This window comes from Aulostomus chinensis, chromosome 11, assembly GCF_037954235.1.
Source record: "Aulostomus chinensis isolate RoL2024-O1b breed Wild chromosome 11, RoL_Achi_v1.0, whole genome shotgun sequence".
Classification (NCBI taxonomy): domain Eukaryota; kingdom Metazoa; phylum Chordata; class Actinopteri; order Syngnathiformes; family Aulostomidae; genus Aulostomus; species Aulostomus chinensis.
In genome coordinates, this window is record NC_141330.1 from 17,369,581 (window position 1) to 17,609,024 (window position 239,444).

Genomic DNA, 239,444 nt, shown 5'->3' on the forward strand with positions numbered 1-239,444 from the left:
TCTCATTCAGAGGCTAACCAAGGTATTTCAGCGGGCTCCTTATATTTAAAGGTGAAGCTTTTTTTACTGTGTTGACCTCTTGACCTCCATTTCTGTCTGTTTCAGTGGAGACGTGAGTACCACATGGTTGATGGGACCCCTGCTGATGGAGTTCCCCCATCACCTTGACAACCAGCTACCCTCCATTGTGAAGATCATCATCGACTTCAGTATGTTCTTGTCCATGTTTTCATATAGATGAAGTAATGTTGTGTGGAAGAACATTCTAGATCATCTTTTCATCTTCTTTTGTTGTAGTCTACAGCTCCAGCTGGAAAAGGACATTCTGTGGGTGAGGGCAGGTTGAGACAAACCAGGTGGTCCCCAGCTTAACGTCTCTCAAAGGGAAGATTGGGGGCAAAAAGAGACCTGCCTCAGATGAGACTGAGAGAGAGGCTAAGAAGCCGAGCGCTTACGAGGTACGTCAAACAATCTTCCTTCCTGGGTGTTAAGCCACAGTTCAAGAAGCATCTCTTAACTGAGTTCGGGTATCTACTGGGTCAAGATATGATTGATATTCATTCAAAAATTCAATATAGTGTTTTTTTGTCTCTGGACTTAAACCATGTCATATGTTTGCATCAAAACAATGTGTTGTTATTGTTTTTTTTTTGTTTCCTGATATAGAAGCACTCAACCTTATACCGAATATAAGGGAAAACCGCACATTATTTACTGCAAAACAAAGCATTTATCATTACAACACAAGCATAGAATGTACCAGTGCATCAGTAGTGAGTTACATGCTGTCCACTCAGATTGGTTTATTACAACTATCCAGCCTCAGCTAGGAGGGAAGGCCTGTTAGATATTAAAGGCATGATAGCATGAAATAGAAGTGACAGTATTTCAGATGGACAACTGGGTTGGATATAGCCTGAGGTGTTGGGATACTAGAGGAGAGTGACAGGTGAATTGACTGCAAGATGATTAATTTCCATAAGAAGAGATCCAGATAATACTCAAGTGTCACCAGAAAGGATTTTTTATGACAGCAGAGGATGACTTTTAATTGCTTAATTGTCAAGTCTGTCTCGTTCACTAGGCAACAGATGCGATGATAAAATGCGTATATGGAAATGGAAATGCTCATCAAACGTCTGACTGAGGATGATAAGAGAGGTCAGCTTTCAATGTCTGGAGGATAATGTCAGAAAAGTAGTGCAATCGATATCTGATGGCACAAAGTTTGACAAGGCTAAAGCTACAATTTTTCATTGTGGACCTGCAAACTTGTGTATTAACGCTACACATTCCGCTATTTCAGGACCTGTGTACTCTTTCTCCTAATATGGTTGTGATCCATGAGGTAAGCAGTGAAAGTCACTGTGTACCTCTGCTGCGCCTTTGAATGTTTTTATTCCTCCATGCTGGCCACAGCTGCAGGCTGGATTTCCAGTTGTCTGTCCTTCTGTCTGTCCCATCCTCCTTAACAAGATATCTGTGGAAAGCCCTGAGGAAAGAGGGAATTTCTTCAAATTTGGCACAAGCGTCCACTGGGACTCGAGGAGGAACCAAAATGATTTTTGTGATCAAAGGTCACTGTCACCTGCTAATAACATGGTATAATGTTAATGTTGCACACCTTGAGAAAATGTCTTCAAATTTGGTAAAAATGTCCACTAGGACCAGGGATGTGCACAGCCGTTTCAGGAACTGCTGCTCTAACCTGACAAAAGGGCACCCCAGCCCCAGTATTAGCTGTTTCTGAGAGTAATGAAAGACAGTTGTTTAATTTACTATAAATCAGTCTTAAACTCTCAAATTAGTTTTAATCCTGTGGATTAATGATGAAATTAAAAAAGTCCATTAAGCCAGTAAAGTTTTGTTCCCATAAAAGCATAACAGAAGGCAATATTGTACAACCACAGCGTGATGCAAAAATTGCACAACAATGCACTTCAAATGGTTGAGAAGCATATGGTGATATGTTCATTCACAGACCATCACTGACACAAAAACACATAATTTATAGACTTGTTGACATTCTAAAGCTAATGTCTGTTGTTGTCAAATACCTACGCTGAACATCCCTCAGCTGAGGGAAAAGTGTGTGTGTGTGTGTGTGTGTACGAGAGAGAGTGAGAGAGCTTGGGCTGGCAGAGTAATGGTTTCTTTTGTTTAATCGTGCTTGTCTGAGCAGTGTTCTCCTACAGAACGCTGATAAGAGTGAAGGCCGACACAAAGACATTTGGGCCCTATACAAATGAACTGAGCTTAGCGTGCATGCTAATTTACATCATTCAGGCTTCTTCATGCAGAGGACATAGGGACAATGAAGCTCAGGGTCTTAACTCGATGACTGTCCCAAGCATTTGCTCTTCTGGTAGTTTGGACCTTACTAATGCACTGCTAGGAGGTCGTTCTTTGTTCACGTAGAAATTTTTTGAAAGGTTTTTATGTGTTTTTCTTAAAAGACAATTTCAGTGTAGTTTTTCCATTTCACCATGTGTTACCAATATAAAGTTTTTGGTATGAGGGTCATAAAACAATCACATCAGAACAGTCGACTCTTGTGGGTAATAGAATACAGCAATTTCTTTTTGGTTTTATTTCTGGGAAATGTTGAATCTCTCTCAGTGCCAGTCAGTCCATTCTCTTGTAAAGCATGTAGCCTCATCGTGAAGTAATCACATCATATTGCAATGTTTATTTAAGAGTTATACATGTAAAGTGTGCCATGTCTTTCACAGTGAGGACGGATGACTCATCAAGTCTGCAGCCCCCTCAGCTCTTCAGAGGTAAAGGGAGGAAGAAGACTGGGCTTCATTCGTGAAACGTAATACACACAAATGTAGTCTTACACATGTTAGGATTTTTAAACCCTCATTATAGTCTTACAGGAAGGAACCAAAGCCTGATGAAGTCCATTGTGTACCTCATGTAAGGGTGATTGAATGTTATGAGAGGTAGGCAATAGATGTCTGGAGCAAGTTAAAGTATTCACTATGATTTCACATGGATAGATGGACATAGCCAGCGTGATGTCCCCTAGCAGAGGTTGGGGACTTGAGACGCACGACTTGGCTCAGACTCAAGTCACAAATTTGAGGACTTTACACTGGCATTACTGACACTGACAAACGACTGGAATTAACTTGGAAACTTGAAACTTATTAATAACTAGAGATATGGCAAGATTTGAAACAGATGACTTGAAAGGTTTTGACTTTTTTTTTTTTTTTAAATTGCAGTTTTGAAGTTAACATGAGTGAAACTGGCAAGCTAGTTAGACCTGCCAGACGAGGTGAGGACAAGAGGCCAACTCATCATGGAGGAGGTCTATAGTCCAAAAAATATTAGATTTGGATTGAAAGATTATGTTTTCTTTAAGGACAGAAAGTAGAGAAGCATAAGCTCGAAAGTTAACTTTCAGTGTAACCTGATCAATTTTGGGTCAAATTTAACTGACAAATACTAGAAAGGCACTCTAAGAGAGGAGAAAGCTTCTCTTGAACCCTCTGGAGTAAATGCACAAGTTTAGTCTCGTTTGAAAGGTAACGATCAAAAGGGTTTAGCTCAACAGAATCAGTGTAGAACACACAGAGGGCAAAGATGAATCATGCTAGGAGGTATTAGCTGGACCACAAAAGTTTGGGCTATTTTGGGCTCCTTCAAGTGATACAGAAGCTCTGATTGGGTGAATGAGATGTCAATCGAAAGGTCAGCGTTCGGGTCATTTTAGGACCTTTCATTGTTTGTTTTGAAGACCCCAAATATTGACGGAACATGACGAGAGCTGCAGCGAATATGAATGATGCTATAGTCTTGCTGGACATTTACGGAAACAATGACAGGTGTTGGACCAAATGTTTAACTGGTTCTGGATTGTTTGGACCTTTGGCAGAGTAACAAGAATTTGAGTTAGATGATGAACCCTTCAGCCTTTAGGGTGAGCAGCATAATTAGCGTAATTGATTGTTGGATTGTCGGTAAAAAAAAAAAATGTATGGATGGATTGTTGGATTGCTAATGACCTGATAAATGTGTTGATTGAAGCTGCTGTTGAAGCAGAAGGACAAAATGTTACATCTCAGGGCACAAACGATGTTGAACGCTACAAATTTTTCATCTTTAATTTCAGTTTATCTACTCACTCCGCATGCAGCTGTCCTGCACTGTCAACAGTTTCACATCAGTCTGCACGTGTAACACAATGAGAACATGCCCGTCTTTTTAAATTCTACATTAAACACTGATGCACCGGATACCTCAGTCAACATTTCTGTTCTAATCACGTGTGCTGAGTCAGGTTTTTCTTCTGTTCTTGGATATTTTGAACTTGGATACGTGTTTAATTCAAATCTATTTTAGGTGATAATTTCTCATCAATGGTTGCACCTGCAGTGTTTTTTTGGGATTGTGATTAACATTCTTTAAGAAAATTAGATTTCCACAAGGAATAGATTCTAACATTTAATTAATCCCCACCAAACCTCAAAGACATTCCGTTCTGTTCACTAACACATATCGGATTGGCTGCACTTGTTCACACACACCCTTCTTGCCCTCTAAGATGGTCACGCAGGAGCAACATCAAATACTATAAATACATGTTGCCAAGGGAACGAACATATTAGGGCTTTGTGCTATATCGTACATGTGTGCTGACAAACATCGCCTCGACAAAGGCTTTGGAGAAAGGACCCAATCATCTCACAACCATTCCTTTTTAGTTGAGAAGAGCTGTAATTTACAGTAAAGTCTCCCTGAGGAGGACAAGAAATAGAGGAATAAACCTTTCAATTCAATAAAAACATTCAGACAGATACAATATATATACAGAGTAAACACACATTTCCACCAAGGGGATTCATAAACACACATTTTTTAGGGGCTCATTGCCTTCCCAGTACTTTAACTACACTTAAAATACTTCCCTGAGATGTGTGTGTATGTGTGTTTGTGGAAGTATATATATATATATATATATATATATATATATATATATATATATATATATATATATATACATATACATATATATATACACACATATATATACATATATATATACACACACGTATATATATACATATATACATATACATATATATACACATATATACATATATACACACATATATACATATATATACACATATATACACATACATATATATATACATATATACACATACATATATATACACATATATACATATACATATATACACATATATACATATATACGTATACATATATACATATACATATATACACATATACATATACATATATATGTATACATATATACATATACATATATATGTATACATATATACATATACATATATATGTATACATATATACATATACATGTATACATATATATATACATGTATACATATATATACATATATACACATATATACATATATACACATATATGTATGTGTGTATATATATATATATACATATATATACATATATACACATATATGTATGTGTGTATATATATATATATATATATATATATATATATACACACACCGTAGGTACCTTTGATTAAATTAGACATTTTTAAAAGAAACATTTCACTTGGTCCCCTCTTGTCTTCATTTTATTGATGATAGACAATAAAGAATTAGCAAAAATGGCTTGTTGCCATGTTCTACATTAAAGGCTCACGTGGATCACTTAGCAACCCGCTGACCAAGAGGGAATGATTCTCAAACAATCAAGTTTTCAGTCGGATTCACAAAGATGTTTAAAGATTATGAAATCATAATAAACTTTGGTTGACATGTGCATAAACACACGCGGGCTCAGTTACAGTATATGCTGCATGAGCCCACTCACACCTGCCTTATAATAGAAAATCTAATACTATGGTAATTATCAGCTGAATACTGTGCAACACCAACATGGCAACTGTTCCCTGTGGGAGTCATTTTCAGATTACAAAGTGGATATACCTGCATTTATTCCCCAGTGGCTAGTGACCAAAGGAGGCTACAAGTGAAAATGAAAGAAGGAGGAGGAGGAACAGGAGGAGAAGGAGGTGAAGGAGGAGGGGGAGAGTGATGAAATGGAGAAGTGTAACAGAAAAGAGGGCAGGATGGGAAAGGTGTGAATGGAAAGGAGCCAGGAATAGAGCTTTATTGATGTTGTGCGGAAGAGAGGTTTGTTAGAGACAGAGAGAGAGAGCGAGAGAGAGAGAGAGTCACACAAAATTGTTAAAAATAGGGATGTTTACGTAGAAAACACTAGAAGGGGGCAGCAGCTGATTGCTTCTCCTGTTGTGCGTGAGAGGGTGGTGGGAGTGATGGTCTCATGACCACTCTCCAGCTGTTCTCATTCTGTCATCTCTCTCTCCCTCTCTCTCTCTCTCACACACACACACACACACACTATTGTCACATCTCTGAGAGTGAATGAAAACAGTCCTTTTCACCATCTGTTTTTTCTTTAATCCATTAATATTTCATGTTTTGTGTTGTATGATTAATATCAATGCTAGGGATTAACTTGCCACAGGGAAGTATAATCAAAACTGAGAGAAATAGAGCTGCTAATTTGGTGTTAATGGTAAATTGGAGACTAAGACGGAAGACGTGGGTTCAAGCAGGCTGTCGTACCTTATGAACTGTAAATGAGGGGCTCAGATGCTACGCTGAAGCTGTGAATAATTGAAGTCATTTTCAAAGCGAAGCAGTGTGAAAATGATGGTTGCAGAAAAGAAAAAAATTCTCTACCCCTAATTTGAAGCTTCCTCCCACACTGGATTTAAATCCCCTCACCTTGCACACGTTTCCCATTGTAGCGACGATATTAGTTACCTGCCAGCCTCTCTTCTCCTCTCCTCTCCTCTTCAAGTGAAAAGGTAAGTATGAGTAGATCAGACTGTATTTCATGACTGTGGGCTCTCATTAGTATCAATATAGAAGCACATACAGTATATACGTAGAGCAGCACAAGGCCAAGGTGCTCGGAGCAAACTGGCTTTGTAGGGTTCTGTCTCGATTTAGTCCTGTCTTAAAAAGAAAACGCTGAATTAAAAAGGGCAGTGGCCATCTGGTGTATCCAAGTAAGTTTGTGCATGAATGCATGCATTGTTGGTTCGTGTATGTGTTCAGATTGTAAATGTATTTTTCTCTACAAAAGTGGGACTCAGATGCAATGGAAAATGCAGGATTACAAAAAAAACCTTTGCAAGAATAAAATCTACAAAACACACTAAAGTCCATACGTCAAGTAAAAACTAGGCAAGGGAACGGGCTGTGTTCTATTAGTCCCTCACATCATCAATCTCTGGCACCCGATGGGAAACATCACGGAGTCAAGGAAAGATGAGAAGGAGGATTCGTGGGGAGCTTGGAAAAGCAGCGGCGGTGCTGAGGGAATCTAACTGCTCTGACGCTCAGCTACACAATAATGTAACGGCACATGCCCCTGACGTGTGTCTGGAGGACCGAGAACACGTCTTACATACTTTGATCTTCATCACGTATGAATGGACAACTCTGGAAAACTCATTGAGACTTCCTCTGGCTGCAGCATTCATGTCTATGATGTTTTTTGTTTCTTTTTAACATCCGCAGCTTAACGTTCCCAGTTGTGAGTTGAACATGTTGAAAGTTCAAAACACAGAAGCATATTGCAAGGTTATGAGATTACAGATGAATCTACAGCTCCCATATATTAAATATATGCAGCCGTCAGCCTGCAGCAGGTATTTAATTCACTCTGAAAACTAAATAATGCATTGTATATTTGTTTATGCTGTTTTATCCAATCAGTTGAAGACAGATTTGGATGCAGAGTAATAATTAGCTTTGTTCCTCGCCGCCGGTCATGTTGAATGTTTGTTTTCATCTTCTTCTTCTTTTTTTTGTGAATCAATATTCCAACCACTCGTGTGATGACGTTCGCCCCTCTCCTGGACACAGAATGCATAGAAAATATGAGCATGGACTCAGCAGTATATCGCAGTAAATTCACCATTTACCGGTTTGTCTAAGTCAACAGGTTCATCTCCGTGTAGAGCAGAATTAAAAACACCTGTAATTAAAAACGACACAATTTGAATTACACAAAGAAGCTATTTAATCATCTTATTGATATTTTAAAACTATCTCATGCATAAAAAATCACTGGATTGAAATAAAAAAAAAGATCAGGTTTAATAAAACAAATTGATTTAGTTCTTAGTGAGGAATGCTGACAGGTTATCATGATGTACTTTAGTCATGAGTAGATAATTAAGGGTTAAAATTATGGTGTTACTGAAAATAGCCAAGTCTATCTTAAGATTTAGGTTATGCCAGAAGAGAATTGGAGAGAGACAGAGAGAGAGAGAGAGATGTGAAGGCTGTGCAGACCACACAGAACACATATTAAGAACATGTATTTAAATTATAATAAAAATGATTATTTTTAATCTTATTTTCTGTGCTATTATGGACAATTTCATAAAAGAAAACCCCACAAAACCCATTTAAAGGCTAATGTAAAATGAAGACTTCTGTATTAGATTAGATTCAGCACTTTAATCCCCACAGCCAGGCTGGTGGAATTAGTTTTTAGTACAGTATATCACATTAAGCAGGTTCCAACATAGAACTATGTCCTATTATGGAGTAATTTCCTGAACCAGAAAACTCACAGTGTGCAGTCTTCTCCGTGTGAGTGCGTGTCCTGATGGAGAAAATAGCCCACAACATTATTTCTTGGCTTCCAATTTGAAAATAATCCCAAATTTAAAATTGGAATTTGCACGACGGCCATTCCACCCGGAGCAAATGAGGAACTGGATACAGTCCTATCAGCATGCATCAGCTGTGCAAGTTACCAAAAACCTCATATGTATGTAAAACAGGGAATTACAAGCCATCACGGGCTAACGTGGAGCTGCTATGGCTGACAAAACGTTTGACATGTAAATGTTAGAATGTAGGAGAGGGAGAGAGGAGCAGGTGGCCCCTCCTGGCCTCGCTGATGACATCATCTTCAGCATCTCATAGCACTACATTTATAACCCTGAGCTGAACCAGTCTGGATCACTGGAACAAACGATATCGATTTTTGAAGTTCGAATAGTACTCCTGAGTACGCCCTTCTTAAATTGAAATAGTTTTGTATTGATTCGCAAATGCCCTTGATGTTTATTCAATTGTACTTAGATTGGTTGGTTTAGATAACTAATGGAACTGAGTAAAACTAAATTAAAATGAGCTTAGTTTAATCAGTAAACACTTTCCTTCAGGTTGAGAATTTCACTGTAGCAGTGGGCGGCGTTGCATTGGCATGGCGTATGATGAGACGTAAACAAAGCTTAAGAAACTCTTTATAAAAAAGAAATACCATATTTACATCATGAAATAAACTTCAATTTTTCAAATTCTTCTTTTGTTTGTTTTTTTTTGTTTGTTTGTTTTTTACAAAGTTGGGAGTTCCTGTCTGAGAAATGACTGTCATTGCATTGAGAAAAAAAACTTTCTGGATCTCACTTGGCTTCAAATCCCATGTCAACAACAAAAGTATTGTAAGTTAGTTTCTTCACGTGTAGCTGATATAAACATAAAGTGTTCTCTAAACATGAATTTACACTTTTAAGCCTATTCAATTTGGGATCAACTTTACATAGCTTTTATGCAAATGAGCCATGCGCTGCCTGCTCAATAGCCGACAGACCATTATTTCTGGACGGGAGTATTAATGATGTTAGTGAGCAAAAAAACCTATTGAAATTATTACCAGGTAACTTACGTGATAGAGTGGCTGAAACTGTCATGGGGAGAAGCAACTTGTTGCGGGGAAAATGTGATGGAGACCTGCTGAAGAAAGCAGGAGTGAAAATCAAATCGAACTTAAGTGTTGAAGTGGTGGGTAACATGACTTGAGCTGCTGACTCTAGTTTTAGCTCAATGTAAAAGCCTTAACACACATTAGCTGATTGCTCGTGGGCTAGCAGGCAAACAAAAGCGCTGATAACGTCAGTCGGTCCGTGAGTACCAAGTTACGCCAGCAGGTTCATTTGCATTTTCACGTGTTCCAATGTTTGCCATGGTTTGTATGTGTTGTACACATGCATGCTTGTGTTAGGAGGTTAGTGGAGATGTGGAGAGGAGGGTCCGTGCACTTTTAAATTATATCGTTCTTTGATAAATGAGTAGAATTGGGATATTATCTCCCTGGGCGCTTGCCCGAGTCATGTTAATGTATAAGAAACACAGGTAAAGTTTAGTTGTTTCAAAAAAATTTACAAAATAATTTCTAGACGGTAGCTTTTAAAGTTAAAAACAACACGTTTCAAGATTAGCCCAGAAAAGTGATTTTTCTTTACCATCCATCACTGGGACTCAGTGCTACAAACTGAGCAACACTGACAGTCTAATGTACCTCCAGGGAAGGAGGGAGGGAGAGAGAGAGAGAGATGATGATGGATGGACAACTGCAGTGGTTTTGTTGGTGGAGGTGTTCAACATGCTGTGGTCATTCATGACAGGGACAATTATCTCTGTTGACTCACATTTATGAATTCAGAGGTTTTTTTTTTCTTCCAAGTTTGAAAACGTTTCATGAGTTGAGGTAACATAAATACAAAATAAACACAATTTCAATAATTTACAGTCAGGCAATAAATTGTGAGCGAATATTGCTGGTAGGCAGAGATGGTGACTTGCACTTGAGACTGACCACAAAAGACTAAGATGAGTTTTGGGACTCGTGAACAATCTTATATTTTTTCTTCTGGGAAGGAAAAAGGTCGATCTAACGAACTGAATCGCGTTTCCTCTGCGCATGCGTCAATACCCGTGCTTGATCCGCTCCCACAAACCTGACTGTTAACAAACCGTGGGCTGAGGCGCAGGGGTCTCCAACCACTGGGCCTCGGACCGGTCCCGGGCCTTTGGTTAATTGAAGCCAGGCCATGATAACCCTCTTTGAACAGGTCGCTGCGTCCTTCATGGTGAACTGCTGGGTAGCTGGGGCCTGCCACCAGAACTCAACCAGGTGATGAATGACGTGGTTGAAATCACAACTGATGCGAAACACGTGCGCTGAACAGACGCCTGTTTGAACAACTTTGTATGGAAGCGGAAGACACGCGGCTTCTTTTCCACACGGAGGTCCGATGGCTGTCCGGGACTAAAGTCCTAGTCATGCACGGAGTACACGGGGGAGGAGAGACGCCCACACCTGACGGCTCCGACGCGGGACCACCTGCACACACTGCCGGCGGAGGTTGACAGACCCTCTCAGGCTCAGGGCTCCCACCGCTGGTCAGTTTAGTTTTGACTTCCTTGTGTTTTCTAATGTAGACTAAGGTTTCTAAGCTCAGGTTCTGTTATGCTTTTACTTCATGGATCTACGTGATGTTACCTTCGCAGCTTGCCGACTCCAAACCCTAGTAAAGAGCACGCTGTTTTCCACCGGTACGTCTTAGCTCTATAGCCTCTGGCGGTTCGGCCAACTGGGCTGAATGAATGAGAGGATCGGTGTTCCTTCCACAACAGAGGCTTTTTAACGCAGTATTCAACAGTAGACGCAATACACAGCCGTCTCCTGAGGTTCTGCTGGAACCCCGAGCTTTTCTGGACGCGTTCTATGCTGGCCACCATCGCTTGTTGTGACGTGCAGTACTTGGCGGTCGTCGCTTCATTACCGAAACCCACATTTCTCTCGGTCCATGAAGGTATCCTCTTCCATTAAGAGAACTGAAGGCTAGAAGGGACAGTGCTCATGAAAACGCACAAGGTTTTCTTCTTCTATAAAGAAGGCTCGAGTGTTCATAACATAGCATCCATGCTCACTTTAAGAGCAGTAGTTAATTGGCATGTACAAGTATGGAAGAATGTAATGCAGCAAGCATTCAGATTACTTGACAGTTAACCCACTCAGACAGGCCTTAAACATATGGAACAGAGCAAATTTTAAAACTTTGTTTTTTCAGAACAGTCTGTTCACAATTTGCAACAGTGCAATTTCTGGGCTTTTTTTTCTTTTTCATGTAAGAGGAGCGCCAAAAGCCCAACTCAGTCGTCCGAGGAGGGCAGCGATCCTCCTATGCCTTTCTCACAATGTTCAGTGACCAATCCAGTCACCGAACATGTCTGGTGCTCTGTGGACCCTCTGAGGTATGGAGTTCAGGAGGCAGGCTCCTACTCGACGAAGCTGGTAATTAAGAAAAGAGGCCTGGCGGGGCCTCCTCTGTAGAATCCTCAGAGTCCGATGGAAAGTCCCACGGGCTGAGGGGACCGATGTCTGAAACAGCGGAGCTGGAATGTGGTCGAGGGGGTGGCACCTCAACTGGTGCCCAGGCATCAGCGTCCTTGAAGACCAACCTGTTGTCTAGTGGGGTCCTGGAGTCGTAGCGCTTAAGTCTGTCGTGATGAACCACTTTAGTCTTTGTCTTTTGGCCCTTCCTTATCCTGTAGACTAAATTATCCATAAGGATGACTACAAAGTAGGGGCCCTCATAAGAGGGTAGGAACTTACTGACTTTGCTTTTTGCTCTCTTGGTGTTCTTTCAGATTCAGAAATCTTTATTTATCCCTGTGGGGGGCAATTAAGGGAGCAGAGAGCGGTTCAGTTGCTTACACAACAACAACACAACATGAGATGCCATACCCCATTGCTGTCTTTTTGTTGGACTTGGCAGATGTTTTATTCGTGTTGTCGCTTGGCTCGCTCAGCTGATCTTCCCAGAGCCTCTCGTGCCAGCTGGTGAGAGAGCTCCAGGTGTTCTCTGAGCTACTTGAAATGCTGTGGGAGTGGACTGCTGCCATGAGCTCTCGTCTGGTGCAATAGTTTTGCTCAGTGGTTGACAGGCACCTGCTCCTGTCGGCTAACACTCTCTCCTCACCCCCCTACAGCTGGGAGAGGACTGCTCCAATCCCCCAGTCCCTGGCGTCAGTGTCGAGGAATAGCTCGCCACCGTCGAGGGTAGCCAAGGACAGGTACAGATGTCGTCATGTGTTTCATTACGTAAGATGCCTCCTGGCACTCAGCTGTCCAGTTAAAACATGGATACCTTTTGGTGAGTTCATGGAGTGGTTTGGCCAATGTAGCGAGATCTTCCACAGAACAATAATATGAAACAAGGCCAATGAACTGATATCTCTGAGATTATTTTGGGGTGTTGGTCACTCCACAACCCTCCGCACCTTTTGGGGATCAGTGGAGACACCTTTTGCCAAGGCAGTGTGCCCTCAGTTGGCCACTTGCTCCCTGAAGAGGCAGGAATTTGATGGCTTCAGCTTGAGGTTAGCTTCGTGCAGCCTGCTGAATACTCCTCAGTTGGTCCAACATTTCGACGAGGACTATGATGTCGGTGAGATACACCAAGCATGTCTCCCAATGTAGCCCAGCCAGGACACGGCCCTTACTGAATTTCCCCTCTGGGATCAATAAAGTATCTATCATCTGTCTCTCTCTTTGGAATGGGGCCGGCGCATTGCAAAGGCATCACATTCCACTCAAATAATCCCTTCCTGGTGCAGAAAGCGACAGTTTTACGGGCCCTTTGTATCCACTTCACCTACCAATACCCTGATGTTAAGTCCAGTGTGCTGAAGAACCTGGCAGTGGACAGGGTGTCCAAGGTGTCTTGGATCCGTGACAGGGGATAGGCATCTTTAATATTGCACTTGTTTAGAGGCCTGTAATTCACATATAAACGTAGGATTTTATCCTTTTTCTTCACCATCACAATCGGTGCAGCCCAGCTGCTGCTGCTGCTGCTGCTGCTGCTGGGTTGGGTTACACCAGCCTCCAGGCACTGCTGCACCTGCTGGTCTGCTGCTATGAGTTTCTTTCTTGACATCCTGCATGGTGGCTGCTTCACAGGCGGCCCTGATGTGATCGGGATATCATGCTGTCAAGGCTGGTATGGCCGAGGTCAATGGGACCTGTGGAGAAGACGTCTCCATAGGACTGAAGCAACTGGGCCAGCCAGCGGTGGTCATCCTCAGACAGATTAGCACAACTCTCAGCATACAGCACCTGCAGGTGGTAAGGTACAGAGACTGAGAAATGGTTAGTAGACTTGGGTGCTATGGGTAATATGTCTTGGCTTGTTTTCAGCTGGTAACTAGCTTCTAGCAGTTCGGCCAACTCGGCTGAATGAATGAGAGGATCGATGTTCCTTCCACAACAGAGGAAGTCTCCAACAGTAGACACAATACACAGCCGTCTCCTGAGGTTCTGCTGGAACCCGGAGCTTTTCTAGACACGTTTTTTTCCTGGCTAACATCACACGTTTTAACATGCAGTATGTAGCAGTCGTCGTGAGGGTGGTTTTTGTTAACACACCGGCACTCTTCATTACACTACGTCAAATACACAGGTTACCCACAAGGCCAGACTGTTAAAGGGGAAGGGTGAGCCGGCAATAATGATATCAGTAGATTAGCGTCAGGTGTGTAGGAACATGTCAAAATGCATGGTTCATATACTGTAGCGGTGTGTTGTTACAGGCAAAAAATACAAGTTACTCACTCGGCAAGATTTTTTTTTAATATATTGCATCAGTATGGCTACTTAATGAAGGAGGGATGATGACAGTACAGCTTTGAATGGTTACATATGTCGTATCTATGCTGTGTTCTCAACAGGCCAACAGCAGATGAGCAGTCATTATCATCATAAGAGACTTGACTTGAGACTCCGGCTCAGAGACTTGTGAGCATCTCTGCTAATGGGCAAAATTAATTGAACAGTGTGGTAGCAAGCCTAAAATGTTGGCAACTTGAAAGGTCAAGTCTGTCTCTCTCTCTCTGGCTCAAGAACATCTACTCACAACATCAGTGAATGTTCTAACTCTCACTAACTCGACCCAACAACATAAGCAGCAGCCTTGTCTTAACTACGCTGTTGGTGATGAATCATTTCCAAATACTTATCCTCCAATTACTTTCTCCTCTATTTTAATGATAATCTCCGCTGTCATGATCACGGTAATGTGATACAATGAACCTCCATCCCCAATGTAAAATATAAAAACTAACTCAAGCATCTACATTCTTACAGTGATTGAGGGAAACTAAATATTGATGATGTCGTCTGTTACTGATTGCTCAACATTTGGATAGAAAAAAAAAAAAAGAGTGACTGCTGTACGCTGCAGCTTACAAAAAAAACAACCCAGCCATGTTCATCTGGCATCCACAGATAACGGCAGGCTGATGCAATTGCTTCAGGTGGTCTGTCTCCTTTCATGGCAGAAGCAGATCCTCGCTAATTTGGAGACAGAGTGTGTTTGTTGTGGTTCTTTTGTTTGTAGGCATATAGGCACTCTAGGGCATCAGCGTTTGATTAAATGTGAAGTGGTTCTGACCTCAGCTAGCAGAGGTGGAGCGGAACAAGAACACTATGCCGTATTGCCATCACTCATAAGCCAATATTGAATCAACACAGGGACTTTTGTCAATAGTAAAGATTCATGCTATTTTTTTTGTTCCTGTTGTTTTTACATTTTACAGACAAGATGAAAATCAAATTATGGCACAAAAAAAGGTCACTATAACTGCAGCCCTACTCAGACAAAACATCACTTGCTCAAGGCTGTAGGAACACTTATGAGGGTAGACCAGCAGATGATGACTATTCTGTAGGGAAGTAATCTAGCAGATTAGCTCCCAGTATTCTTAAACATTGGTTCACATCAGCACTTGAATCCATGCATTAGCGACTCCGTTTATCCATCTCTTAAACGTTATGACTCTGGCTTCATCAAGAGTGGATTCAAATTACTTATGAGTCAATCATCTAACAAGTGATCATTGAGTAATTGAGATAATGAACTGCATCACAGAATGTGTCCGAAGGGGTTCCTTGAAGCGGAGAGTCCCTGCAGAGAATAAACAAAGAAAAAACAGAGCACGGAGCAGACTGACCATTCCACTGACCGAAGTCTGGCAAAGCCTGGCACAGTCACAATATAAAGCCACATAAGCGCTATATTTATCTATTTCATTTATTTATTTTACTAAAAACCTGCTGCGTTTAGGGTTAATTTGCATTCTCGGTAACCTTGCTCATCTAGTGACAGTTGGTGACGGGTCTTGTATTGACAAATGGAGAATGTTTGCCAATAACAATCATTCAAGCGATCCTGATGTGTGTGTGTGTGCACATATACTGCATAAAGGCTTCAGTAACTGTGAGGGGCAAGCATAAAAAAAAATCTCTCTGTAGGGAGAAGTTATCTTAGTCTTGTCCTCCACTTAACCCTGAGAAGGTCAATATCTGTCAGCTGCTTCATTACCCCTTGTGTGTGTGTGTGTGTGTGTGTGGGTGTCATCCCTGGTCCTGTTCTTGTCACCTGATTACTGAAGTGGATAAAAAGTGTGTATTTTTTCACATGTTGAAACTTTCACTTGATTTAATAGTTTTTCACCAAGGGTTAATTTATACCAGGTAAATGAATGTCTATTTCACACTCTCAAACTAGCAAGCGCATTCAGCCGCTTCACATTTCCGACTCAGCTATGCTGACATTTCTGCCTCCACTAGAGGGCAGTAGAGTTGCTTTTCGCATGGACCTCAAGTTTTCCTTCGCTGCTAAATTTGCTTTCCAGTCTCCTCCCAGCTGGTAGTCATTAGTCCTAACAGTTTCTTACCACCTCACAGAGCCTCTCCTCAAACAATTCCACCACTTCTTCAATGTTTTGTTCACTTTTGCTCTGTTTGCCTAGCTAATGCTGCCCCTGTGATTTCTGGTGGTACTGCAACTTTTGGTCCGTATCCGTAAGCTTTTAGAAAAGTTGCACAAATAAAGATGGCTTGATGTAGAGTTTGAACATCTGATGCTGAGTAGAAACGATCCTGAGGGCTGCCTCCACTCATCTGAGAGGACCCTGTGTGGTCCATAAACCACATCGATCACTCTTGACCACTGTGTACTGTCCTCATTCTTGGCTACATGGTTAAAATGATCGATATCTTTACAAAACATGGCGCATGTTAGTTAAATAAAACAAGAAGAGGCCAAGCTCTGATTGATTGATTAGATTTATTTTGATAGTCATGCGTAGGCTCTAATTTCTATTTATACTTCCACTAGTTTTATCTAGGTGTACCTAATAAATTGGCCAGTGAGACCTTGGATGACGCAAGAAAAAGGGTGCAGGCGTTCTGTGTAAGAGCAGAGGGAGGGTACTGGTGGAGAGTCAAAGTGAGAGTTGAGGTGTGAGAATTAAGTTGGAGGTGAAGATGGGGGGGGGGGGGGGATATGAGGGAAAGGAGGTGAGAGAAAGGTTGCCTCCGGCGATGAAAATGATGAAAGAAACTCAGGTGATTGAGGGAAGGATGAGGGCATAATGATGTAACCTCTTCCCACCAGTGCTCTCATTCCCAGTATACTCCCAGTAAAGATAACAATAGAGCCCCCACAGAGATACCAATAACCGTTAGATGGCTGGCTGGTTTTATAAGAGGAGTGGGGATGATGATGATGGGGATGGGGATGAAGGTGCAAGCTTGGAGGAAGCTCGTCAGTAGAAGCAGTGAGTCAAGAAAGCTTTTTGTGTCCCCACACCTTCAGGTTATTGGAGTCCAACCAATTTTTGTCGAATCAGAATTCTTACTGTGCATCACTTTTATTTTTCTGTTTGTTTGATGTGTAATATTATTTTCTATGGTGGCCCTGAAGGGCTAAACACTACACAGACAACAACCGTGTTTCATTTTTATTGTTTTACTATAACAGACATCTCTCCATTGCTATGTGCCAACACAGGAGAGACATTTAGCTCAAGTGGTTATCAATCTGCGACAATAGGGGGAAAAAAAACATGTTCTGGTGGCCAGTCTTAGTAGTCCCGATAGGCCCAGGATGGAGCGACAATGCCATTGCAAAATAACTTTATTTTTGCAACTACAGTATATACACACACAGAACATCAAGTCTGTCTTATTGAGCTTGAAGGTTGCTACTTGCTGGCTAGCTCAGAGGTTGTTATCATTTCACGTAGTGAGGAGGAAACGGCAGAACGATGGAAATAGTCGCTTATACGTGCAACATTTCATTAAAACACTTACTTTGGTATTACAGAGAAGGTACTCTCACCAAAAAAAGGATACTTCAATATGTTTTCTAAATTCTATGTCATGTAGTCTTCCAAGTATGCCAGTTTAAATGTATCAGTGTCATACACCACCTGCCGTCGTAGTCTCAGCATATATAAAAGCAGAATGGACCTTCCATAGATTTTATATTGAAATCATGTGTGAATAACTGGGAAACACATAATTTGACATTAAATAAATAAAAAGTATGTTTTTTATATGAATACATTGTTTTTGTGCATTTTGTTTCTTGAAAATGTGAAAAGAGAGAGGCAGATTTAATAGGGAACTTCCAAATCTCTCCATTCATCTTCAACCGCTTATCCAAGGTTTGGTCTCTGAGGTAGCAGCCCTAGCATGGGGGCACCAGGCTTCCCATTCCCTGGCCACACTAGACTGCTCGGAGATTAAATCCTTTCACCGTGTCCTCTGTTCTCCCCATGGCCTCCTCCCTGCTGGACGTCCCAGTGGGGACATCCAGGAGAAATTCTTGGTATTTATTCAGTCCCTTAACACATCATCTGTCTGCAACAAGCCAACGTCCATGCTGGCTGAGGAGCTCAACCCTTCTAACACAAAAACAGTATCCTGAAGAACCTCCAAAACCATGAAGAGTACTCCTGAGCAGACAAACTAAGTAGATGGACGGGACTATCCCAGCACTTTGTGGTATAATTGGTTGTATGAAATCCATTAGCAACAAACTGACATCAGCTTTTTAGGAAAGATGTTACAGTCTGAAGCCCGAGCCTTTTACTCAGAGAGATGATTTGCAACCCTGGTCCATTTAATCTGACCATCCAACATTTTGCACATGAGTTAAGCAAAAGCACAAGTTGTCATATTGGGTACGTAGCACTATAAAAACCACAGAGAGATTTTCATCCACTCAACATCTCTGGCATGGACACAACGGATGGATATGTGGTTGGCAGCTTCCACTCTGCCTACTGTAACTTCATTTCAGCTCACAAAATGGATGTACTGGCATTGCATGAACACATACATTACAACCCATAAACTCAATATTCTTTATGGCCAGGAATATGCTAAATTATGTTTTGCTTTGCGTTGTATTAGTGCACCAGCTTAATGTCTGGAAGTCATCATGTATGCATGTCTATAAAAGCAGTGCTAGCCAGCAGCACTTCGGTCATGTTTTTGCGGGGGGGGGGGGGGGGCTTTTTTTTTCGTGTGCATCTGCACGGGTGAATGCATACAGTATTTGGGCAATGTCATTTTTCATTACACAGCTCTCCAAGCTGCTTAGTCACACAGAAGAATTGTAGAGTCATCTCTGACAAACTGCTCATTTACAACAGGCAATTGAACCGGGAAAAATTCCAATAACATGTTTTGAGCTTTTTGCATGAACATCGAACTGCACATTTCAAACTGACATCTACTGGTGTATTTTTTCACTGAGCTGTGCTGCTGCGTCCTGGCACCAGTTCACCTTAGAGGAGTGAGAGCTGTTTACACCAATGTGACATTCAGCCGAATTTCTGTATAGCTCAGATTCTCATTCAAATAATTGCATTCTAAATTAAAAAAAAAGTGTTGTAATTTCTTTTTCCTTTCTCTCTCTCCCTCTCCCTTATGCTTCTGTGCCTTCTGCCTCCCTTCCCCCTTAAGCCCTCTCTCCCTCCCCTTACCCTTCACTTCCCTCCCACTTTTCCCTCTCCTTCTAAAGAGCGCTCAGTCTCTGCTCTCCCATTCATTTCCCGCTCCAACATGTTGGCAGGAGGAGGCAGAGGAGGATGCTGCGCTCAACCCTCGGTGCGTTCTTGCCACCTCTCCGGCCAGCGCGCGCTGCCTCTGACTCAGACTCAGCCTTCAGTTGTCTCCGCCTAAAGGACTTAAGAGAGGAGCTGGGGGAGGAGCCCAAGGTTACTGTGGAAATCAGGAGCTCTCGCACCAGGGTCCCCAACAACAGGAGAGTGGAACACCGCAACTGCTCCTCATCCGTGGTGGAATCTGGTCATCTCTCAGCTGTGACCACCTCCCCTGGTTTCCCTCCTTCCTCCTCCTCCACCTCCTCCTCTCCTTTCTTGGCTCCAAGATCCATGTGGCAGGAGGCAATAAGGAGGAAGCGGTACCTCCTGGACCGGGCAGGGGAGTCTGGTGAGAGGGATAAAGGAGGTCAGGAAAAGAGGAGCAGATCCCCGGACTGGCTGTATGAGTCGTACTATTGTATGAGCCAGCAGCATCCTCTTATTGTGTTCCTGCTGCTCATAGTGATGGGAGCCTGCCTGTCTCTGCTGACTGTGTTCTTTGCTTCAGGACTGGTAAGTTGCTCTTCAACACACACACACACACACACACACACACACACACCCAAATATATTTATGCAAAGGAGAAAGAAACATACAGGATAATACACACAACAAATACGGGCTCATATTCCTGGGTGTTGTGTTGCATTTATCCCTTTCACATCACTGCACGGCAGAGACAATATGTGCAGGATTAAGCTCTGTAAACACTGAGAATCTAGACACATGGGAGTGTGTGCGCACACTCACACAAACACTGCAAACTCACATATTTTATTTCACAGATATAGGGTCACAAGGACTTGCTTGCCAATCACATCACTTCACATATGTCCTACACACACACACACACACACACACACAATCCACAAGGGTATTAAACACAATAGAACGAGCCCCCCCTACCTTTCTCCCCCATAGACTCACATACATACTCACATACCAACAAGGATGTGCAACACCTAAACACACACGCACACTCTCACAGCATGTGGTCCTTATCGCAGCACTAATGTGAAGAGAGGGGTGAGATAAAAGTGAAGGTGGGGGGGGGGGGGGGGGGCTAGTTATTGTCTAGCGCTCACGGATGACTGAACTACAGAGAGGGGAGCTGATTTTATTCTGTCACTATTTTGACAGGGTTAGCTTGGCTTGTAAAAACCTGACATTCAACTCAGCGAAGAAGGCGAGGCAGGCGGTGACATAAAGAGACGCCATTTTCATGATGCATTAAATCAATCAACTGATTGATTTTTTTAAAGTTTTTTTTTTTAGAGGATGTAAAGATGTACCTTGGGATGAAGCTTATCATATTTTTGCCTTTCCCATTGGTTTTCTGTGTTGAATCTGCTTTTAAGAAGGGATTAGTCTAAAACACACTGAAAGAGGCGTACACACACACACACACACTCACACTCTCTCACTCACTAGACATCACAAATTCACCAGGCCATCGGCAGACATGCACAAGATGAAAGCAAAATTTAAGAAAAAGAGTGTTGCATTGGAAAGTTACTTTCATTATGCACATAGAATCACTAAATAGTGAGGTCATCAATAATTGGACAGCCAGTGCCATCAACTGGCTACTAATTTATGCCTAATTATTCTGGAAATTGTACCCGTCATCAAAATATTAGCAGGGACAACCATCTTCCATTGAATCATATTTAATCGTTTGAATCAACGTTTGTGATGGCTGATTGCATTTTAATAACTTCCTGGGGAATGAGGTAATTGGCTGGTACAAGAGGAAACATTTCATCATCGTTATTTTGATTCCTCACCTTAGCGACAGGCAGTGTTTGTACCACTTAATTTAATGTTTGAACCAGCTTACAAAGCGACAGTGAAGTTAGGCATAAATAATGTATTATTTCAACCAAGTTGAAATAAGATGCCTGTATTAGGAAGTGAAACAAAGCAAATAGAAAATCATGTTTGTGGGCCGGGGGCTGCACGGTGGTGCAGTGGTCAGCGCTGTGGCCTCACAGCAAGAAAGTTCTGGGTTGTCTGTCTCTATGTGTTGGTCCTGTGATGGACTGGTGACCTGTCCAGGGTGAACCCCGCCTCTCACCTGTTGCTGCTGGGATAGGCTCCACCCCCCCATGACCCTTAATAGTAAGGAATAAGCGGAAGATGACGATGGATGGATGGATGTTTGTGGACCATCTGTTGAAGTTCTTTCACTCCTACTTTATTTGATGAATCGAATCATTCAGCAACCAAACATTCATAAAAAAGCAGGAGAAATAGTTATTAGCATGGAAACAAACAAAAAAAGATGTCCAGCACTGATCTTGTAGTGTTCAAGTCAACCCACAAGCCCACCCATCATATACTGTGTATGTGCAGCATGTTATATGATAGTTTAAATGTAGTGTAGTGTCGTGGTCCCCATGTTGTCATGTCTTCACTTCACCCATTCCATAGTTGAAGTCGGTCCTCACCAATTCCTTGCATTAATTATGCACATTCATCTTATATTGCGTTTATTTCCCCTCATTTGAAACAACTTCTCGATGTTTGGTAATGAATTCAAGTTTACCCAGTTAAAGTACTGATGTAAATGTGGAATCATGGATGTCGCAGAACTGAAAATGCCTCTTCATAGCCTCAGTCTGCAGGGGTTGGGGGGTGGGGTTGGGGTTCATGCCATCGGATCCCAAAAAGATAATTCACCAAATGCTGGTAACAATGATTTTCTGGGCTCACTCTGTCTGCCCTATATCCTTCCTTCTTTTTGTGAGATTGGTGTGCTTTTTTATTCCTGCTCCCTTGTTTTCATCCTCCATCATCCTCTGTTTCTCTCTGTTCTTGCACGCATGTCATCTTTTACCTCACATTTCTGTCTCTACCTCTCTCTTTCATTTGTATCCCATCATCCCTCTATCCTGCTGGCTGGCTGACCTAAATCCTGAGCTGTTTTGGAGCTCTGCTCTGGGCGAGACAAACTCTCCGTGGCTCTCTGCAGCCACACACATCCTTTCCTGTCCCACCGCATCAACTGCATGCATGAGGAGGAGACAGAGGGAAGGTGGGGGGGGGGGGTGGGGGGCAAAGGAAGAGAGAGAGACAGATAGAGGAGTAGAGGGCAAGTCTAACGAGAAACGCAGCACATATGTAACCCTTTTTTTTTCCTTGATGAATATTAAAATCTAGTGTATTTTGACAACCTCAGTACAAATGACCTGAAAAGTTGAGGATGTTAATTGATTTTTGCTATGATTCATAGTAGGCATTTATCTCTGTAATGAGTTTTTGAGGATGAAATTAATGAAACAAGGCTTTTTATTCATGGGTGGGGATAAGGACTAGAAATTTGTAGTTATAGTTATCCAGCCTAAACAACAGTGACGTTAGCATGTTTGGACTTTGTGCTACTAAGTGTGGGACACATTTGCTTTAAGAACCACCCTTTTCTGTCCCCTCGCACACTCCTGGAAATGCAGCGACAAGCCAAAAGCTGCACAAAAGACTCATTTCATTCTGCAATCTTCCTGCATCCACCTTGAAGAAAGTCCTGAAATTTTTATAAGAACTACCAGATCTAAGTGTGTGTCAGACAGGCAGCAACCAATCCATTATAAATGTGGGTTCAACTTTGCTGCGGGTTAACGCTGGTGGCTTTTTAGTTGTTTTTTTTTTTCTTTCGTCCTTAACTTCACATGTTTTCTTGGTTAAAAAGATGTGAAACACTACAGGGATTGTTAATTTGCATGTTCATGTATGTTGTGTTTTCTCACTCTAGTTATATCCTTACAAGATCCTTAAGACTGATACAATGAATACAAACCATCCATCCATCCATCCATCCATTTTCTGTCACTTATCCTGTCAAGGGTCACGGGGGGCTGGAGCCTATACCAGCGGCTTTCGGGCGAGAGGCAGGGTTCACCCTGGACGGGTCACCAGTCCATCACGGGACAGAGAGGGCGGGAGGGAGAGAGGTGGTTTATTATAACACATGCAGTTAGACCTCTAAAGAACACTTCTAAAATTATTATTTTTTCTTCTTTATCTCTTCCGGCCAAACTGAATTCATTCTCCAATACTCATCTGATAATTTTCGCGACAGCTTACATCTCTGCCTGCTTTTCTTTGTCCTCTCTGGCTTGTGTTTTTCTCAGTAATTTTGGCTGAGTTAATGCACATGACATAAGATTCATCCCATGTGTGTATTTTGGGATTAATTTTGATCTTTTAGGCTCAACTCTTAAAATAAGTCAATAATCTTTTGCTCCGTCTATCTCTTTCAGTGGGCCCGCTGAGGTTTCAAGGTGGTGGGGGGTGTTGGAAGTACGCTGTTTGGGTTGGAGGCTTTTAAATGTGATTTTTCATATTGTTTAGAACAATAACCCGAGTATATTTGTGATTCCGTAGAAAGCTGCATGGCCTCAGAGTTATTGTTTTGAAATTAAAGATCTAGTTCTTTCACCAAATAAGAAGTTTGATTTTGAATTAAAGCCACCATACCAAGCAGCTTTTGATAGCTTTGCTTTGCCACTCACTTTTCAAGAAATAAGGGGCTCAGACGCGATATGTTCAGACACTGATATGTCATAACGGTTACATTTGATTGAAATCATTTTTTTCGTTGGTTTATGTTTGTAGAAAAATGAGTCTGTTGCTTAATGTTCACACATTTCATCACAAAGGACACATGCAACTTCCTTGTTTGTTTAAATCAAATAAATGCATTTCCTGTGAACGCAGCTTTACTTCATGTAAATGTCAGTTGTATTTTTAGATTACGTCTGCTAACTTTGCAAGCTAACATGTTACTCAGTACACGAAAAACTAAATTGGCAATTTGTGGAACTGTGAAAAGATGAGCTATGTTTTCTCTTTATCTGCTATCACTCGGAACATTCGCAAGAATTCCTCCTGAACAGAAACAAATTTATATTTGGAACTTACTGATCTATCAGCCAGAGTTTGATCGGTGATTATCTGCCACACACTGAATTCTGATGGCTTGTTCCTGTTGCCTCTTGATTTGTCCCCTTGATGTCTTTTAGGCTTGAGCCAGCTGAAGGCCCACTTCTGTAGGCTTTCTCTAGAAGGGAGAACCCTGGTCTAATTTTTCCATCCCATCCTTCTTCCTCCAGAACGTCGAGGATCATGTGGCCTTTGTAATTACGGTGCCCACTGCGCTGGCCATCTTCCTGGCTGTGTTTGTACTGGTCTGTATCGAGTCCATTTTCAAGAAGCTTCTACGTGTTTTCTCCCTGGTCATCTGGGCCTGCTTGGTTGCCATGGGTTACCTTTTTATGTTTTCTGGTGGAATCGTCTGCCCGTGGGATCAGGTAAGAAGATCTAGAGGTGAAATGATAGTTTGTTTGTTTTTGGTATGTTTCAGAAATGTTTCTGTTAGAAATACCATTCACAACTTTGATGGCCTCTCATTTAAAAGTGAAAATAGCTTCTCAGTAGACCAAACATTGGTAAAATGAAATAAAAAAAAAAAACAGGAATGCCTACAGTGAAAATGAGCCCGTTGATTTAGGACTTAGGAGATACAACGTGTTTTTTCTGGCACTGGCAGCTTTTGCTCCTTAAATCAGCTTGGTAGCAAGAGGATCTAGAGGTTTAACTCAGCTTTCATTCCCACCTTAACATATACAGCTGCTTCCTATTCCGAATGTGACTCCTGAGCCTGTAATTGGAGGGTAGACTATTTAATTAGTGTGGTGTGAAGTGTAGTTTAAAGAAGAGGGATAAATTGAAACTAGGCACGAGGGTTCAGATGAAGCTTTGATGTAATCTCTTGTGATTTCTGACCCAAAACAGGTCTTATTAGAGTATGATGTGGAACATGCTTGAGAGCTGCCAGACTCAGCTCGTGTTTTACTTTTATGATTTGGCTCAATATGAGTGTTAGAAGCACAATTTACTTAAAGAGCACTGGCTGGGACTTCCATCACAGCAGTACGATTCAGCGTTGAAGTGTTCAAGTTGGTCTCTAAATAAGAAGAAAAATATATTTCTACTGTAGAACAGCAGTGATGAATAAAACATTTTTATAATGTCATTAAATGAGAAACTCATAAATGTACAAAGAAGATGTAGACAATATGAATCAAACCTGGCAGCAAGTGACAATTTGGGCCTTTACTCTCAAAGGATACAAGCACATGGGCCAAAACTTAAGTTGTCAGAGGTGGGATGGACTCCACTTGGTGCAGGACCCCCATGTTAGGTCAACCTGCGTGTGAAGGACCCGAGGTGGCTAAAGTGTGTGTGTGGTAAAGTGTATCTTGTCTAGCATATAGTAAATGTTCTGAAGAATAAACAAATCAAAGAATGCATTTGTAGGAAGCTCTCGTGTGGTGTATGGGAGTGTGTCCAAATTATTCTGTTCCGTTCATTGATGAATATTCTGTGTGCGGTCCATGGAGTTGGCATTTTTGTTGGCTATTAACCAATGGTGTGTTTGGGGCGTGGCAAGAATCACAGCGTCCCAAACACACCATTGGTTAATTCACTTAGCACCGTTTTCTGCAGAGGAATCACCTGTTTTCTGCTGGGTTGTCTACCAATATTTTAGAAACTCAATGCTAGACCCCCCCCCCCCTCGAGGATTTTTGCCTGTACTCAAGGTTCCTCTGCTGTTTCCAACTCTAGTTTTTACTTTTGCAGAGTAAATGTCCTACAGTATTTACTGTACACATGAAAACATCGGATGGATTTTATTTAGAAACAGAATCCAGAAATTGGTACAGTGGAAAAAAGAAACTTAAACATGAGAGAGATCTTATTACTTCGTCAACACCAATGTAGCATGGAATGTTACACTTGTATTTGAAGGCCATAAATATCAGATCTCGTATCAGAGTCAAACAGGTAGGAAAGTGCAAGCGGCAGGTATAAATGAAAGGCTGCTAGGTGTGTTGTGTGAAGCAGTTGTAAATCAGCTTGACTAAATCAATACATAATTTTGGTTCGTGCATACATCAAGTCTCTAAGGGCACTACTGTGTTCAAGCTCGCTGACTATTTCCCATGTGGCACCTCTCGGTACCATGCATTATGAATCAGTCTGCATCCAAAGCATCTGACACCAGTTTGTCAGTGAAGTGTTTTTGAACGTTGCTTCAGCACAGGAAGCACAACGTATGATACAAATGAGGGCTGTGCAAGTAAATTCAAATTTCATTCAAATTTCAGTATGGCCAAATACTCAAATATTAGGAGTGTTATTTTTCTTTTTCCTTTTCCAAAACCAGCATTATAAGTTAAATTTGGATCTACTACAGTGACACCCCAGTGCCATATGATGCTATGTACTCAAGGCAGGAAGGAATATTGTTTCCAGAAAGGTAAACAAGTATGTATTCATTTCTATATTTTAATTGAAAATTAAATGCAGAAATGATCATTTCTACTTAAACTAGTAGTCTTTAGCCACATTTGCGATATCTGTCAAATATTTTTTTCAAATATTAATAATATTGGTATTGATTTAGGAAGAAAAGAGAATGCACTAAAAATACTGGTCATCTTCTAAAGTTGAGTAGGGATTTTGTTAACATTTCAGTGTTCTAGATTCTGAATGTTGAACCATATCATGAGACTGAACCAACAGCAGCTTCTTCATTGCTACAACCATAAATATACTGCATTGGAAATAACCTCCCATTAAGCCTTCCTCTTGGAACGCCATATTCATTGACCAGTATTTGGAGGGACTGATGTCTAGCAGCATGTATCACAAATGCATCTGAAGATGCACTCATTCACACAGCGGCCTATTCATTCCTTTCTTCTGCTAACAAAAGTGTCAGGCCATTATGCCATTACAGCTCTGTGACTGTAGCATCTTAGCCATGTTAATTAACACTTATCTGGATAGAAGCTATTGTTGACTGACAAGACATTTTGTGTTTTAAGGGGCTTGCTGCCTTATTATAAGCTAGATTAGAACATCACTCATTAGTGTTTTCACATTGCTCCTCCTCAGTAAACTGTATATTTAATATCATTCACCAGAGAGACCAGAGAACAAACTTCATGTATTTGTGAAATGGGAGATGAATGGGAGTCTCATTTCACTCCAGCAGTCAATAGTGAAGCAGCTTCCACACTACATATATATGCTGTGTTTATGCATTTTGCCATTAGCTCAAGTGAAGTGGGTGCACATGCTATTTGCTCGTGTAAAGTTTCTTAGGCCATCTCTCATTTGGAAACAGTTTGTGAAGACAGAGGTAACCCTGAAATTCTTCTCTCAGCACTCCTCCAGGGGAACCTCCCATGTCACAGGAGTCAGGAAGGAGTCTGAAATACGCTCTGGGGTTCACACTAGCTTCAAGATACTTAAATTATATGTGTTGTTGCTTTTCTGACTGCAGTTGAGTGTTTGAGCTTCACTGTGTTGAATAACGCAGTGTTTGGTCAACCTGCCCACTGGATGTAACGTTAAATTAGGAGACATTAGCTGTGTGTCTGTATGGCATCCATTTCATGGGATGGTAAAATTTGTTATAGTGGTGGTATCACTCAGCAGGGTGATGCCACCACCTATGAGGGTATGAGAAGGGATCCTACCAGCAGCTACAAAAAGAGCAGGTGATCAAGCGATAGAATGCCTAGAACAAGTGGAAAAGGACCAAGTCACGGGCCGACCACTATGTTGCAGATTATACCTGAGTAAAACCATCCCATGAATCTCCCCAAGATACACAAGCAAGGAACACCGCTCAGACCCATCAGCAGCAGCAGGGGATAGCTTGCTCTTTTGGACTGCGTCGTACAAGTGGAAGAGGTTAGGAGCCTCAACACTGAGGTATACAGAGAACCCACGCACACAGACGAATATTTGCTGTTTGACTCTCACCACCCACTGGAGCACAAGTTGGGGGTTATCGGAACCCTAAGCTGCTGAGCTGAGAACGTAGCCACACAGACAGAAGGGAACAAGCAGAAACAGAAGCATATCAGGAAAGTCCTTAAAACTTTCAGCTACCCCGACTAGACCTTTGTCAGGACCTCCAAGAGATCAGGAATAGACCAAGAGGAAGAGACAAAAAGGACCAGCACTGTCATTTCTTATGTGCAGGCGTATCGGAGGAACTCAGGAGGATCCAACAAACACCACGTCCCAGTTCACTTCAAACCAGGCATAACCCTGAGGCAGAAGCTTCTCCACCCTGAGGGCAAAACATCCAGACACATGACGGGCAACCTACTTCATGCAGTCCAGGGAACGGTCAGAACATGCCAGTGAAAATCTGGACCGAAGGAACATTGAGTGAATGTTTCTGTGTCCCAAAAAAGACATGGGCTTTCAGCTGAAAATACGTCGTTTTAATCTTGTTCTTAGCATCTGTCGGCAGCTAGACAGTCTGGAATTGCTTATGACAGAATGGCAGTAATGCTGACTCCTGTTATTGAAGCATCACCAGCATAAGGGCTGTGGATTGTATTAGAGAGGGATATTTTAAGAACAGTAAACCTTGGAAGTGTTCTCGACCAAAACTAAATTCTTCGGGAAATCAGGTTAATACTGCAATACTTGAATATTCTCTTTTAAGGTTATTATAATGAATTTATATTTTAGATATAGAAGTTTTTTGACATGCATGGTTTCAACAAAGGTACAGCTAAATGCCATTTTGGACCTGAAACGAGACTCAAATACGAGAATGTTTCTGCTCCTTGCTGTTCAAATTCCTCTAATTGTAATCCAAGATTTAAAGCATGCAGAACATTTGCTCATCAGCCAATTATATATCTGAGTTTTTGAATCTGTGGACACCCAGCTGTCACTGTGCAGTTGCTAAGTGGATGTCTGCTCCAGAAAAGAAACGCAGGGAGACAGTGTAAAAGTCAGAGTTAATTAAATAGGTTCGGTACTGTAGAGAGCGAGTAGCTGTGCGAAGAAGGGGAATTAAACAGTGATTAGAGGGAGGGTTTCATGCTCTGGACCGCTGCCACATCTGTCATGTACCGCGCATGTCTTTTAAGACAGTGTTGCCGTTGCTAGTTGGTGGTGGGGGGGGATGCTGCTGCACAGTGGCAATTAAAAAAAAAAATCATTTAACATCAAGAATAGAAACAGAAAAGAGTGATAATTAAAGATTTGGGCAAGTTGCTAAGACACCAGCATGAATAGCCATTGATAATCAGTTTGAATTACAATAAGTGCAGGGCAAAATAAATGCAGAGAGATTAATGGTAAATGAATGTTGAATCAAAAAAGCTCCCTGTGTCTGAGCATTTGTGTTTTGATACATTCATGTTTGATCACCAGCTATTCATAGAGATGGAAAATGACCTAAAAAGTTACACACAAGTACTTTATGTAAATACCCTTCTGGCAAGAATCGTGGACCATGTGTGGTTAATTATAATTACCTGTAATTCTATTTCATGCTGCTACTGCTAGAAGATAGACTCTAGATCTTGTTGCTCTTGTAATGCTGAAACTGACTCTTTCAAATGGGCTAATCTGCAATCTATTATGGATCAAAAACTGATTTTACAGGAACGGCTCTTACTTTTTTTCTGCATATGTTAGAACAGTATCTTTATTATTGAAACTTAAGCTTCTATGTGTATAGACTGCTGGTGGAGCAGGGAGTTGGAGTATTGTAGTAACTATTCTGGAGTTAATACGTAATCCAAAATTATATTTAAAAAATAGTAGGCTGCGTCCTCTCAGAGCTCCTACTAGGGGGTTAAAATGTTCGACATCAATAAAAACCAGTGCCACAACCGCCATGTTTGGGTTAAGGGGAGCCGAGTGATATTACCTTCCCTCCAAAGGTGGGAAGGTTAATACTCGACTGCACCGGCCCTTCCATGCTGCAGATTTATCTCTGATGATGGGATTAGAGACACACTGCTGCATGAGAAGACTAGCTCTGATGATGCATCGCCTACACCACTAAACACGTTTAAAAATGCCAGTTTATCCATTTGTAGTGTTACATGCTTAGAACTGAATGGGTCAGGGAGGACTCTGACACATCACGCATCTAGAGGTGGCACAAGGAAGCCAGGGATGCCGCTGTGCAGGTTTGTACCTTGTGAGGAGGGCTAAAGATACGGAAAGGATTCTTGTTTAGTGAGCCCAGCAGGGACCCTGCTCCTGCTGCACCATGGGCTTGTATGACGTCATCACATACAGTCGGCAGGCACAGTATTGACAGCTTCATGCCTCGTGAGTTCTTTTGAATGTATTCGAACAGCTGCTGAGTCTATCTGATCTTTGCTGTGTCACACAGAGAACACAAGATCTGGCTGTAAAACTACTGTGCTCCCACCCCCATTGGAGAGGCAGAATTGCGAAAATTGACAGCTTGCATAGATCACGCCCCCATTAAGCTGAAGACTGTGCTAATGTACAGCGTAGTCCCATGGCAGCCGGTTGGAGCAGGTGCATATTGGGGCCCAGCAGTGGCTGCAGGGTTCCTCTTTCTTTGGCAGGCATTTAACTACATCTGATGCTGTGGCAGAAGGTGCGTCCCCTCAAACTTTCTTGGCTGCAGATGACCTGTTGGGTTCTGGGGTAGTTACTCATCTGGCAGCACTCTTCTGAAAGATGTGGATTCAAATATTTTGCTGTATCACTATTTTTAACAGTGTTATCCTGTACAAACACTCTGTTGAAGCTGTGGAGAGAGTCTGAGTGACTCCTAGCTTTCCTGATGTCTGTACCTCATCCAGAGGGGACAGCCCCAGGCCTAGTGGCCACCTGGTATCTTGGAGGCAAACGTGTAGGTTTGCGTCTGCTGAAAAAGGTTGCCTTGGCAAACAGGATGGACACAAGTCTACTCTAGTGGCCAATTTGGCCATATAGTATGTTGGAAACCAGAATGTTACATTTTCTGTGGTCTGAAAAAGCAGCTCACATGAACGTCCTCAGGTCTTGGGAGGCCACAAAAGGAGGACACTTGGATCCTGGTCCTGCATGTCCCTCGCTAAGATGTTGTGACCAGGTGGATTTTTCTGCTGGCATTGTGGTGGCTCTCAGATCTGTTGCCATTTTGATTAATCCCTGTAGGTCTAGGAGGAGCTCTTTGAAGTGGTAAAAGGGAAATGCCTCTGCTGCATGGCTTCTGGACAAGGTAGGGACAGAGGGATGCAAACATGGTTCCTCAGATCCCTCAACTTCAAACTTCAGTGCCAGTGGTGAGGCAGCAGAACCAGAAAATAAAGCCTACATGGAAGGAGCTAGGGGGCTGCATGGTGGTGCAGTGGTTAACGCTGTCACCTCACAGCAAGAAAATTCCGGGTTTATGCAGGGGATCTTTCTGTGTGGAGTCTCCATGTTCTCCTGTTCCTGTGTGGGTTCTCTCTGGTACTCCAGCTTCCTCCCACAGTCCAAAGACATCAAGAGAGGACGAGGCTGATTGATACTCTAAATTGATCGTAGGTGTGAGTGTGAATGGTTGCCTGTTTATTCGTGTATATGTATGTTGTGATGAACTGGCAACCCGTCCAGGGTGAACCTCACCTCTTGCCCAAAGGCTGCTGGGATAGGCTTCAGCCCCCCCACGACCCTTAACAGGATAAGCGGTTGACAATGGATGGAAGGAGCTAGGCTGTCACACTCTTTGTTCCTGCGCTGGAAACTCAGCAGTAAAGATTTAGAGTTGTGCTGAAACCAAATGGCAACAATTCTTAATTCATAAAAGGCAACGTTTATTTAAACTCCAAACCTGCCTCCCTTTTTTGGCTGATGATTTTGTCCTATCCCTGGCTTTCTTTAATCTCTGGTGTAATGCAGTTGCTTCAAAGAAGACAACATAGCTGGCTGTCAAAATAATGAAACTATTTGTGTCGTCTTTCTTATAGAGTCTGTGAGGTAGTACAAGTACAAAATGTTGGTTACCCTACAATCTCCACTGGCATCGGTACAGTAGACTGTCAGGGAAATGAAACAGCACAGAGGCTCCAAATATTGCACCCTCACTCTCTTCAGGGAAAGTTTGTATACAGTAGACTCTCAATTTTCCAGCCTGAAATCAACTGGATGCTTATCCTCCCCCCCACAATGCCCCCTCTGTTTGCTGACGCTGGGGAGATGGGCTTATCTACGTGGTCCAGCCTCTACCCCTCACTGAGAGATGTCTGGCCTGCCTCATCTCCTCCCTTCCTTTACTGCGCCTTTCACAATCCTGCTCTGTCCCCCCCACACAAGCAGGCATCATCATGCACACTCTTTGCATCATGATTTCGACCACAATAACAGCTTATTTGAATTGCTGATATATTATTGGCTCCCACAAGGTTGTTGTTTTTTTGTTTTTTCACAAGACAAAAAGCACTCATGTCCAACTCCCCTCCTGTGAGCGCACTGCTCAGTGCCCAATGGTTGCAGCGGCATCTTCGCACACTGCTGGTGTATCTCGATGAAGATAATGATAGACATTATCAGACCAAGCTTGAGCTTCTGTCTTATGTTGTTATTTTAATACATCTCTGAATCTGCATCGATGCAGGAGTCTTCGACGGGTGATTGGACTCAACTGTCATAGAGCAGCACTCCCAGCATCATAATGCTGCAGGACAGGGAGGTGGGGTGTTGGGGTAAATGAACCTGGCTGGAAGAATAAAAGGAGAGGAGTGGAAATGGGACAGGAACTATTTATAGAAAAGAGAGCCAAATAGAGTGGGTGATGTAGTTCACCAGACGTGATATTTTCTGGAATCACTTTGGAGTTTTTCCCTCTTACAAAAAAAAATGGGTTTCTTAATACATACCTCAATGTTTTTGTTTCAGGGAGTAGGCATTGCTGTCTAGACTGATTGTGGAAATGACAGTTTAGGCACTTTTACTGAATATTTCCTTTCCTTCCCGCTGCTTTTTAACATTCAAAGTAAATTGTATCCTGATCCAGCAAAAAGTTTAGAAATCAGGCAGCCTTTTTTCTTTAGGTGTAAAAGCAGGCTGCCATGCACAGTGCATAATCATGTTGTAAACCTAGACTAACTAATCTCTGACACAGACTAAAAGCATTACGTAATCTGACACTCAATCTCCATAATTTGTTTTATGAGCCTTCATCATCCTCATTATCAAGAACTTGATTCATGGGCCAACTTTTACTGTTGCCTTTACCGTGATGGACCAGAATAAAAGCCCTGCCGACTTATTTGTCAAAGTCAGTCTTATTCATCTTGGTCAGAGGTTTAGGATGAATCAGATTCAAATATGAAGAAGAAGTCAGCAGGTGTCTTTGTCCTGGCAGCTCCTCCATTATGCTTGGTACATTTTCGTGATTCAGTTAGTGGTATTGGATTTCAGAGCACTAATTTATATTAAAAAGACCCTAAGCAAATTACGCAGCTGCGCTGATGATATTTGACAACAGCTAGAAACTCTTTGTAGTAAATATTAAAGTTAATACTTCCATTTCCTCTGACATGAATGATAAATAACATCCAGATTACCCTGAAAAATTGCTTGTTGCTTATACGTTCACTTCATTCACTTTTTTTGATGGTGTGAATTAGTTGCAATTATATCTGTTTTATGTGCTTTTTTAAATTTCTGCATCTGGATTACTTTTATTAGAGTATAGAGAATTTGAGAGAATTAAAACAAGTTGTGTTATTCCGCTATAAATAAAACACAAGTTGTGTAAAATTGCAGTGAATTAATAACTATTTTTCCATATTGCAGAAGGGTCTCTTTTTTTCTTTCTTAATAGTCACCTTAACTTGTTTTTTTTCCCAAAAGCTACACATAATCTTTAAAAGTGTGTATATGAAATAAAACCTGCAAAAACATGGAGTGCTATTCATAAAGCCACCCAATTAAATAAGATCAAACCCTGTCCAATTAGTGCTGGTCAGGCAGAGGAGAAGAAGGCGTTCTTTCTGTTGTTAATGCAGTCCACAGAGACCAGGACACTTTGACATCCAGGACCAGATAAATAAAATGTTATACTGTTGTTTTCACGGTCCAATAAAACACAGATGCTACTTCATTGTGGTGTTCTAGTTATTTTTTCCCTTCAGCTTCTCCACAGTTAGCAGCGAGGGGGTCACGTCACCTCTGATGGATTGTGCTGCGAGCAGTAGCCCCCGTTTGTTGTAAAAACAGGTGGACGGTTTTTTTTGTACCACACAAAAGGGATTATTCTAGGGACCAAATAGAAATGTCAGACCTATAGAGAAAACCTTCAGTAATGCTGAAGAAGAGATGGGTGTTACAAAGGTTGTACTGAGGGCCTATAGTGGTGATGGTTTTGTCCTGACAGTAGAGAAACACGTGTCAGATCTTCCTGTTGCCATCAAGAACAGGATTCTGCAGGCTGGCTAATCATTAGGAGTCGTACAGGGTCAGAGGGTATCGGAGGTCAGTCCCCTTGTTAAGTGTTTTTTATAATGAGGTCGTCTCATCAGACCCGGGCAGGATAAAGGTCCTTACTGAGAATCACCAGCTCAGGCCTGACTTGGCTGCAGGCAATCAACTGCATTCTTCACAGGTTTGATGCACAAAGAAAATGTGAAACATTTTTATGTGCATGTTTTCTATTTAGGTGAAAGTTTGTAAAGAAGGTCACTAGAGTACAGTATTGGATTCCTGTTTTGTCATTCGTGCTTATAGGTGTAATACACTTGCTTCATTACTGCATGTGGCTCTTAAAATCATTTATTCGTGTCCTTCGGCTTTCAGGATGAATGGTGGTCTCCACGTGTAAGGGTCATGTTTACGGTATGTGTTTCTAGTTGACCTTCTGGCTGTCTCTGCAGCTCTTTATAGACTAAGTTCTTTTTTTCTCACAATTAGCAGCTTCCTCAGACCCCGACGAGCCTAAAACTTTTAATCTTCACCCCCGTTTACCAAAGCGTGTGGATGAAGCGCAGTTGCAGGATTATACTTTAAAATTTGATCCGTCATCCAATCACATGTCAGGTGCGATTACCATTTTCGTAGTTTTCTGGTGATTGCTTACAACCTTTCAGGACTTGAAGACAAATCGGACGTTTTGTTTCTCTTCCAGCTGGTCTTTCCAGGAAAAGCGTGTCGACCCTCACTAACACAAAGTATTCCACTAATTTAAACCCGTCATACGGCCAGCGTTGAGCACCTTCAGTCTCCCACTCATTTCTTGACGTCAACCACAAGACTCTCTTCATCCATTGTTACATTAACAACAGGAAGTCAGGACTCAACAGGAGCAGAGAGGAAAAGCTGCCACAAGAACCGTGCGTACCAAACAGCTTTTTCTGAGCTTTTTCAGGTGCAGAAACACTGCATGAAGTGTGACGTCAACACACATCCGCAGCCGCCAGTGAGGGGGTTGTGCACAGAAAATATTTGTAACATTTTTTTGACAAGCACTTTTTCCCAGCAAGTTGTTTTGGCCCCGGGGTTATTGTAGCAGGGGGCACAGACCCACCGGCAAACAAGGGCAGACATTACTTGATCTCACTTCTTATCTTCGCATGTTGCCTGCTGACTCAGCTCAGGGCTCACACTGGTTGTGTACTGAAGGTGTGGACCTGAGGAGGAGCAAAGAAAAACTTCACAGCTGCACATCCATGCGAGGGATTAAAGCAACAACAACAGCTTTTAGAGGGAGAAGCCTGTACAAAATACAGGTGAAACGCACGCAGACAGGAAATACTTCAACCATTGAGAAATGACCTCATCAATCCAGATCTGTATCAGTTACAGAATATATGTCCAATATTCTTTTTCTAAACCTAAAACTCTGATTTTTTTTTAAGAAAGTTAAATCACTGTTGTTTAATGAATAAAACTATTGCTTTAGTTGTTTGTTTGTTTTTTAAAGACAAATTCCGATCATCTGTAGTTGGTCTGTTCAAAGAGAATAAATACCAACCACACACGAGAGAGCAGACCTGCCGTAACCCTCGCTGGAACGTTTCCTCTGGTTTTAATTGACTCCCGCACAGGAATAAAGCCTTGCACCTGCTCTCTTGTGGCATTCAGGAATTTTGGTCTGGAAGATAAGTCAGGTTGTCAATACATCAATGTGCTCCTGGCATTTTATGAAAAGCTCATAATCTACAGGCCATGGCATGTAAATAGTGCAGCGATCAATAGTGCAATGAAGGTGTGCGACACGCTGACCTTAAAGAATGTTTGAATGAGTTTGGTGAAGGATGATGATGTCCTGGGGAGATTTTACTATGACTTCATCCAGACGTGTATACATATTGATCTTTTTAAACATTTTTGACCCGTATGACGAGGATGTTGCTCATTGTAGATGCGTAAGAATTTGAATGTCTTTGTCGTATTTTGACTATATTATGTGTCAGCTTGTTTATTATGGAGGAGGAGTTGTCAAGTGAACGTGATGCCGTGCATTTACACCAAGGTGTCTGAAAGTGCTTGAGTCTTTTTGGTCAAACGAGAAGTAACAGACCATCCTTCACTATTTTCTATTTACATTCCCTACCAAAGTTGGCCATTAGAAAAGTGACAGAGTGGACCTGTTCATGACCCAAACCGAAACACAGGAGCTACTGTTTCTTCTCATTCTCAGTCTCTTTCCATCTCACTGCCCCTTACACACTAAGGCTGCCTCCCCACCGGCCCTGAAAACAACCCAAGAAAGGTTAACTGGCACCTGGCTGAAGCCCGTGAGAACACTGACCTCTTTTTATCCACGCACGGCAGCAGATGAGCTGCCCTGCAGCCCTGTGCCAGGCAGGAGTATTAAGGAATTGTGTGTGTGTGTGTGTGCGTGTGTGTGCGCAGAGCTGAAAGGAAGTGCTCTACATGCAACATTAGAGATGTCAGGTTTGAAGTGCAAGTGCTGATTGTCCCCTTTCCTGCTGTCTAGGGAGGTGAGCTAAGACCATGAAGAGTTAAAATGGCCCAAATATATGTCCTGTCATTATTTCACTTTTATAATATCTTGGTTATGATCAGGTCAGTCATGATAACAAAAAGTACCCGGCCTCTAAATATAAAATTTTAATGTTTGCCTAAAATTTTTTATTTTTGTTTATTTCTTGGTTGTTTTTTTTTTAACTGTGGTTAAATACATAGTAACCCACAAGGAAACACTTTTTCTAGCTTCTTCTTTTTTTATCTTTAAATGAAATTAAGTTAATCATCAATCTTGTTCTTATGGTAAAATGCACAACATGTTTGGATTTTTTTTTTTTTTTTTAACCCTGGCACACAGAGATGGTTCCTCTGAGGCTGCTCTTCCTCTGTCTTTTAGCAAGCCAATAGAAAAAGTTACAGTCGAGTTCCCATTCAAGCGTTCGCCATGGATGTGTTTCGGCTGAGGGAAGATCGTTAGAGGGTGGATTGTGGGTTATTTTTTCGTTTTCTCCTCCTGGACCTTCTGTTTTAGCCATTCTTGAAAACACACTTGATCAGATTTGATACCAAATATTCCTTTGGACTGAAGAATGAACTAATTCGATTTTTGCGTTCAGAGCTTTAGCTCACTGACGGCACAAAACCCATTTTTCTGGCCTTGTGCATGATACAGTATCTTAAGAACACAATGTTTTCAGTTTTGCACTCAGCTCCACTTGGATTCAGTCATTTTAGTGGTTAAAGGTCAAGGTCACAGTCACGACTTGTATGCTAATTAATGCACGATTTCACACAAGTGTGAAACGGTATAAAAGTATGACCTTTTATATCCAAAAGGTCCAAGGCAACCTCCAATGTGATAATGATCTGCAGAAACCTTTATTCAAAGCCATCTCAGTAAAGCCTCGAGGGAGCAGTGATTTAATGATAATGAAGGCAGAAGTACTACTGTATATTAGGAGAATACATAAGCGTGTATGTAAAAAACATAATGCACTAGTTTTCAGAGGGATACTGTAAAACAGCAAAGGGTTAATTTTATATTATCTATGTTTTTTTTCTTCCAATGCCTCTGATGTTGCAGTTTAAAAATAAAACCCAAACCAGCGTTGATGGTCAGTCGCGGTGGGTTGGCTATTTCCTGCCCCGCAGGATTTTCAACACTCGTCTGTACGTCCTTCCACATCCATCCATCTCTCTCTCTCTCTCTGTTGTTCGTCTCCTTCCCCCTGCTGGTGGGTTCATCACTGTGTCTCTTTCTCCACAGGTGTCATTCTTCCTCTTCATTGTTTTCGTGGTTTACACCATGCTGCCGTTCTCCATGCGGGAGGCCATCATCGCCAGCGTCCTGACTTCCGCCTCTCACACTGTTGTGTTGAGTGTCTGCCTTTCCTCTACAGCTGATCGCATGGAGCCAGTGGTATGGCAGGTAAGGTGATTTTGACTCAAGGACAGTGAATAACAAAAACAAACTCTTCCTGTGTACCTGAACACATCAAAATATATCATTTAATCATGATTAGTTTGTGGCCAGAGAGCTTGTGGTTTTCTAGGAACTAGTTTAATGTTGCCTCCAGCTTTCGTGTGCTGTGAGGTGCATTTTTGTTCTGGAGTACAGGGATTAAAGAAGGTTTTCAGTTGTGAATATTCAAGCAACCAATCTTGTCAGTGTTAAAAATGTTACAAGAAAAAGAAAACGTGCACTTGTTGACTCATCTCTTATCTTGGTATCCTTCCATTTTTCCAAATTTTTACCAGATAATAGTAAACATTGCTGCCCAGATTAGTGTTGCAGTTCACATGTGCTGTGTTAAAGATTTGACCATGGTCCAGTGGACCAGTGGGAGAAATGTTCTTGCTTTCACTTTTCCCCTTCTACTCTCAAAATTAGCTTTTTGCTGCTTGTTGGAACCGCCATACAGTCTTTATTTTTAGCAAACAAACAAATGTGACCTTTCTACTAAAACTAATTTAGCATAGCAGGTGAGCGATGGAAATTCTAATGCGTGTTTTTTTACATTATCAAAAGGTCACTCTCTTTTGGAGCACGATTGCTGTTTCAACCAGTTCCGGCAGTTGGCTTATGCCGAGAAAAACAAAGAAATAACAATATCAGGAAAGCAATTAGTTTGAATAAATGTGAGCGTGCATTCAAACCCGATCCCAGAAGCAAGTGATTGCCTTTTGGCCTTAAAGGTAATTCCAGCTAATGCATGAAGGAGAGAACATTAATTTAACAAGCATGTAATAAAAGCTACACTGCATCGATATTCAACAGCTAGGATGTCATTACACTTTCTAGAGGTCAATCAAAAATGACATTTCCCGCATATGAAAATAAAAGGGTTTTGTAATTCTTCTATTATTCCCGCATCCGATTTCATTGTTCTTTTCTGTGTATTGCTGTTTGTTGTCCCTGTTGCTTCATGGCAGTCCGACCGGCTTTCCGCCCCACACAATTCATCATAAATGGTGAAGGATTTTAATCGTTGTTTTTTTCCACCACTCAGTAGGAGTGTGTCTTACATTTTCAGCAATGTAGTGTTTTGGAAAAAAAAAAAAGAGGCTGTTTTGAGAAAGCTTTTAAAGCCTTCCCTGAGCGAGCAAAGCCTCATCTAACTGTAGGAATAAATCAAAGGGTTAATTAATGTTGTTGCCTAATATTTAAAAGATATTGTCCATGAGCTAAAAGACTCATAACACCAAATGTATATGCATGCTGGCGCTTTAGTCAAACATTCAAAGTAATGACATCTAACGACAGCAACTACCTTCCATCCCAAGAGCAGCAGATGAATTTGATTCCTGAATTTCTTGCCTCTGTGATGCTCCGCTCTTTGTGTGGTCTCAGCCCACTTTGCTCTCATGTCACATGGAGCAGAGGCATCCTGGCATTTGGGCACCCCGAGGCTGCGTGCTACATGGCCACTATCTGCCAGTTCCTCTCCTGCATCAGGTCACTTTCCCTGTCAGCACAATTTCAGTGGCAAATCTGCCAGAGAGATTTGCCACTGAGGAGAAAGAGTCTGAAAACTCACTCGCGTCGATTTAAACAGTCAAATTTTCATTTTGTGGCGCTATCATAACAACAAATATACCTTTTGCACCCGAGGAAAAATACATCTTATATTTAAACAGTTCATGATTTGTACTCTGAATAGGTTTATGAGAAAAGTGGCTGTTTACAGGTCTTATGGCATGACTTTTGGGGGCGCAAAAAGTAAAAATGTGTAATTTTTTTTAAAGTTTTCTTTTTTTTCACTTTTGTATTTTAAACTTAAATCACCCTATATACTTGATTTGTATCTACGTAAGACTGAAGGTCTTAACTAAAAAAAAAAAAATCGAATGAGAGTATTACAAATAGAATCTTTTATTCGTTTGAAATTACAGTGAATTTTGGGTTGTTAACGTCGATAAATGGACACCTTTTCCTGCTTTTGTCAGAGTGTATGCTGTTTTTGAAATGTTGGGAACAGATGGAGTTAGCCCTGGTGTTTGCTCTCTCTCGCTCTCTCCTCTCTCTCTCTCTCTCTCTCTCTCTCTCTCTCTCTCTCTCTCTCTCTCTCTCTCTCTCATTCTTCATGAGATCAAGCCAAACATAGAAAACTTTTCCTGACAAATTAGCCACCTAGTTAGTGCTGATGGTAACAATCTACTATTCTACTTCCTATTCAGCCGCCTTGTTGCTTGATTAAGTAAATATTATTCAAGGAGTCTGGACCCAGGTGTGAAGTCACCTGTGTAGAGGGATCATGGGTGTTTCGGGTCTTGCATATACAGCATAAAAGTAGCTATACGTGAGGGATACCCCGAACGACTGGTCTCTGATCATCACCGGCCAATTTTCATTAAATGTGAAGAGACTGGTAAAGCATCATTAATCACTGATCACTGAACAGTTTGGTTTCTGCAGCTGAGAGAAAGTCTGCGTGCTGTGTGTCGTCCTGCCTACCGCCATGTTCACTGGGCCGATGGACGGCGAGCAACCACATGGAAACAACAACATGTCTGACGGGTTGCATCGTGTGACAAAGAAACACAGAGCATATTGACTTTGTTGAGCAGCAGAATATGGCCAGGAGGCAGATGCAGCAGCAGCACAGAAGATGTCAGTTCATGCCAGTAACACCCGCAAGTTTTTGTTTTCTCAGCCACAACAAACTCCACCCGTCTGCATCTAACATCGTTCAGTCAGCTTTGAGTTTGAAAAACAGACACAGCAGAGACATCGTCCCTGTCCTCCATGCTGCTGTTACTACAGCTACCAAAGACTGTCAACATTGACAGGAGGCCCTTTGTCTACTCTGTAGTTCCCATGATACCCTAAGACATATTGCCTTTTATTGATCAATCTACATTCTCAGCTTAGTTTAGAACATAGATTGAACACTTTTTCAGTCTATCGATAATTATGTCAAGTGATTCACATAAATGAACACATGTAATTCATTCTTATATTTTGTAATTCACTCATCTGAACTGAAGGAAATGCGTTGCGTTGCTTCTCTGGGTTTTTTTTGTACAGCTCTTTCAACCAAACCAACCAACAGCTGAATCCCCCAAAGAATGAACAGTATTGGCACTCGTGGATAAAGATGGAACCATCAGCAAAAAAAAAAAAATGTGATGGGGCACCCCCACTATGAATTATTGTTTTGAAAACAGAAAATTGGATGAATGAGGGATGATGTAAACACTTGGACTTCACCTGCTATCATTTGTTGAAGAGACAGAATCTCCCCAAAGGCTTTAGCAATATTTCATGTGTGTGAGTGGCGCTCATTGTTGGAGGGAGACGAGCTGGTGCTCACTCGGTAGTCAGAACGTCATGCTGGGACGGACGTGACGCTGCCAAGAACTGAAACACTGGCTGTGTCAAATCCTGGCTCCTCGCCTGTGTTTTATGTGTTGTCAGTGTCTCTAATGTTTACTATCAGTTGTCTGACTGTGCTCAGGGCCAAATCTGGAGCCCATTTGTGGTTTTCATGACGCCATAGAGGAAATGCACCATGCTTTTTAACACACACACAAAATGTTATACATTTGCCTATAAAGTACGTTTAAGCTGAATTAATTTTTGAGTTGGTGGTATTGAGAATCTAGAATTTTTCTCCCTTGGACAGGTTCTGTCAAATGGAACTTCCTCACGACGGGGGTGAACCATGATTTACTCCAATCACAACATGCATGGCTCTGATTTTATGATTTGATGCACCGTTTGCTTGGCCCTCATGTGCTGCACCGCAGGATTGTGATAGTGACTGTCAAAAACTATGAGGTTATACATGACATTTTTAAGTCTATACTGTGAGAGCCTGGTGCGGAAAGGGGCTTTTAAAGGTCTTGATGTGCTCTATCACACAGTAAAAGAATTCAGCTTCTATATTTTTTACTCTACTAGTACTTTTTTCCATGTTAGATATAGTAAGAAAGCGTAAAGGTATATTTGATGTTTTGGCTAAAATATTATGTACTTTTTTTTTTAGGTTTTTTTTAAATGATGATTTAAATTTGAATTCCTTGAAGTCTAACCACCAGGCTTAAGCAGTTACTACTAACAGTACTGCTTGAATATGTTTTAATATAAAAAGATCCTTATGCACGCAGTAGCCAAACAAACTGTCAGTGGCGGAACATCAACTCTCTCACTGATGCACACCTAAGCGAAAGAGTTGAACCCAACAAGGTCTAAGAAGCTCTGTGTGTGTGTGAGAGAGAGAGAGAGTGTGTGTGAGACAGAAGCAGGGAGAGGACTTGTTGGATGCCATTACAAACTCTCGAAAATCACATCAAAGGGACGATAACGTCAGCCCTTCAGTCATGACAGTAACGGCACACTTGACCTCTCTAAACTCTTTTGAAGATATGACACAGGTTGGAGCTCGCCGTCCTCTCCGCGTCCCCTCGCTGCTGCTCCCTGTGCATTCATTGTTTGTGTGTCTCCGCCTCCACATGGTTGGTGCATATGAGCGCTTGTCCTGGACCAGCTAATTCTCTTCCCCATCGTCTCATCAGTTTAGCCGGGGGTTGAAAATCTGATTGTAGATGAGTTTTTGGTACTCGTGGTCCCGCTGAATGTAAGATGGATGGACTAGACACTGATGGACAGCACTAGTATGAGTATGATAGGGGCAGGGACAGTCCCCACCCAGTCCTACACCATAGCTATGAATGTAGAATAATTCAAGGACCGTTTTCTTTCGATTGCTCAGAGAAGAGTCCTGGGAATGAATAGATATGTTTGTGAATCTTGTGGAAGCGATCGTGACTCTGTCAGATCCTGCAGACTGAGCAGCTGAATCATCACCTCAGCACCGTGAACCTTTGCATTCCAGGAATTGCATGAACATAATTTGAGGGTGAGAAAACTTGAGATGAATGCAGCGTCATGATGAATTTCATTCAGCTCCAGCCAGGACCACTTGTAACTGTGGCTGCTCCTGTGATTCAGATCATCATTGAGTTGGATCAGTCACTTTGCAGAGCTGCAGCTGAACAACATGGCAAACTGTAACCTAAGGAAGGAAAGTAGATTTTATAACAGAAACAGAGAAGGATTTTTTTTTTAATTAAAAATGATTTATTACAAGCATGGGAAGCAGTTCTATATCATGTCCTCAATATATAACTAAGTTGAGGGGCAGCTCTGCGGCAGGATTGTATCTTTGACTCTGATGACAGTGAGTTCATCAATCAGTTACTGGCCGTTGATGATAGTATATTGAATATGAATATAAATATTACTGGGACAAGTAGAGGGATTTGCACATGAACATTTACCATACAGGAACTCACATTATAGACACAGTGACCCTGCTGTGACAAATGGCTTCCTTGTAAAACTCTGTGTGTGTGTGTGTGTGTGTGTGTGTGTGTGTGTGTGTTGAACAATGCGAGTTTAATGGCAAACATGGGGCCAGTTGTTGTACCTCAGGATGTTACTCTTCCTGTTGTTGATGTACATTTTACCATGGCTGTCTAAGTGAATATTCTCTGCACAATTTGTAGATTAACTGAGTTTGTATAAGAAGATTCAGATCATCTTTAACTACCCCAATGAGGGGGGGGGGGGGGGGGGGGGGGGCACAGAGGTAGAGTGGCCGGCTAGGTCACGCCCCCCGGTGACCATGTCCAAGTATCCTTGAGCAAGATAGTGAACCCCTAATTGGGGTCCAGGGTGCCCCCCCCCCCCCGACCCTGAACGGATAAGTGGTATAGAAAATGGGTGGATGGATGGATTGATACCCCAATGACTCCAGAAGTGTTTCCACCATCCTGGATAAATGAAGCCCTCACTGCCTCATGATAGTAGCCATGTGGGCCGTTTTCATGCGGTGAGACCTTGACACCCACTCCATTGTTTGCTCACACATGCAGTCCAAAGTAAATGGCAGTCAGGATTTTTAATTAACTTTAATCTCAGATCATTTAAATCATTTAGACTTTCTCTGGAACTTGGAATGAAAACAACAGCCCATCCTAGCAGACATTTGTAAATGTCAGCTATTAAATGTCTGACACTCATGTGCATTGTTCCAGTGTGCATACAGACTCCCCAGGGGTATTAAGTGAGAAGGAACCACGCTGACATGCTCACTTTGTCAAGTCCATTAAACTTTACAGTGCTGGCTCATTTGAGTCTTAATGAAGAAGCTCATTTATTGAAGGGGTGAAAGCCCCTGTTGGCTCCAGATTTATTACACGCACATGTGACATTAACGAATATTTATTTCCTCCTTGGCTTGCATTTAATGTGTTCAGCATTGACGCATCGTCTAGCTGTCTATTCAAACATGGAATAAATATTCCTTATTTTCAAAGAAAGGCCGGAAATAATATTCCAATTTTTACTATTATACCAAAACCTCTTCTCCCAGACATCATTTGCATCTTTTGATATGAATTGTTGAACAGAACAAGATGAACAAAGCTTCTCTTGCCATTCAAATAAGGCCTCCAGCATCACTCCCCATGTTCCTATATGAAAGCTAGGTCACCCAGGAAGTGGGTCTCCCACTGCAGTCCTTGCTTGATGAATATACTGAATAGTTGCAGATATTTATTATTCATAGCTTGCATGTTTACTGGCATATCTCTTGCTCTTATTTGTCTGCAAATGCAAGGTTGAGGTTCCCTCTGCTGCGGTGAATTCCAGTTGTCTTTTCCAGAGTTTGATTCCGTCTTCTACATGCATGCAAGAAGCCTGTGGTGGAACAGAGAGCAACGGTTTCAGCTGGCTTTTATAGCTGCCTGTCTTACAGTGTTAATCTTAACATCCAAGAGAGAGAACCGTAAACAAAGCCTGCGGACTTGTCCTTGAATGACTGGAGTCACGGTAGACTTTCTATTGAGCACAAGTAAAATTGGATCATACGTTAGTGGGCTCTTGCTGCTAACCCCCGCCCCCGTGGCTATTGAAGAACCAATTCAGTTTAGGAGCAGATCTGTTTTGCTTTCGCTTCTAGTTGTAAAATCCAAGATGAATTGTTGCTTGCTTTCATGTGTATTAAAGGCATAGTTCCAATTGCAGTTGGACCCTGGGTCCCCTGAAAGGACACAAGCTCCTCTGAAAGGGTACTTTGAGACATCTAGGGGGTCTAGGTCCGGATCCAGACACCGCCCCAGCTGAACTTGGATCCATAAGCCATAAATCACTGAGAATCATTTCCTTTTGACGGTGCGACCATTTCAACCAGTGTAGCTTTTCTCGTCTTTACAGTGTTAGTTTCGCCAGGATACCCCCCACGTGCTTTGGGAGTCATCAGGTGGTTGTACACAGACAATCAAATCTGTGCATCCAGGTGGAGAACATAGCAACTGAAAACAGTGCAATGCTCAGACAAACGTTTTAGCACCAATCTGAGAAAAGGAGCAAGCTGAACACCCCTGGGTCACATCAGGGTCATTCAGCTACATCTGTGTGCCCTTTGATAACAGGTCATCTAGAGCTCATTACCCCCCCCCCCCCCCCCCCCCCAGCTGGTTGTTATCAGGTTCCAGGGAAGTTCACCAGTCACATTTGACCTTTGAGATCACTACATTGAGCCATTCAGAATTATACTCAATAATGGTGTGTCTCTACGTTTTTCTGCGTCTGTCTGCAATGAAACATCGGTCCAAACATAATAGAATACAAGTTACCAATTCTGCTCTACCCAAAACATGGAAGATTACACCTGCATAACGACTGGGTTTGGCTGGTATGGGCAACTTGTTAACAGAGAGTTGAAGTAGAAGCCAAGGACGAAGCCATGACATTTTTGGGGAGATGAGTCATGGGGGCAACAGGAAAATACATATTGTTTTCTAAAACCTAGATGTATGCGTCCTAGTGGGCCAAACAGATCTATCCTTATTTTGGTCAGACAAAGTTTAAGAACTTGGTGATAGATTCGTTTGGGTGTTCTCTAGCACCATCTAGTGGATGGAGGAATCAATATTTGCGCCACAGTGCACACAATCTGCATTGCTGTCGATGAAGATCCAGAGAGAAAATGTTGAATTTAGCTTTCCTTTTAATTTACCTGTCTGACTTTGTTTGTGCACCTAAATTTATTTAGCATATTTGTATAACGAATTCCTGGCAAATTTCATTTAAATTAAACATGTTATTACCTTAGTCAAGGTTTTAATGATTGCAGAATGGCAAAAACTTACTTCTGGTCGAAGGTGTGAGGCATCTGGTGCAACAGTGTGTATTGACAGTTCTGCCACAGGCTCACAAAAACAAAATGAAGGGTTTTCAGTTCAGCGCAACTATGTTTTACAGTGATTTAAAGAGATTTTTGAAATAGATGGAATCCATAAATACAAGAGGGAACTCTGAAAGCACTTTCATGAAGCAGCTTACAAAAGGACCAGTCCATTCTCTTGTGCCTGCTTTCAGCCCTGCAGCGTGCTTGTGTGAACCCAGTTCAAGACCTTTTTGTTGGACTTTATTTTGATGCTAAACAGGCACCAACCAAGCCAGGCGTCTGAATGTAATGGCTTTAATTTGGACAAAGGTAACTTCTTTCAGAATTTGGAAACATTCAGAGGAGAGATTATAGATTCAGTCAACAGCAAAAAGGGACATCTGTCTCAAATACAGTGACTAGATAAAGTAGAGCAAACAGCACTCATGCCCACGGCCCCGGCCCCTGGTCTTTGCTTTTGTCAAATACAAAGGGTACACAGGTACATGGCTGGTGTATTCCCCATGTTTAATGCATTAATCTTATATATTTGGGACAACGTGTGTGTCTGGACTTAGAAATAAACGGTTTTCTCAGTGAAGATTCTGCACCACATCTGGAGAGTCATTGGCTGTGTTTCATGGTATGGGATGGTGTAGTTTAAAAAAGGATAAATAATAATAATAATAATAATGAAAATAATGATAAAATGTATATACAGTGGGGGAAATAAGTATTGAACGCATTAACTTTTTTGTCATTACATTTATGTCCAAAGATGCAATTCATGTGACATTTCTGCCAGACACTGGTATTAACTCAAATAATCCACACATGAAAAGAAATCACAACATTCAAATCCATAAATAATGATTAGGTGGAATTTAGTGCAATAACACAGGAAAAAAGTATTGAACACACTATCTGAGACTGGTTTAAGACTTTGTGGAGAAGCCTTTGTTTGCAATGACAGCTTCCAGACGCTTCTTGTATGTATTAACTAATCGCCCACACTGCTCAGGTGTGATTTTTGCCCATTCCTCCGCACAGATTGTCTTTAAATCTTGAATATTCTTTGGTGCCCTGTGGTGAACCTTTTTCTTTAGTTCTTTCCACAAATGTTCAATCGGATTTAAGTCAGGTGATTGACTGGGCCATTCTAACACATTGATTTTCTTATTTTTAAACCATTGGAGAGTCAACTTTGCCATGTGCTTCGGATCGTTGTCCTGTTGAAAGGTCCAGCCACGTCTCATCTTCATCATCCTGGTGGATGGCAGCAGGTTCATCTCAAGAATTTGCCGATAGATGTTTCCATTCGTTGCTCCTTCAATTATATGAAGTCTGCCAGTACCACGAGATGAGAAACAACCCCATGCCATGATGTTTCCACCACCAAACTTCACTGTTGGTATAGTGTTATTTGGGTGATGTGCAGTGCCATTTCTCCTCCAAACATAGTGTGTAGTATGACAGCCAAAAAGTTCAATTTTGGTCTCGTCTGACCAGACAACATTCTCCCAGTATTCCACAGGCTTATCCAGATGCTGTTTAGCAAACTTTAAACGAGCTTCAACATGCCTTTTTTTGAGGAATGGAGTCTTGCGGGCTGAGCGTCCATAGAGGCCATGGCGGTGGAGTGCATTGCCTATCGTTTTCTCTGTAACACTTGTACCTGCTGCCTCCATGTCTTTCTGGAGCGCTTTCCGGGTGGTCCTTGGCTCTTTGAGAGCTCTTCTGACCATCTTTCTGACCCCCTGGTCAGAAATCTTGCGAGGAGCTCCTGTGCGTGGCCTGTTGATGATAAGGTGATGCTTCTTCCACTTGCGGATAATAGCCCCAACGGTGCTTACTGGAATACTCAGATGCTTTGAGATAAGTCTGGAACCAGTTCCATTCTGATGCTGAGCAACAATCAGGTTGCAAAGGTCTTGAGAGCGCTCCTTGCTTTTGCCCATCATGAGATGTGTCTTGTTTGACTACTTGGTGAAAAAACAACCTGTTTATAGGGCCATCAATTAGCACTAACCCAGCTGATGTTGGTTTGCACTTATAGGAAGTACAAAGACTAATTACTTTCAGATTTGAGATGGTATGGTGCCTTTCCTTGCCAAACTATACAGCTTTCCCATGGTGTGTTCAATACTTTTTTCCTGTGTTATTGCACATAATTCCACATAATCATTATTTATGGATTTGAATGTTGTGATTTCTTTTCATGTGTTGATTATTTGAGTTAATACCAGTGTCTGGAAGAAATGTCACATGAATTGCATCTTTGGAAATACATGTAATGACAAAAAAGTTAATGCGTTCAATACTTATTTCCCCCATTGTATGTATTTATGTGGAGAGAAAGAGAGAGACAGAGTGAGAGAGAATATAATATAATATATAATATATGAATTTCACAGGTACGTACCTGTGCTTGCTGTGGCCTCTTCTTATCTTGCTTGCAGCTTGTTGTCTAAATAGTTTATGTAAAGGAAAATCAACTGACGTACAATTTCCATTTTAATAGTGTGACATGTATTTTTAATGGGATGTCATTTTCTGGCAATAGTAATAGCACAAACATATACAAAAGATTTGTGGGGTTTTTTGCTGCATCGTTCTGTCACCACTGATATAAAATGTGTGTTTGTGTGTGCATGAAGGTCACTGGTTTATTCTGTGGCAGCAGCAGTAATGTTAATCTGTTGGGTACGTTTACGTCAGATAAGGGAGTTAACAGATTGCCAGTGGTCAGTGTGACAGAAAGGTCACCATTACGCCGGGGAGAAGGACAAGAGACGTGAAAAGGAACCTGGTGACAATGACAGGAGGCAAGCCAGACAAGTGAATCGGAAACTGTGGGAAAAGGAGAGGTAGAATTTAGTATTTTTGAAGAACAAATGGGAGATTTGGTTTTATTACAAAATACCAAACTTAATGGAACACGGCAACATTTCGGGGAGTACGCTTGCCGACCTCCCGAGAGCCAGACAGTGACATAGTGAGGGAGCCAGTCAGGAGCTGGTGATGCACGGGGGCCTGCTGACTGCTTGTTAGCACAATGGATGGCAGTGAATGGGAAGTGTTAGCAGTCAGTCACAAGTCATCAGACAGATGAGATTCAAGATTCTGTCCAGAATGTTGACTGTAATTAGTCACAGCAGTCACTCTTCTATTCGTCAGCAAATGTTTGTTTTGCTGATTTCATCAGGATTCTGTATGATTCTAAAAAAAAAAGAAAAAAGACCAAGTTTCATAATTAAAAATTATTGTTTTATAACGAATTTGATACGCAACCCTAGCCATATAAATGCAGGCAAAGAGCATTTTCGAGAAACATGTATTTGATGAGTTTTGATGGAGGTAAGCACATTTAGGCTTCTACATCTATTCCCAGTCATTACTCTGCTGAATCTTTTGCATGTACTTTTTTGTGTCATAGGAAATCCCCATGTTGACTTGCCTGCACTTCTCTTCACTGAGAGGAATTTACATTCTGCAGGCACAGGGAAGAGCTTGGTGGTGCAGGCATTTATCCTTGGGTGTCATATTTAACACAACAGTTTATTTTGCATTCCCACAGACACAAAACAGTTCAACTGCTGTTACCGTCATGATTGTCCTTGAATATCCGCTTTTTTCATTCATCTGTTCCATCGTACCAGCCTTTTTTCCTGTTAGAGTATGTGCCCTAAAGACCTTGCTGTAAATGATTGTATTCTCTGTAAAGATAGATATATACTTGCTGTGGAAACGATGACCTTAAACCGTCGTTCTTAATGATATTTAAACAAAAAATATCAATTTACTCCAACCTGTCCTGTTTTCTGCAGTTGATAAAAGTAAGCTACTGCTAAAGAACACATTGCTGTGGTGTGGATTTATAAAAAGATACAAACTAAAAATGTGTTGAAATATTCAGATCTGTTGTTATCCAAACCATGTATTTTGACCTTTGACCCTCTTGCAGTTATTAACTCGCTCTTCAATGAAGGTCCTCACTTTCAGTTTATGAAGAAGTCATCGGGTCAAGGTAGCAACAGACATGAAATGATGATTAATATCCTCCAAGACTCATATTAGTTTGGGATAATGTTGTCGATCCATCTGGGCTGGGAAAAACAAGACCAAAGGAGAGAGACGGATTATTTTGGATTTGAGGGATAATTAGCTGGAATCTGGCCTCTAGTCATCTGTAAATCCATGAAATATAAGATAGAAAGATACAGAGCTCAGTAATGGAAGGGATCTAATCAATTCTCAGACCCCACCACAACTCTGGTAAGATGTCTAAAGCTGTGGAGTGGAATCATTAAAAGTTCCCCCTGTGATGGGGAGGACTGAAATATCATAAATATAACATGTCTGCATCAGTAGGACTCAGATGACCCCTGAATGTGGTTTGATCGATGGAGGTGTGTATGGATTGTAGCCTGCCGCTCTCTAACAACAGCCTTCCTGACTGAAGCAGCATCTTCAAATAATCCAGCCGGCTCTTGTCGGATTTCATGAATATAAATCAGAATAGAGTACCGTATGATAGAATAGCTGAAATCATGTGAAACGTGTTTTGTCATCCACCCATTTTCTTCCACTTATCCTGTTAAGGGTCGCAGGCGGGCTGGAGCCTATCCCAGCAGCCTTCAGCAGCCTTCAGGCGAGAGGCAGGGTTCACCCTGGACAGGTCACCAGTCCATCACAGGACCAACACATAGAGACAGACAACCATTCACACTCACAGTCACACCTACGGTCAATTTAGAGTATCAATCAGCCTCGTCCCCTCTTGATGTCTTTGGACTGTGGGAGGAAGCTGGAGTACCAGAGAGAACCCACACAGGAACAGGGAGAACATGCAGACTATAGACAGACAGATCCAGTGTCGGAGCTGGGACTCGAACCCGGAACCTCCTGCTGCTCTCAATGAAAGGATTTTTAAGTGTCAGTTGCAGCGTCGGGCTTGGGTTTGTGTCACTTCTGAACAAAAAGCAGCTGGCAGAAATCTGCCTTGCCTTCATGTGTGTACGGCTAATTTTGTTTTTTGTTGGGAGGTGTGGCCACATCATCAGTTACAGGATTATTTTTATTCTGTTTACTCCCCTGCAGGTTGGGGAAAAAGTACTGCAGGTCCATCACAGTGCGAGGCTATTTCAGGCTTTGAGGGGGCCGTGTGATCGTCATACACCTATAATTTTTTTTTTTTTGTTCTTGTTTATCCTCGATCTCTGAGTTCAAGGTTTTCAATGACTCTCCAACTGGAAAAAAAAATTAGCCAGTGTGTATGAATAGCAGGTTGTTCCTGCGTTTCAGCCGACAACATCACAACAGATTGCCTCAGTCAGAATCATGCTAGAATCATTACAGCTGATCACTGTTGGCATGTTCCAACTATTTAAACAAAGGAGGCTTTTGTAACGCATCTGTGCCGGAGGTCACAATAGGAATGGTTTGTTTCTGCTCTTTCGTGCACACTCATTAGCTTTGTCTTCCCTCCCTTTATAGATTTTGGCCAATATCATCATCTTCATGTGCGGCAACATGGCAGGAGCGTACCACAAGCATCTGATGGAGCTGGCTCTCAAACAGACTTACCAGGACACCTGCAACTGCATCAAATCCCCCATTAAACTGGAGATAGAGAAGAGACAACAGGTAGAGTGGGAGACGAAGTCCGGCGAGAGAGTGGAAGTCTGACAGCCAGTGTGGATCACTGATTTGTACTGAGGGATGTGTTGCTCATGGTGATGAATGATGGGGAGGGAACATGTGCATGAATGAAGAATGGATTATGTCAGACAGATGGGCGAGTGTGGCAGCTATGATAATGATGATTATGACGACAATGTCTGCAAGGCCGCAAATGAGTGGGTAAATAAAGTGAAACAGTCTAATGGCACATTCGTGTGTCAGGAGACGGATAATGATTATCCAAGCCGTGGTGAGATAACTCAGAGGTTGTTTGTTTTTTCCCGACAAGACTGCATAAAATCTCAAAAACATTTCAGTGAAACCCTCAACCGGGAAAGATACTTGTAATTATTGCATCCTTTTTTTTTTTCCTCTTATTGTTTTTTTTATTTGATTCATTTGGCTGAGATGTGATGGTGTCAGGTGTACTCTGCAGGTAATGCTGTGCTTGGCGGGATTTCATCTCCGGTTCATCAGCCGTGATCTTCTCGTAGCTGTCAGTGGTTTGATTCCTGTGGTCGAGGGTGGCGAAGGAGTGTTTACAGAATGTGGTGATTGTTAATGACCGCGGTGAGGTCCTGCAGCCTGCATTTACCAAAAATCAAATCGCAATAAAAGCTGTTTAGCGTTGTGTGAATGCTGGTTGGGAAAAATTCTATCTGGCCCCTCCTCCTCCAACATACCGTCTAACAGAGACGACTAGTTAGTTTATTTATTTATTCATTGAGTTAATTGAATTTGGGAAGTGTGCAGCACGGTGGTGCAGTGGTTAGCACTGTCGCCTCACAGCAAGAAGGTTCCGGGTTTGATTCCCAGCTCCAGCACGGGATCTTTCTGTGTGGCTGTGTCTTTCTGCATGTTCTCCCTGTTCCTGTGTGGGTTCTCTCTGGTACTCCAGCTTCCTCCCACAGTCCAAAGACATCAAGAGGGGACGAGGCTGATTGATACTCTAAATCAGGGGTGGGCAATCATGTGCCATGGAGGGCCGTGTGTATGCAGGTTTTCCTTCCAACCAAACACTTTAACAGGGGATTTCACTGATAAACACACCCTCAGCCACAGAAGAGTGTTAATCAGTGGAATCACCTGTTAAAGTGTTTGGTTGGAAGGAAAACCTGGTTGCCCACCCCTGCTCTAAATCGACTGTAGGTGTGACTGAGAGTGTGAATGGTTGTCTGTCTCGATGTGTTGGCCCTGTGATGGACTGGTGACCCATCCAGGATAAACCCCGCCTCTCGCCTGAAGGCTGCTGGGATAGACTCCACCCCCCCCCCGAGAGTGTGCAGTAATTAACATATCTGCTTTTACGTCAGTGTAAGCGTGGCAGAATAAGTGCAAGTGTTAGATTTACACTACAGGGACACTACAGTAGAAATAACTTGGATTTTCAACAAGCTTTCCATAACCTGCTGTCAGTGAGCATCTGCGGCACATCGAATGTTTTTATACATTATTGTTGACTTTTTCTAGCTCATTTAACATTTTCAAATGCTTTTAACAAATGCATTATGCTAATTTCTGGATTCTATCTTCATGTAAATGAACTGCGTTGTATATTAACCCTGACCATTTTGGATAAAGGACAAAGTATATAAAAAGGCTTCTGGCCATAATTAAGGCTGTTAAATTCATGGACTTTTTTCCCCTGCAGAGCCAAGTGCAAGGTGCTCATCACAGTACACCAACATAACTCTGGTGAACTGACTCGCTTTATTTTGAGGAGATAAACATGAAGTGGATAAATTAATTAACATGCATCAATGCAGACTTAGTGTGAAGTTGATGAAGCAACAATATGAATTACCATTTTCATGGTCCTGAGCTTTGTCATAATAAACAGTCCTCTGACCTGTGCTAAACTTGGGGAAGTGTTTTATTTATCTTTCCGACTGCACGTGGAAAAATTATTTAATCTTCAGCACTCCTTAAAATCAGGAAAACCTGTTTACATATACAACACAGTACAAGAGGGACGCTGTACATTTTTGTTCATATCAAAGAAACTCATAGTTCAAACAATACATGACAAACATCTAATGAGTGCCATGATGACAACAACAGTTTAGGCAGCATCTCTGTGTGGAGATAATCTGATTAGCATGTTAGCATGTGCAGATATCCGACTCTATTAATCTTGTAAAATTAATCCAGTGACATGTTTGTATCACCAGCACCTGTGATAATCATAATCCAGAGAGAGAGAGAGATAAACTGGCATTTCCGAGACTTAACGTCAGATTATAGGCACCAACTTTCTGCAAAGGACAAGCCAATGATGTGTCAGAAACTTTGGGGTGGCCGTTCAGGTTGTAGAGGGGGCATTGGTCACACCTGTAAAACCGTGTATTCATGACCTGCTGTGCACCAGCGGTATTAAATTTGTTGTCAAGGATTTTCTCCACAAGCTGTGTGTCAAGCTGGAAAAAGTTAGTAGAATCGATGCTTATTATGCGCGGCGTGGCTCCACGTGAGGTTTTTAGCAAGTCATTGATCACGCGAACCTCGGGAGCAGCTGACTTGTGTTAGCCTCGGCTGGAGTTGCAGTGCTCAGGTAGCTAATGTCGTTCCGCCTGTGGATGTGGATAACTCAGGGTGTCATTGCGGGTCAACCAGAGTTGGTCGCGGCTATGATGAATCCAGCTTGTGTTGCTGATGGTGCTGAAATGCCTTGGGTGGAGCCTTGCTGGCCCTGCAGTGCTTCTGCCGCCTGCGACAGATGGTGGTAACTGTGCAGAGACACAGTTCTCTCAGTGCAGAGCTCAGTGCTCTCATAATATATGCTGTTTGCTCCATGCTTTTATCCAAAGTGCCCTGCAGTGCAGCAAGTGCATACATTTTCGGTATGAGAGGTCCAGGGGGAACTGAGTCATAAGCCCTATTGGCCCTATATGTTAGCAGTCAGTGTGGACCACTCCTTCACGTAGCGCTAGCCACGCACACAATGCAAGCAAATTATCAAAAGTGCAAAAACGTGTCAAGTTGGAGGTGACACTGGCTTTATTATTTGTTTTCCAGTCTTGAACTCCTCTTCACCCTGAGCTGAGTCTGACTTGAAAACTGCTGCGTGGCATCAGAGAGAGGGGGAGGGATGGCTCCGTCTCTAAAAATGGATCCAGTTTGCTGTTTGGCAAAAAACAAATCCCCCCCCCCCAAAAAAAAACAACAACTAATAAGCAGAGTCATACTTTCTGAAAGAGCATTACTTTGACATCTAGCTTACTTCCAATTAGCACTACTGACATAATGCTGACACCTTTGTGTTTCTTCCAGTCAGAAAAGAGAAATACTTCAGAGTTAATTGAACGCTGACCTCGATTAAATAGCAAGTTGATGAAAGTATGAGTCATTTCTGATTATCTCCCCCCCCCCCCCCCCCCCCAATCAATATCTGAACTTCTGATCTGAAAGATTGCTCAGCTGTGTTGTTGTTTATTACTTCTTATAACAGTTCGTTTTAGGTCATGGAACTAACCAACAGTCCCTGTGAGAACGAACACTTGGGTGTCTTTTTTTTCCCCATTGATGTTTGTGTGTTTAATTAATTGGACATTTTAAATATATTTTTTTCAATATAGATATTATCTTTCATAGTTTCATGTCATCTCATAAAATGGTTGAAGGAAATTTACTTTTGGAAAAAAAGAAAAAAAAAGAATCTCTTCATTATTCTGTCATAAGACTTTTGTTGTCTTTGCGCGTCCCTCCGTCAGGAGCGCCTCCTCTTGTCCCTGCTGCCAGCTCACATCGCTCGAGTCATGAAAGCTGAGATCATCCAAAGACTGAAGGGCCCAAACTTTGGTCAGATGGAGAACACCAACAACTTTCACAACCTTTATGTCCAGAGACACACTAATGTCAGGCATGTAGTGTTTATTAGTATTTGAAATGACATGATCCTGCATCTGTAAGGCAAATATTTCCTCTCGTCTCATCGCATCCATCTCTTGTGTTTCTAGTATACTGTACGCTGATATCGTTGGATTCACGCGGCTGGCCAGTGACTGCTCACCTGGAGAACTGGTGCATATGCTGAATGAGCTGTTTGGCAAATTTGACCAAATTGCCAAGGTGAACATTTCATCTTCACTATGCAATTTTGAAATATAGAAGCCGACGTAGATTTTCACTGAAAACAGCATGGATCTTAGCTGATTGGTAGCTCATATAACAGGATATTTCCCAATCTGTTATTTTGATTTTTTAAAACGATGCCAATACTACTTTTGGACCTTGTTGGATTTATGATGCATGGTTGAAAGTTCAGAAGAAAACAAACACGTACGAGTTATTTTTATGTGCCAAGGAAACGCTTCTTGATTCTTATCGCTTTTGCAACAATCTGAGTTCCAATAAGAAGGTGGGGACATCTGCCGAACATGTGATCAGTTGCCATTTTCTGGCTGATTTATATTTTGATATGCGCTTTCCTCACATTTAGAATATTTTCCTCTGAGATGAAAGATGTAAAACAACACACTGAATGCAATTATTTCAATGCAAAATGTTTTTGTTTTGTTTTCTGTGTCTAATCTGCTATGAACAGGAAAATGAATGTATGCGGATAAAAATCCTAGGTGACTGCTACTACTGCGTATCGGGTCTCCCAGAGTCTCTACCCAACCACGCTAAGAACTGTGTCAAAATGGGCCTGGACATGTGTGAGGCCATCAAGTAAGTCAGACATGCACAACGGTGTTACTAAATGCTTCCGCGTGGTACTGCACAGCATATTAAGTTATTCATCCGAACACCCTCCACGGTGTCACCCCTGAGAAGGTGGATGTCAGAGAGCAAACAAATTTAAAAGCTTAAGTGAGAATCGCCTCACAGAGTAGAAGATTTGCTTGACGCGTCTTCAGAGACACAAGACTCACGCGGGAGGCGCATTAAACTTTAAGCTACTTTTGACTACCTGGGCTTCAAAGGTGGTGAGGATGGAATCACGTGAAACATCACCACCCGTAGACTGAGAAGGACATGATATGAATCCATTAATAATGTACCACTAACACGGCAGTCACCAAATAAAATAAAATTAAAAAAAAAAAAAAAAAGTCCAATGAAATGTAGGCCTTAATTCATGGCCATGACATTATTGTACCATAATCATGACCACACTGAGATCTGGCACAAGGTCGCTGGTCACCAGTCAAACTTGCCTGTATGAACACAGCGTTAGCAGGAAACCAGTGAGATAACAGCCACTGGTTTCTTTACAATCATCAGTATCGCTATGGTACTTTTTAATTCACATATTTCTCCCCCCTTGACTTAATTTACTGCAGCAATGACAACATTCTATTAAATCAGTCTTGAAAAATGATGGACCCCCTTTTTTTTCTTTACTCTATTCTGCTGCTTTGAGTGGAATTATCACTTGTTTTTTTCTTCTTTATGTGCTCCTATGCCTCTCAGTTCCCTGTAGATGGGGGTCGGACAGGACGGCGGACGGGTTCAGACAGGGCTCTGTCCTCATGTGCGTCCTGCATCTGACCTCCCTCTAAAATAAAAGCAACATCAGATGAATAGTCAGATGTCTGCACAGTGCTGACGTACTGATCGAACCTCTAACTTTGTAATTCCAAGGGGGCATTAAATTTGAATTCAGGCACTGCTATCATGCCCTCTGAGACAGCGATGATTGAAAGCCTTTCTCATAATTATGTGATACGCTTCATTTAATGAGCTGCAATTATGAGACAGTAAGTCATCATTACAAGAAACGGCCTGTGTATTTTTGTCTTTGGTTGTAATGAGCTTCTGTTGTATTTAAACAGAAAAAGCACAGTTGACATCAGCAGGAGTGACACTGGTTACTCTGAGAGAATCTCTTGTAGTTGGGTTGATGGTTTTCTGTTGCTCCACATTTATAAGTCTGGTTTTGATGCGTGACAGGAAAGTACGAGATGCCACAGGCGTTGACATCAATATGCGTGTTGGCGTGCATTCAGGGAACGTCCTGTGTGGTGTGATCGGACTTCAGAAATGGCAATATGATGTTTGGTCACATGACGTCACGCTGGCCAACCACATGGAGGCGGGAGGTGTGCCGGGGTGAGCGATCACAACATGAGTTGATGATCTTTCTACATTTAATCCTTGATAGCTTTGGTTTTCTGAAGGGATAACATATCCTCCATTAGTATTCATAGAAAACCACATCCATTCTTCATCCGCTTTCACAAATATTCGTTTTCAGGCGAGTCCACATCACCTCAGTAACACTGGAGCATCTGAATGGCGCCTACAAGGTGGAGGATGGGGATGGCCAGGAGAGAGACCCCTACCTGAAGGAACACGGGGTCATGACTTATCTGGTCGTCAACCCAAAGGTATGGAAGCACACACCGGTTTCAAAAATATAGTCTTGGTTATTGGATAAAAAGCAAGAAAGGTAAACAAATGCTCATCCAGGTGGAACGCCGGAGCCCCCAGCACCACTACCGCCCCAGACACACCCTAGACGGAGCCAAGATGCGAGCGTCAGTCAGGATGACCCGCTACTTGGAGTCGTGGGGTGCAGCCAAGCCCTTCGCCAACCTGCACCACAGAGACAGCATGACCAATGAGAACGGCAAGATCAACACTGCCGTGAGTCTTTTGTGCTGCTTGTACCGGGAGTTGTGATTTATGTGACGGGGGGAAATCTTTGCTGTAGCTTGTAATCTGGTCTTGCTTTGTCTCTCCAGGACGTGCCACTGGGACAGTATCACTTCCAGAGGAGATCAGAAAGGCAAGCTATAACATTCTACAGCTTCAGCATAATTTTCTTTGGCAGGATTATCCCCGTCCCTTAACAGTGCCGAGACAGACGACACCAGTTTTAATAAGACTAGACTCGTGCTCCAGGCTTTGATCTGTGTGACTAATATCGTGTCACATTAAAATATTCAGTCTTTTTTTCTCCCATTAAAGGACTAAGTCTCAGAAGAAACGGTTTGAGGAGGAACTCAATGAGAGGATGATCAGGACTTTTGATGGTATAAATTCTCAAAAGTAAGAGTCCTTTTACATTATTAATTAGAATAATGTCATACAGAAACTTTAGAAAATGAACCCATCACAGATGAGATGGGGTTTTCTTTTAATCGCATACGGATGAAACAAGACCTTGTCGATGTAAAACCAATTATGACGTACATTTCTCTTCAAAGATACAGACTGACAAGTTGTGCTCTGTCTGTTTTTAACCATCACTGACAGGTGCGGGGATGTGGTCAGAAATGTGCGTGATCGTTTTGTTTTACTCGTGAACACCAGAGGCAAGTTAGCTAACAAAGTGGACAGCGGGTCATGAAATGGAGTTCCTTTAAACAAGCTTATACGGTGTGAATAACCCTTCAGATAATCTCTGGCACACTTGTACCTTTGCTCCTGCCTGTTTTTCTTCCCTTTAAATTAAATATTTTGTGGTCTTGATTCATCTGCTCGTAGGCTTTCTGTGTTCCAGAGGTAGATGCTCTGAGCCAATCACCGCTGATCTCTGTTTATCCTCTCTGTCAGGTGCAGTTGGTCAGAAATGTGCTCTGTAAACATTTTTTGGGGAGTTGTTAATACACTTTTCAAACCAAAGGAACGCAGACTAAATACTCCCTTTTCTATCGTCCTACCTTTGTTGTACCAACAGTTGTCTTTTCCTTTTCGAGGGATTTGTGGATTCTTCCTCTATGTAACCATTTCTCTGCTGTTCCAGGCAGTGGCTCAAATCTGAGGACATCCAAAGAATATCGTTGTTCTTTCACAACAAATCCCTGGAGAAGGAGGTAAGCAGCAGAAGCATTGGGAACATATGCAGTATATCCACCAGATACACAGGAGTAGTCGTAGCTGGACATTCAGTTGAAGGACGTTTTGAAAACCTTGTGTTTCCTCTTTTTAGTACAGAGCAACGATCTTGCCGGCCTTCAAATACTATGTCACCTGCGCCTGCTTGATCTTTTTCTGCATTTTCATTGTGCAGATTCTCGTCCTGCCGAAGTATGTGTGCTTTATGTTCCGTTATAATAGAGGGAACCTTGCTGTTGTTAATCAGTCCTTTAGTAGTGATGGTGCCTCATATATTTTAGGACAGCTGTCTTGGGAATATCCTTCGGTGTGGCGTTCCTTATCCTCTCTTTGATCCTCTTCATATGTTTCATCGGACACTTCCTGGTAAGTGCTCTGCCACCGTAAATCCATTTACTGTAATCCTTGTTGTTTTAATGGTGCCATTTTAAACTGCTCTTTTATTGTGAAATCTTTTTCTAAATGGCAACTGTCTGTTCTCTAATGGGAAATGCTTAATTGTCATCGTAAGGTCGCCCCTCCTGAACCACTTTAGCAGTGTAAAAGCCCTCTGGTCAATTTAACAACCCTTAAGTGTGCTTGTTTTTGGCCTAAGTGCTGCTCCGATGTGACCTTGGGGCAGAAAGAACCAAAAACTAACCCCGGACCAATAATGAGATCTGACCTTGTGCATTTTCCTCTTGATCCTTAGAGAGTCTCTGCACGGATTTTGTTATAATTATTAGCGTGCTTTATCTTCTTTTTTTTTTTAACCTTAGTCTCATCTGCCTGTGATTTGGAGCAGCTTCTCATTTTCTTGTTTTGTAGATTTCATTTTCGGTGATCTATGATGTATTTAAGCAAAGGTTAATGTAGGTCCAACAGCACCATTGATAGTTGGACCTTCAACTATTACTTTTTGAATTGTGATACCAGTGAAATAGCAGGAAGTCGTGTCTGTAGATGATACATGAAGGGAAGAGAACGAAAGAAAATAAAAGCGAGAATAGAAATAATCTATTGTGATCATAAAGGTAGTACAAAATTTCCACAAACTGACAACAACAACAAAAAGCCGTCGCCACGATGTCCGATATGTACTGTCGTTCTTTGGAGCGGTGACGTTTGTCTAGAACACACACCGCAGCTAAAGTATCAAATGTACTTGCACCCATCCGGGAGCCCACAAGGGTGCTGACGTCAAAAAGATGCTGCTGCATTTAGAGTTTGTTCAACTGGTCTGATAAGACGATGGGAGAGGACGTTAAATTCACAATGTGCCCTACAGACTTGTGCGATTACATTCGAGACGAACGGCAGCCTCTTTGACTACACCCGGATCGTGCTTCCTTTATTTTGAAAAGATACGACAGGCCTCAAACCCCTTGCAGTCTGCACGGTAGACTGCTCCCTGGATCCTTCCACCCATCTACAGCAGAAGCAGGGGTGTACGTCAGTTTGAAGCGCGCATTGAGTTTCTTCGCCTCATCGTCTTATCAGAGCAAGATCGTCTATGAATTATTCTCATTCTGCTGAACAGCAGCATAAACCAGGATCATGTCGAATCTTCTCTGTCTGACTCAGATCTCGATTCTTGTTTCCACCAATGAGGTTTTATTCTGTGTGGTGGCAGTGTTTTTTTCTACTTTTCTAACATGTATATCATCTGTATACCTGCCAGTCAGGAGACTTTTGGCAACACCCGCCCGATTTTCTATACATGTGTTTAGTTTTCCCATTCCCAGTCAGAGAGCATTTCTTCAAAGTTCCGTCATTGTTAGGAGAGAACGCTGGCAGGTACCTTTGGAAAGGTCAAACATGTTTATTTATTTGATGAACTGCATTGTGTATTCAGGGGGTTTTCTGAAACTCCATTGTAATTCTCATTCGCGTATTTCAGTGAAATCTTACTGAGTATTGAGTGAAGAGACTCCAGGTGTGGAGCTATTCTTTGCTTCTTTTAAAGCCAATTCCGACGTCCCTCTTGCTGTACGCTTCTGATGATTGTCGTGTGCATAATGCAGTCAGCCATCCTTAATTTGTAATATTGTAGTGTCGGTCCCTGAGCTCCTCAACTGTCACATCCACTCAGATATTGCTCTGAGCCGATCAGGAACATGATGGCTGTGAATCACATTCAGCTGAAAGCAGGAGGAGAGAAATAGACCGGCCCGGGAAGATTTTCCCAAAGTAATGAACAGTAACCATATTAGCGTGAACAGAGAATGGCTGTAGGTAAACACTGATCAGGAACATGCTACAAACAAAATACTAACTTTGCATTGACTTTGACTAATCTGATTAGTGAAGCAGGAGGCTTTTTATGTTATTGCAATGAATTTGCAAAATTCTTTAGTGATAAAGTTCAAGATATTAAAAAAGCTATCATTTCTAACACACAAGTGATAGCCCAGCATCCACCTGAACACCTAGAGCTGGCACATTTCACTCCTGTCAGTGACAAAACAGTCGAAGAGATTATTTCAGGTCTGAGTTCATCTACATGCTGCCTTGATGAGTTACCCACTAGATTTGTAAAGACTGTGCTGAGCAGCCTGTTACCAAAAGTTACTCATTTAGTTAGCATTTCACTAGAGACTGGAACATTTCCAAGGGCCCTGAAAACTGCGGTCATTAAGCCTCTTTTAAAGAAGAGCAGTCTTGATGCCATGGTTCTGAACAACTACCGGCCCATATCAAACCTGCCATTCCTAGGAAAAGTCCTCGAAAAAGTTGTTTATCTACAACTCACTGACTTTCTCCTGTCCAACAATGCTTTTGATACTTTCCAGTCTGGCTTTAGGCCCCACCACAGCACTGAGACAGCTCTGATCAAGGTGATAAATGACATCCGCCTAAACACAGACAAAGGCAAAGTCTCAGTCTTAGTCCTGCTTGACTTGAGTGCTGCCTTTGACACAGTTGACCATGAGATCCTTTTACAGAGGCTAGAGAATTGGCTAGGAATCTCTGGTTCTGCTCTAAACTGGTTCAAGTCCTATCTTGAGGAGAGAACATACTTTGTTGAAATTGGAAATTGCAGCTCAGACAAAATGGCCATGACCTGTGGTGTCCCCCAAGGTTCAATCTTGGGGCCCCTCTTGTTCAACCTATACATGCTTCCACAAGGCCAACTAATAAGCAGCCATAATGTGTCCTACCATAACTATGCAGACGACACTCAGATCTATGTGTCTCTGACAGCAGGTGAACATGGACCTGTGGATTCACTCTTCCACTGCATCCAACATATAAGCATGTGGATGCAAAACAACTTTCTCCAGCTAAACTCAGAAAAAACGGAATTAATCGTTTTTGGGCCACAGAAGCAAAGAGAAAGTGTGATCAGACACCTTGAATCCCTTTCTCTAAAACCAAAACAACAGGTTAGAAATCTGGGGGTAATATTGGACTCAGATCTGAACTTTAACAGCCACATAAAGTCAGTAATATCAGCAGCCTTTTACCATCTAAAAAACATTGCCAAAATCAAAGGTATAGTGTCTAAACCAGACTTGGAGAGACTAATCCATGCATTTGTCTCCAGTAGGTTAGACTACTGTAACGGCCTGCTTACTGGTATCTCTCTAAACAAGCTGTTAAACAACTACAATACATTCAGAACGCTACAGCTCGAGTCCTGACTAGAACCAGAAAATACGATCATATTAGTCCAGTGCTCAGATCTCTGCACTGGCTTCCTGTTGCTCAGAGAATAGACTTTAAGACAGCTCTGCTTGTATACAAGTCTCTTCATGGTCAAGCACCAAAGTACATCTCTGACATGTTAGACCCATATGAGCCCTCCAGGTCTCTGAGAACCTCAGGTAGAGGTCTCCTACAGGGGCCCAGAGTCAGGACTAAACATGGTGAAGCTACTTTCCAGTTTTCTGCAGCTAAAATCTGGAACAGTCTTCCAGAAAATGTGAGACAGGCATCAACTGTGACAATGTTTAAGAACAGGCTGAAAACTACTCTGTTCAGTCGTGCATACGACAGCTGAAAGTATTTTATCTGCACTCTTCTCCTTTTCTTCTCCTTTTCTTTAAATTAATGATTCTATTTATGTTTTATGATTTCATCTGCCTTTTTGTGATTTTAAGATTTTTCTGCAACTGTAAAGCACTTTGAGTTGCCATGTGTATGAATTGTGCTCTACAAATAAACTTGCCTTGCCTTTCCTTATTGCAGTCAAATTAAAGCTTCTCCAAAAGCTATACATACGGTTGCTCATGTTGCAGCGCTGTTATTACATAGGAATCAAATGGAATGACTCAACGCGGTTTCTTTTGAGAGTAGTTGTCTTTAATCAGAAGTTGTCTGCTATCATGCCATTCCTATTGGAAATGAACCATATGTGTTCTCGGTGCTTCATCTGTGTCTGAATGTTTCTCGTGACCTTTAACAATTCTGCTCTGAAGTCCTCCGATCCACTTCCGTTCACACACTGTGTGTTGTGTTGTGTATTTGTCTCCCTGCAGCACTGTGGTAAAAGCGCTCCCACTTCTTGGATGTGGCTGCTGAGGTCATCAGTCATTATTGTCAACAAGCCATGGCCCCGCATCACACTCACCCTGACAACCACCGCTCTGATACTCATAATGGCTGTCTTCAACATGGTGAGCTTTTATGTGGTGATGGAATGGTGACACCCATTAGGCTTCACCTAACCCTCACTGGACACTCTCCTTTTATCAACAGCAATTTCATTAGAAGATAATGAGTCCTACGTGTCAATCAAACTCCAATGTTAATAAGAAGGTCCACTGTCATCGTAGATGCAAATAAATACTTTTTGTTTTTTCCAAAATGTGCTTCATTTAACATTATAATGTCTGTATTTTCATGGCTTCAACACTATTTCTCCATCATGGATGTGGGTGCACCAGAATTTTCCATGTTTTTACATCATTTGGATTTAAATAATCTGAAGCTAAACTAAGCTGTTCCAGGGATTTAACGTTGTTTGTTTGTTGTTGGGGATGATGAGCCACCAACTTGCGTGGAGAACATTACACTGGCAACGGTGACCTAAAGGTTGTAGAAACATGTTTGTGAGCAGAGGGTGACTGGCTCAGTCCCCAGGACCAGCAGGGTCAATCTGGGCGGTGGGGGGGTGGCGGGATGAAGCAGCCATCACTATCAGCTCCAGCAGATCGGACCGTGGTTGTGCCGAGCAGGTGTGAACATGATCCTGCAACAGAGAGGAGGGAGAGGATGGAGTATCTCCTGAAAATAAAAAAAGTTACAAAAATGAAGGGTAAAGAGGAACGGGAGGTGCAGAAGTGGAGGGATGATTGATGCTGGAGTGACTGGATCTGCAACCACATGAATTAGGTGGTTGTTCATCGTGAAGAAATTAGATTTAGTATGATTTCAGTGGGACTAACACAATAAATCAACTCTTGATACACTGATACTTCCAGTTTTGAGAGTGTGGTCTTATTTTAATATCTACTTCAATATGCAGTGCAACGGATTATAGGAAAAGAGGAAAGATGAGAAAACTCATGACGACATGGATGCTGATTTTGGAGAAGTGTACGTACTGTACGTTTGTACTTCTGTGTGTTAAAGTGGCACAAATTTTTGCAGAACAAACTGCTCTTTATAAATTTCCTGTCATCCTGCATGAGTCGTTCATGCTATACTTTCCCTTAATAAGTGTCAACACCCAGAGAATATTCGTATTATTATTTTTATCCCCCCCCCCTCTTCATTTTTTTTTGAGGTTATCTGAATTTATGTCTGTTTAGAGAAAAAGAGGTTTAATAAGGGTTAAATGTCAGCCTGGGGCTTTTGGTGAAGTTGCGTGATAAAGCACGGTGTCAGGGCTCTGGATTAGACCTTCACACAAATCGTTTCCAGAGATTATAATCTTGTTTTGCGCCTGACGTGGGTCAGTCGCTCAGGGCGCATGAACTAAATTAACTCGGCCTTGTTCAGTGGGGCAGCCAATCCTCATTTATCCCGCAGGTTCACTTTAAAGGACGTTATTAAATGCTTGTCAGTATTGGCCTCTTATCTAACAAGATTCAATTTTCCTGCTGCAAGTACAGTGCAGACGGGCTTGTCTTTTCACATGCAGACAGACAAAGAGAGTGTGTTCAGAATTCTCGTGTGAATCGAAAATTTCATGATTTGTTTTTGTTTTCTGTTTGCTGCCAGTTCTTTTTGGAAGAAAATGCGTTGCCTCCAGTTCCTGTTTACAATACATCCAATGAGACACAGTTTAACGGACAAGCCGTAGCTTTCACCGGCAAAAACAATTTCTACCTTCCTGTAAGTAAACTGGAATCACTATCTGCATGTACAGTGTCTCTTATTGATTCATCTATTAATTGTATTTGAGTGATTCTTTGCTGTCTCTTCCCGTCTGTCTAGTATTTAATTTACAGCTGCATCCTGGGACTCATCTCATGCTCGGTGTTCCTGAGGATAAACTACGAGCTAAAAATGATAATGATGTTGACAGCCGTGGTGGTTTACAACGTCATTATTCTACAAACACACGCTCCCCTGCTTGATGAATACAGCAGATTCCTGTACAAATCGGAGAGCCTCGACAGGTAGGTGAACACTGACAAATCGCTCTTCTTCGGGGGAGTGTGTTTGAGAGAGAGAGAGAGAGAGAGACACACACACACAGAGCGACAGAGAGGGTGCTGGTTAAAAACCAGTTCGCTGGTATCAACAGAGTGGTCATGCAGGAGCTATTAACTGTGGGAATGGGGATAAAACACGGAAAAGCCACCGTGAGATTAAACGATTCGGGGAGGTAAACGGAGAGAGCTTCAGTGTCAACTCAGTAAAAACTGGATCTAAATGGTGGCACCCACCCGGGCGGGCACTCCTACCAGGTGTCAGGCCACTTAAACCGGCTTCTTTCAGTGCCAGTGTTTCCTCCTTCACGCTCTTCCTACCTAAATCCTGTAGGTGGTGGGTCGGAAACCAGAGGACGCACACATGATGTCAGCATGCGTGTTAAAGCGTCATAGACATTCACATAATCACTATCATCATACATGTAAAGATAAGTTACACACACAGTATATGTTTCTTCCTGGGGATTCTCGGACATTTAGTTTTGGATGAGCTGTAGGTGAAGGAAAGAGATTTGTTTTTCCTCCCCAATGCCAGAAAACAAGAGATTACTGTAATTTAGTGGCTGTTATGAAGGCATGAATAACAGTTTCCAGATCTATTCTGAATGTGAGAAATGACAGAATGATGTTTCTAAGCTAATAAAGGCAAAACTAAAATGTTAATTTCACATTCATATAGGTTATTCAAGATTTGGGAATAAGACATTGACCTCCGATCAGTTTCTCTGTCTTGTCAGCATTCAGCCGCAGGAACGTTTGTGCCTCCACAGTGCCGCTGACATCTTAGATAAACCGTCGGCATAGAGACTGACCATGTGCCTGCTTTGAAAGTGGCCTAAATTACGTGTACCGGTACTTTCCAGTTGGAATAATGCCTTATTTTATTTTGTGGTTGATCCCAAAGCTACCAGAGCCCCTCAGGACCAAGTCACCCAGTCATTTAATGGAATACACCACTGGGATCATAGTCAGAACTCAGGGTTATTCAGTAACTTTACACTGACACAAGCCTTTCCCAGATTTCCTTTTTGGATGTAGCAGTGTTGCCTTTAATCTGAATTGAGGATTTATACTCCCCAGATGGTTTGTTCCTCTTAAGTATGCAGCTTCTCCATGACCATGCAGTCTGCCGTCTTCATTTCTTTTACAACTTGATTGATAAAACCTGGGTTGATGCATTCACACAGCTGCGGTTCCACTTTAAAGAATCCTGGATAACTTGCTCTCCAGGTACAGACGGCAGGTCTGCTGCCGTCAATGTTATGGAGGTCACTTAAAGGTCAACGGCGTTTGTTGCCATGTAGTAAATCACAATAATATCTAGAAGCATTAGATTAGATTAAACTGAAAAGCAAACCAGTCAAAATCCTGTGAATGCAACTTGTCTGAACTGTCGTCTGTTTTCCCAGCAGCTTTGCTAGAACGGGAGGGAGTTTGCTCTCGATAAGGTCAATGAAATGTCATGTCAGAGTCTGTGTAGAGTGATAAGGTCTGTCTAGCTTAGAGGATCCCTCACAAAATCCAAGTCAAGGTTAGTTAGACTTGTAGTTATCCATGTTGTGTGATGTGATGCTTTAAATAAACAGTCCTTCAGTTGATCTAACAACAATAAACCGTGCAGCTGGACTGCTGGAAAAAGAAAAAAACAACCGCTCGATGGAGATAAGGGCTTCAGTGAAACGGTGACTTCGGTGTCCCATACTACTGGCCCACATTCATTACTCCAAGTACACTCATGCTAACCTCTGCTATTACCCATCTGCCCCCTCCCCCTCCATATTACTGAAGTCTGTTGAGGGTGTAGCTGAACTACCGTTCGCTCCATCTAAAAATAGATCCGCACATTACAGAGGTCTTAAATTACATGCCTCCGCTCCAGCTCCTCGCATTTAAATCTAAGCTTTTACAGCAAATGAAGTGGAAATGAAATTGACCTTTTCATCTGGTGAAGTAATTCATACTAGTCGTGTAGATCGTACCAACTTCGCTGTGGACCAAAGAATGTCACAGTCGACTAAAATGTGAGGCACTCATGGAATGGATGGACGGAGGAAGGTTCACACTCCATGTGTGTGAAGCTTCTGCAGGATATCTGCCAGTGTATGTTCATCTGTTTCTGATGAGCTGTTTCCAAAACAAAGCAGGTCTGGAGGAAGTGGACCTTGTGACGCTGTCAAATCAGTCAAATCCCCGAGATGCTGATTCACACAGGACTGAGGTCATCACACAAATTCTGCTTTGTGAAATATGGAAGGTGAAATACAGCAGAACTGTTACATTCCTACAACCGCAATTGTGACAAGTGACACTTGTCCCGTGGGATCAGAGCTGACAATACATGCACACAATAGCCAAGATGTCTCAGAGGTGGCTATTGTGAGTGTTTGTCTCTTTATGAAGAGAGGAAACCTCTCGCCTGCCAGTCAAGCAAAGGACCACAAGGACTGTCTACTCTGCAGCCTGATGAGAGAGTTTGAGATCGCTTTCTTCATGTGCAGAAGCTCCTTTCTGACAGCACGGAGATGGATCGTCGACCAGAAATCACCATAATAGATATTTACAGCAACGTTGCATTTCTGTACAGCCAGAAATAAGTGAGGGACACGCTAAGCTCGCTAACTCTGATGAGATTCAAAGTATCAAACTTTTAGACAAAGCAAGGATTTTCTTAGCAGCAGAGTCACATCAGTGGGCACTGGTGTCCAGGACCTAAGGACAGATGGGTACGACAAAGAGCTCCAAACAGCTCTGAGGTATTTTATCTCACTGCTTCAACTCATGGCTGCTCTGAAGCAGTTGGAGCTCCAGCGTCACTAAAGAGACGATGCACCGAAGGTCTCCAGCCAGACTACAACCAGGGTCGCGATGTCAACAGCTCTCTCCTGAAAGCTCTCCTCCGTGTAAGCACTGAATGATGGAACAAGTCCTTGGACATCATGACAGCAGCCTTTGTGTTTTTACCGGACTAATGAGGGACATTTGATGACTCATCTTCCCACCCCCACCCCCCAAAAAAATGCTTTTGAATGTCAAAATGAAAAAAACATTCAAATCAGAGGTTCGCCCACTCATTCATTTTCAGTAGACACTCGGTGTCACCGGATGACATTAATTCAAGTCTAAAAGCACAAAATGATTTCATACACAAGTGCCGTTCAGTAGATAGATGTCACCATTAATTAAACCAGAAGAGCTCTGGGGAGTGTATCCTACTGACACATGTGGGAAAAGAAAACATACCTTCCATGGTGTTGGAAATTAAACAAAAAAAATCCCCTTCCTGCTTGTCTTATCTTATCTAATTTAAAAATCTTCCATCTGCAGTTGCTGCCTTTCATTCTGCGTAGAGAATTGATTTGATAATGAATCCGGAGAGTGTAGAACTTCAAGGCTGTTTTAAGTGTCTGCTGCCTCTGATAAGAGTCCATTAATATGCAACACGTGCTAGCAGAGATGAGCATGCAACAAGTCGAGGTGACATCACAAGTTTCAAACTTCCATTTGGGTGGGCAGACTTTGAAACGCATATCTGGTTATTCAAGATGATCTGTGCTCACTTTTAATTGCTTAGGATCCTGTTTTTAGAGAAGCTGTGCTGTAAATATTCACACAACATCTGCGGCCTGTTTGCAGAGTTGGGCCCCGGGCAGCTGCGGCTTGACGAGTATTGATAGTCTTCTTGGGCAGCTCAGGAGTATCTCTGGTGAGAGCATGTCAGGGAAGCTCCGCTGCTGGAATACAAATGGTAAACAAGCGCCTGTCCTAGCCGAGCAGAAGTGACAGCCATAATCAAGTGACAGCCCGAAGTCAAACCGGTCATGTGACACGTATCACCGGCTGCTTATCTGCAATAATTGTGATGAAATGTTTTTTTTTTCTCATCCCTCTGTCTCTTCTTCCTCTCTCTCTGCCCTTCAAGACCAGGAGTCCTCAAAGACCTGAAGACAATGGGCTCCATCTCCCTCTTCATCTTCTTCATCACCCTACTTGTGCTTGCCAGACAGGTACGCTACGACGGGACGGTTAGAATAAATAGAGAACGAACGTGTGATCCCTGTGCTGCTATAGGACTGTGAAGCAGATGGTGTGTACAGATGATAGGTGACTAATATCCACAGCTTACTGGAGATGTGTAAAACTAACAGATGTAGCGTATTAATATCAGCTGCCTCGCACCCGCCCCTCGAATGTTTACTTGATTTGTATTTGCGCCCTCCTCCTCCTCTCCGACAGCAACGAGAAGTCACATTTTTTACTGTACATCTCCACCTCATCTTTCAAATTCCGATCGCATGTGTAATTTTGGTTAATGCGTCATCTTTATTAAATTAGTCGACGCGTCACTCTGACAGCTGCTAAAGTGACAGTGCCGAGCACCTGAGCTGAGACGACCGTGAACATTAACAGATATTTCTTCATGTTTTCAACTTGGTGTTAATATGCTGTGGTTGCTGTTTACATTTTCTTTGTTGTTCTTGTCAGTGCTTTAACTGACTTTTTTCCCCTCAAATTCTGCTGCTTGTGTGTGTGTGTGTTTATACGTGTGCACGTGCGTGCCTTGATGGAAGAAAGCTGTGCAGCTGTACCTTCAGTCTCTTCACCTCTGTGTCCTCTTGTAACAGAATGAATATTACTGTAGGTTGGACTTCCTGTGGAAGAACAAGTTCAAGAAAGAGTGTGAGGAGATCGAAACCATGGAGAACCTCAACAGGGTTTTGCTGGAGAACGTCCTGCCTGCGCACGTAGCGGAACACTTCCTGGCACGAAACTGGAAGAACGAGGTTAGACCGACTCTGATTAATGCTGTACATAGTCAGATCTTGCATTTTATTTTGCAAAGACGTTCAGTTATGCAGGCTCTGTTGGATACACGACTGCAGGACTCGTTTAAGGCTACTCACCAGGAACGCGTACCACATTTGTCAGCCATAAACGCAAAAGCAAATTCTTCTCGACCATCTCAATTCAAAGTCAGTATCACTGATTTGTTGGATTTCTGTGCTACTTAGCCGGATTTCAGTCCTCTTTAAAACCACAGGAGATCCTGGCACACAACAAGGAAGGCAATAAGATGTCTTTGAAAAAAAAAACGTTTACGGCCACCGAAACAACATCTGCACGTCTGAAAGTCTCCGATGCATTTAGGAATGAATCACCTCAGCCCTGAGAAAAGGGAAAACCTCAATTTACTGATGCAGCAAATGTTTCGGTTCCTTCCTCGAGATCATTTCCGACCGTTCTCCTCCTGGAAGAGTCACTCAGCTGACAGCGACGGTCAGTGCGTTCACATGCACATTAATACTCCACTATTATTCAGAAAACGACAGTATTCTGAACGGCATATGCACACGGATTGCTGGAATTTGGCTTTATTCCAAACTGTTCATGTCTGATTAGGACATTTGGGATATTATTTAGGTTTCAGAAGCATTCTTTGGACATCTGTTCAGCATATTTGGAGTGTAGAGTTTTTACAGCAAGCTACTGTCACACTGTTTATAGCCAGATGGATAAATGCACGAGCGTGATGCTGCCGTGTGGACTGCTAACAAAAGATGTAACGTGTTCAACTCCAGAAATACATTCCGACTCTCATTAACCATTAAACATGTCATAACAAAGACAGTGAAGAGTAGAGTAACACTTGAAATGACTTAATTTTACCTTCAACGCTCAGGAAAATTGTTTTGCTGTAGAGTCTCACAATGTGTAATACAAGGATAGTGAACTCGGGTTCTACTCATCATAATTTGTGGCTGATTATGTTTATGGACTAAATGTAGGTCGTTTAATTTAGAGGGTTTTAAAGGGTCCGGTCCCTTCCTGTAACGATGTTGAAACAGCTGGACTCAGTGTCTTACCATACATGAATAAAGGGTCTCAGGACATTTAGAGGTCACCTGGGGGTCATGTGTGTTTAATGCTGCTGCTGCTCCAGCAGAACTTCAGAATGACGAGTCAGCAGATGACTTGACTCTTTACTGGATCAAATGGACTTTAGAGCAGCTGTTGTTTTCATGCTGCTTTCCTTTTATCTGTCCGTCCCACTTTGCCTTCCTCTGTTGAATGTACGAATGAGTCTCATCACACAGCTGGAGTCTTATCAAGTACTTGTAAGCTTCAATATACACAGACAACTGACGTTCATCAGCTTAAAGTGATGCACCAGGATCTCCCCGTGTGGTTCCTCCCTGTTCGATTATCATTCATGTGGTTTCATGTGCCGCAGCAGCTCAAGCCAACTCCTCTTCCTGCTTTTCGTCCTGTAGGATCTGTACCACCAGTCCTACGACCTGGTGTGTGTCATGTTCGCCTCCATCCCGGACTTTAAAGAGTTCTACACGGAATCTGACGTCAACAAGGAAGGATTAGAGTGCCTCAGGCTCCTCAACGAGATCATCGCTGATTTTGATGAGGTACATGAATGCTAACGCAACATGAACCCTCGACACAAGCAGTGGACACGGTTTTCCACTAGTTGTGATTGAATAATGTGTAGTCCTGGGGTACATCTTGTAAAATATACCGTATATTTGGTTGTACCAACTGGTCTATTCTGGGGTCAAAGGTCAAGGCAAACAGAACTGCTTCTCTATCATCTTCATTTGAGGTTTTTTGGTTAATTGTATTTGCATGTCTAGCTCCTGTCCAAGCCAAAATTCAGCGGCGTGGAAAAGATCAAGACCATTGGCAGCACGTACATGGCTGCTACTGGACTGAACGCCTCACCCGGACCTGAGTATCCATCACAGGTAGACTCCTGAACACACACATCAGCCCTCGTGCTCTCCAACTGAACAATCTTTGTGACCAGAATGTGTAACCGGGTGTGTTCTTCATGGATCACTAGGAACATGACAGGCAGTACATGCACATTGGGACCATGGTGGAGTTTGCATTTGCTTTGGTGGGGAAGCTGGATGTCATCAACAAACACTCCTTCAATGACTTCAAACTCAGAGTCGGTGAGTTTGACATTAAAATAACGCTGCATTTTGTCGGCACTATAATAGAATTCTTTGATGCAGCAGAAAATGAGACAAAACAAGATCCCTGCTGGAGGTTTGCAGGGAACCTTTCTAGAAAGAGCTCAAATGTGGACGCCCAGGACCCACAAACCAGTGTGACTGGTCGAAGGATGATTTATTTTGAGGAGGCCTTTTGTCTAAATAAGTAGAAAAATGAAAAAAGAAAAAAAAAGAAGTGTGCTGCAGGATACATTCAATCATGTAATTGAAGAGGAAAGCAGGCAGGAGAGTCCCAGCTCTCCACATGAAGTGAGAGCCAGGGTTCACTTCCTTCAACCTGTCTGAAGATCCCAGCGTAGGCTGTTCCATTAACTCAGTGGTGTGCGTGTTTGTGACTGTACACCCCTGCTGCTTCCAGACGGGCCTCAAACACCCCATCAGAGAGGAATACAAGTCCCCATCCACAGGGACGAGACAAAACCAGTATCTGTTCTCTTGTGCAGGTGGTAATACCCAGCAATCTATAAATTGACTGAGGTGCCAGAGTGAAGCGGCTCAGTGTCATCTGTGTGCTGTGAAAAGCTCCAGTCTGCTTAGCAGAGGTGAAGAGGAGTGTTGAGGATGAAGAGTTCAGCTGCATTTAGCTCCCACTTCAGCTCATGTTCTGATGACATCCTGTGAAAAGCTTTGTTTAGTCAGAGAGCTGCAGCTCGTCTTGACGGTTCTTTGAGCTGCAGCGCCTCTGGCTAGACTCCAGACTAGCCAGTCAGATACCAAACACACACCTTTGTTATTCACCTGAGATTATTATCAGACACCACAGGGATGGAGCATTTTTATAGGCCAACAAGGAAGGGGTTCACCAGACAAACCAATGGAATGATGGGAAAATACAGCCGACAAAAATGCAGGAGACTTTTTGTAATCTTCACAAATGAACCTGACATTTTACGATTTTTGAAGCACACATGCAGTTGTTAAAAGTACAAAACTAAAGTTTAGCTTGGAGCGACCTGCGCCGCAGATGCACGATTTCAGCATTGCAACGACTGGTTAAGCTACCTCCGTTTTCAGTGTGATGATGGTTAATATCTGTGACAACGCTTCAAAACTCAGTGTGGGTCCAGTTTGTTCTCATGCATTTTATGGTGTAGAACAAAACCCATTTGACTGGCGTGCACCACAGACCTCAGCTCAGTCTTTTAGCTGTTGTCTTTGAGATGAGGGACCTGTCAATCCAAAATATGCGTCAGCCATTATGAATGTGCACTCAAAAAACCCATACATAGACACTTAACAGCAACTTAAGTTCTGAGCCAGATATTTGGTCGTGAATGAAGTCTGGGAAGATTTGTCTGTGGTGTGAAGGTGATCACACATCAATCTGACACTGCTACCAGAGACGGCTCCAGCACCAAGTGGGCTTGACAGTTTAGGATGCAGCACAGACACAAACTTAACTGCATTCAAAACAACAACATTCCAGCAGTGAGTGAGTGAGTTACTACGATACCGACACATTCAGTGGTTTCATATCTAAACTGACCTGGGCGTGTACTCGGACAGGTATCAACCACGGTCCAGTGATAGCTGGAGTCATCGGAGCCCAGAAACCTCAGTACGACATCTGGGGGAACACAGTGAATGTAGCCAGCAGGATGGACAGCACTGGAGTCCTGGGAAAGATCCAGGTAGGTGAAGGAGTGCGGTGGAAACTTTTTTTGGGTTCATTTTTCAGTCAGCGTTTCTTCAAGACTTGTTTACCACAGACCTTCTTTGTTCTTTAAATCTCCTAATAGGCTGACAGAACAAAGAAACAGTCTTCCAGAGAAATGTCAGCTACGACCCTTATCTGTGACGCATTCAAGTTCGTTTCAAGAGCTTCTCATACTCACCCGCATGCGAACATGTTTCAGACTGCTTGTTTCATCATGGTTCTAAGCAGCACCTTATTTTCCGCTGTTGACATTTTAAATATCACAACAGATGATTTAAAGATAAAGCATTTATTTGCTGCTACCGATGGACATCATGTGGCATCCTCAGATCTCACTGGTTCCCTGCCAAATGTGATGTTAACCTGCACGACGCGTTGCGGTGAGAATTATTCAGTCACATCTCACAGCCTGTAAACATCTGACAGCCACGAGTGCAGCACTTTGAGCTGCATCCCAGATATGTGATGATCACAATCCACGGGGGTCGAGTCGAGAGCAGGTGGAGTAACTGACTGTTTGAAGATTCCAAGCCATCCACGGGCCAGAGGCTTAAACAGAGTGTGTGCACAAAAACATGCGAATGCCATTTTCTACACGGAAAGGAGTATTCATTTAAAAGAATGTGCAATGATTGTGTGTCTACATACTTCACCCCATGCACGAAGAGAGGGTTTAGCTTCAGGCTGATGGAGACGTGTCAGAAAACATGAAAAAAGGAATTTCAGTGACACCTTTCAACCAAGGTGGTGGTTGTCAATTATTGTAGAAATCAAGTATCCTAACCGTCATTCACAGTTAATCTATTAAACTCTTTTTTTTAAACCGTTGGTTCATATACGATAATCTGCTCAAAAGAACTCGGTATGTACATTTTTGATTTTTTTTTGCCCCTTCACTGCATAAATCATGGTGGTCTTATTTTGTGTACAGTCGACAGGCAGCACAGCAGAAATGCACAAAACCCACATTTACCAACAGCCTCACCCATGTGCTTCACTAATTTGTATTCATATATACTTGTAATTACTGCAGTTTCTCTTAAAAGAGAGTATGCTGCTTAACTTTAACATTTGAAACCCAGGGGAACATTAGCATTACATGTCAGCCCAGTATATGTTCTTTGTTGTTTCTGCAGCCTTTTAATGCTGTAGATTCAAATTTATGCATAAATTGGCCTTCATGATACAATTTAAAGGGGCCAATGCTGAATATTTTCATTTTGGTGGCGGTCAACTTTAGCATCTAGCTCTTAGTTTCAGCTCTGCAGGTCTCCAGCAGCTGTAGTTCAATACTTAACACGCTACTGTGCAATATCCAATACAACACTTATGCTGCTAAGATTTATTGCAGTTGTTTGTAGTTTACAATAGTGTATATAGTTTTTATTGTAGTTTCTTCTATTTATTGCTCTGTAAATTTTCCGCTGCGACTTGTTTTTGTGCTGCTGTAACAGTGCCAATTTCCCCGGTGTGGGACGTATAAAGGGTTATCTTAGAAGGAGGTGGTTAAGGCACATTGAGATCTGAGTGTTGGGCCCGTGGGAATCCAATCTACAACTGATTATTTTGTCCTTTTTCTGTCCGAAGGTGACGGAGGAGACCAGTCGCATCCTGCTGACCCTGGGCTACATGTGCTCCTGCAGGGGAATCATTAACGTCAAGGGCAAAGGAGAGCTCAAGACCTACTTCGTGCACACCGAGATGACCCGCTCGCTGTCCCAGGGGAATATTATGCCGTGAGACTAGTTGATGTATTTACACAGACGCCTGTGTTGGAGGGGAGATGTTTGATCCTGTCCTGATCCAGAGACAAAGTGAAGGAATGAAATGTTTGCTGCAGGGAGGAGAAATGTTTCATCGTTGCAGCGCGAGTTAATCACGCCACAGCTGTAGTATAAAGTACATTTTGTCACTTATGTAAGTGTAGCATGTACAGCAAGTAGGCAATAAACCCCTGAAATGTATCGTCATTTGAATGTTAGATCAAGTAAGTCAGGTCGAGCATTTTACCAACGTGAGTGTTCTGACTCAGTTGTGAGAGGATTCACAAGGTCACGCTGCCATTAAAGCGTCTCCTCCAGCCGGACCAATCAAAAGTCACTTCATACACATTTTGGGTTATAGCGGAAGAAGAAAACAGGCCTGATAAATGAAAATGAGAGCTAAAAGAAGGGAAAAGCTGCGCGAGGGAGCTGGTGCTACTGTTGCTGACAAGGAGACAGTGTATATAATGCCATCAAGCACCAAGGCTCTGATGTATTTTACAGGAAGTTTCAAGAGAAGACAAAAAAAAAAACCCTTTAAAGGAGAAAACCTATGAATATATTATGATATTCATGCAGGGAAGTGTTTCTTAAAAAAGGCCCGTCTTCACGCTTAAATCCCCTTGTCCTCGTAGACTGGCTACACAAAACAAAATATTACAATTCCTTTATGGCATATCAGATATTAAATATTCATCAATGCCTTCCTAAAGTGGAAACTCTGCTGTTCTGAAGTATCCAGATTAAAACATCAGGTTGGGGCAACTCTACAGGGTAAAAAAAAAATGGAATCAGGATGATTTCAGAGTGAGGATTTTAATTTTGGAAACCTGAGACTGATCTGTGTACAGGGTAGCTTTAGCGTGTTTATGCTTCAGTGGTTTTTGTAGAAAAAGAAAATAATACCAAAAAAGTGTTTTGATGTTTTGATGATGCCATTGTTTTTTTTGTAAAAACTTCATTAAAATTTCTATGTATTTCATGTTTGCGAGATGTTTTTGTTTTGGCTGCAAGCTGACAATTGAGGATGTCAGGATGGCTGCGGGCCTTTTTGGTTCTTCTTTGGTTGAGGATGTTCTTGCCTCTAGAACACAGAACATACCTGACACTGAGGAGATTGATAGTTAGAGTTAGTTGAGTGGGTTCAGCAGAATTTGCCATTTCTGTATAATTTCAGATGAATATGTTTGAATTTACATGGCAGGGGCAGTTACAGTAATGGGATGAATTAGCTTTGTGACAATTACAAAACAACTTCCTGAGCTTCATCCGTGAAACGCGACTGGCATATTTTAGCCAGTGGTCTAAAACATATTTCACCTATAGCAGCTTAACGCACTTGACCTCACAGTAATTGGGGAAATTGCCGTTTGGTCACTTCAAGCTGGAGTATAATGTCATAGTGGATGTCAGTGATGGGTCCTTAAGGTCTACAGAGCGGTTCTGCCTGGCAGAAACGCGCTGACAGGGTGTCAGGATGAAGCACTGTGCAGGTTCATGTTTCCATGACAACGATAACTATGGTATAAGAGTGACGGTGATGACACCAGTGTCTTTCTGAGAAGTTGGGGGATTTTCAACCAGGAGTGCTGAGGAAACAAAGACCCTGGCAGCAGAGCACGAGGCTGCCTGCTCCTCAGGAAACTGTTTCTTGTAAATGCGATGCAAAAATGTCGCCATCCAGCTGAGAGGGTTTGTATTGATCAGCTGGGACTCTTCCTATCATACAAGAATGTATGCTGAAGTAAAAATATCAGCATGAGGAAGAATACTTGCTCTGGAGGACATGAAGCCAGGGAGGGAGGCAGTGCCACCGGTCTGAGTGGGTACATGAGAAACATCTTGGTGCATGACAGCAATTTTGAGGAAAATACGGACATATTAAAAAAAAAAAAAACACTTCATCACCTTTGACTGGAGAAAACAGGAATGATCTATATTCACTGTACTGGTGGGTTTTTCTTTAAAAACTACCAACTAATGAACATTTGCTGCAAGTGTATAAACACAGTATACTTTGACTCCATTGATGTTTAGTCTTTGTCCAGGTAGGATGTGAACAGTGGTCTTTGGAACCCCCCCCCCCCCCCCGCCCCCAAATATCTTCATGACACTGCAACGTTCCCAGAGGTTTCATCCCAACAGCTGAAGCCACTCCAGATTTCCTCTACTCACGGCTTCTCAACGCTCAGTGATCACTTGACATCACAAAGGAGCGCGACGCCACGTAGGATCCAGTACTCTGGAGGAAGTGACGTCTTCAGGTCTACAGCTGCGATGTAGTTGATGTCCGTCCTTACTGGCTTCTTGTAGATGGGGCAGGAGTAGAGGCGGCAATCCTTGATCCCTGCAACAAAGACCAGCACAATGCCACTTGATACACGCTGCAGACGAGAAGAACGCAAACGTTTCTAATGCAAACCAAAGCAGAGCAGACAGACGTCAACTCTTAATTGGTTACGGTTAGTGGTCATAATTGCACATCTACCACCACGGATCAACGTGAGAGATGTCAATGAGGGAGGGCACACGCCAGGACACCAGCTGTCTAAAACTCAACAGCTGTTTTCATTCTGTTCAAATCTGCTTTCATATTGTGAAAATAATTCGGGGGCCAAAGACGCTTATGTCCCACTCATTATTATTTTAGCAATCTCAGCTTGCTCCAGTAGCTGGCTGGGTTTTTGGAAGCCTGTCAGTCAAAAGCCTTGCTGCACTTCTGCCAATGGATCGTTTCAGGAGCAAACAAACAGCTATTGTTGATGTGTCTCACACTCTCTCTCACTCTCACACACACACACACACACCCCTTGCCATCATAGACTCAAGCACACGTTCATAGACGCTCTTGCAAACACTGATGAGCAGAAGCACGTCTGACACACACACACACACACACACACACACACACACACACACACACACACACACACACACACACACACAGCAGGCAGCCCTCTAGTATAAAAAGCCATGAGGGAGAATGATGTCATGATGTTTGCTGCTGCTGTGACAAATAAATAACACTTGAGCATGAGTTTGAGCTACTGGGAACCGGGAAAGTTCCCATTGGGTAAGAAGACTGATCACCTGATGGCAACAAATATTGTCGACCTCCATAAAATCAGCTTCTGCTGTGAGAAATGTGAGAAACAACCTCATCGCAACCTGTGCGATCCAACAGAGAGGCTGATATTACAACAAGAAAACGAGCTACAGTGCAAATTTGAAATAAACTGTAGTATCATTTGATGAGTAAGAGTGGTAAAAATAATCACACAGCAAACCACAGGTGGAGGTGGTTTTTGTGAACGTGGGACTGTATATACTCGTTTGCTTTTAATTGATTTTCTTAGCTTTTTTTTTTTTCTTTTACTCAATTCGCTCATATTCTTGTCTACCAGGTGCTACGGGTGGAACAAAGCAACCTACTGAAACCTGGTGCAGTGCATCGCTCCTTGTTTTAACGTGATAGTAATGTTCTTTTGTGCTTTTTCCCAGTTTGTTTTGAGGTGCAGGTGAGAGAACCAACAGAAGTGACTGTGCAGGGGGATTGTCAAGGATTTGAGACCAGCCGTACACTCCCACTTGGCCTGGTTTCCTAAAGCATGACTCCCCCCCCCTTCCCCTTCCCCTTCCCCTTCCCTCGCTGGCCAACGTTCAGACCTGGCCTGAGAATGCTGACATCACCACTGAGCTGTATGAGCCTGATATTTGCTCAGGAATCCCACAGGGTTGGTGCAATCTTGCAGGAGCAGGAGGAGAGTGAACACGCACATTAACGGCAGAGGACAACTTACCACCCAAAACTGGTGGATCGCTTCTCGCTTCAACACTCAGCAAATGGCAAACTGAACACATACAAAATGCAAAATGTTCTCACGCCGTCACCGTGCTGTAACATTCGTTACACATCTGGACAACTGTTTTCATCTGCTCGCTATCCGTGTTTACGGCCGACACTGGGCACAGCTCACGCTCGTCAAACAAACCAGACTAGAGAACAAAGTGGTTGAGAGCAGTGTGGCTCACCGAGTGTGAGTAGGCTGTCCAACCATACTTCAACTAAAACAGACCAAGTGTCTTTGCTTCATTCAAATGAACCTCCCACTGGCGTGTCTGCCTATGGTCACCAAAATAGCACACCACAGTAGCACAGAGCAAGAGTCATTTCTAGATCAGGAAATTGCTAAACAGTGGGAGTGCTGGATGCACTGGTAGGTGCGCTTAGACTGCTTGACATTTAAATGTTACATCCATCCATTCTGAGCAGCTGTGTGGGATGTAAATGTTGAAAGGAAGAGATGCGGCTGAGAGATGGACAGGAACTGACCCTTAAAGATATGTCAGGATTTAAAGCCACCTCCGCTCTCCAACTCTTTAAAAACTCACCATTATTCTCAGCGTACATCCGGATCACGGGCATCATCTCAAACAGGACTTTAGGTTTGGAGTCAATGAGTTTGCAGCTGCGGCGGTCCCAGCCAGCCCCCTCCAAGTGGAGCCCGTAGACGTAAACTCCCTCTGGAGGGGGCTGGGTGATGTCGTCCTTCATCCACTTGGTCACCTCATTGCAAAGCACCATTCGATCCAGGGCCCAACCTTTGTTGGCTCGAGTGATCTCCTACGAGAGCAGAGAAAGATGTGCAGGCTGTAACAGAGCCATGATGTCACTACACACACACACACCTATATATATATTTATATAGGGAGAACATGCAAAAATGTATATATACACACATTATATACATATATATATATATATATATATAGCCCCCCCACGACCCATAACAGGATGAGTGGTAAAAATTGGATGGATGGATGGATGAATATACAGTATATACGTATATTATCAGTCAAAACTTTGGGCACACCTTCTCATTTAATGGTTCTTTATTTTCATGACAATCTACGTTGTAAGATCCTCACTGAAGCCATCAAAACTATGAATGAACACGTGGAATTATGTAGTAAATAAAAAGTGTGAAATAACTCAAAGCATGTTTTACATTTTCGATTCTTCAGAACAGCCACTCTTTGCTTTGATTACTAGTTTGCACACTCTTGGCATTCTCTCGATGAGTTTCATGAGGTCGTCAATGGTTTTCCAACAGTCTTGAAGGAGTTCTCAGAGATGCTGAGCACTTGTTGGCCCTTTTGCCTTCACTCTGTGGTCCATCTCATCCCAAACCATCTTAATTGGGTTTACGTCAGCTGATTGTGGAGGCCAGGTCATCCGGTCCTCACACAGCCTGGAGGTATGTTGGGGGTCGTTGTCCTGTTGAAAAATAAATGACGGTCCAACTCAACGCGTGTCACTGCAGGATGCTGTGGTAGCCAGGCTGGTTCTTTGTGCCTTCAATTTTGAATAAACCCCCAACAGTGTCACCAGCAAAGCCTGCCCACACCATCACACCTCCTCCTCCATGCTTCAAGGTGGGAACCATGCATGTAGAGACCATCCGTTCACCTTTTTTTGGCGTCACACAAAGACACAGGAGATGGAACCAAAGATCTCCAATTTGGACTCATCAGACCAAAGCACAGACTTCCACTGGTCTGATGTCCATTCCTGGTGTTTCTTGTCCCAAACAAATCCCTTCTGCTTGTTGCTTTCCTCAGTAGTGGTTTCTGAGCAGCTATTTGACCATGAAGGCCTGACTGGCGCAGTCTCCACTGAACAGTTGATGTAGAGACGTGTCTGCTAGTAGAACTACCTTAGAGACGTGTCTGCTACTAGAACTAACTTAGAGACGTGTCTGCTACTGGAACTAACTTAGAGACGTGTCTGCTACTAGAACTAACTTAGAGACGTGTCTGCTACTAGAACTAACTTAGAGACGTGTCTGCTACTAGAACTAACTTAGAGACGTGTCTGCTACTAGAACTAACTTAGAGACGTGTCTGCTACTAGAACTACCTTAGAGACGTGTCTGCTACTAGAACTAACTTAGAGACGTGTCTGCTACTGGAACTAACTTAGAGACGTGTCTGCTACTGGAACTAACTTAGAGACGTGTCTGCTACTAGAACTAACTTAGAGACGTGTCTGCTACTAGAACTAACTTAGAGACGTGTCTGCTACTGGAACTAACTTAGAGACGTGTCTGCTACTGGAACTAACTTAGAGACGTGTCTGCTACTAGAACTAACTTAGAGATGTGTCTGCTACTAGAACTAACTTGTGATTTCTGAGGCTGGTGACTCAGATGAACTCATCCTCAGCAGCAGGAGACTCTTGGTCTTCCTTTCCTGGGACGGTCCTCATGTGAGCCAGTTTCGTCGTAGAGCTTGATGTTTTTTGCGACTGCTCTTGGGGACACATTTAAAGTTTTTGCAATTTTCCAGACTGACCTTCAGTTCTTAAAATAAAGATGGACTGTCGTTTCTCTTTACTCAGCTGATTGGTTCTTGCCATAATATGGATTCTAACAGTTGTCAAATTGGACTGTCAGCTGAGTACCAACCTGACATCTGCACAACACAACTGATGGTCCCAACCTCATTAAGAAGGCAAGAGATTCCACAAATCAACCCTGACAAGGCGAACCTGAGAAGTGAAAACCATTTCAGGTGACGACATCGCGGAGCTCATTGAGAGAAGGCCAAGCGTTTTTAGCACTGGCAATAGAGCAAATGGGGGCTACTTTGAGGAATCTAAAATATAAAACATATTTAGAGTTATTTAACATTCTTTTGTTTACTACATAAATCCACATGTGTTTATTCATAGTTTTGATGCCTTTAGTCAGGATCTACAATGTAAATACTGTAGTCATGAAAATAAAGAGGAACCATTAAATGAGAAGGTGTGTCCTAACCTTTGACTGGTAGTGTGTATAAAATAGGGTTGTAAAAGCACAGCGGCGAGTGGAGGGAACATTACACTCCATCAGTGAAATTGTTTACATGATGATGTGCCAATGGAAAGAAAATAAACACAATTGAAGTGGGGACTTAGAGTGAAGTGCACAATAAATAAATGAAATGGGAGGATTACATCCACTCTGTCATTTTAAAACACAACAAAAGAGACAAACACCTACTGAACAAAATTGGACAGATTTAAAGTGAAAAAGAATGATAGGATGAGACAAGAGCTTGCCAGGGATTTGAGAGGATGGTTTGTGATGCTACAGTTGCAACGAACCCTGCAGAGGCTCTACTGTGAAGTCTGATTACTGACAGCTTCACAATAGTTCTACAAATCTCTGCTCAGGAACATACATGTGTGTATCTAACAAATTTCCAACTGAGAACACAACAAGGGGGCTCTTTCCACCTCCTCCTAAATAATGATAATGATAATAAATAGGCTGATAATATAAAAGTTACCAAAAATATATATTAAACCAACATTTAGTGTCGGACAGAGGAATCAACTCACCTGATTCTGCAACAAGGAAGGACTAAGAGAACACTACAATTAACAAGAACATTTTGAAGATAGTAAATGGAAAGGAAATGCAAATGCGCAAGACATTAGCTGAGCCTCGAGTCTGGAAGGAAGAATTTTATATTAAACGATGAAAATTGTCCACTGAGTGCTTGCTGTGTCATCTATATTTAATAGAGAATAATGAGGCCTTGTGATGCAGACATGTTGTAGATCAGCAAGTACTAAACTTTCTAGTTCCTTCACATTGACAGAAGACGGAAAGAGAAGTTGGAAAGAGAAATGTACTTGTTTCTTCATTAAGTGTGTGTGTGTGTGTGTGTGTGTGTGTGTAATCCTGTGGCAGTGTGCCTGCCCCTCCCTCTGCGTGCCATCTGGCATACCCCCCTCAGCGGTGGTAAGTAGCTAGGCAGCCTGATGCCGGTGTACCTGTCTCATTGCTGTCAGGAAGCCCTGTGGGTTGAAGAAGCCTGTCATCCAGAAGCAGTTGGGCCGGCCCTCAAAGATCCAAGCCTGGAACTGCCGGTTCCGCTCAAGTAACTCTGTGAACCAGAACCCCAGGGTGCTGGAGGCCCATGATGCCTGACAAACAACAACAAAACATTTAATCCAGCCTTGAAAAGTGTCACCCACACGGATCACATAAGATGACGACAGGGAGACAAACAAGAGTGAATCACAGCAATAGACAAAGATGATTACAATAGAATCAAAGAGATTTGAATGCAACACACAATAGAGTGGAGGCGAATGGGCCGCCAGCAGACAGCACTGCAGGTAGAACGCTCCTGAATGGCCGCCAGCAAACCTTTCAAGTCCAAATGATTCTTCTGATGTAATGTTTGCAGGATGATTGCTTGAATGTCTGGAGAATGATTCACATGTAAAATTTTGAATGCCAAGTCTTGCGATTTTCCCTGTCCTTTAAAGATATCAGTATTCTAGCTATTTCTTTGCTTTTCATTTATCACAGAAATGGGTTCATGCACTATATAAAATTTTGAAATTAAAGTAAAGAGCATTTGGTGGGCAAAGACTAAAAACCTGTGGCTGACTGATGATGATAGGCTTGCTCTGATATCATAGGAAAGTAGTCTTTTGGGGACAATACATAACTTTTTTCTTAGAATTACTGCCATTACTGTATTACTGTGATCGTTGAAATGTAAATTAGTACCGCTGATTACATAAAATTGCATGTTATTCTTTATTAAAAACATTAATAGCTTTCCTTAGTGTTGAGTGAAAACAATTACGATTGGGGAGGTTAATTTTATTGCGTTAGATGCAGAGTAACAAATCAATAAGATCCATATTTAGCATTGGCACAGTTAGCAGCTCAATCACAGAGCAAAGCCGGTAATGTTAAAGGTTATGGAGGTGAGGAGGCAGGACACACAGTTTGTAAATAGTAGATGGATTCAGGTCATATGTCCTCCACAATACCAGTGGACATGGACAGCTTGTGTTCACAGCAGCAGTATCAGCACCAGGGAGAGCGCTCAGTCAGTCAGGCCATTCTTTGTTAAATCTTCAACAAGTACTGCAGTGTAATATGTAATCATATATACCACACATAACTATGAGTCAGGAGTGGGACAATGGGAAACTTACTGCTGGGTTTGTGATGACACAGATGGATATTTTTTTTGGCAAAACATTTGCTTGTTTACAGGTGTGATTTGTTGATTAAATTGTGTTTTTATTGAAAGGTCTGGACACTTTTAACCAGTACCAGGCTCCAGTTAAGTGTCAATTTGCACTTTGGGGTACAGGTTATATTTGGGCATGAATTCATGTATATTTGTGCCGGTGGGGTGTGGCGATTTGGTTATATACATGGGTTGGTTGTGTGCGGGGTTAGTATTCTGCAGAGAGGCATAGGAAATCTCTACTGTAAAATGACAACACTGAGAAAACTTTGAGAAGAGAACGTTTTTTTGGCACGAGATGATCCAGACTCTCTACAGACCTTCTTCCAGCGGGCAGGGATGCGTGCATCATACATGCAGTCCAGAGCATCTCGTAGGTTCTCACTCATGATGATGGTACCGTCGATAGCCAACTTGAGGTCTTTCAGGGTGTTTCTGACCAGAACTATGACCCTCTGCATGCGGTCGATCTCTTGACGCAGGAAGATGTTCATTGGCTGGAAAGGACCCATCTTCTGGAGACGTTCTCTCACCTGGAAAGATAACACTTTCAGGACTTTTCCCCTGCACTACCTCAGAGAGCTGGAAATATACTTGGCAACCAGAAAAAATAATAAAGTGCTCTGTAAGCTGCACACAGACACGTACCTATACTACCTACATCAACCTATACTGTGAGGAGTCCAGTTGTCTTCCACATGCCCTCAGTTGTAACCTTCTTAGATTAAAGCCATGTTTGTTGCATCTGCATCTCTTGGTGACGTCAACAAGCTTTTTGAATATCAGCATGTAAACCACTGACATGCATGCATGGATGTGAGGCTTAAATAGGTAATACTATTTGTAAAGATGAAAAAAGAAGGAGATGATAGATTTTGAGAATTTATGGTGATTTCTTTGAAAATACCGAACAAGATAAATGTGTATTATATTCCAAATGTTGTTATTTCTGTTGATACTGCTGCATTTCTCCCATATCTGTCCTCCGTCAACTTTTGCCTACCACTTTTACATACTCAAGAGATAAACAGCAGGAAGATAGATAGAGCTAAAAGCGCCAGACAGGGTGTGGCGTGCTGTGAGAAGTTTTCCATGACAAGATTTGTGCCTCTGCTGTCACATCTCAGTGCGTCAAACAACAAACAAGAAGAACCAAAATAAAACAAAGTTAGCAATGTTCAGGATCATTCACACCCTCTCTGTCTGTTGCAGCCTTTTTTTCTCAGTCTGTCACGGTCTCACACACATCCCACATTTCTGCCACCCAGGCCACTTTGCATACCACATGTGGTAAGAGAAGGAACATAACTCATGATATTTCTAAAACACACACACACACACATCCTTGTACTTATATCTTTGTAAGGACTTTCACTGATGTAATACATTCTCTAGCCCCTCACCCTAACCCTAACCATCTCAACTGACTGCCTGACCCTAACCTTGACCCTAAACCTAACCAGAACCTAATTTTAACCTCGACCCTAAAACCAAGTCTTGACCTTCAAACAACCCTTTGAAGAAGTGAAGACCGGCTAAAATGGCCTCACTCTGTTGGTTAAATGAATATTCTAGTCCTTAATATGTAGCAAGTACAAGAACACACACACACACACACACACACACACACACACACACACACACACACACACACGCACACACTCTTACTTCAAAAGGTATGTAATCTTGGGGCAGTTTCTCCAGCATGTCGTCAGCCAGCCTAGACACCACAGCCTCCCTGGTCTCCCCTCCCCCCGATGAACTGTCTTTAGGCTGAATACTGAGAATTGTATCCAACACATCCTTAGCCAGTTTACTCTGGTAGCTGATGTCAGCATTCGGATGGAGGCCAAACACCTCTGGAGTGTCACATGCTGGTAAACCCTGCAAAACAAAACCAGGTTATTAATGATTAAAGTTTAAATAGTAGTTTAATTTCAAGTTCCATTCTGTCCACTATGGCCCCATAGAGAATCTTATTGCCTCAAACTGGCAGAAACTATTTGAAGAGACAGTCTCCTACAATATAAACAAGATATTTTTTATCCTGCCATGTTTTTTAAGAGTAGATTCCTCCCATTTTCAAGTTTTTTGTCACTTTCCTTCTTTTTAAGAACTGCAAAGCCCTCTGTTGGCCTGGGCTATAGACAGCTGTGTGTCTCAACTTCAACATCCTTATCCCACTGTGTTTACAGCAGGCCACACTAATTGGTGGCCAATGGATTGACTTTGACTTTCCCACCCAGAAATGCTGCCAAGCTGGGGCAACCAGCTCATATCACTGCTCCAGTCTCTGTGTTCCATCACTATGGGTAGAAGGGGTAATGGTCAGGCACTGCAGGGGCTTTTGTTTGCTGTTTTAATGAAAATTTGTGACCTGGCCGGACCACATGACAAGCAATCTCCTGTTTATGGACTTCACTGAACTTTCACAGGTGAGCACAGAGCAGCAGCTTATACTGCTGAATCAGGCAGATGTGGGACGACAGCCTCTTGCTTGGGTACAGAGCTACAGGGCAACGGAGTCCATGTGATGAGCTGCGAGTACCGATCAACAACACTAACTCAACTTTCATAGACTCTCGTTATTACTGTAGGTTCACGTAGGATTATATCTCGATAACAAATAAATCAACGTTTCATTCGACACACTTAGTAAGGGAAGAGAGGGTCGACAAACGTGTCCACTGTGAACTACCTTACAAAATGAACTCAAACCAGTGTTTCTGGTGATACCTTGGTGAAATGTAACGCATAACATGAAGCTCGATATCTCCTGGTGGACTACCAGTGATGCAGGAGGTCTCCTGTCCTGGTTGGTATTTAGAGAGAGCAAGTGAAGAGGGTGTACTTCTTTAACTCAATCATACAGTCATGTCAAATCATCTCATAATAATCCAGCACTTTTTGTGAACTCCAATTTTGAAGCAAAAAACAAATTCAGAGCAATTTTTGCTTTTTCCAACGAGAGGTCGTCATATTTGTAGGGGACGGTGAAGCTGCAGAGGAGTGAGAAGTGGATCTGACTGAGACACAAACAGCTCTCTGTGCAAATTGGCAATTGCAAGGGGGCCAGAAGTAGCCCTATTATCCTATTACTCTAAATGGGACTTCAATTTAATAACTAAACACCATGCTGCTTTGAAAAGACTTGAAGCAAGCTTTGAGATGATAAACTGCTCAGGAAAATGTTTACTGATGTGAGATCAAGGAAGATCATTTTGTAGTCGACAAAGGTCGACTGCAGGTTTAAGGCAGCGCTCCATTGGCTCTCTCCATTCAATATACATTCAGTCATCCAGACTCTGGTTGGGTGAAATGATTTACAACAAAGAAAGTTCTCCAATGCTGAGTATGAGCCCCTGTGTAGTTCCTCTCTGCTAATTCATCTCTACTTCCCCTCTGTCTGATAAGAAACCCTCTTCAATTATGTTAGACATTCTTCCTTTTAAGTTTCTAAAATAAGTTATCTAATGCAGCATTGCGCTGTATTCTGGTCATTTATAACTTCTGCCTTTTGACAGATTCTGTTCCTGAATTCTTTTAGAATGCTCCAATTCAACCACTTTTCCAAAAGACAGTGCTAAAACTGACCTGCTGATGTTTCTCTAATCCCCCTGGACCTAAATGGCCACGATATCTTCTAAGACCATCTTGAAAACTCGGTGGTTATCAGTAGCATTTCTCTAAAATGTTCAGGTTTCTACATTTATTTTGCTGATCAGTTACCAGAGACTTACACTGGGGGATACCCCAAGGCTTAGCAATGAGCCCTATGCTCTTTTCTGTTTACATGCTTCTTCTTGGCTACGTTATACCATACTATCTGTAGGCAGATAATAGCCATCTCTATCTCTATCTCCCTATGTGACCCTGAAAACATTTCTGGTCGTGTACTATTGTGCAAATTATCTGTATCAACTTTAAGGTCAGCTGAAAAAAAATCTGCTTTAACCCTGTCCCAGAGTGTGTATACTGGCCGCCAACACAGACGCAATAGATAATTCATCAGTTTTTTATGACTGGGTTTTTGTTGGAATCTCTCTTTCAAAGCAACTGAGCATTCATTGGCTAAAAAAATCATCTTGTAGTGAGTGAATCTTTTCTAGAAAGGAGGGAGATGGACCATCTGTTACAGCAGTGTAACTAATGAGGTTCCTTACAAAAAAGAAAAATTCACAACAAATTCCCTTTTATAATGGCTGCTTAGCTTTGATCGATAGTGTTGTATCAGAAAAGTCTCTCAGAATCAAAGACAGAAAGTGTGGCGCGTGCTTTTTTTTAAACTTTTTTTTAAACTTCTCTTTTAAAAACATCACCTATGGTGCAATGGCAGGATGCCTAATTAGCACAGAAACATAATGGGCAAAAAAAAGAAAAAAGAAAAAAAAGAAGAGGTACTTTGAGAACAGTTCATATTTGAAATGCATAACTAAATGGAATAACTGACCATCAAATCAACATTAACAAAAGTTTAACTATCAAGATGCAGATATGTGTTAGATGTCATCAAATAAATATAACACAGGGCTTTAACTCTACAGTAATCAGAATAATAACGAGAGTTGTACAGCTATGAAAACAAACTTAATAGCACAGGCACCTCCGTAAAGGCCAAGCAGAGTCTGATATATAGGAACCATCAGTATGTATTCATGAATGAAACAAGCTTGGACATAAATTTATGTGTTTAGTTCCAGGATGCGGTCAGACAGGGAAAGTGAAGCCAGTTGTACCGTAAGACTTATAAATACTTTTAACATGGCAAATATGATCTTAAGTGGTGCCCAATACCACTTCCATTGTGTGAGTTTTTCCTCTTTGTGCCTCAAACATGCAATCGACAGAACACCTTCTTATAGGAGGTGGAGAATTCTGATGGGTAATCGTAAGCGTGCTTTCCCCTTAAATTGTATAATCTTTCCATCCGTGTTTTTTCATGTGTTTTGGGGTGATACTCCCACATTTCCCTCTTCAGCTTGTTAAAGTGACGATAGATTATTTCTTAGCGACTAAAAAAAATTGATCAGAGTCTGCATACATGTTCCAATCCCTTCAAACATCCATCATGCTGCATTCAAATAGAGTCTAACACAAAGAGAAATCCTGGCATACACACTGAGAAAAAGGGAGGTGGTGAAGAGAGTCTACTGCTGGCTACTGAACAGAGCGGCGCTTTTGTTCATTTGCTGCGGTCATTTATTTCCTTTGGGGAGTTTTAGCTTCATTCATGTCTGTCTGGATTCAATTTAAATATGCCGATGTGTGAAAAAGCACACAGGGACCCATTGTGTTATGTTTTGTCAGTCTAGGAAATGTGCGGCTTTTGGTTTTAGCAGAAAAAAAAACACTTGATAGTGAATTGTTTATGGTGTGTGTGTGTGTGCATGTGTGTGCGTGTGGGTTGCATCCATACACGTTTATGTACGAGTGAGTGTGTGTTCTCTAAGGCTGTGTTTGTCATTCTCTATTTGAGAGCCAGTGCTGAGGAATAAGCTGGCTAAGCCTGGCAGCCATGAACATCCATCATAATGAAACTAGCTTTAATGAAACTAGCTCAGGAACTGCCCCCAGCACACACACACCCACAAGAGCACCAACCCACTAGCTAAGCACACAGTCTGATACATGCTGATGCATGATGGATAATCTGTAATAAAATGAGCATGCTCCCATTTGATCTGGAATTACACGTGGCAGCTTGTATCTGGATGTGACAAGAGTAGCGTGTGCAAGTGTTCATGTGTGTGTTTGTGTTTCTGTGCTTGACAGCGTCCTGCAGGAAACTCAAATGTTGCGTTGTGCTCTTTTTGTGTTTTATTTTGTCATGTCTCAGAAAGCTGATAAAGCTTGGAAACAAACAGCAACAACACATGACCGGAGCAAAAACACAGTTTAACAGAGACGGTGTGCTGACTTTCACAATTACTTCGACACTTGTTGCATTATTGACAGGATGAACAGATACGAGCGCGGGCAGCCACCTCCATCCACCCACCTGAATAAATGTGAGATACTGCTCAATGCTGGAGCATTTGGGGATGTTGTAACCCTTGTAGAAGTTGAAGCTCGGTCCAAACATGTCCTCACTGAACCACACCTTCGCAAAGGTGTTGAGGAGGCGCTTGTCATAGTCGTCTGTCACACGGCCGCCATACTGGATTTCTCCGATCATGTATCGCACTGTGCTCCATGACACACCCTGAGGGGACAGGAGATGCAGACACATGAGAACATTGCATTACCTTGTTAGCCTACACAGTACAAACAAAACAAAAAAAAATGCACAAATAAAGTTCTGTGGAGGACTTGAGATCTTATGCTGTGCATATCTTCAAAAATGTGAAGTTCACTTCTCTGTGAAAGTTGGATGTGAATCCTACCTGTGATTTTCTGCACATATTCCACTATTGTGAAAGAACAATTACAACAGTGACTCAGTCTTTGTATGACGAAGTAATACATGTTCTGTTTACATAAAAAAAAGTATATATAAATACATATATACTCCCCTTTTTATGTATTGTGCGATTTACTTATACATACAATATTTTTTTCTCTCTGCTTTATGAAACCATATTGATATGATCAAGTAAGGGTGGCACGGTGGTGCAGTGGTCGGCACTGTTGCCTCACAGCAAGAAGGTTCCCTGTTTGAGTCCCGGCTCCATCACAGGATCTTTCTGTCTATAGTCTGCATGTTCTCCCTGTTCCTGTGTGGGTTCTCTCTGGTACTCCAGCTTCCTCCCACAGTCCAAAAACATCAAGAGGGGACGAGGCTGATTGATACTCTAAATTGACTGTAGGTGTGACTGTGAGTGTGAATGGTTGTCTGTCTCTATGTGTTGGATGGACTGGTGACCCGTCCAGGGTGAACCCCGCCTCTCACTCGAAGGCTGCTGCAATGGGCTCCAGCCCCCCCGCGACCCTTAACAGTTGTATTTTCCATTTATATGTATATTGTATATAAGTTGTATATGTTGAACAAATTATAATGAACAAATAAATATATTATTTGCTCAAACACCATGATTGGTACATTAAAATATATACTATAAACATACAAGTGCCTGCCTCCACACACAGACACCACTCTTCTTTATGTCTCTCTTTATCTGTCAGTTTTGTTTGCACTGACAAAAGCAGAAAGTGCAGATTTATGTATGTATTCCTTCTCCCGCCAGCTCATACAACACATCCAACCTGATGGATGACCTGAAGGCACTATACCGGACTGCTGGGCAGCAGGGACAAGGCATCAGTTTCATCTTTACTGACAACGAGATCAAAGAGGAATCCTTCTTGGAGTACATGAACAACGTCCTGTCGTCTGGAGAGGTCAGTGGCACACGTAGAAAAACTCACAGCAGTGTTGACATGCAAATATCATGCAATTAGTGTATATAGCTTCTTTGTAACTTGTGGGCTAAGATTCTCAGAGCCGAGAGAGAGTCTGGTCCCCCCTTGTCTTGGAGCAATCACAGAAGTATTTTCTGTTCACAGAAGAACATTCTCAGAAATGTATTGCTGTGTGACATGAATTACTGTAGAAAAGTACATGTGAGCAGTTAAATATTTAAAGCTTTCATGAAGCTCCTGGCATAAAAAGGAGTAAAGGTAATATTCTGTCATATTGAATAAGTTAAAAAGCCTTGCATGATGTTGACAGGCTCTGTTGCTTAGGTTACCAAAGTGAAAGTGAGTGTGAGTGTGAATGGTTGTCTGTCTCTATGTGTTGGCCCTGTGATGGACTGGTGACCTGTCCAGGGTGAACCCCACCTCTCGCCCGTAGCCGCTGGGACAGACTCCAGCCCCCCCGCGACCCTTAACAGGATAAGCGGACGAAAATGAATGGATGGATGGATGATCAAGTGACTACAACTTAACCATGCTGCACCTAAAATACATCTTCCGTGAAAGCCCGGTAAACACTGTTGTATATCGACATAGAAACACTTGCTGTAACTTAGTTTAACTTGAAGATAATGCTTCCCACTCATTCACTTGAAATGTGACAGTTCTGACCTTTTTGATGTCCATGTCATCGAAGTGGTTCTGGACAAACTGAACAGTGGCGTTGAAGTCGGCCTGGTTGAACTCATAGGGGATGTTCCATCCCAGAGGGCCGTACTTCCTTCTTTCCTGTACGGTGCTGTGTAGAAAGGCGACTCCATACAACATCGGCTTCCACTGCATCATGTTACTGACATCCAGCAGCTCCTGGTTAATACCTGGGGAGGGAAGAAAAAACATAATTGATTTGAAAGAACATGTGGAGGGAGAAAAAGTTGAGCTAAAATTCTAAATGTGCTTAGCGATTAATCCTAATCTCATGAAAAATGACTTTTTAAATTACAGCCAAGATTCAAGAGCTGAAGATACGAGTGTAGTGAGTCGCTAAATGGCCCTCAGGAACTTCACATATCCCTTTTCCATATGAGGCAGGCAAAGACAGCTCCTTTATACTGTACATATTAACAATCCTTTTTTTCATCCTGCTTAAAATGTCAATAATCTTACTGCTTGAGGTAGTAGGGCATCAAACACGATGAATTACGCAACAACAAAAAAATTGTTTATCATCTTTTTTCCCCACTTAGACACATGCACACTTTAGTCATTCATGATGTGGCTGACTGATTTGTGTGTGTGCATTTGTGTCATCCACAAATGAGATGTTTAGATTTCTCCTACACACATCACAACATAATAAATAACATGTCTTATTGTGCACTTAACCATGGTCACTTCCTCCTCCTCTTATATGGACACACATACATCTGATTACTGCTGTAATAATCAATCTGTTTACATTGACTTCATTTACACCATATTTATGCCTGCCAGTGTTCTCAGAGCAGAGCAGTGTATTGATTCAGGACAGGATGGGTGAATCTTTATTCCTAGCACAGACTCACCCCTCTCACCTTGCCCTGTGAATTGATGAATCCTGAACTCCGGTTATGTGTGTTCTATTTTAAATCCAATTAAATTGAACCAAACTAGGTCTCCTGTACCTCCATATGTCCTCTTAAGCCCCGCCTTAAGGCCCTGTGGTGGTTCATTAGTGAACTTGATTGACATCTGCAGAAGGGTGATGGGGAAGTGTCTGTGAACCTCTGTGGTCATCCACAGGCGGAAGCTGTCATGGACAAAGTCTGTCTCTGTCACCGTGTCCATTAGTTCATCCATGAAGTCCAGACCCAGGTGGCAGTTCTGTAGTAAGGCCCAGCCGCCCTGCAGATGATGAATGACATTCATACAAACTCTGACATCAAAGAGCTTTAACCTGGGATGGATTTTCAGTGGGAAGGACATAGAAAACTCAGCTGCTACATCAAACACCACACTGACTACAGTGACCTCTCACCCCTGACTCACATTAGCCATGCTCTGCTGCAGGAGCTTACGGGCATGGACCTCTTGTCCCTGTCCCATGGAGACGTACTGCGTCGTGGTCTTCAGCCTCTTCCCCAGAGCAATGATAGAGTCAGTTGGATCCGAGCCCATTGACAGGAAACAGATGAGAGGCGTCCGTGGGTCTGATTCCTCCCAGGTTTTCTCCAAATCAAGAATTACACCTTCAGCATACTTCTCCCCCATGGCACCCATGATGTATTTACGGGCCTGGGGGAGAGGAGGAGGGAGAGGAGGAGGGGAAAAATTAGACAAAACATTCAGGGAAAGGCTTGTTAAGCGCTGCAAGCCCAGTTGAAACTAAGTATTTGTACTATATTCTTAATCTGAGGTTTTGTAAGGCTGGCTGCTCAACAAATAGATCAAGGGATTTTATTTTCCTTGTTTACTGTTTTAAGTTATTTCTCCAAGGGGTCAAACAAGAACAGGACTGTTTGTGAGAGGAACAAAATAAACTCCACTTCAGGCCTGTGAACTACATAAAAATCAACCCTCAGTCAAGGGAACGTCCATAGCCATTGTAGATATTTGTCCTTAAAAGCCTCTGAGGGCAAGAAAGAGGTGTTTTACTAAATCTGCTAATTTTCATTTTTAAGGAAAGTTCTAACCGAGGGAGATGTTACCGTAGGTTAAGAGAATTTCTGATGTGTTATTTTTCTTACTGGACCTTGCCTCATTAAAAAAGGGGTGTTTTGAAGTAAAACATTATTTCATTTGCAACCTTGAGGTCATTTAAGAAAATCTTGCTCCACTGGTGTATTTCTTCCATGGAAGAACACTCAGTTTAAATTAAAAGACTTTTTTGTGAGGTTTAAATGCCTCTATTGAGAAAAAATTAACAGTCTGCATAATGTTTCCATTAGTGTTCAATCATATCATTTTGGTAGCATAGAACGAGCTATCTCACTGAGAGCACGCTCCCATGGTACACTGTCTACAGCAGCCAAAAATGGTGGAATCGAATTCAGCAAATGTACTAGTTGGAAATTGAAGTTTGATGCATGCATGTTTGGCAGATCGTATTTATTCACAAGAAGATCAGTGCAAATCCTGATTGTCCAAAAGGGTGAAAAGCATGAACATAGCATTGGTAATGTGGGTGCTTCATGCTTAGAAAATAAGGTGCATTCAGTTGTTTGAAACCTGCATCTTTCTCGCTGGATACTAAAACGTACACGATGGTTCTTTAGGTCTGGTTTGTTATGAAGGTGGGAACTAAATCTCATCTCCATCACAATACATTGAGTCAAAGCTCTGGTCCGTATGTGAGATGATAAGAAATACACAAGGAATGACTGTTGAGGCTTCTACCACCTGTGCGATGGTCCTATCAGGACACCAGCAGCGAATGAGGAGCAGGCGTCTAAAACAGTCCAGAGCCTGGTCATAAGAGTTGGGCAGCAATTCCTCTTCTGGAGCTTCTTTATCAAACCACATCTTCCACTGCTTCTCATTACGGCTGATCTGAAAAGAAAAGTGGAAACAGATTTGATGTATGAAAAGCAGAAGAAAATGTTGTTTAAATTGCTTCCAGTTATATCAAGTCTGAAGGGCAGAAGATATAGAAAGAGATATTTCAATACACACCCTGAAAAAAAGACAGTGGTTGGTCAAAGCCAGCTCAGAATGGTAAGCACATGAGCAATATCATTTGTATCCTACTTTTCGGTTAAATACTGCAATGTATTCACTGTGGGCCCTGCTACGGACTGGTGAGCTGTCCAGGGTGTACCACGCCTCTCGTCCAATGCCAGCTAGGATAGGCTCCACCCCCAGTCCACAACCCTTAACGGATAACTGGTATAGATAATCGATGGATGGATGGATGGATATTCACTGTGCACTCTCCTGGACACACACCGCAAATTGTCTAAATTTCCTAAAGATGATCATGAGGCTTTCTGCACCTTTGGGTTTCATGCCTGGGTGCTAATAGTTCAATCTTGACTCGTAATTTCTCTGCAAGTTATAAAAAAAGCAAATATAGTCTGTTAAGAGAGGACCTGAAATTCTGAGGAGGAAGAGAATGAAGAAGGAAGAGAAAGACGAAGAATGAGAAGTAGGGGAGGTTCTATTGACAGGACTGTTCTGCTTAAAATGATCATCAAACCTTAAAGTGGATCGAAGCGAAGTAAAATCTGGTCAACTGGACGTAAGTTTATCTTGAAGACGTTTCACTTCTCATCCGGGTTTCTGAGAAATTAAGGAGAATCTATAACAAGCACCGAATCCCTGTGTCTTTTAAACCAGACAACACTCTGAGACAAAGACTGGTTCACCCCAAAGATCCCACCCCTCACAGCCAGAAAAGCAATCTGGTATACGCTGTCAGATGCAGTGAGGCCTGCACGGATCTCTACATAGGGGAAACCAAACAGCCCCTCAACAAGCGCATGGCCCAACATAGAAGAGCCAACTCTGGAGGACAGGACTCAGCGGTTTTCCTCCACCTCAAGGAGGAAAGCCACTCTTTCCAGGACGACCATGTCCAAATCCTCGACAGAGAGGACAGATGGTTTGAAAGAGGAGTTAAAGAAGCCATCCACGTCAGGATAGAGAAACCATCTTTGAACAGAGGAGGTGGACTGCGACATTTCCTTTCACCTATTTACAACCAAGTCCTTTCAAAACTTCCCCAAAGAGTTCAGCTGAAAGACCCATGTGGAACGGCTGATGCCAGCACAGCCCATTAGCATCTGAGTGGTCGGTGAAACCCCCTAACGACCACCCCTGAAACTCCCTGACACCGCACAACGACTGTCGTTTGGGGAGGCCAGGTGAGTCTCGGGAGGGCCGTTTCCACCACAATAGCACTGACCACTCCCACATAGGTTTATAAGCTGGAGTTTCCACACTCTTCACTAGAACTGAAAAAGCCTCTCGGATGAGAGGTGAAACGTCTTCAAGATAAACTTACGTCCAGTTGACCAGATTTTACTTCGCTTCGATTTACGATGACCTGGATGAATGAGAACCTACACAGACAAACCTTCAAGTGGGATGTCTCTTGTAGACACAGCTCATTAGCATGTTTATTTTGTGTCACCAAGGACAGATTCAGAGGTTTGACTCATGAACTGAGGCCAATGAGGTAATTTATTACTGAATTAAATAGAAAATAAACAAGAATAATCAATAAAGCTGACAACGTTTAAAACATACACAAGGAGGCGGTGGAAAGTGGATTAATGACGATTGAGTCCTTCTCTGCAGTAAGCAGGAAGCCTGGTACAGCTGAGGTCCGAACCAGGTAGGAAGCTGCTCTACCTCTTGAGCTAAATGCAACCCTCATGTGAGTACAAGTGAGAGAAGTCCATGTAATCAAGCAATGAGTAGTGGAACCAGCTGTGCAGAATTGAATGATGAGGGATTGTGGGTGTTGTAATTTGACTCCAGAGAAAACTGAGAGAATTTGTGCACTTACAGATCTGGACTACAGGGAGACGTTTTTAATTCGTTTTCACAAAGGCCTATTTCCTCATAAGAGACAACCTGATGTTTCAAGATGCTCTGTTTTCTTTTGATTGCAATGATGAAACAGTTCAGAGGTAAAATTATGACACTTTGTAGAAACTGTTGACTGTACAGTTTACATTTTATTGTGGTCTGGGCTCAAATTGGCCAACAAAGTCAGTTTGCAGAAGACAAAAAAAGTTTGGCATGGGAAAGAACGTGGATTTTCTTGTAAGAAAGAAAGAAGAAGAAGGACAGAGGAAAGACAGAGAAAGGCAAATACAGGGGAACCGGCAGCCAAGACCCTAATAATAAACAAATGCTCTGCCAGTTAATTGATGTTCAGAGTCCTTCAGAGCATTCTTACATGACAAATGTACATGTTGATATGGTATATAAGGTTTCTGACACATCTTTTAACAGATTATGATATTGAGATCCTGAATGACTCCTTTGACATACAAGTTACAGAGCAGCTTCCGAGAGCAGTTTTCATTGAATCCACCAGCTGAACACAACATATGCAAATATCCAGTGACATCGCAGATCCCGTTAATCACTGCATTACATGCACACAGGAAACCAAGTTCCCTGCAGAAATCAGGTCAAAGCAGGAAATCAGAGGTTGCACCGCATCCATCGAAGCCACCGTTCAACTCTGCAGCTAGTTTCAATAGACCTTATTGAGTTTGTTTTTCTGGTCTGTTATTCATCAGCTATCAGAGTCTGTTACATGTCAACTCATTGTGTTGAATCCTGCTCTCTCCTGAGTGAAATCAGAGCTCAGGTGGAGGGAAGGGAGGAGGTCATAAGAGGTACAGAATCCAGAGACAGAGGTGTGCGTACACGCACGCACACGCACACGCACACACACACACAGGCACACAAGATGTGAGGAGATCTTTTCCTGTCTTTGAGAGAGTGAGCAGACTCCCTTCCTCCATGCTCACCTAGACACTGGGCTATTCTTATTTTGGTTATGTGTTAGTTTGGGCTGGAGACCACGGGCAGTGTAATTATTCCTCTCTTGCGTGCTCAAGGTTTAGTTCTGAATTTAAGGTCGTTTTGGGGGAGACATTGGGAGCGACAGCCCACTGGATGGTTGGCTCAGCATCTTCCCTACTTTTGTTCATTTTGGCTGGGTATCCAGTCACTTTTGTTTCTTCTTTTTTGCTGATTACTTTGGGCATTTGTTAAAAAAAAAAAGAAGTTTGTGGGTTAAATTCTAACTTTGACCTTGTGTCCCTTTTTCAAATGTTGCAGCTTCCTACCCATTTGAGTTTTATTGTCTTTGGTTTTTATATGCAGGCTGTAACAGAGTCATTTGGGATTGAAAGACACACATCAGAAACCAATATTTTCATTATGAACTGATGTTGTTCTGTCATGCATGTTCAAGACCTAAATCTGCGCTAATCCTTTTTATTAAAGGAAGATTTTTTAAAGATTTTTTTAAGTGATCAATTTACAGCAAAGTAAGTAGACTTACAGTGATATCTGACTTCTAGAGGACATTTGTACGAGGCTTAATTATGTGTATATGGTTCAATTGTTTCTTTCACCAATATTTATCCATCAGAAGCAAATACCTGCAATCCATTAAGAAGCAGAAAGCTTCCTGTCTATCAACAGTTTCAGGGAACCATTTAAAGGCTTCAGTGCTTTGCAGAGGAGCATATTAACAATAGCTGTTGATGCTTCAACAATCCTAACCTAAATATCTCAGCCAGTCACAAGGTTTGAGTCACAAGGCTAAAGGGATATGTGTGTGTCGCAAGTGTGAAATAAAGTGCAGTTTTAGAGCCTCTCCATGTGGTATTTATCAATATGTTTGTTTGAAGTGTGAATACTGAGTCAGACAGGGGGCTCGGATGGGTTTGAGTCTCTCTGGAGGGGCTAACAGCCCTCTCCTGTCCTCCCTCTTCATATTAGGAGACTCATTTCATTAAACAAAGAACTGTTAATCCACCTCCCTGCTCATCATCCACAGAAAATACACGTGTTTATTGGTGTGTGTGTGTGTGTGTGTGTGTGAGAGAGAGAGAGAGCATGTTCTGCTGAAAGTAATTGATTGGAGGTTTTTCCAACCTAAGCTCATTTCACAGGGCACTGAGCTTTTCCCTTTATTGAAGCCACAAGGCTGTCAGTAACCGATGAGTGTGTGCGTGTGCGTGTGTGTATGTGTGTGTGTGTGTGTGTGTGTGTGACAGTCCACCGTGATGTTTGTATGTTTTGTGGATGTGTGTAAGACAGATGAAGTGAGACATGATGAGACTGATATTGGCATGCTCATGAGAGCAAAGAAGAGATGTTAGAAATATTTAATAAGCACCAAGAGACAGAGAGAGAGAGAGAGAGAGTGAGCGTGTGTGTGTGTGTGTGTGTGTACACAGGTGCCAGACTGCCTAACACTGAGAGAAACTCGTCATACACTTGTCAGAGCACTCTTAATCATGTAACGCTTGCTGCTCTCCTTCTTCTGTGTGTGTGAGTGTGAGTGTGAGTGTGTGTGTATACCTGATCCAGTACATCAGAGAACTGCCAGAGTTTTCTGAGCTCCACTAGATTGAGCCAGGTCATGTCAAGGATCCATTTAGCTGGTTTCTGAGGGCAGGCTTTAAGGTCCAGAGAAGCACCACCTAGATGATACAAACACACGTGTGGAAAATGTGTCCGTCATGTAGAGAGATATTCAGTCTGCTCCATCCTTTCATATCTGAGGACAAACGATCCAGCAAAACCAGTTGTACCCTGTTTGTCAAAACCATAATTCAGTCAATACACATTTGTGTCCAGTGTGTTGTTTGATGGAGGAGATGGATAGAAGTGCAAATAAAAGTCAACATGACAGCAAACTGCACAAAATTATTCATGTTGTGACTCAATGCTCAGCACGTCTGAGCTGGCAGATGGTGAGCCTGTATGCATGTTGCTGTCTGGCTGTTTGGGCCTCGCCAGTTGCCATAGCTGGCTGTTATCCCTGCCGTGAGGAGCACTTTGCAACTAGAAAATCCCTAAACAGATTCTGCGCCAATATGTTTGAAATGTGTGTGTGAATTAAAAAAAAAAAAAGTCCACAAAGTAAATAATGAATACAGTAAAAAAGAGCAAACAGAAACTGGATGGCAATTTTAGTTTAACCTTATCAAAGAGCCTACAGGCTTTTTTCAGATGAGTCAGAGTTACACAATTGTAGCTGCTGCTTCTTCTTCTACTTTTTTTTTTTTTTTTTTTTTAGATTTGAATGCAGTCTCAGGGGAGACAGTTATCTGCTCGGCTACGTTATGTACTGTCAGGCTTGGCTGCAAGGTCAAATCAGATTAAATATATAGTCTAGGAGAGGACACATCAAATCCTTCTCAGCAGAGGAGACAGAAAAGAAACTTGAGAGAAATCAGACAGAAATGTTGCCTCGAAATGAGTGTTTTCAAACAGTCTGAGCAGCTCAACACTTGAGTGAATATTGCATTCTGGAATATATATTATATGCAGTGAAGATGATTCATGGAGAATTTTAAAGACGTCAACAATGAGCCTGGAGGAAGTTTGAGGATGGAACACATTCACACAGCGGCTGTGTTTCACTGACATTAGAATCCTGGGTAATATCGTACTGCTGTGTTTCCAAGCTGAAACACCTATAGATGTGGGGAATGTGACAAGTTATTGGCATTTCATCGCTTACTGTTGGACCGGCTACAAAAATTCCAGAAGGGAGCGTTGCAGCCAATCCTCCAACACTATAGTGAAGTCAGCTGACCACACCTCTGCAGCAGGACTCATGACATTGAGGAGACGTGCTACAGAGAGGTGGTTCAACATCTGGCTGAGTGGTGTCTAGACCACAATCTTGTTCTGAACACCGCTAAAACTAAGGCCACCATTGTGTATTTCCGGAGCTCCTTGATTCTGGAAATATCTGGAAATATTTAAAGACAAAACAGTACGAATATATGCTCCAGTGAGTGTGAAGACTCAGACCATTCATTCCTCTCACACTTTCACCTGAAAAAAACATATCCTTCATAAATAAAATGGATTTGTGAGATATTAAATGAGGCTCTTACCTTTGATGAGTGTTAGAAACTCCTCGTGTCGGACTCGGTTGCATTGCATGTCAATCTTCAACGTCAACAGCAATGTGAAGAGAAACTTGTGCTCTTCATACAGACCCCGCGCTGCGTACTGATACACCTCAAAGGTCATGAACTCGATGATGTTGGCGATTCGCTTGCTTGTGATGGGACTTTTGAAGGACCTGTTTCCAGCAGAATGTCAGAACGGACACCATTGATCAATGATGCAGCTCATAACTAGGAGAGTAAATTTAACATCGGCCCTAGAATTAAACACGGGCTAGCAATCAAAGCATGGATCTCAGTCTGACCTCTGACGTCATAACAGCACATAAAAAACAACAACAATACCCTTCTAAAAGGAATCTGAATGATATCTCTTAAAATGCTAACTATGTCAAAAACTTGTTGTTTTTTAACTTTATTGGCAGGCAGAAAGCAGTCGACCACTCCGTGATTGGTAATCACCAAAACAGAACAGACCCGTGATTCCACTTCAATTCAAATGTTTGTCGTTCTTTGAATTTATTTGAAATTGCTGTGTTCCTTTGTGACTCTGGAAGGTTTATTATTAGACAAATTTTTATTCTATCATTTTATTGATTTGAGGAGTTTTGGAACAAATAAGAGGATAATGGGGAGATAATGAGGCAGGAAAAGAGGCTGTTTGGCTTTGAGTTGTACCAAAGGTGCCTGTAGTAATTTAACAGCTTTTATTAGCATCTTTTTGATTCGCATTGCAGACGACTTGATTACAATTTCATCAGTTTATTAAATGTAGCAAAGCTGTAGCTAATATCGCAAACAGATTGCAAGTGAGTTCTTTGCAAATCATATTTAGGAGAACTCAATTTGAGGGCTACAGAGTTTTTGAAAAGTAAAACCTGGCATTTTGGATTTAAGAAAAAAAAAGAAGTAATTAAGTTCATGAAAAAAGCAGATGTTTTCTCACCTTGCCAAGGAGAGGTCAAAAAGTCCTAGGAACTGTCTGAGGGAGGTCTGGTACATGACATTCACAACACTCATTTCTGTTATCAGGAAATATAAGATACTGCCCCTGGTGGCCACTGAAAATACACACAAAAAGCATAGGTTGATCATGCATGTTTTAGTTTTGTGAAACTGAACCCGAATGCTACACTGTCTTTGAGCTGGGTGTCATGACCTACCTGGCCGGTACTCCTCCCTGGCAGTATTGATCTGGACCTCAGTCTCAGCTGCAGTCTTTAGTTTCTGAGTGACCTCTTCAGCCGTGCACTTGGTGTTGCCAAGAACAACAATCAGGCTCTCATCATCCACCAGGGATCCCTTCAGAGATATTTGCACAAGTCAATCAGACAATGAATGCAAATGTAAACATTAACCATGGAATTACCATGGTAACCAACAAGAGACATGTCTGCAACAGATGGACATGTATGCTTTTCATTGTTTATCCATTTGGGTGATATTAATCCAACTCTCTGTGCTGGGAGCAAATTTATTGGCCAACATTTCAAGGTAGTCCAGTGGAGCAAATATTACTTCCTCATACCCCCCCCCCCCCCACACACACACACACACTGTTCTTAGTTCAGCATTTACATATATAAGACAGATGAAGATTACAAGGCTCAATCCTAGTTAGAAATGATGTTTTTCATCACATTTGCTGATGTACTTCAGCGTGGATGTGAGTCCTTGCCTGTGTGCTGGTCAATCGGTAGAGGAGGCTGTCCTCAAGTTCCTTCATCTTTCGCTTGTTAGATGTAACATCCTCCAGGAGATCTGTCCGCTCCTTTTCTAGCTCCTGGGATCAGAAAACAATGTTATTACATGTGGCCAAAAATGAGGTGAAACACTGAAGTACGCGCAGGAAGTGTCCCATTCAGACGATGACAATCTGGCCATTCGAGGGTGACGCAGAGGATGTCGTCATCACAACACAGCTCCCACTCTCAGACTACCCGATGCATTTTAAGCAGACTGTTTACCAGTTGTGTTTAAGCATTTAATTTTGATCTTTGCTGCTATGTAAAAGGATGAAAACGAGTTACCTGAATGGAAATATACAGCACAAAGGATATACTGTTTAAGGGCCCTCACCCTGAGTGTCAGTGACAGATCAGGAACTTGAAGGATTTTATTCTTCCTCTCACAGCATGAACCTTAATCTCACTTGTCCAGTGTAACCAGAGTCATGAAAGAGTATCCCGGACTTAAGTAACAACTGCTGAGGTCAAGACAAGTGGTTTTGATATAGGAGGAACAAAAAGAATTAACTTACTTTAATATTGTGTGCTACTTTTGGCTCAAAGCACAGAAGCGGGAACTACAGATGAGTGTGTTTGCAGTCACTACAAATACAAGTGAATTATTCTGCAGGCATGATTTGCTTTTATTTAATTGTAACAAGTGGAGAGAAACAGCAAATGGGGTAGAGAAGCCATGCATCAAGGCCTGCAGCCAGAATGGAAATGCACTCTGCATCTTAACCACTATGTCACAAAAGAGTTCTGCAAGAACATTACTTTGAAAACTCAAAGTAAATAAAAAAGTCACAGCTAATAGTTGCCTTCACGAGGGACTCCTGAATTTAAGTGACTAAACTACACAACCTTCAACTGCTATTATAAGTAAATCCATCAGTAAATACAACTTAAAACATTCCCCATCTGCCATACACAGTTTTACTTTTGCACTAATTGGTTTCTTGCTCAAAATTCTTTCTAAACATTAAGACGCCAACAAACAGAATTCCATTATTAAGTACGCATAGCAAAATACTACAAACATAAAATGATACAGGGGGAAAATGAAATGCAGACCTGAATATAAGTAAATCTGGAGAAAATCGAGAGATTTTAAGCAAGAGATTAAAGTTAAAGAACTTATCAAAGATCGTCACTGCATTATCTTCCCCACAGAATTCTCATCTGTATGTGATCAACCTTTGATCCAAATTCTAAAGTAAGAATGACGCACTAGTGAAACTTTGGTTTCGACACTATTTATTTCTTCATCAGCTTTAACGTGAAAGACATTTTCAGAACAGCAGCGCGAAGACGGCCTGAAGCCTTTTGTTCAGCTGATCAAAAACACCACTTGTTAACTAGGAGAAATTTATCCTTTAAAACCATTTCTACTTTGCCTGTCTGTGAACGGACGATGGCAAATCCTGAGTGTGAAGTGTATCCTCATGCCATCTATGTGACTGGATTTCCGGAGGAGGTGAAACCAGTTGTATGTTCAGTAACCTGTTTTGTCACCAAAGCTTTGCTGATGGTGACGTGCGCAAATGTAAACTAAAATACAATGCAATCATTTAAAGAAAATGACTATTTCATGAAAAATATTAGCTCATTTTGAATTTTAAAGTAGCAACAGATCTCAAGGTTGGGCTGGGGGCAACAAAAGGCTGGAAAAAGAAGTGATGCTATAGCTAAACAGCTTGAAGAGCATTTAGCAACTAATTAGGTTAAAAAGTAACTGGTTAGTGACTTTCGTGGGCATAAAAGAGCGTCTTAGAGATGTAGATTCTCTCAGAATAAAGGTGGGGATTAAATATATTGTCCTTACTTTCCTTGGCAGATGGGCTACCCCTACAATGGAGGAATAATGGTGCCACAGATGCCAGTCACCTGTGTGCCGATCCCATTCGCCTACCAGGTACATTATTAATGTCATTATTTGTTGCCATGGCCTTCTCTTGCAGTGTTTGTCTGCACTTGTTTGTCATATGTTTTTTCTCTAACTCAAAAACCATTGGTGTATAAACACATGACTGATTGATTATGATATCTTTTTAGGTACCCTGGCCTCTGCATCCCAACTATGGAGGAGTTGTGATGCCAATGAACTAGTCAGGTCTCAAACGCCATACAGGTAAATGCACACTAGACATACCCACCCACCAGTCAATCTCCCAGCAACTGCACATATGTGCTACTCCAAAACCCTCATCTAAATCCACTGTTTTTTCTGGCAGGGACACCCTTTTTCAACAGGGGGACCAACGCCAACCGACCCAACGCCAGCACATCCCCAACCTCGATGCCTAGAGCAGCAACTCATGCTCATCATGATGGACCCCTTTGTACCATTTAAACATAATTGTCTTTCTTTGAATTTAATTTGTGAATAGAATAAAGAAAACAAAAAAACTTTCCTTGTATGTCTGTAAGACTTTGACTCAATTATTTCAACAACCGTTCATTCAAGGCTGGGGGTCTGGGGTCTGCAATGACAGTCATTGAAATGACACACAAAAGTCCTAATCCCCTGAATAGCAGCGCTAGCTTAGCGATTATCTGCTGCCTCTCCCAACTTTCATGTGGACTTCAGACGAGGTTTACCGACACAAAACTTGTCATCATTTCTTTATAGCGGTTTAGACTCAATCATTTTTCAGAACTCTATTTGATTCACAGGAACAAACTCTCACTTAGTCCACGCAGAATTTGTTTGTGTTCCCTTTGCATTTCTGTTTGGCTTCTTTAATATGACTTCAATACGTTTTTCTGCACATTACAGTTTGTTTTTTTTAAACAGTTTACAACTATTATGTCTGCCGATCTTTGTTTCCCTCTTCTGCAGTATTTGAATTTCCTTTCACTGTCAATTATAAAACTTTGAGACACTAAAACAATTTGATGTTTCCTTACATTTCTGCATGGATGTTGAATAAAAATCAACATAGTCGATTATACTCTTGTTTTGAAAGCTCACACTGAAACCAGCAAACTCAATGAAGAAATGCAATCATCCCTTTAAACCCCCATGTTCCAAATCTTTTATGTATTTTCAGATTAATTCAACTTTTTGGTCCCATTACTTGTCATCAAATTCTTTGCCACTATGCCAACAATCCACTCTCTTTTAGTCTTTTTTAAAATCTCTTTCACAACACTTTTTCCAAGCGTGTTTGGACCTCTTTAACTTCATTCACTCACTTTTCAGAAATACAGGCATTAAACATAGTTTATACATGAAAATCAGCATTATAGTCTGTCATCAGCTTTAAACCAAACTTCTTTGTGTTCCAAATCTATCCAAAATTCATATCATTCAACTTTTCAAGTCAGCACTGCAGTCCAGCATCACCTTTTCACGTTTTCCAGCTTTCAGCATTTGCACGACAGTTCCTTCAGAAAATGCATTGTCTAGATTTCCATGTTTCCTTCTGTTCCCTCTTGACGGTGAAATGTCCTGTCACACTGATTTCTGTTTGTTGAACTGTTAATGTTAACTGATTCATCCTCACTATATCAGGATGTTTGTTTCTTCAAGCTGTCAGTGTCTAAGGGTTGTAATGATAGCCATGTCCTTGTCATGTTGCGACTTGGAAAGAAAAAAGAAAAAGAGCTACATAGTGGGAAAGAGTGCTAAAAACTATATTAAAATATTTTCCAACGACCACTGAAGAAACCATTGGGCTTCAAAATATTTGCACTCCTGATTACTTTGTTTCTGTGAAAAATCCAGTGAAATGTACCTCATTTCAATATATGTGTATGTATGAGTACAGCAGCTACTGTTTGATTTGAGAGCAACTACACTCACCTGTTTTTCAGTGAGGATGACCCTGCCCAGCAGCTGGTCCTCCAGTCCCCTCATTGTGACGGTGAAGTCGATGATGGAGGTGCGGGCACTGATCTCAGGGGTGTAGGCTGGATTGGGCAGCTTGGTGGTCATGTACAGTCTGAAGCCTTTCATCACATCCACCTCTTTGTCACCAATTTTCACCTGCACGAATAAAAGCCGAAGTGAGGCAATGTCTTTGCTTCACTCTAAGTTTACTACTGCTGAAAGAAAGAGCACAGAGCTAGAACCATTAAATGCCCTGTACACATGTCAAGTACCAGTTTACGACTAAATCCTCCAAAAACTACATGAAAATTATCAGATCATACATTATCAGATCATACATTAGCCATGATAATCTTGCCCATTCAAGCAGATACCAACTGTTAATGTCAGAGCAGGCCTCCCTGACAAACATGGCAAACATGATAAACAACTCTCCAACTTTAGACATTTCCTAGGTCCATCTGCACATGTGTGTGTGTGTGTGTGTGTGTGTGTGTGTGTGTATGAGTGTGTGTTGGCTTACATGCTTGTGTTTGCTGTGATCAGCATTTAATTACTCATGGCAGTACAACTTCTAATTATCCATCTGCCAGTTTGTCCCTGGAGCTGTCGACCACGGACACCTTCCCTTTCCCCTAACACCAGGATATTAATAGAAATTAAGCTGTTCAGGAGGGGTAGGATGGGAGGGGAGGGGGTGAATGTTAATGTAATTGACACTGACTTGTAATCAACACAGAGTGTGAATGTATGTATTCCAGCACCTGCATAGTGGGTTATTGTATGTATCTGGAAGTGTGTGTTTGTTTGTTTGATGCATGTGTGAATAAGAGGGAGGCAGCTGCAGCATCAGCTGCTGAATAACCATCACCGTGCTGAGGCAGGAGTTGAGAGGCGCTAATGAGAGAGAAAGAAAAGCCTGCAAGCACCTTTTAACTTGGCCTCTTTCTCACACCCTCGTACCGTATGATTAGGATTTGTGGATGTGTGTGTGTATGTGTGAGTGTGTGTAAGGTGTGTGAAGAGTTGCAATGATGCATTAATAAATCTATTCTTGCTGACGTTATAAGAAGAGAAAACATTGTCTGGATGAGAAATCGTGTCAAAATGCATTTCAACTCAACCTTCAGTTGAATTTCATGGATTTTATTGCTTCACAAGAAGTACAAGCAACAAGAAAGAGATACACTTACTGTGATACTGTGTGTGAGCAATATAATCAAACCCATTTATTGGCAGAGACCAATTTAGTTCCCCTTGTCCTGCACAATTGTACGATTTCCTGTAATGCGCCAAATTCATATTCAAAGCTGACAAAATGAGAACGAGGCCCAATAATTTTCTAAATGAAAAATATCTAACTCCAGCAGAACATTAGAGGAAATTAGGGTACAGAGATAGAGAATGTTCCTTTTCTCAGCAGCCAAACACAAGTGGAGAGAGACGAATCAAATATAGCTCAGGAAAGAAGCAGTAAATTGGATTTTTACTTCCCCACTGAAGGAAATGCAGTTTCTAGAAGCTCGCCAGACCCTCTGTAGGAGTATACTGTAATTTCCATTAAGGGTCACACTCTTTATGAACTCATTTATTAAAATAGATGTGGTGGATGCAACAATTATTCAAGAGAATCATGTTTGTCTGTTAGATTTAATTAGATGTGAAATATACAAGGTCCTGGTGGTGCAGTGGTCAGCACTGTTGCCTCACAGCAATTAGGTTCAGGGTTCAAGTACCAGCTCCATCACAGGATCTCTCTGTGTGAGTCTGCATGTTCTCCCTGTTCCTGTGTGGGTTCTCTCTGGTACTCCAGCTTCCTCCCACAGTCCAAAGACATCAAGAGAGGACGAGGCTGATTGATACTCTAAATTGACTGTAGGTGTGACTGTGAGTGTGAATGGTTGTCTGTCTCTTTGTGTTGGTCCTGTGATGGACTGGTGACCTGTCCAGGGTGAACCCCGCCTCTCGCTCGAAATCTGCTGGGATGGGCTCCAGCCCCCCCATGACCATTGACACGATAAGATGTAGAAAATGGATGGATGGATGGATGGATGGAACCGATGGGTTGTACAAAAGGAAAGACAGGATTTGTTTTTGTTAACCCAGCTTTAAAAGTTGTATGCTTTCCTACAGTCCAGGCAGGCTGATTAACTAAAGTTCAATATCCCGTAAGAGCTGGAGATACTGACCAGGTATTTAACAGAAAGAACTAAATAAAATAATAAAGGCTTTGAGATTTTCTGGAAAACGGGGATATTACCTCTGTCCCAGTCTGATTTGAATCTGTCCTGGGAGACTCTTGCTGGCATGGATCGAGGATCACTTAACTCTCTCCATGAATCACATGACTACTTTTTTCATGGTTAAAAAAAGACACTAAAATCAAAAACCTGCTGATCTCAGCAGGGTTACTCTTCCGCGTTACCTTGTAGGTGGAGCCCGTTTTGATGAAATTCTTCTCCAGAATGTTGTCGAGGGCAGGGTCCAACTCCTCCCCCACATCCTCAATCAATAGGGGGCGCCCAAGAGACAAGCTGTCCTCTAGGTGGTTCTTAAAATACTTGTGATTCAATGAGGTGATCTGAGAAAACAAATATCAAGTGATCCTAGTAGCATTCACTTCAGCTATGGACTGAACTCTGAATGTCTGGGGACTCTAGTCAAACAACTGCTTTTAGGATGAACTATTTTTGGAATACACTCTAAAAGTAAATGCCGTTGATCTGATGAGTGTCCTCTGCTTGGGTAAATGTGTCTTCAGGACACTAACAGGACAGCAGGAGGCAGTGACTCAACGCAGGGATTACACCTAACCAAACCAGTAACCCTGGCTGGTCTTATTGTGCCTGCAGTGCTGTGTAACTAATGGAGACAAAGAGAATTCTCACATAAGCTATGGTTTGTGGGGATGTGTTATGCATGTATACAAAATGACTCAAATGTCCTATTCAAACTAATGTTCGATTATAACTTGACCAAAGACCTCATCTTATGGTTGAGAGTGAAGAGTGAAAGGAACAGCGGTACGGAAGGGTTTTGTATTGTTTTGTTTTTTTTAATCATACAACACAGAAAGTGGAAGCAGTAAAACCAGATGACAATAGCAAAGCCGATTCAAACCTGCAGCTCATTCCTGGCCTCTTTGTTCTTGATCCAGATTTTCCCCTGTGTCTGTGGATCAATGAGCAGAGGGAAACGAGCAGCTTTGGTGACAATGATGCCATTCTGAATGGATAGGTCATCGTTGGGAAGCCCCTGGATGAAAAAAACACACACAATAGACGAGTTAGTGAGGTTGAAATTTATGAATTATATTTCTTCGGGTTCACCCAGCTATGTTATCATATCTAAATCAGAAACAACATAGATTTAAATTACAAATGCATTAAAAAAATAGCCACACCTCTATTATAGTCTAATTAAATTATCATGGAGGTATGACTATGTTTTTCTTCGGAATATGAAGGAGCTTCTGTCCGTGCCTTTGCTTCATCCTTGTCTCAGCTGCAAAACCCTGGGACAGAGTTTTTGGACCTCCACTTCAATCATACTCTCTGCACGGTTGACGCTGTCTAGTTGTGTTTGGACTTATGGGGAAAATTTAGGGCAGAATACCTTTGTCTTGTCTCACAATTGAAACTGAAAAATCAGATATTAACAATATTATCCTTACCAGTATAATTGCATCTAGAGTCTGATATATCATTAAATGACAGGTTTAATATCATAGTTTTAGGATTGATTGAGAGGATTAATCTGGTGCAAATTATGCTTTTGCAAACTTCTTATGTCTGACCAACAGTCTAAAAACAAAAATATATTGTGTTTATAAAAGCGGTATTTTCTCACGTTTAAGAAGCTTTGGCTTTTTTGGCTACTTTTTCTTAGAAATAGACTCACTCTCATCATTCTTATAGACCACTGAACAGCTAATATAGACGACTGACCTGGAGGTTCCACTCGCTGACAGTGGCCGCATCAATGAGCAGCTCAGTCAGATTGAGATTGTTGTCGAATGGGATGCGACGGAACTTCAACTCACGCTGCCAGTCACTCAACAGGAGATTACGAAATTCTTGGTTGAAGGGGCCTGAGTAAGAAAGGAAGGCTGTGGCCAGAAGTACATCACCTGGAGCGAGAGAACAAAGATGGACATGTGACAGATGCACGTCTTCACTTCACTTCAAGAGTAAAACAGAAACAGGAAGAAAGCATCTCATGTTGGAAGCACTGGTGGTGGTTTGTTTTAGCAATACTAAAAACTAAAATCTGAAAACTCAGAATTCAGACTTTTTTTTTTTTTTAGACACCATTTTTTTTCTTACACAGTACTAGTACTTGTTTAGCAATCAATTTGTTTTTTTCCCAGACAGGAAGCAAAGCCTGATGGCTATTTCAAATTCATTTTTCTAGATATTTATTGTGTGTCTCTTGTAAGATTGAAGGTTTTGTTAGTCTAGGTGATTGAAGTTACATGAGGAACACACAACATTTCAGGAGCAAACTGGGCTTTACTTCCTGTGTGTAAGACGAATTTGAGGGCTACAAAAAAATGCTGACTTGTAAGAACAATACAAATTTCATGACGGACTTCGGGTAACTCAGTTCATCTCAAGAAAAGACTGGTCTTGCAATCGATATCCCCGAAGTATTGCTTGAAAAGGCTCTGGTTCCTTTAAATGTCTGGTCACAAGTCATTTATGTCTTGTTAACTACATTATAGGTATTAGGTACAATCAACTGCAGCCTTCTGAAAAACACAGTACTACAATACCAATATTTATGAACCAAAAGCTTGATTTGAAACCCACCAACAAGGCGTTTGGTTTGGGCAGCAAACTCTTTGCTCTGCTCTGTCCATCTCTCCTTCTCGCCAGCTAAACCGCTGATCAGACTGGAAGCGTTCTGCATCTTGTGCCTGCAGCGCTCAGCGTCCTCCAACAGGGTCTGAAACGGACACAGCAAGAGATCAACACTGGGTATTTATCACAGCAACAGACAGGTGGTAAATGGAAGGAAAACTGAATGTAAAGTGTCTCAGTCAGGTGGCGGGCCAATGTAACATCAAAGTATTTCTGCCTGTCTATGGAATTCTACACAAAATGAACCCACCACTCCCAAAAACACTGCCTAATTTGTTGTTTTGGTGAAGTTGATGGAAAGCTTTTTGTAAAACTCATCCAATTTCAACTTATCCAAAGTCAGGTCACAGAGGTGGCAGCTCCAGCAGGGGACCCCAACACCTCTCTGCCTCTGGCTGGGACACCCTGAGGTGTTAGCAGGTCCCCAGGAGAGAGCATTGAAACATGTAGGAGGTCATTTGAGTTGAGATCTATTGACTGTTGAGGCGTATGATTCACATCAAAACATTCAGGGACTCCTCTGTTCTGCTTCTGTATTTTTCGTGTCTAGACTTACTCTAGTTTGTCCTTTATTTCCTCACCTGTGTATCAGCTGCTCCCTGCTAATGATGAGGTTGTTTACCCAGTAGCAATAATGTCTGTTTCTTCAATAAAGACCGTCTGGTTTTGACTTTCTCTCAATTAAGCGTAGCAAACTAATCAGTCTATTTGAGCCTCAAACGCTTCTGCAGCGAGCCCTTTAATCTCAACTGTTCGACCTCTGGAGATAAACAGCTCTGTGTTAACATAAGAAAATTCTAAAAAGACCTCAGCTAGGTGGACCAATTCTCTACTAACTTATCTAATGTTGATGCACGTAGCGTTCAGGTACACGCAGCAAACCTGCGGACAGACATGTTTGCATGTCTATTGCAACAATATTTCCATGAGCGATAATAGTGGATAAGCTCTATTTATATTTACCCACTCAAAATGCTTTGCCTCATACCAACCGCCCACTGATGGTGCAGGCTGCCCTGCAAAGCAGCTCATCAGGAGCTCAGAGCTTCAGTATCTTGCTAAGATACGGCCCCTGCAGGATAGAGCCTACAAACCTGTGTCTCGACCACCACATCCTCTGAGAAATGCCTCACTGAAGAAAAGAAAAACTTTGTGGTCTAAATGTTTAAATGTTCTGATCAAAGAGATGGGGGAGACAATCGATAGCAAATTAGCACTGTGGGACTGTTTTCCTGACAAACTGGTCTAGGTCCTCACAGTTAGAGGTTTATGCATAAAATACTGCAAGTAAAAAATCAAAAAATGAGCTGAGGTAGCAAAACTCCAGGCAATTACAGAGAGAAACAATAAACTACAATGACAGCTACCCAGCAGTGTGAAAAGTGACTTATGGGAGACAATGTAACAAAGTATAGGTGTAGTTAATTAGCTGACATTTGCAGTCTTTTGCAAAGAAAACATTTTAATAACAAAAAGCTCTGCGGCCCATTCAAAGTCATTTATCTATTTTATGTCACATGACGTTTCAAATGTTTTTGCAGGCACTGTTTCTTGTCTGCCCAACAAAGATTTATAATTGTGAGGTTTTTTTTCAGGTTTTTTTGTTTGTTTGTTTTTTTTTGGAATGACTAAGTGAAGCTGTTGACCTGTTTTTCCGTCATGGCCTTTTCATACTCTGCCTGCACCACATCCAGCTCAGCCTGCTTGGCATCCAGCTCAGCCTGAGCCTTCTGAAGGTCCACATTAGCGATTACCAGACGATTCTGCTGCACCACCAAGTTAGCCTGACGAAGACAGAAGGAAAGAGAGAGAGGATCTATGATGATGCGTTTATTAGACATAAATATATTGAAAGTTAACTATGGTTAAATAGGCAATACAATACTTCATTTGATTTTGTGATTTTCGAGCCACAAAATTTATTCAGTTCATCCTCAAGCTTCCAGTGGATTTGATTGCCAAATTAGAAGAAATTCCCTCAAGGTCTTCATGCGATATGACACTAAGAGGAAGAGCGAGCAAGGATGAAGAAAAGATACAGTGAGAGAAAACTCTCCTTCACTAGATGACGACAAGCACTGAAAAACAGAATTAAACAGAGGAACATCTACTTAGGAACATGTGGTGGCCACGATCCTGCCAGAAAGCAAAAGGAAGTAACATGATGAGAATGTAATACATCTTTTAGGGGAGATTTTCAAAGTATAAAGCTGTGTCCTGGTGCAGAAACAGAGACTTAGAGCCTTGACAAACAAAGTGGAGTTGCATAAATGGAGATTCATAAGGGGAAACGAGGGGAGTGGACAGAGGCAGTAAATAAACAGCAGAGATGGGGTGATGAGGAGGGCAAGAGAGGAGGGGAAAAAAAAAAGAGTCTGAGGAAAAGTAGAGAGGATGTTTTCTGGGTAGAACTGGGAAACATTGCCAGAGGTTTAGCTACACAGATGCGGAGAAAGATGTGCGTGTGCTTGGTGAAGAGGAAGTCTGTAGCATTCATTTAATATTAATTGACATGTGAGAAGAGAAGACCATTCCTGCCTGTCTTTCTGCTTTTCTGTCTGTCTGGCAGGCTGGTTAAAGAGAGCCCACCACTGAGCTGGAAACCAGAAAATCAATTTGCTGGGCTGTGTTCCACACTGAAGCAAAATGTCAGGATCAAAGCTAAGAGAGGCAGGGGTTCTCATGGAGGAGTAAGGTAAAAACAGAATGTGTGTGTATCTCTGTGTGTGTGTACGCGCGCGCGTGTCTGTGTGTGTGAGAGACACAGACTGAAAAAATGAGAGACTAGAAAGAGGGAAGAAATGGAGGGGATGGGAGACACGTGTAATTTAAAAAGTCAGACATAAAGGTGCAGAGATGACGTATAAATGGAATAGAAGACAAAATGAGTGGAAGATGACTTAGAGAAGTGCAGTAAGGCAGCCAAAGGACAAAAAAGTTGTGGTGAACTTTATTCAAAGCAATACGTGTGGAGAATATTCAGCTTTGCACCTTTGCCGCAGTAGCTCAATTGTATATACTCTATATACTGTAAATAATAACCTGGAAAAATAAATACATACTGACAGAAGTACTCGTATTCTCATATTACCAATTAATAAATGCTCTATTGAATGTTAAGGAAATGATGTCAGCCAATTGTGAACACAACCGTCCTGCCGAATCAGAACATGCCTGGTTTTGGAGACAAAAGCCAGGACATATTCTAAACTTAATTACTTTGATACTGATGTGATTTTATCTGCTGCTGCTGCATTAGCAAAAACACATTCACGGTGATAGAGAAATCTGGCCAAATAAGTTACATGATGAGCACAATTTTGAAATATTTTTATGTCCAATAAATCATGCTCATACAATGAAGGTAGGGATCCTAAAGGTACGGCCTGTATGCATCAATCTGGCCTGACGGATTAAAAATAATAGTAATAACAATCATAATCTAATAATGCTCTTTAAATGATTAGGATCTTTACTCATTTATATTTTTGTCAAAGGCACTGATATCCTATGTTCGTATTATCTTGAGTTGCATTGAAATACTCACTTGTCATGTGAAGAAACACCTAAGAACATGAATGACTGTGTGATGTTAAATTGTGCTTCAATAATCTGAAATCTTAAATATTTGGAAAAGGGAACTTGGGATCACAGAGGGGCGGCACGATGGTGCAGTGGTTAGCACTGAGGTCTCACAGCAAGAAGGTTCCAGCTTCCTCCACAGTCCAAAGACATCAAGAGGGGACGAGGCTGATTGATACTCTAAATTGACCGTAGGTGTGACTGTGAGTGTGAATGGTTGTCTGTCTCTATGTGTTGGTCCTGTGATGGACTTGACTGGTGACCTGTCCAGGGTGAACCCCACCACTTGCCCAAAGGCTGCTGGGATAGGCTCCAGCCCCCCCCCCCCACCCACAACCCTTAACAGGATAAGACGGATGGATGGGATCATAGAATCATTTTACATTTTAACAACACAATATGTGTGTTCAGTTTTGGCCCATACCCCACCGTTACATTTCGGTTTTGGCCCCCGATGTACCCTGATGTAGCAAGTAATCTTCATCACCAGATAGCAATTAATATTTGATGTCCCTTCGCATCTGATTCTACGGCGACTCACTCCTCGTAATGACTTTGCTGTAGTTTCATGACCAGGACTTCTGTCGAGGGAGATCTTTTTGGGGTTTGTAATAACAGAATTAATCAAACAGACCCTAGAAACTTGACTTAAGAGAGACTTACTTCTTGCTCTCTTACTATCTTGACTGAATTTTTCATGCCAATTCTGTTTCCTTTTTTTGGGGGGGGGGGGGGGGGGGGAGTATGGGATTATGAATAAATCATTTGTGTATCAAAAACCGCCTGTATTTTTCTTGACCCTGGGGCTTTTCTGTAGAAAAGACACCTGCTCAGTTTGTGTTATTAATCAGTCTAGAAGAGTTGGAGGCCTGGGTAACTAACGTTTTCACAGATGTGTGTTTGCGTGCTAGTTTAGGGAGTGTCAGATGCCTCCTTGCACCTCCTGAAGTTTTCCAAGAACTGTGAAACCTCTGAACGCACACCAACAAGTTACAGAGGCTTCAGGATGTTACTCGTGGCTTCGTGTACTGTAATGTGGCTTTCACACAAAGTGGGGTCAATGTACACTAAATCAGGTTTAGTGCAACGTACATCACACCTAAACATGGAATCTTGCATGCCACATCAACGCATCAACACTCACTGTCTGTCAGATATGGGTGTGTGAGTGTTGGTATAAACAGTAAGAGGAGTGACTGTGACATTTAATGTATCTGAGCAAACGCCTACACATCAGTACACCTACTGTGGAATCAAGAAAGCTTCTACATCCTGTACAGTGGATTATGTCATAGAACAATCTTCGTTCATAAGTGTAAATAATGTTCAGAAAATAAAAACATTTGTTTATACCAGTTGGTTTTGAAAAGAAAAACAAAATTAAAATGGTTTCATAATGATATCATGGGTAAACGTGAGCAATATTTGATCAAATGTTTGCTTCTGGTATCAATTATAGACAGAAAAAAGCACATAAATCATAGCCTCTGCTTTTACTCAAAATGAGTGGTGGCTCCAAAGCAAATGTACATAAATTATTGTTTTATATAACAGTAGAAACAAAAAAGTAGCACAGAAATTCACTGAGTGATGTGCAGATTAGCAACACAGTCTAAAATGCTACTTAACTCAGTTGTCACTCCTGATCGTAGGGCACGTTACAGGATCTGCAGTCCTTCTACAGCGCCATCAACCAACCAAGATGGGTTGTTTCATTCCTTAGTGAGTGTGTCTGGGCTTGTGACAATCCCTGTCTTGCTGGTAGAAGAGTGTTTACCTCTACATGCCAGCTGCACTTCACTAAAGTGCTACCTTAAAAAACTTGAAATTTGTTGTGCAATGCAGGGAACTGTTTCCTCTCACTTTTAACAACGAAAAGTGGCTGAAAAACCTTGATCTCTGTCGAAGCGTTAAGACACTGAGCTATGAGTCGAACTTGCCGGACACGGCAACTAAATATGAATCAGGGGGATCAATAATATCTTACAGTTTTCTACTCAACCAAGTGTATGGTGCAGTTTTAGTATCACATAACATATCATCACCTTTCCACGACACTGTGTATTACCTTTAAGGGTAAGACCTCCTTGTTGATAGAGAAGAAAGAGGCCATGGCTTTGGTCCAGGATGCAAGCCCCGCCACATTGCCACAAACCCTCTTGGCTGTTTCAATGTTGTAGTCAGGCATGTCAAAATACGGCTGCAGCAGCTCCACCATTTCCTCATTAATGGTGTCTTTGGGGAATTGCTGTGACAGAGAGAGAGAGAGAGAGAGAGAGAGAGAGAGAGAGAGAGAGAGAGAGAGAGAGAGATTTAGGGGGGGGGAATGAGGAGGAGGAGATGATATGAAATAAATATATTTCTTCCACTACTCAAAGAAGATATAAATTAAACAACTCCAAAAAAGTAACACAACCATGTGTTGCCTCTGTCACTGAAATAGTGAGTGTAAGGAGGAGTGACAATGTAAATGGAACTGTAAGAAATAAGGAGGGACAAGCAGAAGCCTGAAAAGAATGAGTGAGGAAGCTGAAAGTCTGATTATTTCTGATGGTTGAAATTGTATATATATATATATATATATATATATATATATATATATATATATATTGAATATAAAATTCTCCATTATGATACTTTAAGAGGTATTTGAGGCTGAAATGTGTATATTAACTGCAAAACTGTGACTGCATGTAGGCCATAAAACAGCAGCTCCAGTGTAACAACTGCTGCTAATTATGACTTTGATTAGAGTGTGACTAATGGCAACACCATAGTTCACACTGGGATGCCTCGAACACATTTCACCTGGAATAACTTTCATATGTCCAAATATAACATAATATGATGTAAATTACGTTCCTCTGTGCACTATAATGAGTGCTTATTTGTCTTGAGGCAGGTGGGAGCTCCTGTCTCCCACTTCAATCCTGGCTGTGCACATGTGAGTGTACCTGCAGGCTTCCCAGAAAGTTTCCAGCTGTCATGAGTTTGAGCGATTCCTGCCATGAAGGGGTGTTGCAGTTCTTCTCTGTGTCAATTTTCACTGTGTTAACCCGCCTCTGGAAGAGCAGCAGCACGCAGTCCATGATCCGCATGATGAGGTGGGGGGGGCGGCCAAGTGTGCGTACTGTGGCAATGTCTGATGGCTTGATTGTCTGAGTGGGCAGAGGAAGAGGAGAAATTTTACTATGACTGTTTAATAATACTGTATGAAATACCTGAAAAAAGAGCACCATGAATTTCCTTTGTCTTCTTCTTAAATAACATTCTTAGTTTGATACATAACGTAACTACAATAGAAACCAGAGAGCAATCAATAGGTCTTCATGAAAGGAATGTTCTCCTACAAAAATTAGCTGTCGTACACTGATTTTTTTGCCTTTAATTTAGTTTTACAAACAGGAAACAAAGCCCGATGGCTATTTGTTACTCCTTGCTCCTGACATCTCCTGTATACCTGTTGATAAATGTAACCCAGGCTTACGTAAATATTCATGTTTCAAGAAGGATCCTTGAGATGGATCTGGTTGACCCATTAGGAGAACACCAAGTGTTTAAAAAGGCATTTCCAGTTGGTCGCTGAGGGCGATCTGCCCCAAAGTTAAGTTTGATAAAAATCTGCCTTATCGAAGTTTCCTAATCCTGCCGATAAACAGATCCTGAAAATAAGGACCTCCTCAAGTGGTGGTAATGACAAATCATACAATGGCTTCTCTTTAAACATATACTCTTAATAATTGTCAGGATGTCAATGATGGCGCAAATAAAAACAGAGGATTTCAGCAGGCTGGATGGACATAGGCTATGCTATAAGGTTTTTGACAAGTGAATGAAGCAGCTGTTTTTCATTTCCTTTTTCCACAACAAAACATATAAAGTCAATTCAACATAATTTTCAGCTTGAAATTATACAGAACAGAGCAGTGGGGGATGGATGGGATGGATGGGGGGGGGGCGATAAAGAAATAGAGCCTCTAAGTATAGACTTAACAGAATATGAGGAGTAGTGCAGAGAAGGACAGAGAATTACCTCGAGGGACTGACTATGATGAGAGAGACAGCAGGGGAGTAAAGGAAATTTCCCAGTGAGTGTTTGGTTGTTTCATCAGGCCCCCTGCCCACTCATCTCATCTCTTCTCCTTTTTGCACTTTAATCATTTCTCTCCTCTCCTCCGCTTCATTTCCTGTGTTTTTATCAGCTCGTGTTAGTGTGAATCTCCCACAATCACGGCAGATAGCCTGGTCTATCATCTACGTCCTCTTTCAAAACCCCTCTCCTATCTATGATAACATCTGAATACCCAACTGCAAAGTCATGAAACTGAAGTAGCACCTACTGTAGGTGTCTTCTCATATAAAAGTTGGTGCATTTTTCTGGGTCTTTCTGCACAATCAAAAATAGCTCTGTGCAAATTGCTTGACATAAATGTCCCAAATTGTGACTCTTGAAGCTCTCCACTCTTCCCTCCTCCACTCCTATTTAATAACACCTTGCAGATATGTTATCTCCTACAGTATATGTGTTTCATGAGGAGTTTGTTTGATGAGGTATGACTGTGAAAAAAAAAAATCTAATTGCAATTATTTTGACTGATACTGCGATATGATTCGGAAAATTACTGCGAATGTTTTTTCAAATTTACACTTAAAACCCCATTAAAATGTCCACGGCGAGATTTGTGTTGTCAAACAAAGATGTTTCCTTGAGTCCGTAGAACGTGACGTGTCATCGGGACATCCCTGCAGCACACAGTATTTCATTTGACACACGCTTAGCTTCTAACAAATGTTGAGCCTTGCTTTTGATGAATTTTGCAGGCCTAGTTTGGATGCAGAACAAGTACAACATACAATAGAAACTCACAATTGATTGTGAGAAGAGCAACATTTGCCTTTTATAAGGAGAAGCTAACACTAAGTAACAACACCACCTGTGATCTCATAAGCTATAAACTAGCAGCAGGGGAGGAAAAAGTATGAGCAAACATGTTATACATCAGCTGTGCAACTCCACTGTGATGTGAACGCATCCGTCCACAGGGACAGACCATTAAATATACTGTTTCCATCCATGATACCAAGACAAAGATTCTAACCAGGAACCTGACATCAGACATTTATATGCAACCATCTACCCTGGAGGCATGTTTAATTACAAAGCAGCTTCAACTCCCAGAGCACCGGGCTAACTATAGACAAACCTGATGTCACACGGGGTGGGAGGAATGTTGGCAAAACCTGCTAAGAGATACGCACAGCAAGTTACAAATGGCTCTAAGTGGCACCCTGAAGCAACTCAGAGTGAACAAGCAGGAAAAATATTGTGGTCAAAGCATTAAAGCACACAGACAAGCACAATAAACAGCTCTTACGCTCAGCTTAAAGGCTTTTTATGCTTTAGGGGATCTTTTAAAGCAGATTTTAGCTGAAGCAGCTAGCATACAGAAGGTAGAGAGAAATATGAACATCTTGAATTAAACTGCTATGTGACAAAAGATAAAATACAAAATTCCTGCAGCACACATTCATTCAGTAATGTGGAAAAAAAAATCATACTTGAAATACCCAATTAGCAATGGTATGTGTCGCAATGTGTGCCTGTCACAAGGACTTCTAACCGCTAAACTCTTGTAAGTTCATCCTCGATTCCCAGAGAAGATTTGCGCCAAATGTGAGGAAATTCCTCAGACGCCATTCTGATGCGTAACATGAATGCAATCGGATGGGAAGAAGACAAACAATCCCCAGCCCTCATCTCTCCCCTTTACACAGGCAGAAAAATGATTTTTGAATCTAACGTAAGAACTGTGGATAAAACTCTAGCACCCTTTATTAGACATGGTTATGTATGGAAAGCCTAGTATTTTGGGGGGCAATACATCAAATGTTGGAGACCAACAATGCACAAGGGAACGCTTCAACCCTCTTTACATATCGTCCTAGTTTGCATTCAGTGCTTTTCATGTCATCTTAGATGGGAGGTCTGCTATTTCCATACCTGCAGCGCAGCCTCAGCTTCCTCCAGAGCAGGCCGGGCAGCTTCGAGTTTCTCCTCAGCGATGGCCTTGTCAGCTGAGATGCTGTCTACAATGGCCTGGGCTTTGTCCTTCACTTTCTGGACTTCCACCTTCACTCGCTCTGCGGCCTGGGCTTTGACTATTACCTCTTTCAACACCTGGGAGAACACAAGCATGAACAAATGGACATGCTAAAGGTTGGAAGTTTAAAAGGGAATTATGCTTTTTCGTTCTTCCTATCCTATAACTGTTGCTGCAATGTCAGACACTCATGTTCAACAATGCAAAAGCATTATGAGGATCATGCATTTTGAAGTAAGCTCTGCAGGTGGTTGCAGCTGGCTTTGAACGCTGTGTCACGCTAACATCCATCTTTATGCGTTTTACCGGCGACGTCAAGGCGTCCAAGGCTTCCATATCTGGGGCATGCTCCATACATACACAAAGCCCCATACCCGCCTCCTCCCCCCGCTTGGCTTCTGAAAATGGTTGCCAGAAAATGTTTTTTCAGGTATGAGGGAATGTTAACTTTGTTTAGCTTCCCAAAGCAGCAAGCACCAGGCAACAGTGACTATAGTTGCTTTCCCCAGGCCAGCAAAAGAAAAATGCCTGTGAGTTTGTTTGTTCATGGCACTTCACATCAAACTGCTATCATAACCTGGGCCAGTACAAAGCTGCATATGTGGCTAGCCTGAAGCTAAAGGAAAGCACTGTTCCTTCATGACTTGGTTGCGTTGAGGAGTCAGACACCCAAGATGCAACCAACATTTAATTGATTCATTAATTAATTGTATTATTTTGCGTCAATTATTGGACAATAGGGATTGTGAGTAACGTTTTCTATTTACTCTGAGCTCCTGCACGGGCGAAATGAGGAGGAAGTGCTCTCGCATTAGCCAACCCTCAGAAGTCCTTGGAATGGAGACCAATCAGAGGAAGTGGGCGCAGCAGGAGGCGTACACAGAGGAGGGCAAGTGTGACGGGTAAATTATACAGTTTGATTGTGTGCGACGCAAAAAATACCATGAAGAGAGACGGTGACAGGCACAATACCCTGATGATCTACAACGCTTCCTCTGTGGTCAGTTGTCAGCAGCTGGTCCACAGTAGTTCAAAACCAATTACCAAGACTAAAAAGGTGTATAATCGCTCCCCTTTAACTTCCTTCTCTGTGAAGACCTGGTGTGTAAGATTTAGTGATGTTGATGATGGCTACCACCTGAATCACCAGCCACTCAGGACTCTCTGTCCAAGTGTGTAAGAGGAAGAAAACACAGTAAGTTTTAGTTTTGTTATGTTACTCCAATGAGAACATAATTTATAATAAATTCCATTTCTGACAATAGATCTTCCTCAATCCTACACGCTGGATCTTAAATTTTCTAAACCATCCAAAATTTTTGAGCAAATACCCGCAAAATTATCAAATTTTACGTCAGCTTTCTTGTTAACTTATGTGTATTGCTCCTATCGAAGCTGAAATCAGCCGGTAGATGAACCAAAAACATCATGTCTGTGGAAAAAAACGTCAGTGGCTGTTAGCCTGGTTCTGACACCGTGGATTCGCCAAACCATTTTTGGTGAGGACACATCTAACTTGAATCTTCTTGTGTGATTTTCGCTGTTTCCTATGGCAACATGGCCTTACAGATCAGCTGGCATGGCTGCAGTCTTGGTGCAGCTGGATATACTAATAATTGAATATATTATTTAGTATGAGCATGAATGTAATCACACGGGAATGTTGACATGGACCCCCACACCCCCACACACACACTCAACATGAAACACGGAGAGGAAAAAGAGAAGGCTCCCTTGAAACCTACCATATCAGCCTTGTCATTTGCGATCTGCAGCTCTTTCTCCTTCACCTCCAGCTCCTTGCTGAGAGCTGCTACTGACTCAGATGCTTCCTTCAGCTTCTCAAGACCCGTGTTCATCCTAAATAGAAGCATTATTGAACAGAGGCAATTCTGGAGTACACCTTACACCTCGCTTCTGTGTACTGCAGTTTCTGACGAGCACCCTTGCAAGCCTGCTCCTGAGGTTGTTTGTGCGTACTGCCGACTGTAATCACGACTGTGCTTCAGCCTGCATCAGCTGATGAAATCAAGAACACTTTCATCAGAGAAACATTTACAAATTTAATTGGAAAAAAATATATAGTGGAATATAAATCCAAAAATATGATGGACATTATGTTTAAACCATATAAATTTGATGAAATTAGTAAAAGAATACGTTATGTGTGAGTCGTGAGTGTTTCAAGGTTGCATTTTCCTAATTTATGTCATAGCCACAACTCATTAATGGTCCTGATTGGCTCCTTCCACCTGTTATTTCATGACTCCATGTCCTTTCGTGTGAGCTGCCACTGGGGAGTCAGTAACTGTTAACCAAGATTAAGGTCAATCTGTGACATATTTCTGAGAAAAACATTAGTGTGAACAACTGGTGTTTTCCAGGACCCCAATCATACCTAATTATCAGTTTCACACTGATAACTGACCACTCATATTACGGGAAGACAAGGCCGCCTCCCTCGAAATGATAATGTTTCATATCACCTAATCAAAACAGTTATGTACATAACCTTTATGGAATCTTAACAGATGTAGAAAATATGCAGTTGTAGAGGTGTTAAAAGAGCCCTTCATCTCTGGCACCGGATGTAATATCAATACAAAGGAAAAGGGAAGTTGGAGCACAAAAACAAGCCTTTCAATCTGAAGTCACCAAAAAGTCACGCAAAAAACATCATGAGATCAAGAATAGTGAGCCATTAAAGGCAAATTACAATTTTTGGTTGAAATATCACTGAAAGTCGGAGAGTTTACCTGTTGGCCAGCGTCTGGACTTCAGACTTCTTCTCCTGATAGATGCTCTTGTAGCCCTGGATGAAGGAGAGGTAGGACTTGGGTGTGACATGAGTGGAGCGTCGGTATCTAGAAAGAAATGAGGTTACATTAGATACATTTTATGACATTCATTCATTTCCAAAAAACAAAAACAAAGCAAAAGCACACCATTGCCCATTCATGTTCATATGTAAGGATATATTTCGATGTTTTCAAAATATTTATTTCTGACTAAAATGACTGATTTTGCTCTGAAGCGGTCAGATTTCTTAGAATGACACTATTTGTCGAAATATTTGTACCTCTGGAAGTAGTCCACACACTTCTCTGCCACCCCGTCCTGGAAAGAGCCCATGCACTGAACCACCTCACTTTTGACTTGAGGTGAGCAGTCGATGTCATAGACAGACAGGAAGTGCTCCGAAACTGAAGGACGGAGCAATGGCGAGGGAGCAGAGAAAAGCACATATTGTTCAGCAGTAATCACTTACAGAATCCAGCTTAACACATACATATGTTCAGTCTCACTAACTGTTCAATACACTGACACGCTGTAGGAAGAGCTTACTGATTACGGAGGGGGAGTGACGTTTTATGGATCTTTTGCTACAACATGTTTATCAGACTTTAGATTGTTACATCACCAGATTGGATCAAACACTTGGGTGAGAGAAGGGAGTGAAACTGCGGGCAACTGGAAAACAATAACATTTTTAAATTGTATTTTCAAAAAAAAACCAACAACAACAATTGACAGGCTCATAATGATGTGCTGAAACTTACTGTGATTTTCAGCACAAAATGAGTTATTACTGAGATGGATTATTGAAGTTTATTTATTGCACAAATGGAATTTTGTTGCTGGGATTTATTGTTGTCAATTGCTCCCGCAAGAAAAGGCAAATTAGAAAGTTCTGATTTTTGTTCTGACACTTGGTAATTTGAAAGCCCAATGGACGCATTGTTTACAGGAGTCTCAGTGCTGGAGAAATAATATCAGCTCCCCTTTTTGAGTTACTCAGATAATTGCCATCATTAAATAGGCTGAATCAGTCCATCTACAATTAAACTTGTCTCAGAAATGTACCTTCCACAAGAGCGTCTTTGGGCCAGCGACTGAACCAGTCCATGGTGCAGCCAGATATCAAGGCTGGAAACTTTAATGCGCGGTTGCGGAACTTTTCCCCAACAGGTGAGAAGCACAGAACAACATGGAGGTTATGTCGGACTCGTGACATAAAGTACTCGTAGAGGTTTTCATTGGTCGGTGGTCGCCTTGGAAACTCCCGCTTCATGACAGGAATCAGATCACTGAGGATCTCGTCAATTTCATCTCGGGCAAAAAGGTTGGACACCTGAGGACAAACACACAGTTTGATAATTGTCAATTGTCACTGATACTGTGATGCTGGTACAACTACAGCTGGTCTAGAACTTTTGGCTTGAAGCAGATTGAAAAGATATCAGAGTTGCACCTAAACCACATAAGAACCGGACTAACAAAATAAACTTTGTGTGCGAATGACTATGTGTAACCTGGAAGCTGTGTTTACATTATAAACAATATGAAGTAAGGTATATTCATCTTCCCGAATTTAAGAACATTACAGTACAAATTTCAACTGCATGTTTGCACCCTTACACACTCCGGTACATGTTTTATAAACACAAGAAGAAACTGAGAGAAAAGTTCTAAACATTTACTTTTTTTTTTTTACACTAGCATGGACTGGCGTTGAGATTGCGTGACGTGTTCGACAGGTTCAAGTTAATACCTCCCTGGCTCGCTAGCTAATATTAGGCCATCGTACTCGTGCCACTGACTGGTCAATCAGTGATCAGATAATGCTGCATACCAACAAGCTAGCTATTGACAATGTCAAAATGGTGGCAGGGCAGCTATTTAACATTTTTGACAAGTATCTTTAGCAATTATATAGCAGGTCAGATTCAACAATAAATACTCATTTATTTTACTCATGTTTGTAACTATATTGTACTCTTCAGGGCCATCTGTTATGTTCAATATAAAACAAAGACACAAAAAAGCGATTTCATATGTTTTCCATCAGAATTAGACTGTATTATTAGGACGGCAAACGATGGCTGACAGGATTCCTCAAACGAATCAGCTTCAGCTCAGGTGCAAAGAACAAAGCAAGTTGAAATCCAGAGAGGCATAGTCTGAACTGAAGGACCTGCAAGAGGAGTGACATTGTCAACAGTGTGTCACCCGATATAAGGTGAATTTTGACCCTTTTTCTCAAGCAGGGAGCTACAGGTACTAAATGAGGCCCCGTTGAAAAAGTGGACAAACTTTGGTCTCCTAATCTGGAAGAACACAACCTTTTTGTCCTGGTGAAACCAAGGGGACTGCGGTGCTGCATTCTTTATACTGCTTTTAGCACATTTACTCTGAATGCCTTGAGTGAGAGACAGAGTGGGTGAATCTTGGAAGGCTGTATTGTGGTATGGTTTGAGGCGACATATCAGTAACCATCTGCTGGGCTACTGGAACATAAACAACAAGCTCACACCAACAGCTCACTCTTCCAGTTTGCTTCCCATTTCTCTCACCTCTGTCACCATCTCTCACACACATCATAACACTTGTGCAACTCCAAGCTCTCTCTCATTTCATCACACACACACACACACACACACAGGTCCCATCTCTGTCTAGCTCCCCTGGTAAAGCAGCTGCTGCTCAGTTTGTCATTGACGTGAAGGAGCGAATGGAGAGCAGCAGAAAACAAGGACGGAATTGGAAATTTAAAGAGGAAATAATCAAAGAGGACATTACTCAGAAAAAATGATTCAATTATTCTGCTCATATGCGAATATGTTAACACAGTATGAAGCAGAGTTTAGCGGCAAGAATAGAATAAGCTGCTTTCACTAATTTGGTTGTTGCTTGAAGCAAAATTAGGCACAAGTGAACAGTCTTGCAGTTACTTTGCCTCCGCTTCAACAACTTCTGTAGCTTCAGTCTCTTAGCATTAGCAGCAAGGAAGTTATCTACAACAGGAATTAATATTATGGTGTAATAGTCAAGAAAGTGGACAGAACCCATGTTAGACTCAGAGATGTTGATAGGTTTTCAATCGAGTGAGTCCCCATGACCCACAGGTGGTGATTTGAGTGGGTCCCTGGGAAATTCAATGGGTCCCCAATGAAAAAATGTATTTCTTTCTATTTCTTATATTCTTCTCTTGCTTAAATTGTAGTGTTAAACTCTCTCAATGGTGGTATGGTAAGATATGGCTATAATTAGCAGGTACGTTCAAAATGTTTTTTCACCAAAGTATTTTTTTTTATTGCCACACAGCCACCACCCGAATATTTATTTATTTCATTAGAGCATGTCCCCTAGACGTTAAACCATCGAATGAACACAGCATATAACAGTTGAAACGTGAATTTATTTACTACTGAGAAGTTCTTATCTTTAATTGTTGAAATGAAATTCGCGGTAGTTGTTGTTGTAGCGGCTAAACTAGCCTGTCACGATACTCAAGGGGATCATGTCTGCGCTGAGTTAATGCGTAAAGGGTTGAAACAGCGCTCGTCAGGTCCGCTGACGGCAAGGTTTCTTTAGCTACTTACTGGGATTTTAAACACAAGTTGTTGTTCACAATGTATTGTTTTTCATGGGAAAAATTAGGTGTGTCCCTGGGACACGCGGATATGAATTTACTGCGTCCTTTCATATAATAATGCGTCAGGGACGCAGGACGCGTACCTAACAACATCACTGCATGCTAAGTAGCTGGCATGGTTGTTCACTGATTGTTGTTGATCTTAAAAAGCTTTTGCAACATTGCATTTCAGTACACCCTTTTGTGGAAAAAAATCTACTGTTTCTCTATTATAAAGCATAGAAAGGGTGAATTTAACGAAATAAAAATGATTTCACGGTTGGAAGGCCACATCTATTTATTATTATCTGTATTTGAAATATGGGCTAACATTCACCGGTGGGTTTTATGTGTAGTATTAAGTAGGGATAGACTGACTATAGGCCGGATCAACTATCGGCGCAGATATTCAACATTTTGAGACATAATGGCATCTGTCTTTTTTAAAAATATGATGGCCAATAAGATATCAATTTAAAACTGGGTTATTTTGGCTCTGATGCAGCCGCGCCTGTTTGTCTGCAGCCACTACTCCTTCTCCAGCATTTCCCCAACCACAGCACCATCTGAATGGTTGCGCACACACGCCATTCTACTTTGCCAATGAATCAATTCATTCATTTCATATTGCAGTCTACCTTTTCCAGTTCCTGTCAAGATGGTCGAGCGGTATAAGGTGCTGCGTTCAGGTTGCAGTCTCTCCTGGAGGTGTGACTTCGAATCCCATTTCTGACAAAGGACATTTTGTCCACATTCCTCTGCATCCACAATGGAATATTCAAAACAAAGTTGAAACTGAGGTGACTGAGTGGGTCACCTGCCAAAGTGGGTTGAACTGGCAGCACGAGAGGCAAATGAGTTTCCCTGTGACCTTCAAATGTTGGATCAAAGTCTACTGGACACATGTGTTTTGTTCATAAACACATTTGTGTCACTCTTTCAATTCGCATTTTGTCCGTTAACATCATGAGCAGAGTCGCCATCTCATCACATGACTAAAGTGTGGATTCTGTGTTGGTGGCAAAATATCCTGACATGCACCCACGCCCCTCACTAGTTTGCACACAGAAATGCATACTTTACGAGTTTAACGAGTTCCCCACATAGTTTTCAAAACTTACAGAGCTGAGAAAAAATGTTGATGAAAACAAAATGCACACATTCTGATTTAGGCCAGAAAATTATAGTCCTCATAAAATATATTTTGCCATGTAGGGATAATGAACTTGAACATGTTGAAACAGCCAGAAGAATTAATCCACGATCACAACGACAAGATATTTACCCATTATCACAAGATAGCATCATTACAAATTTACTGGACTTTATGAAAATGCGCACATAAAATGGGAGCGTTGTAATTCTCAACTCAAGATGAAGGTTGAATTCTGACCCTCACGAGAACACAGCCTGCTAAGTCTCAGTCCACGAGATCACAGAAAGACATTCTGGCTTGTGACTGTCATCTTGACATGACAGCAGAAGACATGACTGAATGTAGAATTGGTGAGAGAACAAATATATAGAAAGAAAGAACACAACTAGTAATGTGAGAGCAAGTTGGGACCAGACAAAACTGAGAGCAAGTGGAAGACAATTCAGCACCAGCAGAGACTTTTGAAGCCCCATTATGAGTTCCTTTGTGAGGTATCTGGTCCAGTCCCAGCTCCAAAGATACTACAGCGCAAGCAATGAGGTTATGGACATGATCTGGGAGCCATCCGCCGTCCAGCATAGCAGCAACTACGGTGCCATGGAGGACATTGTCTGGAGACCAACTCCTGCCCCGAGCACCAATGCTGCAAGGCAAAATAATTATGGAGTGAACTGCTGCACCAGGCAGGCTAAGATCCGAAGCCTGACCCCTGCCCCTGAATTCTCCTACCACAGGAGAATTTGCCACCTGTTCTCAAAGATTGATCCCGATGCTCTGTGCAGGAAGCACAGACCCAAGCATTACACAAAGGCTCGGGCTGTTCCTTACGTCAAGAATTGCGGCACTGATGTGACGAACGGTCACAGCTTCCTCTGCCAGGTACATCGCCGCACCATGAACAGCCGTGCCAGGGAGAGAAGCATCTGGAGGCCGACACCTGCCCCTGAATTCTCCTACCACAGGAGAATTTGCCACCTGTTCTCAAAGACTGATCCCGATGCTCTGTGCAGGAAGCACAGAGCCAAGCTTTACACAAGAGCTCGGGCTGTTCCTTACGTCAAGAATTGCGGCACTGATGTGACGAAGGGTCACAGCTTCCTCTGCCAGGTCCATCGTCGCACCGTGAACAGCAGTGCCAGGGAGAGAAGGATCTGGAGGCCGACCCCTGCCCCGAGCACCAGTGCTGCAAGGCAAAATGATTATTTTGCCAGGCATGGAGTGAACTGCTGCACCAGGCAGGCGAAGATCCGGAGGCAAACCCCTGCCCCTGAGTTCTCCTACCACAGGAGAATTTGCCACCTGTTCTCAAAGATTGATCCTGATGCTCTGTGCAGGAAGCACAGAGCCAAGCTTTACACAAGAGCTCGGGCTGTTCCCTACGTCAAGAATTGCGGCACTGATGTGACAAAGGGTCACTGCGTCCTCTGCCAGGTCCATCGCCGCACCATGAACAGCAGTGCCATGGAGAGAAGGATCTGGAGGCCGACCCCTGCCCCAAGCACCAGTGCTGCTGAAGAGAACTACTTCACCAACCTTGGTAGGAAGTACCTTGGGTACTATGGTGCCAGCGATAGGGTGATATGATGTGGGAGCCATCCCCTGCCCCAAGCAACATTATTTCACTGCACAATAATTATTTCACAAGTCGTGCGTGAACTGCGGTGCCAGCCAGGCTAAGATCCGGAGGCCGACCCCTGCCCCTGAATTCTAATACGACCAGAGAATTTGCTACATGTTTTGAAGGATAGATCCTGATGCTCTGTGCAGGAAGCACAGAGCCAAACACAAAAGCCTGGGCTGTTCCCTATTTAAAGAATTGTGGCACTGATGTGACGAAGGGTCACTGCGTCCTCTGCCAGGTACATCGTCCCACCATTCGGTAGAAGGACGATGCGGTCCTCTACTTGAAGTGATGCGGCACAAGAAACCCTTGTGTCACCAATGCCATGGAAGATGGAGTCCTGAAAAGGCCATATTTTGGCATTCTAAAGAAGATATTTGGTGGAGCCTGAGACAGCAAACATGCCGCCCTTCATCAGAAGAACCACAGCACCACAAGAAAACATCATGGCAGCCATGACAGGGAGGATCAGGGGGTCCTCCTCAGCACCACCCTTAAACATTAAAATGACCTTTAAGAAGCTTTGGAGTGGAGAATGTTTTTTTTAAACCATTTTCCTTTCATTTTTATTTGTGCAACTGTCTAATTTATTTGAAATAAAAACTGACTTCTGGATCTAAATTGACTGACTCTCTTTTTGCATGCAAGCTGAAAGTTATGCCAATAAAAACCACAAGTATTTATTCTGATAACAACTGTTCACTGGATGCTAATTTTGCTATGAACATTCAATGCAATGATTTTGACAAACCTTTGGCTAAACTGTATTCATGTGGTGGGAACAATCAATTCCAAATCCCAAAAAGCAGCTATTGGCTGTCCCAATAGTAGCCAGACATCGCTAGATGACATCATCAGTTCATTTGCATAATAATGAATTTATATATAATGGACTTTATGTGGTAGATGAAGGATTCTCATCATTGGAGACAGACAAGTGTGTGAAAACATCTTAAGTATGTTTAGACTTACAAATGAACTTTTTCTTTTTGGGGGGGGGGGTGGACCAGCTGCTCATTAAGGACATGAACTGGGGAACGGAGTAACGTGTTCACAAGACCTGAAAAAGTCAATACATTTGTCACTTCCTCTGGATGCAGAGGGGTGGACATCCACTGCTCTTGCTGCAGCTGAGAGGGACAGTCTGCTACACAAGGACAGGGCCGCCTGTGAGCGCTTTGGGACAGGGGAGGGGCCAAGAGCAGGATCCACTGCTCGTTGAGAATAGGAAGAACAATGTGTGCTTTCATGTTACAGTCTCTTAAAGTCTCCCATAACACCAAAAAAAAAAAAAAAAGTTACTAGACATGTAGCTACTAGAATTTTTGAAGAAGAGTCACTCGAGGGGTCTGAAGGCTTGCTAAATATGGAGGACTTGAAGGGAATAAAAACAAGAAGGACAGGGGTTGGGGTCTTTGTTTGTGAAAATGTTGATTGAATAGGGAGATATAATTTTTTTTTATGCTCCCCATGAATTCTTTGAGATTCAGCCATGGGTGTAATTTCTAAGGTTAAAATGGAGTCATAGCTCTGGGCTTCAAAGACCGACACATGAATAACAGTGAATTGCCACTTCCATTGTCATTCTGCTGACAGGAAACTTCCATTCAGTAACCAAAAGAGACTAAAACCATCTTGAAATTCATGACCAGAGTCTCTCATACTTAGATTTTATTTGGGCGGCCCACACAGGTTCATTGAGACCAGGAAGATAAAATCTGAATTCCACTTGTTTTCCCATGCAATTTTGCAGTGCCATGATCATCCCCCATCCAGCCCCACCCATCTCCCTTCACACAGGTGCATGAGAGTAATTCGGTCCTGAGGCTGAAGACCCTATTGTTTTTGCGACGTTAGTTTCTTTTTTCCACTTTGAACCTCAATTTTACCCCCTAAACTCACTCATAAACTCACCAAGTCTGGCACACACACTCCTGTCCAGTGATTTTTTTTTTTAATGTCAAAAATACCCCCCCCCCCTGCCAAACTGTGCTCCACAGCGCCACCTACAGTTCTAAAAACACATTCTACAGCCCACCACCACAGCCCACTCTAGGAATGTCGTAGAACATGGAACCAAAACTTAATTATTTGTCTCATCAATACCTACAAATGCTATGGAGACACTTCAGACCTAAATCTAACAGGAAGTCCACAATATGGACACGAAAGGACAATTTTGTTACTATTTTGGACCCCGAACAAACACCATCTTCTCCCAGGGCATTCATGGTGTTGACCTCAACATTTATTACATGACTCATGACAATGTCATGAACAAAAGCCATTAAAAACTTTGAATTATTACAAAACAGTTTGGACTTTATAAGTCCTCAAAGTCCAGGACCCACTTTTCACCTTAATATGTAAACCAATGGGGAGGCTGTCTCTTCAGACACACATAGCCACAAACAGACACTTCACATGAGCTAACGAATGCTAATTGTTAGCACTTTGGACAAAAACACAAAGGAACCAAAAGTGGAACCCCAAAGTCAGGACACTAAGATCAAAGTGAACACTCTGATCTCAGAGGTTTGGGATATTTCACATCCCATGGCCCTTCAAATAAGAGCACTGTGTCACTGTCCAAAAATTTGAAAACATATTAGTTTGTGAATATCCAGACGACAACTGTCGTCCCTCATACACGACGAGTGCCATAATTGGTCTCACTCATTCAGTTTTTTTGGGCAGGTTCCATGGTGTAATGGTTAGCCCTCTGGACTTTGAATCCGGTAATCGTAGTTCAAATCTCAGTGGAGCCTACAGCAGGTCTCATATCGGCTTTAGAAGGGGAGTTGTGTTTGTCTGTTGCTAACCATGGTGCAAGGGACGTTAATGAACCTCTGAGTTCCTTCATGTCAAACAAAAAACTCTTCATATGTCATTTGAGTAATGTACATAATATTTCTGACATCAAAATAGATACTGAAGTGTAGGAAGAATGTAGATCTCCAACAGGATCCTTCTTTCCTATGTCATCCTTGGAGTAAAGGGACACACAGCCTGACTTTCACTACACATGAGCATCATGGGTAGGAGCTCTGTTCGTATATTTTGCATTTCATTTCTTATCAGTTTGATGTGTGGATAGTTACCATAGCCTCATTATTGCTTTTGCCTTCATGCTAAAACCCCTGACACAACCAGGAGGTGTGTATACACTCTGTCATGGCCCACAAAAAGCTGTAATCGGCTGCATGTGTGGTATAACCTGAATGAACCTTGATTTCACAATGCTTGCTCGTGTCATTTGCTGTTTTATCGTGGTTTTATTATCAAGGTAGGAAACAAGCGCAAAAAAAAGGATTGGGGACTAACTGCACACTTTTTGGCATGTGTTTTCCTCAGGGACATAGGAGGAGTGTTTGAGGGTGTAAGGATGTTGAAGACAATTATGAGTACTTAGCATGAATGGAGAAAGGAAAGAAGAGGCAACAAGAGAAAACTGAAGAGGGAAAACTGGAGGGCAAAGCAGATGATGAGAGGAACAGAAAGGGAAAGAGCCTAATAAAAGGAAGAGTATGAGTAGAGGAAGAGATTGCGGAAAACTCAGAGGCAGGAGAAAAATGGAGGCAAATAAGAGCAAGGAGTGAAGTGCTTTGCAAATGCTTTGTTTGCCTTAGAGACCCTAAAACGGCTGGAGAAAAGGATTCTAGGGATTCAGCAGAGAGAAGCCCTAAGAGCAGCACTTGACCTTGAAGCTATCCGCTGTTATTAATGTCGTAGCAGAATAATACAGCCTTCCTGCAGATGTAAAGCAGAGTGCTGTACAACAAGCTACATCTATATCTATCTCACCTGCCTGTTACAGCTGCCTTGGTATTTAAATCCCCAGAAAATGTGAGAAATGCTACTGTGCTGAAGGGGAAATGCAATTTTCTTTTTCACTTGTTGGAGCCAAAATGAAGTGAACTGCTCAGAGAGAGAGAGCATATGGCTTCCTCTTCTCCAGGCCTCGCTGTATCACACACTCAAGAGAGGAATACACACCAGCTGTCTGTTCGTATAATTGAAGCTTTAGGAGATATTTGTTGATGACGGTAATTGAACATTTGACGAAGAATCTGATCCGACACTTCAACGTGGGCAGTGAACCCTCCTCATAAAGTCATGTTTTCTCTATGATATAAAAGACAGATGTGACTATATTTGTAAAATGTAATTTACCAGGGGGATACACCGATACAAAGGGAAGAATTAGATTATCTGTATTGCACTGCCCCTTATTAGTGTATCTGGCCGGTATCTGGAAAAGGACGATCCGTCAAATGGGTATTTTTACTTTTTTTTTTTTTTTAAATTTCCATGAACCACAAAAAAAAAAAACAGGTTCGCAGCATTATGACTGCAGAACAGTGAGATCATTAGGGTGAGAATGTTTTCCCTCCTTATGGCTTCATTTGGTCCACCTGACAAAAGTAAAGTCCCTTTGACTTCTTTGGTGAGCTTTTGACAAACCTTGACAAGTTTCATTAGATAGAACAGAAACAAAAACCATCCTTACGATACTCATGGGATATGTGTGTTCACTTCATTATGTGTGTCAGCACACTCTGAAATGGTGAGGAGGGAGCGAGGGGAGGAAGGAGGGGTGCGGGGTGCAATAACAAGAGCATAAATGGTCATTAAAAGGCCGAGTAAATGCTTGTAGTCAACAGTTTCATAAGACACCGCAAATCCTTTTAATAAGTACAACAACCTCTAAGGAAAGACAACTGCAGCACTTTTGGGATTGAAGGTGAGCAGGTTAATAACACACTCATCAACTGACATGGAAACATGGTGACAAAGGTATGGTGCACTGTAACTGCTCCCTGGGGTTTGAAGCTGCGGAGGGCGAAACAAACCCAGACAGGCCTGCAGTGTTCCGATCTCTATTCTGACCGTGTGACATTTGTTTACTATGCTGGAGAAAAGTGGACCGAATGACAAATTTGTTGCAACTTTCCCCCTGAACGGCACTGAGTCAACGGAACTGTAGGTGTGAATGCGACCTCAAATAACTTCAAACACTATCTGATAGCTTAAGCCCCAATGACACGTCTGGCTTCCACCAGGGTTGAAAGTGTGTCTGTGTGTGTGTCTGTGTGTCTGTCCCAGTAACAAATTAACAGGGACATCCAGTCTTTATCCTGACAATCAAGGGTATCTGCTTAAAACCACCCTTAATCCTTAATTTAGTAAGCCTGGGACATACTTTGTATCTGTCTATATCTTTTTGGTAACCTAAGCAACAGAGCCTGTCAACATCATGCAAGGCTTTTTAACTAATTCAATATGACAGAATATTACCTTTACTCCTTTTTATGCCAGGAGCTTCATGAAAGCTTTAAATATTTAACTGCTCACATGTACTTTTCTACAGTAATTCATGTCACACAGCAATACATTTCTGAGAATGTTCTTCTGTGAACAGAAAATACTTCTGTGATTGCTCCAAGACAAGGGGGGACCAGACTCTCTCTCGGCTCTGAGAATCTTAGCCCACAAGTTACAAAGAAGCTATATACACTAATTGCATGATATTTGCATGTCAACACTGCTGTGAGTTTTTCCACGTGTGCCACTGACCTCTCCAGACGACAGGACGTTGTTCATGTACTCCAAGAAGGATTCCTCTTTGATCTCGTTGTCAGTAAAGATGAAACTGATGCCTTGTCCCTGCTGCCCAGCGGTCCGGTATAGTGCCTTCAGGTCATCCATCAGGTTGGATGTGTTGTATGAGCTGGCGGGAGAAGGAATACATACATAAATCTGCACTTTCTGCTTTTGTCAGTGCAAACAAAACTGACAGATAAAGAGAGACATAAAGAAGAGTGGTGTCTGTGTGTGGAGGCAGGCACTTGTATGTTTATAGTATATATTTTAATGTACCAATCATGGTGTTTGAGCAAATAATATATTTATTTGTTCATTATAATTTGTTCAACATATACAACTTATATACAATATACATATAAATGGAAAATACAACTGTTAAGGGTCGCGGGGGGGCTGGAGCCCATTGCAGCAGCCTTCGGGTGAGAGGCGGGGTTCACCCTGGACGGGTCACCAGTCCATCCAACACATAGAGACAGACAACCATTCACACTCACAGTCACACCTACAGTCAAGTTAGAGTATCAATCAGCCTCGTCCCCTCTTGATGTCTTTGGACTGTGGGAGGACGCTGGAGTACCAGAGAGAACCCACGCAGGAACAGGGAGAACATGCAGACTCACACAGAAAGATTTAGCGCTCGAGCCGGGCTTGAACCTGAAACTTTCTTGCTGTGAGGCGACAGTGCTAACCACTGCACCACCGCACCACCCATTTGATACTCATTTATGTATTTATAAATATTTTAACCGCCTGCTTTATATTTTACATTTTCATTCAAATAATCAAGTAAACATGTAAAACAGCTGTTTTCTCATAAAGTACCAGCATTATTACCTATTTTATATTTATTTGTATAAAGAACAATGCACATCAGTGTAAATGTTCAAAGTGTTATCTTCTATTCCTGATTTGCACCCGTAGTCCTAATCATTCAACTCACAGCAAAATGATTTGTTGCTTCACCGTTTATAACAGGAGCCTTGAAAAGACGGCTCGTCATGGTGACATGAAATCAGATTGAATCATTATGAAAATAAAGCTAAAGCTGAATGTGGTTTTAAATATGGAAATGCGGCATGAAACCATGGACAGACTTGTAACTAACAGCTGTGAGTCTATGTCTGCAAACGTCGAGAGATGTCATCTGGATGACATTTGTTCCAGACAGGTGTGCTAGTGGTTAACTAAGTGTGAATACATCAATTTCTGTCCCGAACAGCAATAAAGAAGCAGGTGGAGTGCTCAGAAACATCCAATTGTGTATATTTGTTTGTGTGGGGGTTATATTTTCTGCTTGTTTGCCTCATTTTGTGCGTGCTTTTATCTGTCTGCAAGTATGTGAGTGTGTGTGTCTCTGGGTTTGAAGTTGAAATGTGAAAAGTAATGGAGTAAAAGTGTAAGGTTAATGGGATGGGAAAGCAAGCTGAATGCAGAAAAAAATAAATGTGTTGCAGGAGAGTAAGTGAGTTGGGAGGGCTGAGATTAAAAGAAGAGTTTACATGAAGTGATGAGTGAAGACTACAAGGAGAGAGTCACATTGACTTTGCGTGACAAAAAGATGAATGTGTTAAGTGTGTGTTTGTGCGTGAGACAGACAGAAAGAAAGGCTCAGGCATTTATAGCAAATACTTTAAATTGTTAGTCAAAAAGCAGACAGAGCAGACAAAGGAGAGACACAGCTGAAGAGAGAAATTCTCTATTTGAAATTCACAAAAAAAAAAAGAGAGAATCACATGGGACACGTTGAGGACATGTCTTCACACAGAAGAACGGACAGCCATAACAGACAGAAAATATTTAATTCCTTTTTAGGAAAATAGAGATTTATTGTTTCGTCTGTTGATGGGGTCCTTAATTCCTTTCAAAAAATTTAACATTTCGAAAATGATTCTAAATGTTTGAAAAACAAATAAAAGAACCTCAGAGATGAAGTGACACTCGAAGATCCCCGAGTTAACATTATTTAAAAAAATGATTAAACAAAACATGACTCTCAGATTAATTCCGCCCCGTTTCCTGCCTCAGATATATTCAGATTATTTCAATTCATAGTTAAGAGGACATTTTCCAGAGTTTGTTTCTCTGCTTTGAAAATCTTAAGTGTGACTGCTGACAGCTCAACATGCAGCAGGCCTGTGGGACGTGTTCATGTTGGAGCAGAAAAACACGTGTCAATCATCCTTATTACTGTAGAGCCTGTGTGAAATTAGGATCCTCAGCAAATACATATGTCTGACAGATGTGAGTAAATAAATTATCAGTTCATTACCATGGGGGAGGGATTTGTCATGAGTCTTGATGGCTTTTGGAATGTAGCTTTAGAATCACCATCATGATGAGTGTGTGTAGCAGTTGTTCTATCGTATGAGACCGTTACCGTGAGAGCGTGATCTGAAAAATCTTGTATCCAGCGATGAAGGAGGCCAGTCTGGTCAGACTCTGTTTGCCTGAACCTCCAACACCAACCAGCAAGGCATTACCCCCGGGTGTGCGGATTATCCTGGACACCTAAATACACACATACACAGTATATGCAGGGAGGGTATAAATGTGAAAAGCTGTGTGTGACAAAAAAAAAAACCCAGAAGAAACAAGCAAGGCTGAATAAGGAGATTAATGGGCGAGTTCACAAAAAGGGTTGTGCTACTTTTGTACCTGCTAAATATGCAAATTAGACCAAAAGGACCGTTGTAATTCACAAAGCAATCACAAAGGTGAGAGGCAGTTCTAACTGTGCTGCCGAGCAAACAGTGTCTCTGCACTGCAGTGCAATCTGCATGTATTTAAATGAGGTAATATGCACACAGTTGGAGCAAATAAAACAGCCCCTTCACATTCAAAAGAGCTTCATTGCAAACAAAGACTTATTCAACTGCCGCGCTCATGGCAACACACAGTTGGAATAGAAATATTAGGGTCATCAGAGAGGTGGTGGTAGCTGGTGTCCAGATGTTGACTACAAAGTCCTGGCATAATCAAATTTGCATGTTGTACAGTTCTCATTCCCGCTGTCGTCGTTCTGATTGTGTATAATAAGCAACCATATGGATAATTGCAATCACATGCATAACAAGGGCAAACATCACTCAGCTGCAAAACTTTATGGATGTTTGCATGGTAGTATTATTAGTAGTGAAACATCTATTGTGAATCAGACCTTAACGCAGGGTAGATACCAGGTGCAAGTGATGTGCAATTCATGGAGTTATCAGGGCCCGCAATTCTTTCTTAGTGAATCTGCTCCACTGTCTGATCAGATACTTAGATTTACCCACTTTGACAAGATGTATCATCGCATCCTGAAAGAAGACCATGTCCATGCCAGCACCCCTGATACTCTCATTGTAGTGGTTCAGGAACATGTTCAGACGGTTCTTCAAACTCTCGAATGACTCGATCGGCTCGTACACTTTGGGTAAATCTAAATCTGAATCTTCTGGCTCCTCTCCTGTGATGAACACATATCATTTAGAAAGCGCAATGGCACTGTTGAAACCTTCCGCAGGATCCTGTTCACTGACTCACACCTGTCGCCTCAGGAGCATCTCGAAGGAAATCGACAAAGTATCGGTCCACTCCAGAGTCTACGGAGTTCTTCTGCTCCTCGCCCAGTATCTCCCCCACCAGTTGGGCCAAAGTCTGGTCAAACCAGTCCACCTCTGCAGGCATGGTGAATCTGTCTGCAATCACACGCTTGCATTCATGCTTCCACAATGCCAGCAGCACCTAAGAAACAGAAAAGTTGTCAATGAGTATTCTAAATTTGAGATGCAGTGAGTGCTCTGCACGGCGAGCCATCTGAAAAGTGCCGTTTGCAAATTCTTTGGATTTTAGTTGGAAGACAGTAACAAGGCGGCATTTTCAGTTGAAGACAAAGTTGTGTGCCATCTATGTAAATATTAAAATCAGGTGTTTAAATCCAGCTTTTTATTTGTTCTTGGTCCAAGAGGCAAGAATTTCTCACTTATCTCTCTGAACACAGCACAGGGTAACCGAGAGAGAGAGGGAGAAGAGGAGAGGGCTGCAGGTTAATCCTTAGATGAAGTTTTACAATGTGCCTGATAGCAGATTCTGTATTAATTAAGGAAATATTCCCATAAAAGACGATATGTCTCATGCTATAATGAGTTGCTTTCTTTAAGACTGAAATAATAATGGTTTATTCATATAATACACAAAGTTAGAAATAGAAAGTTAGTTAGAAATAGATTCCACTCAGTTTGTTTGTTAAAGAATATTCCAACATGAATCTTGAATGTTTTGACAGCCCTACTTTTGGATCAGTGCTCATTTGAGCCAGCCAGCCAGGAAGGTGTTTTGTTGGTCACCAGGACAGACTAATCTGCTGCTAAATGATGTATCCAGACACCAAACCCTGGTTTGAAAGAACAGTTTCATAATGTTTCTATCATCACTGTGATGTATCCTGAGCAGAGATACACCATTTGCATCAATACCAAACTTACTCTGTATTCTGCAACACTGCAACTTTGTGAAATAAACTCCTGCAGAGGTGAGGAGGAAACATACTTAATTCTACTCCACTTTTGATGGACGAGTCTACTTTACAGTGGTCTTGCCTGCTACAGATTAAGCCTCCTCAGGGGAGTTGGCAGCCTCAGCAGGCATGTTGGGGATGTTTGGCTCTACCCTCGGCAGCCTGGCCTAGAAGAGATATTTCATTGCATTCAATTATTCAGTGGGGCCACAAACCAACAGGGAGTTGGCCACCTCAGCAAGAATTGAGCTTGAAATGGTACAAGATGATGGAAATGCCTATTCTTCCCCACCAGCAAACACTTCTTTCTCTCTCCTTCAGTGTAAAAATATTAGACTAGAATATCTGATGTCATCATGGCTCAGCCTCACACCTTGACAGTACCTGACTCCAGACTGCCTCTTCAACTGCACAGAGCTCAGCAACTCTCCATCCTGGGTTCAGTTGGAACCACACAACTGGGAGACTGGGAGAAACTGCACTGACCCTCAGTTGTGGTCAAAGCTGTGTTTACATGCAGAATCATATCTGGCTAGAAGAGCAGTACAATTATTCGTCCTTATTCAAATAAGCAAGGGGCTAACCGGAAGTAGCTAGTTTGGCTAATGGGAATGTCGCCACAGACACAAAAGCTATTTACTGCGGAATGCAAAAATTTACTGATGAGCTTGGTGAGGGTTTGAATGCAAGATGTTCATTTATATGAAAATATTATTCATTACAGTTTTAATCAAAAAAGTTCTACAACAAAATCTGTTCACTAAAATGGCACGGACCCCTGCAGAGGCCCCTGTCAAAACAACATTCTTGCTTGATTAAAAATTAAATCTCATTCTTGCACCTGTGTCTCCTTCTGCCCTCTTGTGCTTTTCAGTTCCTTTGCAGCCCACCAGGCCTGTCAGAACCCTGTGGTTTTCTACTCCTTGAAAATTTGTTCTCAATTTACAAAACCCAACGGGTTAGTCTCCACATCTACTTAGGTACCAATTCCAGCCAGCCATCTGTTCCCAGCCTCTCTCAGAGACAAAGCATTTGATCAGTGTTTCAAATAGTGTTTTTAACATCAACAGCTATTGTTAAAAGAATACATGTTTTTGTTATTTGATCAACTTAGGGATTAGTTTGCTTTCCTAGCACATCATTTCTTACTTAAAAATTTGACTTCTGTTTCGTTCACTACGATTCGAAAGCGCCTCCTGATTTTATCCTCTAAAAATCAAAGTGTCATCTGATGAACTGTCCGGGCATGGTGGATCTGAGGGGCCAGTTTCTAGCCTAAAGAATAATCACACTGACAGCCAGCTGACATATCTCATACATATTCGTGCACCTGACAGACACTAATAAGCTTAGAATGGCATAGCCCTCATCTTTAAGAGCCGCTTTTAGCCTGAGGAAGTTTCAGGAATACAGCCCCGTATCTCTCCAGCAGAATATCTAGCCATGCTGGTATTAATGTTAAGTGCACATAACACGTATCATTCCTGATTGCTACATCATCAGACTGGGACGACTTGCAAAAAAATACTACGATATTTCATTCCCATGTCAGTTTTTAAAGCAATAAATTTGGACACTCACTGACACACGCTCTCATACTCTCACTGACCCAGTGACACTTTCAAAAATTCAGTCAGTTCCCTTTTGTTGCCCTGTGCTTTGTTCCTTTGTTCTCCAGCAGCAGTATTTTATTTCTTGTTATTTGTCTTGCTTCCCTATTTGTTCATTTTTGTTCACGTCCTCCTGTGTATAACACTTTTGCCTTGATGCTAGTATCTCCTGGCCAGCTGCCCATGTCTATGTTTAAGACTGTACATCTTTATGAAGCATTTGTGATCTTTTAACTTTTGACACCCACTTATTCCCTACCTCCCTTTTCTTCAAAAGGTTTTTGCCAGGCCTTTTTTGCAGATAAGAATATGTTCTTCACGACTTGTCTGCTGAAACAAATTGTAAAATAAACATCAATCTCACCTGTACAGAGTTGACTACTTCAGCACTAGTGTTGAGCATGCCCTGCCAGACCCTGGAGAGATCCCTGAGGTTGAAGATGTAGTGGAACTTGGCAGGAGTTGGAAGCATCTTAACCTTGGTCAACTGCCAGAGACGGTGGGTCAGAGACACCAGACTTGGCACTGTTCTGCGTACCTCATCCACAAAACCACGACGTTCACAAAAATGGCCTTCCCCAATCACACCTGAAAGGACAGGTTGTTAGTGGTATTTGGTTTTAGGTTTGGTTTGAGTTGGCTGATGCTCACTTTAATTCTGTGTATTTATCTTTTTGCTCACCAAATATTTTGTCTATGGAGGCATTGGAGGGCAGGGTACAGTTAAAGATTGAGAACTGTCTTTTCAGTCTCTGCGGGATATCATTACGACCTCCTCCTGGATGGATCATGGCTGCCAGGAACTGAACATCCACAATATTGGTGAACTCTCCTGGTTTCTCCAGATTAAAGAACCCATTCTGCTCCATCAGCTGCCTCACAATCTCATTAGTCACCTATGATGAGGGGCAAAAAGAAATTATCTTCATTAGGGTCACTGCAAAGGTATAAACTAAGAGATTTATTTCTATTTGAGATGTAACAGCGACACCAAACCTGGTCTCCCCACTCATTGACAACAGGCATGTTGATATCATCGATAAAAATTGACATTTTTTTCCCAGCTGGCGGTCCATAAGTGGCCCCCATCCTCTTATCCACATAGCTCTCAACTGTCCTCTAAAAAAAGAGAGAAAGCAGAGAGAAAATATAAGTACACCTATGTTGAAGATGAAATGAACATGAAGCTGTCAGGTTCCAGCGTGTTCATTTCCTCTGTTCTCTCACTCCCCTCATGTGTGTTTGTCTCCCTGTTTGTCTGGAGTTGGGGCAGAGCTGGAGATCTCTCAGTAATTCATCTCTTGCTCATTCCACACCTGCATCTGATAAAGCAATCAAGTCACCTTTTTACCGTGCCCTATTTAAAATCGGCTCATTCCTCCACTCTCTGCCAGATTGTCTGTTACTCCTGTGTGGTATTCAGCCTGGTTCCTTGTGTGAAGTTTGTTTCCCCACACTATGCATTTGAATTGAACTTTTGGCTACTCCGTGTCTCTAAGATTCCCCCCGCCAGATTTACCTGCCAAGCTTCTCTCCCTCAACTCTGCTCCAGCTCCTACTCTCTGGTGACCACAGCTCAGCTGCAGTCTGCTCTCCAGCCTCTTGCCTCTGTCTGCCTTTGATCCCCAACCAACCTCTGTGTTGTCACCTCAGGATCCCCAACCCCACTCTCCGAACTTCACCTGGCTTCCAAATAAACTATTCTTGCTGTCAAAACCTATTTGAGTGTCTCTTTCTGCATCTAGGGTCTAGACATTTATTGGAACCTTAACAGAGGCAAGATGGAAGAAGAGAGCAGATCGAGAGAGATTCACTAGTTTATAATCCATCATGACAGCTTGATCAATATGGACCTTAGCCACGTACAGGGAGGAGAAAGTGGTCCTTCCTCTAGCCATCATATTATTAATCAGTCCGGGCACTGATCAATAGTAGTTCGCATGTGTTAACGTGTCCATGATAAATGACATTGTCTTAAATCTAACTTGTCTGCTACTGTAACATGTGGACACGGACGTGGAACATAAATGTTGCGATGAGCCTGCACAGAGTAAGAGATCCACCTCCTGGAATTATTAATGTAGATGAATGGTTGTGGTTTACCTGGAAGATGAGGGGAGTAGTTGCCGAGGAGAAGTTCAGACTCTTGCCTACGTGGGTCTCAGGATCATACTTTGACATGTAGCCCTTGATGATTACAGTCTTGGCTGTGCCTTGCTCTCCAATCAGTAAAACAGCCTGAACAAACAGTGCATAGGTCTTGAGTTCAGATGAACCTGTTCTGTCTGATCATGTACAGGCATTTCCACATCATGTGATATGTCAAGTCAGCGTAACTGATACATCACATAATGAAATAGTAGGAAAATATTCTGTTAAGTTGAAAAATAGGTCCATACTTCTGATTAAAAACCCCAAATGTAAATGATTGAGCATGAATTCAGTATAACACCAGATGACTATGTGTAATAATACATGAGATAGTGTCTCAATTAGAATATAATTATTACTGTGCAAATACCCACGAGTGAAGTAGTTGTTCATTCTGAATAAAATCTAGCCTGAAAACAGATTACAGGTATCTTAATCTACAGTTTTGATTGGACAAAAATCAAATCAATCATAAAAATAAGATTAGTATATATTTATTTCAGGCCTCTATTTTGGTGATGTGAAATTTAGATGTTATTGAATAAATGGTTGGTAAATACAGCGTGTGGTTACATGAACAGCGCTAATATGAGTCATATGCAAACCATTTAACCTATTGATTTGTTTTGTTTTTTCGCAAATTATTTTTAATTTGTAGCTCTGTCACTGACCAAGCCTGGAAAATGAATTAAATTTACCCCTCACAAATTGGCATTAGGAATCTGATTGACTTGACTTAAATTACACACACACACACACACACACACACACACACACACACACACACACACACACACACACACACACACACACACACACACACACACACACACACACACACGTGCAAAGCATGTAATGGTCTTTTACGTAGCATATTGACTAGAGTATTTGAGTCTGGTCTTTTAGTAGAGCAGCAATCAACCATGCCGTCATGTTATCGACCTGAAGTGTGTATGTGATGTGCCCACTCAGCTGTAGCCGGGAAGAAATGAGTCTTTATACGCTGTCTGGATGAGATGAGCCAGACCCTTATTGTAAGGCTGAATGGAGCTGTGAGAAGGGACGTGTTTACTAAGAACCCTTTTTGCAGCTCCTTTAAGGTCATCTTTAAAGTCAGTATTGTAGTTGATAAGACAAATGTCATATACACACTCGTATTTATGTGTTTTTAAACTATTTAATCCTGTCAAACTCATCGTGATAAGCCTTTCATTTGTGACTTCTCTTCGTGTACAGAATGAGAAGATGTTCTCTTTCAGCAATCACCTTGCCCTGCTTGGCGATGGTCTGAATGAGGAAGTCTGTTCTAACGTTGTCCACATTGGGGACCAGGATGGAGCTGTACTCTGGGGTTAACTCAGACGGATAAACATACTCCTCCACTCGTGTGCTCCAGTGGACCCACTGACCTGGGAGGAAATGAACATGCAGGGATTACCGATACAACTCTTGTGTAGAGATTAGAACAAAATATCTAAAATGTCTAAAGCAATAAATCGCTTCATAATTCATGGTAAAGTTCTGATGAATGTACACCTGTTGTAGAAAACGAATAATGCTTCAATATGCACTGGTGCTCTCAGTGTGTTAATTCATACCATCTGCTGTAACGTGGTAGTCAAACATGGTGTCCTCACTGTCAGGAGGGATATCTGGCAGGTTCAGACAGATGCTGTCGTGCTTCCTGAGCCAGATCTCCAGTTTTCTCCGATTGTCCAGTTCCAGGACAGCACCAGTGCTCCACATGAGAGCGAACACGTACAGCCGCTCCAAATGCTCTCGAGACAAGTCACCACCCTGCTCCTGTACAGGAATACCCAGTTTTACATGACTTGGTTAAATGCTTAGAAAGAAGAGGGTGCTTATCGTCATCTTTAAATATGACTTTTTGACTTAAAAAGAGAACAAGGATGTGATAATCCACTAGATTGGATTCCGCATGAAGTAAGCATTAAGTAACTCGTACGAATCAGATTTACATCAACAGCTACAAACCCAATGACCAAAAAAAGAGCAAGATGCGGCATGGATGCAGCAGGTTGGCGCTCCTTCAAAAACATCTTTCTCATAGCAAATGGAAATATTCCTAAGGCTTGTTTTGGAATACAAAATTGAGGCATGCTATAGCCAGGGAAGCGAACAGGCTACAAGCTAAGCTAAAGGCTATTTGCACACATTACCGCTCCCTATTCCTTCCTGTCAGTGCCAGCTGCCAAAAGATGCAAATCATTGTTGAAAATGTCATGATGCGTTGTTGCTATGGGTGAAATTTGTTTAGGTTTACACACAAAAACACTTTGTAATAGTGACACTGAGGTCATGTGTTTGTGGCATTCTGCTCATACAGCAGCATAACATTAGCTTTAGACATTTATTGGTTGCATTTAAGAATCAAAATCATAAAAGTGGTGCTCAATTGTCATTATCATACTGGATAAACTATCCAAGTCTCCTAAACTTTACCACGGAGTGTATTTTCTGTAAAAAATACTTCATCCAATTCATAATTTTCACTTGCTTTTAACCAAGAGAACTATAAAAACACTAAGTTGTGGGTTGACATAATAAAATCCATCGTCCCTACACTATATTACAAGTCAGTGTGCAATTAAAAGGACAATGAAGCTGTTTTAAGGTTGAATAGCTGCATTTTGTTGCTTTAATGCCATAAGTGCTGAAAAAGGGAGTGAATAGAGTGATAGAGTGACATGTAGTTATACGGCTGAAATGACAGATACTATTGAAGTAATTTTCCCAAGGTTTGCATGAATGATGGGAAACTGGGCACAAAGGAATACCAAATTGTTTTTTTTCCAAAATCTGGTGAAGTTTCACAACCTGAAGTTTTAACGGATTACAGATCTGCCTCTCTAATCAAACCATTACCTTAAAGCTCCTTCTGGCTTTTATTAGAGCAAAACATTATTCCAAATACCTTCTTTCAATTTCCCAATTTTATTCTGGCTGTCATCTTATCATAACACTATGAAAGAATTCAAAGTGCAGTCTGAGAACATTCTGTCCCACGGAAGGGAATTCAGAACAATTTGAACCTTACCTTTGACGGTATGAGTCCCTGCAGCATGTTGATGCACTGCATGATGACAAAAGCTTCCAGCAGGTCCATTTTAAACTCAAGTGACTGAACACAGAAGCGGTAGACCTCAGGGAAGGAGGAGGAGAAGAGATCCCTCAGCACCTCAGCCTCCTGGGGGGAGCGTTTCTTTAACCACCCCTGAAAACAGCGATCATGTAACAGTTGATAAGACTGAGTTACCCTAGTCTACAGTTAATGTGTGTTGATGGTGTATAGAATTAGTTCAGTCACCTCCAGTATGGGACTCCAGTTGAGCACGGAGGAGCTCATGAACACCATACCATTCCGTGAGACGGTAGCTGGAGAGGCATTGTCGATGTTATGAGGCTCAAACACCACCTTACAGTTGGGTGCCATGGGTATACGGTCTCCATTAGCTAGTGTGAGAGTTCTGTTGTCATCCAAAACCGAGTTCAGGTTCTCAATCCAGATGGCATCCACCGGTCCATCTAAGACTATCCAGATGTGCTCTCCTGAGAGAGAATACCATGGTTTTGTTTATCTATATGAACATTAATTTGATAAAAATGCACAAGTGATTTAATTACTTCGGCATTTCATCAGTGCCGTTTTTCTGTCTGTCATCAGGATTATGAATAACTATGATGCTGATTTTCAACAAACTTGGTGGACGGGTGCAGAATGGGAACCCTCATATTTGCAGCAGATTATACATAGAACCACCTGGTGGAATCAAGAACCTGTATGCGTATTTAATAAATCTCCTCATTGGGGATCACATTCATTTTTGGTCATTGGTAGTAAGTGAGAAGACTGCAGTTTGCAACAAAAAATACATCTGAAATAATTTCAAATTCAGAACTAAACACACACTGAAGCAAAAAAACAAAAAACAAAAACAAAAACAGCATTACTAATGCAAAACCCCTAGAAACCAGTTGAATAATGAAACACTCATCCAGATCCAGAGTAAACTTTATCGAGAGATGAGTGAGCAGCTCTTGCAGCGCAGCCCAATTTTAAAAATTTTTTTATTTTTTCCGGAGCTTCCACAATGACAGCCTGACAGGCCGCACAGTGACAAAATCAGAATGTGACAGGAAGGTAAACCTGAGACAACGCGGGTCGCCTTTTTTTCACACTGAAGGCGAGCCGAGCAGAGCCGAGGCGACCCGCTAAACACTATACAATGATATACAATACAGAATATCACAATACAATTCATAATACACAATATTGGGTCGCTTGCAGAGTCGGTGGATGCGGGTCGAAATGCTGAATCGACCCTTTCAGAGTGCCCAAATTCCCGCGTTCACCCGCGTTTTTGGTGCAGTGAGAAAGGGGCTTTAGACTGCTTAAACTGTTAGGAAAGATCAGTTCGGAGACGTGAATGAAGCATGTGGGTCATGTTCTGCTTCACCTGGTGAATAACAATGTCAGCTCAACTGTTTTTCCACCAGTGTGCATTTCCCCTGTTACACAACTGTATTTTCTGTCTGCTCAATGCAACAAGTTGCACAAGTGAACAGCATGACACATGAAAGCAAACACATTCAATGTATATTCATACCGATACATGCATACAACTTTAATGAAGTGAGTAGGCAGATTAAACAGTTGTTGGTGCTTCATTGAACTACAAATGCAGTGGGTATCCCCTGATGATGAAACTTTGCTGCAACAAAATAACAGAAGTTGGACTAAGAAACATCAAGACCACCAGGAGTACTCTTGAATCATTTGAGGACTCAATTCTTAACTCTGCAGAGATCCACTTATGTTTGTCTCTCATTTTCTCTCTTCTGGTAATGCTCAGCAGAGAGGATATAGTTATAAAACCTCACTGCTGGAGTTGCCATGTACACAGGAACCATGTATCTAGCTTATGTAGAGCACATCTAAAGGTAGACAGAGCATAATTGGCAAATGATCCAATAAGTTAAACAATATATGATTAACATTTCAATGAGCAAATGTTTCCTGACCTTTCTTTGCCCTCAGTGTTTTCCTCCAGAGAGTCGAGAAGATGCCATCAGTCCAGTCGTTTGTAGCCACATCAAGTCGGCCAAACATCTGAGGGGCTGTGATGGCTTTGGGGTTCATGCGCATCTCCCTGTGAGGCTGACCACACTCTGGGAAGACCGTGACACAGATATGAGACAGTATAATACCAGTATGCTTAAAAAAAAACAACCAAAACCTGCATCTCTTAAAAGTCTTTGCACCTGTCATTGCTCTCATCAGTGTGTGTATACAGGTGGACTTCCCGGCCCCACTGGGGCCCAGGGCCATCATGCCATGTCGGACCCTCTGAGTCTCAAAAAGCTGAATGACCTTCAGCTTCCAGGATGGGTGGATGATCAGACCTGCCACCTCAGCCTGAGAGACAGAGGAAATAGCTGTATCTCAGCTCTTCAGTGTGTCCAGTGTTACAGAGTAGAAGGATGTGTCTCGGATGATGTCGAAACGTCTGGATCAGTTGTTGTATTATTGCACTGGCACAGGGTTACTGCCACAAATAAATCATGCATTACAGTACAGGGATGAAAAACACATGAGAATACTGTAATTTATAGATATTTACTGCATCTCGTGCTTTCTATTTTCTCTCCTGCTACTTTGACAAATGATGCTGTGGTAATCCATCTGGGATGTGATATCTTCAGGCATTTAGCACTGACATAAAAGATGTATCTCTCTTTCTCTCTGTCTGTCTCTGTCTCTCTCTCTCTCTCTCTCTCCCAACATACAGACACTCATTTCTCGCCCACTCCAACCTGCTTGTCGATGGCGGCCTCTAGTTCAGGGTAGCCCGCCTTATCAAGTATGATGCCTGGGAAGAGGTCTTCAATCAAGCTCAGGAAGAGTGGCTCGTCCTCATCAATCTAACGCGTACATTTTTGCAAAAACAAACAGAAGATTAAGGGGTTATTGCTTGAATTTTCAGTTTCTGTTTTCTCATTGAGACTGACCAGTTTGGAGAGGTTCATGTCCCTGAGGACCCTCATAACAATGGTGGACTCTGTGTCAGTGGGGTTGGCTCGTTTGGCTGCTCCCAGCGTTCGCAGCACTGACAGGATGTTCCTCAGGCCAAAGTCATAGTGAACCTGGACAATCACAGTAAACGGTGTAGATTCATTTATCATCTGTAAAAAGCTGTGTGAAAACTCTCTGTCCTTCAACTTGTCCTGTTCTGCACAGGACGGTAAATTTCTCTTGCAAACATGAAGAACTTTGATGATTTCATTGAAAATGAACCCCACGGGGAAAGGATTCTTCAATGCGATATCAAATATCGAGTCAAATATCAAGTCCTGCGCGTCAGTGGACAAAAACAAACAATCATGGCTTACTTAAAATCAACTTCTTTACAGTACATCTGAGTTAGAAAGGCATAGATCATGAAAACTCAAACAAGAAATCATAAAGACTGTTGCTGTCTTTCCCCGTGGTATGGCTGTAGGTCTCAGCTGAGTTAGTCATGGCTTCACGTTTGTGCTGAGGAATTTCAACACTGTTTTAACAATTAGTTTTAGAGCTTCTGGTTTGCGTGAACATTTTGTTTTTTGATTAATCACTTAGCAAAATTTTAAGCTGAAATTTAAACATTTTTCCTGACAAAAGTATAGGTTGAGAATAATACATCTAACCTAGATGCATAGAATATTTTTGGGTTTTACTGCATCTACATTAGATTAATGGTATAATTTCAATGAATTTAAAGAAAATATGCCATTCTACATCTGTGGTAGGTTTGGGGTTCAGGTTTGAATTCAATTTTATCATTAGGAGGCTTGTTTCCCTTAAGCCATAGTAAAACTCAAAGGTCTGCATGTAGGTTTATTTTATGTTCATGAATGTAATCTTGACAGCAAAACCATGCAGACGTTCGTGCCACAGTCGCCGTCTGTGCCTTATGCCTGTAAACACTCAAATTCAGATGGTTTTGGAAAATGCAAACTAGACAGTCAGAGGAAAGACAGCAATTGCAGCGCTCTTTGAATTCATAGCTGAGTCACAGCAGTGCTCAGAAACTAAAAGGTGCATGGGGACACATTTTAGAGACCCCCCCCCCCCACACACACACACACACACACACAGATGTGTGATACTGAACTGCCTTTATGAGGCTTTAGAGACCAAACGTGCAGCTTTATCATAAATACTTGCGGTGATATTGAGCTATAAAATCATTTAATCAGACTGCAACACACCAGCTAACTCCCAAAGCAGATTTTTTTTTCATGTGAAGTGTTAGCGTTCTTACCTGCTTGGAGAGTTGTTCCTCACACAGCTTGTAGAGAGTGAAGAACTTACGGGCCAGCTCCATGTTGTCTATGAAGCCACAGCTGGCCAGTTTCACCCGAATGATAATCTGACGGTCAGGGACCATCATGGCTACCGTGCGAAAGTTGATCTTCAGGTTCTCTGGAAGTTCCTGGCGTCCTGCATAACCTGGGTTCTGATTACAGGGGAGAAGGAAAAAAGAGACCTTAAATAAATTGAAAATGTGAACAACATTCCTGAAAAATTATGAAGTAAAAAGTAGATCTCTGATGACACAAACGCACAGGTGCTAAGATCTATGATTTATAACATCTCAATCTCAAAATAAGTGCTAAGGAACAAAGATAGGCAGAGATTTGCTGTATAGACACTGGTTCTTCTTCAGCAGTTTCTCAATACCATCCGGGTGTTGAGGGAAGTTAATACTCTGGAACCTGTTATTATCAATACGTCGAGGAGATGATTTTAAACTCCATTGATAGATGCTGTGTCTCAGCAGTACGGTGGTGGGTGAGGGTGATTAGGCAACAACTACTTATTATTGACAAACCATGTCTCTGCACCACATTTGGGCAATCAGCTCTGTGTGTGTGTGTGTGTGTGTGTGTGTGTGTGTGTGTGTGTGTGCGCGCGCCAGTATAAAAGCAACCAGTCAATGAAATGCCCTCTCCAACCACACCAGGAGCTGCAGCTCCATCAGGACTTTCAAAACAATCCTCTAAAGTTTGTCAGAAGCTGCTCAGCTCTCTTCTCACTGATATTGACTGATATTTAACTTAGTGGTGTCACTCACTTGCTCCTTTTTTAAGCTTACATTTATGATGTGCAATTGTGCGATTGTGCTGTGCTGTGCGTGTGTGTGTGTGTGTGAGACAGAGAGAGAGAGAGAATAGCTGTGTATTTAGTGTCCTGTACCGTCTGGGTTATTTTTAATTGTATTTATGAATGTGTGTTTTAACTATGCATTTTTTATTTCAAAAGAATTACATAAAAATATTGTTGTTAATCTTAGGTTCACACTGACTTGTATCCATCTAATGGCATGTTAACATTTAAAGGTGGGCTTTTTACCTGTTCAAACACAGATATTCTTGTGTAGATGTATTAGCTATTTACATAAAAATTTATAAAGTGATATTGACATTCATATATAAAAAATCTTTAATTTGCAGTAATGGTCTTTTGGTTTTGGGTTAGCGTCCACTCAAGGAACTAGATCAATATCTCCCTATGGCTGGTACACCTACTGATACACAGTATTATTGGAGTTTTTGTCTACAAATAAACACACACACACACACACACACACACACACACACACACACACACACACACACACACACACACTTATTTAGCAGAGGAGGAAGACTCCTTGAATAAGAGGAAGTAAAAGATGACATCAAAAGGTATGGATGTAACAAAACTAATCCTCCCAAACATGATTATACTGCAGCTTTTCAACATGTCTTGCTAGAATGGCTCACTTCTATCAAATTCCACGGTGAAACATAATCAAAAAACAGAACAGATTGTGTGCCGAGACCCTGATATGATTCAGCCTGAAAAACAAGATGATTTTTTTTTTTTTTTTGGCTTTAATCCCTGAAAACTGGTAGACACCTCATATTAAAGCAGCGTGACCCTTTTGCTCTCTGGGACTACATTTATATAAGTTTATCTCATCCTTTGAAACTTTGGTCATATTTAATATTAATATCTGACACTGTGACGTGAAATATAAAAATCAGTAAAAGCATCATAGGTCCTATTGAAGTAATACTGGAATATCATTTTGGTTCACTGCAGTACCTTTAGCTAGTTAAAGCCCTCATGAACCCCCCCCCCCCCCCCCACAGACCCCGCCTTTGATTTATGTCACTGTATATAACACACACACACTCACACACACAGACAGACACAGACACACACACACACACACCCTTACCATATGGGAGAAGTATTCTCCTGTTCTTTCTTTAATTAAGTCATTTGGGATACAGTTAGTGAGCTATAGAGAAAATGTGACGTGTTCCTGTATAAAGAAAAAGATCATCGACTCAGGCTCATATTATCAGTAGCATTGTACAAAACATGATGTGGTTCAGGTCAGTTCAGTTAACCGCATAACATCTCCTTAAACTGTGCCATTTGTGTTCAGCTTCAAAAAATAAAACACATTTCAGAAGACAGGGTTTTCTTGGGATGTCCAGGAAGCTCATGGCTGTAATCAAATCTGCACAGCATCAGCCTGTGACATTTCTGTTCTATAAAACTGCGACAGTCTTTCCCAAATGCTTCAACTAAAGATCTGTGATGGCACTGACCATGGTTAGGAAGATTCCAAATTCCGGATTCATCTCCACATTGTCTCCATCAGTAAAGACAAAGTTTTTGCGACGTTCTTTCTTGCAGGTGAGCACAATGGCGATCTGCTGGGCAGCCACTGACAGAACAGGGAGTTCAATGCGGTTGAACTCATCAAAGCAACCCCAGGACCCTGACTGAGCTAGACCTGCAAATCACACACATGCAAGCAAATAGATTAAAGATACAATCCTAATTTCTGATCTGACAATTATCTGTAGTTCTCTTGTGAGCGATAGCATTTTGAAGCAGAACATACTGTATATCCTCCATGACACTTACCTTTGAATATTCTTCCCAGGCCCCTGAAGTCCATCTGGTCAGAACAGTTAAAGACCACGACATACTTCCCCAGACAGCGCCCCATGTCTTTTGTAGTCTCCGTTTTACCTACAAAAACACAAGGGTTAGATTCAACTCAAGTTCATGAATTTGTAGACTGAGTAACATCATTCAAATCCCGTGGTTTTTCAACCATTTGGGATAATGAATCCTCCAAGTCAAGCAGGCCAGCTGACAACGGGCAGCAGTTTAACATCAGAAAGGTGTTGGACGCAATATCGTACAGACATTGTTGTTGAAAATGAAAATCATGTTAACATTACTCTTACGCTGGTCTGACATCAAACTTTAGGAGCGAGAAAATATCAACGGGACATATTAAAATTTCATGTTGTGTCAATTTTGTATGCAGTGGTGTAGATATGAGTGCTCATACCCTGAAACAAGGCAGCACTGTTACACATCAAGTAGTGTCCCAAAGCCAGTGGGTTTTTGGTTAAATGCCTGAACTAAGGTCTGTATTTCACTAGCTTAAGATATTCAAATGTTTTGGTCTATGGCATAAAATGAGTCCACACGTGAATTTAGAAGAATTCATACCTTTTACAAATGGTCATTGCAAACAAGTGGCTGAAAAAAAGATGACATTAAATGCCATTGTGGGAAAACAGAAAGCAATAAGCTAAATGTGGTGATTTTGAGTTGTTGTGGTTATATGCTTCAAAAATCACAAAACTGGTTAATGATCGACAAGTTTAAGTCTCATAGACTTACAGAGCTTATTTACAGCTATGATACAAAAGCCAAAGTAAGAATCCCAGGAATCCTACAGAGATCTAACTATGCCACAAGCTGTTTTTGACAATGTCAGTCTCACCTGTTCCTGCAGGACCAGCAGGAGCTCCACCCATACTCATATAGAGAGCCTGGGCAAGGGTGATGTAGCACCTGCCAGGGCGCACGCACACACACACACACACACACACACACACACACACACACACACACACACACACACACACACACACACACACACACACACACACACACACACACACTTCAAGTTAATTGGCAAAATAAGGTTATATTTTTTTGTATCCATTTCCTCTCATGGGTAATATAGCAATGTGATCGGACCCCTCATAGGGAGGGTGAAGCCATTGGAGCTGGAGAGGAGTCCTGCTCACTGACACATGAGTAGAGGGTTACCATTCTCGTTTTTTCCTGCATGACTGCGATCATGTGATATAAAATCATGGATGTAGCAGATATGCATGTGTCCTTAAAAAATGGTAAGCAAATCATATATTTTATAATTTTTTTAATCATTGCCGAGCCCTCGCCTCACCAATTCCACTTTTACTTTTTCAAACCTGATGCAATAACAGGGAGGATGAAGGATGTGAAAACAGTGACTGACAGAACAGAGAAGCAGCAGAGTACATTCTACCTGGAGACTAGGAATGAGACTGAGGCAGGGAGGAATCTTAACGCCTTCAGTCATGAGGCCAGCACGTCACTTGTGTGGAGCTGCTGTCAGATGTCTGCTGGTGGCTCCCTCCCTGTTGCTGTCTCTTCTCATCTCCCTCTCCTTGTCTCATCGTTTTTTCTCTCTGTCTCTTCTCATATTTCTCGATCCATGTCTGCATGTCTGACACGGGCTCCCTTCCTCTCCCCATCAGTGTCTAAACTCTCTTCCTCTCCCTGTGTCAGTGACAGAGGTGATGACCATTGTGCAACAGCAGCGACTCTTCCCCTCGAACTCCTTTCTTTCCCAAAGCTTTCTTCTGGCCTCTCTGCTCCTCCAGCTCAGTTACAAGTCTGCCACAGATATTGTGCACATTATATATTTGAATGGATGTTCCAGAGAACATTTCAACTACATCGGAGATGACAGTTACCAAGGGTACATCCTGTTCAGTTACATTCAATAGCATGTTGCTGCTGAGAGAAACTGCCTCTTTCCTTTTATCTATGAAAACCTATTAATGAGTAAAACCAACCAAATGGTCCATCTCTGCGTTGTCTGAATCCCGTCACTCATTCTGGTTGGCTGCTATGTAGAAGAGGACGTATGAATGCATGATAAACTTATTAGTGATATAGCAGATATGAAGATTTGTGTTCAGAAACATCTCAACACTGTAGACTTTGATGTCTTACTTCCTAATTCGATCTGTGTAGAAGTAGGTTATGATCAGCCCAAGACTCGTTTTCTGTCTGGCTGGTCCAACTTCTAATCTTAAGTGTTGGTTGTTTCAGTCAAGTTCACCGGTGTAACTCATAATACGGGATATCATGCCGCCCAGTTTAAAGTGAATGAATTCTATTAATACATTTGATCATGACTTCCTACATCAAGCACTGACGGCTACCAAAAGACTTAAGGAGCACACAGCAGCAAGCTGTCTTGGTCGCTGCTCCACCCCCATCTGCTGATCTGGGGTTGGCCATCTCCTTCAATACATATTGAGTCTATTGTTTTTGGTGTTTTTTACCTCACAGTGAGGAGTTTCACTAGGGGGGGATTTAGTGCGTGGGTGGATCATACTATTCTACCCCGAGATCCTACTGCAGCAACCAGGACAAACCCTCACCTGGCTTCCAAACCACAGACACAACTGTGTCTGTAGATGCCGACCCTCATGATGGTGGGAAAACTAGTAAACAACTACACCACCTGGCTGCCCTGTGACGCCAGGTGTGAACGTGCTTTAACCAAAAGACGGTAAAGTGGTTAGGAAGCTGTGCTCTGCGTCTCTCAGTCGTCTCAAACTGTGACATTAATGTTATCTGTGCCAATAGTTGGAACCAATAATGTTTTGACATGGTTGCCCATTTTTTAAAAGATATTTTTCTGTGTTTTTCTGTGTGATATTATGATGTTTGTGAGGGTGTGTGTGTGCCCTAAAATGTGTCCTCCTACCTATCAGTCAACGGCGTAATGACGAGCCTTTCAGTGCAGCCCAGAAACTCATTCTGGTAGACAAAGTCCACGTCTGTGATGCTGATGATCATCTTGTCAGAGTCTTCATTGAAGTAGAAACGACACTGCTTCAACCACTCAAAGTCATTGGGGGTTTTGACGTGGAGTCGGCACTGGTGGGTGAAAGATGAAAAGGATGGAGGATGGATGGAGTGGAGAGAAAAATAAGAGAGGGCGGGAGGGTATGAGGGGGCATTAGTTGACAGAATGAAAGTTATCATGAAAAGAGGGAGAGAAGCAGGTGAAGAGATGAGAGAAAGGAGGCCATGGGAGGAAAATGAGGGGGAAGGAAGTTTAAGGAGGAGAACACGAAAGATGCAAGTTAAGGAAAAATTATGTTTATGGAGCAGAGTGAAAAGAGGCAGCAGAAAGATGAAATAAAAAGACAAAAAGATGATAGAAGAGAAACCAGAGATATTAGCAAAAAAGGTGAGGAAGACAGCAAATTACATACAAAGGTACAAAACAAGACAAATATAATTATGAAAATGTATTCCATTCATTTATGTTCTATTTATCTTAAAGACAAGCACATTCAAAAACAGCCTTTTTTTCTGGGTCTAAGTGTCACTTGGCTGCTATCAAATGAAGACTTGAGAACAACTTTAGACTCTGCAGGTGACAAGCTAGAATATCAAAAGCTATTTTAACAGAAGGGATCTATGTTGAGTGATGAATTGTCTGTGCCACCATAATAAAAGCCAAGCCTAGTCAACCAACCAGCCATTAAGTTCTGTTAAGAAAGACACGTAAATGGCTCCTGGAACCCAACGACTCTTCAAGATCCGGCTCATTATACATCTAAAACCTGAAGAAATTAGTCAAATGAACCAAATAGTTTACACGCTGTATTGTAAAATTAATTTATATCAAATCAATTTCTTCTTGTGTTGGATAAGAAATGAAATTAAAAGAATTAGAATAAGCAGTAGAAGAACAGACTAACATTTCTTTCTGAAACTATGAGGATCATACTCACCAGGTCATCAAATATGTCCCTCTGGTGGACATGAATGGTGATGAGAGTCTCATACTTGGTCCTCTCCACAGCGCTCAGGTCTCTGGTGGTCATGTCGATCAGCGTGTTGAGCAGATCTAGGAACAGCTGGTTGGTCTGAGCCATAATGCGGCGATCATCTCTGGCATTGGTCAGGGCCTCCTCTGAGTCCCTCGTCCATATAGTTTGGATACCTAGCAAGCCCACCTGGGTCAAGCACAATCGGTGGAGGTGTAATTGTTGATTCATGAATTCAAAATCATATTCTTAAGGTGTTCATCACAAGTATGGCACTTGGGTAAGTCATTTGAGCTACCTGAGCAGGAAAAGAGTTGATGAAGTTGATGAGCTGGAAGCCAGAGTCCTGGATGGTCTGGATAGCGTGTCTGATGACCATGTGTAAAGACCTCTGGGATTCCTTCAGCAGAGCATTGAGCCAAACCTCCACATTCCCTTCTGCTGTGACAGGATGCTCCAGCTCTACAGTCTCCCCCTCTCGGGATGATACGGCCAGGATACGGTCATATATCTGAGGAGGGGTTCTAGAGATTATTATCACAGTTTGTATTCCATAACCAAAGCTTTTCCTAGATCATTCAGCCAAGCAAAGCTCTGGGGAGGATTACCTTTTCATGGAACTGGACACATTTTATGTTGTCAAATACATTGAGGAGATGGGCCTGGATGGTGTGGGAGTCTGAGGCCTGGCCCAGGATCTCCAGCAGGGCCGGGTCAGAAACAAAGAAGAAACGAGGGAACAGCAGACGCTTCTTCTCCAAGTAGCTGTTTAATAACATGGTGATATTCTTATAAACCTGGAAACTATCAAACTCTCACATTGGCTGAGGTATTATTTACCCTGTAAGTGATTTCTGGCAGATCTCTAGCTGTTCCAGGAGGTGAGGAAGCAGCTGTCCCATTGTCTCATCTCCGACACATGACTGTATCACATTTGGCATTTCGTGAGCCCGCATCATGATCTTGACCCAGGATTTGTCAATGTTAGAGAAACGCTTTGCTTCCTGGGGAAGTAAATCAGTAATTTGCTTGGTAAATACTGCAATGGCAGATCAGTACACAAGGCAATGAAGTTCACTGGCATTTAAACTAAGATTAAAAAAACTAACAGTGCTGTCCTTGATGGGTAAATACATTCATTTCTATACCAGGAAGCTGTTTTAAATAGGCTCCAAATTAACCATATACAGTACCAGTTTCATCATTTCTACTGCACTAGTATATTCACAAGTAGGCTTTATTGCCTTAATAGCTAATATAGATAAAAAGCTGTACGAGTGTAAATCAAATGAACATATAATTTCAGCTTTTTCACAGGATGAGAAAATATAATAATTCACTGTAATCTACCTTCGGCAGCTGTTTAGCGATATCTCCCCCCACGAACACAGCCTCCAGGTAGATCCAGAGGTTCTGGACCGTCATCCAGTTTTCAATGATATCAGTGGTGTTGGAAAGATTCAGAACCCACTTCTGTATCTGGCCTTTAAATGGCGTGTTGTACCTGTACAGTAGGTTACATCATCATATAGGTTGTGGCAGCTCGTAAAGTCTCGCTAAAATCCTAATAATTAGGACCAACATAGACATACCTGTTGCTCATGAGAGATCCTAACATCATCAGGCTGTCCTCCATGCTGCTGATGATCTCTGACGTGCTGTCTCCTCGCAGCAGGAGCTCTCCACGAGTCTTAAAGTTGGCAAATGTGAACGTCTTGTTGTCCCATTCTGCGATCACCTGCTTCAACTTCTGCTCAATGTCCCGCTCTTTCACTGCACTGATGCAAATGTCCTATATGGGCCATGCCAAAAATTGGGAAGACACTGCAGTCATTCCAAATAGGGGGATGATTACAAGTCAGTATGCTGCATATATCAAGGGTGTGATGATTGCCACAAATGATAAAGGAGAAACCAATGAATCAAACAATTCACAAATGCTTTTTATTGGAAACGTCATTCATTGGATTCGGCTCATTGTGGCGGAGGGACGCATCTCTGAGTGCATAAACATGCTTATCTATCCTTCTAAGACACCACTGTTCATTCTTACCTCAAGCTCCTCTTTATACTTGAGCAAAGGAGCTTCCATGATGTTCCGAAGCTTGAAGGTGTCAGTCTCCACCTCAAAGGTATGACCGGTCAACTGATCACAGAGAGATGGTTGGGTCAGGACACGAGGGTCTCCCCTGCCACGAGTTTACTAGCGGCTCACTTTCACTGACCTCAGTTATTCTCTTCCAGTGGCGTGTCATCATGGCCTTGTTGGTCATGAGCTCCAGCAGGGGACAGCATTCACTGAAGTCCTCGATGGTTTTCTTCAAGTCCAGAAAAGCTCGCCATTCCTTTAGAGCATGAGGCAGCTTGCGGCATCTTGAGGTAAAAATGATTACAATTATCAATTAAAGTCATTAACTGTCTTCCAAACTACAGAAGAGAAGATGAGTGTATCCTCAAGGATAATTCCTTCCTCCACTGACACTGTTGCATCATGTAGCCAGACCCCAAAGTAACACTTCTAAAACTGACAGACAGTATTTGTGCCAGAGGAAGAATTCGTCCTGTCTCCTTCAGCCCTTCCATCAGCACATACTGCCTTCATAACTGCTAACGTACAACCTTCAACTTAGTTCAGACTACATGGAGAAAACAAGAGGAGAAATACTGAAAACTACAATCCCTCTAAATAGAATATTTTAATTTTTATTATATGAGCCTCCTCTTCCAGCAAATTACAGACAATGGTGAAATTAAAATCCTTCAGACCGCACAGTCATGCAGTACTTTATTTGATATTATCCTGTGTATAAAACTCCAGGTCAGCTTTTGCATCAGGCCAAGAAAGAGGTGATGTTGACAGAAACAGACGAATCAAAATAATTTCATTTTTTCTCAATATTTCTCATCTTCCTGTGACCCAGGGCGGTGGTTCTTCATCTAGTCCTCAAAATTGACAGTTAATCATTCCCTTTAGCAACAATACAGCATGAATTCAATCAGAAAAACAGTTTATTGGCAGAGTCCTGTTTACTGGTTCCAATATTTCCTGGAAGCATATCTTGTATCTTTCATTTTCATTGTAGCTCAACTCCCATTTCGGTACAGTAAATTAACTTTCTCACCTCGTTTGAAAGTCCAGTAACTCATCGTTGATCTTCTCAATGTTAATGTCAGCCCACAAGATGTCATTGTAACCGTTAACTGTTTCAATGACATTGTTGTAAAGGCCGTACAGCTTCTGTAGCAGAGCCAGCTGCTTTCTTATCTCCAACAGCTGAGGATGCTGGGTAACAGGAAGTCCAAACAGCTCCTCCCCGCCTGTGTAAGTGATGTACTTCCTGAACAGGTTGTCAAATCGATTCTGAGGACGAACAATAACAAAATATAATGTCGTCAAAATGTTGCTTTTTTGTAATTTTTTTTCATATTTAGTGTAATCAAGTACTTTTGCAGAATATTTTCAGTAACTTATATGAAAATATTGTAAAAAACAAGTTGGAAAAAGGGACAATTCTCATTTAACTGACAGACAAACCTTCATCGTAATCACACCTTGAGAGACATACCTGGAACATGATGAGTCTATCGCTGGCATCCTGGGGAGCCAAGCCCACCACCATTGGACCATCCTAAAGCAGAGACAGCAGAGTGTATTTCCACTCAAATGATTTATAATACTGTAAATGATAGAGTTGTCTGAACCAGAGCGCGTTAGCATGCTCTCTGTTCTCACCTTCTCATAGTCCTTGTAAAAGTGTTGACAGTCTTCCACAAATGTCTCCATGTTGCTGAGCAGCTCTCCTTTGAAGTTGGGCTGCAGGGCCACCAGCTCGTTCTGTACCTCTGTGCTCCTGGACAGCAGCTTCTCCCACATGTAACGCAGCGTATCCACCTTGTCTGCTTCTTCTTTTGCCACAGAGAGCTCGTACTTGTGCAACATGGCATAAGATTCCTGCATGGGTGAGAAAACAGGAAGGTTGCAGATTTGAAATCTACAGATACAGCATTCATTTATCATGTATGAAAAGAGGATTGAAGTGGAAGAGGGATACTGCTGCTCTTTACCTCTATGGGACTGACTTTAAAGTCAAATGATATTTGGTTTTCTCTGATCTCCTTGAGCGCTGCCATGGCGATGCGAATATCATCGATGTCTTTTATCTGCCTGTTCAGTTTCTTCCCTGCTTCATCAATAAAGCCAAAGATCTGTTCCATCTCTGAGTGATACTTCCTGTTACAGTACCGCCCGTAGTCCACCATCCAGTTCTTGGTTTCAGAAGTGAGGGACATCTTCAGATCCACTGACACAGAACAATGGAAAAACATAAATGCATTTCTGTGAGTATATTTTTAGAGAATATGCCTCTTAATCTCAGCAGTAAGGAACAATATTCTCAACTCAATCGAACCTGTGAGTAGAGCTAAAGCTCCTACAGTGATGTACTCTGGCTCAGAGTTGATTTCAATCTGCAGGTCTCGATAGTACAGGATCTGGCTCTCAAACTCTGACACCAAGGGACTGGCCTGGATGAACCTGGAAAAATCAAAAACAAAAATTTGCACCCTTCGAAACAGTCTGTCTATGAAAATATACTGTATGTTCATTAGTCATTCCTGTGATCATACTTCTGCATGGTGTCATCACGGTCCTTTCTCCAAATGTGATGGTAGCGACTGAAATGGTCAAGAGCATGCATCACATCCTGCATGGTACATTAGACAGGAATTAAATAGGAGAAAAAAGGGCGTTAAAACATTTTGGATGAATTGATAATCAGTGGTGAAAATGCACAATATAGATTTTGATCCGTTTTTCTTTCTTTTCTTTTCCCCCTTACCGAGCTCATGTGCAGTGAGGGGCTTTAAGTACCTGTTAAAAGGAAAGAAGAGAGCATACCTTTCTGCTGGAGCTAATGGAGGTGCTGAGAACAGAGGCCAGCTTGATGATCTCCTTGTTCTCAGAAATGCTCTTATAGTAGTTTCTGGCTTGGAACGGAAGGGCTTGGATCACATATGCTGAAATGTCAGAACTGCTGCCGTCTGGAAAGGACACATGATTCTATTACTCTGAAGTGTACCTATAAACCTGCACATGCAGCTGTACTTTAAGGCTTGTACACTTACGTTTCCATATTGGAGTTACTGTGAAAGTATCCTACAGTCACTGCGCGTATTACTACAAAAACGTTTTTTTTTTAACTTGTTGCCAAATACCTTGACGTATATGTTTCAGGGGGAACACAAAACTTCACAAATAAGGTACAAAGCAAGAAATAATTTAACTCTACTGGATACAGAAAAACATATTCACAAAAAAAGAGGGGATTACATGTTTTATGTAAGTTTAAAACACTGTGTTACCACCACAAGGAACAGCATGTGTGTATCTCTTAGGGGACGGATTTGTGGAACAGTTAAGAGCTAAAAATATCCAGTTGAAAAAGGCCTGCAAGATAAATATTTTAAGAAATATATAAATGAATATGGGTTGTATTAGCTGTGTGTAATATTAATGTTATTGGACACAGGATTGTAATAATACCAGCTAGGCTCCGGTATGTTGTGGCTCCATCCTCTGATTCGCTCTCAGAAGTGTCCTGCTTCAGAGCGGCCATTCGTCTCTCCACCATTTTTCTCTGCAAGGGAACAAAGACGCATGAGGAAAGCTCTACAGACACAGCTGATCAAGAAAAGTAAGCTTTTAAATCATATGCGGTTCTATGAGTGTTTCTTCTCATTCTGTGTGTTTACTGTAAACACATCATTTATCACATTCATTTTAGAGAGCCAATAATCTTTAATATGTTATTTGTGTTTTTTCATCATAGACAGCTTCTCTCTAAGAATTATCTAAATCACACCCACCTTTGAGATTCTCTCTTTACTCCACTGGCCCACCCCCTTGCTGACACTGACCACGCACTCCACAGCCCGGTTCAGAGCCTGCTGGACCTCCTCCAGAGCTGGGACAATGGTGATGTTAGGAATAGAGAGGGTCACATTGACCCTGAAGATTGCCTGCTGGCCACTGTACTTCATACAACTGGAATCCTTGTCTGCTTCAGGAGGATAACATGATCGACGATAAACATGAAAACAGACATACAACAAATAAAATCAATCTTATAAGCTGAAATTTATGGAAGCTGGTATGGGGTTTGTTGATAGGAAGACTGAAAATCAAAAACACTGAAAGTAAACTGTTGGTAACACAATCCCTACCCAGGAAATGTGTAACTGAGGAGGCATGGATGCGCTTGCGTAACATCTCCAGGGTGTTGCGGGTCAATCTGAGAAGTGCATCGACATTTCGATGGTTGAAATGTGACAGTAGCACCTGTGCTTCTTCCTCCATCACCTCCATCAGGTCCCTCTTCTTTTTCCTCCTCATTAAAGGAGAGGATGGACCAACACTAGCGGGAGGGACCAAGGTGTTTCTAGAGAAGAGACGACCTCCTGAGCGGCCCTCGTCATCACCTGGGGCACAGGAAATGACACATTTACAGTAATCCCTCCTTCTACCATGGCAGTAGAGACTAACTTTAGAAAAATTCTATCAGAATTTGGGTACATAGCTTGTGATTTAATGGTGTAGGCCACAATTAACAATTTTACAGTTATTCTCCCTTGTAGCGTGCTTCACCTTCTATCCTGTTCTATTTGAGCTTCAAAGGAACATGTGATACCTTCGCTGTCCAGATGCTCGACGTTCTTGCCCTCGGTGAAGCTTTCCTCATCCATCCTCTCCACCTCATCTCTCTGATTGTGGTCAAACTCCAGCAGCATGTTGATCAGTTCATTCGCTGCTTCCTCCACTAAAGAACTCTTAGTGTGGAGACTCTGGGCTTGTTTTATACACAAGTCCTGCACACACGGCACATAAGGCACACTGTAGCTTAGCGTTAGCACTGGAGTTTGACAAGGGGCTCCTAGGTAACACCTCCTACTTAGCTGAGTGTGGTAAGCAGTAATTTATGGGTAAAAAATCCTTATAAAATGCACATTATGTGTTAGTAAGTTTCAAATAATCGTAAACATTTATTTTAAGTAAATAAGCCATAACAGTACTTTAAATGTCAGTGATAAACAACGCCTTTTTGTTGCCTTTATTATCTACGCACTTATTTAGAGTTAAATAAGCTTTGTGCAGCAATCAGATTTAAGCAAGAACAAATTGTGCCTTAATTAAGGATAAAAAAAAATCCTTTAATGTGTGCATGTTAAAATGTTAAGATTTTTTTGCAGCTACCAGATCTGAAGTGAGAGTAAAGTCTTATTAAATCTTAAGAATGCTTTTTAAAGTGAGTATTTACAGTTAAACTTCTTGCAACTGTGGGATCTAGTGAGAACAATGCCTTACGAGGTTAATAAAGGCTTGATTATGTGCTAATTAAAAGTTAACTAAGCTTTTTGTGGATACTGGGATTAAAGTGAGAACAGTACAAAAATATGTATTACGGGCCAAGCTTAATAAATCATTTTAAGAAATCATAGTTAAGGGTTAATAGTGGCATATATTGAAAATTTGTCTTATGTCTTAGAATCTTACAATCCTAAAATGTCCTAGAGTCTTCCTATTTTCAACACGTATATAGTCTCAACACAAAAGAAGCATCTACCAGGATGTAAGCTGGGCATACATTGTACAGTTCAATTGGATATTTTTGAGCTGCATGGCTCTATTCAAAGTTGAGCCGAATTTCATCCTAATTGACCGTCAGGGTAAAGGGGGCGGCATGAGGACCGATCACAACACGATCAGCTAATACCTACAATTTCTACAGAGGATTGGAACACCTAGGGCTCTTATGAGTCAATGTGGCATCCTTGTAATATGGAGTATGTTGCTCTGGCTGCAGTGAGTGATATTATTCATTTAACAGATATTCAATTACACAAATACATCATGATTAATGACCTGTGGCTCTAAATGATACACATCAATGTAAAGACATCGAATTGCTGCCATCACAATAAAAGTTGCTGCCTCAGAAGCAAATATTCATCACTTTGATTAGGTGTAAGAGCTGACTTTCTGTATACAATTTATTCATGTCTTACTCCAAGTACCATATCGCTCACACAATATCGACATCCTGACATTTTTTTCCGTAAAATGAGACAATGAAGGTCATGGATGCTTTGTTAAAAAATGTAAGGGTTTGGATTATTAAACTAAACAACACAAACTATTTCAGCTCATTTTGTGTAGAGGGACTTTGCGTGTATTTACCCTGGTGGTCTGTACAAACTCCTCACAGGAGACTGGTTCATCTTCTGGGAGAACACACAGAGCAGATCTGCTCATCTCCTGCAGCACTGCATCTATCCTGAACTCCACCAGGTCGTTCACTCTGTCCATCAGCAGCTCCAGGTCCACTGGATGAGACACAAGAGGATTAGAGACTGAGACAAACACAGACAGACAGAAATGGAATGAAAGGAGAAGGCAGGGAGTGTGTGTGTGTGCGTGCGTGTGTGTGTGTGTGTGAGTGAGAGAGAGAGAGATGGGGAAAGAGGGGAGGTGACTATAAACCAGTAAAGAACTTAAACCTGACACAATGTGTACAGAAGAACAGAATGTATAAATCTATCACAACACGAACATTTACATGTTTTAACACATATGAATGATAAATCAATGCAAACAACACATGCTGATCTACAGGAATGTTACCTACCTAAAGCCTTGTCAATGCGGTGAAGGTACTTGTCTACATTCAATGATGTCCAGTTGAGAGAGGTCAAACCCGGCTGTATAGCTTCATCCACCTGTCAATGCAATCATGTGTGGTGATGGACACTGCACAGTTACAGCTGAATCATGAAATCTTCTGGCTAATTCTGGAGACAAATGTGGTAGATTTGCATATTCAGGGAAACGGGGGAAAGAAAAGAAAAGAAAACTGAAACATCGGCTTTTGTAGATGCAGAGAGCAATTCTGTAAAATTCTAAAGAAAGGTTTTTGAAGAGAGCACTTTTTAATCCACTTCTAAAATAACAATGAAGTAATAAAAAAAAAATAGATGTGAGATGTTTCATCAGTTTCCAATTACAATTGTATGATTAATGGGAAAAAAGAAATAAAAGAAAGTCAGAAACTAGAAATACCTCATGGTGGTGGGATGGTTCCATAATGAGTGTGTGTCATGGTGACCCTGACCTTTGACGACCAGTGCTTTTTTTTTAAGGACATTTTTGAGCCTCAGTAGACTTTTGTGTGATATCTAAGAAATTTCTTCACAGTGTTCTGGAGATGTTGTGATCTTATGAGGTAGCACTGACCTTTGACCACTGATCCTCCAAAATTTGGAGTTTTTTGAGTCCCAGTGGAAGTTTGAGCCAAATTTTAAAAATTAAAAAAAAAACTCCCTAAAAGTTTTCTGTATTAAGAATTGGAGAAAATATCGCTTCCAATTGAGGAACCAGTGTCCTTTGTCTTTGAACACCAAAATCTTTTCACTTCCTCCTTGAGCTCAAGGATGAATTACTTTTATATTGTAGGTCCAATGAGAGTTGAGGAGAAACTCATTTGTGCCTCTGTCTCCATTCTCACTAGCACTCAAGTCACTGCACCAAGTAGCAGCATCCTCTAAATTGCACTATATCATCAAATGCCAATTGTTTTTTTCCCTTTAATTTCACTATCTAAACCAACCGCCACAAAAATGTAGGCTGTTGCACCCAGAGGTCATAGCTGATCAGTTCTGACATTGTAGCTTTTCCTGTTTGGAGCCCCAAACTATTCTATATTCAGTACATTCATAGATGTCATGAAATAAAATGAGCAGAAATATTTACATAAACTAAAAAAATAAAAGTCGAATACAATACAATATAAAAATATGATCTCAATCTAATTCATGTTTTTTATATACATTTATACTGCATTACATTTAGTTTTTAATTTATTTTTCCAAATAAAACCCAACATAAAACACGTCCAGATCACTTCTCACCTTGGCTACATGCGGCGTGGCCAGCTGCTCGAAAGCGTTCTGAATCTTTGACCGCACTCTGGTGTTCTCACTCAACATCAACTGGAAAGAGATGAGCAAACATTCCCTTATTCACTCATACCAGACAACAATCATTGGTCTTTGGTAGTGCTCCAAGCATTGCTTCTGAATTGAATCACACATCTATTTTACATCTGTGACTATTTTATGGCTCCAAAGGAAAAGGGTGTAGACACTGGCCTGGTCATTGTGGGTGTGTGTGTGCGTGTGTATGTGAGTGAGTGAGTGTGCGTATCTACCTTTAACTTGTTATAGTTCTTCTGGAGGGTATCCTGTTTTTGCTGCAGGAGAGCAGCAAAAGGTGGGGTCTCCAAATGTAACCTGGTCATCAAGTTGGCCTCCCTGATCTGGGTCAAAATCTCTGGGTCAAAGTTGACATATAGCTCTCTTGTCTCTGGAGATCTGACCAGCAAAGAGGCCTGTAGGCCCACCCTGGCCTTCTCCACCTGCAATTAGGGGAGAACAGAGATGTCCATATTTTATTTAGGTACATCTGAAATGCTCTCCAATCACTGTCCTCTGTCCTACCTGCTTCATCCAGTTGTGATGGTGAAGCATCTCGAACTCTAGCAGGACCCTCGCCACCTTGTTGTAATTCCTGATGATCCTCTTGGCTTCTGGTGTGGAAAGAACCCCTGGATGCTGAACAAAGAAAACAACAAGTCACAGGATAAAGTGGTACCGTTTGGTTTGCTAGATTATATTCTACTAACACTACTGTTAAAAATAGAAGTAACACGGAGCAGCTTCAATTTCTTCCTTTTCTTCAATTTGTTGCAGGGAGGAATATTTTCGATACTACCTGCTGGAAGAGGTCCATGGGACCCTGGATCCTGGTGTACAGCTGTTGAGCCCACATGATCTGGCCCGACACTGGGGGCAGGTCCCGATCGATGGGGGGATTCAGCTTCTGCTTCGAGTAGATATGGGCAACCATCTCAATATCGCGGCCATAGTTCTGGAGAATAAGCTGGTACTTCTCATCGATGCCAAGGTCAGGGATGCCTAGTCTGTTGTTCATTAACATAGATATATTAGGTGAATAATAGCAAATAAAATGATGAAAGTGATTTGTGAGGGGGATAAACTGTTCTAACAATAAAGGTCTCGGATGTAACAAACAACATTAATGATGGGCTTGTAATCGTAAACACTGCACAAGTGCATGAGGTGTAAAAACATGATGAACGGGGAACTACCTTTCAAACTTTTTCAGCACATTTAAAGCTCTTTCTGTGTTTTGAATTTTTTCAAAGGTGCAATCCATAAAGTTCTTCAGCTGCTCCTGGAACCACACCCCCCCCCCAAAAAAAATTCAACATTAACATGGAATTTGTACAAAGAAATGACAAAAAATCCAGCGACAACAAATGGCTTTAATGTGTTGTACCTCATGTAAATCCCACAGAGTGTCAACCTGAGGAGAGCCCTCATCCATCATAACAACTGAACACACTTGTTGTGTGTGCAGGGTTGTTCATAATACGGTGCAGTGAACTAGAGACAAAAAAATGTAACCCACTTACATGGAGCTCAGAGGTGCCTTTGCAGAATTCCTCATAGTCTAAATCAAAATCAGTTCTTCTCTGGTCCAGAATGCTGTAATTTTTTTTCTTCATGTTCTGCACAATAGCCTGTCACACAAACGTGTACATGCACAAATGAAAAAGACAATTTACTGCAATAAAAACTAGGCCAGTTGGTCAAAGAAACTGAATTATGCTTTAATTCAGTTTCTTTGACCAACTATTTTCCAGATTGTAAATTGATATTACGCAGCGACGTTTAACTTGTATCAGTCAGCTGATGAACTCCCAGGTGACAGTAGCGTTGAAAAAAAAAAAATCAAAGAATCCAACAAAGTGCATAATCACAGTGTAAATAAAAAAAACACTACAGAGCTGCAACTCATAATTATTTTTTATCATAATAAATAAGAAGATTATTTTCAGGATTGATCGTATAGTCTGAAAAATGTCACGTTAATTTGAAAATGGTCATCACAATTTCCCAGAGCCCAAAGAGTTCTGACCGTTTCTTTCGACCATCAAACATTCCAAAATGCTACTACGTTATAAATGGGGAAAAAAAGAAACAAACGCTCTTATTTAAGTCTGGATCAAGATAATGTGGTAAATGTTTGCTTGAACAAATACTGTAACGATTGAGCGGTTATTGCAATAGCTGCAGATTATTTTTCTTTTGATGGATTTATTGATTGATCGATTCATAGTTGCAGCTCTGTGGTCAGCAGGAGAGCTACACACACAATGTATTTCGATCCTGTTCAGTCTGCTTATCTTGGCTGTGAAAGGACTGATGGGAACTGAACAGCATGCAAACCCTTGCTATTAAATTCCTGTGAACATCATACAGTATCTCACAGGAACAACTGATATGCTGGTTCCATGCGTCATGCTGTTAGTATTGTCTTGTTGTTATGTCGTGAGCATTTTTCACATCCATGTTCTTTAACGTAGCCTGATGTCTTCCATGACAATGAGAAGAAGATGGTGAGAAATTACCTCCCATTTTCCATGCATGTCTGTGGTCTGTACATTCATGGAAGCAGACACAAACAAAAAGCTCACATTACTGAGAAGAAAATTTCTACACAACAACTTCAAGTAGTCCAGCTCATTATTTTGTAGGATTTGGAAACCATGTGAAAAAAACAAACCAAAATAACGTTCCTCATTAATAAAAGCAAATTCACTTCTAGAGTTTCACTGCCTTTTGATTAGTTCGATTTATCTCAGGTTTCGATTCTGTAAATAAAAAAAAAAAGTAAGCTCCTTTTGACTTTCAGTAAACTGTATGTTGAAGACATAAACTGAAAGAAAGTACCCCCTAGTATACCTAGTGCCAAAGCGTGGCCAATACCACGTCCTGTCTACAAGCCCCTTTAGTCTGTTCCTTCGTGCAAAATTGAAATATTGTCAGGTTTCACCTCCATACAGAAAACACAATTCAATGTGTGCCCTCTTATTGCTGCTTGCAGCTTCAATTTCAGCCAGATACCAAAGCTCACCTTGATGGCAGTATCTCATCAGTTACTGGAATGTCCTGTGATATTGAAATATCCTCACATGATATCCAAGCATATACTCACTTGAAATCTGGTGGCCACAGTCTCCAGTCCCTCTATCTTTGAGTCCTGAAGGACAGAGTATGTGGAGATGGTGCTGAACATGTCCAGGATCTTGTGGAGTCGTCGCTGGAATGTGTCAAACTTCCCAAAAAAGTATGTCTCGCTAAAGTCAAACTGTCTCTCTGTGGGAGTCTGCGCCAGCTTTTCCTTGGTCTTGTGGAAATAATATTGGTACTCCTGGATGGCAAAGCATGGAAGAAGTTAGAGTTTGTTTTTTTTGGTCCATTAATCATATCAGGGTAGTGCTTCTTAGTCTACATAAAGCGTGAAAACATTTTTGGTGAAAAACTGTAAACACATGACTGTTAAATCCTATAAAAAGAAATAAATAAACTTCACTATGATTCACAGATACCACATTTCTTAAGAATTGAAACTTAAAACTACGACAAATAATTAATTTACGTTACAAATAAAACGTGCGTCATGGTGCCAAAAGGTACCTGATTCAGTTGGATGGCAGCACGGATTTTTTCTGTGACAACATGTTGAGGCTGGTCCCATATTGAATTACAGCCATTATTGGTGATGTAGTCCTTGGAGGCTGTGATCATCTGGTTCGTCACCTAAAAATGAAGTTATGGTTATATAAATATATCGTTTCAATAACTAAATATTCAAGCACATTATCCTGAGCTAAGATGCCAAAGGTGACAGCGCTATTTTGCTTTAGTGCTGTGCTACAGCCAGTGAGTCATGTAATATTTCATTTCATTCACGCCTTTCATTCATTAATTGACCTTGTGATTTTGTACACATGAATATTACAAGTAAAAATGTGTCCTTTGTGAAGGACTCCTGTTAATCAAGCTGGATTAATGTAATTATGCCCTTTAAAGAAAAGTTGCAGCGTATAATGGTTCAGTTTTATTCATCCATAGAAACACAAACATGTGAAAATGTTTCATTATCCAGGTTGTAGCGTAACAGCTTCATGATACTGCAAAGGCAACCATCCCCTCTCACCTTGATGAACAGTGATGTAATCTTCTCAGATGTGTTGTAGTAGCGAGAGATACTGTGAATCATCCTGATGGCGTTGATCAGACCTGGGATCGCAGCAACCATCGACACCTGGTGTGAAACAGGGACGGATGTGTCTTAAGTCACCTCAAAACATGAACGTGACCGTGATCGGTATTATGTCCTTCAAGTAAATAAACAATGTGTCTTACAGGGTCACTGTTATAAAGAGGGTCACAGAACTTCTCTAAGCTGTAGAGGTACTTGACATTGTCTTTGGCCTCATTGGCTGCAACAGTGATCCTTGCGTCCAGTTCCTTCCACAGCTAGAGTGAGGAAGAAAAAAAAACCTCAATGAACATGAAAATGTGCTAAAATGACAAATGGAAGTGTGGAAACAGTGAGACTGCACAAGTCACAACAATCAAATGATGTCCAACCTTGATGATTTTAGATTTAGCCATCAGCAGCACACCCAGGACAGCCCTGACTTCAGGGCTCTTAAGTTGGTCCAGAAGGTAGTTGAAGCGGGACATTTGTTTCTTCCAGTGGTCCAGTTCAGCCCGTGGACCCAGGTCATCGGCTTCCTTCCTTAGCTGGTCACTCTCCACTAGAACCTAGAGAACAGCGGTATTGGACTCATTCAAACGTCATTCGTTTATCCTTAGTCTCATATCTGATTTTATTGGAATAATTTTTCTTCCTTCTTGAATTATTTAAATGTAAATAGACTTGTGTCACAACTCATGAAGGAAATCACATTCTGAACATTGGCTGCTCTGTCTTCACGACATCTTGAACACATTTCCAGTCATGGAGACGGTCGACTTCAACTGATAACTGAAAACCTTGATCAAAATGTGATATTCTTATCACCTCCTACATTCTAGAAAATTTAACAACACTGCAGAACAATGAGAAGTTTCAAAAGAGTGAGACAATGTTTAGTGTTCTCTTACCTGTGGGATGTCTTACCTGCTCTATCTGTTGAATCCACTCTTTCATGCAGGCCTCCACCTTCTCTACAGTCTCCGAGCTGTTGGCTGCTGTCACGTAGTCTGATGGACCTTTCAGCATTCGCAGGTCAAGAGTGTCACACTCTTTTAAAGTAACCTACAGACAAGCCATGATTTGGTTTATTTTGCTACAGCGTGTATAGTTTTTGAACGTGTATGTGTGTTCCCTAAATATCCCTAAAATTCTGTCAGACAGTTCCACCGAACAGTTGTTAAAGCTGTTAGACTCGGTCTGAATGTGTGCCATTGTGTGCGTTTCCTACCTTCTCTTGCAGGCTCTCCTGTGCGCCGGCCAAAACGGACACAAAGTTTTCCAACGATGATATGAAGTCTTGTTTGACAGTCTGAGCCTGGGAACTGGCCAGCTCTCCCCAGCCGTGGTTCATCTTCCTCAGTGTAGGTATAAAGACTTCTGAGAGCAGCTGTTCCACACTTTTTAACAGACCCCCCTCTGTTGTGTCCAACATATTGAAATTTACATCCTGGATAAAGGCAGCGACACATATTTTACATTAAAACTTAACAGTTAACTGACCATTCTGTTTTTCCAAGCATGTACGTATCAGTAAGCCCTGCATCTCTATTTTGGTCTCCTCTAGCATCCATTACTGAACTAAACTCTACAACTTCAACAATTCAGCAACAATACATTCAGTCAGTGCTTATTTTAGGAGATGTGCCCCCACTGGAGAGAAGGTAAATTAGTCTGTGAACAAGAGTAAAAGTCTAAAAGATTGTCAGGAACATGCGCAAGGGTATTTTAAACTGAAGTAAAATTATCCATGGAAAATCTAAAATCATGCATTTTTTCCTCCCATTATTATTGCACCAATATGTTGTACAAACACACCAGGTTTTTGGCTCAGGCAAATGATCTTTTATATTTTTGCTTTAGGAGGTTACTCACTTAGTTCACTGAATAAAAAGTATCTCAGCGGCAGCTGGTGACTGTTCATGAAGGGAAAAACTCAACATGGCCCGTAAGAAGCAGATCATCATTCTGAAGGCGGTAATTTGTGCTGGTGTTAAACTGTACTGGGTGATATTGGGCAGTGTCCCCCATATTTTTTCAACCCTACTTCATATTAACAGTAAGGACAATGCAGTTCTTATAAACTGTCCTACTCTTGTACTTGACTTCATGATTTTTTTCCAAAGTGTCTGAAGAAAAGTGGGAAAAGACACGGATGTATTAATTTGCTGGTGTGTTTCCTCAATCAGATGCACAGATGTGCTGTTGTAACTTCTGACCACCAGTGACATCAGCACTGCAGGGCAGATGGTTTTACGTGGCTCATAGCCATCTAGAACACAGCAAAGATGTCCCTCCTTCCCCTCTAACTCTGAGTGTCAGTGAGTAAGCATTCCTTGTTCTCAATGGTGGTGATCAGTTTTCCTGCTGACAGCAGGTGATCAGTAGAAATCGATATCCAGGATGACCTGTGGTCCTACTGCCAGTCCTCCTGGAGCGGTGTCTTACTTAAAGCAAACTGTTTATCACATCGATGGGTTGAAAGAGTAATCGCCTCCAAAGGAAAAGGAATCCAATGTTCTTTGTCCTCACAAACTGTACTTGCCTGTCAATCAAATCTCCCATCTCTTTTAAAATGAAAGACTGCTATTTCTTCCCTACCTAAGATACAAGAAGTTTTATAAAGGGTTATTTCTAATGCATATAATCCATTCTAACATGTACCCATTGTGCGGTATGATTGGATGAAAATTGGAAACATTATGCAGCTCCTGATAGCTGTGGTGTAACCATGGCAACCATCAGTGAGACAACTGCACAGTCAGACCACAATAACCCTCAAAGTCATGACTTCTACATTTCCTTATACTGGTACAAAGGGACTCACTCTGTGTATGTTCTCAGAGGTGATAGCTTTAGAACTGTTGGCTCTGGTGAAAAAGACACACACTCCGGTAAGGGCCACATCCTTCCCGTCTGTCACAAACACTTTACACTTTACACCTCCAGGATGCTGAGCAGTAAGCTGGAAGGCTGTCGAGGCTGCTGCTGCTGCTGCTAGAACAAAGGATAAGATGTTAAAAACAGCACAATTTTGGCTTCTCTCTGCTATCTCAGCTCGAATGGAGGATTACACCATGGAGACAACTTCAAATAGGGAAAACAATATCTTGCAAACAATTAAGTAGCATCTACACAAACAGTAGAGGAAAATAAAACTTTTTACCTGCTTCTAGTTGCTCCATTTCTTGACAGTAAAACATGAGGTGTCGAAGCCCCTCAGCCACAAAAAACTGCTCCATGCGTTCAATCTGATAAAGTTAAGAAGAACATTGTCAGTACAGTCTTCATTCATTTAGCACATAAAGAAGAAACCAGTCTAACATGTCTTATAGGGTCATAAAATGGTGACAAATATATGCAAGCTGTGTTCAGTCTAAGTAACCGATAATCTGAAATAATCAATCTGACTGAATCAAATACTCGACACTCAAAAGAGTGTCCGGCAGTACTTACGGAGAAGGATGCAAACTCATAAAAAGGTTTCATAAAGGCTGGTCATTGTGCAGTCATTTCTTTCAAGTACCTGGTTCCCCTCCAGTACGGCATCTTCCACATCAGCTTTCTCCAGTCCCAGACAAGATGCCACAATACTGAGGATGTAGTCATGTCTGCCATCCAGCTGGGCTCTTTTAGCTTCTCGCTCCTCCTTTAACTTTTGCTAAACAAAAAAATCAAGGTAAAGAGAATTGTCAAAAAAATATATATATTGCCAGAAGATAAAGACAAGGTAGTTAGCTTTACCCCCCCCCCCCCATTACATTTTGTTCCTTGGGATTTTGACTCCTCTGACTTCTTTCCTTCATGATGCACCTTCGCAAGCAGGTAAGATTATGCCACAAAGCCCCTCTCTGTTTAGAGTGCAGGCCCTTGTGTTTGGACCCATGGCCACAAAAAAAAGGGAAGGGGAGCACTTTGCTGAATGTGAACAGAAATACAGGAGTGAAGGTTTCATTCCAGTCCTGCAACGGACTAGCAACATGTCAAGGGTGGATCACCTCTCACCCGGTGACAGCTGGAACAGGCTTCAGCAGTGTTTTGGCAGCAGTATAACATTTATAATAACAACAAACACTCCTGAGCATTCAAGGGAGCATGAAGAACTTTCAAATGTACGTCTTCATTTCCATCCTACTACTTTAGAGCTTGTACCCAAATCTGGTTGGATTGACTGAAGATCAACCCTGCTGTTCTACAACAGGCCGTGAAGTGTGTTTAGAGGGATGTGACAGTAAATTCAGACACAATGGGTTGCCAAGTTCTGCTGCTTAGTAACACAGGAACAACATCAGCTAATAAATTACATATAACCTGGTGTTGCATGGTGGGCCAGCTGTGGGGTGCATTCAGATTCTCTCATTTACCCTTTAGTCTGTCTGGAATGTAAACAGGGCTTGACAGGAAGACTTTTTGTCCCAGCACGACTTTAGTCAGGACAACTGTGAAAAGCTGCATCACAAAGAAAGCAGGAGACATCTGGTATGTTCAGACAATAACTGACAACTAAGATTAAAAACTGACTTTTTTTGCCAAAATAATAAAGTGACTCGGCTGCACGGTGGTGCAGTGGTCAGCACTGTCACCTCACAGCAAGAAGGTTCCGGATTTGAGCCCCGGCTCCATCAGGGGGTCTTTCTGTGTGTGTCTGCATGTTCTCCCTGTTCCTGTGTGGGTTCTCTCTGGTACTCCAGCTTCTTCCCACCGTCCAAAGACATCAAGAGGGGACGAGGCTGATTGATACTCTAAACTGACCGTAGGTGTGACTGTGAGTGTGAATGGTTGTTTGTCCGTATGTGTTGGCCCTGTGATGGACTGGCGACCTGTCCAGGGCGAACCCCGCCTCTCGCCCATAGACGCTGGGATAGACTTCAGCACCCCCGTGACCCTCAACAGGAATAAGCGGAAGGATGGATGGCTAAAGTGACTAAGTCTGTAGAAAACAGTGGTGCAAACCTGGTGCTGTTTCCTATGTGAGCACCTCAGATTGCAGTTTGAATCAGCCGGGAGGCAGATTTTGAGACACAGAATCCAGAAGTGACATGAAGCATTAATGAAGTGAGGGAAGCTGAATAACACATGAAAAAAAACATGAAAATAAGGGACATAGAGAACTGAGAGATAAGATAGATAGACACAGATAGACCCTCTTAAGACCAGTGTAAAATGTAAAAAAATGGTTTTGGTATGTTGGTCCATACACCACCCCTCACCCAATTTACATGACACCTGACCTGGAGGTTTTAGCATTATACTGTTCATAGACAGAGAGACCAGCACAGACACGGCTGGAAAGGAAGACAGAATTATTCTGCTGTAAAGTGTGCAAGAAATTAAAAAAAGGAGGTGATGAGAGGGAAAGAGAAGGAGGGAAATTAAAAGAGAGATAAAAAAGAAAAAACTTTATGGGAGTCAGAGCACTTGGACTGGACTTGGACACAAAGAGCAGTTAGACAATAATTAGCTGTCAGGGTGGTCAAGAGGCACATATTCATTCTTGTTAATTAGGGCCTGGGTTTCTAACAGATGCCAAGAAGTTTGGACAGAATGCAACCACGTAAACAGTGAGTGTCGACATAGTTAAAAACAACAACATTAGCCTAATAGCAGACTTACATACATGCAGGCTTGCACAGAGAAACAAGACTAACTCAGTTCTTAGGTGCCTCACTTTTTTTTTTGTTAAAAAAAAAAGCAGTACAGCATGGTAAAATTTACCAAGTGTGTATCAAAGAGATTCCAACACCTGCATGGTCATTGAGGCGCTGGCTGGCAAAATTCAACCTGAAGCACTGCTGAAACAATGGTGAGTATAATGAACTAATGCATCAGAGTGTGTGACCCCCCTCTATATCTTTTCAACATTTGCCCAGCAGCAACAATCTGCTCTCAGGAACAGAATAACACAGGTCACCCTGTCAGGTGGTCAGGATGGTTGCTAAGTGCTGCACAATTACAGGCTTGTACCTACGCACAGCTCAGCCAGCCAGATCACATCTGACCCCTGTCTTTATATCCTCAGTGTAGACAGACTTTGTAGTGATATCAGTGATCCAGGTGCGTGGACCTTGACTCAGGCAAGTATGAGAACAAAACCACAGCACCTGCACTTCAGGAACAAAAGAAGAAGAGGGAGAAAAAAGAACAAATATAGTAACCTTCATATTTGACTGAGAAACATTCTGTTGCAGGTTTTTATTCTCCTTCCAAAAACAGTTTACTTTTTTTTTAATTGACCACAGAACCCAATGAGTCACATCATCTTTTTTCAAGATGAACTCATCACATGAATGACAATCTTGTATTCCCTCAGCTCTGCTGACTGACGTTTACAGGTGAAGCAACTTTCCACCAGAGAGGGCAGCAAAACCCAACTATTCATACAAATAATTCTTAAAAGCAGTGGTTGTCAATCTGGGGTCATTTCTTGAGGTGCCAAAAGGTTTTGTGGTCTATCTAAGGGTCCCTCTAACAAGAAGGGTTGAAAAAAAATAACCGATTCAATTCTATTAATCAATTACAGGGTTGGTGCTTTTGCACCCCAGCACCTGAAGTCACATGTGTAGGAGGAGACTTTTCAGGCATTGACAAACTCTCACACACTGTCACACCTGAGGTGCAGGAGTAGGATATGACATTTTGGTCACATGCCTGTGAATCTTGTACTCCTTCACCTCTACCGATTGATGCTTACATGTGCAGCAAGGCACAGAGAGCAGTGTGATGAAGTTCAAGAAACTTATAACATCATTACTAAATGCAAGTGTGAGAGTGTGCAAGAGATTTCCTTACCTATCAATAATTACAGACATAAAAATGAACGCACTAAAAAACACAATTAATCGGGCCTTGCCACTGGACTGATGTGTTTGCTTACATTGTAATTAGAGTGTTACAAGGGCAGCAGTAAACACTGCTTCTGCACAAATGTAAAAGATCACATTCAGTGGTTCTGTAAAAAAATGTGCAAGGCAGACTAAAAACGTTGCTGGGCCCTGTTGTTACTATGGCCTGAAATCCTCCATAAGTTATATTTAGTTCTTTTTTTAATGTTTGCCTATAATGGGCAATAAACTGGACTGGACAAAACACAAACGCCCTCTATAAGAAGGGTCAAAGTCACCTCTATTTTCGGAGGCGGCTGAGGTCCTTCAACATCTGTCGGTCAATGCTGAGGATATTTTTTGAGTCTGTGGTGGCCAGCACCATCCTCTATGCTGTTGTGTGCTGGGGCAGCAGACTAAAGGTGAGGGACGCTGACAGTCTTAATAAACTTATCTGCAAAGCCAGCCATGTTGTAGGAGGGGAACTGGACTCTCTGACAGCAGTGTCAGGGAGGAGAATGTTGTCCAAGATTAGGACCATTTTGGACAACACTTCACACCCTCTCTATCACATGCTGGCCAGCAGTAAAAGTACTTTCAGCCAGAGACTCATACCCCCATGTTTGCACCACTGAGCACCGTAGGAAATCATTCCTACCAGTGGCTATCAAACTGTTTAACTCCTCCCTCTAAGATGCAGCCAATCCTATAAAGTTGTTTTTCTCGGTTAAATCGTGCAATACAAATATCCTGTTCAGTGTACAAATGTAAATATGTACAAAAGATACCTCCTTATATTCTTGATTTTCTATTTTTTTCTTTATCATATATTGCTTTTTACTGTCAAATGGAGCACTGCAATCCAACCATTTCCCGCAAGGGATTAATAAAGGGGGCTGCACGGTGGTGCAGTGGTCAGCACTGTGGCCTCACAGCAAGAAGGTTCCGGGTTCGAGTCCCGGCTCGGGCACGGGATCTTTCTGTGTGAGTCTCCATGTTCTCCCCGTGTCTGTGTGGGTTCTCTCTGGTACTCCAGCTTCCTCCCACAGTCCAAAAACATACAATTGGGGACGAGGCTGATTGATACTCTAAATTGACCGTAGGTGTGACTGTGAGTGTGAATGGTTGTCTGTCTCTTTGTGTTGGTCCTGTGATGGACTGGTGACCTGTCCAGGGTGAACCCAGCCTCTCGCTCGAAATCTGCTGGGATAGGCTCCAGCCCCCCCCCCCCCCGCGACCCTTAATGTGTAGGAATAAGCGGAAGATGACGATGGATGGATGGATGGATGGATGGATTAATAAAGGATTCCTGATACTGATTAATTAGGAAAAAAATGCTCAGAATGTAAAAAAAGTAAAAATGCTCATCAGGGCCAAAATGAGAATTATTTAGACTAATTCTCAGGGATATATATACACATATCTACCTATCTATCCATAGATCTATCTGTGTGTCATATGTCAGATCAAGTCAAGTCAATTTTATTTATATAGCTCCAAATCACAACAAAAGTTATCTCATGACACTTTCCAAGTAGAGCAGGTCCAGCACCACACTCCTTCAATGAATTTACACCCAACAATTCTCCATCAGCGAGCACATCCTGCAACAGCGGCCATGAAAACCTTCCTTTTAACAGGCAGGAACGTCGAGCAGACCCAGGCTCAATGGGGACGACCTTCTGCTTTGACCAGTTGGGGGGGAAAGACAGCAGGAGAGCAGGGTAGAGACAAAAACAGATAATGGAGGAAGACAGATATACATTCTGAATTTGACAGGGAGCCAATGCAGAGAAGCCAGTACATGAGAGACATGGTCTCTTCTACTAGTTCTCGTCAACACGTGGGCAGCAGCATTTTGGACCAGCTGGAGAGTCTTTAGGGACCTACTGGTGCAGCCTGATAGGAGGGAATTGTAGTAATCCAGCCTGGAAGTGACAAAAGCATGGACTAGTTTTTCTGCATCTTTTTGAGACAGGATGTGCCTGATCTTAGCAATATTACGTAAATGAAAGAACGCGGCCATAGAAATTTGATTAATCTGGGAGTTAAAGGACACATCCCGATCAAAGAGATCTCCTAGGTATTTTAGTGGGGCAACTGAGTCCAAAGTTGTTGTTAAGGTGCCTGCTGCACTATCGATAAAATGATCCATTTGGGAGGCACTAAGGTTAACAACAGCATCTTCTGTGATAATGGGACATGACGCTGCATTTAGCGCCAGTGGAATCACGACAAACATCTGGAAACTGGAGTGTTGCTCAGTGGAGTGTAGTCGATTTGTACAAATTCAAAAGTGATGAATTGATGGTCAGATATCAAGACAAGGTTGAGGGTGTGGTTGTGACAGTGAGAGGGTTCATGTACAGACTGATGGAAACCTATTGAGTCTAGAAGAGAGAGAAATGCAGCACCCAGACTGTTGTCATCAACATCCACATGAATAGAGAAGTCACCAACAATAATGACTTTATCTGTATTGAGAACTAAACTGGATATAAACTCTTGAGAATTCAGAGAAGAATTAAGAGTAAGGACCAGGAGGGCGGTACACAATAATAAATAAGAGTGGCTGTAGAGTTTTCCAGGCTGGATGAGACAAACTGAGAATCAGGCTTTCAAATGAATTGAAACTTTGGGTTTGGGATTTACTACTAAACTTTTGTCAAAAATGGCAGCAACTCCACCCCCGGGGCCAGAGCCTCGAGGGATATGAGTGTTTAAGTGACTGGGAGGAGTGGATTGATTCAGACTAACATACTCATCATCACTAGCCAGGTTTCAGAGAGACAGAGCAGGTCAATACAATTGTCAGACATTAATTAATTCACTAATTCAGTTTTTGGCATCAGAGATCTTATATGAATAGTCCACATCTAATTTTGTTATTCTTTTGAGTTAATTTAGTGAGTGTGTTAAATTTGATTAGGTTTTTCTGATCACTCCTCTATAAATAGAATTGGAGTGAATAAACTGACGTGATCGGGGGACAGGCACGATGTCTATGGGGTTGTGGGTGGCTAACTGCCCAGGCTCTGTCTTCTCTGACGCCAGAGAAGCGAGTAAGAAGGCAGCTCTGCCTCCTGGTCTGAACCCTGGGTTGTCAGGGTTTTGTTTCCATTATAAACTGGGCCATATTTCTAGAAATAAGAGCAGCTCTGTCCAATGCGGGATGAATGCCGTCTCTCCTAATCAGACCAGGTCTCCCCCAGAAATTTTTCCAATTACCTATGAAGCCCACTTGGTTAACTCGACGACGCCCGCTCTGGCCCCTGGAATACACTTGACAGTGGTCGCCGGTGTCACTAATTTCACGTTTCTCAGAATGGAACTTTCAATTACCAGAATTGTTTTCTCGGCGGGTGTGTTGCCGAGGGGGGAGAACCTATTGGAAACGTGAAGCGGTGGTTGGTCACTGACAGCAGGCTTCTGCTTCGGACTACGCTTCCTTCAGACAGACACCCAGCCGCGCTGGTTTCCCGGCAACTCCCGAACTGCAGGGGGAGCGCGAGTCGGGGCTAAGCTGAAGCGGTCCGCACCAGCTAACAGAGGTAGCGGCTAATTGTTTGGATCTATCGGTGCGGGGCCGCCGCAGGTCCGATTCAACCTCGCTAAGCCCTGTCTCCAACGCTAAAACTAACTACATTTAACGCAGGTATCAGTATCACTAAAGGAGGCCGAGGAGTAACTGAACATGTGGCACACTGAGCAGAAGAGAGGAGAGCAAGGAGCCATCGCTAGCTTAGAGTGGAGAGTGGACAAGAAAGAAACACTGTCGCTAAAAGACAGATGGTCTTTTAAACTTAAGCCAAATAAAAAAATTAGGTATGTAGTTTTGCCAGGTAATTAGTCAGCGAAATAAGTAACTAGCAGGGATGATCACACTGTAGCTAGCGCAACGAAGCAAAGCACCACGTTCAGCAACAAGCAAGAAGTGAGGTTACACGCTTACCGCAACGCAGGTAGAGGAGCCAAAATCAGATTCCACGTGTTCCAATATAGATGTGCATTACGGTATATATGTTTATACATACATATACACATACATATACACGTATATATAAACACAAACATATATATATACACACACACATACATACATACATATACACGTATATATAAACACAAACACACACACACATATATATATAAAATAAAGTGCAGGGAGGATGCAGATGTTAGGCAGCACCAACCAGATTATTCAGAGATTATTCACACACACACACACACACATTCCAATTACAGGTAAACAATTGAAATAGCATGCCAAGGCAACAGTTGCTGGGCTATCAGCTGTTTCACACTTTGCACTGCAGTGAGCATTAGTAAGACACATAGGCTAACTCATCACCGAATTATAAACCAAAATACAGTGAGCAACATTTCCACATTCCAGGAATGAGAAACAAGCATCCACCTTTGGTTATTTCCATTCAACAGACAGAGAGGACAGCACTGGCAGGGCTGTGTAACATAACCTGCAGCATTAACAGGCAAACACAGCCTCACACTGACGTATGCCATGATGAGACTGACAACCACCGTCATAAACAAACAGTGTGCAGCAAGACATTTCAGCACAAATATAGACTGACAACTCATCTTATATTTTAAAAGAAAAGCAATTTAAAATGCCTTCAGTACCCTGCTGAAAAGTCCAAATCGTCTGGGGGAATAGAAACAGCACATATCAGAAAAGTCAACATTTGGATAAAGTTATTCAGCTAGTTTTGTCTGCCTAATTGCAAATTGCAATGAATGAAAAAGGCCCACTGGTGTCACTACTTAGCATAATGCAGGAGAATTATATGTATGGGTGAACTCAAATGGGAGACAAACCTAAAATGATACCACAGCAAAAACAATAACAAAGCTGCAGGAGTTCTCTTACCTGGATCACCCTGGAAACACTTTGTTTCCAGAGCGGCTTCCTGAATATCAGAGACATGACGGATCACCGTGTGTCTCACAGTCAACCCTCCTATATGGCCTCCATAACCTGCTATCCCTCAACTCTCACACACCATTTTGTCGACCGTGGCGACTGTCCAGACAGCTGAGCTGGGGTGAGGCTGGCTCTATGTTTAATGGCCACTCGTGTCTCCAGCGTGTGGGGTTTCACAGCCAGCCATAACAATTCCAAAACCAACAACACAAACAATATACAAGCCTCTGTGCACACATATACACACCTGACCACCACGTGTACATGCACACTTTTGTCAATTTTCTTACGTTCTTTGTGCTTATGAACAGAACCTCTCAAGTCTCAGGTCAAATTTGCTCCAGTGAAAGGAACACCAAAAGTGAACTGAAAACTGCTCCTGAACAATTGGAGTGCTACTGGCACTGAGTGGTAGAAGTTTGAAAGCAGACAATAGTTTTATTCTCTCTTAAATATTTATTTTAAAAGAGGTGCCTGGTGATGAATAGAGCTAGGAGAGCGTAGCTGGGACACACAATGGGGCCAAAAACATAAAGTCTTTCCTTTTCTGTTTCAGATTTATAAAATATATCAATAAATATATTATAAAAAATACATGTATCTCACATGCCTTTGCAAATGTATGCCATATATAAATTATATGGATCTTTGTCACATACCAGGGGCCTCCCTCTTTTCTATTCAGAATGCCACTGCTGTTTAAGTTGTTTTCCCCTTACATTTTTACATCCAATCAGGATGTCAAAATGTCTTATTATGATGCTAATTATTTAATGAGACTGTGGGCATGTATGAATATTTGGACTACATGTCTGAATCGATCTTGATCTTTTCTGGAACTCTTACAATGTAAGAAGACCACGGATGACCACTGCTTTAAATATTTAGCCTTGCTGCAGATTGGCATAATTAGCTTATTTTTTGCTAATTATCAGATAAATGTGCTCACTGTACATGCTGTAATAACTATCTTGAAATGGTTCACGCAGATTTGATCTTCAGAATCTCAGTTTTTAATGATGGATGGCAAGAAGGGCAAATTAAAAGGTTTACCTTGATCAAGTCCACAAATACCTTGATGGGTCACCCTGGGGTAATGCTGGGTGAGGTTAAATTATAGAGCAACAATCTGTTCCACTGTAACAACCAAGAACACGCTAGAGGAAACAAAACATGCCACTTGGACTACAAACTTGGACTATGACATTGTCATACTGCAAACTGTATCTTTACCTCCACATCCTCAGGTTTGTTTCCATTTTCAAACTCTCAAAGAACTAAAACTAACTGAACACTGACATCATGTGAGGCAACCGGGTCTTTGTGCAGCTCGCTCAGTCTGCAGCCACAAAGAGCTTTATATAACTTTTCCCACACAGTTCCCTCCAACTCCCTCCTGCTGTGTGATCTCATTTGCGCTATGAAAAAAGAGCTAAATATTCACTCACAGTGACGTCAGCGACCGTAGACGATGCAAACACTGTAAAATCACACTTTAATTTTAGTCATGTTTTTCAGATTTGCTTCACTAAGTAAAATCAAGATGTAAATTTACTAAGTTGTTCCAAAATGCTAAATAGCTGAATGAAATGTATCATGGATACTTTGATGATATTTGATCAATTAACCCCTGAAACATGAGGACCTGCTTTCCATTCCTTTTTTAGCTAGTAGCTCAGAGATGATGAAACCTTGCGGTCATACGCAGGAATGAAACTACAACTATTTCAAATATCCTTGCAGATCAAGGTCACACTGGTGTTCCCACCACTTGTACTTTTCCCTGTTGAGTGTCTCTGCTAGCTGAATTTTATACGAGCCGTTTACTGGACCCTGCTACATTAATGATGAATTGCATTGGGCCAAAGTAGACAGTTAAGGAGCCAAGCAGTCTGTAACTCCAGAACTCTTGTGTCACCTTACCTTGTTTTGATAGTCTGGTTTAAAATGCAGCATCGTCGTCCTCGGCCTTTCACGCTGACACATCTGCTCAAGTCATTCCACCTTCTTAATTGGCTTTGCTCTTCATGAAATTAGAGAATTGCAGCTTCCAACAAAGAAGAAAAGACAGAGAACAAGTGGCTTTGCTACAGTATGTGAGCAAGTTACTGTCTTATTAGCCATGTGAGAAAGGTGAGTGTCCTGAAATGATCAGAGTGACTGCTGGCTAGATAATGTGGTGTAGGATGACCACCTGTCAGAGAGGTAATTGTCATAGAGCTGCTCTCATCTTACAAGTCCATCACAACAATTGGGGGTGGGGGAGGATGCATTTGAATACAGTGTGAGTGGGCAACAGTGTCAGACACACATTAACATGCAAAAAAGCAACCACATCAGACTGGTAAGAATTTAGCGCTGACAATTCACATTAACATACATTATATTCTGTTCCACCAGTGGAGTAGAAGTGTGTAGGGATTGAATTTGTGGTATTATGTTACAGGTCATAGTTGAAACAGCAGTTGACTTTCCAAGCTCGTCACACTTCACATGTACAGTAATAATTTTAATTTGAAAAACTATTCAAGCAGGACTAAAAAACACAAATACTGTAATGGTTTGCTGTAGATTTCACTTCACATGTTTAAGTGCTGGACACGAGATTCCTACAACTTCCACTGAAAATCCTGTCAGGGACATAAAGAGAAACTAAACTGACCGTAGGTGTGACTGTGAGTGGGAATGGTTGTATGTCTCTATGTGTTGGCCCTGTAATGGACTGGCGACCTGTCCAGGGTGTACCACGCCTGGGATAGGCTCCAGCCCCCCCGCGACCCTTAATCGGGATAAGCGGAAGAAAATGGATGGATGGATGAAATTTTTGCTCATTCAAAGATTGCATGAGGAAGAGCTCACTTGGAAACATATTTCTTTGTTCTGTAAGAAAAACAAAATCCACTAATGAGCAAAAATGCCATCACAATTAGCAAGGCAGGGCTGCACGGTGGTGCAGTGGTTTGTACTGTGGCCTCACAGCAAGAGGGTTTTGGGTTTGAGTCCCGGCTCGGGCACGGGATCTTTCTGTGTGAGTTTGCATGTTCTCCTGTTCCTGCGTGGGTTCTCTCTGGTACTCCAGCTTCCTCCACCGTCCAAAGACATCAAGAGAGGACGAGGCTGATTGATACTCTAAATTGACTGTAGGTATGACTGTGAGTGTGAATGGTTGTCTGTCTCTATGTGATGGTCCTGTGATGGACTGGTGACCTGTCCAGGGTTAACCCTGCCTCTCACCCGTAGCCTCTGGGATAGGCTCCAGCCCCCCCACGACCCTTAACAGGAATAAGCGGAAGAAAATGGATGGATGGATGAAATTTTTGCTCATTCAAAGATTGCATGAGGAAGAGCTCACTTGGAAACATATTTTTTTGTTCTGTAAGAAAAACAAAATCCACTAATGAGCAAAAATGCCATCACCATTAGCAAGGCAGGGCTGCACGGTGGTGCAGTGGTTTGTACTGTGGCCTCACAGGAAGAGGGTTTTGGGTTTGAGTCCCGGCTCCAGCACAGGATCTTTCTGTGTGAGTCTCCATGTTCTCCCTGTTCCTGCGTGGGTTCTCTCTGGTACTCCGGCTTCCTCCCACCGTCCAAAGACATGCAATTTGCGGACGAGGCTGATTGATTCTCTAAATTGACTGTAGGTATGACTGTGAGTGTGAATGGTTGTTCGTCTCTCTATGTTGGCCCTGCGATGGACTGGCAACCTGTCCAGGGTGAACCCCACCTCTCGCCCGTAGATGCTGGGATAGGCTCCAGCCCCCCCGTGACCCTTACTAGTAAGGAATAAGTGGAAGACGACGATGGATTAGCAAGGCAATGCCTCCCTAATGATATGATAGTGAAAAGTTACAGCCCATATGGCGGCATGGCTCATAGGTAGAGTGGCCATCTAGCAACTGAAGGGTCGCTGGTTCAATCCTCACTTTGCCTGGTGACCATGTCCAAGTATTCTTGAGCAAGATCCTGAGCCCCTAATTGCTCCTGATGGCCCTTCAACAGACTGGCAGCCCGTCCAGGATGAACCCCGCCTCTCGCCCAATGTCAGCTGGGATAGGCTCCAGCCCCCCCACCATGACCCTTAACAGATAAGCAGTATAGAAAATTGATGAATGGATGGAAGTTACAGCCCTAGCAGAGTCCTTAATCATTTACCCTGGGGACACACACACGTAGTCATGTTTCCATCACGTAGAGATGATACACAGACTTACATTAATTCCCTGGAAATGTAGCCTAACCGCTGAACCTTTCTTGTTTTTCTTGATGTTAAATCAAGTCTTTACCCTAAAACGGAATGATTTATGTTATGGGAAGGTCCTTTTCCCTCAAAAGGCTGGCAAGTACCAACAAAGTCATTGTGGAAACAGATTTCTCTCTCTCTCTCTCTCTCTCTCACACACACACACACACACACACACACACACACACACACACACACACACACACACACACTCTTCCCACCAATTTGCATTAAGTTCCATTAGCTTTTAGTGTGACATCCTGCAGATGAAGAGCACAACCCTCCCCGCATGCATCGGACCGACTGCTTGATATTGAAGAAATGATTGCCAAGCTTTGCATTTAAAAGCAGTTATGCCATCAATTTTTCAATATGCCATGGCTGATTTTCTATATTGAACTGCCGAGATGATAGCGGCCATGAAACAGGAGAATGACTCTAAATTATAAATGAAGTGGTGAGATCTGAAAGAGAAAGCTACAGACAGAGGGAGCGAGGTAGAGAAAGGTCCGGTGTTGTCCCAGAGGACCCTCCCTCACGCTGGCAGGAGCAAGGTTAGCTTCAACAAGCAGCTTTCATATTGAAAAACTCAATGTCCTCAGAGCAGAAACAGCGACACAGACTGGATTTTTTTGGTTCTATTATGTACTTGTTGATTGAAAAGTGTTATTTGTCAACATTTATTTTCACGTATTCCGTAGAAGGGGCTTGTCGTGGATACTGAATTCCATTGGCCATTACATAAAGACTTACGCTGGCAAAATTGGTTCTATTTGTTAGCTTTTTGTGAACAAATCTTGATAACTCATTTAATCTTTGGCTGTTGAAGACTTTCCAAATATTTAATTAAAAAAAAAATCATTTCAGAAGAGTTGCATGATGCAGAAAAAAAATTTTGCCCAAAAATTTTTGGTAGCTAGAAAGCAACGGTGGCGAAAGTTACCCCAAGTTAATCCTCTGAACGTGGACAAATAATTTAAGTGTGCAACTCTCCTGGACATTCCAAATGTTATCAGGCCGAATGTATTATATTGTGGGAGTGAAATAATTCATTCAGCTGTGGTTGCTTGATGCTCTAAACAATTTATTGTGTTTATCAACTGCATCCTTTACAGTGTAAGTCTATGGGGAAAAGTCTTGTAGTCCAAAATGAGTACACGCTCCTTCTTCCCTGCTTTTGACATACAGTATATCAGGCATACATCAAGATATGAGCAAACTATTAACACAGACATACCGGATTACCGGATTTTTTTATTGGATTGGACTGTTAACCACACAAAGGATGGTTACAAAAATCGAAATCCAAGAAATTGTTATGTTTTAATGGAAGCGCATTGCATTCACTGGCTAAAAAAAAAAATTAGACACCTCATCTCGTAATTACAAGATGAGGTGTCTAATTTTGGAAGATGGTGCTGACACAGGTGGATCAGCAGGTGTACTACTGCTCATGTATATACATGACTGTATGCGTCAAAGGAGCTACAACGAAAGACCTACGTAAACGGCGACGTAATACTAAGTGTGTGGGGTAGGCTCGCGAGAACGCGCTGATTTCTTTCAGACCGCACGTTATTTTCTCTCATCATTAAGAGATGTTTTCTCGTAATTACGAGGTAAGGTGTCTGAATTTGTTTTTTATCCAGGGAAGGCAATGCGCTTCCGTATGTTTTACACCGCTGTATTGACTAAAATTACATTCTGAGAAGTATTGGAAAAACATGTTAAACAATATAATAGTTATGTCTTTTTGTCTCATAGTGAAGATCCTGCTAAAGCAGTCTAATAGAATATTCATCCACTCAGTGCAGCTGTGCTAATTGCTCCCTCCCATGTGGAGGACAAGGAACCTCATCTTGTCATCCAACATGCCATCAAAAGCAGATTCATACTGTATTCATCATAGAAGATGACTTTCATTTCCATGTTACTGACAAACACGAAGGCTTCACAGAAAAGGGTCTTAACTTTGCTCCAGTGGGTCTTTTTTCCAGACACTGACAGCTCTCTGGGAGAATTCTGTATTAAGAGTTATGTAAAAAAAAAAAAAAAAAAAAAAGCACAAAGCAATGCCAATCAACTGTCAACATCTAGTTATAACAGAATCCTATAAAATCTAGCAGCTTTTAAATAGTAATACTGACCTCTTAAATGAAATAAAAGTAGAAATGAAACTGTTATTTTCTCACCATTTCACCAGTCATTCAAGTATTTAATGTATAGTGTGTGTGAGAAAAGCAAAATTCTCTATGAGCACATAGAGGACATTTTCATGTGGTTTTATGTTTCAAAGACCCCCTCCACACATACATAATTACAAACACTACTATGCATACAAAATACTCTCATAATTCTGACATTGTGCAGACAAAAGAAACACCAAATTCCAATTACCACATTAAAATCCTTAAAATTCCTCCTACAATTCTCTAAATTCCCTCCCACACACAAATGCTTATACTATTATTTTTCTTCTCACATCACAGTTTTACTGCTGGGCGGCATCATGGCTCAGAGGTAGAGCGGCCGGTCACTGGTTCATTTCTCACTTCCCCCTGTGACTATGTCCAAGTATCTTGATGGCCCTACGATGGACTGGTGACCCGTCCAGGGTAAACCCCTGGCCCAGTGTCAGCTGGGATCAGCTCCAATCCTACTGTCCTGAAGTTCTTGCCTTTTAACAGTTGAAACTGGATAAACACAGTCTGAATCAAAATGACTGAATCAAGGCCACACGTGTGATCAGTGTCGAGGATTGATGGAGTCTGAGTTATCAGCACAGAACTACTGAGACTCGGATCTTGACCTCTACAAGGAGGAAGAATGTTTGCATTCTGGGACTCATCAATACATGAGAAACTAAAACGTGAACATGCTGCCATCTAGTGGATTGAGGTTGGTAGTACAGCACTGAACAGAGGGGTTACGGCTGTTTAAATCACTTGTGAGAGTCTAATCGTGAAGTGGTTCTCAAAACTATTATCTAAAGGGGATTCTTGAGCTGCAAATGATGAAGATAAAGTCCATCTTTTCCCCCTTTTAGCTCAGAGATGGGGGAGTGAATCACAGCTCCCTGTGCTAAATGAAATACTACCAATAGTATTTAAACATTAATATTAGTTTAATTATAAAAAAAAGTCGAGCAAAAACTCTGGCTAAGGTAATGTTCTGAGAAATTATTGAAATCTTCCAGACACATGAGTCACTGAATACATGAAAATCAGAGTTTGTTTATGTAAATCAATGTTTGTATTGTATAAATGAGAGCAGCAGAAATGTGTTATTGTAAATAGTAATAGATTAGCAATCATTAACTATTAAGTGAGTCTGAAATAAAATGCAAATTATATATATATATATATATATATATATATATATATATAATTTGCATTTTATTTCATATATATATATATATATATATATATATATATATATGAAAGTACTGAAATACAGAATTGTCGTGGCTAACCTGCATCTCCTTGCGGGCCTCCACCGGGCCGGAGGGCTGGCTGGCTCGGCTCCTGTAGCTAACCTTCGCGGGCCGAGGCGTGGAGGACATGGCTCCGAGATTCCTGTACAAGAGAAATTCCCCGATAATCCAAAACTTCCCACATGTGAGCTCCAGAGGACCGGTTCTTCAGACGGGTTGACGGTTGTCTCCTGAGATTTGTTTCGGTGTAAAAACGTTCCTCCAGCTGTGATCGGGATTGTTGTTAGCGGTTTCCATGGTAACGAGGCAGCTGTGAAAGTGGCCAGGGGGCGGTGGGCTGTTCCCAAGAGAAAACTGAGATTTAGCCCACACTGGGCGGCATTCATGAAATGTTCTTACGCACAAAATTGTTCCTATGTTTTATGGGATATTTGTGTCTCCCTCAGCGGAGTCTTGCAGACAGGAAGCTAAACTTGAATTATCCCTGACTGCTTGTGGTTGATATTCATTGTTTACCTTGTCATCGTTAATCGACTGAGATTAACGGGCGAACATGAGGATGATGAGGATGCTTCTGCTTGCTATTGTCTCAAACTAAAACAAATGCCACCATAACCACAAACCTTTTACAGGTTTAATAACCCTATTCTATCCTGAGTCTGCAATTTTATTCTTAATTTGCATATTCCTCAAGAGTTATTTAATCTGGGGAGACATATGCACAAAGTTATAATAGCCAAGATATTCGAATGCATTTTTTTCTGAAAGATCATGAAAAAGCTACAATCAGTCAGGCGTGTATAGACATGTGTATCATTACAAAAAATACAGGACAACCCTGACTTGAAGTTTTTAAACCAGATTTATTAGGACTGTGGAGTGGTTAGTTTCTGTACATGTGTACATTATATGAAGCACTTATTCGACAGGCTATTGTTTAAAGAAAAACATCAGAGGATGCAGAGACTCGATTAACCCTTTCAATACAGGCAGAGACACTGAATAAGGAGGTGCATGTTGACTAACTGCAGTAACGTGGAAAGATGTGAACATAACTATTCCCTTATCCAGGAAACTCACTGAGAACCTTAGTGCATTAGAGAGGAGTGGGTAGAGAAAGGTCCCTGGAATATACCCCAACAATATTAATGCCCAATTCTTTAGGTGCACTTCTCTTGATAACCATGCAAGTAAACTCATGATACCGTATTCATCTATGGCAATATTGTAGACAATAATTGCAATATAATGTGTTTTACCAAATCATCCCGCACTATTACCAAGGATTGGCAAAAAAGATAATTCATTTTAATCAATCCCATTAAAAAAAAAAACTGTTATAAAAACAAACTTAAATACAGATTTCCACCTCTTCAGTTGATCTATTCTTTTAGTTCACACCTAAAATGTACCTGAATTGAAATATTTGAAGTGTTCGTCACGGCAAAGGGTGATATATGTGATTCATTTAGACACCTCTTGTATTACCACAGCAGCTGATAGTGCAAAGACACCTGGCACACACATTTAAAATGTCAAAAGTGTTGTGACGAAAACTTTTAGCAGCTTCAATGGAAAAATTACATCCATACTCAATTAATGTAACAAGCGACTGAGTATCCGGATTGGCTATCAGCTTACTAATAGTTGTGCAGTTTGTTTTCTTATTGTCCAGAGTTGGGGGAATATTGTATCACAGCACTCTCAAAACTCTGAGACTGGAGAAATTTCAGTTGCTGTTGAACATTATCTTGTGAAGCTTCCTACTTGTGTTTACAGATTAACATCCCGATTGTGTGGCCAATAAAATAAATTCGGACTTAAGAAAAATGTCATGCAAATTCCATTCCTCATCCGCATAATTTCAACATTCTTGTAAAGAGAATAAAATATACTATCTTGTCTTCATCTTTTGTCATTTTGGCTGAATCTTCCCACCTAGAATTGCTTCTTCAGCTCTCTTGTGTTTCTGAACTGTGACTTGCAGTTGCCAGTACTTGAGATAAACCCACATGAGACTTCCGTTCTTCCTCTTGTCCATGTTCAGCAGGTCTGCACAATAGTTATCTCTCTTAAAAATATCGTTGAGGTCAGACTCTAGGTCTAGTTCTCCCCCGATGGGTTCTTTTACCACTTTAAGCAGCATGTTCCTCTCCATCTCCAAACGCTGTGCTCGAGGTCGGGTGATGGAACAGTAGGCATTTTGGCGTTCAACAAGCTGACCCTCAAGCTCCTTCAAAGTGGAGGTGGCCCTCTTGAACCAGTCGTTCTCTCGCTCCAGAGCCCGATGTAGTACAGTCCCGGCAGCCCCGGACTTGATCTGTCTTTGCTTCTCCTCCTCCAAGCTTTCACGTTCCTTTTAAAGAAGAAGGTTAGACAGTAAAGCTGAACAGTGGCAGAAGTGGGAGAAGCAGTATTTTACCTTCTGTAGTTGTTTACGTTCCGCCATTAGCTGCTGGCTCTGTGAGATCAGGGCTTGCTTGTACCCTTTGACTCTTTGTCTCTCCTTCTCTAGCTCCAGCTCCAGTGTAGCAGCTGCCCTGCGCCTCTCTGTTAAGGTCTCCTGGTACTTTGCCTCCATTTCACTTTTTATTATGGACACATCCTGAGCATACTGGGACTTGACCTTCTCAATCTCTCTCTGAGACTCTCTGGTCCAGATCCAACCTAAAGAGGTAACAGGCAAAGAAGCTCACAAAAGCTCATCCTAGTTTAAACATGTCATCATAACTGCATCAGATAACTCAATGATTGCTGATAAACTCCTCACCCTCCTTGAGTAACTTACGAAATGCAGCCAGTCCCAGCATAGGGACCAGCAGGGCATAGTTCCATTGGTTCCCATCACCCGCCCCTCTTCCTCTGGGGTCTGGTTGAATGTTCCATCTGGGAGGGTCATTCAAGTTGTTCATGGAGGCTACTGTCCACACACACACACACACACACACACACACACACACGTAAAGTCATTTAAATGTTCATCAGTTCAACCAATATGAAATATGGTGTCTACATTGCTGGGACCTAGTTTGAAATGTTGTGCCAAAGGAGGTTTGGAGCCTGAAGGTCGAGGGTCTGAGATGGCAAAATCTGGCCAGGGGTAGACCTGAAATTATGTTATGACAGACAGCCCATGGCATTGCAAACTCAAATAAGCATGGGATGAACTGCCATCAGACACAAGCTGTCTTCCAGCAGCAGAAACCATGTGCAGACTGCAGGACCCTTTGACGTCATCAGGGTGCTTTCATAACAAACAATTTACACAAAAGTCAATAATGCATTTCCTATAGCTGTGAATTCTGACTTTAATCTTAGAAATCAAATTGCAATCAAGGACCATAATTGTGACAAGGTATTCATGACACATAAGAATCCTCAAGATTTTTGATCTTTCAAATTATATTTTTAATATTTCTTTTGCAATTAAGGTAACAATAATGTAACTGACAGTACTCATTTAAAAACTAACGATTCAAGGATATTCAAATACCTGGACATATATGTGTGTGGGAATAAACAAAGGTTTGTACATTCAATGTTCAAGCTTATTGTCCATAGTTTTATTTGCATTTACCAAACATTGTAACAACAACTTGAAATGATTTGACAGCTCAGCTAACCATAAACAAGGATAGCTTTAAGCTAGCATGATAGCTAACATTTTAACTTCCATGTTCACGCCCGTCACAATATTGCAAACAAACATAGCACGGGGCATACTAGCTTTATGAGTCCGACATAGTCGATGTATGTCTGTTAGAAATATGGTGCTGTATCTCACCTTCAAGGAAAAGTCTAGGTCACTTATACATTTGTTCCTTCACACACAGATTATACAATTTTTACGCGTTGGCAGTCCATCTTTATCGAAGAGGGTACAGAGTAAAAATGTAATAATCAAAGAGTTATCGTTTCTTGAATTAAACACCATAGCGTTGTTATATGGTGGTTTTTAATTATATAATTGTAAAGGAATTTACAGTTAAAAAGGGTTAATGAATTATACCAGAGGTTTGGAATTGCATATTAAATGGGTGTTACCTCCGTTTTCGGAAGGTGGTCTGGTCCAGTGCAACGAGATATGTGATCCTCCGCCGTAGCATTAAGCTGGTCCACATCTGACATCATGGCTAGTGTTCAGGCCGCCTCCCGACTCCTCTCAAAGAGACTGATATCTTCTACTAAATCTGTAAGTATGATTTTTTTTAAACTCTGCATGTACAGTATACGTCTATCTACTGCATCAGAGCGTGCAAGCGGTCTGGTTGAAGGAGAATTATATTATTTTTGCGGCACTTTTTTTTCTTTCGTAACCTGTCAGTTTTTGACTTGCGTAACCTGTGTTATGTAGCTGAGGGTGTTTCAATGTGACACTAGCATCGGGAAAAATCCTGCTCATTTTAACACAACAACATGTCACATGTGTGCTGTCTCGGTTTATTTAACATAAGGCTCATTTTTAAGCCTTAGTGGTAAAATACGTGACACATTTTAACTTGTTGAAGCCGGTTACTTCAGTTGTCCTTGTGGTAATTAGCTGCTACTGCTAGCTAGCGGAACGATAGCGCAGACAAAGCTGTAGACGACTATAGGCTTTCGGACTATTAACCTGATATCATAAGTGACTGAATTTGAATGACATCGTGCTAACTGCGTTTAATCTGCTTTCAATATGCGAATAAACAGCCATTAACAATGCTTATAACCGTAAGCAATCAGAATATTCATGGGTGTTGGGGCTTTTTTTTTTTTTTTTTAATTTTTACGTTTTCCTCCTTACTCGTACTAGGTCCCTGCTGCTTCAGTTCAAGGTGCCAGGAATTTCCACTTCTCCATATACGGCAACAAGAAAAATGCTAAAGTATCAGATGATGTAAGTTAATGTCTATCTGCCTGCATTGATTGAATTGTTTGTGGCAGCTGGTGTCAACACTGTAGTTACATGTTTTAGAATATGTTACTATTTCCTCAAACTGGTCTTGAGCCACAAATTGTTCAGTTGGAAGTCTGAAAGTAAGTTCTTGTTCTTAGATCTCTGCTCAGTACCCTGTTGTTGACCACGAGTTTGATGCCGTGGTGGTCGGGGCTGGAGGAGCGGGACTTCGGGCTGCTTTTGGCCTGTCCGAGGCTGGCTTCAACACTGCCTGTGTGACAAAGCTGTTCCCCACCAGGTCTCACACTGTTGCTGCACAGGTAGAAGAATGCTTTATATATATATATTATTTTTTTATTTTTATTTTTTTTAATTGCATTCATTACCAAACTGCTTTTTAATGTATCATTATGTAAACATAAGGCTTGAAGGACACATTTTAAGAAGTCTTCTTGTTTTGCACTGTTATGGACTTGTTTTTTAGGGTGGGATAAACGCAGCTCTGGGTAACATGGAGAACGACGACTGGAGGTGGCATTTCTACGATACAGTGAAGGGATCGGATTGGCTGGGAGATCAAGATGCCATCCATTACATGACGGAACAAGCTCCTGCAGCTGTAGTGGAGGTAGGCTCTGATATGGTCACCAAAGAAGAAAATCTATGGGACTTTTTCCCCCTTGTGGATTGGCAGCTTTTATTTGTTATTTCTATTTAAAATAATAACTTGCATGTTGTGTCCTTTCTTAGCTGGAGAACTTTGGGATGCCGTTCAGCCGTACTGAGGACGGTAAGATCTACCAGAGAGCCTTTGGAGGTCAGAGTCTCAAGTACGGGAAAGGAGGCCAGGCCCACCGCTGCTGCTGTGTAGCCGACAGGACTGGTCATTCACTACTACACACACTTTATGGCCGGGTGAGCACACTCAGTCAGTCAACGATCTCATGTTTGTGTTACGAAAGTGTTTTTTTCCCCTTCTTCTTCTTTTGTTAAGTAACCACATGTGTCCTGTCCTGTGTTAGTCCCTGCGTTATGACACTAGTTACTTTGTGGAGTACTTTGCCCTGGATCTGCTGATGGAGAATGGCGAGTGTAAAGGAGTGATTGCTCTCTGCATGGAGGATGGATCCATCCATCGCTTCAGAGCACAAAACACTGTCATTGCTACTGGGTAGGCCACATACACACGTCTGCTGTTAGAGCAGAGAAAGATACATGTGAGCATTTCTTCAGCCATGTTGGAGTGTGTGTAACCACTCGTGTGTTTGTCTCCAGGGGTTATGGACGAGCCTATTTCAGCTGCACATCTGCACACACTAGTACAGGAGACGGTAATGCCATGGTGACCAGAGCTGGCCTACCCTGCCAGGATTTGGAGTTTGTACAGTTCCATCCCACCGGTGAGAAGAAAATATGCATATTACCTATTAAGCCGTGAAGTAGGCTTGTTTTCTCAGTGTGTGGCTACAAACAACTGTAGCAAGATCTGATGCATACATTAACATGAGGCCTCCAAGATGAAATGGATTAAATGCTTTGAATAATTATATCACATATTTGGGACCCAAAACCCAAATTTGATTAAAGAAAACAGGAAATGTCTGCATTTATGTCTTTGACTGGATGATCTCTGCAACTCTTCATCAGATTGATACCTAATGTGGTGTGTGCGTTACCAGTGCCTGGAGGAAGTGCTGTGCTGAATATGAAGTCTAAGGGGTTGAGATGACGGTCAGGATTGTGATCAACAGGCAAAGATGACTTTAAACATTCTGATAGTCAGGTTAGCTTTGATGCTGTCTGGTTGCTGCATAATGATTGGATGGTCATGGGGATGGAATACATACAGAGATTTCAGGCACTGCACCGTCTGAGATGACAAAATGATCAAAGCCAGGGAACGGTCAAGGTTTTTAGTTTTTTTTTTTTTACGTCTCATAAGCCACGGCCCCTCCCTCAAGCAACCGTCCCTGCAGGAGGTGTCGCAGTTTCATGACCAGTCAGTAGACTTATCTGCTGGCAAAATCAATACTTGTTATAATAGTAAACTTAGACCAGTGTTTATTCATTGAGTTTCTTTCGCTCAAGTGCATTTCTGCACTACGTCTTGTAATTTTATCAATGACAGTTCAAAGTCTTCTTTTATTGTTACGCTTTAATGGTGTGATAAGAGAATTTGTTGCAACCTGACTTTATACCATCATGTCTGATAGTCAATGGAATTCTCTGCCTTTTCTGTGGATGGAATTTCTAAGTGTTAAAATATTTAAAGAGTAAGAGCTAAAGATCTGTCATGCAACATACAGTATATATGGTGATGTGTTGTGATTGGTCCACCCTACCCACCAGTCACAGGTGGAGCTCCACGTTTGTACCGCCACGCACTTCTATGCATCTTGTTTACATTCAGCAGACATGAGTGGTCGTTGTTATTTTTGTTCCTGCTGGATATTTAACACCTCTGTTATGTTTAAAGTATCCCAGTGATGTGGGCTGTGGGAGGCCACTAAAGGCTGAGCCACTGCAGCCTGCTATGACTCTCGCTGGCAAAAAAAAAAAAGTCAAACAACAACTGAGATGCGTAAAAAAGGTGCAGGAGGAAGTTTAATGGTAAAATATTTTATTCAGCAGCGTGTCTGGTCTTTAACTTGCTCAAAATTGCACACGTCACCCTGCTGTTAATTTCCCTTCACTGGCTTCCATTGGCAGCTCGTATCAAATTCAAAGCTCTTCTTCTGCCTTACAAAACGGTGACAAGAATGCTTTCTGCCTACCTGGAATCCCTCATCCAGGTCTACGCGCCCTCTCGCCCACTACGCTCTGCCCGTGAGAGACGGCTTGTGCTCCCAGCCCAGCGTGGCTCTAAATCTCTAGCTAGACTCTTCCCCTCTGTTGTTCCCAAATGGTGGAATAAACTACCCAACTCTAATGAGCTGAGAGACTATTGTCGATGTTCAATTATTGGTTGTGGTTAAATTATATTAAGAAAAAAAAAACTGTCACTTCTTCTGCCACTAGATGGCAGCACCTGCAGCCAATTAAACTTGAAGCACTGCTCTCTCTCCAGTCTAAATTCTTGCTTGTTTTGTATGACACTTTGGACAAAAGTGTCTGCCAAATGAAATTGTATCATGGGTGGGGGGGGGAATCAACAATTGTTACATATGTGCACTCTAAATAATTCAGAAGGAAGTAGTGACATAAAAGATAGCTGATGGTGAAAGTATTTGAAATATAAAACAGCTTTCTATTCCTTTTTGAATATTATTGATCAACATTTTGATCCAGTATCCTGAGCAAAGCAGGTACCAGGTGAAATTACCATAGCAATCTAACCAGAAAGAGGTATCAGGGTTGCTCAGTTTGCCTGTTATAACCCAGATGTTGGCAGCATGTAGGATTTGGTGTCACTGTCTCGATGAGTAATACCTCTCAATGTTGGTTGCTTTCATCAAAACTGGTGCACTGCCCTTTCTTTTGGGGGTGGGACCAGGGGTTGTGTGATGTCAAAAACCTCCCTGACGATCTCTGAATCCTGTCAGTGCCCTGTTCCATCCCCTATCCTGTCAACTTTCATCCTTGAATGCTTTAGTCACCCCTGAGAAGCACACACAATGCTCTCCACAACTCCGCTGGCCATCTTAGGCCTTTGACTTCAAAGTCAGCACTGCACTTCCTTGAGGCACCATGCCAAGTTTGACATCCACCAGTTGAACATTTGTTGAGATGGAGTCCCAGAGAGATACAGATTTCATACTTAATTTGATGATGGATGGTATTGTTGTCTTTCCAGGGATCTATGGCGCTGGTTGCCTGATCACAGAAGGTTGCCGTGGTGAGGGTGGGATCCTGATCAACAGTGAGGGGGAGCGCTTCATGGAGCGTTACGCACCAAACGCAAAGGACCTGGCTTCCAGAGACGTGGTGTCTCGTTCTATGACCATAGAGATTAGAGAGGGCAGGTATGGACAGCTGTATTCAGGAAGTGTCTCTCTCTCTTCTGTAATCCGTGAACAACTACTGACGAAGTTGTCCACCTACTTTCTTTCAGGGGTGTGGGTCCAGAGAAGGACCACGTCTACCTGCAGCTACACCACCTACCCCCTCAGCAGCTCGCCACCAGGCTGCCCGGTATTTCAGAGACTGCTATGATTTTTGCTGGCGTTGATGTCACGAAGGAGCCCATCCCTGTCCTGCCCACCGTCCATTACAACATGGGGGGCATACCCACAAATTATAAGGGCCAGGTAAGTGGTGGTGTAGCACACATCCCCTCATGTTCAGTGAGAACATCTGAACCAACACAGCTTTCAATCTCGCCCTCAGGTGATCACTCACACCGACGGGCAGGACAAAGTGGTGGCTGGACTGTACGCCTGTGGAGAGGCAGCCTGCGCTAGTGTCCACGGTGCTAACCGCCTGGGCGCCAACTCCCTGCTGGACCTGGTGGTGTTCGGTAGAGCCTGCGCCCTCACCATCGCTGCAGAGCACAAACCTGGTGAGGACCTTTGTTCATAGGTTTGACTGAACAGCGCAAACAGTTTCACTTTTATTTTATTTTTTTTAATACAAATAACACTAGAGCAGTACTGATTCTATCCCATCTGGAGGATGATCTCTATAAAGTGTCACTATTGTTTTGTTTGTCTTCAGGAGAGACCCTGTCCCCCCTGAAACCCAGTGCAGGAGAGGAGTCTGTCAGCAACCTGGACAAGCTGAGGTTTGCCAACGGAAGTTTGAGAACCTCTGAGATCAGGCTCAACATGCAGAAGGTACAAACATGCAGGCGACCCCTGTCTCTTATATCAGCATTCCAAACATGGAGCCCTTCGCTTAGGCATTCCTGTGTGTAATCCAGACCATGCAGGCCCACGCTGCAGTCTTCCGTACTGGCTCTGTTCTGAAGGAAGGATGCGATAAGATGGACAGCATTTACCAGACCATGGAGGACATCAAGACCTTTGACAGAGGTACTGCACATCTTTGTCAGTTTCTTTCTGGGCTGCTCTGTGACATTTATGTTAGTACCATGGAACAAGTCGTGTCCACCAGAACCAGGTGCTTTCCTAAAAGCCCCCAGCTCATGAGCACTTTGGTAGTGCAGCATTTGCTATGATACAGAATTTCCAAATGTTGGTACAAGATACTTCCTCCTATCTGTGCTGTGAGTCAAGTAAAGACTGAACACAGATGGAGAGATGGACCCGCCGGTCTGTGTGGGTTCATGATAGTTTGTGGAGAAGAGAACCTCATGCTAGGCTCCCCTGATGTTGTTCGTGCATGTAGGATGTGAAGGGCTCTATTTGTGTTATTTCTCCCACCGCTCCACAACTGTGAATGGACGATTGATTCAGAACAGACAAGTGTGACTAACTGTCGGTTCAGAAATGAAGCTCCAAGCCCCATTGGTACAGGCGTTTGCACTGTAGCATAGAAATGCCACTGGAAACAGAATGACACGCCAGCTATAGAAAAATCCTCCTGGACGTAAACACTAAGTCAGCTCCCTTTCTTTCCTCCAGGCATCGTGTGGAACACAGACCTGGTGGAAACTTTAGAGCTCCAGAATCTGATGCTGAACGCCGTCCAGACCATCAACTCAGCTGAGCAGAGGAAGGAGAGCCGTGGAGCTCATGCCAGAGAGGACTTCAAGGTCTGCTTACCTCACTCATAACACCTGTTTCAGTTTTACCCTGTTCGTCATCATTTTGTCAATTCTTTCACTCTCCAGACGAGCCCTCTGCTTGCAGGTCAGCTAAAGTGACACTGTCTCATTACTGTGGTGTCTCTGTGTTGTCTTGCAGGATCGTGTTGATGAGTACGATTACTCAAAGCCTGTGCAGGGTCAGGAGAAGAAGCCCTACGATCAGCACTGGAGGAAACACACTCTGTCCTATGTTGACCCCAAAACTGGAAAGGTACACTTCACTTCAGTGTCCTGTGATGGCGGTACGTCTCACCTCAAATGTCAGTAGTAATGGTTATTTGATCCAATCACAGGTGACCCTGGAATACCGCCCAGTCATCGACAGCTCTCTGGATGAACAGGACTGCGCCCACGTCCCTCCCGCTATCCGCTCCTACTAAGAACCTCTCTGCTCCCTTACTCAGTATACACATTTATCTATTTATGGAGACACTGTTCCTGTAATAGAGATGACACACTGGAGCGAAACACGCTTTCGGTTGCACATGTGTGTCCATTTTAGACTAGATAATCCCACCTTCCTGCTCTCCTTCATTTGTGGTTTGCCTTGTTGACTCTGTGTGCACCAGATTAACTTCAATATGGTTCTTGTGAGCTCTTATATGGTGTGAGCAGCTTTTACATATATCAAGTGGGTGATATCTAACTTGAAGGAGGAAGAAAAAAAAGTTGAATATCTTCATGTAATGCATTGCATTACTTTGTTCTAATAACGCCATACTTTCATTTCCTCGATCTGCATTGCTATGATGCATCTTCTGTTCTAACTCTCCTGGCTTCAATAAGGGATTGTGGAGAAGATTGTAATTTGAAACGCACATGTTGCTGTAAAGCCAGTTTCACGTATGTAAATATTGCATAAATGTACAATAAACATGCTGAAGTACACTGTACTTGTCCAAGTACGAAGTAGTCTTTTCTCGCTCACTATTGCCTTGGATTATCAGCAGATACCTCTTAAAATGTGTCTATGTGTGTGGTGAGTATCTCGAGCTTAAATACCTTCACTGTGTTAAACGAAGCAGCATGGCGCTTGAATCAGTTTAGCCTTGTAATGTCTTTGTTGGAACAATGACTTCTTTATATCGCCTTGCTTTCTCTTTCAGCTAAACACTGAGGATCAATTCAGTAAGAGTCAGTGACACGCCAAGTAGTTACAGTAGTTGACCTTTTAGCTTGCTGATTAATGTTCTTCTAGCAAGTCTGCTGCAGTCAGAGTTACACTGTCAGTTCCTAAGTGCTTCAAGAGCAGATGTGATGCAGTTGGTTCCGTCGAAATGTTCCCTGCTGGCTGTATCTCAGCGTGATTATGTGACTTGAAATAAACGTGTCATCTGTCTTGTTCCGACTCACTGAAGGAGAATCTTTTATTTATTTCTCTTATTTTGTTAAGAATTGTTTTCTTCTGTTTCTGCCATTTGTATTTTCATATGTTCAATAAAGTGAAGACTATGCATAGAAATCAAGGCTATCAGTTGTGTTTCTTCGGGATGTAGACACAACAGGAGCAACTTAGCTGCCAACTTAGGTAACTGCAGTCACAGGTGCAGCACGACGTGCATGGAAACACGCCGATAGGGGGCAGCAGAGGCACAGCGACGAAACCGGGGTCTTTCGATAGCAGCATAGCTCTCCAAGCTACACTGGTGTGGAGGTCAGGACACAATAATTGAGTAGAAGTACTTTTATCTGCTCTTTACCTGGTGATTCAGCAGATGATCTTTGGAATCCCTTCCCTACATCTCAACTGGAGGAGCTGCACTGTCCTCTTCATCAAACTCAAACTGGTGCATAATACTGAATATTCAGAGCTGCAAGTGCTTTTTACGTCAATTTTCACTTTTTTTGTTTTTTTTACCATTACTTTATGTATTTGCTGTCATGAGACTCCAAAAAATCATGTATGTGACATCAGGGTGCAGGAAACCCTGTAAATTATTTTAGAATTTCAGTACACCAACACAACAGTGGGAACTGACGTGTGATACTGTCATACAGATTTTGTGGGGTGAAAGTTAATCTACCTACTCTGGTGACACAAAATTAATCTCCGCTGTCACCACCAAATTCCCTGCTAAAATTCGGAACTAATAAATGTGATGCAGCCTCCAGTCACAAAAACTTAGGGGTAATGCAGAAAAAAGGTTCTACGAAAACCTTGTAGTCAGTGCGTAAAGTAAGAAGAACGTACAAACAAGGATAACTCTAGGAAATACAAGCTAATACACTACTGAATTAGCATTGTCAGTGTCAAAGTTCAAGCGCTTACTTTTTGTACTCAATTTGCTTCAGATAAACTCTGCAATGAGCCAAACCAAAAGAGGACAGAGTTGGTGGGTTGAGGTTTGATGGTGAAACAATACTGGATTCACCTTCACCCTTTTCCCAGTGTTGAATCAGCTGTTGGCTGCCAACACCAAAGGTTCTGACACATGATATTTTGTATTTGTATAAAGCTGTGAATACCTGCTGGATAAGAATAGAGCAAATATTGGTTTGTGCGCGATTGAAGCAAAGTGACCTTGAGGTTAAGCAGCAGATTCTTCATATTAATGGAGGTGCTTAGACGGACTCAGACCAGGCTCTCGTGGTTGGGAGGCGTTGGTTTTATGCAGTTTATCTATTATCTACAATGCACTTAAAACCTCATTGAGAGGTTTAGTTTAGCTGGTCTCTCACTGTGGCTCTTCGCAGGTTTGCGCTTCACTCTGAGTATGTTAAGGAAAGTAGTCACTCCACTTCCTGACAAATGATGGTGGCTCGCAGTCAAAGCAGTCGGTTGCTGCAGTGTAAAAAAGCAATGACTGCAGCTCTGTGTACCTCTGTGCAACACAAAAACAGAATGTATCAGCCAGGATGGCATGCAGTAAATCAGTTTTTATTGGTGGCTGCATCATAAAACTACTGCAACGCTTCATCCACCCTCAGAGGAAGTGACATATATATATATATATGTATATATATGTATATATATATACAAGACAGAGAGGGGGAGGGTTGGAGGGAAAGACAAACCAGGTTAACTGTCCACAAAACAAAGTGTTTATGCAGCTTTTTCCCTCAGACACAAAGACAAAAGTCGCTCAACAACCATGACATGAATGTATAGATGTTTTATGGGTTTTTTCAGCAATATTAGCACATTAAGCATTTAGCATATTAAATATAGTGAGTACAAGGCAGTACATGGCAAAAATAAAGTAATTATGATGAGAATCACGTTGAAATTTTGAGGGTAAAAAGTCAAAATGTCACGACGCGACGCAAAATGACGAGAGTCTTGTGGAATTCTTGAAGGAAGAAAAACATTAAAATGTGATTATATGATGAAATTTGTAGAATTAAAGGCAAAATCCTGACAGACCAAACTTGCCATCTCAAAATTAAAGTCAAATCTACCAGCATAATAAATAAGTATAAATTGTAAATATGGCTGCATCTGCCTCATGTAGAGGAGCTGCTGAAATGCAGTAAGGAAGAGATTCTTTGTTGAAGTGTGCTCATCCATCACCATGGTTACTTCCCCTTTAAGCAATGGCTGCTTCAGTCACTCTTTAATGGGGCAGAGTACAGAATACTGGTCAGTCAGTTGTTTTTCTCACGTTGGCCCCGTTGTGTTAGTTCTTTTCCAGTGTTTTCCAGTTTTAACGTTCTCTGCCGGACCGTCATTCAACATCATTCTGACATGACAACATTTAGTCATCACCAGCTCCAAATATTAAATCTCTACTTTTGAACTTCAATATGAACATTTCAACTTTTCTTTCCAATTAGAATGTCAAGCAATTTGGGAGATTTTCATGTTGTTGACATGCAAGTAAAAAAAATTCAACCTCACGGTGTCGTTGATCCGTTTCCTCTCATGTGCCTTTGTTTCAGTGGGATTTATTGAATTATCTTGTATTAATCCTTGTCAGGCGGAACCACATGACGCATCAATATTTCAAGGTCCATCAGCATGTACCTGCTTGATTATTAATACAATAAAAAAAAAATCTGCTGAACATCAATAGAGAAAACACAACTGACAACTAGTTTTTCTTTCAAAATATTTCAACTTTATTTATAAAGAAATATGGTATACAGCGAACAGCTTTGGATATAAAAGGGAGAAAAAAAGTTACATACTGCATGACAAATTGGACCCAGGCACGTGGTTTGATGGTGACGGCCATGTTGGCTTGGCTGATTGATGAGAAGCCGCCGCATTACTGCTCAGCTGGTATGTAAAGAAAGTGTTGCCAGGCTACAGCAACCCATGACTAGAGGAGCAGCAGATACACACTGATGACTCCCACATCTCTGAGTATTTGTCACAAACAGGTGAAGGTTGTTGTTTTTTTATGTCACTCTGTTAGCATACTTAGAGGGTTAGAGGCACTTTAAACAATATTCAGCCCATTATACAATCAGACAGATGAACCGAGCAAAACCTTGTATGGATTACAATGTCTGAAATGTAACAATCGTTATATAATGTGCTTTCAACAATTAACAGGAGCAGAACAAACAATTCGAGGGATCACATTTTCAATAAGCAAAATTTGAAATATAATGTAGTTTGACTGAAAATCTTTGGAGAGGTTCCTCTCCACCTTAGAGTAACAAATCACAAGCAAGGGGCTTCCATAGAGGGCGGCACGGTGGTGCAGTGGTCAGCGCTGTTGCCTCACACCAAGAGGGTTCTGGGTTCAAGTCCCGGCTCAAGCATGGGATCTTTCTGTGTGAGTCTCCATGTTCTCCCTGTTCCTGCGTGGGTTCTCTCTGGTACTCCAGCTTCCTCCCACAGTCCAAAGACATCAAGAGAGGACGAGGCTGATTGATACTCTAAATTGACTGTAGGTGTGAATGTGAGTGTGAATGGTTGTCTGTCTCTATGTGTTGGCCCTGTGATGGACTGGTGACCTGTCCACGGTGAACCCCGCCTCCCGCCTGAAGACTGCTGGGATAGGCTCCACCCCCCACGACCCTTAACAGGATAAACAGTACACAATGGCTGGATGGATGGATGGGCTTCCATAGACCCTCTGGACCTGTTCCATTCAGACATGGACCTGGTACCAGGTGGCTGTCCATGTAAAAGCCAGTTTAAAATCCACCAAAAAAAACAACAACCCCATTTTGAAAAAGTGATGTGAGACAGAAAGGAGAAATTACATTGAGAAGAATTGGATATGGGTGCTGAAAAGTGGGTGTTTCCAGCACATCCACACGGCAGTGATGTCAGTCGTGATGTCTTCGAACAACATTCGGGACAGCCAATAGCTACTTTCCTTACTGGGGAATTGGCAACACTGTTACACTGATGGCAGTGAGAGATGAAGCCCTTCGGAGGCAAAAAAACAAAACAACAACATATAAATCAAAATTCAAAGATTGATATACTTTTGGTGTGTAGGATCTGCACGAAAAGGGTTAAAATGCCCTTCTCACTTCAACTGGACTTTAATGCTGGGTCTGACTCTTCTGGGCACTAATGTGGTCACACAGCTTGAGAGGGTCATGTCAGGGTGCGTTCAGGGCTGCAGTGCATGTAAGAAGGTGAAACACCTGCAGAGATAGTTTTAGCCAACCAGGTCACTTCAAGGTTACAAATATAAGATAAAGATCCATCTTGATGACCAGTAATGGTCTCAGTGGAGTGAGATTACGTGATACAGATTGAGGTTGGGGATTAGATTTATGGGAAAATGTTGAATTATTAAAGCATGCTAGGAATGAACACTACGCAGATTAATAGGACCGAGCCGCCAATGCCCAAACCCAAGGCCAGGTGGTTCAGGATTCTGGCCGTCCGACTGTAGCGCTCCGCCGCCATCTGGTTCCCGCTGTGGTTGGCTTCACGAGCCTAGAGCAGACAGAAAAAACAAACAAACAAACACCTTTCTTAAAATCAATGGACACACAACACACAGTTTTAGTAAGAGGTTAAAATGCTGCATTGGATCTGTGAGAATGAGTAGAGAGTCACTCGTCTTCCTGTTGCAGACGGAAAGTAGAACACATAGAGAACTGCCATATGACCTACATTCTGGCTTGTTACTATGGAGTACTGCAAGAATGGGTCCTAAATCACGGAAACATGTTAGCTTTGTTGAATGTCCAGTTGACTCGTCTCAAAGTCAAATTAAAGGGTTAAATAGGTCATGGTTACATGGCTGAAATAAGGTCCAGCTCTAGTTTAGAATAGATTTTTAAATTTTGTCCTACATACACTGGTAACACAGGAGGCTTCAGAGGTGGTTGAAAACTTTCAATGTCATCACATGGAAAACAGAGGAACATCGTAATATTATAACATAGGAGGAGAACATCACAAAAACAAGTTATTTCCTGTTGTCACCAAGTGGCACCATGAATAATCTACCCTGGCATTGACTCCTCCTTGGCCAAATACCACGGCCATGCACTTCTTCATGATTGGTGAAAATCAGCCTCATAGTTTTTGCTTTTAGTTTTATCAACAACAACAACAAAAAAAGCCACTAAAAGTGTAACACTGGCGGAAGTGATAGATAAAAATGATCCAAGAATTGGCTGCGTTGCTGAGATGGAGGCCTGTAGTCCATTTTGAGAGAAATCAACAAGGCCGACCTGTGCCTTTAACAAGAGACCAGCCCATCCACTTTAATCAAACCCATTTGCCCCCCCCCCTCCCCCTCGCACACCCTGACCACATTTTTGTGTGTGTCAGAATGTGTGTGTGTTTGCTGAGGTGAAGCTGGTCATGATTACCAGCAGCTGTTCTGGCTCACTTTCAGTCCTGCTTGTGTATTGTTCCAAACACAGCGGCGCCATGTTCGATTTATATAACATGGCATTACATAACATTGCTTCCCCTAATGCAGAACCGCAGCTTACTCAGGTTCAGAACCACAACGCAAGCCTTCCTCTCTCATTCATGACAAACACACAACGAAATATGACTCCTTGATCAATAACAGTACCATTACCATCACTGATTAATCTGATAATGGTGGAAGTGGACGATAGGGGTAGGGAATGATAAGCTCAGGCTTCATCCTACTGCTTTTTGAACAGTGATACCTATACTTTTCATTGCCTTTTTATTTTTGGTATTTTTTTAAAATCCTGTTTGAAATAAAGACATTCATTTATTCATACTGTTTGCAATCAATCAATCAATGACTAGTTTTGATCGTAAAATGTCCCAATTTCACAATTTCTGGTGACCACAAATTGTCTTTTTGTCCATCCAACGGTCGAAAATCCAAAGAATCCTCTTTTTTTTCTGTCATAAATGGAAAAAAAAGGCAACAAATTCTGTTTATTTTTAATTTTGAACCAGAAAATGATGAACTGATTATCAGGTTGCAAATCATTTATTCAATGGACAAATAAATTAACTGAGAAATTTTGGCAGCTCATGTTAAAGGGAACAATTCTTTTGTATTGTTGGTTTCCGTTTGCATTGTTTTATATGACACCAAGAGCTTTTTTAGGCTGATACTGGGGATCCACCATGATTTTAAAATACAACACCTCATTTGTGTCGGCAGATATTGGCAATTCTTTTGAACTTGTCGGTCTCTCTCTCTCTCTCTCTCTGTCTCTCTCTCATGTAGTCTAAAAACAAGCAAACAAACAACAACATTTCGTTGCACTGTTCTTGAATTCTGTAATGACAGTAAAGGCTTATTCTATTCTATTCTACTTAACGACAGACGATGAGACTTTACTTGATGTGAAAATGAAGACAAATGTTTTTTTTTTCCTAATCCCAATACGTTTTGCAGGATGAATTAGAAAAAAATACAAACAGATAATAGGACGTCGGTAAATATCAGCTGTCATTTTAGGTTCTGATCAAAGCTTTGACTCTCACGTTAACAGGACCATGAAAACTTCATTTTTCCAACACTGAAGGAGCCAACATTATGTCAGCAATAGACTTTTTACCGCTACTCGGTGAAAAAGAGGCTTTCTGCAGAGCTCATCTGTAATGTTGTGATGGAATGTAAAAGTTCTCCTCGTTCACCTTGACAGGAAGCTGGTCAAACAAGACAGACTCGACATCAGAGTCACAGAGAGAACATCGCATCGGGCGTTTGCGTCTGAACCAGCCGATCGTCGCGGTCACCACAGTGAGACTGTTCAAAACCGCAAAGGCTGCCTCTGCAGAGGTTGGCGGCGATACTGCGATAGCATCAGTGACACCAGAGCTGGAGAGTATTTATTCTTTCTATTCTAGAAGAATGAAGACTTCATTCGTTGATCTGACATCTCTAAACCGTTCCAAAGGCTGACTTCTCGAATTCAAACAAATCATCTGAAGCCTCCTGTTACCTCCTTGTATAGAAATCAAGCTAAGCCCCTTGTTAACTATCTGCCTTCACGAATGGTGAGATCATCCGCTGCTGGTGACACACTTATGCAGCTGATGTGAATAAAGACGAGGAGTGGAGATGAGCCTGATATTTGTGAGAAAACCTCACAATGCTGAACTGAATATGGTGGCTGGAACAGAGCACATCAAAAGCCTGCAGAGAGACTTTCTCACACACTCAAGAGTGTGCAAGTAGGTTTTGTGACCCAAATCAGAGAAACCCAAACCTCTGGGATTTAGTACCCGATGATGCAATACCCCTGGGTTCAGTGACTTGAGAGGTTAGAAGTCAGTCAGAAGCTACAGTTGCAGACTAGATATAAAACAGCCAAAGAGAAAGATACTGTCAATATTCTGAATGAACATGAACTTGGCTCGTACTGTACTCACATGAAGATGCAGGCACACAGGCTCTCTGTTCTGCAGGTATTTTGTAGTTAACTGGAACCTGCATGGCTGTTTTTGAGGGCTAAACAGGCGTGGGAGCCTAGTCCCTGCTACAACTGCCTTCTCTGTTTAATTTTCATCTTCAAAGCTTCACTAGGTAGGACTTTAAAACCATTCCAGATGTAAAGCCAGCACATGCACTCTGGTAGTGGGTGTAGGGCAAAGGGACAGAGCATAAAACACAAAGCAGAAATAATAAATAAACTAACAGAGACAGAATTGTTCAGGTCAATGTGTGATGCAAATAATAATAATAATAATAATAATAATAATAATACTTAGTGTACTTAATACAGAAGTAAAGAAAAACCTCAAACGATTCCTGAAAAAAAAAAGATAATATATATATAGGTGGCACGGTGGTGCAGTGGTCAGCACAGGATCTTTCTGTCTATAGTCTGCATGTTCTCCCTGTTCCTGTGTGGGTTCTCTCTGGTACTCCAGCTTCCTCCCACAGTCCAAAGACATCAAGAGGGGACGAGGCTGATTGATACTCTAAATTGACTGTAGGTGTGGCTGTGAGTGTGAATGGTTGTCTGTCTCTATGTGTTGGCCCTGTGATGGACTGGTGACCTGTCCAGGGTGAACCTCGCCTCTCACCTGAAGGCTGCTGGGATAGGCTCCAGCCCCCCTGAACAGAATAGGCGGAAGAAAATTAATGTATGTATGCATGTGTGTGTGTGTGTGTGTGTGTGTGTGTGTGTGTGTATATATATATATATATATGTATATGTATGTGTGTGTGTGTGTGTGTATATATACACAAACACACACACACACACACACACACACACACACACACACATGCCGGCATGGCAGTGAAAATAGATGGATGGATGGATGGATGGATGTCCACTGTTATCCAAGTAGAAGCCTTTGCTCCCAGGGTCCCTTGTGGTCTCCAGAGTTTCTAAAAGTAGAATGGCATCCAGAGCCTTCAGTTATCAGTTTCCCTCCCAGTGGAACCCACTTTATGTATAAGAGCAGACTTAAGACCTTCCTTTTTGATAAAGCTTACAGTTAGGGCTGGCTTAGGCTTAGCTCTTAAATATGCTGCAGCGATTTGGCTCTATACAACTAAAACTGACTTTACTTAAAGCATTTTGATCCCTAAAACAAAATAAATAATTGTTTTGAGACAAATTATGATCTTAGATCCATATTTCCATCCATGACTTTGCTGATTTTTTTCTGCAAGATATTGAAGCTGACTTGTCTCTGTCTGTATGAACCATCAATGGCGCAAACCATGTTGATAGCTTCCTAGAGCTAGTTAGCCTACGTAGATCTTCTCTAGACCATGTGCCCATCTACAACCACTTTAAGATACTTAAAAATGGTGTAGCCTTGTATGTATGCAGCCTTTTGTTGATACACAAATGATTTTGCGTTGAATAACTTACTGACCTCACTGCTTTATTAACAATAAACATTTTATGTGAAAATTTTGGTTGATTTTGCATTTATTTATCATTGTTGCATGGGTGGAGTGCACGGTTGAAAAACAGAAACCTGAGAAAATAACATCCTCTATCAATAATATGATACTCACTAAAGCTAAGGGATCTTATTGTTCATGTACTACTCATCTATTTTCTTTTTCTTCTTCTTTTTTCATCTTCTACGCAGAATAAGAGACCAACACAGGAGTATTTGTTGTCATTATGCACTATGTCACTCGTATGTAGTTTGAGGGAACAAAAACATTAAGATGAACACTGTATAATGACTGACAACAATAAAGCCTAGAGACTGAAGAAACTCGATCCAGATGCTGAGTATAGAATGACATCATTTTACGCCTAAAGGTGAAGAACTTGTTAGCTGTAATAATAATAATATTATCATGATTATTATCATCCGGGATGAGGATCAAAGCGTGATTTGTCATTATGCGAGTGAGAGCCATTGGACATAAATCCTGCCCCCAAAACACCACTGTCGCTAACCTAATTTTCAAATGAACCAGTGTTACTTTTAAAGGTCTGTATTGCCTATTGTTTTATTCAAAATCAAAAATGCATGTGAGGCTGTTACTAGAATACTTTTATCTATTTTGTTTGTCAGACAAGCGCTCCTGTTACGTGTTCATCATCCTCCTAAGCTTGTCAGACAAATAAATACAATAACAAAAACAAACAAATGACTACAGTTTATAGAGGCTGACACAAAACTTAGCTAAAACCATGGACAATAGATATGATTTACGCCCTGCCTGATTTAAATTCAGCAAACCTAAAGTCTTCAGAAATATTGTTCGACAGGTGGAGAGCAAAAAAACAAAAAAACGCCTAGCATGGAAATGCAGTCAGAAGTGAACACACACTCTTGCATATGTCAGATTTTTATGCAGGGCTGATTTTAAAAAACAAAACAAAAACAAACAAATATAAATGTAATTTAAATTACATTGTTAGTTTCTTTGGCCCTGTGTCCTTTCACATCTAGAAGCTACCCAAAAGCGGCAGGAATATTGTTTATTATTTATTTATGACCTTGTTCTGGTTATTGACACACATGAGTGATGGTGTCTGTGTGTTAGCGTTATTGATACTGTTTCCACTCAGAAACAACTGTGGAACAATGCCAGCACAGCATCCTTTTCCCTTTGAGCTGATTTGAAAGCAGTGGGTTGGTCCTCCAGCTCCTCTGTCTAGTGAATTAACGATAGTGCAACAGTGTCGTCTTCTTTGTATTCACTTCCTGTGTCATCTTTTGCCTTTGATATTAAAAATGACTGGAAAAGAGCTTTGAGATGCATGACTGCAATATACTCATGAGGAGTATGGATCAGAATGATCTCACAAATCCTCTTGCCATTGGACAGCCAAACGTATTCGTCGTATTAATGTGTACTCAGACCATGGTGTCTACATTCAATTGCTGTTGCACCCTGAGTCATAACAGTAGTGTTCACTCTGATGTGTGGATTATTTCTCTTATTTGAATAAAATTTAGTAAATGTGCCTGAACTGAAAGAGATACAGCTGATATAATAAAAATGCAGCCCATCAACAGTGCAATAACCTTTGCATTTTTTTCCCTCGAGGCCCCTACGTATAAGGAAATATCCTGATTAATATGTAGGGATGGGAATCGAAAACCAGCAGCAGCGATAACACGTCCTCTGCTGTTAAGGTAACTTGCAGGTAACTAACCCCGCCTCTCATGTTAGCACCATGTGCCTCATTGTAAAACCTGCTATTACCAACTGCTAACGTTAACTGAATGCCTTCTCATGCATTACATTTAGATACCGTGACGAGACAGAGTCTGACTGTTAGTTTCTCTTTTTTTTCCCCAAATGAGAATCGATAAGAGAATCAATAAAGAACCGAATCGTTAAGCATAATCGAAAATGGAATGGGAAAATGGCCATGGCCTATTGATCTAACAACACAGACTATAATGATTCAGACTCTGGAGGAGGTTCCTCTGAGCCTGAGGAGGACACAGAACTCCATCCAGCTGCAAAAACGCCTCTGCTCTCTCTGCGATATCCCCTTTTAGCTTCAGCAAGCCAGGTCATTGATTCTAAAACTCCTTTAAAACAAAACACCAGAGAAGAAATGGAACTCCAACACAAATGTGACTCTTCAGGAAGAGAACGAGCTCATCTCCTCATTTGGTGAAGAGCAACTCGAGCACAAGAAAGAACAGCGTCCGACATCTTTCTGACTCAATCAAAGTATTCCCTCCCTCAAAGTCTGAAACTTGTTGAGTGTATAACAAAAGGAACTACTGTCGCTATTGCCTCAAGCCTTCTTCAAAAATTCCATGACACCTGGAAGCTGTGCACAGAATAGTAGAGGTGGTTGCCAGAGCATACCCAAAGAACTCAAAAGAGAGACGCCATGCGTTAAATATTCTGAGACAGCGTGGAAACTTTGCTTCTGATGCTCTTGTTGTAAGTAAGGGAATTGGAAAGCTCCAGGCCTGCTACACATCCTGAAAAGCTAGAGCTGCTTTTTCATCATTCTTTGTTTTCATTGTCAAGGACTCTACGGCAAGAGGACTTTGTGGAACGGACTGAGGAGAGTAATTTCCTACATGAGCTATGATGAGGTCACTTGTACGATCCAAAATGACAAACTTCTGTTGGAGTTTGGACAACCCCTCTTTGATCTCAATGAGTCAAGCAAGGACAGACACAACTTAATAATACAAAGACTTCAAGAACTGAGACTTCCGGTTGGCTACAGAACAAGATGGCGGGGTGAGCGCTTTGCTCCCGGGAGTCGGCGTATTTAATACCCCCGGTTAATGCGTTTAAAGATATTGAACTCGCCTGTGCTTAGATTATGAAGGGGGGCAGCAAAGGAAAAGGCAGAAAAACGCAAAATAAACCCGGGAAAGATTTACATGGTGCAGAACCAACTCAAGACGACATGCGGGATGAAGAAGGCCAAGATGGCGGCGACTCAGCACAGGGAGCTGTACGCACGGGACTTGAAGCCATAAGTAAGCAGATTAACGAGTTTAAATCAGAACTAAAACAAGACTTAAAAGCGTTCAAGGAAGAAATTAAACGTGACATGAGAGAAGAATTTATTGAATTCAAACAGGACATTAATCAGCAGCTAATGGCGACTACGCAGGCCGTGCAGGAACAGGACGAGAGGATTAAAGATACGGAGACCCGGATTGACGATCTGGAAACGTGGAGTACGGAGGCTAACGCCGCTCTTCAGCAAGCGGTACAGGATCAGCAGAAGCTAGAAGAAAAGCTAAACGACCTAGAGTCAAGAGCCAGACGAAATAATCTGCGGATCCACGGCGTACCAGCGGGCGCGGAAGAGGGATCGGTGTCGGTATTCGTGGAAAAACTTATCTGAGTCGAACTCGACCTGGATGAAGAAGTGGGGTTACAGATACAGCGCGCACACAGGGCTCCGGCACCAAAACCGGGACCCAACTCGCCTCCGAGATCAATCATAATCAATTTCCTACAATACAGTACCAAGGAAATGGTTATCCAGAAAGCCTATGTGAAAAATCGCATTCCGGGAAAAACCGCTATTTTTTTACCATGACTACACAACTGCAGTTCTGCATCAGCGAAAGGCCTATTCCAGTATTAAAAAGGCTCTCAAAGAGCAAGGCATCCGTTTCCAGACGGCCTTCACTAAGATGCGCATCCACTGGGACAGCAGCGTGCAGGTGTATGGCAGTGCCTGGGAGGCGGCGCGAGAGCTCCGGCAGCGGGGATTCAGCGTGGAGGTCCCGGAGAAGCCGCCTGACAGGAGACGGCGGCTGGAGCAGCTCCGGCGGCTTTTTCCCTGGCAGCGAGCGGGACCACACGCAGGCTCGGATACTGCAAGCCGCGCTAAAGAACGCCTTCGGGAATTTCGACATGAGCACCAGGAACAGCGCAACGGGGACAGTAACAATTAAGAAAAGACGGTAAATATTCTGGCCTTATCATATGGTATATGGCAATTACGCGCCGACGAGCGGGCGTAGACAGTTCAACTCAGCCAACAAACCATCGAGCTCAGAGAGAGCCAGTCTGTGGCAGACCAACTTAGAGGCGACCCTTTCTCGGTGAGAGGCTTCTTTCCCCTTCACTAAAGACTGGAGCATAGTTCTTCAGATTTTGGAAGTCCTTTTACTTTATGGTTATAGTGTGTGTCTCAAATTGTTCCAAGTTCATTAAGGTGTTTCAGTTATCACCTAAAGTTCCAAAGTTTAGCCTGTGTGAGTATGCCTGTGAGATGTTTTCCTTTTTTTTTCATTTAAGTTATGATGCAACCCAATGAGATTAAGTTAATGTCCTTAAACGTGAATGGATTGGGAAATCCAATTAAAAGATCTAAAGTAATGGCTAAATTGAAAAGAGACAAAGCTCAAATAATTTTCCTGCAGGAAACTCATCTTTCACAACAAGAACATGAGAAATTAAAACGCTTTGGTTTTAAAAAAACTTACTATAATTCATTTGCACAAAGTCATAGAAGAGGGATTGCCACTCTGATATGTAATAAGTTGAACTTTGAATCCTACAAAGAAATAAAAGAAAAGGAGGGCAGATATCTTATTGTAAAGGGAAGAATCGAGAAGAAAGTGGTAACTTTAATAAATGTATATGCACCTCCTGATAGTAACAAATTATTCTTCAAATCTTTATTTGATAAAATTGCTCTGGAGGCTGAAGGTATTTGTATATGCGGTGGGGACTTTAACATAATATTGAATCAATATCTGGATACAACTAGTTTAAAGAAAAATAAGACCAAGTTATCAAAATTAGTCAATACAGCCTGGGACGATATTGGTTTCTTCGATGTTTGGAGATATGCTCATCCATTTGACAGGGATTACACTCACTATTCGGCCCCACATTCCTGTTACTCTAGAATAGATTATTTTTTTATGCCCAAAAGTGACTGTTACAGGGTGAAGGAATGCAGTATTGGGGTTGCTGATGTCTCTGATCATAGTGCACTGTATTTGACAATTGAGTTAGAAGAAAGGAGGAGGAAAACAGGGTGGAGGCTAAATGTTGGTCTGTTAAATGACAAGGCAGCTGTGGAACAGATTAAATTGGAAATAAAAGAATATTTAAAGTTTAATAACAACGGCATGGTGGACCCATCTATAGTATGGGATTCACTGAAGGCAGTGATACGTGGAAAATTGATTGCTTTTACAGCGTCAAAAAAAAAGAGGATGATCGCGGAATATAATAAACTTATATCAGTACTAACATCTGTAGAGCAACAGCATAAGATCAGCCGGGACCCCAAACTATTAGTGCATATACAACAATTAAGGAAAAAAATTAATGATCTGCTTGAGCAAGATGTTGAGAAGAAGGCTTGATTTTATAAGCAGGCATATTACGAACTAGGCCCTAAGGCAACTAAATTACTTGCACGGCGTTTACGTAAACAACAAGTAGATAGTACCATTCATAAGATACGAGATCCAGAAACAAACCAAATTAAATATCACCCAGAAGATATAGAGACTATATTTTTAAACTATTACAAACAGCTATATACAGAAACTTGTGATGCTAAAGAGGAAGAAATTAGACATTTTCTCGATAAATTGGACTTACCTAGTATTGGCAAAACTCAGAAAAGACTTCATTACAGCAGATATTACACTAGAAGAAATAAATAAGGCAATTAGCAATTCAAAATCAAGCAAGACTCCAGGAACTGATGGTTTCCCAGCAGAATGGTATAAGACCTTCAAAGTGGAGTTGGCTCCTCTCATGCTGGAAACGTTTAATTGGATTAAAAAAGAAGGTAAATCTCCACCATCATGGAGAGAGGCAAATATTACAGTGCTCCCAAAGGAGGGGAAGGATAGAGAATACTGCAATAACTATAGGCCAATCTCAATTCTCAACGTAGATTATAAACTGTTCACAACGATAATAGCAAAAAGACTTGAGAATCTTCTTCCAGAACTAATTGATGAAGATCAAACAGGGTTTGTGAAACAACGACAAACATATGACAATATTAGGAGGACGCTACATCTAATAGAGAAAATTGGAAAAGAAAATAAAGCAACGGCATTATTAAGCCTTGACGCCGAAAAGGCTTTTGATAGAGGAACTCATCTATCCTTCCAACTTCAGCATTGTGATAGCTGCAGTGAAAGAGCTGGCTGGGTACAACCCAGAGAACAACACATCTCGCAAACCTTCCGTAGCCCTAAAATTTGGCCACAGTCTGGGAGTGTGTTGTGAGCTGGTAGAAACTGATCATTTATCCACAGTTGACAGGGACCACAGCCTGACTGAGTCTGTGTAGTTTCCAAGGGCGTGCCAGGTCTGATAAGGATGTAAATACACACTAAAATAAAAATGCCACATTCACAACTTCTCTCAACACAACTGTTAAATCTATAAGCAAAACACCTGCTGCAGTCCAACAGTCTTCGTCTTCGTCTTCGTCGTCCTCCGCTTCATCCGGTGGGTCCGGGTCGCGGGGGCAGCAGTCTCAGCAAGGAAGCCCAGACTGCCCTCTCCCCAGCCACTTCAACCAGCTCTTCCGGGAGGATCCCGAGGCGTTCCCAGGCCAGCCGAGAGATATAATCCCTCCACCGTGTCCTGGGTCGGCCTCGAGGCCTCCTCCCAGTTGGACATGCCTGGAAAACCTCCAGAGGGAGGCGCCCAGGAGGCATCCTCACCAGATGCCCGAACCACCTCAACTGGCTCCTCTCGACATGGAGGAGCAGCGGTTCTACTCTGAGTCCCTCCCGAATGACTGAGCTTCTCACCCTATCTCTAAGGGAGAGCCCAGCCACCCTGCGGAGGAAACTCATTTCGGCCGCTTGTATTCGCGATCTTGTTCTTTCGGTCATTACCCAAAGCTCATGACCATAGGTGAGGATTGGAACGTAGATTGACCGGTGAATCGAGAGCCTCGCCTTTTGGCTAAGCTCCCTCTTCACCACAACAGACTGGTTTAGCAACCGCAAGACTGCAGATGCCGCCCCAATCCGCCTGTCAATCTCCCGCTCCATCTTACCCTCACTCGTGAACAAGACCCCGAGATACTTAAACTCCTCCACCTGAGGTAAGACCTCCCCCCCGACCCGGAGTGGGCAAACCACCCTTTTCCCGCTGAGGACCATGGCCTCAGACTTGGAGGTGCTGATTCTCATCCCAGCCGCTTCACATTCGGCTGCAAACTGTCCCAGCAAGAGCTGGAGGTCGTGGCCCGATGGCGCTAAGAGGACTACGTCATCCGCAAACAGCAAAGACGACATCCTCCCGCCACCAAACTCAACCCCCTCCACCACCCGACTGCGCCTAGAAATTCTGTCCATAAAAGTTATGAACAGAACCGGTGACAAAGGGCAGCCTTGGCAGAGTCCAACCCTCACTGGGAACAAGTCCGACTTACTACCGGCCACACGGACCAGACTCTCACTCCTCCGGTAGAATGACCGAATGGCCCTTTGTAAAGGGCCATCCACCCCGTACTCCCGGAGTACCCCCCGCAGTATGCTCCTGGGAACACGGTCGTAAGCCTTCTCCAAGTCCACAAAGCACATGTGGACTGGTTGGGCAAACTCCCATGCCCCCTCCAGCACCCTAGCGAGGGTGAAGAGCTGATCCATGGTTCCACGGCCAGGACGAAAACCACACTGCTCCTCCTCAATCTGAGGTTCGACTATCGCCCTGACCCTCCTCCTCTCCAGTACCCTGGCGTAGACCTTACCAGGGAGGCTGAGAAGATGTAATGATTTATGATTGTAAAGAAATACAACAGGGAATGAAGTCCCACTGGGATTTTCCATGGGGATTGTGTCAAAGGAGCCATTTCTGGAGGTGTGCTCACGGGCCAACAGTTGTTAAGTTATTACGACACCAGGTGAAAGTGCGCCCAGGTGAGCAGTGTTTCGATTGTTCGAGCTAAATTAAAGATGGTTGAACCTTTTTAACAGAATTTAATATTAAATTTAGTGCCATCAACTTCTGCCTTTAATGATCTGTTATAAGTTAACTGCTGTTTCTATGGAACTTCGTACAGACACCTGCTGCTAGTGGGCCGTAACGTACCGTGTGTTTATTGCATTCTTCATATAGAAGTCCAAAAGCTTTGGTCCCTTCATACCCAAAAGATTTTCAGACAACGTTTAGCTTCACGGTAGAGATACATTTTAATATCCCCATGCCATTGGCCTATTTCTAATAAATTTCACAAAGTGCATTACTTTTCTTTTAAGGTTATCATCTGTTGAGGAAACAATGCAATTCAAGTTCATTACAATTATTTCAGTATGTACAAAATCTGAGAATCATACAACTTGTTTATATATGGATATTACTGACAACTGTATAGATGAAATTAGTTGTAAAACAGCAACAACAACAAAAAATTAAAGCAGCACTGAATGGTCCCTCGCGCGCGTTGGGGTGCTCATGTCACGCACAAGTAGATGTTTTCAGACATGGGCTGACAGCTCTGACTTGTCAGTTTGATGAGGATTTTAGAGAATTCTTCTAGTGAAATGTCCTCATAAATCCCATGACTTTGGCCAAATCTTACATTAGAATTCATATTTTAATAGGAAAATTTGTCCCAAATCCAGTTATACAGGTTGGGAAGTGGTCAGACTTATAATTTAGACATCAGAAGCCACAGTTTGACTGCAAGTATATGTGCAGGGATTTGGTTTACATTGTAAGGTGCAATTTGGCACAGCAACTTCCGGGCTTACAGAATCCAAACTAGCAAAAAAAGAGCAAAAAAGTAGGAAAATATATGGAGCACCTCTCATTTCGGGATGCGACCCCCCCCCCCCTCCACACACACACACACACACACACACACACACACACACACACACACACTACTTTAATACATTTCATGAAATGCAGTGCACAGTGAAAAAAGTGAAATCTGTACATTGTTTCTTGGCAGCAAGCGTCAATGCCTGCAGCCGTTAAGAAAAGTTCATACGACACGGAGAGGACAACAAAATCAACAAAATATCTTTTAGTTTTTTAGTCTTCCCCTAATTTTCTGCATTACCACTTGAGTTTGAATTTGAGCTTTGAATGACAACGTAATACTCACTCTTATCATTAAGAGTAACTTTAGACAAAAACACTAGCATTGGCACACCACGCTAAAAAGGAAGCTCAGCAAGAACTATGGAAAAAACACATAGGGAAGAAACAGTTACCTAATATGTGTCTATGACTGCTTGGACTGGATATAATGTGTGTGTGTGTGTGTGTGTGTGTGAGAGAGAGAGAGAGGAGCGAGACAGAGAAAACAGTAAGGGTTTTCAGGGGCAACTGTACATCCTACAACTTAATAAGTCTCCACTTAGTAATTATACAGTACGTGCACACAAAAAAATAAAAAATACACAGTACCCTCTAACCTCCACTGCAATTACAAGCAAGGTGTCTACTGCTATTTTTACTGATGCTACATAAATCCAAAGCCACCAAATTAGTCAGCACTTCCTTGATCCTGTGCAACTCGGCTGCATACAGGAGGAAATCTGGGTTGCACTGGGTTGTTGGGTACAGCTGCAATTACATTTTCTGATGATGTTATTTCTATTCACATGTTCTGATGTCGTGTCTTCCAAGCTTTTATGTGCTTTGTAGTTTCCATGTTTTTTTTCCATACATTATCTGTTGATTGCAAATTGCCCTGCCTGCCTCCACTGGCACAGTCTCTCCTCGGACTTGGACAGTCTCCTGCAACCAGCTCCATTTAAATCGATTCTTCACCCCCCCATCAATGTCTTTTACCTCTGGGCTGTTCAAAGCCAGTTTGGCCATGACTCAAAGAAAGCTGGGAATGTAAGAAAAACAAACTATACTTTTAATATACAGTGGATATAAAAAGTCTACACACCCCTGTTCAAATGCCAGGTTTTCGTGATGTAAAAAATGACAGCAAGAAAAATAATCTTACAACTTTTTGCACTTTTAAAGTGACCTTTAACCTGTTCAACACAACTGAAAAACAAACAGAAATCTTTGAGGGAGGTGAATTAAAAATAAACAACTGAGAAAATGTGGTTGCATAAGTGTGCACACCCTTTTATAACTGGGGATGTGGCTGTGTTCAGATTTAACCAATTACATTCAAACTCATGTTAAACTAGAGTCAGCACACACCTGACACCAATGAAAGTGCCTCTCATCAACCCCAAATAAAATTCAGCTGTTCTAGGAGGCTTTTCCTGACATTTTGTAGCCACAACTTCCAGAACAAGCCATGGTCTGCAGAGAGCTTCCAAAGCATCAGAGGGATCTCATTATTCAAAGATATCAATCAGGTGAAGGCTACAAAAGAATTTCTAAGGCATTAAATATACCATGGAACACTGTGAAGACCGTCATCATCAAGTGGAGAAAATATGGCACAACAGTGACACTACCAAGAACAGGACGCCCATCCAAAATTGACGATAAAACAAGAAGAAAACCAGTCAGAGAGGCTGCTAAGAGGCCGACAGCAACACTGAAGGAGCTACAGGAAATTCTGGCAAGTACTGGTTGTATAGTACATGTGACAACAATCTCCCGTCTTCTTCACATGTCTGGGCTATGGGGTAGGGTTGCAAGACGGAAGCCTTACCTTACCATAAAAAACATCCAAGCCAGGCTTAATTTTGCAAGAAGACATCTGAAATCTCCCAAACGCATGTGGGAAAATGTGTTATGGTCCGATGAGACAAAGATTGAATTTTTTGGACATAATTCCAAAAGATATGTTTGGTGCAAAAATAACACTGCACATCACCAAAATAACACCATACCTACAGTGAAGCATGGTGGTGGCAGCATCATGCTTTGGGGCTGTTTTTCTTCAGCTGGAACTGGGGCCTTAGTCAGAGTGGAGGGAATTATGAACAGTTCCAAATACCAGTCTGTATTGGCCCAAAACCTTCAGCCTTCTGTGAGAAAGCTAATGAAGAGGAACTTCATCTTTCAGCACGACAACGACCCAAAGCACACCTCTAAATCAACAAAAGAATGGCTTCACCAGAATAAAATTAAGGTTTTGGAATGGCCCAGCCAGAGTCTGGACCTGAATCCCATCGAACATCTGTGGGGTGATCTGAAGAGGGCTGTGCACAGGAGATGTCCTCGCAATCTGTCAGATTTGGAGCAGTTTTGTAAAGAAGAGTGGGCAAATATTGCCACATCAAGATGTGCAACACTGGTAGGCTCCTATCCAAAAAGACTGAGTGCTCTAATAAAAGCCAAAGGTGCTGCAACAAAGTATTAGTTTAAGGGTGTGCATATTTATGCAACCAGGTTATTTTCAGTTTTTTATTTTTTCCCTTTACAGGTTTCAGTTTTTTTTTTTTTCAATTGCATTGTACAGGTTATAAGTCACATTAAAGGTGGAAAAAGTTGTAAGATTATTTTTCTTGCTGTCATTTTTTACATCACGAAAACCTGGCATTTGAACAGGGGTGTGTAGACTTTTTATATCCACTGTACTTTTTAATTATGCATGACAAACTTTATATTTCAATGCCCCATGTTATTTTGTTATAAATAGAAATCATGGTAAGCCAACAATTTGAGAATATTTGGTCTAAATGTGGGTGGTAATGGCTTAAGCCTTAACATTATTTATAACAGAACAACACATGGCTCAGGACAATTTACTTTCTATGAGGTTTTCAATAAATTAATCTGAAAATGGGTTGTATTACTTACAGGACATATTGAGACTCCAGCTCACGCCATACTTCAAGCATGTTGGTTGGCTCCAGCTATAGCTGCTAACCCAGCTAGGGCTAGCCACTACAACCGTGTGTTGTTCCATTGGTAGTAAGCTAGACAACACACGATATACCACTTCTCCAGTTCTGCCTACATGTGGATGCTAAATGTAAAACCGTTTCACTGTAATAGAGACTTTCCATAAAGCAAATGCTTCTAAGTCGGCTTCCTTGATGTTCAACAGCTGGTGCTGGTTACCATTTAGCATAGCTAGCTTCTTACTAAGCAATGACCAAGGTGGCTTGCAGTGTTTAAAGTTACTTGGCTAGCCCAGAATGGCTTTACATTAATGTTAGTGGCACCGTGACAAAAATGATAAATGAATCATTTGATTAAGTTGAAGTCGACCTGCATATAAAAAGGAAAGACAATATTGGTGTTGCCTACTTGAAACATCCGTGTTCTGAATAACCTGTCAGCATCTTAGCTGAAGCTGTTCACGTGAGTAGATTGTCGGGCACAGTTTTCTTTTTCTGTCTTGCTTCCTCCTCTGCATCTTGTTGTTACATTGGCTACATCTCATTGTTGCATGACAATATCTCATCTCATCCAAATCATAAGCTAACTCCAAATTTTAAATTTATTTATATCTTTTACATTGTTTTGTAATTCACTAGGTCATGTCTGGTACTTTTCCTATCATGCTGTGCTGTGGGTACAATCAGCTCACATTAATTCATCGAGCCTTTAATTTGAAGTAAATGCTGTTGATTTGCCATATTAACCCCTTAAGACGCAATGTACCATCACCACTACACGCTGTCAACAGGAAGTAACCAACTTCGGTATTCGATGGATTTAAATGGTATACAACAACATATCTGTTCATGATATACCTCGTTCAAAACGATTAAGTAGCACCCAATCATGATTAATAAAGTTACTTGTAGACGGAGCTGAGTTAGAATGTTGCTAGGCAGACGGCAGGCGAAGGATAATACCTACATACCAACTTTGTACTCCCGACATCGTCATTGCTAAAATTTTTAAACAGGCTGCTTTTCAATAATTCCGTAAGTGTCCATACATGTGAAATATCAAAGGATTTCCTCCAGCATTCTGTTATTCCAGCATAATTCGTGGTTTACTTGGACAGTTGCGTAGCGCAGCATCTGCAGCGTCACAGTTAGTTTTTCCTTCAGCGTCACATAGAGGTGCCGGTATTCTTTTTGTCCACACGAAACGAATTTTCGATCATGGTGAAGTCCTGCTGAACGCAAAAATATCACACATGAGCCAATCAGTGCCTGGGTTGTTGAGCTACAGCGCTGAAACCCCAAACAGGCCCCAGTTTACAGAGCGGACCGTGCATCATTTGATTGACCCTTCCGTCTGCCTATACGATTTTTTCCTGATGAGAACTAGATATTCTTTTAGCCAATAAACAAATGAGAAAAACAAACAAACGGTACCTTGCATGACGGTATCAAGTTTGTAAGGCAACAACAAGGTGCTTGCATACTCGCCGTGCGTAAAGTTAGCTTGTCTGCTCAAAGCAGTGTTGGAGTGGTAGATGCCGGTGAAAGTGAGAGAGTGAGGGAATAGATAGCCAGTAAGTGATGTGCAGAGGAAGAGGCTGAAATGGTGCTTCAGTCGTCCGCCTGAGACACTCGGACACCTGGCTGAAGAGCCTACGGTCGACTGTGAAGACATCGAGCAATTTTTTTGGAGGAATGGACCCAAACATGGAGCTATGAGTGACTGATCCAGTTGTTCCAGATGCGCATTCATGTACAAACAATGAATAATAGGCATGCTATTGTGCACTTCTCTTTACTTATGCCGGCCAGTCAGCAGCCTGATTTGCATGAAGAATGTGTGAATTAGCTGCGTGAGAGGGGGGAGGGGCACGTGTATGAGTGGGATAGGGAGGCTGGAACAGCCTCACAAAAGCCTCACAGTTATTATCGTCAGCCATATTCAATTTCAATTCAGAATACAAAACAATTTATGAACACTTTTACAGTGATGCATATCGTTTTTTGATGTTGTTGAAGATGATTTGCTCTATTGTTCTGTATTTGTTCTATTATTGTCTTATACATTTTTATTGTTGCACCATGAGCTGCCTGCGTGCTCCAGTGATCCTTAAGGGGCTAAGATATTTTTACACACGAATACACACACACACACACACACACACATGCATACCTGGGACCTTATATACCTTCTATTCAAATTTTTCAAAAAAATGACATTTTTCTATTTTTGTATACTACTGCAAGGTTTCAGATGCTTTTTGTCATGAAAAAGCCAAAAATAACAATCACTTTGACCTGGGATGCCGGGAAGACCCATGCCCCATGAGGCCTTAAGTTTTCTTAGGCACGACCAACTAAAACCATCATATAATGGCATGTTTAACACATGAATATACCAGATTTCTTTCATAAAACCGAACTTTATTGCCACAAAATGGTGCAACAAAGACAAAGAATGTCTATGTATTCTTTAACAAAATTCTAAAATATTCCTGACATTGTATGTTTTTCCCACAAAAACCTCATATTTTCAAGTCTTTCAAACATAATTTGATAGACCTGAAATTATGTCATATGCAAACTTGATGAAAGTTGTTAAATGTATTAATCAAAATGATTTTTGTAAGTAGTGATCTGCTATTTTGTTACTTTTTGACTCTACATTGCACAGTATTCACTAATCACGAGCTCCTGGCAATACCACATTGCATCATAACAGTACATTGCGATACAAGCAGATTTATCATCCATAGTTGGTTGTACCAAAATAACCATGACACCCATTGCTGGCTGTTGCTTCATCACTATGGAGTTCTTCTTGACTCATGCTGGTTATTTCACAAAAACTATGAGTAACCATACAAGGGTATATACGGGTGGCCACAACTTGCTCAATAAAACATACTTCACAATGGCCAGCCCAGAAAACCCCTGGTTTAAGCTATTCAGGGAGGCATGGACTGGCCTGAGCACTGATTCCCCTAAAATCCTGACCATCAGAGGGAAATGGCTCAGTGACAAGAGAGTGTAGTGTGTACTCTGAGGCCACCCAGAGCTGATTACGAGATGGCTGAGCTTACAATGATACTTCTTGGGGACACACCTCCTCGTGGGATCCAATGGAGTTGGCCAGGAGCCATCCACCAGGCCAAGTGGATGGCCAGAAACATCTACTTCTATGAAAATGTTGATGTTTTCTGGGCAGCTAGCATATGAACAAAGAGACTGTGACAAAGTTAGAACGGCTCATCAAATTTCTGTCATTGTTCTACACACCAGTGTGGATGAACTCAACATTCGCCCCTGATGCTCCGGAAGACGATCTGCAGTTCTTCAAGGACATCCTGCACTTCAAGAAAACTGATCCTGACATTGCTTAAGCAGTCCTGGCGAAACTAGACAACCACAGGTGGTACCTCACTCAGGAAGTAGTGCCATTTGCGCTCTTCAGCAGCAAGCTCAGTGACAAGGAGAAGCAAGACATTGCTGCTCAGCTACATGCCACTGAGAAGCCTGACAGCTTCAGGAGAGGTAAGCCTGTATTTCCTAGGGTGACAGACAAAAACACCCTGGTTGGTCCAGAGTCCCATCTGCTGATGGATACCCTCTGCATTGGGTCTGACTGTTTTGCAACCGGTGGCGACATGGCCAGAGGATGACAACTTCAACAAGGCTCTGGATTATGTACGAAACATTAAAGTCCTGAATGACATTGCTGAGCATGGTGTCAATGATGAGTGACTTTGCAAATGTCATCACAACTGATGCCAAGCAAAGGGAGTTCCTTCTGCAAGCTGTAGAGTTCAACAGGCAACGGTTTGACAGCTTCAAGAAGCAAACTCTAAACAAGTGATTGACTGCGCATACAAAGAATTGAGACTGACTAATGACTAGACTGTATTGATTTGAATGTGGCCATTCTGGTGGATATAAACAATGTGTAATAGATATCAATCATGTTTTAACTGGTCCACACATTGTACATGAGAATGTATCTCTATTTCGTATGTTTTTGACATGACGGTCAGCATGTTTCATTTGACATCCAACTGTACGTAAATTATTTGTATTATTGGTTTGTGGCTCAAGAGTGATTAAAATGCTTTACATTGATACCAAATATGTTCCTCTGTCTTGTATATATCAGCAGTTATCATGAAAAATGTTCTTGAAAAAAGCTCTTTTCATGACGCTTTTCGTTGGTCGCGCCTCAGAAAACTTTAAGCCTCTTGGGGCAGGTCTTCCCAGCATCCCAGGTCAAAGTCATTGTTATTTTTGTTTTTTTCATGACAAAAGGCATCTGAACCTTTGCAGTAGCATACAAAAATAAACAATTACATTTTTTTAAGAACTCTAACCTTATTTATATATATATATTTATATAACAATTTACAACACATTTACAAGTGCACATTTTAACCAGTAAAATAAATACATTTTATAATAGAAAAAGTGCTAACTAAATTCAAATTCTAAATTGATATTAAACGAGTTAATTAATTATTAAAACAAATTAATATTGAACAAGTGATTGACCTTGAGCCAATCTACGTGTGTGTATAGGGTTTTAATCAACACCCTGACAGCCAATCAGAAAGGAGCATTCAGCCTGACCATGGTAAAAGCACAGTGATGTCGTGCTAACGTTGCTGATAAGGAATTTCTTCTGGTATCCTTTGTTTTAACTTCCTTGGTTTTATTCTCATAATTTCTCTGTAAGAATAAGAGCCGATCTGACACCGGGCCTTGACCTGGGTCTGGGAGTGAACCTGTAGGTGTCTTCAATAAGTTCTTTGTTAACTGTAACTTTGTTGCTACAACAACTACTGATGGTGAACCTGCCACTGAAAGCGCCAGCGTTGTCTACGTGCGTAACTGTGTTCGGACGACGTGAAGGCCACATCTGTGCGTAATGTTCCTATGAGGTAATACTGAAAGTGCCCAACAATACAAGTATGACTGTACACGAAGGAAGGGGACCAGATGTTCTGGGGGAGTTCACTCGACCTCATCCCACCTGCAGTGGGCATCCAGTACAGCGGCTCGGTGTAAGGCATCTCTGAGTCTCCAGCCTGCTTCTTGTGTCTGATGAATCCCTTCTTTACACAAAATTCCTCAACAGTTTTAGCTTCATTAGGCCATTTGATTGGTCTACAGTCATTGTCCCAGTGTACGTGAACTGGGGAGAATGGATTCATCATTTATTCACACAAGTATGTCTGTGGGACGCCTCCTTACATCTGGTGGCAGTCAGACTTTTTTTCCGGTTCAACTTTTTTTTCATCGCATACCAAAACAAGTTGGCAAACGTCGAGCCTCTCGAACAGCAGATTTCAATTCAAAGACTATTTAATAGATACAGACAACCACTTCAGCTGAGACAGTTTGTCTCCTTGACGACCCCCCCCCCCCCCCCCCCGTGCAAACTGTTTGACTTCCAGGTTAATCACTGCAGTGGATCCCACAGAACATTCCAACAGTGCAGTGTCAGTGGGACGAATGTGTTTCTATGTATTTTACATCAATTCCATCACGTAAACATACTGAAGGTGTGAGTTCTTCCGTTCCTGACAACATACTGATTCTAGAACACTCCACACTCAGGAACACGCAGGACCTGAACTCCACATGTGCTACTGAGTACACGTCACACAGAACTGACGGTTAATACTGGCATTACGATGTTCAGGTGATCCTCTGACAAAATGAGTTACAAACTTTTCTTTAAAACGAGATTCAATATTTTTAATTTATCTTTATCTTGTTTTAATTATATTCAATGTACCTTTAAGCTCACGAGGCTTAAAATTTATTTTATCACAAAAAAAATGTTTATTGTTGCCATCAAAAGTAAAGGGAACAAATTCTATTTCCCAATAAAAATCCAATGAAAAAACTGACTCTAGGTTTCCGTCGGTACGTGACACATTTCTAACAAGTGCCGGTAAAACACGTGTGACGCGTTAAGTTTGTCTCCAGTCCAAAGTTCATTACATCCTGTGTTTTATAGGTTTCAGCACTTTAATTAGAGTCTGTGGCAGTTTGTTGTTGCTTCACATACACAACACGATAGAAGTACTTGTTTCTGTTTACTCACAGAATCCAAAATCACTGTTTTTATCTGAGCCGTTTCTTTGGTGGGATGTAATTCCAACCTACCTGTCCACCTCATTTCAACACATTATCAATCAGGTTTAGGCCTTTTTTGATGTCGATGTTGGCCAATAATAATAATAATAATAATAATAATAATAATAATGACAATAATACAGTAGAACTTTAATTTCAGAAATGTACAACATCTTCCTTTCAAATGGAAGCAGGACTGGAATTTGTTTCAACCAGCTGGTAAACGTTAACCCACTGAGTAGTTTGTTGACATGGTTTGCCTCACTTTCTATGGGCCAATTAATTCTGATCTTTTTAGAACTGCAAAGTAGTTTTTGAAAAAGCAGAAAAATGAAGAGTCCTCCTCACTTAAAACAAACATCGGAGCAATAAGGAAACAGATGTATTTCATGTCGCACTGCACAGGACAACTGTTCTCCCAGCTTCCTCTTGATACTAACTGCCATGATAAAAGCGGATGTGTTGGCTTTAAATCTTTAATACTGTAAGAACACTTCCCTTTCACAGAAGCGTTCTTACACAGATTTAGTTTAAAACAATACATGCTGATCGCAGTCACCGAGTCATCAGTGGAGCCTAAACTACAGAGTAATGCAGCTGCAGATATCAAGCAGTATCTGCTTGTTTTTGTCGCAGGGCTGGAGACAGAAGCTAAATGCAGTAACTGGCTGCATGCCTGCCCCAGTCGCAGTCCGCTGGCTCACGGCCATAAACTAAGAATAGACGGCGTCTTTACTGAATTTTGTTTTAAAGAAGGACCATAGAAAGTTTGTTCAGGAGACAGAGCCTAACCGCTACTGTGCTCATATTTAGTAGCAGCACATAACACAGAAAGATCACGCTTGCTGACTAGAGTGCTGCTTTTACAGTCGTCCTTGGCAAACACTCCTCGCTGCGCCACTTCAACCTAGTGAAGATTTGTAGGCTACTTCCGTATTTCCCTTAATTGCGTTTCACCGCCCACTACCACTCACGCTGCGGGGAAAACACTGTACAGTCATGTAATTTCAGGAGGGTTAAGCAAATAAATGAGAGTTTACTATACACATGCAGAGGGTGTTTATGTAAACAAGCTTACGGACCTCCAGGGTGATCTCGCCTGTCCTCAAACTAAAGAAAACTGTCAATTTAAAAACAGCAGGAAATCATTTCGCTGAGACATGTTTGAGTGTTGATCCGTTTACTAAGAAGTTCGTATCTTTAATTGTTGAAATGAAATCCGCGGTAGTTGTTGTTGTAGCGGCTAAACTAGCCTGTCGCGATACTCAAGGGGATCATGTCTGCGCTGAGTTAATGCACAAAGGGTTGAAACAGCGCTCGTCAGGTCCGCTGACGGCAAGGTTTCTTTAGCTACTTACTGGGATTTTAAACACAAGTTGTTGTTCACAATGTATGTTTTTTCATGGGAAAAATGAGGTGTGTCCCTGGGACACGCGGATAGGGAATTTACTGCGTCCTTTCGTATCTTAATGCGTCAGGGACGCAGGACGCGTACCTAACAACATCATAACTGTTGTATAACTGGCATAATAATGTTGATCTTACATGTAGGAAAATATTCAAGCAACACTTCAACCAAAAAGTGCATTTTTCCTTTCAAGTATTCCCAAATAATAGACTTGAACTCACAAAAAACATTTTCCCTCCGTCATCCCTTCTTTTTGACTCCAGAAACCAGAAAAAGCCAGCAGCGTGCAGTAAGCTTGACGCTAATGGCAACTGGCCTCTAAAAGCAGTAAACTGTCCAAAGACTCTCAAGTGCATTGTCTGGTATAATCCAGATCTTTATAATCAAATCATAAGATCAGTAATTTGCAAATTCTTTGATTTGAGCTTTTAACAAACTACAATATTTCAATGTTAGATGTCAGTCGCCATTAGCCTCAAGCTAAATGCATGTGACCGGCTCTCTCTGCATTCTGGAGTCACAAAGAGTCGATGGAAGAGGACAAATTGTATTTCTGAGCTCAAGACACCTATTTTTTGAAATTTTGTAAAAATTGTTACACTGCGATCAGGTCTTGTTCATATTCTTTGCTCATGGCGGTGTGAATTAACCTGGATAAACATACAGTTTCCACAGAGATGAACCAAAGTACCACTGAATCAACCAGTTTGTCACCTGTCTTCCTCTATCATCCACGTTTTTAACCGCCTGCTCAGTCTCCCACTTAACAAAGTGTCAGAGAGGAAGTGAACGCTGACCACATGGAAACAATCAACCAACTGTGCATTTCTCTCATGACATACCACCGCCATGACTCACTGTTTAAAATGAAGCTCATTAACCATCTGAGTTACCGCACACACCGACGATGCCTCTGGACGCATTAATTCACCAATCAGTCCCATGAACTTAAGAGAACGAGGTTCAGGTTTTAGTGATAGTTGGCTTCTTCTAAGTGTTTTTTTATTATTATTATAGTACAGAATGAATCCTTCCGTCAGAGAAAACCTGACAGTGTACCAACAGAAGATAAGGTTTACTTCTACCAGTACAAACACGACTACAGTTGCTAATAAAATATGAGCAAACAGACAAACCAAGACGAAACCATACAATCACGGATAAAACAAATGATTAATTTCAGTTTGATTTCAAAAGTTGGCTGCACTGGTCTGTGGATGTTGTAGCTTTATCTCTAAGTTCTCCATTTTGGAAGAGAGTGAGAGTCGAGAGTGTGGGGGGCTGTGAGAGGAAACACGAGGCCAGAAAAGACTTGCTGTGGCGTAAAAGTACCTCACAGCTAGGAGCTCCTCACCAAAGTCTCGGTCGATCCCCTCCCTCCCTCCCAAACCTTTCACTCACAGAAATCACTCGCAAACACACAGACACGCCAGATTGCGCAACTAGGACATTCCACTGACTTCCATTCATCAGGACAGCCAAGTCAAAACCTTTATCCGAATCAATAGATGTCTGATCCTAACCTTAATCAGGAACTCATTAACTAAAATTTAATACATCAGGGCTGATCTTTGGTCCCGTGAGGACTAGGGGTCCTGATAAGGTTAGTGTTTCTGCCACAGAAAGTCTCTGATAGGGAACAAAAACCATCCCTACTTTATTATTTGGGAACACAATAGAAGAGAAAGCGACTCACGGAGATGGAGTAGATGAGGGCAGCGATGCCCAGCGGCATGCAGCAGCACATCAGGGTGAAGATGGAGTAGCCCAGGTAGTCGTTGACAGGTCTGGCCAGTGTACCCTGGGTCACGTAGCCCTTGGGCTGCTCCATGATGGCGCCCGGCTGGGCAGGGTAAGGATATTGTCCATATCCCTCGCCCCCATACTGTGGTGGGGGTCCGGAAGCCTGCAAACCACACACACACACACAAACACACACACACACACACGCACACACACACACACACACACACACACACACACACACACACACAGATTTGAAGAAAACTCTGGAGGTGCAATGAAAGTGAAAATATTGAGAGTGAAAGAATTCTGCAGTTAATGACTCGGCTCTCTCAAGTCTCCACTTGAGAAATTTTAACGGTCGGTGACGGGTGAAGGATAAATGAAACCAAATTGAAGCCATTATGACGTGTACTAATTTACTGAGCTGCAGATGCTTCAAACATCAACGTCGCACTCTAATGAAATGAAATGAAATCAAATCAAATCCTGGTTCCATAATTTCAAAATTGTCCTCAAGCACTTAAAACAGAAGCAGAGAAGAGACAAGTCAGTGGAATGAAACTGGAGGTGTTGTTTAAGCATCAATCCACAAAATAGCGCTTCCAGTCCAAGTCAGTCCATACATTCTAAAATCGATTCACAATTTCGTTCTTGTTAAGAGTTTTTTCGTTCTCTCACGAATCCCTGGTGTGAGTAGAAAGTAGAACACCCGACTGGTTCAGTTTGATTTTTTTTTTTTAAGATCAACCGCAGTCACGTTGGATAAAGAAACCTAAGGCAGAATTGAATTAATTTATTTCGTTTATGTCTCGAATCAAATTAATTTGTGATTTTTTCTAAACTGCACATATGAAACGAAACCTAAACACTGGGTAAAAAAAAAAAACCAAAACATCCAAACGAAGAAGCGGTTCGATGTTGTCTTTTCAGCGGACTGCTCACCTGCGGTTCAGGAGGGTAACCTGGGCCAGGCTGTGGGTATCCCGGGCCAGGCTGTGGGTATCCCGGGCCAGGCTGTGGATACCCCGGGCCAGGCTGAGTGTACCCGGGGCCAGGCTGAGCGTACCCCGGGCCAGGCTGTGGGTAACCAGCGGCAAGCTGAGCCCCCGGCGCTGGGTACGCGCTGTCCGTGTAGGGGGGAGGGGGCGCCTGCTGGCCCATGGACGCCTTCTCATCAGACCACTGCGCGGGGGGGGCGCTGGGGTCCATAATACAGCAACTTAGTCTCTAACGGTCAGTTGAAGTTCAGAAATAAAGACGGTTCCCGTTGCACGTCCAGCTCTCCCTCCTGAGAATAATGCAAGTCCAGCCTCCTCTAACGGCCCCGCCCCGGCGTCAAGACTGGGAAATATTCGATCTGATTGGGGCGAAATGAAGCTGCACAGAGCATCGGATCTACTTCCTGCCAAGGCTTTCAGACGCGACGTCTTCACTCAAAACGCTCGATACGAGTTGTCCCGGAATTTTTTCTCCAGCAGCCATGATTAAAATTCATTGAATGTCTCGTTAACGCCCTTTGCATTCACCTCTGATGAACAAGAGTGGTAAAATGACCAGCTGGGGGTCTTATATTGATAGGTTATAAACTTTAGCCTATCAATAACCTATCATAATAGCTTATCAATATTAGTTTTTGACAATTTTATAGAGGTAAATGTCGCCATCTGCTGGTGAATTTAATTCATAACAGTCAGCTTTTGAGGACAAACACATTGAAATGAGTGTATGAGTTTGTTTGATCCTGAATGAGTGTTTTTTTCTCAGTATTATAGTCTGTTCATAATAATAATAATAATAATAATAATAATAATAATAATAATAATAATAATAATAATACAATAATAATGATAAATATAATTTTGTCACCATTGGTTTCAATGGGAGACCTCACCCCCCGTCCCCCCCCGGACCCCCCTGTGATGTTTTTAGAGGCCTGTGATGCTCCTAAGTGTGTGTTTTTACTGCTTTTAGCGCTGACTTCGTGTCTCTCTGACTTCGAAACATAATAGGGTCTTTACCTGAAGTACCTTCTGGCTCAGGCCCTAATAATGATATTTTAAGATCACATAGAAATAGTTGTAGTTTTTTGTTGATATGAGCATTACTTGTTGTAGTAGTAGTAGTAGTAGTAGTACCAGACCAGTTCTGATAGTAGTGGTGATAGTAATAGTAGTATGGTATTAGTATTATCGTTATTTGCAGCACGGTGGTGCAGTGGTCAGCACTGTCGCTTCACAGCAAGAAGGTTCTGGGTTCCAGTCCCAGCTCCAGCCCGGGATCTTTCTGTGTGGAGTCTCCATGTTCTCCCTGTTCCTGTGTGGGTTCTCTCTGGTACTCCAGCTTCCTCCCACAGTCCAAAGACATCAAGAGGGGACGAGGCTGATTGATACTCTAAATTGACCGTAGGTATGAATGGTTGTTCGTCTAAATGTGTTGAACTAGCGACACATACGGTGGTGAACGCCACCTCTTGCCCAAAAACTGCTGAGATAATCTCCAGCCCCCCCCCCCCGACCCTTAATCAGGATAAGCAGAAGAAAATGGATGGATTAACATTATTCTGAATATTTTACTAGTATATGCATTAATTGTATTTTATTTGCATGAATTGCAGCAGTGCCCAGCACATCACCAGAGCCACCATGTTGCAACTCTGCTACTGCTACAGATGCAACTATCACTGCACAACCAGTTGATCCGGTTCTTTGAGCAGCACACTGAACAGATGCAAACGTGTTGAATTTGTGCAGGTAACACCAGGAACTTGGTAAGTCACCGTCACACAGACCTGATTCACATCTGTACTTGAACCAAAGACATCCGATGTATCAATATACAGATTGTGGAAAATAAACAATAAGAAAATATAATGAAATCTTACATTTAGACAAGTCAGTGAATCTCAAGTACATTAATGTCAATCATTTAATAAGAGAAGTTACACAATGAATGTAATGAGACATTGAAGGAAGCTAGAAAGCTGATTTTGATTACAACATGGTTATTTTAATACCATCTT

General features: G+C 41.9%; 5 protein-coding genes and 2 long non-coding RNA genes across 13 annotated transcripts; 3 read left to right on the plus strand and 4 right to left on the minus strand.

The window, feature by feature from the left end:
- Nucleotides 1-7,732: 7,732 nt before the first annotated feature.
- Nucleotides 7,733-11,166, minus strand: LOC147253655 (uncharacterized). The gene is made up of 3 exons (XR_015118574.1): nt 10,839-11,166; nt 9,751-9,815; nt 7,733-7,921 (listed from the first exon to the last, which is right to left on the minus strand). It is a non-coding gene; the product is annotated as an uncharacterized LOC147253655 (long non-coding RNA).
- On the plus strand, nt 10,849-78,767 carry adcy2a (adenylate cyclase 2a). 4 transcript variants are annotated; one of them, XM_086218917.1, is made up of 27 exons: nt 10,850-11,267; nt 12,861-12,944; nt 19,690-20,342; nt 24,942-25,139; nt 38,864-39,025; nt 52,770-52,919; nt 56,666-56,814; nt 56,912-57,023; nt 57,499-57,626; nt 58,851-59,009; nt 59,155-59,287; nt 59,370-59,546; nt 59,645-59,688; nt 59,871-59,951; nt 60,649-60,718; nt 60,835-60,932; nt 61,022-61,106; nt 65,201-65,338; nt 66,888-67,001; nt 67,104-67,288; nt 71,244-71,328; nt 71,947-72,105; nt 73,594-73,740; nt 73,966-74,076; nt 74,175-74,289; nt 75,859-75,983; nt 77,597-78,766. In XM_086218917.1, exons 3-27 carry the CDS (start codon nt 19,815-19,817, stop codon nt 77,747-77,749), a joined length of 3,606 nt encoding a protein of 1,201 aa, XP_086075043.1. In that variant the 5' UTR covers nt 10,850-11,267; nt 12,861-12,944; nt 19,690-19,814; the 3' UTR covers nt 77,750-78,766. The 4 variants fall into 4 exon arrangements, with proteins under 4 accessions (XP_086075045.1, XP_086075043.1, XP_086075042.1 ...); XM_086218919.1 differs by lacking the exon at nt 12,861-12,944 and having other exon boundaries at nt 10,849-11,267; nt 19,799-20,342; nt 77,597-78,767; XM_086218916.1 differs by lacking the exon at nt 12,861-12,944.
- Nucleotides 76,357-194,807, minus strand: dnah5 (dynein, axonemal, heavy chain 5). 3 transcript variants are annotated; one of them, XM_086218915.1, is made up of 90 exons: nt 194,590-194,807; nt 178,638-178,772; nt 178,278-178,362; nt 177,939-178,102; nt 176,343-176,561; nt 176,039-176,176; nt 175,504-175,680; nt 175,276-175,389; nt 175,067-175,174; nt 174,544-174,666; nt 174,062-174,277; nt 173,475-173,501; nt 172,476-172,583; nt 172,149-172,234; nt 171,752-171,959; nt 171,478-171,591; nt 171,189-171,395; nt 170,890-170,970; nt 169,611-169,701; nt 169,163-169,308; nt 167,616-167,793; nt 167,152-167,406; nt 166,795-166,988; nt 166,472-166,565; nt 165,827-165,969; nt 165,556-165,632; nt 165,339-165,463; nt 164,995-165,230; nt 164,663-164,881; nt 164,496-164,558; nt 164,052-164,290; nt 163,155-163,302; nt 162,983-163,075; nt 162,522-162,721; nt 162,280-162,433; nt 161,770-161,933; nt 161,538-161,694; nt 161,228-161,440; nt 160,894-161,118; nt 159,855-160,027; nt 157,806-157,876; nt 156,929-157,036; nt 156,607-156,794; nt 154,263-154,457; nt 152,968-153,102; nt 152,773-152,880; nt 152,221-152,374; nt 151,981-152,127; nt 150,266-150,507; nt 149,996-150,172; nt 148,536-148,740; nt 148,204-148,346; nt 146,890-147,024; nt 145,783-145,905; nt 145,469-145,682; nt 145,151-145,374; nt 142,206-142,404; nt 141,954-142,126; nt 141,056-141,186; nt 138,649-138,802; nt 127,744-128,011; nt 126,959-127,082; nt 126,636-126,743; nt 125,625-125,739; nt 123,780-123,956; nt 120,733-120,936; nt 119,847-120,026; nt 115,843-115,980; nt 114,146-114,281; nt 113,282-113,463; nt 112,455-112,589; nt 111,760-111,915; nt 109,308-109,490; nt 105,451-105,555; nt 104,936-105,074; nt 104,719-104,833; nt 103,758-103,948; nt 102,208-102,329; nt 97,552-97,701; nt 96,202-96,447; nt 95,838-96,057; nt 94,846-95,051; nt 92,819-93,022; nt 88,489-88,704; nt 87,141-87,353; nt 85,598-85,750; nt 82,165-82,396; nt 79,948-80,119; nt 76,658-76,693; nt 76,357-76,558 (listed from the first exon to the last, which is right to left on the minus strand). In XM_086218915.1, the coding sequence occupies exons 1-88, from the start codon at nt 194,677-194,679 to the stop codon at nt 79,968-79,970; spliced, it is 13,983 nt and encodes a 4,660-aa protein (XP_086075041.1). In that variant the 5' UTR covers nt 194,680-194,807; the 3' UTR covers nt 76,357-76,558; nt 76,658-76,693; nt 79,948-79,967. The 3 variants fall into 3 exon arrangements, with proteins under 3 accessions (XP_086075041.1, XP_086075039.1, XP_086075040.1); XM_086218913.1 differs by lacking the exons at nt 178,278-178,362; nt 178,638-178,772; nt 194,590-194,807 and having other exon boundaries at nt 177,939-178,070; XM_086218914.1 differs by lacking the exons at nt 173,475-173,501; nt 178,278-178,362; nt 178,638-178,772; nt 194,590-194,807 and having other exon boundaries at nt 177,939-178,070.
- Nucleotides 106,801-107,836, plus strand: LOC147253658 (uncharacterized). The gene is made up of 4 exons (XR_015118573.1): nt 106,801-106,976; nt 107,337-107,414; nt 107,555-107,630; nt 107,734-107,836. It is a non-coding gene; the product is annotated as an uncharacterized LOC147253658 (long non-coding RNA).
- Nucleotides 194,808-195,412: 605 nt separating the features above from the next.
- Nucleotides 195,413-198,412, minus strand: LOC147253659 (coiled-coil domain-containing protein 127-like). 2 transcript variants are annotated; one of them, XM_086217331.1, is made up of 4 exons: nt 198,335-198,412; nt 197,339-197,470; nt 196,973-197,217; nt 195,413-196,906 (listed from the first exon to the last, which is right to left on the minus strand). In XM_086217331.1, exons 2-4 carry the CDS (start codon nt 197,460-197,462, stop codon nt 196,466-196,468), a joined length of 810 nt encoding a protein of 269 aa, XP_086073457.1. In that variant the 5' UTR covers nt 197,463-197,470; nt 198,335-198,412; the 3' UTR covers nt 195,413-196,465. The 2 variants fall into 2 exon arrangements, with proteins under 2 accessions (XP_086073457.1, XP_086073458.1); XM_086217332.1 differs by having other exon boundaries at nt 197,339-197,467; nt 198,335-198,410.
- A 201-nt stretch (nt 198,413-198,613) lies between these two features.
- sdha (succinate dehydrogenase complex, subunit A, flavoprotein (Fp)) lies at nt 198,614-206,021 on the plus strand. Its single transcript, XM_086218920.1, has 15 exons — nt 198,614-198,742; nt 199,343-199,426; nt 199,585-199,746; nt 199,911-200,054; nt 200,177-200,341; nt 200,449-200,597; nt 200,702-200,826; nt 203,220-203,388; nt 203,478-203,673; nt 203,753-203,924; nt 204,080-204,198; nt 204,285-204,396; nt 204,949-205,079; nt 205,231-205,344; nt 205,427-206,021. Exons 1-15 carry the CDS (start codon nt 198,680-198,682, stop codon nt 205,511-205,513), a joined length of 1,992 nt encoding a protein of 663 aa, XP_086075046.1. The 5' UTR covers nt 198,614-198,679; the 3' UTR covers nt 205,514-206,021.
- Nucleotides 206,022-210,806: 4,785 nt separating this feature from the next.
- On the minus strand, nt 210,807-237,718 carry LOC147253661 (uncharacterized). The gene is made up of 3 exons (XM_086218921.1): nt 237,368-237,718; nt 236,376-236,585; nt 210,807-210,981 (listed from the first exon to the last, which is right to left on the minus strand). The coding sequence occupies exons 1-3, from the start codon at nt 237,632-237,634 to the stop codon at nt 210,835-210,837; spliced, it is 624 nt and encodes a 207-aa protein (XP_086075047.1). The 5' UTR covers nt 237,635-237,718; the 3' UTR covers nt 210,807-210,834.
- Nucleotides 237,719-239,444: the final 1,726 nt, after the last annotated feature.

Bases quoted from the DNA above. Each gene is read 5' to 3' on its own strand.
- dnah5 (XM_086218915.1), bottom strand. From the start codon at position 194,679: ATGTCCTCCACGCCTCGGCCCGCGAAGGTTAGCTACAGGAGCCGAGCC. The intron at 152,881-152,967 runs GTCAGTCTCAAT...TGTACGCGTTAG, and splicing joins ACATGAACCTCTCCAAACTG to ATTGATGAGGACGAGCCACT. The intron at 126,744-126,958 runs GTACAAATATTT...ATTTCTTTCTAG, and splicing joins TGTGTGGACTACTTCCAGAG to ATACCGACGCTCCACTCATG.
- adcy2a (XM_086218919.1), top strand. From the start codon at position 19,815: ATGCTGCGCTCAACCCTCGGTGCGTTCTTGCCACCTCTCCGGCCAGCG. The intron at 71,329-71,946 runs GTACGCTACGAC...CTCTTGTAACAG, and splicing joins TACTTGTGCTTGCCAGACAG to AATGAATATTACTGTAGGTT. The intron at 74,290-75,858 runs GTGAGTTTGACA...GTACTCGGACAG, and splicing joins TGACTTCAAACTCAGAGTCG to GTATCAACCACGGTCCAGTG.
- sdha (XM_086218920.1), top strand. From the start codon at position 198,680: ATGGCTAGTGTTCAGGCCGCCTCCCGACTCCTCTCAAAGAGACTGATA. The intron at 199,747-199,910 runs GTAGAAGAATGC...CTTGTTTTTTAG, and splicing joins CTCACACTGTTGCTGCACAG to GGTGGGATAAACGCAGCTCT. The intron at 203,925-204,079 runs GTGAGGACCTTT...GTTTGTCTTCAG, and splicing joins CGCTGCAGAGCACAAACCTG to GAGAGACCCTGTCCCCCCTG.
- LOC147253659 (XM_086217331.1), bottom strand. From the start codon at position 197,462: ATGAACAACTTGAATGACCCTCCCAGATGGAACATTCAACCAGACCCC. The intron at 197,218-197,338 runs GTAAGTTACTCA...TTACCTCTTTAG, and splicing joins GCTGGGACTGGCTGCATTTC to GTTGGATCTGGACCAGAGAG. The intron at 196,907-196,972 runs GTAAAATACTGC...CTTCTTTAAAAG, and splicing joins AACGTAAACAACTACAGAAG to GAACGTGAAAGCTTGGAGGA.
- LOC147253661 (XM_086218921.1), bottom strand. From the start codon at position 237,634: ATGGACCCCAGCGCCCCCCCCGCGCAGTGGTCTGATGAGAAGGCGTCC. The intron at 236,586-237,367 runs GTGAGCAGTCCG...TGTGGTTTGCAG, and splicing joins GTTACCCTCCTGAACCGCAG to GCTTCCGGACCCCCACCACA. The intron at 210,982-236,375 runs GTGAGTCGCTTT...TGTCTGCTCTAG, and splicing joins CCCTCATCTACTCCATCTCC to GCTCGTGAAGCCAACCACAG.